The sequence below is a fragment of the Panulirus ornatus genome, chromosome 46 (assembly GCF_036320965.1).
Source record: "Panulirus ornatus isolate Po-2019 chromosome 46, ASM3632096v1, whole genome shotgun sequence".
Classification (NCBI taxonomy): Eukaryota; Metazoa; Arthropoda; class Malacostraca; order Decapoda; family Palinuridae; genus Panulirus; species Panulirus ornatus.
The window spans coordinates 41,389,258-41,640,842 of NC_092269.1; the positions used below are offsets into that span (position 1 = coordinate 41,389,258).

Here is a 251,585-nt window from a genome sequence, read left to right on the forward strand (position 1 = left end):
CACCCAGGGTCAGTGTTCCATGGTACAAGATACTTGGGACTACCATGAACACCAAGGAAGAGTCACTCAGTATGTATGACCACCATGAACACCAAAGAAGCGTCACACAGTATACATGAGCACGAAGGGTGTCACACAATATACATGACTACCATGAGCACCTAAGAAGAGTACATGGTACATGGGATTCAGGGATGTCACATGGTGCATGAGGTTAACAAGAAACTGAGGGTACAATGTACAGAATATACATGTTCTTGTGTCAACAATATTCAGTCCAATACTCCATCTCTTACATAATCCCTACAGAAAACGACATATATCCATCTAATTAACGTGTACTTCAAAAGAAATAAGTAAACGTAACGGTATGACGCAAGAAGTACACGAAAAAAAAGTCTAATCGGAAAAGGCGGGAAGGTATAAATGAATAAATCATTTAATGTCTGAAATATCATAATACATGGTTAAGGTCCATTAGTAATTCATGAATATATATATATATATATATATATATATATATATATATATATATATATATATATATATATATATATATATATATATTTTGCTTTGTCGCTGTCTCCCGCGTTTGCGAGGTAGCGCAAGGAAACAGACGAAAGAAATGGCCCAACCCACCCCCCCATACACATGTATATACATACGTCCACACACGCAAATATACATACCTACACAGCTTTCCATGGTTTACCCCAGACGCTTCACATGCCTTGATTCAATCCACTGACAGCACGTCAACCCCGGTATACCACATCGCTCCAATTCACTCTATTCCTTGCCCTCCTTTCACCCTCCTGCATGTTCAGGCCCCGATCACACAAAATCTTTTTCACTCTATCTTTCCACCTCCAATTTGGTCTCCCTCTTCTCCTCGTTCCCTCCACCTCCGACACATATATCCTCTTGGTCAATCTTTCCTCACTCATTCTCTCCATGTGCCCAAACCATTTCAAAACACCCTCTTCTGCTCTCTCAACCACGCTCTTTTTATTTCCACACATCTCTCTTACCCTTACGTTACTTAATCGATCAAACCACCTCACACCACACATTGTCCTCAAACATCTCATTTCCAGCACATCCATCCTCCTGCGCACAACTCTATCCATAGTCCACGCCTCGCAACCATACAACATTGTTGGAACCACTATTCCTTCAAACATACCCATTTTTGCTTTCCGAGATAATGTTCTCGACTTCCACACATTCTTCAAGGCTCCCAGAATTTTCGCCCCCTCCCCCACCCTATGATCCACTTCCGCTTCCATGGTTCCATCCGCTGCCAGATCCACTCCCAGATATCTAAAACACTTTACTTCCTCCAGTTTTTCTCCATTCAAACTCACCTCCCAATTGACTTGACCCTCAACCCTACTGTACCTAATAACCTTGCTCTTATTCACATTTACTCTTAACTTTCTTCTTTCACACACTTTACCAAACTCAGTCACCAGCTTCTGCAGTATCTCACATGAATCAGCCACCAGCGCTGTATCAAGCGAACAACAACTGACTCACTTCCCAAGCTCTCTCATCCCCAACAAACTTCATACTTGCCCCTCTTTCCAAAACCCTTGCATTCACCTCCCTAACAACCCCATCCATAAACAAATTAAACAACCATGGAGACATCACACACCCCTGCCGCAAACCTACATTCACTGAGAACCAATCACTTTCCTCTCTTCCTACACGTACACATGCCTTACATCCTCGATAAAAACTTTTCACTGCTTCTAACAACTTGCCTCCCACACCATATATTCTTAATACCTTCCACAGAGCATCTCTATCAACTCTATCATATGCCTTCTCCAGATCCATAAATGCTACATACAAATCCATTTGCTTTTCTAAGTATTTCTCACATACATTCTTCAAAGCAAACACCTGATCCACACATCCTCTACCACTTCTGAAACCATACTGCTCTTCCCCAATCTGATGCTCTGTACATGCCTTCACCCTCTCAATCAATACCCTCCTATATAATTTACCAGGAACACTCAACAAACTTATACCTCTGTAATTTGAGCACTCACTCTTATCCCCTTTGCCTTTGTACAATGGCACTATGCACGCATTCCGCCAATCCTCAGGCATCTCACCATGAGTCATACATACATTAAATAACCTTACCAACCAGTCTGATCATTATCTTGTGGAGGCTAAGGTGAAGATTTGTATGGGTTTTCAGAAAAGAAGAGTGAATGTTGGGGTGAAGAGGGGTGAAGAGCTTGGGAAGGAGACTTGTGTGAGGAAGTACCAGGAGAGACTGAGTACAGAATGGAAAAAGGTGAGAACAATGAAAGTAAGGGGAGTGGGGGAGGAATGGGATGTATTTAGGGAATCAGTGATGGATTGCGCAAAAGATGCTTGTGGCATGAGAAGAGTGGGAGGTGGGTTGATTAGAAAGGGTAGTGAGTGGTGGGATGAAGAAGTAAGAGTATTAGTGAAAGAGAAGAGAGAGGCATTTGGACGATTTTTGCAGGGAAAAAATGCAATTGAGTGTGAGATGTATAAAAGAAAGAGACAAGAGGTCAAGAGAAAGGTGCAAGAGGTGAAAAAAAAGGGCAAATGAGAGTTGGGGTGAGAGAGTATCATTAAATTTTAGGGAGAATAAAAAGATGCTCTGGAAGGAGGTAAATAAAGTGCGTAAGACAAGGGAGCAAATGGGAACTTCAGTGAAGGGCGCAAATGGGGAGGTGATAACAAGTAGTGGTGATGTGAGAAGGAGATGGAGTGAGTATTTTGAAGGTTTGTTGAATGTGTTTGATGATAGAGTGGCAGATATAGGGTGTTTTGGTCGAGGTGGTGTGCAAAGTGAGAGGGTTAGGGAAAATGATTTGGTAAACAGAGAAGAGGTAGTAAAAGCTTTGCGGAAGATGAAAGCCGGCAAGGCAGCAGGTTTGGATGGTATTGCAGTGGAATTTATATATATATATATATATATATATATATATATATATATATATATATATATATATATATGTATATATATATATATATATATATATATTTTTTTTTTTTTTCTTTTTTTTTTTTTGCTTTGTCGCTGTCTCCCGCGTTTGCGAGGTAGCGCAAGGAAACAGACGAAAGAAATGGCCCAACCCACCCCCATACACATGTATATACATACACGTCCACACACGCAAATATACATACCTACACAGCTTTCCATGGTTTACCCCAGACACTTCACATGCCCTGATTCAATCCACTGACAGCACGTCAACCCCGGTATACCACATCGATCCAATTCACTCTATTCCTTGCCCTCCTTTCACCCTCCTGCATGTTCAGGCCCCGATCACACAAAATCTTTTTCACTCCATCTTTCCACCTCCAATTTGGTCTCCCACTTCTCCTCGTTCCCTCCACCTCCGACACATATATCCTCTTGGTCAATCTTTCCTCACTCATTCTCACCATGTGCCCAACCGATTTCAAAACACCTTCTTCTGCTCTCTCAACCACGCTCTTTTTATTTCCACACATCTCTCTTACCCTTACGTTACTTACTCGATCAAACCACCTCACACCACACATTGTCCTCAAACATCTCATTTCCAGGACATCCATCCTCCTGCGCACAACTCTATCCATAGCCCACGCCTCGCAACCATACAACATTGTTGGAACCACTATTCCTTCAAACATACCCATTTTTGCTTTCCGAGATAATGTTCTCGACTTCCACACATTCTTCAAGGCTCCCAGGATTTTCGCCCCCCTCCCCAACCCTATGATCCACTTCCGCTTCCATGGTTCCATCCGCTGCCAGATCCACTCCCAGATATCTAAAACACTTTACTTCCTCCAGTTTTTCTCCATTCAAACTTACCTCCCAATTGACGTGACCCTCAACCCTACTGTACCTAATTACCTTGCTCTTATTCACATTTACTCTTAACTTCCTTCTTTCACACACTTTACCAAACTCAGTCACCAGCTTCTGCAGTTTCTCACATGAATCAGCCACCAGCGCTGTATCATCAGCGAACAACTGACTCACTTCCCAAGCTCTCTCATCCCCAACAAACTTCATACTTGCCCCTCTTTCCAAAACTCTTGCATTCACCTCCCTAACAACCCCATCCATAAACAAATTAAACAACCATGGAGACATCACACACCCCTGCCGCAAACCTACATTCACTGAGAACCAATCACTTTCCTCTCTTCCTGCACGTACACATGCCTTACATCCTCGATAAAAACTTTTCACTGCTTCTAACAACTTGCCTCCCACACCATATATTCTTAATACCTTCCACAGAGCATCTCTATCAACTCTATCATATGCCTTCTCCAGATCCATAAATGCTACATACAAATCCATTTGCTTTTCTAAGTATTTCTCACATACATTCTTCAAAGCAAACACCTGATCCACACATCCTCTACCACTTCTGAAACCACACTGCTCTTCCCCAATCTGATGCTCTGCACATGCCTTCACCCTCTCAATCAATACCCTCCTATATAATTTACCAGGAATACTCAACAAACTTATACCTCTGTAATTTGAGCACTCACTCTTATCCCCTTTGCCTTTGTACAATGGCACTATGCACGCATTCCGCCAATCCTCAGGCACCTCACCATGAGTCATACATACATTAAATAACCTTACCAACCAGTCAATAATACAGTCACCCCCTTTTTTGATAAATTCCACTGCAATACCATCCAAACTTGCTGCCTTGCCGGCTTTCATCTTCCGCAAAGCTTTTACTACCTCTTCTCTGTTTACCAAATCATTTTCCCTAACCCTCTCACTTTGCACACCACCTCGACCAAAACACCCTATATCTGCCACTCTATCATCAAACACATTCAAAAAGCCTTCAAAATACTCACTCCATCTCCTTCTCACATCACCACTACTTGTTATCACCTCCCCATTTGCGCCCTTCACTGAAGTTCCCATTTGCTCCCTTGTCTTACGCACTTTATTTATCTCCTTCCAAAATATCTTTTTATTCTCCCTAAAATTTAATGATACTCTCTCACCCCAACTCTCATTTGCCCTCTTTTTCACCTCTTGCACCTTTCTCTTGACCTCCTGTCTCTTTCTTTTATACATCTCCCACTCAATTGCATTTTTTCCCTGCAAAAATCGTCCAAATGCCTCTCTCTTCTCTTTTACTAATAATCTTACTTCTCCATCCCACCACTCACTACCCTTTCTAATCAACCCATCTCCTACTCTTCTCATGCCACAAGCATCTTTTGCGCAATCCATCACTGATTCCCTAAATACATCCCATTCCTCCCCCACTCCCCTTACTTCCATTGTTCTCACCTTTTTCCATTCTGTACTCAGTCTCTCCTGGTACTTCCTCACACAAGTCTCCTTCCCAAGCTCACTTACTCTCACCACCCTCTTCACCCCAACATTCACTCTTCTTTTCTGAAAACCCATACAAATCTTCACCTTAGCCTCCACAAGATAATGATCAGACATCCCTCCAGTTGCACCTCTCAGCACATTAACATCCAAAAGTCTCTCTTTCGCGCGCCTGTCAATTAACACGTAATCCAATAACGCTCTCTGGCCATCTCTCCTACTTACATACGTATACTTATGTATATCTCGCTTTTTAAACCAGGTATTCCCAATCACCAGTCATTTTTCAGCACATAAATCTACAAGCTCTTCACCATTTCCATTTACAACACTGAACACCCCAGGTATACCAATTATTCCCTCAACTGCCACATTACTCACCTTTGCATTCAAATCACCCATCACTATAACCCAGTCTCGTGCATCAAAACCACTAACACACTCATTCAGCTGCTTCCAAAACACTTGCCTCTCATGATCTTTCTTCTCATGCCCAGGTGCATATGCACCAATAATCACCCATCTCTCTCCATCAACTTTCAGTTTTATCCATAATAATCGAGAATATATATATAAAATGAGCTAAGCATATTTTCCCCTTAACTTTTTGGCTACATTACATGTAAGGGACGTGTCTCAACTTGATGATGATTATATATCACTTGGGGATAAAGAAAAGTTAAGGTAAAGACTGGGGCCAAATGATTTCAACAGATTCCGTTAGAAAAAGTCTTTGTAGCTTCTGTAAAGTCCTCTAATATGAGGTGTTGGTAAATCAAATATAAATATCATTAGCCGATGCACTAAGTTGATACTTCACTCATGAAACTTTTTTCATGCGCTGTAGTGTGATGACAAAGGCAGGGTGGAGCAGTTAGATAGCGAAACTCGGCCGCAGAGAACGCGTGCTTCTGACGCAACGGCGCTCCTCCAACCGTGAGTGAAGGACCTTCTCTCGTGCATATCCAAGAGCTTAACCCATGACGGGTTCCTGAAAGACTCCTCACATACGTCTGACGAACGCGTCCCTTTAACTTAGAAACGGACACTACTTTCCCGTTTACTGTAGACACATTTGATTTTTCCGTACAAGGTTTCTCAACCGATGTATCTTACATTTATTAGTGCAGTGCATAAAATGCCAAATTTTCATAACTTGTGCTGAGCTTACACATCAAACCAACGATATCAGTGCCAGAGGGAGGCATCGTCTGGTGTTGTTCCCGTCCTCATGACTTTTGTATGTATACAAACACCGAGGCGACGTGCGCAGTGTTACGTGTAAAAATCAAGAAAACAGCAGCCGACAGCTTGGTGGTTCGGGAGTAAAAACACGCGTCCTGCATGGCGTTGAAGGGCATCCTCGCGACGTAAACTATCCTTCATTCCACAGAATGCCCCTCTTTCTTTCGAACTATTCCACTATCACCATCAGCCTCTGTTTTTCTCGTTTCACAATACTTTCCCACAGTTTAAACTTCGTGATGCAACCCTCACCTGCCACATTCTCAAATTCCTTAACAAGCATATTACAGGCTGTCATGACAAAATTTCTACGTTAATGAAATTCAACGTTTTCTCCATCAGTTTCAGCCAAGACCTAATTCCACGAAAGAACATTATTTTTTCTAATTTTCTAATAAGTAAAAAAAATCGTCTCATGATATGTCAAATGTTTGAATCATTATCCTTATCCTTGTTAACCGCCTGACCATGACATAACGACTGGTTTGTAAATCTCAAATATTTAGCTTCCTCGACAACATTGATAAAAAATTCTGTTGTCTATCTTTTGCTATTAAGCACCAACCCGGCACCAACCTAAAGAATACATCATCGTTCTTTAGCAATGACTAATACAATCACGCTAGCAACCGGATTAGTCCTACTGACATTTTCTATCACAATCTATGAAACATCTTCAAAATGTGTTAATTTTTTTCATTTTAATTAAGTCATACTCGCCTCTCCACTCGCCTCTACGGTACTATCTTTTCCTGGTGTGCACTACTTTGCAGCCTTCATCTCCCGCGATCCCTTCTATATTTCCCCCTGAATGATGTAAAACAGACTTTCTACCCTCATTTGGTATACATTAGAACGTAGTGCGAAGTTGAAAATCGATTAATGTCGCACTCAGTTTGAAGGGTGAGGTTGGCGTCGGTCATGAACTCGGCATCAGCCATTGCCTGGCCCAATTTATGATCTACAAAATTACCTAGAGTATAATTCGTAATATACTGTTATTCCCGAAGAAGCAAACAATTTTGACAGGCAAACTGGTGTTATACTTTAACGATTTTTTTCCTTATGTCAATGACAGTGGGAGACTGAAATTTATCACGTTACTTGTAACAATATAAACGAATCTGTGCTTTACACAAACATCTACATTTTTCGTTTTATGAACATTACGAGGACGTTTTTCTACGAGACGAAAAAAAATTGCTTGAAGGATCACTAGTGCGGGGACGCCTAAGGCAGGCTGGAGGGGCCACAAAAATACCTGATGACAGAGAATGTTCCACTACGGGTTTTGCAAGCCTGAGTGAATATAGGTGACATGGTGTATGTCAGCGTGAGACAACAATGAAAGCCATGTACCATTATGTGTCACCTATGAAAATAGTGAAAATAAAAGATAAGAGTGGCAAAAGCTATTAGCATCATCTTTTACAACATATGCTCAGTACAAATTGAAAAGGAATAGACCATAATGCTACGGACGCTGAAAACAGTGATCACATTACAAAGTAGGTTAATCATATGCATTGACACAAAAAAATCGTCTCTGCCTACAATCTTACGTCATGTTACAGCCGGAACTTATGAACACTGATATAACAGTGGTAAAGCAGCCTTGAGTATTTGTGCCATGGTTGAAGTTTCCAAAAAGATTCATTCAATCATCTAAAGTACTCAAAACTACAAGAGCAACATTATTTACTGACCACGAAAGAGAAGCCGTGCAGTATATACACAACGACCTTGAATGATGAAATCAGGTGGAGTGAATAATTTAGTGTAGAAGTATGTGGCCGAAAGGATGTAGTCGTGGTTACCTTTCCTGCTGGAGAAAGGAAATGAAGATGGCATGATTTTTTGTTTCTCTCTCTCTTTTAGATAACTGAATTACGTTATCGTAAGAGCATTCTAACCAACCTAATCTATCCCAGCAAAACTAATCAACTTAGCCTTACCTAGATTATCCAGAAAGTTCCAATATCGTAAAAGTACCACTATTCTTTTCATAACCTGGCCTACACATAATGATGAAATTCTTAAGACCAAATCCCAGATCCTGAGCAACCTAGTCATAAGGTTTTTATCTTTTTTTTTTTTTTTTTTTGCTTTGTCGCTGTCTCCCGCGTTTGCGAGGTAGCGCAAGGAAACAGACGAAAGAAATGGCCCAACCCACCCCCATACACTTGTATATACATACGTCCACACACGCAAATATACATACCTACACAGCTTTCCATGGTTTACCCCAGACGCTTCACATGCCCTGATTCAATCCACTAACAGCACGTCAACCCCGGTATACCACATCGCTCCAATTCACTCTATTCCTTGCCCTCCTTTCACCCTCCTGCATGTTCAGGCCCCGATCACACAAAATCTTTTTCACTCCATCTTTCCACCTCCAATTTGGTCTCCCTCTTCTCCTCGTTCCCTCCACCTCCGACACATATATCCTCTTGGTCAATCTTTCCTCACTCATTCTCTCCATGTGCCCAAACCATTTCAAAACACCCTCTTCTGCTCTCTCAACCACGCTCTTTTTATTTCCACACATCTCTCTTACCCTTACGTTACTTACTCGATCAAACCACCTCACACCACACATTGTCCTCAAACATCTCATTTCCAGCACATCCATCCTCCTGCGCACCACTCTATCCATAGCCCACGCCTCGCAACCATACAACATTGTTGGAACCACTATTCCTTCAAACATACCCATTTTTGCTTTCCGAGATAATGTTCTCGACTTCCACACATTCTTCAAGGCTCCCAGAATTTTCGCCCCCTCCCCCATCCTATGATCCACTTCCGCTTCCATGGTTCCATCCGCTGCCAGATCCACTCCCAGATATCTAAAACACTTTACTTCCTCCAGTTTTTCTCCATTCAAACTCACCTCCCAATTGACTTGACCCTCAACCCTACTGTACCTAATAACCTTGCTCTTATTCACATTTACTCTTAACTTTCTTCTTTCACACACTTTACCAAACTCAGTCACCAGCTTCTGCAGTTTCTCACATGAATCAGCCACCAGCGCTGTATCATCAGCGAACAACAACTAACTCACTTCCCAAGCTCTCTCATCCCCAGCAGACTTCATACTTGCCCCTCTTTCCAAAACTCTTGCATTCACCTCCCTAACAACCCCATCCATAAACAAAGTAAACAACCATGGAGACATCACACACCCCTGCCGCAAACCTACATTCACTGAGAACCAATCACTTTCCTCTCTTCCTACACGTACACATGCCTTACATCCTCGATAAAAACTTTTCACTGCTTCTAACAACTTGCCTCCCACACCATATATTCTTAATACCTTCCACAGAGCATCTCTATCAACTCTATCATATGCCTTCTCCAGATCCATAAATGCTACATACAAATCCATTTGCTTTTCTAAGTATTTCTCACATACATTCTTCAAAGCAAACATCTGATCCACACATCCTCTACCACTTCTGAAACCACACTGCTCTTCCCCAATCTGATGCTCTGTACATGCCTTCACCCTCTCAATCAATACCCTCCCATATAATTTACCAGGAATACTCAACAAACTTATACCTCTGTAATTTGAGCACTCACTCTTATCCCCCTTGCCTTTGTACAGTGGCAATGTGCAAGCATTCCGCCAATCCTCAGGCACCTCACCATGAATCATACATAGTTTAAATAACCTTACCAATCATTCAACAATACAGTCACCCCCTTTTTTAATAAATTACACTGCAATACCATCCAAACCCGCTGCCTTGCCGGCTTTCATCTTCCGCAAAGCTTTTACTACCTCTTCTCTGTTTACCAAATCATTTTCCCTAACCCTCTCACTTTGCACACCACCTCGACCAAAACACCCTATATCTGCCACTCTATCATCAATCACATTCAACAAACCTTCAAAATACTCACTCCATCTCCTTCTCACATCACCACTACTTGTTATCACCTCCCCATTTGCGCCCTTCACTGAAGTTCCCATTTGCTCCCTTGTCTTACGCACTTTATTTATCTCCTTCCAAAATATCTTTTTATTCTCCCTAAAATTTAATGATACTCTCTCACCCCAACTCTCATTTGCCCTCTTTTTCACCTCTTGCACCTTTCTCTTGACCTCCTGTCTCTTTCTTTTATACATCTCCCACTCAATTGCATTTTTTCCCTGCAAAAATCGTCCAAATGCCTCTCTCTTCTCTTTTACTAATAATCTTACTTCTCCATCCCACCACTCACTACCCTTTCTAATCAACCCATCTCCCACTCTTCTCATGCCACAAGCATCTTTTGCGCAATCCATCACTGATTCCCTAAATACATCCCATTCCTCCCCCACTCCCCTTACTTCCATTGTTCTCACCTTTTTCCATTCTGTACTCAGTCTCTCCTGGTACTTCCTCACACAAGTCTCCTTCCCAAGCTCACTTACTCTCACCACCCTCTTCACCCCAACATTCACTCTTCTTTTCTGAAAACCCATACAAATCTTCACCTTAGCCTCCACAAGATAATGATCAGACATCCCTCCAGTTGCACCTCTCAGCACATTAACATCCAAAAGTCTCTCTTTCGCGCGCCTGTCAATTAACACGTAATCCAATAACGCTCTGTGGCCATCTCTCCTACTTACATAAGTATACTTATGTATATCTCGCTTTTTAAACCAGGTATTCCCAATCATCAGTCCTTTTTCAGCACATAAATCTACAAGCTCTTCACCATTTCCATTTACAACACTGAACACCCCATGTATACCAATTATTCCCTCAACTGCCACATTACTCACCTTTGCATTCAAATCACACATCACTATAACCCGGTCTCGTGCATCAAAACCACTAACACACTCATTCAGCTGCTCCCAAATCACTTGCCTCTCATGATCTTTCTTCTCATGCCCAGGTGCATATGCACCAATAATCACCCATCTCTCTCCATCACCTTTCAGTTTTACCCATATTAATCGAGAATTTACTTTCTTACATTCTATCACATACTCCCACAACTCCTGTTTCAGGAGTATTGCTACTCCTTCCCTTGCTCTTGTCTTCTCACTAACCCCTGACTTTACTCCCAAGACCTTCCCAAACCACTCTTCCCCTTTACCCTTGAGCTTCGTTTCACTCAGAGCCAAAACATCCAGGTTCCTTTCCTCAAACATACTACCTATCTCTCCCTTTTTCACATCTTGGTTACATCCACACACATTTAGGCACCCCAATCTGAGCCTTCGAGGAGGACGAGCACCCCCCGCGTGACTCCTTCTTCTGTTTCCCATTTTAGAAAGTTAAAAAAGTACAAGGAGGGGAGGATTTCTGGCCCCCCCGCTCCCGTCCCCTCTAGTCGCTTTCTACGACACGCGAGGAATGCGTGGGAAGTATTCTTTCACCCCTATCCCCAGGGATAATATATATATATATATATATATATATATATATATATATATATATATATATATATATATATATATATACACACACATACACACACATACGCACATATACACACACACACATACATATATATACATATGAAAAATGTAAGAAACAATTTAGAAAACTGAGACTTCTAGCTTGAAATGAAATGAAAAATGAATGTCACATACTGGTTCAACCTCTGGCTATGGAAAAAGGAAATGTATAATTTATTTACACAAACGTCAATAGTAGTTCTCATCAATTTAACCACTGTATCAATAAGCTTCAATGTCTAAGATACATTTTTTCCAATTTCACTATTTTCTTGTCAAAGCACCATGTATGAAAACTATCACTCCAGTAACACAACTATAAACATTTACTTCCCCTTTAAAAAAGTTCTGGGGAAGTCTGTCTCGATACACTGCGGAACACTCTACCACCTGGCGAGGTTTGTGTTGCAATGGTTCTTGATTTACAAACGTAGTAGCATCACTGGTGGGCCAAGGTAGAACTGACTTGCTCCATCAAGAACCATTGCAACACAAACCTCGCCAGGTGGTAGAGTGTTCCGCAGTGTATCGAGACAGACTTCCCCAGAACTTTTTTAAAGGGGAAGTAAATGTTTATAGTTGTGTTACTGGAGTGATAGTTTTCATACATGGTGCTTTGACAAGAAAATAGTGAAATTGGAAAAATGTAGCTTAGACATTGAAGCTTATTGATACAGTGGTTAAATTGATGAGAACTACTATTGACGTTTGTGTAAATTATACATTTCCTTTTTCCATAGCCAGAGGTTGAACCAGTATGTGACATTCATTTTTCATTTCATTTCAAGCTAGAAGTCTCAGTTTTCTAAATTGTTTCTTACATTTTTCATATGTTTTTCTCTTGCATATATATATATATATATATATATATATATATATATATATATATATATATATATATATATATATATATATATATTGCAGTGATTGCCTAGAACAACCTTACATTGCTATTAGGTTTGAATACTGACTGACTGGGCCATGCAATGCTTGTGTTGTGTTTAGGAAATAGAATTGCAAAGCGTTTTAGAACATAATTCAATGAACATTCAAATATGATAAGGGATATGCATACTAAGGAAAATGTAGGGTTGATCTAAGTAAAAGTCGGTAAAATATTTGTAAAATATTAACATAGCTTATAAATATTTACCTATTAGCCGAAATATTGGGGGTAACACACTGGCTGCTCCTGTGGGTCGTACCACTCACAATGTCTCTTTGTTGACATCCGGCGCAGTGTCGGCAGTGCATTTTCATGAAAGACAGGTATATTTCAACTTGATTATTAATAACAGAATCCTAGGGCCCCTTTTAAGGAGCTCCTGCAGCTTCAAGGCTCTGCTACAATAAATAACAGGGAAATGATCGATTGCTTTGACGAGAACGTACTTCTTTCCTGCCATTGACGATACATCCTAGCTAAAGTCCGTTTTCACCCGTGTGTGTAGCCCCATGGTGACAGCTCTGATAACACCACGACGTGATTACTAGATTTAAGATGACTGCCAGGCTCTGGGTTTTTTTTTTTTCAGTTATATTGCCTTCTATTGTGAACCCAAAGTTTCCTTTATACATCACCTCATTTGATATCGTTCATTACGAAAGATGAGATGTATACCCTTTGCACTTATTTCTGTATTCAATATGTAAATCTTTTAAAATAGAAGTTGCCTATTCCAAAATGGATTTGAAGCGGAGGTGAAATACTGTTAATGTAGTGCTGCCTAGCTAGCTCCTCTTTGAGTTTAAAAAAACAGAAAGAAAAAGAAAAACTAGCGTTATGATTACAGCCAGCCGACAATGGCTAGCTCCTGTTTGAGTTAAAAGAAAATAGAAAGAAAAAGAAAAACTAGCAAGTTATGATTGCAGCCAGCCAACAATGGCTCCTTGTACATGACAGTTTGTGTTGCCTCCCTTCTGGCCGAGGATGGTGCAGTTCATCCATGCAAAAGTTATTGGCATACCCGAAAATGCAACAAAAGTAAAATAAATGAACTAATCAACACATCCCTCACAACACATCTCGCACAGCTTTGACCAAATTAATATGGCCGCTTAATAATTCCTTCAGCCACATACAGGCGACGCCTTGACCACTGAGTGTGATGGCGTGACCCAACTTTACCTAATCCTAAAATGTCAGGTATAGGAGCATTGTTCCCAGAGGTTGTAGCGTTATGCCTTTTTTATTATTTTTTTTTTTTTGGGGGGGGGGGGGGGGGAAATTTATGTACGGTATTTAGAGTCTGGTGGAAACGTTGAAAGAACTCGTCTCAGAACACCTACAACCCAAACTATTTCTCATAGCCAGACTACAAGTGTCTGAAATGTATTTTATCCAGTGCCTGACAATTTGAATATTGAAAACATAAAAGATTTCATATATTCATATTTGTACAAAATCAAAAACAAAATACTGGCCAACTATAATTCGGTCTACAGTTGATCCAAGATAACCAGCGAAATTTTCAACACCGGTAAAGGAAAACAGTTAAGAATTTGTTACATTATAAACAAGACAGTAACGTTAAATTCACTCAATACCGAATTATTGTAAGAATCATTTATAAAGAAGGCAGTTTTAGGCCGAAAGTTAAAGCTAATATAGAAAACCCTGATTAATTATTTATGAATCATCGATAGCTTGCAATCGGGCTATATATATATATATATATATATATATATATATATATATATATATATATATATATATATATATATATATATATATATATATATATATATATATATATATATATATATATATCCTCCCCTCTCGTTTTTTTTTTTTTTTTTTCCAAAAGAGGAACAGAGAAGGGGAGCAGGTGAGCAGGTGAAGATATTCCCTCAAAGGCCCAGTCCTCTGTTCTTAGCGCTACCTCGCTAATGCGGGAAATGGCGAATAGTATGAAAAAAATAAAATATATATATATATATATATATATATATATATATATATATATATATATATATATATATATATATATATATATATATATATATATATATGTGTGTGTGTGTGTGTGTGTTAATGTGCTGAGAGGTGCAACTGGAGGGATGTCTGATCATTATCTTGTGGAGGCTAAGGTGAAGATTTGTATGGGTTTTCAGAAAAGAAGAGTGAATGTTGGGGTGAAGAGGGTGGTGAGAGTAAGTGAGCTTGGGAAGGAGACTTGTGTGAGGAAGTACCAGGAGAGACTGAGTACAGAATGGAAAAAGGTGAGAACAATGGAAGTAAGGGGAGTGGGGGAGGAATGGGATGTATTTAGGGAATCAGTGATGGATTGCGCAAAAGATGCTTGTGGCAAGAGAAGAGTGGGAGGTGGGTTGATTAGAAAGGGTAGTGAGTGGTGGGATGAAGAAGTAAGATTATTAGTGAAAGAGAAGAGAGAGGCATTTGGACGATTTTTGCAGGGAAAAAATGCAATTGAGTGGGAGATGTATAAAAGAAAGAGACAGAGGTCAAGAGAAAGGTGCAAGAGGTGAAAAAGAGGGCAAATGAGAGTTGGGGTGAGGGAGTATCATTAAATTTTAGGGAGAATAAAAAGATGTTCTGGAAGGAGGTAAATAAAGTGCGTAAGACAAGGGAGCAAATGGGAACTTCAGTGAAGGGCGCAAATGGGGAGGTGATAACAAGTAGTGGTGATGTGAGAAGGAGATGGAGTGAGTATTTTGAAGGCTTGTTGAATGTGTTTGATGATAGAGTGGCAGATATAGGGTGTTTTGGTCGAGGTGGTGTGCAAAGTGAGAGGGTTAGGGAAAATGATTTGGTAAACAGAGAAGAGGTAGTAAAAGCTTTGCGGAAGATGAAAGCCGGCAAGGCAGCAGGTTTGGATGGTATTGCAGTGGAATTTATTAAAAAAGGGGGTGACTGTATTATTGACTGGTTGGTAAGGTTATTTAATGTATGTATGACTCGTGGTGAGGTGCCTGAGGATTGGCGGAATGCGTGCATAGTGCCATTGTACAAAGGCAAAGGGGATAAGAGTGAGTGCTCAAATTACAGAGGTATAAGTTTGTTGAGTATTCCTGGTAAATTATATGGGAGGGTATTGATTGAGAGGGTGAAGGCATGTACAGAGCATCAGATTGGGGAAGAGCAGTGTGGTTTCAGAAGTGGTAGAGGATGTGTGGATCAGGTGTTTGCTTTGAAGAATGTATGTGAGAAATACTTAGAAAAGCAAATGGATTTGTATGTAGCATTTATGGATCTGGAGAAGGCATATGATAGAGTTGATAGAGATGCTCTGTGGAAGGTATTAAGAATATATGGTGTGGGAGGAAAGTTGTTAGAAGCAGTGAAAAGTTTTTATCGAGGATGTAAGGCATGTGTACGTGTAGGAAGAGAGGAAAGTGATTGGTTCTCAGTGAATGTAGGTTTGCGGCAGGGGTGTGTGATGTCTCCATGGTTGTTTAATTTGTTTATGGATGGGGTTGTTAGGGAGGTAAATGCAAGAGTTTTGGAAAGAGGGGCAAGTATGAAGTCTGTTGGGGATGAGAGAGCTTGGGAAGTGAGTCAGTTGTTGTTCGCTGATGATACAGCGCTGGTGGCGGATTCATGTGAGAAACTGCAGAAGCTGGTGACGGAGTTTGGTAAAGTGTGTGGAAGAAGAAAGTTAAGAGTAAATGTCAATAAGAGCAAGGTTATTAGGTACAGTAGGGTTGAGGGTCAAGTCAATTGGGAGGTGAGTTTGAATGGTGAGAGGCTGGAGGAAGTGAAGTGTTTTAGATATCTGGGAGTGGATCTGTCAGCGGATGGAACCATGGAAGCGGAAGTGGATCATAGGGTGGGGGAGGGGGCGAAAATTTTGGGAGCCTTGAAAAATGTGTGGAAGTCGAGAACATTATCCCGGAAAGCAAAAATGGGTATGTTTGAAGGAATAGTAGTTCCAACAATGTTGTATGGTTGCGAGGCGTGGGCTATGGATAGAGTTGTGCGTAGGAGGATGGATGTGCTGGAAATGAGATGTTTGAGGACAATGTGTGGTGTGAGGTGGTTTGATCGAGTAAGTAACGTAAGGGTAAGAGAGATGTGTGGAAATAAAAAGAGCGTGGTTGAGAGAGCAGAAGAGGGTGTTTTGAAGTGGTTTGGGCACATGGAGAGAATGAGTGAGGAAAGATTGACCAAGAGGATATATGTGTCGGAGGTGGAGGGAACGAGGAGAAGAGGGAGACCAAATTGGAGGTGGAAAGATGGAGTGAAAAGGATTTTGTGTGATCGGGGCCTGAACATGCAGGAGGGTGAAAGGAGGGCAAGGAATAGAGTGAATTGGAGCGATGTGGTATACAGGGGTTGACGTGCTGTCAGTGGATTGAATCAAGGCATGTGAAGCGTCTGGGGTAAACCATGGAAAGCTGTGTAGGTATGAATATTTGCGTGTGTGGACGTGTGTATGTACATGTGTATGGGGGGGGGGGGTTGGGCCATTTCTTTCGTCTGTTTCCTTGCGCTACCTCGCAAACGCGGGAGACAGCGACAAAGTATAAAAAAAAAAAAAAAAAAAAAAAAAATTTATGGATCTGGAGAAGGCATATGATAGAGTTGATAGAGATGCTCTGTGGAAGGTATTAAGAATATATGGTGTGGGAGGCAAGTTGTTAGAAGCAGTGAAAAGTTTTTATCGAGGATGTAAGGCATGTGTAAGTGTAGGAAGAGAGGAAAGTGATTGGTTCTCAGTGAATGTAGGTTTGCGGCAGGGGTGTGTGATGTCTCCATGGTTGTTTAATTTGTTTATGGATGGGGTTGTTAGGGAGGTGAATGCAAGGGTTTTGGAAAGAGGGGCAAGTATGAAGTCTGTTGGGGATGAGAGAACTTGGGAAGTGAGTCAGTTGCTGTTCGCTGATGATACAGCGCTGGTGGCTGATTCACGTGAGAAACTGCAGAAGGTGGTGACTGAGTTTGGTAAAGTGTGTGAAAGAAGAAAGTTAAGAGTAAATGTGAATAAGAGCAAGGTTATTAGGTACAGTAGGGTTGAGGGTCAAGTCAATTGGGAGGTAAGTTTGAATGGAGAAAAACTGGAGGAAGTAAAGTGTTTTAGATATCTGGGAGTGGATCTGGCAGCGGATGGAACCATGGAAGCGGAAGTGGATCATAGGGTGGGGGAGGGGGCGAAAATCCTGGGAGCCTTGAAGAATGTGTGGAAGTCGAGAACATTATCTCGGAAAGCAAAAATGGGTATGTTTGAAGGAATAGTGGTTCCAACAATGTTGTATGGTTGCGAGGCGTGGGCTATGGATAGAGTTGTGCGCAGGAGGATGGATGTGCTGGAAATGAGATGTTTGAGGACAATGTGTGGTGTGAGGTGGTTTGATCGATTAAGTAACGTAAGGGTAAGAGAGATGTGTGGAAATAAAAAGAGCGTGGTTGAGAGAGCAGAAGAGGGTGTTTTGAAATGGTTTGGGCACATGGAGAGAATGAGTGAGGAAAGATTGACCAAGAGGATATATGTGTCGGAGGTGGAGGGAACGAGGAGAAGTGGGAGACCAAATTGGAGGTGGAAAGATGGAGTGAAAAAGATTTTGTGTGATCGGGGCCTGAACATGCAGGAGGGTGAAAGGAGGGCAAGGAATAGAGTGAATTGGATCGATGTGGTATACCGGGGTTGACGTGCTGTCAGTGGATTGAATCAGGGCATGTGAAGCGTCTGGGGTAAACCATGGAAAGCTGTGTAGGTATGTATATTTGTGTGTGTGGACGTGTGTATGTACATGTGTATGGGGGGGGTTGGGCCATTTCTTTCGTCTATTTCCTTGCGCTACCTCGCAATACGCGGGAGACAGCGACAAAGTATAAAAAAAAAAAAAAAAAATATATATATATATATATATATATATATATATATATATATATATATATATATATATATATATATATGAGACTAAAGTAAATACAGGCAACAACCTTATCTGAAGGTTTAACAGCAACGATAAGATAATGAAATTTTGTCTTCTGAGGCGAGTTTAACCTGATGGCAAGTCAACACATGTGGTAACTCGCTAAGTGTAACTCCCAAGGGCACAAAGCAACGGTCACTCATTATTTTATAAACCACTTGCTAATTCTGATAAATATCTGAATTAAATTACTGATTGTTCTGCAACTTTAAAGCACTGAATTCCATAGATACTGTTAGCAGGTGGTATCAAGCCCACTCTATAAAAACGGGACAAAGCCCACTGAAAACAATACCACAGAGTAAGTCATGAAGGCGACAGATGAATGTTTAATATGGGAATCAATAACACAAAACTCATAATATATTAGAGAATGCATTAAATCTAAAAATAAACGGGATGGACGTAACTTTGAACCTTACCCAAAGTACGAACATGTTCTAGGCTTCTCACACTTAAAACGCAAGAAGACATTAGCAGTGGGCACACAGGACAAGACTAAACGGAGAGGAAGTGATGATGAAACTATGTATATTACGTGGAAATCCTTGGCAGGTTAAGAGAAATAATTCTTACCTGAACTGCTGGTAAGTTTTTGCAGACACAATTCATTGTTGCTGAGGTCCTTTAAACAAGTTTCACTTTTTTCTTATTTGAGAAGCAAGTTTTTTTTGTCAGTTTGTACGAGGTACCTGATATTTTTTTTCTTTAGATGATATGAATTTACAAGCACTTGTGACTGGATATAACGCGCGCACTTTAACATAAATTGTACCTAGTGCGTCACCCCCCCCCCCCCCCTCCTCCGAAGAGAATTGAATTGCGCATCAGGGAATAATAATTGTCCTGTCAACAATTTGCTATTTTCCTTCACGAATATTGTGTATTACAGTCATGGCTATCAAAGTCCCATGCATTAATGAAACATTGCAAGTTTTCTGTTTAAAACATTCAGCGTTGCCCATCAAAATCCTCTCACGTCTCCTGAAGTTAATGCTTTAGCTTTTAAAACACAACAGGGAAGTCAGAAGCCTTGAGAATAAGGCAAAAACTGCTTCTCATACTGATGATACTCGTGGATTGAATGTATGCTTGTGTTGTCTCCGTAGGCACCTCTCAAGACTAACTCAGATTGGGCCTAACTAGAAACCTTGTTTTCCACAGTCGTTGGGATCATATAGGTGGGAGAAAACTAGCTCAGCACTTGTCCTAAATTTGAACAAGGACCCAACCATTTGAGGGAGGAAGTGGGTGGGTGGGGGAGGAATGTCAGGGACAGTAGATATCTAAATTTTGGGAATTTGCCGCATCCCATTAGTTAAGAAAAAACAACCTTCCAGTAGGAGGCAAGATGAAAATATATTTTGCACCATCTGTAAGCCCTCAATATTCAGAAGAAACAATCAAGGCAATATATTTCCTCGCTTATACTGTTCTGCTTGATGACAGCTCAACGTAGCTCTAAACTCTCATTAGGGAGGTCTAGCTGCCCTGCACTCAGGGGCAGGTTGTTCGCGTGCCTTCTCTTGTGGTTACCTCACGCAGCACCCGACATGCCGCCACATCCGAAATGTGTATATTGGCACTTGGCGTTTGGCCAATTAAATGTTTGCTTCCTTCCTTCTAACGTTTGAATTGTAAGCTTTTCCTCTCTGAACTTTGTTCCCCGACTCCTACCAAGGCAGGTTTTTCATTACTTGAAGGAAGTGTGTTTTTATCTCTAATCTCTAATAATATGAATACGAGTAACCTAACCGAGTTCCGTTAAACACATTAGGTTTCCAGTACGTTTAGTGTTTCATGCTTCAATGTCACTGATGTACATAATTGAATATTATATGGACATTAACTACAGTAAACTATCCTGTCACTGGAATCAGTAAATTATAAATGATATGTGGATGTTTCACGCATTAGTATAGTCTTCAAACTAATGGTTGCGTAAATGGCCATGGTAGGGATATTCCGAGCACAAAGCAACCTTCAGTTCTAAGCAGCATCATGTTTTGTGACAACAATGGACGATTTACTACATTTGACATACTATACCGTATTTCATCTTGAATATACTACTTTCTTGTTCATCAGAGGGCTCATCATTCAAGCGAATCAAATTTAAACCATGACCACTTATTTTAAGTCTTATAATCTCTTGAGACGACCTTTTACCTAACTCTTAGGGGTCTGGTCAAATCTCTAGCTATTACTTCCATGCGTTTAGTTCAAGGGTCATACTGTCCTACTCAAAGGGTTAAGACTGCCCAGATTACTTACAACCCGGCAGATTGGCATGAGGGACGCCTAAGTCTCTAAGGTGGACTTGCTGCTTCTTCAGGAAGGACGGTGAACTTCAATGGCAGAGAGCAGGACTCTTGTGCTTGAAAGAAATAGACCGTGACAGTGTGATATTACTGTAAAAGCGAAAGATCTGGAACATATTAGGAGTTCCATTATTTGGAAGTGATCAATAAGGGTGGCCGTAAGCAAAATGTTATGACCATCCTAAGAGAGAAAAGTTGAGAGTGCTCTTAAAGCTTTGGCGAAGAACGTGTAACACTATGTTCAGGAAGTCCTCGATAAAGCATTTACATCATACGTATGGATGTGACGAGGTTTTTCTGTGCTAATTGAAATATATAGAGGGAATTCTGAAGAACGATTTGCTGGCTATCTGTGAGGTTAATACTGACGGGCCGGGACACGATCTAGGTAAAGTAAGAGAAGTTTATTTTTCGCCTGTGAAGGTGGCAAGTGAGAGGACACAGGGGTACGCACAGAACGACTTTAAGGTTATTTAGCAGTGTACGAGACACCAGTACAGGAAACATGAACTGATGCTATTTATGAATGATACCGTGACCGTGCCCCACGGAAATGGAAATAGATTTGAGACAATGGACGGACAGATATGATGGAATGATTACTTTATCAGCCTATCAATAAAAACTTGTCTCGCGTTGTCTAGTTGTTAGTTTCACATTTTTCAATGCCGTAACTCCGTTCTCACCGATATGCTTTTCGACTTTTACTTTCGATGTCACATTTCTCTCTTTGTTTTGCTATGCTTTTCGCCCCTGTCCCTCACTCGGATCAGCAAATTAGGTATGTACCCAACACGCCAAGAGATGCCTGTCAATTCTGGGATCAAGGATCAAATGGAAAGTCACAGCGATCCTATGTTTCACAAACTTGAATGCATAATCATTAGCTGCGTTAATGCAGCAAACAATACCTCAAACGCCGGATGACATATTTGCATTGCTTACAGCTTCAATCACTCACATACCATTTCTTAATAGTCAGTCAGGAGAATACCGGAGACGGCCTGCCGCAATGCCACCCCGCCTGACCATAATTAGATACTGGTGTTACATTCATTGGTTAAGTTCGGCTCAACTGCTACGGCTAAAAACATGAATTCCATATATATATATATATATATATATATATATATATATTTTATTTTTTTTTTTGCCGCTGTCTCCCGCGTTTGCGAGGTAGCGATATATATATATATATATATATATATATATATATATATATATATATATATATATATATATATATTATTTATATTTATTTTGCTTTGTCGCTGTCTCCCGCGTTAGCGAGGTAGCGCAAGGAAACAGACGAAAGAATGGCCCAACTCTCCCAAATACACATGTATATACATACACATCCACACACGCAAATATACATACCTATACATCTCAACGTATACATATATATATACACACACAGACATACATATGTACACATGTACATAATTCATACTGTCTGCCTTTATTAATTCCCATCGCCACCTCGCCACACATGGAAATAACCACCCCCTCCCCCCAAATGTGCGCGAGGTAGCGCTAAGAAAAGACAACAAAGACCACTTTCGTTCACATTCAGTCTCTAGCTGTCATGTAATAATGCACCGAAACCACAGCTCCCTTTCCACATCCAGGCCCCACACAACTTTCCATGGTTTACCCCAGACGCTTCACATGCCCTGGTTCAATCCATTGACAGCACGTCGACCCCGGTATACCACATCGTTCCAATTCACTCTATTCCTTGCACACCTTTCACCCTCCTGCATGTTCAGGCCCCAATCACTCAAAATCTTTTTCACTCCATCTTTCCACCTCCAATTTGGTCTCCCACTTCTCCTCGTTCCCTCTACCTCTGACACATATATCCTCTTGGTCAATCTTTCCTCACTCATTCTCTCCATGTGACCAAACCATTTCAACACACCCTCTTCTGCTCTCTCTACCACACTCTTTTTATTACCACATATCTCTCTTACCCTTACATTACTTACTCGATCAAACCACCTCACACCACATATTGTCCTCAAACATCTCATTTCCAGCATATCCATCCTCCTGCGCACAACTCTATCCATAGCCCACGCCTCGCAACCATATAACATTGTTGGAACCACTATTCCTTCAAACATACCCATTTTTGCTTTCCGAGATAATGTTCTCGACTTCCACACATTCTTCAATGCTCCAAGAACTTTCGCCCCCTCCCCCAACCTATATATTTTAAGAAAAATGTGGTTTCATTTGTACAGGTTATACAATTTAGATCTTGCAAACTACATGTCAAATAACTTTCTAGTTCAATAAATAAAATTAACTGGGAGGAACCGGTTTCATACCACGTCCAGAAAAGCAACCAAGTCTTTCCCGTTTGTACCTCTATATGCTTTGCGCCATCGAGTGAGCTTAGTAACTACTTATATATAATACTAACACCTTGACAGTTAGTCAAGTGAGGCATTCTAGTAGGCAAGATGGACGCGCAGGCGCTTTTAATGAATTCTATTTTTAGTGGCTTCCCTTGGTCCAGACACGCGCCGCTGGCGGCCACTGACTCACCACCGCCGTCTACCACCATCAACCTGCAGGGATGCTCACTCACCTGCTTCCCGCCCCGCCATCACACAACTGACCTAATTCTCAAATGCATCCTTGCCACAGCAATAATGGCAGGAGCATCAAGGCAGTATATCATTGGAATATCAGACATAATCTCAGAAAACTGAAATCACTGTTCTAAATACCTAGCCTCTAAATGGTGATGAATAGGGGTCCTGTTAGGATGAGAAACAACTGTGTAAAATTAGAGCTAACTGGGCTGAAATGCATCACTGACAGCAATGATCGTTAAACGAAACAATTGAGTGAGGGATGATCACAGTGAAACAACTGGAGGATAGCCTATTACCTATGACTCCTCCTCACCTACATATGTAATGATATGGAGATCGATTTAATCCTAAGTCCAGGAAACAACTGATTATGACATGGCAATCCAGTGTCAGTTTAGAAAAAAAATCTTTGTTTCTCTGAAAAAGGTAAATAAAAGATCGAAAAGAACATGATATAATGAGACTAGAACTGCTACTTACCTGGTTGGCCGGGCGCTGCTCCAGCTGGAGAAAAATTACCAAAGAATACCGCCAAACGAAACAATCACTTTCATAATTACATAAATTCACCCACCATTAACATACTATTCCCTATTATGAGTACAAATGCATAATTTGATTTTTTCATAATGCAAAAATCAGCAATAAATTTATAGCCCTGAAAATTTGTAGTCAAATCAAAACGTGAAAGTATGATAGGCTATTATACATAGCAGAAGTGTATGAAACTGATAAGCTGACTCATATTAGCGTTTTACTGTTTTGCAGTAATGCTCCGCTCTTTGAGATGTTGACACCATTGATAAAAACTCTTAAGTAGTTGGTCTAATAACGAGTGAACATATGTGCAGAGAGAGCGTTTCTAGTTAAATCTCTTCCTTAGTTTCGGTTGGGCATAGTAAGCAACAGAAAAAGGACTGACAGCAGTGTTACTTATCAGATGGGGAACGCGCCGAGACAACATTGTGAAAGATCGAGTTGACTAATTGCCCATAATTTCCTCCAATTTTTGTTTATCTTTATGATATTCGAAACAAATGAAACAAGATATGAGCTTTGAATATACAAGAATAAATTTTCTTTTCCAATTTGGGTATGAGTTATAATTGGTGTAAAGCTCACCACTGACAACCAACAGTCACACTAAATACAATTTTCTTTACAACCATAAGTCTCATAAGGAGAAGGGTGGATGTGTTGGAAATGAGATATTTGAGGACATGTTGTATGAGGTGGTTTGATCGAGTAAGTAATGAAAGGGCGAGAAAGATGTGTGGAAATAAAAAGTATGTGGTTGAGAGAGCAGGTGTGTTGAAATGGTTTGAACCAATGGAGAGAATGAGTGAGGAAAGGTTGACGAAGGGGATATGTGTGTCAGAGGGGGAGGGTACAAGGAAACACGGGAGACCAAACTGGAGGGGGAAGGACGGAGTGAAAAAGATTTTGAGCGATTAGGGCCTGAACATGCAGGAGGGTGAGGAGTGCAAGGAAAAGTGAACTGGAAATATGTGATATACCGGGATCAACGTGCTGTCAACGGACTGAACCAGGGCATGTGAAACGTCTGAGGTAAAACATGGAAAGATCTGTGGGGCCTGGACGTGGATAGGGAGCTATGGTTTCGGTGCATTACACATGAGAGCCAGAGACAGTGAGAACGAGTGGTCCTTTTATGTCTGTTTTCCTGGCGCTACCTTGCTGACGCAGGGCGTAGCGATGTCGTTTCATGTGGGGCGGGGTGGTGCCGCGAATGGAAGAAGGCAAGCAAGTGTGAACAAGTGCATATATATATATATATATATATATATATATATATATATATATATATATATATATATATATATATATATATATATTTTCTTTTCTTTCAAACTTCGCCATTTCCCGCGTTGGCGAGGTAGCGTTAAGAACAGAGGACTGGGCCTTTGAGGGAATATCCTCACCTGGCTCCCTTCTCTGTTCCTTCTTTTGGAATATTAAAAAAAAAGAAAAAAAAACGAGAGGGGAGCATTTCCAGCCCCCCGCTCCCTCCCCTCTTAGTCGCCTTCTACGACACGCAAGGAATACGTGGGAAGTATTCTTTCTCCCCTATCCCCAGGGATAATATATATATATATATATATATATATATATATATATATATATATATATATATATATATATATATACTTGTATCTTAACGTTCTAAAAGGGGAAACAAGGAGGAGTCATGCGGGGAGTGCTCATCCTCCTCGAAGGTTAGGACTGGGGTGTCTAAATGTGTGTGGATCTAACCAAGAGGAGAAAAAAGGAGAGATTGGTAGTATGTTTGAAGAAAGGAACCTGGATGTTTTGGCTCTGATTGAAACGAAGCTCAAGGGTAAAGGGAAAGAGTGTTTGGGAATGTCTTGGAAGTAAAGTCAGCGGTTGGTGAGAGGACAAGAGCAAAGAAAGTAGCACTACTAAGGAGGCAGGAGTTGTGGGAGTATGTTATAGAGTTTAAGAAAGTGAACTCTAAATTGATATGGGTAAAACTGAAAGGGGATGGAGAGAGATGGGTGATTCTTGGTACCTATGCACCTGGTCATGAGAAGAAAGATCATGACAGGCAAGTGTTTTGGTAGCAGCTGAATGAGTGTGTTAACAGCTTGGATGCACAAGATCAGGTTGTAATGATGGGTGACTTTAATGCAAAGGTGAGTAATGAGGTAGTTGAGGGAATAATTAGTGTACATGGGGTGTTCAGTGTTGTAAATGGAAATGGTGAGGAGCTTGTAGATCTGTGTGCTGAAAAAGGACTGGTGATTGGGAATACCCGGTTTAAAAAGAGACATACATAAGTATACGTATGTAAGTAGGAGAGATGGCCAGAAAGCGTTACTAAATTACGTGTTAATTGATAGGTGTGTGAAAGAGAGACTTTTGGATGTTAATGTGCTGAAAGGGGCAAATGCAGGGATGTATGATCATTATCTTGTGGAGGCGAAGGTGAAGATTTGTAGAGGTTTTCAGAAAAGAAGAGAGAATGTTGGGGTGAAGAGAGTGGTGAGAGTAAGTGAGCTTGGAAAGGAGACTTATGTGAGGAAGTACCATGAGAGACTGAGCGCAGAATGGAAAAAGGTGAGAGCAAATGACATAAGGAGAGTGGGGGAGGAATGGGATGTATTTAGGGAAGCAATGATGGCTTGTGCAAAAAATGCCTGTGCCATGAGAAAGATGGGAAGTGGGCAGATTAGAAAGGGTAGGGATTGGAGTGATAAAGAAGTAAGATTGTTTGTGAAAGAGAAGAGAGGGGCATTTGGATGATTTTTGCAGGGAAATAGTGCAAATGACTGGGAGGCATATAAAGTGAGGCAAGAGGTCAAGAGAAAGGTGCAAGAGGTGAAAAAGAGGGCAAATGAGAGTTGGGGTGAGAAAGTATCATTAAATTCTAGGTTGAATAAAAAGATGTTTTTGAGGGAGGTAAATAAAGTGCATAAGACAATAGAACAGATGGGAACACTGGTGAAGGGGGCTACTGGGGAGGTAATAACGAGTAGTAGTAAAGTGAGATGGCATGAGTATTTTGAAGGTTTGTTGAATGTGTTTGATGATAGAGTGGCAAATACAGGGGGTTTTGGTCGAGGTGGTGTGAGAAGTGAGAGGGTCAGGTAGAATGGTTTGGTAAACAGAGAAGAGGTAGGTAGTGAGAGCTTTGCGGAAGATGAAAACCGGCAAGGCAGCAGGTTTGGATGGTATTGCAGTGGAATTTATCAAAAAAGGGGGTGACTGTGTTATCGATTGGTTGGTAAGGATATTCAATGTACGTATGGTTCATGGTAAAGTGCCTAAGGATTGGCAGAATGCATGCATAATGCCATTGTACAAAGGCAAAGGGGATAAAGGTAAGTGTTCAAATTACAAAGGTATAAGTTTGTTGAGCATTCCTGGGAAATTATATGGGAGGGTATTGATAGAGAAGGTGAAGGCATGGACAGAGCATCAGATTGGGGAAGAGCAGTGTGGTTTCTCAAGTGGTAGAGGATGTGTGGATCAGGTGTTTGCTTTCAAGAATGTATGTGAAAAAAACTTAGAAAAACAAATGGATTTTTATGAAGCATTTATGGATCTGGAGAAGGCATATGATAAAGTTGATATGATAGAGTTGATAAAGATCCTCTGTGGAAGGTATTAAGAGTATATGGTGTGGGAGGTAAGTTGCTAGATGCAGTGAAAAGTTTTTATCAAGGCTGTAGGGCATGTGTAAGAGTGGGAAGAGAGGAAAGTGATTGGTTCCCAGTGAATGTCAGTTTGCAGAAGGGGTGAGTGATGTCTCCATAGTTGTTTAATTTGTTTATGGATGGGGTTATTAGGGAGGTGAATGCAAGAGTTTTGGAGAGAGGGGCAAGTATACAATCTGTTGTGGATGAGAGGGCTTGGGAAGTGAGTCAGTTGGCTGATGATACAGCGCTGGAAGCTGATTCAGGTGAGAAACTGCAGAAGCTGGTGAGTTTGGTAAAGTGTGTGAAAGAAGAAAGCTGAGAGTAAATGTGAATAAGAGCAAGGTTATTCGGTTCAGTAGGGTTGAGGGACAAGTCAATTGGGAAGTAGGTTTGAAAGGTGAAAAACTGGAGGAAGTGAAGTGGTTTAGATATCTGGGAGTGGTTTAGCAGCAGATGGAACCATGGAGGCGGAAGTGAGTCACAGGGTGGGGGAGAGGGCGAAGGTTCTGTGATCGTTTAAGAATGTGTGGTAAGCGAGAACATTATCTCAGAATGCTAAGTAATGAGAGGGTAAGTGAGATGTGAGGCAATAAAAAGAGTGTGGTTGAGAGAGCAGAAGAAGGTGTTTTGAAATAGTTTGGTTACATGGAGAGAATGAGAAGTGGGAGACCAAATTGGAGGTGGAAGGATGGAGTGAAAAAGATTTTGAGCGATCGGAGCCTAAACATAGAGGAGGGTGAAAGGCATGCAAGGAACAGAGTGAATTGGAACGATGTGGTATACTGGGGTTGGCATGCTGTCATTGGCTTAAACCAGGGCATGTGAAGCATCTGGGGTAAACCATGGAAAGCTGTGTGGGGTCTGGATGTGGAAAGGGAGCTGTGGTTTCGGTGCATTAGACATGACAGCTATAGACTATAAGTGTGAACGAATGTGGCCTTTGTTGTTTTTTCCTAGCACTACCTCGCATGCATGTGGGGGAAGGGGGTGCCATTTCATGTGTGGCGGGATGGTGGCGGGAATGGATGAAGGTAGCATGTTTGAATATGTACAAGTGTATATATGTATATGTCTGTGTAGGTATACGTATGTATATGTTGAAATGTATAGGTATGTATAAGTGGATGTGTGGGCGTTTATGTATATACATGTGTATGTGGGTGGGTTGGGCTGGGCCATTCTTTTGTCTGTTTCCTAGCGCTACCTCACTAACACGGGAGACAGCGACAAAGTATAATAAATATAATATATATATCATACTTATCACCATTTCCTGTGTCAGCAGGGTAGCGCCAGGAAACAGACAAAGAATCCATTCATATACACATATCTATACATAAATGCCCTTACATGCACATATACATACATATACATATACACAGACATATACATATATACACATGTACATATTCATACTCTAACACGGGAGACAACAACAAAGTATAATAAATATAATATATATATTATCCCTGGGGACAGGGGAGAAACAATTCTTCCCACGTATTCCCTGCGTGTCGTAGAAGGCGACTAAAAGGGAAGGGAGCGGGGGGCTGGAAATCCTCCCCTCTCGTTTTTCATTTTCCAAAAGAGGGAAGAGAGAAGGGGGCCAAGTGAGGATGTTCCCTCAAAGGCCCAGTCCTCTGTTCTTAACGCTACCTCGCTAATGCGGGAAATAGCGAATAGTATGAAAAAAAAAAAAAAATATATCATACTTAATCACCGTTTCCTGTGTCAGCAGGGTCGCACCAGGAAACAGACAAAGAATCCATTCATATACACATATCTATACATAAATGCCCTTACATGCACATAACATACATATACATAGACATATACATATATACACATGTACATATTCATACTTGCTTGCCTTCATCCATTCCTGTTGCTACCCTGTCACACAGGAAATAGCATCAATAACCTCCATTTCAGCGAGGTAGCACCAGGAAAAACAGGCATAAAAGGCCACATTCGTTCACACTCAGTCTCTAGCTGTCATGTGCAACCACAGCTCCCTATCCACATCCAGGCCTCACAGACCTTTCCATGGTTTACCCCAGATGTTTCACATACCCTGGTGACTTCACCATGTGATATTCTTTCAAGCAATGGTGGGAGAAAGCTGGTAACATCTATAGATTAGGAGGAGTTAAGTAATAGATGGGAAATGAAATAAGCACAGGAGCCATTTATTCAAGTGATGACAATAGCAGCAAACGATGTAATATTAAATGATGATTATAAAAGTCTAAGCATTAAGAGTGAAACTAGCAAAGGCTTCTTCCGAATGGAGAAGCTATTGAAAAATCAACCTCCAATGAAATAATCATTACAAATGTAACCTTCACACTACACCTCAGAATTAGACTGTTGTTATCCTTGTTCCCATGTAGTTTGCTTAATTATACATACTTACAATCTGCCCCTATATCCGAAGCTGATGCTAAATACTCATGTACAAATGGGCAAATTATAAAATCTGCCTCTATATCCAAAGTTGATGCTAAATACTGAAAAACATATGGGCAAATCATAACAAATTCTAAACTTGATTTTATTATCACTCATATGAGACTATTAATAATATTATGTAATACAAAATTTCAGTACGAAATGGGTATTCAGTACAAAAATAAGATAACATGTTCCTGCATTTTTCTCTTGATCTACAGTACTTTACAAAAATACAAACATAATTGTAGCTGTTTACAATCATAATCATGCTGTGCTCAACATACATGCTTGTTACTGCAATATATCCCAAAAGTATATCAGCAGACCCCTTCTGTATATTGTACTATCAAATAAATAGTTTCTGTAAATGCTTACCCTAAATCAATCTTAGGTTAGAATGCCCACATATGCTGCATGTCTGAAGGAAACAGTTATAACTATGGCAAAGTATCACACAACATTCTGACAAGAGACATGTATTCAATATCAATATCTACATGTTAACATAGAAATGTTTAATATAAAAAACTGATGTTTTAAATCAGAAATATCATGTTTTCAGTATTAAAGTAAGAGTAACTGGTGAACTCCGTATGTTACTGTCAGAGCACTAATGATTGAATGAATTTCAATTTCTTTATGGAAATTAAATATAGGTAAACTACATACTTTACTGCTTGAGCACTAATGACTGAATCAATTGCAAATGCTTCACAAAAATTAAATATCACTGACTTGCAATGACAAGTTTTGCTTACAAATAAAAAGTTTTAAATTTTCCATAAAAAAAAACTGGCATGGAAAATGCTATAAAGGGGTTCATGAAAAGCTTTTCTTTAAAATTTAGTTTTGGCACTTGTTAAAATTCAAGAACTACAGTAGTACTTTGCAGTTTTAATAACCAATTGTTTTTTACTGATTTGTTATAAACAAGCAGACAGGAAAAATGGTGCCCAATAATGCAATATCAAGGAGTATCTTTAACATCAACTTTGTCTAATTTCATGGTACCTGAAAATACATCATCTTACCTTAACTTTCTGCTGCAAGATACCCCATGTATGGTTCTTCCATATCATTACATTATCATCAATAAATACCAAATTTTTTTTCTAATTATGAGCAATAAATATTCTTGCATCTTTGTAAAAACTTTCAATTCATGCCAATGACTTTACACAAATTTACTAACCTTAATAGCACCAGCACAATAATTCCAATCAAAGAACCATGAATAACACTTTAAATAATACCACCTATTTAAAAGGATGTGACTATTTCTGCTATAACACAATTGCTAATTTCATAGTTTAAAATGTTTGTGAAATGTGCTGCATCTGACCTTCACTGAAAAATCTTATCAAGGACTGATGACAGATGTGTGTGGATATCAACAAGGTGTCAATAAGAATTCCACAAAAATACTAATGTTAAAGTTCCAGTAAAACAGCCTTTAAGGATATACATATACCTTTTGAGATTCTGCAAAGAGGATTTTCACTAAAACCAACCCTTATTCCAACTAATAAATTTCTTTCTATGTAAGTTCCATTATCAATGTTTTCTTATAACAAAACATCTAATTCTAAAATATACAACATTCTTCTCTGCTTTCTGTAAAAGTTCCAAAATTGATAGTTTGTAGTCTGACAGTTTATTTATCTGTATGTTAGGCAACAATGCAGCAAGCATTCCATATGAATGCCTTTGATTCTATACTCATATGGATCAGTTTTCCATTTGCAGCAAGGTCAAGTGAGGATGATCACTTATAAGTATGAATCTATCTATCTATCTATATTTCTAATGCCCGTTCTCTCTGGGAACTCCCATCAAGGGGTGGCCATGGCAAAAGAGTCTCCACTTATCCTCGTCTTTATATAACTCCCTCGCATACAGCATTCCACCCATTCTCCCTCCTTTTCTCTCCCTCCAGTATTCCTCCACCCTACTTGCCCATGTCACAGATGGTCTTCCACTCACACCAACCCCTTTAATTGTATTATCATACACTCTTCTGTAAACTCCCAGTCTTGCATTCTTTCCACAATCCCAAACCATCTCAAAGTATTATGTTTCACCCATTCTACCACTCTACAATTCAAGCCCTTTGCATTCCGTGCTATACCAAATCTCTCATACACCCTTTCATTTCTTTCTTCATTCCCATCTAGTCACACCACATGCTCTTCTCAAATAGCTCATTTCCACAACCTGAATTCTTGACCTCTGTGCCTAATTCCAAGTCCATGTTTCAGATGCATAGGTCAGGGTTAGGAGAACTATGCTGTCCCTTAATCCTCTCCACTTCTATACTTACACCTCTATCCCTCATTATTCTACTCAGGTACCCAATGATTCTTCTACCCTGTACTACTCTCTCCCTTGTCTCTCCTTCCATATCACCACACTTACCCAAGACAGCTCCCATATACTTAAAGTCCCTCACTTCTTCCAGTCTTTTCCCCCCACCCATATCCACAGCACAATTCAGTACACTTTCTTATTTCACTCTGTATGGTTTTACAAAATCTATACTGTCACTCCATTTTCTTTCAAACACCATTACTTTACTTTTACTAGAATTTACCCTCAATCTCCTCCACTTGCACACATCAAAAAAAACAAAAAACAAAAACAAAACAACCTTCTGCAACTCCTCTTCACTCTCAACAAAGAACACAGAATCATCCACAAATAGGATTGCCACTAGCTATCATATCTCCCTGCCACACTCCATCTCTGCACCACTTTTCCGGTCTTTTGCTTTCATTTATCTTATAATTTTGTCGCGGTCTTCCACGTTAGCGAGGTAGCGCAAGGAAACAGACGAAAGAATGGCCCAACCCACCTACATACACATATATATATACACACACGTCCACACACGCACATATACATACCTATACATTTCAACATATACATACATATACATACAAAGACATATACATATACACACATTCCTATGAGTCCACGGGGAAAATGAAACACGAAAAGTTCCCTATAAAGAATATCTTAATCAGGAATTCACCAGAAAATTCTTTTGGTTGCATCTATAAAGTGCCTTGTGGAAACTGTGATAAATTTTATGTCGGTCAGACTGGTAAGGCTCTTTCTGTTAGACTTAAGCAACAGAAATATAGTATAAAAATGGGACAAGGATCAAATGCCTTGTTTAATCATGTCAAAAACTATGATCATTGTATTGACTGGAGTAACGCCATCTCAGTTATTAACTCTAACTCTATTACCAAGAGAAATATCATTGAATCTTCTATTATTAAATACACAAAGAATTATAATCTTATATTAGTGATGGTCTATACAAATTAGATAACTTTATGTTGATAAGATTTGTAAAATGATAACTTTATGAACTCTCGTTGTATGTTTTGGACAATCACATGTTTACCAAATGGCATCCTAGCTTTGTCTCTTTGATGTATATCAACTGACTGTTATATTTCTCTCTTGTGTCTCCCCGATGATGTGATTATTACACGAAAGTGCACTTGGGAACTTTTCGCGTTTCATTTTCCCTGTGGACTCATAGGAATATCTTGATCACGCGCAAAATTGTGATCCTTTCCAATATACACACATGTACATAATTCATACTTACTGCCATTATTCATTCCCGTTGCCACCCTGCCACACATGAAATGACAACCCCCTCCCCCCACATGCACGTGAGGCAGCGCTAGGTAAAGACAACAAAGGCCACATTCATTCACATTCAGTTACTAGCTGTCGTGTATAATGCACCGAAACCACAGCTCCCTTTCCACATCCAGGCCCCACAAAGCTTTCCATGGTTTACCCCAGAAGCTTCACATGCCCTGGTTCAATCCATTGACAGCACGTCAACCCTGGTATACTACATCGTTCCAATTCACACTATTCCTTGCATGCCTTTCACCCTCCTCTATGTTCAGGCCCCGATCGCTCAAAATCTTTTTCACTCCATCTTTCAACCTCCAATTTGGTCTCCCACTTCTCATTCCCTCCACCTCTAACACATACATCCTCTTTGTCAATCTTTCCTCACTCATTCTCTCCATGTGACCAAACCATTTCAAAACACCCTCTTCAGCTCTCTCAACCACACTCTTTTTATTACCATACATCTCTAACTCTTTCATTACCTACTCGATCAAACCACCTCACACCACATATTGTCCTCAAATATCTCATTTCCAGCCACAGTGACATCACACAGCCCTGCTTCAAACCTACATGTATCCCAGAACTTTTGCTCAGCTCTCCATCCACACTTTCACATACATTTGCTCCTCTATAGAAGGCTTTTACACCATCCAACAGTTTCCCTCTATACCATATATCCTTAATACATCCCACAAAGCATTCCACTCGACTCTGTCATAGGCTTTCTCTAGATTTATAAAAGCTGCATACCTTTCCTAAAACCACCTTCCTCTTCACCTATTCTGCATTCAGTCACTTCCATCACTGTCAATTAATATTCTTGTGTACACATTATCTTGTGGAGGCGAAGATGAAGATTTGTAGAGGTTTTCAGAAAAGAAGAGAGTGGTGAGAGTATGTGAGCTTGGGAAGGAGACTTGTGTCAGGAAGTACCAAGTGGAGACTGAGTACAGAATGGAAAAAGGTGAAAACAAAGGATGTAAGGGGAGTGGGGGAGGAATGGGATGCATTTAGGGAAGCAGTGATGGCTTGCACAAAAGATGCCTGTGGCATGAGAAGCGTGGGAGGTGGGTAGATTAGAAAGGTAGTGAGTGGTGGGATGAAGAAGTAAGATTATTAGTGAAAGAGAAGAGAGAAGCATTTGGATGATTTTTGCTGGGAAATAATGCAAATGACTGGGAGATGTATAAAAGAAAGAGGCAGGAAGTCAAGAGAAAGGTGCAAGAGGTGAAAAAGAGGGCAAAAGAGAGTTGGGGTGAGAGAGTATCATTAAATTCTAGGGAGAATAAAAAGATGCTTTGGAAGGTAAATAAAGTGCGTAAGACAGGTGAGCAAATGGGAACTTCAGTTAAGGGGGCAAATGGGGAGGTAATAACAAGTAGTGGTGATGTGAGAAGGAGATGGAATGAGTATTTTGAAGGTATGTTGAATGTTTTTGATGATAGAGTGGCAGATATAGGGTGTTTTGGTCGAGGTGGTGTGCAAAAAGAGAGGGTTAGGGAAAATGATTTGGTAAGCAGAGGAGAGGTAGTAAAAGCTTTGCAGAAGATGAAAGCCAGCAAGGCAGCGGATTTGGATGGTACTGCATTGGAATTTATTAAAAAAGGAGGTGACTGTATTGTTGACTGGTTTGTAAGGTTATTTAATGTATGTATGACTCATGGTGAGGTGCCTGAGGATTGGCAGAATGCGTGCATAGTGCCATTGTACAAAGGGAAAGGGGATAAAAGTGAGTGCTCAAATTACAGAGGTATAAGCTTGTTGAGTATTCCTGGGAAATTATATGGGAGGGTATTGATTGAGAGAGTGAAGGCATGTACAGAGCATCAGACTGGGGAAGAGCAGTGTGGTTTCAGAAGTGGTAAAGGATGCGTGGATCAGGTGTTTGCTTTGAAGAATGTATGTGAGAAATACTTAGAAAAGCAAATGGATTTGTATGTAGCATTTATGGATCTGGAGAAGGCATATGATAAAGCTGATAGAGATGCTCTGTGGAAGGTATTAAGAATATATGGTGTGGGAGGCAAGATGCTAGAAGCAGTGAAAAGTTTTATTGAGGATGTAAGAAATGTGTACGTGTAGGAAGAGAGGAAAGTGAATGGTTCTCAGTGAATGTAGGTTTGTGGCAGGGGTGTGTGATGTCTCCATGGTTGTTTAACTTGTTTATGGATGGGGTTGTTAGGGAGGTGAATGCAAGAGTTTTGGAAAGAGGGGCAAGTATGCGGGTCTGTTGTGGATGAAAGAGCTTAGGAAGTGAGACAGTTGTTGTTCGCTGATGATACAGCGCTGGTGGCTGATTCATGTGAGAAACTGCAGAAGCTGGTGACTGAGTTTGGTAAAGTTTGTGAAAGAAGAAAGTTAAGAGTAAATGTGAATAAGAGCAAGGTTATTAGGTACAGTAGGGTTGAGGGTCAAGTCAATTGGGAGGTAAGTTTGAATGGAGAAAAACTGGAGGAGGTGAAGTGTTTTAGATATCTGGGAGTGGATTTGGCAGCGGATGGAACCATGGAAGCAGAAGTGAATCATAGGGTGGGGGAGGGGGCGAAAGTTCTGGGAGCGTTGAAGAATGTGTGGAAGTCGAGAACATTATCTTGGAAAACAAAAATGGGTATGTTTGAAGGAATAGTGGTTCCAACAATGCTATATGGTTGTGAGGTGTGGGCTATAGATAGAGTTGTGCGGAGGAGGGTGGATGTGCTGGAAATGAGATGTTTGAGGACAATATGTGGTGTGAGGTGGTTTGATCGAGTAAGTAATAATAGGGTAAGAGATATGTGTGGCAATAAAAAGAGTGTGGTTGAGAGAGCAGAAGAGGGTGTTTTGAAATGGTTTGGTCACATGGAGAGAATGAGTGAGGAAAGATTGACCAAGATGATATATGTGTCAGAGGTGGAGGAAACTAGGAGAAGTGGGAGACCAAATTGGAGATGGAAAGATGGAGTGAAAAAGATTTTGAGTGATCGGGGCCTGAACATGCAGGAGGGTGAAAGGCATGCAAGGAAGGAATAGAGTGAATTGGATCGATGTGGTATACCGGGGTCGATGTGCTGTCAATGGATTGAACCAGGGCATGTGAAGCGTCTGGGGTAAACCATGGAAAGTTCTGTAGGGCCTGGATGTGGAAAGGGAGTTGTGGTTTCGGTGCATTAAACATGACAGCTAGAGACTGAGTGTGAACGAATGTGGCCTTTGTTGTCTTTTCCTAGCGCTACCTCGCGCACATGCCGGGGGAGGAGGTTGTTATTTCAAGTGTGGCTGGGTGGCGATGGGAATGAATAAAGGCATACAGTATGAATTATGTACATGTGCATATATGTATATGTCTGAGTGTGTATATATATGTATACGTTGAGATGTATAGGTATGTATATTTGTGTGTGTGGACGTGTATGTATATACATGTGTACGTGGGAGAGTTGGGCCATTCTTTCGTCTATTTCCTTGCGCTACCTCGCTAACACGGGAGACAGTGACAAAGTAAAATAAAAATAATAAATATAAATACTTTTCCTAGCATATTTAACAGACTTATTCCCTGGGGATAGGGGAGAAAGAATACTTCCCACGTATTCCCTGCGTGTCGTAGAAGGCGACTAAAAGGGAAGGGAGCGGGAGGCTGGAAATCTTCCCCTCTCGTTTTTTTTTTTTTTTTTTTTCTTCCAAAAGAAGGAACAGAGAAAAGGGCCAGGTGAGGATATTCCCTCAAAGACCCAGTCCTCTGTTCTTAACGCTACCTCGCTATCGCGGGAAATGGCAAATAGTATGAAAAAAAAAAAAAAAAAATTTAACAGACTTATTCCTCTACAACTCCTACATACATCCTTCGCACCTTTTCCTTTGCATAAAGGAACAATAATAGCTTTCACCCAAGCCTCAGGCCCAACATTGTGTTTCCAGGCTAAATTACATATAAGATGCATCCAACCTATCACACTTTCTCCTTCATACTTCAGCATTTTAGCTGTAATCGCATCCACTCCAAGTACTTTTCCTACCCTCAGCCTCATTACTGCCCTTCTCATCTCCCTCTTTGCTACAGGCCCCCGCACTTGTATCCTTTTTCCTTCCCTCCTCCATAACCATGCATGTAACAACTGCTACCTCCCCTTCTCCCACACTTATCAGTTCTTCAAAATACTCCTTCCATATTCCTTTACTAGCCTCAAGCTAAAAACAATGAGCTTGCTATAGCAGTTAAGCATTCTAACCATTCAGCCGTTTACAAACAGATCTTTTAAATGTGTGAAATATCTAATAAAAAAGTTAGTGAAGTACAAATATTGGTACAACATTTTCCTTCGTAACTCATCATAATCATAAGCAATCAAATATATATATCAGAATATATTACATCTATTCATTTACTGTACTTAGTCACTGTCTCCCGGTTAGTAAGGTAGCAGAAGGAAACAGACGAAAGAATGGCCCAGCCCACCCACATACACATGCATATACATATAAACACCCACACATGCACATATACATACCTATACATTTCAACGTATAGGTATATGTATGCATACAGGTATGTATAGGTTCAATCAATGGATTGAACCTGGGCATGTGAAGCATCTAGGGTAAACCAAGGCACATTTTGTGGGGCCTGAATGTGGAAAGGGAGCTGTGGTTTCAGTGCATTAAACATGATAGCCAGAGACTGAGTGTGAACAAATGTGGCCTTTTGTCTTTTCCTAGTGCTACCTCACGGGGGGAGGGAGGGATGCTATTTCATGTGTGGCGGTGTGGTGACGGGAATGAATCTAGGCAGCAAGTATGGATAGGTACGCATGTATATATGTATATGTCTGTGTATGTATATATATATGTATACATTGAAATGTATAGGTATGTATATGTGAGTGTGTGGACGTATGTATATACATGTGTATGTGGGTGGGTTGGGCCATTCTTTCATCTGTTTCCTTGTGCTATCTTGCTAACGTGGGAAACAGCGATAAAGTATAATAAAAAACAATAAAAAACACTTCGACATATACATACATACATATACATTCACAGACATATATATACATACATACATATGTACATATTCATACTTGATGCCTTCATCCATTCCCGTCGCCACCTCACCACACATGAAACAGCACCCGCCCCCCCTCCCCCCACGCATGCAAGGTAGGGCTAGGAAAATACAGCAAAGGCCACATTTGTTCACACTCAGTCTCAACCTGTCGTGTGTAATGCACTGAAACCACAGCGCCCTTTCCACATCCAGGCCCCACAAAACTTTCCATGGCATACCCCATATGCTTCACATGCCTTGGTTCAATCCATTGACAGCATGTCAACCCCAGTATACCCCATTGTTCCAATTCACTCTGTTCCTTGCATGCCTTTCACCCTCGTCTATGTTCAGGCCCCGATCGCTCAAACTCTTTTTCACTCCATCCTTCCACCTCCAATTTGGTCTCCCACTTCTCATTCCCCCCATCTCTAACACATACATCCTCTTTGTCAATCTTTCCTCACTCATTCTCTCCATGTGACCACACCATTTCAATACACCCTCTTCTGCTCTCTCAACCACACTCTTTTTATTACCACACATCTCTCTTACCCTTTCATTACTTACTTGATCAAACCACCTCACACCACATATTGTCCTCAAATATTTCGCTTCCAACATAACCACCCTCCTTGCAACCATATGACATTGTTGGAACCACTACTCCTTCAAATATACCAATTTTTGCTCTTCAAGATAACCTTCTCGCTTTCCACACATTCTTCAATGCTCCCAGAACCTTCGCCCCCCTCCCCCACCCTGTGACTCACCTCCACTTCCATGGTTCCATTCGTTGCTAAATCCACTCCAAAATATCTAAAATTCTTCACTTCCTCCATTATCAACTATATTCATAATGCTGTGCAATGAATATTGAAGCACTGCTTAAATACAACTACACCTTCAACAATACAATTAAGTTAACATGTTTTCTTTCATATGAAAAAATTACGGCTTATCCTTTTTCTTCTTTCTTATACAAGCTCACCTTTCCTGTCTTAGCAAGGGAGTACCACAGACTAAGCTCTAAAGGAAAGTCTTTGCTTTGTTCCTCATATGCTTCTATTAAAGATATCAATTATACATACACTGTAGAGACTAAGGTTATCTATCTAATTCATAGCCTGGCCAATATGTAACCTAAATCCAAATATTTTCCATAGTTCAAAAGTTTTGCCAATGCATAAGAGTAACCAAATGAATGTCACTCAGTAGTGTCACAACTTTAACAACAATTCTCCAAACACATTCAGCAAAATCATAAATGTTCATTTGGCTTTCATCAATTTAAATTGGTTCAATTGTCTATATCATAAAAAATCTATTTCATCAACATCTGAAGTGCATCAAAATCTGGCTACAGAAAAGGGAAAATCAAGCAAGGTACCCACAAGCATGAAAATTTACAGAAATAGTGACAGTACTGTGTACCACACTGAAACTGATCAGAAACTGGAATCAAAGTGAAAAGTTGACCTCACAGTTAACAATGGAGAGGAAAAACATGACAAGGATTTTTTTCTTATCTTGTCATACACAAAACCATTTAAATGCACAGTACCCTTTACACAAGAAACCTTTTCTTAAAAATCTGTTTTGATAAAATGTCATGTAATTGCACAGTTACTAAAACACAACCTTTGTAAGGCAATTGGGCATGTAAATCAAATCTTCCCTATATACCATATGATCCAATGATTTGTATGTGCACATAAATTACTTATACATGAAAAAACCTTTATGTACAAAAGACACATAAAAAATATACAGCCCGAAACTAGAATCAATAATGGATCACTCTTCTGCTCCCTTGAGCTATAATCACACAAGTCAGTAGAAAAATAAAGGATTAAAATAAGGACCCAGAAGCATGAAAATCTAGAGAAAAGGTAACACCAATGAGTACCACATAATTGTGTTCAAATTTAATTAAAAACTAGCACTACAGTGAAGAACTGTCCTTCGAAAGTAAAAAAAAAGAGGGAGAAAGTTGAGAAGAAACTTTCTACACAAATCTCTTTTGATAATAGGCTATTCAGTTGTGCAATACATTTACATAAATACAACTCTTATAAGGCAACTTGACATATAAATCTAAATTACTCTTCAACATATACCGTGTCACACGTTACTTAATACGTTGTTATACACCTGGTAGCAGTATCAGCATCATATCAACGCATTCTACAATCTTGGTGTCTTGGTTCCTTGAATTTTTCACCATTATATATGTTGGGTCATATGCATTCCTCTTAGTTTACTGTTTAAAAGGTACTCTGTTACCCATGGAAGCACGTATTACACAGAAATGGCAGAGGAAACAATTTCCGCTGAAAATGTTGGAGAATCATAAGTAACTGAGCAATAAACTATTCTATATATGCAAAAAATATATTCAAACATATGTTACCTGATCTAGGTAGTAGTTGGTAAGAAGTCAATGACCCGGGAGGTATATTACCAGTACTACCCCCCTGGGTATCGGAAGGGTTAGTGACATCTGCTTATTAAGCCAGCACTTTAGTGGTTGTCAAGTTGCACTCCTCTGACCTAAGTTTTCTTATTTTTCTGCCTCACTAACATGTGGACTACTGGCATTCTGTCCACTATCATACAATCTCTCAGAGTCATATGTAACACTTAACTCGTGCCATTCATTCTTTGTAACTCTAGATTTTCCCACAGGGCACTATATGCTAGCCCTGCCTTTGGCAAAAATGATAGGAGCAGTAAATAGATGAAATAGGAAGGAACATTTAAGCAAGAACTTTAGATAGAAAAATTAGGCAGAAGTAGTAGGTAGAAGCATTAGATAGAAGTAGCTATTAGGAACATAAGGTAGAAGCCTCTACAAACACTGTACCAGACTTGCCCTCTGCCAGTGGCCTGTTAAGGGTGAGGCACTAAAGGCTAAGAGGAGGCGCTAGAGTTCTTTACTTATAGAGATTAAGTTGCCGTGGCCAACCCTTTGAGGGAGTTCCAATTCGAACGGGTGTCAGAGATATAGATAGATGGTTACCTGATCAACTTCTTATGATACTAACTTCAACTTCAAAAAGATTAGGAGGAAATAATGTAATATCTATATATCTTCAATTCAGTCAATTATCAAATATCAAAATCTACTTATTTATTTATCTATTTTGCTTTATCGCTGTCTCCCGCATTAGCGAGGTAGCACAAGGAAACAGACGAAAGAATGGCCCAACCCACCCACATACACATGTATATACATACACATCCAACACGCAAATATACATACCTATACATCTCAACGTATACATATATATATACACACTCAGACATATACATATATACACATTACATTATTCATACTGTCTGCCTTTATTCATTTCCATCGCCACCCTGCCACACACGAAATAACAACCTCCTCCCCCTCATGTGTGCGAGGTAGCGCAAGGAAAAGAAACAAAGGCCACTTTTGTTCACACTCAGTCTCTAGCTGTCATGTAATAATGCACCAAAACCACAGCTACCTTTCCACATCCAGGCACCACAAAACTTTCCATGGTTTACCCCAGATGCTTCACATGCCCTGGTTCAATCCATTGACAGCACATCGACCCTGGTATACCACATTGTTCCAATTCACTCTATTCCTTGCACACCTTTCACCCTCCTGCATGTTCAGGCCCCGATCACCCAACATCTTTTTCACTCCATCTTTGCACCTCCAATTTGGTCTCCCACTTCTCCTCATTCCCTCCACCTCTGACACATATATCCTCTTGGTCAATCTTTCCTCACTCATTCTCTCCACGTGACCAACCATTTCAAAACACCCTCTTCTGCTCTCTCCACCACACTCTTTTTATTACCACACATCTCTCTTACCCTATTATTACTTACTCAATCAAACCACCTCACACCACATATTGTCCTCAAACATCTCATTTCCAGAACATCCACCCTCCTACGCACAACTCTATCTATAACCCACACCTTGCAACCATATAACATTGTTGGAACCACTATTCCTTTAAACATACCCATTTTTACTCCGAGATAATGTTCTCGACTTCCAAACATTCTTCAACGCTCCCAGAACTTTCACCCCCCCCCCCCCCACCCTATGATTCACTTCCGCTTCCATGGTTCCATCCACTGCCAAATCCACTCCCAGATATCTAAAACACTTCACTTCCTCCACTTTTTCTCCATTCAAACTTACCTCCCAATTGACTTGTCCCTCAACCCTACTGTACCTAATAACCTTGCTCTTATTCACATTTACTCTCAGCTTTCTTCTTTCACACACTTTACCAAACTCAATCACCAGCTTCTGCAGTTTCTCACATGAATCACCCACCAGCGCTGTATCAGCAGCGAACAACAACTGACTCACTGCCCAAGCTCTCACATCCATAACAGACTCCATACTTGCCCCTCTTTCCAAAACTCTTGCATTCACCTCCCTAACAACCCCATCCATAAACAAATTAAACAACCATGGAGACATCACACACCCCTGCCGCAAACCTACATTCACTGAGAACCAATCACTTTCCTCTCTTCCTACACGTACACATGCCTTACATCCTCAATAAAAACTTTTCACTGCTTCTAACAACTTGCCTCCCACACCATAAATTCTTAATACCTTCCACAGAGCCTCTCTATCAACTCTATCATATGCCTTCTCCAGATCCATAAATGCTACATACAAATCCATTTGCTTTTCTAAGTATTTCTCACATACATTCTTCAAAGCAAACACCTGATCCACACATCCTCTACCACTTCTGAAACCACACTGCTCTTCCCCAATCTGATGCTCTGTACATGTCTTCACCCTCTCAATCAATACCCTCCCATACAATTTCCCAGGAATGCTCAACAAACTTACACCTCTGTAATCTGAGCACTCACTTTTATCCCCTTTGCCTTTGTACAATGGCACTTTGCAAGCATTCTGCCAATCCTCAGGCACCTCACCATGAGTCTTACATACATCAAATAACCTTACCAACCAGTCAACAATACAGTCACCCCCCTTTTTTAATAAATTCCACTGCAATACCATCCAAACCCGCTGCCTTGCCGGCTTTCCGCAAAGCTTTTACTACCTATTCTCTCTTTACCAAATCATTCTCCCTTAACCCACTCACTTTGCACACCACCTTGACCAAAACACCCTATATCTGCCACTATATCATCAAACATTCAACAAACCTTTAAATACTCACTCCATCTCATTCTCACATCACCACTACTTGTTATCACCTATCCATTAGCCCCCTTCACTGAAGTTCTACGCACTTTATTTACCTCCTTCCAAAGCATCTTTTCATTCTCCCTAGAATTTAATGATACTCTCTCACCCCAACTCTCATTTGCCCTCTTTTTCACCTCTTGCACCTTTCTCTTGACCTCCTGCCTCTTTCTTTTATACATCTCCCACTCAATTGCATTATTTCCCTACAAAAATTGTCCAAATGCCTCTCTCTTCTCTTTCACTAATAATCTTACTTCTTCATCCCACCACTCACTACCCTTTCTAATCTGCCCACCTCCCACGCTTCTCATGCCACAAGCATCTTTTGCGCAAGCCATCACTGCTTCCCTAAATACATCCCATTCCTCCCCCACTCCCCTTATGTCCTTTGTTCTCACCTTTTTCCATTCTGTACTCAGTCTCTCCTGATACTTCCTCACACAAGTCTCCTTCTCAAGCTCACTTACTCTCACCACTCTCTTCACCCCAACATTCTCTCTTCTTTTCTGAAAACCTCTACAAATCTTCATTTTCGCCTCCACAAGATAATGATCAGACATCCCTACAGTTGCACCTTTCAGCACATCAACATCCAAAAGTCTCTCCTTCGCACGCCTATCAATTAACACATAATCCAATAATGCTCTCTGGCCATCTCTCCTACTTACATACGTATACTTATGTATATCTCTCTTTTTAAACCAGGTATTCCAAATCACCAATCCTTTTCTGCACATAAATCTACAAGCTCTTCACCATTTCCATTTGCAACACTGAACACCCCACGTACACCAATTATTCCCTCAACTGACACATTACTCACCTTTGCATTCAAATCACCCATCACTATAACCCAGTCTCATGCATCAAAACTACTAACACACTCACTCAACTGCTACCAAAACACTTGCCTCTCATGATCTTTGTTCTCATGCCCAGGTGCATATGCACCAATAATCACCCATCTCTCTCCATCAACTTTCAGTTTTACCCATATCAATCTAGTTTACTTTCTTACACTCTATCACATACTCCCACCACTCCTGTTTCAGTAGTGCTACTCCTTCCCTTGCTCTTGTCTTCTCACTAACCTCTGGCTTTACTCCAAAGACATTCCCAAACCACTCTTCTCCTTTACCCTTGAGCTTCGTTTCACTCAGAGCCAAAACATCCAGGTTCCTTTCCTCAAGCATACTAACTATCTCTCCTTTTTTCTCATCTTGGTTACATCCACACACATTTAGACACCCCAATCTGAGCCTTCAAGGAGGATGAGCGCTCCTCGCATGACTCCTTCTGTTTTTCCTTATATAAAGTTAAAATACATGGAGGGGAGGGTTTCCAGCCCCCCGCTCCTGTCCCCTTTAGTCGCCTTCTACGACATGTGAGGAATGCGTGGGAAGTATTTTTTCTCCCCTATCCCCAAGGATAAGCATTCTTTCTCCCCTAACCCCACGGTTAAGTGTAATTACATAAAAGAAAATAAGAGAATCATAGTTTTACCTTCTTGTAAAAGGCACAAAAAAAAGGTAAAAAGGGATATACACACAAAAAAAACCCTACTCAGCAAAAACATATCTTTCTAATCATGGTATGCTGTACTGTACATGTTATGCATGTTCTGTTCAACTCACAGTGAGATGTTCAGAGAGATATAGATGAGATACATTTAATCCAAAGTGGAGTAAATGACAACAGTTTGGATTCCTCACTTGAGGAGTAACATCAAATAAGGGAATGCTAAAAAAATGGTACCAGAAATAACTGGAATGTGTTATGCAGTGAGACGAGAAAATCCTCAACCTACCCACACAGTAGGAAAGGATAAAGGAATGCAAAGCACTTTTTTTTTTTTCTTTTTTTTCAAAATAGTACCAGACATGTTGAACAAACTAAGCAAATGTAAATGGAACTGGAAATTAAAAACCTGTCTGACAGGAATGAGGTGGAACCCTACATTCATTTCCCATACATAAAAACAAGTAATTGCACAAGATGTCTTAATATAATTCTATGAAATAAGCAACATTCACTATGTCTTTTGAATAAAAAAAATCCTGAATCAACACACATTTCCCTTGTGCAGGTCTTCCAAGTACTTTCCCAAACAGGTGGCCAAGGTATAAGAACCCTATGAGTACCTATGAGTAAAATCCATTCATTTCTTGACAATTTTGTCTGTCTACCAACCCCAACCTTCCCTCCTTCTTGTAAGAGTGATTTTGTAAATCCCATCCCTAAGAGAAGAGACTGCTCTAACCATTCTAATTATTGACCCACTGCTCTCATTATTACAAACTACAAAGCCTCAGAAACTAATCAACTTTTATTTTCTCCAACACTACAAATCCCATTCCCAATTTACACACTTCAGCTCACGTTCCTTCCCCTTTTCCTTTCAATACTTAATCCCATTCCTGTATCAAACATTATCTTCTCTCAATTCATAACGGTACAATATTGTAGAATGGTGGATGAAGAAACATGGTTCCATTTAATGGTGATAAAATGCAATTTCTCCATACATTTTGTTTCAAAGTGGGTTTCACTATTTACTTTGGCCACTGCTCTTGTGAGCTGTGTGTGGATGCTACTTCCTAAAGTTACTGTGTGGACCCTAGCAGATCAAGGACTGACAATTATAACTTTTCCTTTTTTTCAAATGCTAAGCTGTAAAAATCCTTCTTCCTTTTGTCTTTCCCTCTTTCTGTTACCTTCCTAATTTTAAGAGTCAGGTCTACAAACACCTGTGGAGCCCTACATTCTTTCTCCAACTTTTTCCTTTCACCCAAGATGGCTTTTAATTGGGGCATGTTTTGCCCATGCCATGTCACTATATGGAAAAAATACATGCATATTCAATCACGTCTTTTACAGCATATAAACGGTATGGATATAGCCTCAAACAATAATACAAAATCAAATATAATCAATCTAATCTACTTACTTGATTAAAAAGAAGTTATCTTGTATCTATTACATGAATTCAAAGATTTAGTATGAAATGTGACATCCAAAGTTCAGTTATCTACCTTTGGATTGCTGAGTATTCAATTTCATGGTTAGCTCAGGATTCTTACATGAAGATGAGATACATGAATGCAAAATCAATATAACTATACAAAGAAGACATCTTTTGATAATACATTCATCCTTTAAAATTACTATAATGTTTAATTCAAATATTCATAGGTGACATCCAGTCACATGAAAAAATATCTATTTATCCACATAAGATTATGAATTCATGTCATATACATCTAATCAGCATACAAAATTACTGCATATAACAGGAAGATCTTAAACCTGATCCATCTTGTGATATTGCTAAAGGAAGCATGATACTTATGGCAAAAACTCGAAGTTCTATGATTGCCTCCTTGTGGATATTCTTGGTTTTCCTGTCCTCAGAGTTTTCCAATGCAACAGATTTTAAGCAAAATATGACCATGTTTTGTTCATACATGGAACACAGTACAAGTGTCAAACTAAACTGCAAGTCTGTCTATCTATCTATATCCCTAATGCTTGTTCTCAACTGGAACTCCCTCAAGGGGGTGGCCATGGCAATAGAATCTCCATAAACAGTGAACTCCAGAGATACTTCTTAGCCTTTAGTGCCTCACCCTTAACAAGCCACTGATAGAGGGCAAGTCTAGTGCAATACCAATCTCCTTTACATTTGGTCTCTTTTTTATAAGAACTGAAGCATATAAGAAATATCATGAAAACATCTATTCAATGATAATCATATCATCTATACAGACAAAATATCTTATATGCAAATCAATTCAACATCATGAAATGCTGAAGAAAGTCCACCCCTACTGGTCTTTCAATGCTCATATCAAAGAAGGATATCTAAATGAATTGTGAGCAATAAAAGGCCAAAGAGTAAAGTAAAGACGTGTGCACACGCATGCATGTGTAAAAGGGTACTACCATACATGAGCAAGCAAATATTATAAAGACACCATTGTATTTGGAGAAGACTTGGCACATTACATCCTCCACTTTAGCAAGTAAAGACATAACTGAAACATTTATGATTCCATAGTTCCTAATAATTCTAAGCATGCTTTCTTTGCATGAAGGAGGAATATGGGTTGCATTTTCATAATTCCATCCCCATGGATAACATACAATATATACCTTACCTTTAATTACCTTCCTGCTACAGGAACACCTTCTGTGGGGCATTTGCAGCACTTAAAGACCTTGCCACCTTCACTGGGTGGGACTACAAGCCCAAAAGTGTAATGATGAGTGTTTGTAATGTAAGTGAAGGACAATGGAGGACTTCAGTGTCTTGTGTGTGAAAGTTGTACAGAGAGGAGTCTTGTGATTTGCTGAATAAACTTTTTGTACTGTCGGGATCTTTTTTGAACCACTATTAGACAAAATTCTTCTTTTTTCTTTTAAACTATTCGCCATTTCCCGCGTTAGCGAGGTAGCATTAAGAACAGAGGACTGGGCCTTTGAGGGAATACCCTCACCTGGCCCCCTTCTCTGTTCCGTCTTTTGGAAAATTAAAAAAAAAACGAGAGGGGAGGATTTCCAGCCCCCCGCTCCCACCCCTTTTAGTCGCCTTCTACGACACGCAGGGAATACGTGGGAAGTATTCTTAATCCCCTATCCCCAGGGATTAGACAAAATACTCTAAAGAATTATTAAGAGTCACATTATCACATATGACAGAGTTGATAGAGATGCTCTGTGGAAGGTATTAAGAATATATGGTGTGGGAGGCAAGTTGTTAGAAGCAGTGAAAAGTTTTTATCGAGGATGTAAGGCATGTGTACGTGTAGGAAGAGAGGAAAGTGATTGGTTCTCAGTGAATGTAGGTTTGCGGCAGGGGTGTGTGATGTCTCCATGGTTGTTTAATTTGTTTATGGATGGGGTTGTTAGGGAGGTGAATGCAAGAGTTTTGGAAAGAGGGGCAAGTATGAAGTCTGTTGGGGATGAGAGAGCTTGGGAAGTGAGTCAGTTGTTGTTCGCTGATGATACAGCGCTGGTGGCTGATTCATGTGAGAAACTGCAGAAGCTGGTGACTGAGTTTGGTAAAGTGTGTGAAAGAAGAAAGTTAAGAGTAAATGTGAATAAGAGCAAGGTTATTAGGTACAGTAGGGTTGAGGGTCAAGTCAATTGGGAGGTAAGTTTGAATGGAGAAAAACTGGAGGAAGTAAAGTGTTTTAGATATCTGGGAGTGGATCTGGCAGTGGATGGAACCATGGAAGCGGAAGTGGATCATAGGGTGGGGGAGGGAGCGAAAATTCTGGGAGCCTTGAAGAATGTGTGGAAGTCGAGAACATTATCTCGGAAAGCAAAAATGGCTATGTTTGAAGGAATAGTGGTTCCAACAATGTTGTATGGTTGCGAGGCGTGGGCTATGGATAGAGTTGTGCGCAGGAGGATGGATGTGCTGGAAATGAGATGTTTGAGGACAATGTGTGGTGTGAGGTGGTTTGATCGAGTAAGTAACGTAAGGGTAAGAGAGATGTGTGGAAATAAAAAGAGCGTGGTTGAGAGAGCAGAAGAGGGTGTTTTGAAATGGTTTGGGCACATGGAGAGAATGAGTGAGGAAAGATTGACCAAGACGATATATGTCTCGGAGGTGGAGGGAACGAGGAGAAGTGGCAGACCAAATTGGAGGTGGAAAGATGGAGTGAAAAAGATTTTGTGTGATCGGGGCCTGAACATGCAGGAGGGGGAAAGGAGGGCAAGGAATAGAGTGAATTGGATCGATGTGGTATACCGGGGTTGACGTGCTGTCAATGGATTGAATCAGGGCATGTCTGGGGTAAACCATGGAAAGCTGTGTAGGTATGTATATTTGCGTGTGTGGACGTATGTATATACATGTGTATGGGGGTGGGTAGGGCCATTTCTTTCGTCTGTTTCCTTGTGCTACCTCGCAAACGCAGGAGACAGCGGCAAAAAAAAAAAAAAAAAAAAAAAAAAAAAAAAAAAAAATCCTTAAGAAACACTATTATAAATTACTAATTCTTCTAATCCCATCTGTCCTCTGTGTTTCCAAATTCTGTACTTGACAAGATCTTTGCGGGTAACTATACCAACAACCTCATTACTATCATTAATTACAACAAGATGTCTTAAACCAAGAGCCCTGAAAAGATTAAACATCCTTGGCAAAGCAGTACAAGTAACCACAGAGTATGGGGAGGGATTATAAAAAGGCCTCAAGTCCACTGTACAGTTCATATCTTCAGGATTCAGGTCAACTTCATCTATTGAATAGAATCGTGGATAAGACTGACGGAAAAGATGGATGTCGACTTTGCTATTCTGCCATATCTCGGAATTTTCATTGAATACCTGTGAATGAAGAGTAATGTGCATAAAATTTTCACATTCAAAGATACATATCTAAAACTTTACTATTATTGTTTACCTTACTGAAACAAATGGCAATCCTTATGATAAAAATGTCATATCTGTACGTAAAAAAAAGGAGGTGCTATACCTAAGGGTGTTATATGTGATATGGGTCTGAATGAAAAGCACATGGAAAGAAAACAGGACCTCACTCTGAATGATTTTCCAGTAGTTGCCTCAATGAAACATTTGGTTTTCTATGCTGGACAGTAAGGAGAAAAAATACTAAAAACATACTTTCTGCACATCATAGAAAGCAATTTGAGATGGATGGGAGTGGGAGGTTACAAATCCTCCCCTTCAGCATTATCACTTGACAAAGAAGACAGCAGAGGAATAAGCTAGAAAAAGATTTCTTCCCCTCACAGGTTCCAGTGTGCTCATGAAAGCAGACAAAAGCACAATGATATAAATACAAATGAAGTGATCAAAATAATACAAGGAAGAATATGTGGGGCTTGGCCATGGATGGTTGGCTTAGGTTTCAGTATATCATACATGAAAATTAGAGAGTAGATGTGTGTAAGTGGGGATGCTCTTTGTCCCTAAGGCAATCTTGTTAAGGCAGGAAAAGTAATTGTGAATGGAAAAATTTTTTTTTATACCTATTTGCCGTTTCCTACAACAGTAAGATAGTACAAGGAACTCATAATGAATGGCCTAATCTATTCACAATTATTCTCAAGCTTTTACATACAGGGTGAGCCAAAAGTCACTGAGTACCTACCATAGCTGAAGAGTAAATCTTGTATGGATGCTGGTGCAGCTGCTTCTTCAGCACTCTATGTGTGTAGCTTTATAAGACACCCGCCTGCTGTGCCAACTTATGAACACACTTTTTTGAGCTTTGAATTATGTGATCCTCAATATCCACTACATTCTCAAAACTTAGCAATTAACCACTGTATTGCATTGTGATGTGTTTCAGGAGTGTCACTTTTCACTTTTCAGTAAACTTCTACTGCACTTCGTATATACACTGGTCTGCACTACGAAACACCAGTTTCACCACAAACACTTTTTGAGTCTCAGGCATTAAAGCCATTTTCACATTAACACCTGTTAGCATCTGGACACACTTGCATTCAAAGAAACAATGAGCTGACATTGTGTGAGGAAGAATGGGGAAGATGATGTGAGGGAGGAATAGGTAATTTTTGGTAAGAATAATACTAAGAATGATGTGGCTTTATTGTATGTTGTATGGGTGCACTGTGACTTTTGGCTCACCTTGTATAATTCATTGAAACCAAAAACATTAATCACAGCCAAGCCCCACAGAACCTTTATGTCTTTCACTCCATCTATTCTTAGCTTTTCCCTTGTCTTTGTTCCCTCCACTTCCAACATATATACCCTCACAGTCATCCTCTCTTCACTGATCCTTTCCATATGTCCTATACATTTCAGCACACCCTGTTCAGCTCTTTCATACACACTTTTCTTACTTCCACATATCTCTCTTATTCTATCACTTATTTGTTGTCTTACCCTATCATTTCTTATTCAGTCAACACCTCATCACACCACATGTTGTCTAGAGCTCTAACAGTAGTTTCTAACACATTCACCCACTTCTGCATCTTATCAGCTAATATCATCTTGGGGAATGAAGTTATGTAAATGGGCTGAACCAAGGAATATAAAAAGGCAGATGTAAACCAAAGAACAGTCTGCATAGCTTGGCTCTGGATGGATGCTCTGGTTTCAAACCAATATGCATGGCAGCTTCAGATGACATATAAATGGGGCTATTATTCATTTGGTCCTAAGACCACCTTGCTAAGGTAGAAGAAGCAATCGTGTGTTAAAGAGAAAAAAAACACCATACCTTATGTTTCAAAAGCACAGTGAGTTGAGAACGCAAAATGAGTCCTCTAAGGGTACCAAATGACTTGAAGTAGCGCACTTCTTCACCCGTAGGAATGGAGTCCACAACTGGGAAGCCATTGTAGGTGTAGGCCTTGAGAACAGCCACAATTCTTCTGACTCTCTCAACACTTCTCAAGGTGACAACAGGCCTATTCATAACCTAAAGGAGTTATAAATATCAAGAATCCAGTATAAATATTTGATCTGAGCTTTTCAATGTATGGCAAAACTAAAAATTATTTCTCTAAGGAGTATGTCTCTGATAACTTATTTGTAAAGGTTGATACTTTTCAAAAGCTGTTTACAAGGGTCAAGATGCTGTAAATTTGAAAACCCTATTTTATATACATATGTAACCATCTTAAATTGTAAGAAGTAGGAATAAAAGCTCTCTAGTATATATGACCGATAAAGAAATTAAACACAAACACCTAGCTAAACTAATTTCATCTTCCTACCTACCTCCAATTCTCTGCTTTTAATTCTGATCATTTAAATATCACATTTCCGCATCATAAACACTAACATCATTAAAATTCATGTAAAACTATGACATCTTACCTCTGTGGCATAAATATTGTTTGAAAGAGGTGGAGCAACCCAAGCCATAATAGGGACACCTTGCATTTGAATATGGATATCGTACAGACCCTGCAAGTTTCAATGCGATCAGACTTCCTCACAGATATCATCTCTTCAAAGGAGAAAATCAGTGCAACAGGCTATTTACTTAAAGCTAAAAACCTGGTTGAAGACAACTGTTTGTATACTTCAAATAACAACACTTTATAAGAAAACCATTTCAATCATTCCTACAATTAAAGCTTACATACCTCATTAAAGAAGTCTCCCACCCATTTAGCCACCATGAGAATAATCATTAGAGGTAAGCCAAAAGTTATGTTACCCACACACTCCATCAGGATTACGGTCAAACTTAGAGTCATCCGTACAACACCACCAAGCATTGCTCCAGCTCCAACCAGTGCATATTTGCCTTCATCTGCCCATTCCTGGAAACAAGAAGTATTCATGAGATATCAATGTCTTTTTAATGTTAACAATCTACTCACAAACTTAAGGAGGTATTCATTAGATATTACTGTCTTTCAAAGGTCAATAATCTCACAATCTGCTAAAGGTATTCCATCTATCTATATCTCTGATGCCTATTTCAATTGGAACTCCCTCAAAGGGGTAACCACAGCAAAAGAGTCTCCATAACTAAAGAACTCCACTGCCACTCCTTAGCCCTTGGTACCTCACCCTTAACAGGCTACTGGCAGAGGGCAAGTCTGGCACAGTATCTGCAGAGGCTCCTACCTAATGTTCCCAATGGCTACTTCTATCAAATGCTCATACATAAAACTTCTGCCTAATGTTTCTACCTTTCATATGTCATCAGTTCATTCACAAACCTCAGGAGATTTTAATTAAGCATTTGTAAGTTATAAAGGGCAACAGCTCTCAAAACCTTCAGGAGGTACTCATCAGGCATTGCTAGCTTTTGAAGGTAAGTCTACAAGCAAATCTCAAGAGGTATTCATTAAACGTCAGTATGTTTTAAAGGTCAACAGTTCACTCAAAAACTTCAAGAGACATTCACTAGGTATTACCGACTTTTAGAGGTCAATAGTTCACTCAAAATCTTCAAAAAGTATTAACTGGATATCACTAACTTTTGAAAAGTCAAAAGTTCCCTCAAAAACTTTTGGAAGCTTTCATCTTACATTTCCGTCTATAAAAGGTTAGCAGTTCACTCACAAACTTTAAGAGGCATTTAGTATGCATAACAATCTTTTAAAGCTCCACAGTTCACTCATAAACTTCATAAAAACATTCCATTGCTCTTGAAAGATCCTTTCAAAGCAAACTTCATTCTAACTCTGTATCATGTATGTCTAATTATATGAATGGTGATAAAAGGGAGAAAACACTTTACTAATAAGACGGTTTTGATCTACATAAGGGATATGGATGACTAACCCACAATCTCAGGAAAAGAGCAGATTCTGTTCCAAAATCAGTGAAAGACAGAGCAATAGTTTAGGTTAAATGTCAAGTCAGACAGCAATGTAATATGTAAAACAGTTATTAAGAGTTTTCATTTGAGGAGCTAAAAAATATAATACATATAATGGGTAGATCTGAATCCTAATAAAAAACTGATAGGATCTGACAAAAGGGTTGACAATCTAAAAGCATGGATGAATTCTATGAGGATGATGGAACTAAAACTTTTTAACATATGGGCTGTCTATCTGTTTATGCCTCTGGTGTCTATTCCCTTTGGGATCTCCCTTAAGGGAACGGCCACAGTAAAAGAGTCTCCATAACCGGTGAACTCTAAGTCACTTCTTATGGGCTGTGAGTATATACATAAATAAATGTATGCATAAATGGATGTGGACAGGGAGATGTGGTTTCAATGCATTACACATGACAGCTACAGAATGAGCATGTGCGAATGTGGCCTTTCTTCACCGGTTTCCTGGTGCTACAACGCTGAAGCAGGGGCAGTGTTTGGGTGTGGAAAAAAGAGAATGTGCATGTTATCTTTTTTCTTTTCCTTCATACACTTGTGCTGTTTCCTGTGGGATGGGGTGGTGTCGGGAATGGATGAAGGTGAGCAAATAAGAATATGTACATATGAATATATGTGTCCTCCCTGGGGACAGGGGAGAAAGAATACTTCCCATGTATTCCCTGCATGTTGTAGAAGGCGACTAAAAGGGAAGGAAGCTGGGGGCTGGAAATCCTCCCCTCTCATTTTTTTTTTTTAATTTTCCAAAAGAAGGAACAGAGAAAGGGGCCAGGTGAGGATATTCCCTCAAAGGCCCAGTCCTCTGTTCTTAACGCTACCTCACTAATGCGGGAAATGGTGAATAGTAAGAAAGAAAAAGAATATATGTGTATGTATAAGTATGTGTATGATTGTAGGAAGAGAGGAAAGTGATTGGTTTCCAATGAATATTGGTTTGCGGCTGGGGTCCGTGATGTCTCCGTGGTTGTTTAATTTGTTTATGGATGAGGTTGTTAGGGAGATGAATGCAAGATTTTTGGAGAAGGGGGAAAGTATACAGTCTGTTCTGGATGAGAGGGCTTGGGAAGTGAGTCAGTTGTTGCCCGCTGATGATACAGCACTGATGGCTGATTCGGGTGAGAAACTGCAGAAGTTGGCGACTGAGTTTGGTAAAGTGTGTGAAAAAAGAAAGCTGAGAGTAAATGTGAACAAGGGCAAGGCTATTAGGCTCAGTAGGGTTGAGGGACAAGTTAATTGGGAGGTAAGCTGAATGGAGAAAAACGGGAGGAAGTGAAGGGTTTTAGATATCTAGGAGTGGATTTAGCAGCGGATGGAACCATGGAAGCAGAAGTGAGTCACAGGGTGGGAGAGGAAGTGAAGGTTTTGGGAGCATTGAAGAATGTGTGGAAGGCAAGAATGTTATCTCTGACAGCAAAAATGGATATATTTGAAGGAATAGTGGTTCCAACGATGTTATATGGTTGCGAGGCATGGGCTATTGATAAGGTTGTGCGGAGGAGGGTGAATGTGTTGGAAATGAGATGTTTGAGGATAATATGTGGTGTGAGGTGGTTTGATCAAGTATGTAATGAAAGGTTAGGACAGATGTGTTGTAATAAAAAGTGTGGGTGAGAGAGCATTAGAGGGTGTACTGAGTTTTTCAAATTGTGCAAAAGAAGAAAACTGAGAGTAAATATGAATAAGAGCAAGGTTATTAGGTACAGTAGGGTTGAGGGACAAGTCAATTGGGAGGTAAGTTTGAATGGAGAAAAACTGGAGGAAGTTAAGTGTTTTAGATATCTGGGAGTGGATCTGGAAGAGGAAGTGAATCATAGGATGGGGGAGGGGGCGAAAATCCTGGAAGCCTCGAAGAATGTTTGGAAGTCAAGAACATTATCTCGGAAAGCAAAAATGGGTATGTTTGAAGGAATAGTGGTTCCAACAATGTTGTATGGTTGCGAGGAGTGGGCTATGGATAGAGTTGTGCGGAGGAGGGTGGATGTGCCAGAAATGAGATGTTTGAGGACAATGTGTGGTGTGAGGTGGTTTGATCGAGTAAGTAATGTAAGGGTAAAATAGATGTGTGGAAATGAAGAGAGTGTGGTTGAGAGAGCAGAAGAGGGTGTTTTGAAATGGTTTGGGCACATGGAGAGAATGAGTGAGGAAAGATTGACCAACAGGATATATGTGTCAGAGGTGGAGGGAACGAGGAGAAGTGGGAGACCAAATTGGAGGTGGAAAGATGGCGTGAAAATGATTTTGAGTGATCGGGGCCTGAACATGCAGGAGGGTGAAAGGCGGGCAAGGAATAGAGTGAATTGGATCGATGTGGTATACCGGCGTTGACGTGCTGTCAGTGGACTGAATCAGGGCATGTGAAGCGTCTGGGGTAAACCATGGAAAGTTCTGTGGGGCCTGGATGTGGAAAGGGAGCTGTGGTTTCGGGCATTATTGCATGACAGCTAGAGACTGAGTGTGAACAAATGGGGCCTTTGTTGTCTTTACCTAGCGCTACCTCGCATACATGAGGGGGGAGGGGGATGGTATTCCATGTGTGGCGAGGTGGCGATGGGAATGAATAAAGGCAGACAGTGTGAAGTGTGTTCATGGGTATATATGTATGTGTCTGTGTGTGTATATATATGTGTACATTGAGATGTATAGGTATGTATATTTGCGTGTGTGGACGTGTATGTATATACATGTGTATGTGGGTGGGTTGGGCCATTTCTTCTTCAGTTTCCTTGCGCTACCTCGCAAATGCGGGAGACAGTGACAAAGCAAAATAATAATAATAGAAATATATATATATCCCTATCCCTGGGGATAGGAGAGAAAGAATACTTCCCATGCATTCCTCACGTGTTGTAGAAGGCAACTAAAGGGGATGGGAGCGGCGGGGCTAGGAACCCTCCCCTCCTTGTATTTTAACTTTCTAAAAGGGGAAACAGAAGAAGGAGTCACGCGGGGAGTGCTCATCCTCCTCGAAGGCTCAGATTGGGGTGTCTAAATGTATGTGGATGTAACCAAGATGAGAAAAAAGGAGAGTTAGGTAGAATGTTTGAGGAGAGGAACCTGGATGTTTTGGCTCTGAGTGAAACGAAGCTCAAGGGTAAGGGGGAAGAGTGGTTTGGGAATGTCTTGGGAGTAAAGTCAGGGGTTGGTGAGAGGACAAGAGGAAGGGAAGGAGTAGCACTACTCCTGAAACAGGAATGGTGGGAGTATGTGATAGAGTGTAAGAAAGTAAACTCTAGATTGATATGGGTAAAACTGAAAGCTGATGGAGAGAGATGGGTGATTATTGGTGCATATACACCTGGGCATGAGAAGAAAGATCATGAGAGGCAAGTGTTTTGGGAGCAGCTGAAAGAGTGAGTTAGTAGTTTTGATGCACGAGACCAGGTTATAGTGATGGGTGATTTGAATGCAAAGGTGAGTAATGTGGCAGTTGAGGGAATAATTGGTATACATGGGGTCTTCAGTGTTATAAATGGTAATGGTGAAGAGCTTGTAGATTTGTGTGCTGAAAAAGGACTGGTGATTGGGAATACCTGGTTTAAAAAGAGAGATATACATAAGTATACGTATGTAAGTAGGAGAGATGGCCAGAGAGCGTTATTGCATTACGTGTTAATTGATAGGCGCGCGAAAGAGAGACTTTTGGATGTTAATGAACTGAGAGGTGCAACTGGAGGGAAGTCTGATCATCATCTTGTGGAGGCGAAGGTGAAGATTTGTAGAGGTTTTCAGAAAGGAAGAGAGAATGTTGGGGTGAAGAGAGTGGTGAGAGTAAGTGAGCTTGGGAAGGAGACTTGTGTGAGGAAGTACCAGGAGAGACTGAGTACAGAATGGAAAAAGGTGAGAACAAAGGAGGTAAGGGGAGTGGGGGAGGAATGGGATGTATTTAGGGAAGCAGTGATGGCTTGTGCAAAAGATGCTTCTGGCATGAGAAGCGTGGGAGGTGGGCAGATTAGAAAGGGTAGTAAGTGGTGGGATGAAGAAGTAAGATTATTAGTGAAAGAGAAATGAGAGGCATTTGGACGATTTTTGCAGGGAAATAATGCAAATGAGTGGGAGAAATATAAAAGAAAGAGGCAGGAGGTCAAGAGAAAGGGGCAAGAGGTGAAAAAGTGAGCAAATGAGAGTTGGGGTGAGAGAGTATCATCAAATTTTAGGGAGAATAAAAAGATGTTTTGGAAGGAGGTAAATAAAGTGCGTAAGACATGGGAACAAATGGGAACTTCAGTGAAGGGGGCATATGGGGAGGTGATAACAAGTAGTGGTGATGTGAGAAGGAGATGGAGTGAGTATTTTAAAGATTTGTTGAATGTGTTTGATGATAGAGTGGCAGATATAGGGTGTTTTGGTCGAGGTAGTGTGCAAAGTGAGAGGGTTAGGGAAAATGATTTGGTAAATAGAGAAGAGGTAGTAAATGCTTTGCGAAAGATGAAAGCCGGCAAGGCAGCGGGCGTGGATGGTATTGCAGTGGAATTTATAAAAAAAAGGGGGGGGGGTGACTGTATTGTTGAATGATTGGTAAGGTTATTTAAACTATGTATGATTCATGGTGAGGTGCCTGAGGATTGGCGGAATGCTTGCACATTGCCACTGTACAAAGGCAAGGGGGATAAGAGTGAGTGCTCAAATTACAGAGGTATAAGTTTGTTGAGTATTCCTGGTAAATTATATGGGAGGGTACTGATTGAGAGGGTGAAGGCATGAACAGAGCATCAGATTGGGGAGGAGCAGTGTGGTTTCAGAAGTGGTAGAGGATGGATGGATCAGGTGTTTGCCTTGAAGAATGTATGTGAGGAAATACTTAGAAAAACAAATGGATTTGTATGTAGCATTTATGGATCTGGAGAAGGCATATGATAGAGGTGATAGAGATGCTCTGTGGAAGGTATTAAGAATATATGGTGTGGGAGGCAAGTTGTTAGAAGCAGTGAAAAGTTTTTATCGAGGATGTAAGGCATGTGTACGTGTAGGAAGAGAGGAAAATGATTGGTTCTCAGTGAATGTAGGTTTGCAGCAGGGGTGTGTGATGTCTCCATGGTTCTTTGATTTATTTATGGATGGGGTTGTTAGGGAGGTGAATGCAAGAGTTTTGGAAAGAGGGGCAAGTATGCAGTCTGTTGTGGATGGGAGAGCTTGGGAAGTGAGTCAGTTGTTGTTTGTTGATGATACAACGCTGGTGGCTGATTCATGTGAGAAACTGCAGAAGCTGGTGACTGAGTTTGGTAAAGTGTGTGAAAGAAGAAAGTTGAGAGTAAATGTGAATAAAAGCAAGGTTATTAGGTACAGTAGGGTTGAGGGTGAAGTCAATTGGGAGGTAAGTTTGAATGGAGAAAAACTGGAGGAAGTGAAGTGTTTTAGATATCAGGGAGTGGATTTGGCAGCGGATGGAACCATGGAAGCAGAAGTGAATCATAGGGTGGGGGAGGGGGCGAAAATTCTGGGAGCATTGAAGAATGTGTGGAAGTCAAGAACATTATCTCGGAAAGCAAAAATGGGTATGTTTGAAGGAATAGTGGTTCCAACAATGTTGTATGGTTGCAAGGCGTGGGCTATGGATAGAGTTGTGCGGAGGAGGGTGGATGTGCCGGAAATGAGATGTTTGAGGACAATATGTGGTGTGAGGTGGTTTGATCGAGTAAGTAATAATAGGGTAAGAGAGATGTGAGGTAATAAAAAGAGTGTGGTTGAGAGAGCAGAAGAGGGTGTTTTGAAATGGTTTGGTCACATGGAGAGAATGAGTGAGGAAAGATTGACCAAGAGGATATATGTCAGAGGTGGAGGGAAAGGGGAGAAGTGGGAGACCAAATTGGAGGTGGAAAGATGGAGTGAAAAAGATTTTGAGTGATCGGAGTCTGAACATGCAGGAGGGTGAAAAGCATGCAAGGAATAGAGTGAATTGGAACGATGTGTTATACCGGGGTTGACGTGCTGTCAATGGATTGAACCACGACATGTGAAGCATCTGGGGTAAACCATGGAAAGTTCTGTGGGGCCTGGATGTGGAAAGGGAGCTCTGGTTTTGGTGCATTATTACATGACAGCTAGAGACTGAGTGTGAACGAATGGGGCCTTTGTTGTCTTTTCCTAGCGCTACCTCGCACACATGAGGGAGGAGGGGGATGTTACTCCATGTGTGGCGAGGTGGCGATGGGACTGAATAAAGGCAGACAGACAGTATGAATTATGTACATTTGTATATCTGTATATGTCTGTGTGTGTATATATATGTATACATTGAGTTGTACAGGTATTATATTTGCGTGTGTAGACGTGTATGTATATACACGTGTATGTGGGTGGGTTGGGCCATTCTTTCGTCTGTTTCCTTATACTACCTCGCTAATGCGGGAGACAGCGACAAAGCAAAATAAATAATTTTTTTTTATATATTTTGCTTTGTCGCTGTCTCCCACGTTAGGGAGGTAGCGCAAGGAAACAGACAAAAGAATGGCCCAAACCACCCTCATACACATGTATGTACATACACGTCCATACACGCAAATATACATACCTATACATCTCAATGTACACATATATATACACACACAGACATATACATGTATACACATGTACATAATTCATACTGTCTGCCTTTATATGTTCCCATCGCCACCTCGCCACACATGGAATAACAACCCCCTCCCCCCTCATGTGTGCGAGGTAGCACTAGGAAAAGACACCAAAGGCCCCATTCGTTCATACTCAGTCTCTAGCTGTCATGTAATAATGCACCGAAACCACAGCTCCCTTTCCACATCCAGGCCCCACACAACTTTCTATGGTTTACCCCAGACGCTTCACATGCCCTGGTTCAATCCATTGACAGCACGTTGACCCCAGTATACCACATCGTTCCAATTCACTCTATTCCTTGCCCTCCTTTCACCCTCCTGCATGTTCAGGCCCCGATCACTCAAAATCTTTTTCACTCCATCTTTCCATCTAAAGTTTGGTCTCCCACTTCTCCTCGTTCCCTCAACCTCCGACACATATATCCTCTTGGTCAATCTTTCCTCACTCATTCTCTCCATGTGACCAAACCATTTCAAAACACCCTTTTCTGCTCTCTCAACCACACTCTTTTTATTTCCACACATCTCTCTTACCCTTACATTACTTACTCTATCAAACCACCTCACACCACATATTGTCCTCAAACATCTCATTTCCAGCACATCCACCCTCCTGGCACAACTCTATCCATAGCCCACACCTCGCAACCATACAACATTGTTGGAACCACTATTCCTTCAAACATACCCATTTTTGCTTTCCGAGATAATGTTCTTGACTTCCAAACATTCTTCAAGGCTCCCAGAATTTTCACCCCCTCCCCCACCCTATGATTCACTTCCGCTTCCATGGTTCCATCCGCTGCCAGATCCACTCCCAGATATCTAAAACACTTTACTTCCTCCAGTTTTTCTCCATTCAAACTCACCTCCCAATTGACTTGACCCTCAACCCTACTGTACCTAATAACCTTGCTCTTATTCACATTTACTCTCAACTTTCTTCTTTCACACACTTTACCAAACTCAGTCACCAGCTTCTGCAGTTTCTTACATGAATCAGCCACCAGCGCTGTATCATCAGCGAATAACAACTGACTCACTTCCCAAGCTCTCTCATCCACAACAGACTTCATACTTGCCCCTCTTTCCAATACTCTTGCATTCACCTCCCTAACAACCCCATCCATAAACAAATTAAACAACCATGGAGACATCACACACCCCTGCCGCAAACCTACATTCACTGAGAACCAATCACTTTCTTCTCTTCCTACACCTACACATGGCTTACATCCTCGATAAAAACTTTTCACTGCTTCTAACAACTTGCCTCCCACACCATATATTCTTAAAACCTTCCACAGAGCATCTCTATCAACTCTGTCATATGCCTTCTCCAGATCCATAAATGCTACATACAAATCCATTTGTTTTTCTAAGTATTTCTCAAGTACATTTTTCAAAGCAAACACCTGATCCACACATCCTCTACCACTTCTGAAGCCACACTGCTCTTCCCCAATCTGATGCTCTGTACATGCCTTCACCCTCTCAATCAATACCCTCCCATATAATTTACCAGGAATACTCAACAAACTTATACCTCTGTAATTTGAGCACTCACTCTTATCCCCTTTGCTTTTGTAAAATGGCACTATGCAAGCATTCTGCCAATCCTCAGGCACCTCACCATGAATCATACATACATTAAATAACCTTACCAACCAGTCAACAATACAGTCATCCCCTTTTTAAATAAATTCCACTGCAATACCATCCAAACCTGCTGCCTTGCCGGCTTTCATCTTCCATAAAGCTTTTACTACCTCTTCTCTATTTACCAAATCATTTTCCCTAACCCTCTCGCTTTGCACACCACCTCGACCAAAACACCCTATATCTGCAACTCTATCATCAAACACATTCAACAAACCTTCAAAATACTCACTCCATCTCCTTCTCACATCACCACTACTTGTTATCACCTCCCCATTAGCCCCCTTCACTGAAGTTCCCATTTGCTCCCTTGTCTTACGCACTTTATTTACCTCCTTCCAGAACATCTTTTTATTCTCCCTGAAATTTAATGATACTCTCTCACCACAACTCTCATTTGCCCTCTTTTTCACCTCTTGCACCTTTCTCTTGACCTCCTGCCTCTTTCTTTTATACCTCTCCCACTCATTTGCATTTTTTCCCTGCAAAAATTGTCCAAATGTCTCTCTCTTCTCTTTCACTAATAATCTTACTTCTTCATCCCACCACTCACTACCTTTTTTAATCAACCCACCTCCCACACTTCTCATGCCACAAGCATCTTTTGCGCACGCCATCACTGCTTCCCTAAATACATCCCATTCCTCCCCCACTCCCCTTACCTCCTTTGTTCTCACCTTTTTCCATTCTGTACTCGGTCTCTCCTGGTACTTCCTCACACAAAAGTCCTTCCCAAGCTCACTTACTCTCACCACTCTCTTCACCCCAACATGCTCTCTTCTTTTCTGAAAACCCCCACAAATCATCACCTTCACCTCCACAAGATAATGATCAGACATCCCTCCAGTTGCACCTCTCAGCACATTAACATCCAAAAGTCTCTCTTTCATGCGTCTATCAATTAACACGTAATCCAATAACGCTCTCTGGCCATCTCTCCTACTTACATACCTATACTTATTTATATCTCGCTTTTCAAACCAGGTATTCCCAATCACCAGTCCTTTTTCAGCACATAAATCTACAAGCTCTTCACCATTTCCATTTACAACACTGAACACTCTATGTATACCAATTATTCCCTCAACTGCCACATTACTCATCTTTGCATTCAAATCACCCATCACTATAACCCGGTCTTGTGCATCAAAACCACTAACACACTCATTCAGCTGCTCCCAAAACACTTGCCTCTCATGATCTTTCTTCTCATGCCCAGGTGCATATGCAACAACAATCACCCATCTCTCTCCATCAACTTTCAGTTTTACCCACATCAATCTAGAATTTACTTTCTTACACTCTATCACATAATCCCACAACTCCTGATTCAGGAGTAGCGCTACTCCTTCCCTTGCTCTTGTCCTCTCACTAACCCCTGACTTTAGTCCCAAGACATTCCCAAACCACTCTTCCCCTTTACCCTCAGAGCCAAAACATCCAGGTTCCTTTCCTCAAACATACTACCTATCTCTCCTTTTTTTCTCATCTTAGTTACATCCACACATATTTAGACACCCCAATCTGAGCCTTCGAGGAGGATGAGCACTCCTCGCATGACTCCTTCTGTTTCCCCTTTTAGAAAGTTAAAATACAAGGAGGGGAGGGTTTCTGGTCCCCTCCCGTCCCCTTTAGTCGCCTTCTACGACACGTGAGGAATGCGTGGGAAGTATTCTTTCTCCCCTATCCCCAGGGATCAAAATAAATAAATAAATATATATATATCGAGTAAGTAATGAAAGGGTAAGAGAGATGTGTGTTAATAAAAAGAGTGTGGTTGAGAGAGCAGAAGAGGGTGTTTTGAAATGGTTTGGTCACATGGAGAGAATGAGTGAGAAAGACTGACAAAGAGGATATATGTGTCAGAGGTGGAGGGAACAAGAAGTGGAAGATGAAATTGGAGGTGGAAATCTGGAGTGAAAAAGATTTTGAGTGATCGGGGCCTGAACATGCAGGAGGGTGAAAGGCATGGAAGGAATTGTGTGAACTGGAACGATGTGGTATACTGGGGTCGACATGCTGTCAATGGATTGAACCACGGCATGTGAAACATTTAGGGTAAACCATGAAAAATTTTGTGGGGCCTGGATGTGGAAAGGGAGCTGTGGTTTCGGTGCATTATACATGATAGCTAGAGACTGAATGTGAACGAATGTGGCCTTTTTCATCTTTCCTTAGTGCTACCTCACACATGCAGGAGGAGGGGGCTGTCATTTCATGTGTGGCGGGGTAGAGATGGGAATGAATGAGGACAGACAGTATGAATTATGTACGTGTGTATATGTGTATATGTCTGTGTGTATATATATATGTATATGTTGAGATGTATAGGTATGTATATGCACGTGTGTGGACGTGTATGTATAAACATGTGTTACATGTGTATATGGCTGGGTTGGGCCATTCTTTCCTCTGTTTCCTTGCGCTACCTTGCTAATGTGGGAGACAGCGACAAAGAATAAAATAAATATGTGAGAAATACTTAGAAAACAGATGGATATGTATGTCACATTCATGGATCTAGAGAAGACATAAGATAGAGTAGATAGAGATGCTTTGTGGAAGGTCTTAGGAGTATATGGTGTGGGAGGAAAGTTGCTAAAAGCAGTGAAAAGTTTTACCAAGGAAGTAAGGCATGTGTATGAGTAGGGAAAAGGAGAGTGATTGGTTCCCAGTGAATGTTGGTCTGTGACAGCGGTGTGTGATGTCCTCAAGGTGGTTTAATTTGTTTATGGATGGGGTGATTTGGAAATTAAATGCAAGAGTTTTGGAGAGAGGTGCGAGTATGCAGTATATCGGGGTTGAGAGGGCCTGGGAAGTGAGTCAGTTGCTGTTCACCGATGATACAGCTCTTGTGACTGATTCATGTGAGAAACTGCAGAGGATGGTGACCGAGTTTGGAAAAGTGTGTGAAAGGAGAAAGTTAGGAGTAAATGTGAATAAGAGCATGGTTATTAGGTTCAGCAGGATTGAGGGACAAGTTAATTACGATGTAAGTATGAATGGAGAAAAACTGATGGAAGTGGTGTTTCAGATATCTGGGAGTGGACTCAGCAATGGATGGAATCATGGAAATGGAAGTGAGTCATAGGGTGGGGGAGGGAGCAAAGGTTCTGGGAGCAATGAAGAATGTGCAGAAGGTGAGAACGTTATCTCGGAGAGGAAAAATTGGTATGTCTGAAGGAATAGTAGTTCCAACAATGTTATACGGTTGCGAGTCATGGACTAGGGTTGTATGGAAGAGGGTGATTGTGTTGGAAATGAAATGTTTGAGAACAATACGTGGTGTGAGGTGGTTTGATCGAGTAAGTAATGTAAGGGTAAGAGAGATGCGTGGAAATAAAAAGTGTGTGGTTGAAAGAGCAGATGAGGGTGTGTTGAAATGGTTTGGACATATGGAGAGAATGAGTGAAGAAAAATTGACTAATAGGATATATATGTCAGAGGTGGAGGGAACAAGGAGAAGCAGGAAACCAAACTGGAGGTGAAGGATGGAGTGAAAAAGTTTTGAGTGATTGGCGCTGGAACATACAGGAGGGTGAGAGGCGTGCAAGGAATAGAGTGCATTGGAATGATGTGGTATACTGGGATCAATGTGCTGTCAATGGACTGAACTAGGGCATGTGAAACATCTGGGGTATACCATGGAAAGGTCTGAAGAGATTGGTTGTGGATAAGGAACTATGGTTTCGGTGCATTACACATGACAGCTAGAGACTGAGTGTAAACGAATGTGGCCATGATAAAAGACTCAGATAGACCGATGAATACAGAGATTGATGGGTAGATATCTATATCAAACCAATTATGTAATTCCTACACAGTAGTACAGATTGAAGACATGATCTCTTAAATCAATATTAACCATTTTGAATATATATGTAAGAAACAAATTCATCCCTGGGGATAGGGGAGAAAGAATACTTCCCACGTATTCCCTGCGTGTCGTAGAGGGCGACTAAAAGGGGAGGGAGCGGGGAGCTGGAAATCCTCCCCTCCCATTTCTAATTTTCCAAAAGAAGGAACGGAGAGGTAGGCCAAGTGAGGATATACCCTCTAAGGCTCACTCCTCTGTTCTGAACTGTAACTCGCCAACAAGGGATAAGGTGAATACGTATCAAAAAAAATTTATCAAATGAGATACAGCAAAACATGTATAATAAGAAATAACTGAAAAAGGTATACGGTAATTCCAACTTCAAACAACCTGATTAGGGAAGAGGAGAGACATGAGTTTGCCCACAAGCCGACCCCAGGCAGCTCCGCATAGTAGCGTTGGGATAAACAGGCCAGAAGGGATTCCCAGGCCATACGTCCAACATGCCAAGAAGTAGTAACACACAAAGAATATGCTCAAAGTTGCCCACTCAAAAGATTCTAAAAAGAAAAAAGAAAAACCACTTGTTAAAACAATAAACAGAGACGATGATAAAGTAAGATAAAAATGAAAATCATGTCTAAAAGTTACACAACATATGAAGTCAATAAATTAAGATAAAATTGATATGTCTAAAAGTTACATAAAATATAAAGTCAATAAATCATGATAAAAATGGAAATGCTGTCTAGGAGTAACATAAAATATGAAATCAATGATGCATGAAAGAAGTATCAGCAACCATGATGAGCTTTAAGCTTCTTTTATATAAACTGTTCAGGCAAACCAATTCAAGAGTACCATTACAAACCTTGATCATTCCCTAATATTGTAGGAGTATATGATTTTCTATGCAAGGTGACTGTTCACCTCTAACATCACCTGAATGTCTACCTGACTAAAATGCCTTGATCCTTCCAATACATGTGAATAATGAAAAGTACTCCAGACAAGTCATGAAGTGTTCTTCAACACACGTCAACTCCATCCTCCTAGCTTTGAAAACTACTCCATTCGGCAACTAAACAATAAACAGTGCTACCATCACTTCAACAAGACATTTATGGAATAGCTCTCCTCTGCTGATAAGTGTTCATAGTATTGTGTTAGTACACAATTAGGTATAGAAAAATATAGAGGTTTTGAAAATATCAAATCCTTTCCTCTCTAAGGTAGTGTCACATGAACATGATAGATCTATCTGTCTATTTATTTAGATATATCTGAATATATTTTGAATGGAGCAAAACTGGAGGAAGTAAAGTGTTTTAGATATCTGGGAGTGGATTTGGCAGCGGATGGAACCATGGAAGCGGATGTGGATCATAGGGTGGGGGAGGAGGCGAAAATCCTGGGAGCCTTGAAGAATGTGTGGAAGTCGAGAACATTATCTCGGAAAACAAAAATGGCTATGTTTGAAGGAATAGTGGTTCCAACAATGTTGTATGGTTGCGAGGCGTGGGCTATGGATAGAGTTGTGCGCAGGAGGATGGATGTGCTGGAAAAGAGATGTTTGAGGACAATGTGTGGTGTGAGGTGGTTTGATCGAGTAAGAAACGTAAGGGTAAGAGAGATGTGTGGAAACAAAAAGAGCGTGGTTGAGAGAGCAGAAGAGGGTGTTTTGAAATGGTTTGGGCACATGGAGAGAATGAGTGAGGAAAGATTGACCAAGAGGATATATGTGTCAGAAGTGGAGGGAACGAGGAGAAGTGGGAGACCAAATTGGAGGTGGAAAGATGGAGTGAAAAAGATTTTGTGTGATTGGGGCCTGAACATGCAGGAGGGTGAAAGGAGGGCAAGGAATAGAGTGAATTGGATCGATGTGGTATACCTAGGTTGACGTGCTGTCAGTGGATTGCATCAGGGCATGTGAAGCGTCTGGGGTAAACCATGGAAAGCTGTGTAGGTATGTATATTTGCGTGTGTGGACATATGTATATACATGTGTATGGGGGTGGGTTGGGCCATTTCTTTCGTCTGTTTCCTTGCGCTACCTCGCAAACGCAGGAGACAGCGACAAAAAAAAAAAAAAAAAAAAAAAAAAAAAAAAAAAAAAATCTGATGCTTGTTCCCAAATGAAACTCCCTCAAGAGAGTGGCCAAAGCAATTGTCTCTATTACTAGTGAACTCCTGCACCACTTCTTAGCCATTAGTGCCTCACCTATAACAATCCACTGGCAGAGGGCAACTCTAGTTCAGTGTTTGCACAGGCTCCAACCTTATGTTCTTACTATTTCTAACTAAAGCTCCTTCCTAAAGTCCCTACCTACTACTTCTACACAATGCTTACACCTAATACTCCAGCCTAAATGTTTCCACCTACTACTACTAACTATTGCTTCCACAATTTTGCCAAAAGGCAGGGTAAGCACACATTACTCACTGCAGGAAAATCCAGAGCTACGAAGAAAGAGCTGTGTGAGTTAAGTGTTATGTGTGACAAGTAAAGACTGTTTATGGACAGAATGTCAGTAGTCCATATGTGGGTCACACAGAAAGTGAACACAGTTAAGGTGGGTCAAAGGAGTGCAACTTGACAACCACTTTAGTGCTGACTCACTATACTTTGGTACTTCTAACCAAAACCATGATCAGAACTTTCCCACCCTCAGGGGTGCGTGATGTCTCCATGGTTGTATAATTTGTTTATGGATGGGGTTGTCAGGGAGGTGAATGCAAGAGTTTTGGAGAGAGGGGCAAGTATGAAGTCTGTTGTGGATGAGAGAGCTTGGGAAAAGAGTCAGTTGTTGTTCGCTGATGATACAGCGCTGGTGGCTGATTCAGGTGAGAAACTACAGAAGTTGGTGACTGAGTTTGGTAAAGTGTGTGAAAGAAGAAAGCTGAGAGTAAATGTGAATAAGAGCAAGGTTATTAGGTACAGAAGAGTTGAGGGACAAGTCAATTAGGAGGTAAGTCTGAATGGAGAAAAACTAGAGGAAGTGAAGTGTTTTAGATATCTGGGAGTGGATTTGGCAGAGGATGGAACCATGGAAGTGAAAGTGAGTCACACGGTGGGGGAGGGGGCGAAGGTTCTGGGATTGCTGAAAAATGTGTGGAAAGCGAGAACACTATCTCAGAAAGCAAAAATGGGTATGTTTGAAGGAATAGTAGTTCCAACAATGTTATATGGTTGCGAGGCATGGGCTATAGATAGAGTTGTGCAAAGGAGGGTGGGTGTGTTGGAAATGAGATGTTTGAGAATAATAAGTGGTGTGAGGTGGTTTGATCAAGTAAGTAATGAAAGGGTAAGAGAGAAGTGTGGCAATAAAAAGAGTGTGGTCGAGAGAGCAGAAGAGGGTGTTTTGAAATGGTTTGGTCACATGGAGAGAATGAGTGAGGAAAGATTGACAAAGAGGATATATGTGTCAGAGGTGGAGGGAATGAGAAGTGGGAGACCAAATTGGAGGTGGAAAGATGGGGTGAAAAAGATTTTGAGCGATCGGGGCCTGAACATGCAGGAGGGTGAAAGGCGTGCAAGGAATAGAGTGAAATGGAACGATGTGGTATACTGGGGTCGACGTGCTGTCAATGGATTGAACCAGGGCACGTGAAGTGTCTGGGGTAAACCATAAAAAGGTTTGTGGGGCCTGGATATGGAAAGGGAGCTGTGTTTTGGTGCATCATACATGACAGCTAGAGACTGAGTGTGAACGACTGCGGCCTTTGTTGTCTTTTCCTAGCGCTACCTCACACGCATGCCAGGGGGAGGGGGTTGTCATTTCATATGTGGCGGGGTGGCGACAGGAATGAATAAAGGCAGCAAGTATGAATTATGTGCATGTCTATATATGTATATGTCTGTGTATGTATAAATGTGTATACGTTGAAATGTATAGGTATGTATATGTGCGTGTGTGGACGTGTATGTATATACATGTGTATGTGGGTGGGTTGGGCCATTCCTTCATCTGTTTCCTTGTGCTACCTCACTAACGCGGGAGACAGCAACAAAGTGTAATAATAAGAATAACATATATCTACACATATACATTTCTTCTTTCATGCTTGATCTCCATTTCCTGCATTAGTGAGGTAATGCCAGGAATGGACAGACATTCATTAGCTGGGTGAGGGGGGTGGGAGGGTTGAAGGTTCTGTAAGGAATGAGGAATGTGTGGAAAGAGAGGTCATTATCTTGGGATGAAATGTGTATGCTCAAAGGTATAGTATTCCCAATGATCTATATACAAGAATGCGTGGAGGAGTGTGGATGTGCTGGAAATGGAATATGTTAAGATGTGTGGTGTGAGATGGATGGTTTGATTGAGTAATAAAAGGGTAAGAGTGAGATGTAGTAATAAGAAGAATGTAGTAGGGAGAGCTGAAGAGGGTGTGCTGAAATGGTTTGGATATATGGAGAGAATGAGTGGGGAGAGGTTGAAAAAGAGGATATCTATGTCAGAAAATGAGAGCATAAAGAGAAGGGGAAGACCAATTTGGAAATGGAAGGATTGAGTAAAAAGATTTTGAGAGCCTGGGGCAATAACGTGCAGGAGGGTAAATGGTGAGTATGGGATAGTGTGTACTGGAGCAATGTGGTATATATGCTGTTAATGGACTGAACCAGAGTATGTGAAGCAGCTGAGGGCAACCATGGAAAGGTGTGTGGGGCCAGGCTGTGGACAGGGGGCTGCTGTTCTGGTATATTAAACCTGACAGCTGGAGGATGGAGACTGTGTAATGCATTGAAACTACAGCCCCTTATCCACAACCATACCCCACAGAGCTTTCCCTAGTTCACCCTGATCACATCAGATGCCCTGGTTCAGTCCACTGACAGTATAACCCATGAAGACCACTTGGCTCTGATTCACTTCTTCCCTACATGCCTTTAATCCTCCTGATGTTCATTCTATCTTTATATCCACAATCTGGTCACCACTTTTTATCTTGTCCTTTCCACTTCCGACTCATATACCCTCTTTGTTAACCTTTCTTCACTAATTTTCACTATGTGTCCTTACCATTTTAGCAAACCTTCTTCAGCTGTCTCAACTGTACTCTTCCTATTACTAAATCTCTCCCTTTACCTTTCATTTCTTACTCAATCAACTCTTATCATACCACATAATATCCTCAAACATTTCATTTACAGTACATTCACCCTCCACAGTATATTCTTATCTACTCTCAATTATCTAAATATGTGCACTCTTCCCACACTGATGTGCACACAACATCACCGCCCTTTATGACTTATGGTCTCACCCAGAGGATGTGGCCAACTTCCTAAGTGCTGTGGGAGCCTCATAAAGATGGAAGAGATATTCAGTTGCTTATACCATCTCAGCAACCATATATAAGGTAGTAATAAGAAAAATGGAGGCAAAAAGAAAAAATAAATTCTTTAGATTTTCCATACTTCTACATCAGATACTTCACAATCAATCAGGTCTAGTGTAACAGCTACTTCCCTAAAGCTTTCGTTATAAAGCAATCCATTACCTATCAACAGGTTTATCTGATTCATTTCATACAATAAAATTTCTTAAAAAGCAAGGTATCATTTTTTCCTGAATCTCTACTAATACCTAATTTCTTATGACTGAACTTTTATCTTCTAACTAGTCCCATCTTTAATCTTTTGACCTGAAACAGCACTATCACACCATTTCTTTAACTGATTATTGTGCAGTCCCAAGAATTTCTTTTGACCTCTTTATAACTCAATTCAACTGTTCAAAAAAATATGTTGCAAAATCTTTTAACCTTGAGATCATCCACTACTTTGTGGGGAAAACTATAGCTATTACTAACGGGATTTGTCATGAAAGAGGGACCTCACACTGCTTTCTGGAGTCTGAAACCATATTGCTGCAGCTGCACTCTCTTCACCTTCCTCACAAAACATCTGGAAGCATAAAATAGCATTACCTTACATTAGACTATAAGAGGTGTATGATTTCCACCTTGAAGCCAATTACAGTCTTCCTTTTCTCCTTTACTTTTTTTGAATAAGATCTACTTCAAACAAAGATTACTTTAAATTTTCAAATAAAATCCAAAATAAATGAAACTTCTGTTCAAGATCTACATTCTTCTCTAAAAATACTTTATGCTTTCTGTGTGGCTGGAATTTTTTTTATCATTCTAGAATCTAACAACATAAATTTTCTTACTGCACAGAAAATATTCTGCCAAAATCAGAGCCACTGCACGCACATCTTTACACCGATGGGCTGAACTAAAGCATATGAAAAAGTTGAGGTAAACTTTGTAGTAGTCTGTGGGGCTTGGTTTTGTATGGTAGGTTCAGTTTTGCTATGCTATACATGACAGATAAAGAGAGGATATATAGGCAACTGAGGCCACTGTCTGTCTGTTCCTGACAATCTTGCTAAGGCAGTAAAGTCAATTGAAGTGTCTGCAAGGAAACACTGTCCATCCCCATTCATTTCCTAAGTTGGTACATGGTTAATGTTTATTGTTGGTACATGCATAGGATGATCACAGGGTAAAATCTGTGTATCTGGTCACTGAGACTAGTATTTCTAATGATGTGAGCACGAGCAACCTGCCTCAGCGTGTCTCAGGTTTTCCTGAGGGAAGGATGTTCTTTCTTTACTCTTCCTGGCTTCCACTTCATAATGAGAATTTAGCTTCTAAGTATTGTATTTCTTCCACATGTGCTTCTAAGGATGCAAAAGTCTGAACTCTAACCTGGAAGCAAAAAAATGTGGGTACATGTGCAATTTCTAGGATCACTAAGTGCTCAGAATGCATGATCAGGGAGAAGCTTCCTTTAACACTATATCTGTGCCTTTCCTCATTCAGGAGATCAAGACCCTATGGATGCAAAACAAACACCAAAAATACTTCAAGAACCTTGGCAATTCCCTGCCCAGATGTTTTCAGACGGTAATCAAGGCCAAAGGAGAGATGACAAAGTACTAAAATGTAAGTTTTACTGCTTTTGAAAATGTATGAGGAGGCAGACCAGGTTTTTTTTTTGAGTACACTGTGGGTATAAAATAATAAACAAGCAATAGCCAAAATAACATTATAAGCCACACATCCCATGATTCAAAGCCATATTCAAAAGTTATTCTTCTTCCTTTATATCTTAGCATCTCACCATATACCATGTTTTATTCATCATTCTCTAATTACAGTACAGTAATATCGTAGGCCTTTTTTTTTTTTTTTTACATCTTTATCATTCTTAGACAAACGTAAAATAAATATTTACTTCTCAAATGTATGTTAGTTATTCATGCGCAATTGCCAAAATGCAATTTCTAGTTTGGCATACGAAAAACTTGAGCAGTGTATCATAAATAACTTTGTACTGGCCTAGTCTGGTAATAAGTGTTGTGGTAGAGGTGACATATATGGCAGCTCCCAATACAAAGTGAGGAATTTTCTTTCTTTCTCTCTAAATTAGTTTTACAATCTACTCTTTATCTCATACAATGGCAAAGCACTGGTGGTGAATAAGATGAATGTAGGTTTCACACGCTACTCTTTTTCATTCAGAAGCACAGCATTGGTGCTGAATAACATGAAAATATGTAGAAACAGTACACTAACCTAACAACCCCAGCCATAAACAAATTAAACAGGTAAATGCAAGAGTTTTGATGAGAGGGGCAAGTATGCAGTCTGTTGTGGATGAGAGAGCTTGGGAAGTAAGTTAGTTATTGTTCGCTGATGATACAGCTCTGGTGGCTGATTTGGGTGAGAAACTGCAGAAGCTGGTGACTGAGTTTGGTAAAGTGTGTGAAAGAAGAGACATGAGAGTAAATGTGAATAAGAGCAAGGTTATTAGGGTCAGTAGAGTTGAAGGATAAGTAAATTGGGAGGTAAGTTTGAATGGAGAAAAACTGGAGGAAGTGAAGTGTTTTAGACATCTGGGAGTGGATTTGGCAGCGGATGGAACCATGGGAGCGAAAGTGAGTCACAGGGTGGGGGAGGGGGCGAAGGTTCTGGGAGCGTTGAAGAATGTGTGGAAGGCGAGAACGTTATCTCAGAGAGCAAAAATGAATATGTTTGAAGGAACAGTGGTTCCAACAATGTTGTATGGTTGTGAGGCATGGACTATGGATAGGGTTGTGCAAGGGAGGGTGGATGTGTTGGAAATGAGATGTTTGAGGACAATTTATGGTGTGAGGTGGTTTAAGTAAATAATGAAAGGGTAAGAGAGATGTGTGGTAATAAAAAGAGTGTGATTGAGAGAGCAGAGGAGGGTGTATTGAAATGGTTTGGTCACATGGAGAGAATGAGTGAGGAAAGATTGACGAAGAGGATATATGTTTCAAAGGTGGAGGGAACAATGAGGAGTGAGAGACCCAATTGGGGGTGGAAGGTTGGAGTGAAAAAGATTTTAAGTGATCGGGGCATGAACATACAGGAGGGTGAAAGGCATGCAAGGAACAGAGTGAATTGGAATGATGTGGAATACTGGGTTCAACGTACTGTCAATGGATTGAACCAGGGAATGTGAAGCGTCTGGGGTAAACCATGGAAAGTTTTGTGGGGCCTGGGTGTGGAAATGGATCTGTGGTTTTGGAGCATTACACATGACAGGTAGAGACTGAGTGCAAACGAATGTGGCCTTTGTTGTCTTTTCCTAGCGCTACCTCGCACGCATGCGGGGGAAGGGGAGTGCAATTTCATGTGTGGCGGGGTGGTGGTTGGAATCAATGAAGGCAGTATGTGTGACTATGTACATATGTATATATGTATATGTCTGTTTATGTATATGCATGTATAGGTATGTATATGTGCCTGTGTGGGCATTTATGAATATACAGAAGTATGTGGGTGGGTTGGGCCATTCTTTTGTCCATTTCCTTGCGCTTCCTCACTACAAGGAGACAGGGACAAAGTATAATAAATAAAATATAAATAGTACACTGACCACACTCAAAATTAGTGTGAGGAGAATGTGTGGCTGGAATATGTGTTGGAGAAGACATGGAAATGTTGTCTTTCTTTCTCTTTACCATGATTTCACAATACTTATATACATTTGAAGACATTACACTTGGGGATAGGGAATAAGAATACTATCCTCATTTCTCCTGAATATCTTAAACAGTGACCTATATTAGTAGGAACAGAATGGCAAAAATCTTTCCAACCTGCTTTATCAATTTCCAAAAAAAGGAACAGAAAGAGGAACCAAGCATGGATTTTTTTCTAGAGCTCAATTGTCTGCTCCTGGTGCTACCTTAACAAGGTGGGTATCAGCGAAGATGTATGCAAGAAAGAATGAAAGAAAAATCATGTATGTGCAAAGCAAGTTAATAAGAATCCAGTATAAACAAGGGGGACATGTATAGGTGTCTTCAAGACTGAAAATGTGCTCAAATACATAAAAAGGCTCCAGCAATGGTTGGGTAAGTAGTTGATTAGATTCAACCTATCCAAATAATGAAGTCATAAAGATGGACACAATGAACTAAGGCCATGCTATGATTCTGATATTCCTGGAAGGAAATAACAGACCATCTTCTTGTAAAAGGAAGTGGTAAATGTAGTGCCTAACCTGTACTATTAAGAATGTAGAAACTGTAAATCACAGATTCATGGGCAAATGATGCAGGATCATTCACTCTCACTCACATCCTTACTCAGTCTGGGTGAATGGGAAAATACTTTCAAAAGCTGGCTGGACTGAAAGTGAGGTGCATACCCCAAGTACAGTCTCATGCCTTTCATAACCTATCCAAAAAGTATAAAATCCCTTTTTTGATCTGCCAGCAATGCAAATTTCGGACAATGCACACTGAGTTATCAGTGAGAAAGGGGAGTGAGACTTGCACAACAGGCCATAAAATAAAGAAAAGTTTACAGAAATGTCTATCTATCTATCATTATCATTCCATTACCAATACAATCATGTGGATCTGCTAAATACAGCCTTGGCATCATGACTCACACATCCTCAAGCCATGACCAATGTGTTAGTGAAACACAGACTTCCACACTTAGAGAAGCCCTTCTTACCGTTTCATTTGACACAAAAAGTTCATTCATCAAGTGAGAACAATATCTCTAAGCATACATACTTTATAAACTACATTACTCCCAAAATAAAGTGTGTAGCATGAGTGCTCTAATTGTACTAATTAATGCACACACATCTGATGAAAGGGTACAAAAGGGAGCAACAAAAATTTTTCATGAATCAAAAGACCTAAACTCTTAGGAAAAGACAAAAGCATCACTTAATCCACTTGGATGGGAGAACAAATGGAGAAAAAATCACAACTTTCAAGTTTCATCATGGATTTCACAACGTTGACAGTATCAATCCTTTGTTATGGGAAGGAAAAAGCAACCATATGGCACAAAAGAAAGTTAAGCAAAAGAGGAATCAGGTATATGGGATAGAAACTTCAGTAACGGAACAATAAACACACAATAAACTAAACATACATAAATACTAAAGGTATAACAGAGTTCAAGAGGCTGCTCAACAATAAAGAGAATTTAGAAATTAAGTCCCACAAGTGTAAAACTCCCACCTGTATGCAAAAATGGGTAATCACATATTAAGTAAGCAAGCAAAGAAAATCAAGGCAGTAAAGGACAAGTTCCAAATGTATCATACACCGTTTTCCTAAAAATAGAATTAGTTCAATTAATGATATATGAATAGTGCAGATGAGCGTTTCAGGCAGATGCATCTCTCATCTTTCTAAAAAGTTTATCTATTTTAAAATTCATTTCTAAGTGTGGATCAAGTGCTTACAGGCTAACTAAAAAGCAGTTTTTAAAATATTACTGGATGAATTACATACACAAAAATGATATAAAAACTAACCTGAATAGGATATCTAGAAGTATCAGAGCTGATTTCACGACAATCTTCGAGTAAATATATCATGAGAAATGCTACAACTGCTGTCATGAAGGCAACCACTGCTGCCTCAATTATCTTCTGCCATGGCTTTTTTATGAATCTTAAAAAAAAAAATTCTGCATTGGTATTTACTTACTTAAAATTAAGTTATCTTTTCTGAATTCATGTCAAGGAATTAAGGAAACTTGCACCTTTTTGGCACAAAAAACATCCCTTAGAAATACTTCTGAGGAGAAGAAAGGCTTCAAAGGACTCCACCTTTAGTAAAATCAATCTGAAACACCCTTCAACAAAGTCTAAGGGAAACTGTACTCTAATCATATTTCCCATGCCCCATACAATGAATGGTATGAGACCATTTTCTTTATCATTTCATTGGATGATCATATGGGGAAAGAGGAGATGAACAAGAAATGTCACATGGAGGAGTGGGGAATTTTCAAACAGCTATAACAATTGCAAAATCAACTCATAAGTATGAAGCAACTGTGACTCAGGGAAACAAATCTCCAATTCCACATGAAGCATGTGGAATTGGAGATTTGGAGATTTACACCTTTGGTTACAGAAATGATTTCTGATTTCATTTTCAAATTGAGTGAAATCTCCAATAAAACAGGAAAATAATAACTTGTCTTTTTCACAACCTTTCCATCCAGGCAAAATCCAGTTTCCATTTTCTATGTTAACTGCAGTGGCATGAGCATATGAATGTCCTAATAATGGCTATCTTATTAACACTATTTTTTTCATATTTGACTGCCTTTCCTGCATTAGTGAGGTAGAACCAAGAAACAGATGAAGAAAGACACATCCTCACACATATATACATCTTTCTTTCTTTCATACTATTCGCCATTTCCCGCGTCAGCGAGGTAGCGTTAAGAACAGAGGACTGGGCCTCTGAGGAAACATCCTCATCCAGCCCCCTTCTCTGTTCCTTCCATTGGGGGGGGAAAAAAAAAAAAAAGAGAGAGGGGAGGATTTCCAGCCCCCCGCTCCCTTCCCTTTAAATTACCTTCTACGACACGCAGGGAATATGTGGGAAGTATTCTTTCTCCCCTATCCCCAGGGAAAATAAACAAAATAAACATATGCAGTGTGGTTTCAGAAGTGGTAGAGGATGTGTGGATCAGGTGTTTGCTTTGAAGAATGTACGTGAGAAATACTTAGAAAAGCAAATGGATTTGTATGTAGCATTTATGGATCTGGAGAAGGCATATGATAGAGTTGATAGAGACGCTCTGTGGAAGGTATTAACAATATATGGTGTGGGAGGTAAGTTGTTAGAAGCAGTGAAAAGTTTTTATCAAGGATGTAAGGCATGTGTATGTGTAGGAAGAGAGGAAAGTGATTGGTTCTCAGTGTATGTCGGTTTGTGGCAGGGGTGCGTGATGTCTCCATGGTTGTTTAATTTGTTTATGGATGGGGTTGTTAGGGAGGTGAATGCAAGGGTTTTGGAAAGAGGGGCAAGTATGCAGTCTGTTGCGGATCAGAGAGCTTGGGAAGTGGGTCAGTTGTTGTTTGCTGATGATACAGCACTGGTGGCTGATTCGGGTAAAAAACTGCAGAAGCTGGTGACTGAGTTTGGTTAAGTGTGTGAAAGAAGAAAGCTGAGAGTAAATGTGAATAAGAGCAAGGTAATTAGGTACCGAAGGGTTGAGGGACAAGTCAATTGGGAGGTAAGTTTGAATGGAGAAAAACTGGAGGAAGTGAAGTGTTTTAGATATCTGGGAGTGGATTTGGCAGCAGATGAAACCATGGAAGCGGAAGTGAATCACAGGGTGGGGGAGGGGTCGAAAGTTCTAGGAGCGTTGAAAAATGTGTGGAAGTCGAGAACGTTATCTTGGAAAGCAAAAATGGGTATGTTTGAAGGAATAGTTGTTCCAACAATGTTATATGGTTGTGAGGTGTGGGCTACAGATAGAGTTGAGCAGAGGAGGGTGGATGTGTTGGAAATGAGATGTCTAAGGACAATATGTGGTGTGAGGTGGTTTGACTGAGTAAGCAATGAAAGGGTAAGAGAGATGTGTGGTAATAAAAAGAGTGTGGTTGAGAGCAGTAAAGGATGTATTGAAATGGTTTGGTCACATGGAGAGAATGAGTGAGGAAAGATTGACCAAGAGGATATACGTGTCAGAGGTGGAGGGAACGAGGGGAAGTGGGAGACCATATTGGAGGTGGAAAGATGGAGTGAAAAAGATTTTGAGTGATCGGGGCCTGAACATGCAGGAGGGTGAAAGGCGTGCAAGGAATAGAGTTAACTGGAATGATGTAAAGTATGAGTAAACTATGGAAAGGTCTGTGGGGGAGTGGCTGTAAACATGGAGCAGAGGTTTGAGTGTATTACATATAACAGCTAGAGAGTGGACGTGAGCAGCTGTGGCTTTTCTTCATCAAACTGTATTTCATTTATTTTTCCAGTGTTCTCTAAACATGCAATACACTTTACAGGTTAACATAAATTCTGATGAATGAAAAAGGGTCCTCCTAAAACTTTATGGTACATGCATTACTTTAGTAGTAAAATATCTTCTCTATGGATAGTACATCAGGGTATAAGATGTTTGAATGATATTAATTATATAATATATAATGAATATGCAATACATATTACCATTGTAATTCATACCAATCAGTAGTGCCTTATATCAATAAGCACTATTTCAGAGATAATACCACTGGTGTTCTTTGGTTTCCCTTAAAAGTGGTAACACTAAAAGAGAAAAATCACCTTCAATAAGGCTGCATTAACACCAGTGGATGGAAAGAAATAAAAGCTTGTACTGGATTTTCCTGCCTAAGAAGAATCTACCTTACCCTGTTTTTGACTTAAGTGCAACCTTGAAGCAAGAGCAGTACCATAAAATGGTTCAGGTTACAGAACTAAAATAATACAATTACTTTGGTCACAAGAGGATAATTAAGAGCAGGCTCAGTTCTGTATGATAAAACTGCATGTATTAAATAGACAGAACATCAAATATTTTCAAGATTTCATAAAAGTGTGAAAGTATGCAACTTAAAACATCATTCGTACTGCATAATGTAATATTACATTAACCGTGAACTACATCGTCCACATACCTCATCCGGAGAGCAGTGAGTTTAAAGTTGATATGGTTGTACAAAGCTCCTAACAAGCCTCCTATAACCCCCATCAGTAAGAAGGGAATAAATTCCCAGATCTCATACGTCAGCTTGTCAAACTTGCCAAAGTTAAGAAGACCATTATAGGCAAGCATACCTATAACAAAATAAAATGACCTATTAAGTTCCAATACAGTGACACATTCAAGGTCAAGACATACTAGTTTAATCAACTTAAGCATGGTTGAGTCAGTTATACTTGTGTTCAGGTCCAAGTCTATATCAACTACTCTTGTTAAGGATGATTGAAATTAGACAAATGCTTTTCAACAGAGAGAGGTAAGACTTGCCTGAAAAGCAATAAAATTGATACCAATTTTTGGTTTGTTGATTCCATGTCAGCAAGGAAGTAACAGGAACATGTTGATTCCATGTCAGCAAGGAAGTAACAGGAACAAAGAAATGGCCTCAATCACTCACAGCCATTCTTTAGCTGTTATATGTAATGCACCATAACCACAGCCCTCTATCCACCAGGCTCTAAAGACCTTACCCCAGCCATTTCATATGCCCTGGTTCAGTCTTGTGATAGCATATCACTCCCCGTGTATTAATTTGCATCAATTAACCCTATTCTAAGCACTCCCTACAACCTCCTGCGCTTAATTAAGGCCTTGTGCACTTACATATTTATTCAAAATTACTTAAAGACCAATTGCAATGACAACTGGTGGTAACCAATGGTATATAAGATGCTGGGGAACTATCAAGAAGAATTTTTCAAGAAAAAATGACATCTGTTAAGCCACAAAAATGAGGTATATCCAATCCATCACTTTCTCTTACCTCCTCATTTCATTCTTCAAGATTCATATTTTCACACAATATCTCTGCAATATCTACTCATACACCTCTGTATACAAGCCTGACTTTATGAAAAATGTACTGCTTCCACTCTTTTATCCATCATCCTTCTCTATTCTTCCCCTCCATCGGATAATATGTACATCTGTGTTGCATAACCAGTAATAACCAAGATTCATCTTAGTTACCCATCATCCTTATCTATTTCTCCTCTCCATCTGATTATATGTACATCTGTGTTGTATATTCAGTAATAACCAACATCCATCTTAGTGCCTCTAACTTGCCTGGAACTCCATTATAGGCTGAAAGGACAAGATTCAATGTAAAAACAGACATCATGGCTCCAAAGAACACCCTCCACGTGAGAGCCTGGTTCCAGAAGCTGGCTCCCTCTTCTAGTGAAAACAGCACACCACCTGAAAATATTGGATGCTATAATCAGCTATAACAAGGGGTGAGAGAGAAATTTTAGGGAGAATAAAAAGATGTTTTGGAAGGAGGTAAATAAAGTGCGTATGACAAGGGAACAAATGGGAACTTCAGTGAAGGGGGCTAATGAGGAGGTGATAACAAGTAGTGGTGATGTGAGAAGGAGATGGAGTGAGTATTTTGAAGGTTTGTTGAATGTGCTTGATGATAGAGTGGCAGATATAGGGTGTTTTGGTCGAGGTGGTGTGCAAAGTGAGAGGGTTAGGGAGGATGATTTAGTAAACAGAGAAGAGGTAGTAAGAGCTTTGCGGAAGATGAAAGCCGGCAAGGAGGTGGGTTTGGTTGGTATGGCAGTGGAATTTATTAAAGAAGGGGGTGACTGTATTGTTGACAGGTTGGTAAGGTTATTTAATGTATGTATGATTCATGGTGAGGTGCCTGAGAATTGGTGGAATGCTTGCATAGTGCCATTGTACAAAGGCAAAGGGGATAAAAGTGAGTACTCAAATTACAGAGGTATAAGTTTGTTGAGTATTCCTGGGAAATTATATGGGAGGGTATTGATTGAGAGGGTGAAGGCATGTACAGAGCATCAGACTGGGGAAGAGCAGTGTGGTTTCAGAAGTGGTAGAGGATGTGTGTATCAGGTGTTTGCTTTGAAGAATGTATGTGAGAAATACTTAGAAAAGCAAATGGATTTGTATGTAGCATTTACGGATCTGGAGAAGGTATATGATAGAGTTGATAGAGATGCTCTGTGGAAGGTATTAACAATATATGGTGTGGGAGGCATGTTGTTAGAAGCAGTGAAAAGTTTTTATCGAGGATGTAAGGCATGTGTACGTGTAGGAAGAGAGGAAAGTGATTGGTTCTCAGTGAATGTAGGTTTGCGGCAGGGGTGTGTGATGTCTCCATGGTTGTTTAATTTGTTTATGGATGGGGTTGTTAGGGAGGTGAATGCAAGGGTTTTGGAAAGAGGGGCAAGTATGCAGTCTGTTGTGGATGAGAGAGCTTGGGAAGTGTCTGTTGTTGTTCGCTGATGATACAGCACTGGTGGCTGATTCATGTGAGAAACTGCAGAACCTGGTGACTGAGTTTGGTAAAGTGTGTGAAAGAAGAAAGTTTAGAGTAGGTGTGAATAAGAGCAAGCTTATTAGGTACAGTCGGGTTGAGGGTCAAGTCAATTGGGAGGTAAGTTTGAATGGAGAAAAACTGGAGGAAGTGAAGTGTTTTAGATATCTGGGAGTGGATTTGGCAGCGAATGGAACCACGGAAGTGGAAGTGAATCATAGAGTGGGGGAGGGGGCGAGAATTCTGGGAGCCTTGAAGAATGTGTGGAAGTTGAGAACATTATCTCGGAAAGCAAAAATAGGTATGTTTGAAGGAATAGTGGTTCCAACAATTTTGTATGGTTGCGAGGCGTGGGCTACTGGATAGAGTTATGCGGAGGAGGGTGGATGTGCTGGAAATGAGATGTTTGAGGACAATATGTGATGTTAGGTGGTTTGATTGAGTAAGTAATAATAGGGTAAGAGAGATGTGTGGTAATAAAAAGAGTGTGGTTGAGAGCAGAAGAGGGTGTTTTGAAATGGTTTGGTCACATGGAGAGAATGAGTGAGGAAAGATTGACAAATAGGATATATGTGCCAGAGGTGGAGGGAACGAGGAGAAGTGGGAGACCGAATTGGAGGTGGAAAGATGGAGTAAAAAAGATTTTGAGTGATTGGGGCCTGAACATGCAGGAGGGTGAAAGGCGGTCAAGGAATAGAGTGAACTGGAATGATGTAAAGTATGAGTAAACTATGGAAAGGTCTGTGGGGGGGTGGCTGTAAACATGGAGCAGAGGTTTGAGTGTATTACATATAACAGCTAGAGAGTGGACGTGAGCAGCTGTGGCTTTTCTTCATCAAACTGTATTTCATTTATTTTTCCAGTGTTCTCTAAACATGCAATACACTTTACAGGTTAACATAAATTCTGATGAATGAAAAAGGGTCCTCCTAAAACTTTATGGTACATGCATTACTTTAGTAGTAAAATATCTTCTCTATGGATAGTACATCAGGGTATAAGATGTTTGAATGATATTAATTATATAATATATAATGAATATGCAATACATATTACCATTGTAATTCATACCAATCAGTAGTACCTTATATCAATAAGCACTATTTCAGAGATAATACCACTGGTGTTCTTTGGTTTCCCTTAAAAGTGGTAACACTAAAAGAGAAAAATCACCTTCAATAAGGCTGCATTAACACCAGTGGATGGAAAGAAATAAAAGCTTGTACTGGATTTTCCTGCCTAAGAAGAATCTACCTTACCCTGTTTTTGACTTAAGTGCAACCTTGAAGCAAGAGCAGTACCATAAAATGGTTCAGGTTACAGAACTAAAATAATACAATTACTTTGGTCACAAGAGGATAATTAAGAGCAGGCTCAGTTCTGTATGATAAAACTGCATGTATTAAATAGACAGAACATCAAATATTTTCAAGATTTCATAAAAGTGTGAAAGTATGCAACTTAAAACATCATTCGTACTGCATAATGTAATATTACATTAACCGTGAACTACATCGTCCACATACCTCATCCGGAGAGCAGTGAGTTTAAAGTTGATATGGTTGTACAAAGCTCCTAACAAGCCTCCTATAACCCCCATCAGTAAGAAGGGAATAAATTCCCAGATCTCATACGTCAGCTTGTCAAACTTGCCAAAGTTAAGAAGACCATTATAGGCAAGCATACCTATAACAAAATAAAATGACCTATTAAGTTCCAATACAGTGACACATTCAAGGTCAAGACATACTAGTTTAATCAACTTAAGCATGGTTGAGTCAGTTATACTTGTGTTCAGGTCCAAGTCTATATCAACTACTCTTGTTAAGGATGATTGAAATTAGACAAATGCTTTTCAACAGAGAGAGGTAAGACTTGCCTGAAAAGCAATAAAATTGATACCAATTTTTGGTTTGTTGATTCCATGTCAGCAAGGAAGTAACAGGAACATGTTGATTCCATGTCAGCAAGGAAGTAACAGGAACAAAGAAATGGCCTCAATCACTCACAGCCATTCTTTAGCTGTTATATGTAATGCACCATAACCACAGCCCTCTATCCACCAGGCTCTAAAGACCTTACCCCAGCCATTTCATATGCCCTGGTTCAGTCTTGTGATAGCATATCACTCCCCGTGTATTAATTTGCATCAATTAACCCTATTCTAAGCACTCCCTACAACCTCCTGCGCTTAATTAAGGCCTTGTGCACTTACATATTTATTCAAAATTACTTAAAGACCAATTGCAATGACAACTGGTGGTAACCAATGGTATATAAGATGCTGGGGAACTATCAAGAAGAATTTTTCAAGAAAAAATGACATCTGTTAAGCCACAAAAATGAGGTATATCCAATCCATCACTTTCTCTTACCTCCTCATTTCATTCTTCAAGATTCATATTTTCACACAATATCTCTGCAATATCTACTCATACACCTCTGTATACAAGCCTGACTTTATGAAAAATGTACTGCTTCCACTCTTTTATCCATCATCCTTCTCTATTCTTCCCCTCCATCGGATAATATGTACATCTGTGTTGCATAACCAGTAATAACCAAGATTCATCTTAGTTACCCATCATCCTTATCTATTTCTCCTCTCCATCTGATTATATGTACATCTGTGTTGTATATTCAGTAATAACCAACATCCATCTTAGTGCCTCTAACTTGCCTGGAACTCCATTATAGGCTGAAAGGACAAGATTCAATGTAAAAACAGACATCATGGCTCCAAAGAACACCCTCCACGTGAGAGCCTGGTTCCAGAAGCTGGCTCCCTCTTCTAGTGAAAACAGCACACCACCTGAAAATATTGGATGCTATAATCAGCTATAACAAGGGGTGAGAGAGAAATTTTAGGGAGAATAAAAAGATGTTTTGGAAGGAGGTAAATAAAGTGCGTATGACAAGGGAACAAATGGGAACTTCAGTGAAGGGGGCTAATGAGGAGGTGATAACAAGTAGTGGTGATGTGAGAAGGAGATGGAGTGAGTATTTTGAAGGTTTGTTGAATGTGCTTGATGATAGAGTGGCAGATATAGGGTGTTTTGGTCGAGGTGGTGTGCAAAGTGAGAGGGTTAGGGAGGATGATTTAGTAAACAGAGAAGAGGTAGTAAGAGCTTTGCGGAAGATGAAAGCCGGCAAGGAGGTGGGTTTGGTTGGTATGGCAGTGGAATTTATTAAAGAAGGGGGTGACTGTATTGTTGACAGGTTGGTAAGGTTATTTAATGTATGTATGATTCATGGTGAGGTGCCTGAGAATTGGTGGAATGCTTGCATAGTGCCATTGTACAAAGGCAAAGGGGATAAAAGTGAGTACTCAAATTACAGAGGTATAAGTTTGTTGAGTATTCCTGGGAAATTATATGGGAGGGTATTGATTGAGAGGGTGAAGGCATGTACAGAGCATCAGACTGGGGAAGAGCAGTGTGGTTTCAGAAGTGGTAGAGGATGTGTGTATCAGGTGTTTGCTTTGAAGAATGTATGTGAGAAATACTTAGAAAAGCAAATGGATTTGTATGTAGCATTTACGGATCTGGAGAAGGTATATGATAGAGTTGATAGAGATGCTCTGTGGAAGGTATTAACAATATATGGTGTGGGAGGCATGTTGTTAGAAGCAGTGAAAAGTTTTTATCGAGGATGTAAGGCATGTGTACGTGTAGGAAGAGAGGAAAGTGATTGGTTCTCAGTGAATGTAGGTTTGCGGCAGGGGTGTGTGATGTCTCCATGGTTGTTTAATTTGTTTATGGATGGGGTTGTTAGGGAGGTGAATGCAAGGGTTTTGGAAAGAGGGGCAAGTATGCAGTCTGTTGTGGATGAGAGAGCTTGGGAAGTGTCTGTTGTTGTTCGCTGATGATACAGCACTGGTGGCTGATTCATGTGAGAAACTGCAGAACCTGGTGACTGAGTTTGGTAAAGTGTGTGAAAGAAGAAAGTTTAGAGTAGATGTGAATAAGAGCAAGCTTATTAGGTACAGTCGGGTTGAGGGTCAAGTCAATTGGGAGGTAAGTTTGAATGGAGAAAAACTGGAGGAAGTGAAGTGTTTTAGATATCTGGGAGTGGATTTGGCAGCGAATGGAACCACGGAAGTGGAAGTGAATCATAGAGTGGGGGAGGGGGCGAGAATTCTGGGAGCCTTGAAGAATGTGTGGAAGTTGAGAACATTATCTCGGAAAGCAAAAATAGGTATGTTTGAAGGAATAGTGGTTCCAACAATTTTGTATGGTTGCGAGGCGTGGGCTATGGATAGAGTTATGCGGAGGAGGGTGGATGTGCTGGAAATGAGATGTTTGAGGACAATATGTGATGTTAGGTGGTTTGATTGAGTAAGTAATAATAGGGTAAGAGAGATGTGTGGTAATAAAAAGAGTGTGGTTGAGAGAGCAGAAGAGGGTGTTTTGAAATGGTTTGGTCACATGGAGAGAATGAGTGAGGAAAGATTGACAAATAGGATATATGTGCCAGAGGTGGAGGGAACGAGGAGAAGTGGGAGACCGAATTGGAGGTGGAAAGATGGAGTAAAAAAGATTTTGAGTGATTGGGGCCTGAACATGCAGGAGGGTGAAAGGCGGTCAAGGAATAGAGTGAATTGGAATGATGTGGTATACCGGGGTCAACGTGCTGTCAATGGATTGAACCATGGCATGTGAAGCGTCTGGGGTAAACCATGGAAAGTTCTGTGGGGCCTGGATGTGGAAAGGGAGCTGTGGTTTCGGTGCATTATTACATGACAGCTAGAGACTGAGTGTGAACGAATGGGGCCTTTGTTGTCTTCCTAGTGCTACCTCGCGCACATGAGGGGGGAGGGGGTTGTTATTTCATATGTGGTAGGGTGGCGATGGAAATGAATAAAGGCAGACAGTATGATTTATGTAAATGTGTATATATGTATATGTCTGTGTGTGTATATATATACGTATACGTTGAGATGTATAGGTATGTATATTTGCGTGTGTGGACGTGTATGTATATACATGTGTATCTGGGTGGGTTTGGCCATTCTCTCGTCTGTTTCCTTGCGCTACCTCGCTAACGCGGGAGACAGCGACAAAGCAAAATAAATAAATAAATGAATAGATATAATAAGCTTGGTCACAAGTAAAATAGTATCATAAATTCCCTCTCTATCTACTTATATCTCTGATGCCCATTCCTCCAGGAACTCCAGCAAAGGAGGAGGACACAGCAAAAAAGTTTTTACTTAGCCCAGTCCTTACATGCCTCCCTTGCATACACCCTTTCATGCATTCTTCTATTTATCATCATCCAGTGCTTTTCCACTCTCTTCCCCATGTCACAGGTAGTTTTTTCTAACACCAACCCCTTTAATCATACTATCATATACTCTCCTTGTAAATTCCCCATCTTGCATTCTTTCCACCTGCTCAAACCATCTCAAAGCATTACATTTCACCCACTCTACCAATCTACAATTCATTCCGTTTACATTCCCTGCCATACCAGATCTCTCATACTTCCGTCATTTCTTTTGCCATTCCATCTTATCTTACCAAATGCTCTTCTCTAATAGTTCATTTCCATAGCCTGGACTCTTGACCTCTGTGACTCATCCCATGTCCATGTTTTGGCTGAATAGGTCTGGGTTATGAGGGATATGCTGACCTTTAATCCTTTCTTCACTTCCATACTTGATCTCTATCCTTTGCTATTCTCAATCAACAAATTTCAATATAAGATACAAAATTATTTCAAGGCTGCAACCACATGCCTTGGCTTGCAACCAGTTCACTTTCCAATACAACAATGACGAGCTCACCACCCCAACCTAAAGGCATGTTTGTTCAAAACTCAGATATCATCCAATAACAAAGTCAGCCTCTATGAAGAAATGCCATTTCATTTAGATGAATTAACAACTGGCATAAGAGTTAACCTGACCTATATTCTCCTCTTATAAATGAAAGTAACGAGCCTTTAGTAAAACATCATTACCTCCTGCCTCAGTGAAGTACTGCCAGGAAAACAGACAGAAAAGGTCACATTCATTCACACTCAGTCTCTAACTGTCATGTGTAATGCACCAAAACCACAGCTGCCTATCCACATCCAGGCCCCACAGACCTTTCCAAGGTTAACTCCAGACATTTCATATGCTTTGGTTCAGTCCACTGACAGCACATCGACCCCAGTGTACCACATTGTTCCAATTCACTCTATTACTTGCATGCCTCTCACCCTTCTGTATGTTTCAGGCCCCGATACTTCTCCCTGATCCCTCCACCTCAGACACATATATCCTCTTTGTCAATCTTTCCTCACTCATTCTCTCCATATGTCCAAAACATTTCAACTCACCCTCTTCTGCTCCCTCAACCACATTCTTTTATTTCCACACATCTCTCTTACCCCTTCATCACTTACTCGATCAAACCACCTCATACTACATACTGTCCTCAAACATCTCATTTCTAAAACATCCACCCTCCTCTGTACAACCCTATCTATAGCCCATCCCTCACAACCATATAATATTGTTGGAACTACTATTCCTTCAAACATACCCATTTTTGCTCCTAGATAACGTTCTCTCCTTCCAAACATTCTTCATCGCTCCCACAACCTTCGCCCCCTTCCAAACCCTGTGACTCATCTCTATCAACCCTATCTTATGCCTTCTCCAGATCCATAAATGCTACATACAAATCCATCTGTATGTCTAAGTATTTCTCACACACATTCTTCAAAGCAAACACCTGATCCACACATCCTTTACCACTTCTGAAACCACACTGCTCTTCCCCAATCTGGTGATCTGTACATGCCTTCACCCTCTCAATCAATACCCTCCCATACAATTCCCCAGGAATACCTTATCCCTCTGCAGTTTGAACATCCACCTTTATCCCCTTTGCCTTTGTACAATGGCACTATGCATGCATTCTGCCAATCCTCAGGCACTTCACCATGATCCATACATACAATGAATATCCTTACCAACCAATCAACAACAGTCACCCCCTTTCTTAACAAAGTCTACTGCACTACCTCTTCTCTCTTAACCAAACCATTCTCCCTGACTCTCTCACTTCGCACACCACCCCAACCAATACACCCTGCATCTGCCACTCTGTCATCAAAGACATTCAACATACTATAAAAATACTAACATTATCTCCTTCTCACTTGATCACTACCTGTTATTACTTCCCCTCTTGCCCCCTTCAATGATGTTCTCATTTGTTCTCTTGTCTTAAGCACATCATTTCCCTCCTTCCAAGACATCTTTTTATTCTCCCTCAAGTTTCATGATACTCTCTCTCACCCCAACATATCAATACAAATAAAAGCTAACCCTTTTTAAACTAAATCTTTTTCAAAGGTGTAAAGCACCTGTATGAGTGGAAAGAAAGGTGAGTGAGTGGTTCCAACTGACGTTTGGTTTACAGCAGAGGCATGTGATGTCTCCACGGCTATCTAATTTGTTTATGGATGGGATTGTGAGGGAGGTAAACAAGTCTTGGGGAAAGAGGAAAGTATGCAGTCTGTAAGGGATAAGGGGGTTTGAGAAGCGATTCAGTTGCTGTTTGCCGGTGATACTGCATTGGTGGCAGATTCGACAGAGAAACTGCAGAAGTTAGAGACTGACCTTTAAAATGTGAGTGAAAGGAGGAGGCTGAGAGCACATGTGAATAAAAGCAAGGTTATCAGGTTCAGCAGGGTTGAGGCTTAGATTCGCTGGAGTGCGAGTTTAAATGGAGAAAATTTGGAGGATGTGAAGTGACACACACAGTGTATACAGAAACACTCTGTATAAAACTTAGCCACACGAAAGCTTGAGGCAGCTTTGAGACCGAAACAAAGAAAGTCTACCCCACTTTACAAAAAACAAGTGCGATATGAAATGCACATGGTGCGGTTTGAGATTTTTTTTATTTTTTCTGTTCTTATCAATGTACTGTGCATTGGAGGGGGAAAGATGGAGTGAAAAAGATTTTGAGTGATCGGGGCCTGAACATGCAGGAGGGTGAAAGGCGTGCAAGGAATAGAGTGAATTGGAACGATGTGGTATACTGGGGTCGACATGGTGTCAATGGATTGAACCAGGGCATGTGAAGCGTTTGGGGTAAACCATGGAAAGTTCTGTGGGGCTTGGATGTGGAAAGGGAGCTGTGGTTTCGGTGCATTATTACATGACAGCTAGAGACTGAGTGTGAACGAATAGGGCCTTTGTTGTCTTTTCCTAGCACTACCTCACACACATGAGGGGGAAGGATGTTGTTATTCCTTGTGTGGCGGGGTGGCGATGGGAATGAATAAAGGCAGACAGTATGAATTATGTACATGGGTATATATGTATATGTCTGTGTGTGTATATATATGTATATGTTGAGATGTATAGGTATGTATATGTGGTGTGTGTGGACGTGTATGTATATACATGTGTATGTGGGTGGGTTGGGCCATTCTTTCGTCTGTTTCCTTGCACTACCTCGCTGGCGCGGGAGGCAGCGACGGGGCAAAGTGAATAAATAGATAAATATATATAGGGGAGAAAGAATACTTCCCACGTATTCCCTGCATGTCGTAGAAGGCGACTAAAAGGGAAGGGAGCGGGGGGCTGGAAATCCTCCCCTCTCATTTTTTTTTAAATTTTCCAAAAGAAGGAACAGAGAAGGGGGCCATATGAGGATATTCCCTCAAAGGCCCAGTCCTCTGTTCTTAACGCTACCTCGCTAATGCGGGAAATGGCGAATAGTATGAAAAAAAAAAAAAAAAATCAATGTACTGTATTATTATTTGTATGTTAAATCCAAAATCCATCATATCAGGATCCATTAAACCAAGGGTTTACTGTACAGTAAACCATCAACTGAATGGACCCCGTAAACCCCCTATTTAATGGACCCTAATATAATGGATTTCAGATTCAACGGACAAATAATAATACAAAGTATTAATGATTTTTAAAAAATCTCAAATGCTGCATCATGTGCATTTCATATCGCACTTGTTTTTGGTAGCGTGGGGTAGATTTGCTTTGTTTCAGTCTCAGTCTGCCTCAAGATATGGTGCAGTCTGGTTGTATACAGTGTTTCTGTTATTTCAGAATTGTGACCTTATCTATTAAATAACTTTGCAATCCTTACAATTCAAAATGGCAACATGTGACTGTAAGAAGTGCTATGAAAGAAGGTAGTCTGTCCACACTTTATCATATAGAAGTATCTTTTCACAGCACAGGAATGTCATCACCTCTATCTAAGTTTGAATCCTGCCTCCAGCTACCCGATGAGCAAGCATTCCAAGAACACCAAGTGCCCACATCCCAACTATCATACCGCACACTAAAGCCTACACCCCCTCACAATATTTTGGTAACTAAATGTAACAATTTGTTGCAACAAAAACAAAACTAAAAACAAGAGAAAAAAATTAAATTAAAATTTGACAAGGTAATATTCATTTATTAAACTTTGTCGCTGTCTCCCACATTAGCAAGGTAACGCAAGGAAACAGACGAAAGAATGGCCCAACCCACCCACACATACATGTATATACATATTTAAATCATCATCATTTCAATCTATGTTCCTTAGGGCATTACGTATTTGCAGTCCAGAGTTTATTGATGACGAGTTTGAGAAGATACATTCTATTGGATCTAAGTTAAAGTACCCTAGATCTTTCACTGATAAATCCCTTAAGTTAGCAAAGAAATCATTTTATAGAGCTGAGCCCAAACCTCCCATTGACACCAAGAATCTTTTAGTTCTCCCTTTTAATAATGATTTCACTTTGCTTCCCATGCTGCTTAAATCCTTTAATGTAAATGTTGCCTTTAGCAACAATAATACTATAAAGAATATCTTAATCAGGAATTCACCAGAAAATTCTCTTGGATGCATCTATAAAGTGCCTTGTGGAAAATGTGATAAATTTTATGTTGGTCAGACTGGTAAGGATCTTTCTGTTAGACTTAAGCAACACAAATATAGTATAAGAACAGGACAAGAATCAAATGCCTTGTTTAATCAGGTTAAAAACTATGATCATTGTATTGACTGGAGTAACGCCATCTCAGTTATTAACTCTAACTCTATCACCAAGAGAACTATCATTGAATCTTCTATTATTAAATACACAAGGAATTATAATCTTAATATTAGTGATGGTCTATACAAATTAGATAACTTTATTGTTGATAAAATTTGTAAAATGATATGTTTATGAATGCTAGTTGTATGTTTTGGACAATCACATGTTTACCAAATGGCATCCTAGCTTCATCTCTTCGACGTATATCAACTGACTTATATTTCTCTCTTGTGTCTCCCCTGATGATGTGATTATTACACGAAAGTGCACTTGGGAACTTATCATCTTTCATTTTCCACGTGGACTCATAGGAATACATACATAATTCATACTGTCTAACTTTATTCATTCCCATTGCCACCGCCACACATGAAATAACAACCTCCTCCCCCGCATGTGCGCGAGGTAGCGCTAGGAAAAGACAACAAAGGCCACAGTCGTTCACACTCAGTCTCAACCTGTCATGTATAATGCACCGAAACCACAGCTCCCTTTCCACATCCAGGTCCCACAGAACTTTCCATGGTTTACCCCAGACACTTCACATGCCCTGGTACAATCCACTGACAGCACGTCAACCTCAGTATACAACATCGTTACAATTCGCTCTATTCCTTGCAAGCCTTTCACCCTCCTGCATGTTCAGGCCCCGATCACTCAAAATCTTTTTCACTCCATCTTTCCACCTCCAATTTGGTCTCCCACTTCTCCTCGTTTCCTCCACCTCTGACACATATATCCTCTTTGTCAATCTTTCCTCACTCACTCTCTCCATGTGACCAAACCATTTCAAAACACCCTCTTCTGCTCTCTCAACCACACTCTTTTTATTACCACATATCTCTCTTACCCTTTCATTACTTACTCGATCAAACCACCTCACACCACATATTGTCCTCAAACATCTCATTTCCAGCACATCCACCCTCCTCCACACAACTCTATCTATAGCACACGCCTCGCAACCATATAACATTGTTGGAACCACTATTCCTTCAAACATACCCATTTTTGCTTTCCAAGATAATGTTCTTGACTTCCACACATTTTTCAATGCCTCCAGAACTTTCACCCCCTCCCCCACCTTATGATTCACTTCCGCTTCCATGGTTCCATCCACTGCCAAATCCACTCCCAAATATCTAAAACACTTCATTTTCTCCATTCAAATTTACCTCCCAATTGACTTGTCCCTCCACCCTACTGTACCTAATAACCTTGCTCTTATTCACATTTACTCTCAGCTTTCTTCTTTCACACACTACCAAACTCAGTCACCAGCTTCTGCAGTTTCTCACCCAAATCAGCCACCAACACTGTATCATCAGCAAACAACAACTGACTCACTTCCCAAGCTCTCTCATCCACAACAGACTGCATACTTGCCCCTCTTTCCAAAACTCTTGCATTTACCTCCTTAACAACCCATCCATAAACAAATTAAACAACCATGGAGACATCATGCACCCCTGCTGCAAACCTACATTCACTGAGAACCAATCACTTTCCTCTCTTCCTACACGTACACATGCCTTACATCCTCGATAAAAATTTTTCACTGCTTCTAACAACTTACCTCCCACACCATATATTCTTTATACCTTCCACAGAGCATCTCTATCAAATCTATCATATGCCTTCTCCAGATCCATAAATGCTACATACAAATCCACTTGCTTTTCCAAGTATTTCTCACATACATTCTTCAACGCAAACACCTGATCCACACATCCTCTACCACTTCTGAAATCACACTGCTCTTCCCCAATCTGATGCTCTGTACATGCCTTCACCCTCTCGATCAATACCCTCCCATATAATTTACCAGGAATACTCAACAAACTTATACGTCTGTAACTTGAGCACTCACTTTTATCCCCTTTGCCTTTGTACAATGGCACTATGCAAGCATTCTGCCAATCCTCAGGCACCTCACCATGAGTCATACATACATTAAATAACCTTACCAACTAGTGAACAATACAGTCACCCCCTTCTTTAATAAATTCCACTGCAATACCATCCAGCTTTCATCTTCCACAAAGCTTTTACTACCTCTTCTCTGTTTACAAGGTATAAGGCAAATACATACACAAATCACTGCCCAGCAACAATACATTCCTTTACAAGCGAGCACAAAAATGACATAAATAAATGTGTTTGTTTTTCACAGGAGCCAGCACTGGCGTAATCTTGTAAGTGTGCAGGGTGGTGTTTCACACGGTGAGGACACTGCCATCTGAGGCTGGGTGTCGCCACAACTGGGGGCAAAGATGCTGCTGGTGGGTAATTCCCCTGACCTATGGGTGTTATGAGGATCAGCAAAACCCTTAGGCATAGGTGACGTCAATTTCACAAAGACAGGCAGCTACTGCCATCCAGCTTCACTAAATATCATCAATATGGCTTCACCTCCACTACTATGCCCTATCTGTCCCACACCATAAAAGCAATGTCCTGCACACAAGCCTGGCTCTCTGCTATGGCCCACTACCTGTTTTGCAGAGCAGTTCTCCATCACCAGTTTATCAGATAATGTTGCTGGGGCTCCTGGACACCAACTCACAACTGTCTTCCTGCTGCTAGCTGTGCACGTGACTTATCCCCACTCTTAGGAGGGGTGTTGAGATATTAGAGCACAGCCTGAGTTGCTTTGCTGTTAAGCAAACTACCCTCAACACCCATGCTGCCCCTCAACACCCATTTGGCTGCCTTTACCACTGCTTCAGCATGTCCATTGGACTGGGGTGGGCTGAGGAGATGAAGGCCCTGATTTCCCATTCTTCTGTAGAAAGCTTCCATCTCCTTGCTATCTAGATTGGTTCCCCCGTCCAAGGCGATTTCCTTGGATGCGCCCCATCTCCTGATGAAGATGAGCAGCCTTGCGATAACTTGGGATTTTCCTCGCATAGATTCAAATCCTACTCACTGTGTCATATAAGAAGTGTAATGAAAGCAGGTAGTCTATCCTCATTTTATCAGAAAGAAGTATCCTTTCACAGGAAAGAGGTGGCATCACATCTATCTTAGCTTGACTCCTGTCTCCAACTTATTTTATTTTATTTATTTGCTTTGTCGCTGTCTCCCGCGTTAGCGAGGTAGCGCAAGGAAACAGACGAAAGAATGGCCCAACCCGCCCACATACACATGTATATACATACATGTCCACACACGCACAATATACATACCTATACATCTCAATGTACACATATATATACACACACAGACATATACATATATACACATGTACATAATTCATACTGTCTGCCTTTATTTGTTCCCATCGCCACCTCGCCACACATGGAATAACAACCCCCTCCCCCCTCATGTGTGCGAGGTAGCGCTAGGAAAACACCAAAGGCCCCATTCGTTCACACTCAGTCTCTAGCTGTCATGTAATAATGCACCGAAACTACAGCTCCCTTTCCACATCCAGGCCCCACACACTTTGCATGGTTTACCCCAGACGCTTCACATGCCCTGGTTCAATCCATTGACAGCACGTCGACCCCGGTATACCACATTGTTCCAATTCACTCTATTCCTTGCACGCCTTTCACCCTCCTGCATGTTCAGGCCCCGATCACTCAAAATCTTTTTCACTCCATCTTTCCACCTCCAATTTGGTCTCCCACTTCTCCTCGTTCCCTCCACCTCTGACACATATATCCTCTTGGTCAATCTTTCCCCACTCATTCTCTCCATGTGACCAAACCATTTCAAAACACCCTCTTCTGCTCTCTCAACCACACTCTTTTTATTTCCACACATCTCTCTCACCCTTACATTACTTACTCGATCAAACCACCTCACACCACATATTGTCCTCAAACATCTCATTTCCAGCACATCCATCCTCCTGCGCACAACTCTATCCATAGCCCACGCCTCGCAACCATACAACATTGTTGGAACCACTATTCCTTCAAACATACCCATTTTTGCTTTCCAAGATAATGTTCTCGACTTCCAAACATTCTTCAAGGCTCCCAGAATTTTCGCCCCCCTTCCCCACCCTATGATTCACTTCCACTTCCATGGTTCCATCCGCTGCCAGATCCACTCCCAGATATCTAAAACACTTTACTTCCTCCAGTTTTTCTCCATTCAAACTTACCTCGCAATTGACTTGACCCTCAACCCTACTGTACCTAATAACCTTGCTCTTATTCACATTTACTCTCAGCTTTCTTCTTTCACACACTTTACCAAACTCAGTCACCAGCTTCTGCAGTTTCTCACATGAATCAGCCACCAGCGCTGTATCATCAGTGAACAACAACTGACTCACTTCCCAAGCTCTCTCATCCACAACAGACTGCAAACTTGCCCCTCTTTCCATAACTCATGCATTCACCTCCCTAACAACCCCATCCATAAACAAATTAAACAACCATGGAGACATCACGCACCCCTGCCGCAAACCTACATTCACTGAGAACCAATCACTTTCCTCTCTTCCTACACGTACACATGCCTTACATCCTCGATAAAAACTTTTCACTGCTTCTAACAACTTGCCTCCCATACCATATATTCTTAAAACCTTCCACAGAGCATCTCTATCAACTCTATCATATGCCTTCTCCAGATCTATAAATGCTACATACAAATCCATTTGTTTTTCTAAGTATTTCTCGCATACATTCTTCAAAGCAAACACCTGATCCACACATCCTCTACCACTTCTGAAATCACACTGCTCTTCCCCAATCTGATGCTCTGTACATGCCTTCACCCTCTCAATCAATAACCTCCCATATAATTTACCAGGAATACTCAACAAACTTATACCTCTGTAATTTGAGCACTCACTCTTATCCCCTTTGCCTTTGTTCAGTGGCACTATGCAAGCATTCCGCCAATCCTCAGGCACCTCACCATGAATCATACATACATTAAATAACCTTACCAACCAGTCAACAATACAGTCACCCCCTTTTTTAATAAATTCCACTGCAATACCATCCAAACCTGCTGCTTTGCCGGCTTTCATCTTCCGTAAAGCTTTTACTACCTCTTCTCTATTTACCAAATCATTTTCCCTAACCCTCTCACTTTGCACACCACCTCGACCAAGACACCCCACATCTGCCACTCTATCATCAAACACATTCAACAAACCTTCAAAATACTCACTCCATCTCCTTCTCACATCACCACTACTTGTTATCACCTCCCCATTAGCCCCCTTCACTGAAGTTCCCATTTGCTCCCATGTCTTACGCACTTTATTTGCCGCCTTCCAAAACATCTTTTTATCCTCCATGAAATTTAATGATACTCTCTCACCCCAACTCTCATTTGCCCTCTTTTTCACCTCTTGCACCTTTCTCTTGACCTCCTGCCTCTTTCATTTATACCTCTCCCATTTATTTGCATTTTTTCCCTGCAAAAATCGTTCAAATGCCTCTCTCTTCTCTTTCACTAATAATCTTACTTCTTCATTCCACCACTCACTACCTTTTCTAATCAACCCACCTCCCACGCTTCTCATGCCACAAGCATCTTTTGCGCAAGCCATCACTGCTTCCCTAAATACATCCCATTCCTACCCACTCCCCTTACCTCCTTTGTTCTCACCTTTTTCCATTCTGTACTCAGTCTCTCCTGGTACTTCCTCACAAAAGTCTCCTTCCCAAGCTCACTTACTCTCACCACTCTCTTCACCCCAACATTCTCTCTTCTTTTCTGAAAACCCCCACAAATCTTCACCTTCGCTTCCACAAGATAATGATCAGACATCCCTCCAGTTATGGAGGGCTTGAGAAGAAAGATCATGAGAGGCAAGTGTTTTGGGAGCAGCTGAATGAGTGTGTTAGTGGTTTTGATGCACGAGACCGGGTTATAGTGATGGGTGATTTGAATGCAAAGGTGAGTAATGTGGCAGTTGAGGGAATAATTGGTATACATGGGGTGTTCAGTGTTGTAAATGGAAATGGTGAAGAGCTTGTAGATTTATGTGCTGAAAAAGGACTGATGATTGGGAATACCTGGTTTAAAAAGCGAGATATACATAAGTATACTTATGTAAGTAGGAGAGATGGCCAGAGAGCGTTATTGGATTACGTGTTAATTGACAGGCACGCGAAAGAGAGACTTTTGGATGTTAATGTGCTGAGAGGTGCAACTGGAGGGATGTCTGATCATTATCTTGTGGAGGCTTAGGTGAAGATTTGTATGGGTTTTTAGAAAAGAAGAGTGAATGTTGGGGTGAAGAGGGTGGTGAGAGTAAGTGAGCTTGGGAAGGAGACTTGTGTGAGGAAGTACCAGGAGAGACTGAGTACAGAATGGAAAAAGGTGAGAACAATGGAAGTAAGGGGAGTGGGGGAGGAATGGGATGTATTTAGGGAATCAGTGATGGATTTAGCAAAAGATGCTTGTGGCATGAGAAGAGTGGGAGGTGGGTTGATTAGAAAGGGTAGTGAGTGGTGGGATGAAGAAGTAAGAGTATTAGTGAAAGAGAAGAGAGAGGCATTTGGACGATTTTTGCAGGGAAAAAATGCAACTGAGTGGGAGATGTATAAAAGAAAGAGACAGGAGGTCAAGAGAAAGGTGCAAGAGGTGAAAAAAAGGGCAAATGAGAGTTGGGGTGAGAGAGTATCATTAAATTTTAGGGAGAATAAAAAGATGTTCTGGAAGGAGGTAAATAAAGTGCGTAAGACAAGGGAGCAAATGGGAACTTCAGTGAAGGGTGCAAATGGGGAGGTGATAACAAGTAGTGGTGATGTGAGAAGGAGATGGAGTGAGTATTTTGAAGGTTTGTTGAATGTGTTTGATGATAGAGTGGCAGATATAGGGTGTTTTGGTCGAGGTGGTGTGCAAAGTGAGAGGGTTAGGGAAAATGATTTGGTAAACAGAGAAGAGGTAGTAAAAGCCGGCAAGGCAGCAGGTTTGGATGGTATTGCAGTGGAATTTATTAAAAAAGGGGGTGACTGTATTGTTGACTGGTTGGTAAGGTTATTTAATGTATGTATGACTCATGGTGAGGTGCCTGAGGATTGGCGGAATGCGTGCATAGTGCCATTGTACAAAGGCAAAGGGGATAAGAGGGAGTGCTCAAATTACAGAGGTATAAGTTTGTTGAGTATTCCTGGTAAATTATATGGGAGGGTATTGATTGAGAGGGTGAAGGCATGTACAGAGCATCAGACTGGGGAAGAGCAGTGTGGTTTCAGAAGTGGTAGAGGATGTGTGGATCAGGTGTTTGCTTTGAAGAATGTATGTGAGAAATACTTAGAAAAGCAAATGGATTTGTATGTAGCATTTATGGATCTGGAGAAGGCATATGATAGAGTTGATAGAGATGCTCTGTGGAAGGTATTAAGAATATATGGTGTGGGAGGAAAGTTGTTAGAAGCAGTGAAAAGTTTTTATCGTGGATGTAAGGCATGTGTACGTGTAGGAAGAGAGGAAAGTGATTGGTTCTCAGTGAATGTAGGTTTGCGGCAGGGGTGTGTGATGTCTCCATGGTTGTTTAATTTGTTTATGGATGGGGTTGTTAGGGAGGTGAATGCAAGAGTTTTGGAAAGAGGGGCAAGTATGAAGTCTGTTGGGGATGAGAGAGCTTTGGAAGTGAGTCAGTTGTTGTTCACTGATGATACAGCGCTGGTGGCTGATTCATGTGAGAAACTGCAGAAGCTGGTGACTGAGTTTGGTAAAGTGTGTGAAAGAAGAAAGTTAAGAGTAAATGTGAATAAGAGCAAGGTTATTAGGTACAGTAGGGTTGAGGGTCAAGTCAATTGGCAGGTGTGTTTAATGGAGAAAAACTGGAGGAAGTGAAGTGTTTTAGATATCTGGGAGTGGATCTGGCAGCGGATGGAACCATGGAAGAGGAACTGGATCATAGGGTGGGGGAGGGGGCGAAAATTCTGGGAGCCTTGAAGAATGTGTGGAAGTCGAGAACATTATCTCGGAAAGCAAAAATGGGTATGTTTGAAGGAATAGTGTTCCAACAATGTTGTATGGTTGCGAGGCGTGGGCTATGGATAGAGTTGTGCGCAGGAGGATGGATGTACTGGAAATGAGATGTTTGAGGACAATGTGTGGTGTGAGGTTGTTTGATCGAGTAAGTAACGTAAGGGTAAGAGAGATGTGTGGAAATAAAAAGAGTGTGGTTGAGAGAGCAGAAGAGGGTGTTTTGAAATAGTTTGGGCACATGGAGAGAATGAGTGAGGAAAGATTGACCAAGAGGATATATGTGTCGGAGGTGGAGGGAACAAGGAGAAGAGGGAGACCAAATTGGAGGTGGAAAGATGGAGTGGAAAAGATTTTGTGTGATCGGGGCCTGAACATGCAGGAGGGTGAAAGGAGGGCAAGGAATAGAGTGAATTGGAGCGATGTGGTATACCGGGGTTGACGTGCTGTCAGTGGATTGAATCAAGGTATGTGCAGTGTCTGGGGTAAACCATGGAAAGCTGTGTAGGTATGTATATTTGCGTGTGTGGACGTATGTATATACATGTGTATGGGGGTGGGTTGGGCCATTTCTTTCGTCTGTTTCCTTGCGCTACCTCACAAACGCGGGAGACAGCAAAAAAAAAAAAAAAAAAAAAAAAAAAAAAAAAAAAAACCTCCAGTTGCACCTCTCAGCACATTAACATCCAAAAGTCTCTCTTTTGCACGCCTGTCAATTAACACGTAATCCATTAACACTCTCTGGCCATCTCTCCTACTTACATACGTATACTTATGTATATCTCGCTTTTTAAACCAGGTATTCCCAATCACCAGTCCTTTTTCAGCACATAAATCTACAAGCTCTTCACTATTTCCATTTACAACACTGAACACTCCATGTATACCAATTATTCCCTCAACTGCCACATTACTCATCTTTGCATTCAAATCACCCATCACTATAACCCGGTCTTGTGCATCAAAACCACTAACACACTCATTCAGCTGCTCCCAAAACACTTGCCTCTCATGATCTTTCTTCTCATGCCCAGGTGCATATGCACCAATAATCACCCATCTCTCTCCATCAACTTTCAGTTTTACCCATATCAATCTAGAATTTACTTTCTTACACTCTATCACATACTCCCACAACTCCTGATTCAGGAGTAGTGCTACTCCTTCCCTTGCTCTTGTCCTCTCACTAACCCCTGACTTTAATCCCAAGACATTCCCAAACCACTCTTCCCCTTTACCCTTGAGCTTCGTTTCACTCAGAGCCAAAACATCCAGGTTCCTTTCCTCAAACATACTACCTATCTTTCCTTTTTTCTCATCTTGGTTACATCCACACACATTTAGACACCCCAATCTGAGCCTTCGAGGAGGATGAGCACTCCTCGCGTGACTCCTTCTTCTGTTTCCCCTTTTACAAAGTTAAAATACAAGGAGGGGAGGGTTTCTGGGCCCCCGCTCCCGTCCCCTTTAGTCGCCTTCTACGACACGTGAGGAATGTGTGGGAAGTACTCTTAATCCCCTATCCCCAGGCAAATGTTCCCATGGTGCCAGGTGCCCACCATCATGTGTGAACTAAAATGTGGGACAGAAATAGGTTACATTTGATTTAACAGACTTTCAGCACTAGTGGACAACCCTTTCCCCATCAGTCTTTTAAATCGAGGGTTTACTGTATTACAAATAAGTGAAGCAGTCAACAAATGGGTACACTTATAATGAGTGAAAAGAAAAAGGAATATCCAAGAAAATAAAAGCATGGAATACAAATAAAAAATTGGGGAGAAAGCAGTCTCTGAAAAAACATTTCTTTCAAATTATATGGCAGATCATGAATCTGTGACACCAAACAGGAGTAAATGCAATAAGAAACAATCTCATTTCTTACATCTAATAAAATCAGAAACTTCATGGGTAAATAAAAACTATAGAATAAAAGTGTTTATGCCTTTTGAACTTACCAACTGGGGCACCAAAGGCAGCAGCAACACCAGCAGCAGCACCAGCGGAAACAAAATCTCGCTTTTCATGGTCCTCACGAAAGTACTCAAAAAATCCAAAATCACGTTTGAGTGTAGTGGTCTTCCCCTGGGATACACCTGCTGCAATGACAGCCCCAGAGTGAATCATGGGACCTTCCTGTCAAAGAAAGGGCAGCAACATTATTTTTCTATTGTTATCATATGAAAAATGTGTCAGTGCAGGAAAAGTATGAAGAGGAGAGGCAGACAGTGAATGATAAATTTAATTAGGGTTAGGGATACTTCACATGATAATGGAAGAATAACTGGGTATTAGATGCACACTGATGGAGAGAGATGGGTGATTATTGGTGCATATGCACCTGGGCATGAGAAGAAAGATCATGAGAGGCAAGTGTTTTGGGAGCAGCTGAATGAGTGTGTTAGTGGTTTTGATGCACAAGACTGGGTTACAGTGATGGGTGATTTGAATGCAAAGGTGAGTAATGTGGCAGTTGAGGGAATAATTGGTATACATGGGGTGTTCAGTGTTGTAAATGGAAATGGTGAAGAGCTTGTAGATTTATTTGCTGAAAAAGGACTGGTGATTGGGAATACCTGGTTTTTTAAAAAGCGAGATATACATAAGTATACGTATGTGAGTAGGAGAGATGGCCAGAGAGCGTTATTGGATTACGTGTTAATTGACAGGCGTGCAAAAGAGAGACTTTTGGATGTTAATGTGCTGAGAGGTGCAACTGGAGGGATGTCTGATCATTATCTTGTGGAGGCGAAGGTGAAGATTTGTAGGGGTTTTCAGAAAAGAAGAGTGAATGTTGGGGTGAAGAGGGTGGTGAGAGTAAGTCAGCTAGGGAAGGAGACTTGTGTGAGGAAGTAACAGGAGAGACTGAGTACAGAATGGAAAAAGGTGAGAACAAAGGAGGTAAGGGGAGTGGGGGAGGAATGGGATGTATTTTGGGAAGCAGTGATGGCTTGCGCAAAAGATGCTTGTGGCATGAGAAGCGTGGGAGGTGGGTTGATTAGAAAGGGTAGTAAGTGGTGGGATGAAGAAGTAAGAGTATTAGTGAAAGAGAAGAGAGAGGCATTTGGACGATTTTTGCAGGGAAAAAATGCAAATGAGTGGGAGATGTATAAAAGAAAGAGGCAGGAGGTCAAGAGAAAGGTGCAAGAGGTGAAAAGTAGGGCAATGGAGAGTTGGGGTGAGAGAGTATCATTAAATTTTAGAGAGAATAAAAAGATGTTTTGGAAGGAGGTAAATAAAGTGTGTAAGACATGGGAGCAAATGGGAACTTCAGTGAAGGGCGCTAATGGGGAGGTGATAACAAGTAGTGGTGATGTGAGAAGGAGATGGAGTGAGTATTTTGAAGGTTTGTTGAATGTGTTTGATGATAGAGTGGCAGATATAGGGTGTTCTGGTCGAGGTGGAGTGCAAAATGAGAGGGTTAGGGAAAATGATTTGGTAAACAGAGAAGAGGTAGTAAAAGCTTTGCTGAAGATGAAAGCCGGCAAAGCAGCAGGTTTGGATGGTATTGCAGTGGAATTTATTAAAAAAGGGGGTGACTGTATTGCTGACTGGTTGGTAAGGTTATTTAATGTATCTATGATTCACGGTGAGGTGCCTGAGGATTGGCGGAATGCGTGCATAGTGCCATTGTACAAAGGCAAAGGGGATAAGAGGGAGTGCTCAAATTACATAGGTATAAGTTTGTTGAGTATTCCTGGTAAATTATATGGGAGGGTATTGATTGAGAGGGTGAAGGCATGTACAGAGCATCAGATTAGGGAAGAGCAGTGTGGTTTCAGAAGTGGTAGAGGATGTGTGGATCAGGTGTTTGCTTTGAAGAATGTATGTGAGAAATACTTAGAAAAGCAAATGGATTTGTATGTAGCATTTATGGATCTGGAGAAGGCATATGAGAGAGTTGATAGAGATGCTCTGTGGAAGGTATTAAGAATATATGGTGTGGGAGGCAAGTTGTTAGAAGCAGTGAAAAGTTTTTATCGAGGATGTAAGGCATGTGTACGTGTAGGAAGAGAGGAAAGTGATTGGTTCTCAGTGAATGTAGGTTTGCAGCAGGGGTGTGTGATGTCTCCATGGTTGTTTAATTTGTTTATGGATGGGGTTGTTAGGGAGGTGAATGCAAGAGTTTTGGAAAGAGGGGCAAGTATGAAGTCTGTTGTGGATGAGAGAGCTTGGGAAGTGAGTCAGTTGTTGTTCGCTGATGATACAGCATTGGTGGCTGATTCATGTGAGAAACTGCAGAAGCTGGTGACTGAGTTTGGTAAAGTGTGTGAAAGAAAGTTAAAGAGTAAATGTGAATAAGAGCAATGTTATTAGGTACAATAGGGTTGAGGGTCAAGTCAATTGGGAGGTAAGTTTGAATGGAGAAAAACTGGAGGAAGTAAAGTGTTTTAGCTATCTGGGAGTGGATCTGGCAGCAGATGGAACCATGGAAGCGGAAGTGGATCATAGGGTGGGGGAGGGGGTGAAAATCCTGGGAGCCTTGAAGAATGTGTGGAAGTCGAGAACATTATCTCAGAAAGCAAAAATGGGTATGTTTGAAGGAATAGTGGTTCCAACAATGTTGTATGGTTGCGAGGTGTGGGCTATGGATAGAGTTGTGCGCAGGAGAGTGGATGTGCTGGAAATGAGATGTTTAAGGACAATGTGTGGTGTGAGGTGGTTTGATCGAGTAAGTAACATAAGGGTAAGAGAGATGTGTGGAAATAAAAAGAGCGTGGTTGAGAGAGCAGAAGAGGGTGTTTTGAAATGGTTTGGGCACATGGAGAGAATGAGTGAGGAAAGATTGACCAAGAGGATATATGTGTCGGAGGTGGAGGGAACGAGGAGAAGTGGGAGACCAAATTGGAGGTGGAAAGATGGAGTGAAAAAGATTTTGTGTGATCAGGGCCTGAACATGCATGAGGGTGAAAGGAGGGCAAGGAATAGAGTGAATTGGATCGATGTGGTATACCGGGGTTGACGTGCTGTCAGTGGATTGAATCAGGGCATGTGAAGCGTCTGGGGTAAACCATGGAAAGCTGTGTAGGTATGTATATTTGCGTGTGTGGACGTGTATGTATACACATGTGTATGGGGGTGGGTTGGGCCATTGCTTTCGTCTGTTTCCTTGCGCTACCTCGCAAACGCGGGAGACCGGCAAAAAAAAAAAAAAAAAAAAAAAAAAAAAAAAAAACCTCCAGTTGCACCTCTCAGCACATTAACATCCAAAAGTCTCTCTTTTGCACGCCTGTCAATTAACACGTAATCCATTAACACTCTCTGGCCATCTCTCCTACTTACATACGTATACTTATGTATATCTCGCTTTTTAAACCAGGTATTCCCAATCACCAGTCCTTTTTCAGCACATAAATCTACAAGCTCTTCACTATTTCCATTTACAACACTGAACACTCCATGTATACCAATTATTCCCTCAACTGCCACATTACTCATCTTTGCATTCAAATCACCCATCACTATAACCCGGTCTTGTGCATCAAAACCACTAACACACTCATTCAGCTGCTCCCAAAACACTTGCCTCTCATGATCTTTCTTCTCATGCCCAGGTGCATATGCACCAATAATCACCCATCTCTCTCCATCAACTTTCAGTTTTACCCATATCAATCTAGAATTTACTTTCTTACACTCTATCACATACTCCCACAACTCCTGATTCAGGAGTAGTGCTACTCCTTCCCTTGCTCTTGTCCTCTCACTAACCCCTGACTTTAATCCCAAGACATTCCCAAACCACTCTTCCCCTTTACCCTTGAGCTTCGTTTCACTCAGAGCCAAAACATCCAGGTTCCTTTCCTCAAACATACTACCTATCTTTCCTTTTTTCTCATCTTGGTTACATCCACACACATTTAGACACCCCAATCTGAGCCTTCGAGGAGGATGAGCACTCCTCGCGTGACTCCTTCTTCTGTTTCCCCTTTTACAAAGTTAAAATACAAGGAGGGGAGGGTTTCTGGGCCCCCGCTCCCGTCCCCTTTAGTCGCCTTCTACGACACGTGAGGAATGTGTGGGAAGTACTCTTAATCCCCTATCCCCAGGCAAATGTTCCCATGGTGCCAGGTGCCCACCATCATGTGTGAACTAAAATGTGGGACAGAAATAGGTTACATTTGATTTAACAGACTTTCAGCACTAGTGGACAACCCTTTCCCCATCAGTCTTTTAAATCGAGGGTTTACTGTATTACAAATAAGTGAAGCAGTCAACAAATGGGTACACTTATAATGAGTGAAAAGAAAAAGGAATATCCAAGAAAATAAAAGCATGGAATACAAATAAAAAATTGGGGAGAAAGCAGTCTCTGAAAAAACATTTCTTTCAAATTATATGGCAGATCATGAATCTGTGACACCAAACAGGAGTAAATGCAATAAGAAACAATCTCATTTCTTACATCTAATAAAATCAGAAACTTCATGGGTAAATAAAAACTATAGAATAAAAGTGTTTATGCCTTTTGAACTTACCAACTGGGGCACCAAAGGCAGCAGCAACACCAGCAGCAGCACCAGCGGAAACAAAATCTCGCTTTTCATGGTCCTCACGAAAGTACTCAAAAAATCCAAAATCACGTTTGAGTGTAGTGGTCTTCCCCTGGGATACACCTGCTGCAATGACAGCCCCAGAGTGAATCATGGGACCTTCCTGTCAAAGAAAGGGCAGCAACATTATTTTTCTATTGTTATCATATGAAAAATGTGTCAGTGCAGGAAAAGTATGAAGAGGAGAGGCAGACAGTGAATGATAAATTTAATTAGGGTTAGGGATACTTCACATGATAATGGAAGAATAACTGGGTATTAGATGCACACTGATGGAGAGAGATGGGTGATTATTGGTGCATATGCACCTGGGCATGAGAAGAAAGATCATGAGAGGCAAGTGTTTTGGGAGCAGCTGAATGAGTGTGTTAGTGGTTTTGATGCACAAGACTGGGTTACAGTGATGGGTGATTTGAATGCAAAGGTGAGTAATGTGGCAGTTGAGGGAATAATTGGTATACATGGGGTGTTCAGTGTTGTAAATGGAAATGGTGAAGAGCTTGTAGATTTATTTGCTGAAAAAGGACTGGTGATTGGGAATACCTGGTTTTTTAAAAAGCGAGATATACATAAGTATACGTATGTGAGTAGGAGAGATGGCCAGAGAGCGTTATTGGATTACGTGTTAATTGACAGGCGTGCAAAAGAGAGACTTTTGGATGTTAATGTGCTGAGAGGTGCAACTGGAGGGATGTCTGATCATTATCTTGTGGAGGCGAAGGTGAAGATTTGTAGGGGTTTTCAGAAAAGAAGAGTGAATGTTGGGGTGAAGAGGGTGGTGAGAGTAAGTCAGCTAGGGAAGGAGACTTGTGTGAGGAAGTAACAGGAGAGACTGAGTACAGAATGGAAAAAGGTGAGAACAAAGGAGGTAAGGGGAGTGGGGGAGGAATGGGATGTATTTTGGGAAGCAGTGATGGCTTGCGCAAAAGATGCTTGTGGCATGAGAAGCGTGGGAGGTGGGTTGATTAGAAAGGGTAGTAAGTGGTGGGATGAAGAAGTAAGAGTATTAGTGAAAGAGAAGAGAGAGGCATTTGGACGATTTTTGCAGGGAAAAAATGCAAATGAGTGGGAGATGTATAAAAGAAAGAGGCAGGAGGTCAAGAGAAAGGTGCAAGAGGTGAAAAGTAGGGCAATGGAGAGTTGGGGTGAGAGAGTATCATTAAATTTTAGAGAGAATAAAAAGATGTTTTGGAAGGAGGTAAATAAAGTGTGTAAGACATGGGAGCAAATGGGAACTTCAGTGAAGGGCGCTAATGGGGAGGTGATAACAAGTAGTGGTGATGTGAGAAGGAGATGGAGTGAGTATTTTGAAGGTTTGTTGAATGTGTTTGATGATAGAGTGGCAGATATAGGGTGTTCTGGTCGAGGTGGAGTGCAAAATGAGAGGGTTAGGGAAAATGATTTGGTAAACAGAGAAGAGGTAGTAAAAGCTTTGCTGAAGATGAAAGCCGGCAAAGCAGCAGGTTTGGATGGTATTGCAGTGGAATTTATTAAAAAAGGGGGTGACTGTATTGCTGACTGGTTGGTAAGGTTATTTAATGTATCTATGATTCACGGTGAGGTGCCTGAGGATTGGCGGAATGCGTGCATAGTGCCATTGTACAAAGGCAAAGGGGATAAGAGGGAGTGCTCAAATTACATAGGTATAAGTTTGTTGAGTATTCCTGGTAAATTATATGGGAGGGTATTGATTGAGAGGGTGAAGGCATGTACAGAGCATCAGATTAGGGAAGAGCAGTGTGGTTTCAGAAGTGGTAGAGGATGTGTGGATCAGGTGTTTGCTTTGAAGAATGTATGTGAGAAATACTTAGAAAAGCAAATGGATTTGTATGTAGCATTTATGGATCTGGAGAAGGCATATGAGAGAGTTGATAGAGATGCTCTGTGGAAGGTATTAAGAATATATGGTGTGGGAGGCAAGTTGTTAGAAGCAGTGAAAAGTTTTTATCGAGGATGTAAGGCATGTGTACGTGTAGGAAGAGAGGAAAGTGATTGGTTCTCAGTGAATGTAGGTTTGCAGCAGGGGTGTGTGATGTCTCCATGGTTGTTTAATTTGTTTATGGATGGGGTTGTTAGGGAGGTGAATGCAAGAGTTTTGGAAAGAGGGGCAAGTATGAAGTCTGTTGTGGATGAGAGAGCTTGGGAAGTGAGTCAGTTGTTGTTCGCTGATGATACAGCATTGGTGGCTGATTCATGTGAGAAACTGCAGAAGCTGGTGACTGAGTTTGGTAAAGTGTGTGAAAGAAAGTTAAAGAGTAAATGTGAATAAGAGCAATGTTATTAGGTACAATAGGGTTGAGGGTCAAGTCAATTGGGAGGTAAGTTTGAATGGAGAAAAACTGGAGGAAGTAAAGTGTTTTAGCTATCTGGGAGTGGATCTGGCAGCAGATGGAACCATGGAAGCGGAAGTGGATCATAGGGTGGGGGAGGGGGTGAAAATCCTGGGAGCCTTGAAGAATGTGTGGAAGTCGAGAACATTATCTCAGAAAGCAAAAATGGGTATGTTTGAAGGAATAGTGGTTCCAACAATGTTGTATGGTTGCGAGGTGTGGGCTATGGATAGAGTTGTGCGCAGGAGAGTGGATGTGCTGGAAATGAGATGTTTAAGGACAATGTGTGGTGTGAGGTGGTTTGATCGAGTAAGTAACATAAGGGTAAGAGAGATGTGTGGAAATAAAAAGAGCGTGGTTGAGAGAGCAGAAGAGGGTGTTTTGAAATGGTTTGGGCACATGGAGAGAATGAGTGAGGAAAGATTGACCAAGAGGATATATGTGTCGGAGGTGGAGGGAACGAGGAGAAGTGGGAGACCAAATTGGAGGTGGAAAGATGGAGTGAAAAAGATTTTGTGTGATCAGGGCCTGAACATGCATGAGGGTGAAAGGAGGGCAAGGAATAGAGTGAATTGGATCGATGTGGTATACCGGGGTTGACGTGCTGTCAGTGGATTGAATCAGGGCATGTGAAGCGTCTGGGGTAAACCATGGAAAGCTGTGTAGGTATGTATATTTGCGTGTGTGGACGTGTATGTATACACATGTGTATGGGGGTGGGTTGGGCCATTGCTTTCGTCTCTTTCCTTGCGCTACCTCGCAAACGCGGGAGACCGGCAAAAAAAAAAAAAAAAAAAAAAAAGTATTAGTGTTTCACTCCAATTCTGAGACCCCAATGTTTCATGAGAATTACCATTATGAGGTAGTTTATTGCTATTACAGTTATCAGCAATAGAGGTATCTATTTACTTTTTTGTGTATTTGTCTATCTACACCTCAACATATCTATCTAAAAATTAATAACTTTTGCATACCCTGTCTCTCCTGCTTTCGCAAAGGGCAAGGGAGCATTTGGAGCAGATGAATAAACCTTCTACTAAAGCTCTTCTGGTGTGTGCTTTGTGTCAGCCTACCATACCGGCTAAATCTTGTCACAGGAGCTTTGTTTCTTCTGTTCCAACTTTTAGGAGCTGATTATGTTGGTATTTACCCTGTTCTTTATACTATTGTCTTTAACTCCTTTCTTATTTATATGGAATGTATACATGGGATGTATTAACTGTACAGTTTCACATTTCACTCATCCAGATCCTAACCTTGTCAACTACGCAATGGTAAATACACATGATTCCCCAGCTCTTTGTAAAATGTAAAGCAGGAGAATATTCTTTGGATTAAAATAATGTAGCTGTTGTGATCAAGACAAGGGCATATAGAGGTAACTGAAAGTATATGTCTCACTAGGACAGTAGGAACAAAGTATAGGTAATATATACAGAACAGAATGCCTTTGGAAGCATCAAAACACTCTTAATACCTTGCCCACAGCCAACCCGCCAAGAACTGACATGGTGACCCCAACGGCCTTGCTGATTAGGGTCTTTATTCTCACAACTCGAGGCACCTTCACACCATTTAGGTAACACTTCACTTGTGGGATCCCACTTCCAGCTGCCACAGGCTACAGAGAGATAAGTGTGTTACTATAAAAGAAGACCAATGGAAGTAATAAATGTTATTTAGACATGAGCTGATTTTGTTTCACTGTCGCACCACTTAGTGTTCTGCCACATTCTAGTACTCTCTATCTAAAATATATACAGTCCAAATATTTGGTTTTCTGTTTCTGATCTCTAATTTGTTTATACTTTCATGAGCAAACCTTGATCTTTAAAGTTTACAGGCCAAATACCATCTTTTAGTCACAACTTGCACTGCAGTACTTATTATCCTTCTTTGATTCTCCATCTCTCAGTAATCCATTTAAAAATATAAATATAAACATTTCCATCCCTGAGCATACTGAGATATGAACTCTTTACAACTCCCTCACCTATACATAGTAAGGATCATTTACAGTGAGGCCACTGCCAAAGTAGACACTCATTTCAATGATTCAGTGACATACTTCCCCTCCTTAAAAATCAGATAACTCAAGGCTGGTATCAAATTTTCATTCTGAAGTGACCTTAACAAAGGAAGTCAATTTCTGACAAACCCAAATTCTAATCACAGAACACCATGATGTGATGCTCACTGGGAGAGTATTAGCTCCTCAGTCTTACATGCTGTAATGCACTTGCCAAAGAAGACTCCAAACTCTCCCATTACCTATTATCACACACCTTATAGTAAACATGTGGTGCCTGACTGCTGTTCTATGTATTGCTTTTTAGAAAAATAATCATGTTATAAGGGAAGAAAATATTATGACCATACCAATCCAAAATGGAGAAGAGAACACTCAGTATGAAGGGAAGTCTTTAAGGGTTGCTCTTCCTATATCACTCTTACCTAATAAAGATGTCCTCCCTAAATCTTAATCTGAGAGCATGTTAAATGGAGACTTTCTCTAAAACAACATGGAGATGTATATCTCATGCAAAAGTTGAGGGTGAGAATGCCTATGATATATCAGACATTAACTAATCAGCAAGTGCAAATAACTTCACTTCCCTATATTGTATCAAATATAGAAATGACAACATACCTCCACATATGATCCAAGGAAAGCTGCTACTAGGGTTGGTCCAACATTTAAGGCAGCCCACAATAAAAAAGGGATGATTAAGGTGTTGTTTTCCACACTATAATCTGTATCTGATGAAGAAGTTTAGGAAACACAATAGAAGATTGAAAGGACTCTAGAAGCAGGAAGATAAAGGTAAAGGAAATACAGTGGCTGAGTGCATAAGATTATCATTAAAGCAATCTAAAATGAACTTATATCTATCATTATACCATATTAGTAATCAATCTCTTTACCTTACTGACCAGTTTATCTATAAGACCAGCCTACTACTGATGAGACTTAGCAAACAAAAGTAGTAAAAAAAAGGATACATTGTTTTAACCACATGTACTTGAATTTAGAGAGAGTCTCAATAGCGATGTCAATAGCACATGCTATTAATGCAGTAAAAATGGCTGTTAGCAACACTACCAGCCAACGGGCAGCATCTTTCTTCACAACAAATGTATATCCCTTAGTTCTCTCTTCATCGAGCCATGCAGAATTAACACAAGTGTCATAATCCAAACTCTGAAAAGAAATGTATACATAAAACTTGTCTGGCTTGTGAAAACTAATTTCAATCAACAGAATGATATTACTTGAGAATTGGATATCATCAGACTTTCTTTACCATGAAAACCTTGAACAATCACTGCATCTATCTATCTACCTATTATTATCATTATTGTTATTATTATTATCATTATCATTATTATTATTATTATCATCGTTATTATTGTTATTATTATTATTATTATTATTATAATTATTATTATTATTTTCATTATACTTTGTTGCTGTCTCCCGCATTAGCTAGGTAGTGCAAGGAAACAGATGAAAGAATGGCCCAACCCACCCACATACAAATGTATATACATACACGTCCACACACAGCACATATACATACCTATAAATCTCACCGTATACATATATATACACACACAGACACATACATATATACACATGTACATAATTCACACTGTCTGCCCTTATTCATTCTTGTCGCCACCTTGCCACACATGAAATCAAAACCCCTTCCCCCCGTATGTGCGTGAGGTAGCGCTAGGAAAAGACAACAAAGGCCACATTCGTTCCCACTCAGTCTCTACCTGTCATGTATAATGCACCGAAACCACAACTCCCTTTCCACATCCAGGCCCCACAAAACTTTCCATGGTTTACCCCAGATGCTTCACATGCCCTGGTTCAGTCCACTGACATCACGTCGACCTCAGTATACCACATCGTTCCAATTCACTCTATTCCTTGCACGCCTTTCACCCTCCTGCATGTTTAGGCCCCGATCACTCAAAATTTTTTTCACTCCATCTTTCCACCTCCAATTTGGTCTCCCACTTCTCCTCGTTTCCCCCACCTTTGACAAATATATCCTCTTAGTCAATCTTTCTTCACTCATTCTCTCCATGTGACCAAACCATTTCAAAACACTCTCTTCTGCTCTCTCAACCACACTCTTTTTATTACCACACATCTCTCTTACCCTTTCATTACTTACTCGATCAAACGAACCCACACCACATATTGTCCTCAAACATCTCATCTCCAGCACATCCACCCTCCTCCGCACAACTCTATCTATAGCCCAAGCCTTGCAACCATATAACATTGTTGGAACCACTATTCCTTCAAACATACCCATTTTTGCTTTCCAAGATAACGTTCTTGACTTCCACACATTTTTCAACGCTCCCAGAACTTTTGCCCCCTCCCCCACCCTATGATTCACTTCCACTTCCATGGTTCCATCCACTGCCAAATCCACTCCTAGATATCTAAAACACTTCACTTCCTCCAGTTTTTCTTCATTCAAACTTACCTCCCAACTGACTTGTCCCTCAACCCTACAGTACCTAATAACCTTGCTCTTATTCACACTTACTCTCAGCTTTCTTCTTTCATACACTTTACCAAACTCAGTCACCAGCTTCTGCAGTTTCTCACATGAATCAGCCACCAGCGCTGTATCATCAGCGAACAACTGACTCACTTCCCAAGCTCTTTCATCCACAACAGACTTCATACTTTCCAAAACTCTTTCCAAAACTCTAGCATTCACCTCCCTAACAACCCCATCCATAAACAAATTAAACAACCATGGAGACATCACACACCCCTGCCGCAAACTAAAATTCATTGAGAACCAATCACTTTCCTCTCTTCCTACACCTACACATGCCTTACATCCTCGATAAAAACTTTTCACTGCTTCTAACAACTTACCTCCCACACCATATATTCTTAATACCTTCCACAGAGCATCTCTATCAACTCTATCATATGCCTTCTCCAGATCCATAAATGCTACATACAAATCCATTTGCTTTTCTAAGTATTTCTCACATACATTCTTCAAAGCAAACACCTGATCCATACATCCTCTACCTCTTCTAAAGCCACACTGCTCTTTCCCAATCTGATGCTCTGTACATGCCTTCACCCTCTCAATCAATACCCTCCCATATAATTTACCAGGAATACTCAACAAACTTATACCTCTGTAATCTGAGCACTCGCTCTTATTCCCTTTGCCTTTGTACAATGGCACTATGCAAGCATTCCGCCAATCCTCAGGCACCTCACCATGAATCATACATACATTAAATAACCTTACCAACCAGTCAACAATACAGTCACCCCCTTTTTTAATAAACTCCACTGCAATACCATCCAAACCCGCTGCCTTGCCGGTTTTCATCTTCTGCATAGCTTTTAATACCTCTTCTCTGTTTACTAAATCATTCTCCCTAACCCTCTCACTTTGCACACCACCTCGTCCAAAACACCCTCTATCTGCTACTCTATCATCAAACACATTCAACAAACCTTCAAAATACTCACTCCATCTCCTTCTCACATCACCACTACTTGTTATCACCTCCCCATTAGCCCCCTTTACTGATGTTCCCATCTGTTTCCTTGTCTTACGCACTTTATTTACCTCCTTCCAAAACATCTTTTCATTCTCCCTAAAATCTAATGATACTCTCTCATCCTAACTCTCATTTGCCCTTATTTTTTGCCACTTGCACCTTTCTCTTGACCTCCTGCCTCTTTCTTTTATACATCTCCCAGTCATCTACATTACTTCCTTACAAATATTGGCCAAATGCCTCTCTCTTCTCTTTCACTAATAATCTTACTTCTTCATCCCACCACTCACTACCCTTTCTAATCTGCCCACCTCCCATGCTTCTCATGCCACAAGCAACTATTGCGCAAGCCATCACTGCTTCCCTAAATACATCCCAGTCCTCCCCCATTCCCCTTACGTCCTTTGATCTCACCTTTTTCCATTCTGTACTCAGTCTCTTCTGCTACTTCCTCACACAAGTATCCTTCCCAAGCTCATATACTCTCACTACTCTCTTCTCCCCAACATTCTCTCTTCTCTTCTGAAAACCTCTACAAATCTTCACCTTCGCCTCCACAAGATATCATAATGATCAGACATCCCTCCAGTTGCACCTCTCAGCACATTAACATCCAAAAGTCTCTTTCGCATGTCTATCAATTAACACGTAATTCAATAATGCTCTCTGGCCATCTCTCCTACTTACATACGTATTTTAATTTTATTTATTTATTTTGCTTTGTCGCTGTCTCCCATGTTAGCGAGGTAGCGCAAGGAAACAGAAGAAAGAATGGCCCAACCCACCAACATACACATGTATATACATACACGTCCACACACACAAATATACATACCTATACATCTCAATGTAAACATATATATACACACATATACATATACATATATACACATGTACATAATGCATGCTGTCTGCCTTTATTTATTCCCATCGCCACCTCGCCACACGTGGAATAACAACCCCCTCCCCCCTCATGTGTGCGAGGTAGCGCTAGGAAAAGACAACAAAGGCCCCATTCGTTCACACTCAGTCTCTAGCTGTCATGTAATAATGCACCGAAACCACAGCTCCCTTTCCACATCCAGGCCCCACACAACTTTCCATGGTTTACCCCAGACGCTTCACATGCCCTGGTTCAATCCATTGACAGCACGTCGACCCCGGTATACCACATCGTTCCAATTCACTCTATTCCTTGCACGCCTTTCACCCTCCTGCATGTTTAGGCCCTGATCACTCAAAATCTTTTTCACTCCATCTTTCCACCTCCAATTTGGTCTCACACTTCTCCTCGTTCCCTCCACCTCTGACACATATATCCTCTTTATCAATCTTTCCTCACTCATTCTCTCCATGTGACCAAACCATTTCAAAACACTCTCTTCTGCTCTCTCAACCACACTCTTTTTATTACCACACATCTCTCTTACCCTTTCATTACTTACTCGATTAAACCACCTCACACCACACAGTGTCCTCAAACACCTCATTTCCAACACATTCACCCTCCTCCGCACAACTCTATCTATAGCCCACGCCTTGCAAACATATAACATTGTTAGAATCACTATTCCTTCAAATATCTATAGCCCACGCCTTGCAAACATATAACATTGTTAGAATCACTATTCCTTCAAACATACCCATTTTTGCTTTCCAAGATAATGTTCTCAACTTCCACACATTTTTCAACGCTCCCAGGACTTTTGCCCCCTCCCCCTACCCTATGATTCACTTCTGCTTCCATGGTTCCATCCACTGCCAAATCCACTCCCTGATATCTAAAACACTTCACTTCCTCCAGTTTTTCTTCATTCAAACTTACCTCCCATTTGACTTGTCCCTCAACCCTAATGTACCTAACAACCTTGCTCTTATTCACATTTACTCTCAGCTTTCTTCTTTCACACACTTTACCAAACTCAGTCACCAGCTTCTGCAGTTTCTCACATGAATCAGCCACCAGTGCTGTATCATCAGTGAACAACAACTGACTCACTTCCAAAGCTCTCTCATCCACAACAGACTGCATACTTGCCCCTCTTTCCAAAACTCTTGCATTCATCTCCCTTACAACCCCATCCATAAACAAATTAAACAACCATGGAGACATCACACACCCCTGCCGCAAACCTACATTCACTGAGAACCAATCACTTTCCTCTCTTCCTACACGTACACATGCCTTACATCCTCGATAAAAACTTTTCACTGCTTCTAACAACTTACCTCCCACACCATATATTCTTAATACCTTCCACAGAGCATCTCTATCAACTCCATCAAATGCCTTCTCCAGATCCATAAATGCTATATACAAATCCATTTGCTTTTCTAAGTATTTCTCACATACATTCTTCAACGCAAACACCTGATCCACACATCCTCTACCACTTATGAAACCACCCTGTTCTTCCCCAATCTGATGCTCTGTACATGCCTTCGCCCTGTCAATCAATACCCTCCCATATAATTTCCTAGGAATACTCAACAAACTTATACCTCTGTAATTTTAGCACTCACTATTATTCCTTTTGCCTTTGTACAATGGCACTATGCAAGCATTCTGCCAACCCTCAGGCACCTCACCATGAGTCATACATACATTGAATAACCTTACCAACCAGTCAACAGTACAGTCATCTCCTTTTTTAATAAATTCCACTGCAATACCAACCAAACCCACTTCCTTGCCGGCTTTCATCTTCCGCAAAGCTTTTACTACCTCTTCTCTGTTTACCAAATCATTCTCCCTAACACTCTCACTTTGCACACCACCTCGACCAAAACACCCTATATCTGCCACTCTTATCATCAAACACATTCAACAAACCTTCAAAATACTCCATCTCCTTCTCACATCACCACTACTTGTTATCACCTCATTAGCCCCCTTCACTGATGTTCCCATTTGTTCCCTTGTCATACGCACTTTATTTACCTCCTTCCAAAACATCCTTTTATTCTCCCTAAAATTTAATGATACTCTCTCACCCCAACTCTCATTTGCCCTCTTTTTCACCTCTTGCACCTTTCTCTTGACCTCTTGCCTCTTTCTTTTATACATCTCCCAGTCATTTGCATTATTTCCCTGCAAAAATCGTCCAAATGCCTCTCTTTCCTCTTTCACTCATAATCTTACTTATTATTATTATCATTATCATTATTATCATTACCATTATACTAAATCGCTGTTTCCTGTGTCAGCAAGGTAGCACCAGGAAACAGATTAAGAATGGCCCATGCATTCACATACACACACATGTACATAATCACCCATACATGCACATATACATACACATACATATTAACATTTTCTTCCATACATATTTGCCATTCCCATGTTAGTGAGGTAGTGTTAAGAACAGAAGACTGAGCCCTGAGAGAGGAAATCTTCACTTGGCCCCCTTCTCTGTTCCCTGTTTTGGAAAAGTAAAAACTGGAAGGGAGGATTTCCAGCACCCTGTTCCCAACATATCAACATATACATACACATACACAGACATATACATATATACACATGTACATATTCGTACTTGCTTTCCTTCATCCATTCCCGTCGCTACCCTGCCAAACAGAAAATAGCATCGCTACCCCCACTTCAGTGAGGTAGCACCAGGAAAACAGACAAAAAATGCCACATTCGTTTACACTCAGTCTCTAGCTGTCATGTGTAATGCATCCAAACCACAGCCCCCTATCCACATCCAGGCCCCTCACACCTTTCCATGGCTTACCCCAAATGCTTCACATGCCCTGGTTCAGTCTGTTGACAGCACACTGACCCTGGTATACCACAATGTTCCAATTTACTCTATTCCTTGTACATCTCTCACCCTCCTGTGTGTTCAGGCCCCAATCGCCCAAAATCTTTTTCACTCCATCCTTCCACCTCCAATTTGGTCTCCCACTTTTCCTTGTTCCCTTCACCTGACACATATATCCTCTTTGTCAATCTTTCCTCACTCATTCTTTCCATATGTCCAAAACATTTCAACACACCCTCTTCTGCTCTCCATCACACTATTCTTATTTCTACATATCTTCACCCTCTTCTGCTCTCTCAATCACACTACTTTTATTTCCACATATCTCTCTTACTCTTTTATTACTTACTCGATCAAACAACCTCACACCGCATATTGTCCTCAAACATTTCATTTCCAACACATCCACCCTCCTCCATACAACCCTGTCTATAGCCCATGCCTGGCAACCATATAACATTGTTGGAACTACTAGTACCAAGCCAAAGACCTACTTGGAAATAGTTTAAAGCCCTGCAGTAATGAAAATACACTCAACTTTATTCAAAATAGACACTCCATGAATAATTATGATGCCAAGCTGAGGACTATCAAACTCTGATACAGGATGAACCTCTCTAATCCAGCGATCTGTGGTATGGCAACTCCCATGGTTCAGCGCATTCTGAATCTGCCACTAACAATTTGTAGATCTGCCAGTAGAGTGGTGCAGTTAGCAGTGCTAAAGTGCCATATCTGTTTATACTGCAGCCAAGCTAATTAACACTCCTGTCAATTTCTTATATTCAGTTTTCTGTTGAAAATGAAAGCCAGAAAAGTTTAAAGTATTGGAAAACTTTGAAAGGTACCAAGATCACAGAATTAGACAGTGCACATGCATAGTGGTTTAAGCTCCTTCATAATGAAGTTGTAAGCATTTCTGGGGAGATGCTTATCGTGCAGGCCAAAGTTTTTCATAAAGAACAAAAGTTAGACTACGACTGAATACTCACAAGGATGGTTACACAAGTGGAGACATGAAATTTCAGCACATAGTATGTGCAGAGAAATGCGTAGTGCCAACACAGAAGCTTGTAGTGTAAGGTCATATCAAAAGAATCGATATATACTCCAGTTCTCAATATAACAGCCAACAGTAATACGGAGAGAGAGAGAGAGAGAGAGAGAGAGAGAGAGAGAGAGAGAGTGTGTGTGTGTGTGTGTGTGTGTGTGTGTGTGTGTGTGTGTGTGTGTGTGTGTGTGTGTGTGTGTGTGTGTGTCTACGCTAGCTGGCTGCCTGGCAGGGACTGATGTAGCGCAGGCTGGCAGCCTGACTGGGGCTTTGATGATAACAATAAAACAACAAAAGAGTTGACCAGAGCCAACTACCAACCTATGGTTATTCATTAAAATATCTACTCATCACAAAGCTTCAATAAAGTTTGTGGATGATTTTACAGTTAGTAGCAGCAGAAAACTTAGCCTCAGAATGAGCGTATAATGCTAAATAATCTGCCCTGTATTAGCGTCGTACGCCACAACAAACCCTTCCCAAGATATTGAAGTCTCCATCTGGGGATACTTCAGATGTAAACTGATGTAACAATAAAACCTTGTTTGGAAGACTTGATGGTTATATCATTTCCTATTTCAAGCTTTGATCTACCTTTGATAACACAGCAATATGTATGTGGAATGAGCTGGCAAGACTAGGGGTAAGGAATATGTTTTCATAGGGGGTTCCCATAGGGATCAATTTCTGTCTTCCAGCATTTTTTGTGGTTGGGCAATGGCCAGGTCCCTAGGTTGCCCAATTGAAGAGGTTCAACTTGTACAATCAGTAATGAATATTTTAATGAACCTGAACATGATGGCCACGTTATTGTTAAACTTACCTCATATGCAGCAGACAGCATATTCAGTTGGCCACGATTTTCATCAGGAGGCCTTTCCTGCTGATCAACATAAAAAATACTATTCCCAACTGCACCATTCTGACTTTCTGTTTCTGTTTCAGTATGATTTTCAACTTCAACAGCTGGAATGAAAACAATATCATTAAAAAAAAATATATACAACATACTAAAACACGTGGACTATTGGCATTCTGTCCATAAACATACAATCTCTTCCTGTCACACATAAGAATAAAACTTGACACATAACTTGTACAGCTCATTCTTCATAACTCTCAATTATCCCACAGTAAGCAACATGAACTAAACCTGCCTTTGGCAAAATGGTAAGAGCACTTGATAGCAGTAGTAAGTTGGAAAAAAGCAGGAGCAGTAGGTAGAAGTGGTCAGTGGGGACATTGGGTACGAGCCTCTGCAAACACTGTGCTAGAGTTGCCATCTGCCAGTGGCCTGTTAAGCATGAGGCACTAAAGGCTAAGAAGCAGCACTGGAGTTTACCAGTTAAGGAGACTATTGCCATGGCCACCCCCTGGAGGGATTCCAGATTGAAACAGGCAACAGATATAAATAAATAAATATATAGGTGGATTGACAGCGTTACCTACAGCATGTGGAGTCTGGCAACACCTTATTCAATTACTATCTCTATAATTATTACTTCAACTATCATCATTTCTATTATTGTCATCATCACATTACCATTATCTTATGTAATCCTAGGACCCTATCAGGAAGCTCCTGTAGCATCAAGGCTGCATTCTAAATAAGAGAAAGATAAAGTTGGCATCTTTGGGGTAAGACGGCCACAACAATAATGCATTCTCTCTATTTACATATGAAGACAGCTTTTTGGAAGATGCACTCTCACTTGTAGTGTTACCATCAAATGACATATACTCAATCACATCCAATACTTTATGTATATACCTTCTGTTTTTAGTCCTTACACTACAACTTTGTCAAAATCCCTCTCATATACAAATGATAACTCTAACTTTACATGTACATCAGTTATAAACAAATGACAGGAACTATATATGTACTACAAATCAGTTTAATGATACATATGTATTCTGAGGACAGACCTGGTTTGTCTCCATTTTTGTCAGGATTGCTGCTATCAAGAACATCCATGGACTCATCTTCCGATGCATTTATCCCACAGACAAAAAGTTCAGCCTAGAATTGAGAAATTCAACAATTTGCTAAAAGTTATATTAGAGGTACAATTCACTTTTGTGAAATCATACAAGATATTCTTTTAGCACTGCTCTTCATGCATCATAACAAAAGGTGCAATAATTGAAAGTAAGAAGGATCGGTAAAACCTAGATTCTTTTCACAAAAACTTTATGTCTTAAAAACCATGGGTTACATCAAAATATAAGTCTTGGTTAGTTATGGAGGTTTAATATAAAGACCAATTCTGAAATTGTGGTTTAATGAAGGATAGTGAATAATGGAACAAAGAAGTTAAATCACTAGGGAAAGGTAGCTTATGTAATGAACTTTGTAACAATCTATGTAATGAGCATCTGCCCACTTGCATATGAAAAAGACCCTTTAGGACCCCTGTAATCTTTTGCATTTTGTGCTACTGCTCTCTAGATGAGCATGGGTGCACAAAAAGCTTGTAATAGCCAGGAGTACAAATAAAAATCAGAAAAGAGAAAGATTGGTATAAATGAAATTTTTGAATTGCAAGTGATTTGGAAAAGTATAAAAGAAAGGGCAGTAGGTCGAGAGAAAGGTACAAGAGCAGATAAAGAGGGTGGATAAGAAATAATCTGATATTATAAATGACTTCAGAGAGAATACAAAAAAGTTCAGAAGTAAACAGTGGGAAGATAACAAGCCATCAAATGGGAGCAACCACATGGTCAGCAGACATGGAAGTGATAAATGGGAAGTAGGATGCGAAGACAGACTGATTACTATGAAAGACTTTTATGTATCAAGACAGCACACAATTTCACTAAACTTTATGACCTACGGTTATGACTGCCACAGACCAACCTTCAGTGGGAACCAGTCACTCTCCTCTCTTCTTACTCGTTCTCATGCCTTACATTCTTGATAAAAACTTTTCACTGCTTCTAACAGCTTACCTCCCACATCATGTACTCTTAAAACCTTTCACAAAGCATCTCTATCAACCCTACCATATGCCTTCTCCAGATCCATAAATGTCACATACAAATCCATCTGTTTCTCTAAATATTTCTCACACACATTCTTTAAAGCAAACACCTGATCCACACATCCTCTACCACTTCTGAAACCATACTGCTCCTCCCCAGTCTGATGCTCTTTACATGCCTTCACCCTCCCAATCAATACCTTACCATCTAATTTTCCAGGAATACTCAACAAACTTCTGCCTCTGTAGCTTGAACACTCACCTTTATCCCCTTTGCCTTTGTACAATGGCACTATACATGCATTCTGCCATTCCTCAGGCACTTAATCAAGATCCATACATCCACTGAATATCCTTACCAACCAATCAACAACACAGTCACCCCCTTTCTTAATAAATTCTACTGCAATATCATCCAAACCAACCGTCTTGCTGGATTTTATCTTCCACAAGGCTTTCACCACCTCTTCTTTCTTTACCAAACCATATCTCTAACCCTCTCACTTTGCACATCACCAAAACTAAAACACCCTACATCTGCCACTATCCTCAAACACATTCAACAAACCTTCAAAACACTCACTCCATCTCCATCTTACTTCATCATTACCTGCTATCACTTCCCCCTATGCCCCCTTCATCGATGTTCCCATTTGTTCTCTTGTCTTTTGCACGTTATTTACCTCCTTCAAAAACTTCTTATTCTCCCTAAAGTCTAATGATACTCTTTCACCCCCACTCTCATTTGCCCTCTTTTTCAACCCTTGCACCTTCCTCTTGAACTCCTGCCACTTTCTCTTATACATCTCCTGGTCATCTGCACTCCTTCTTTGTAAGTATCGTCCAAACACCTCAATTTTCTCTTTCACTAACAACTTTACTTCCTCATTCAACCATTCACTACCCTTTCTAATCTGCCCACCTCCCACTTCCCTCATGCCACATGCATCTTTTTCACAGGCCATCACTACTTTCCTAAGTACATCCAATTCTGCACCCACTCCCCTCACGTCATCTGCTCACACCTTTGCCATTCTACACTTAATCTCTACTGGTACTTCCTCACACAAGTTTCCTTTCAAAGCTCACTTACTCTCACTACTCTCTTCTCCCAACATTCTCACTTCCTTTTTGATTACATCTGCAAATCTTCACCTTTGTCTACACAAAATAGTGATCAGACATCCATCAATATATGGAGTGAAGGAAAGCAAGTATGAATATATAAATGTGTATATATGTATATGTTTGTGTATGTGGATATGTTGATATGTACATGTATGTGTATGTATATGCACTTTTTTAATTATCATACTTTTCCGGTCTCCCATGTTAGCGAGGTAACACAAGGAAACAGATGAAAGAATGGCCCAACCCACCTACATACACATGCATATACACACACGTCCACACACGCACATATACATACATATACATTCCAACGTAAACATATATATACATACACACACATATACATATATCCACATGTACATAATTCATATCGTCTGCCTTTATTCATTCCCGTCGCCACCCCGCCACGCATGAAATGACAACCCCCTTCCCCCGTATGTGCACGAAGTAGCGCTAGGAAAAGACAACAAAGGTCACATTCGTTCACACTCAATCTCTAGCTGTCATGTATAATTCACTGAAACCACAGCTCCCTTTCCACATCCAGGCCCCACAAAACTTTCAATGGTTTACCCCAGATGCTTCGCATGCCCTGGTTCAATCCACTGACAGCATGTCGACCCCAGTATACCACATCGTTCCAATTCACTCTATTCCTTGCACGCCTTTCACCCTCTTGCATGTTCAGGCCCCGATCACTCAAAAAGATTCTCACTCCGTCATTCCACCTCCAATTTGGTCTCCCACTTCTCGTTCCTTCCACCTCTGAGTAAATGTGAATAAGAGCAAGGTTATTAGGTACAGTAGGGTTGACGGTCAAGTTAATTGGGAGATAAGTTTGAATGGAGAAAAACTGAAGGAAGTAAAGTGTTTTAGATATCTGGGAGTGGATCTGGCAGCAGATGGAACCATGGAAGCGGAAGTGAATCATAGGGTGGGGGAGGGGGCGAAAATCTTGGGAGCCTTGAAGAATGTGTGGAAGTCGAGAACATTATCTTGGAAAGCAAAAATGGGTATCTTTGAAGGAATAGTGGTTCCAACAATGTTGTATGGTTGCGAGGCATGGGCTATGGATAGAGTTGTGCGCAGGAGGATGGATGTGCTGGAAATGAGATGTTTGAGGACAATGTGTGGTGTGAGGTGGTTTGATCGAGTAAGTAATGTAAGGGTAAGAGAGATGTATGGAAATAAAAAGAGCGTGGTTGAGAGAGCAAAAGAGGGTGTTTTGAAATGGTTTGGGCACATGGAGAGAATGAGTGAGGAAAGATTGACCAAGAGGATATATGTGTCGGAGGTGGAGGAAACGAGGAGAAGTGGGAGACCAAATTGGAGGTAAAAAAGATAGAGTGAAAAAGATTTTGAGTGATCGGGGCCTGAACATGCAGGAGGGTGAAAGGCGGGCAAGGAATAGAGTGAATTGGATCGATATGGTATACCGGGGTTGACGTGCTGTCAGTGGATTGAATCAGGGCATGAGAAGCGTCTGGGGTAAACCATGGAAAGTTCTGTGGGGCCTGGATGTGGAAAGGGAGCTGTGGTTTCGGGCATTATTGCATGACAGCTAGAGACTGAGTGTTAACGAATGGGGCCTTTGTTGTCTTTTCCTAGCACAACCTCGCACACATGAGGGGGCAGGGGGATGGTATTCCATGTGTGGCGAGGTGGCGATGGGAATGAATAAAGGCAGACAGTGTGAATTGTGTGCATGGGTATATATGTATGTGTCTGTGTGTGTATATATATGTGTACATTGAGATGTATAGATATGTATATTTGTGTGTGTGGACGTGTATGTATATACATGTGTATGGGGGTGGGTTGGGCCATTTCTTTCGTCTGTTTCCTTGCGCTACCTCGCAAACACAGGAGACAGCGAGAAAGCAAAATAATAAAAATAATAAAATAATCTTTTTTTTTTTTTTTGCTTTGTCGCTGTCTCCCACGTTTGCGAGGTAGCACAAGGAAACAGACGAAAGAAATGGCCCAACCCACCCCCATACACATGTATATACATACGTCCACACACGCAAATATACATACCTACACAGCTTTCCATGGTTTACCCCAGACGCTTCACATGCCTTGATTCAATCCACTGACAGCACGTCAACCCCGGTATACCACATCGATCCAATTCACTCTATTCCTTGCCCTCCTTTCACCCTCCTGCATGTTCAGGCCCCGATCACACAAAATCTTTTTCACTCCATCTTTCCACCTCCAATTTGGTCTCCCACTTCTCCTCGTTCCCTCCACCTCCGACACATATATCCCCTTGGTCAATCTTTCCTCACTCATTCTCTCCATGTGCCCAAACCATTTCAAAACACCCTCTTCTGCTCTCTCAACCACGCTCTTTTTATTTCCACACATCTCTCTAACCCTTACGTTACTTACTCAATCAAACCACCTCACACCACACATTGTCCTCAAACATCTCATTTCCAGCACATCCATCCTCCTGCGCACAATTCTACCCATAGCCCACGCCTCGCAACCATACAACATTGTTGGAACCACTATTCCTTCAAACATACCCATTTTTGCTTTCCGAGATAATGTTCTCGACTTCCACACATTCTTCAAGGCTCCCAGGATTTTCGCCCCGTCCCCCACCCTATGATCCACTTCCGCTTCCATGTTTCCATCCGCTGCCAGATCCACTCCCAGATATCTAAAACACTTTACTTCCTCCAGTTTTTCTCCATTCAAACTTACCTCCCAATTGACTTGACCCTCAACCCTACTGTACCTAATTACCTTGCTCTTATTCACATTTACTCTTAACTTTCTTCTTTCACACACTTTACCAAACTCAGTCACCAGCTTCTGCAGTTTCTCACATGAATCAGCCACCAGCGCTGTATCATCAGCGAACAACAACTAACTGACTTCCCACAGTCTCTCATCCCCAACAGACTTCATACTTGCCCCTCTTTCCAAAACTCTTGCATTCACCTCCCTAACAACCCCATCCATAAACAAATTAAACAACCATGGAGACATCACACACCCCTGCCGCAAACCTACATTCACTGAGAACCAATCACTTTCCTCACTTTCCTCTCTTCCTACACGTACACATGCCTTACATCCTCGATAAAAACTTTTCACTGCTTCTAACAACTTGCCTCCCACACCATATATTCTTAATACCTTCCACAGAGCATCTCTATCAACTCTATCATATGCCTTCTCCAGATCCATAAATGCTACATATAAATCCATTTGCTTTTCTAAGTATTTCTCACATACATTCTTCAAAGCAAACACCTGATCCACACATCCTCTACCACTTCTGAAACCACACTGCTCTTCCCCAATCTGATGCTCTGTACATGCCTTCACCCTCTCAATCAATACCCTCCCATATAATTTATCAGGAATACTCAACAAACTTATACCTCTGTAATTTGAGCACTCACTCTTATCCATTTGCCTTTGTACAATGGCACTATGCACGCATTCCGCCAATCCTCAGGCACCTCACCATGAGTCATACATACATTAAATAACCTTACCAACCAGTCAATAATACAGTCACCCCCTTTTTTAATAAATTCCATTCAATACCATCCAAACCTGCTGCCTTGCCGGCTTTCATCTTCTGCAAAGCTTTTACTACCTCTTCTCTGTTTACCAAATCATTTTCCCTAACCCTCTCACTTTGCACACCACCTCGACCAAAACACCCTATATCTGCCTCTCTATCATCAAACACATTCAACAAACCTTCAAAATACTCACTCCATCTCCTTCTCACATCACCACTACTTGTTATCACCTCCCCATTTGCGCCCTTCACTGAAGTTCCCATTTGCTCCCTTGTCTTACGCACTTTATTTACCTCCTTCCAGAACATCTTTTTATTCTCCCTAAAATCTAATGATACTCTCTCACCCCAACTCTCATTTGCCCTCTTTTTCACCTCTTGCACCTTTCTCTTGACCTCCTGTCTCTTTCTTTTATACATCTCCCACTCATTTGCATTTTTTCCCTGCAAAAATCGTCCAAATGCCTCTCTCTTCTCTTTCACTAATACTCTTACTTCTTCATCCCACCACTCACTACCCTTTCTAATCAACCCACCTCCCACTCTTCTCATGCCACAAGCATCTTTTGTGCAATCCATCACTGATTCCCTAAATACATCCTATTCCTCCCCCACTCCCCTTACTTCCACTGTTCTCACCTTTTTCCATTCTGTACTTAGTCTCTCCTGGTACTTCCTCTCACAAGTCTCCTTCCCGAGCTCACTTACTCTCACCACCCTCTTCACCCCAACATTCACTCTTCTTTTCTGAAAACCCATACAAATTTTCACCTTAGCCTCCACAAGATAATGATCAGACATCCCTCCAGTTGCACCTCTCAGCACAATAACATCCAAAAGTCTCTCTTTCGCGCGCCTGTCAATTAACACGTAATCCAATAACGCTCTCTGGCCATCTCTCCTACTTACATACGTATACTTATGTATATCTCGCTTTTTAAACCAGGTATTCCCAATCACCAGTCCTTTTTCAGCACATAAATACATATATATGTATATATATTATCCTTGGGGATAGGGGTGAAAGAATACCTCCCACGTATTCCCTGCGTGTCGCAGAAGGTGACTAAAAGGGGAGGGAGCGGGGGAGGCTGGATATCCTCCCCTCTCGTTTTTAATTTTCCAAAAGAAGGAACAGAGAAGAGGGCGAAAAGAGGATATTCCCTCAAAGGTTCAGTCTTCTGTTCTAAATGCTACCTCGCTAACGCGGGAAATGGTGAATAGTATGAAAAAAAAATGTATGTAGCATTCATGGATCTGGAGAAGGCATTTGATGGAGTTGATAGAGATGCTCTGTGGAAGGTATTAAGAATATATGGTGCGGGAGGCAAGTTGTGAGAAGCAGTGAAGTTTTTATCGAGGATGTAAGGCATATGAACGTGTAGGAATAGAGAAAAGTGATTGGTTCTCAGTGAATGTAGGTTTGCAGCAGGGGTGTATGATGTCTCCATGGTTGTTTAATTTGTTTATGGATGGGGTTGTTAGGGAGGTGAATGCAAGAGTTTTGGAAAGAAGGGGGAAGTATGCAGTCTGGTGGATGAGAGACTGTGGGAAGTGAGTCAGTTATTCGCTGATGATACAGCACTGGTGGCTGATTCATGTGAGAAACTGCAGAAGCTGGTGACTGAGTTTGGTAAAGTGTGTGAAAGAAGAAAGTTGAGAGTAAATAAGAATAAGAGCAAGGTTATTAGGTACAGTAGGGTTGAGGGTCAAGTCAATTGGGAGGTAAGTTTGAATGGAGAAAAACTGGAGGAAGTGAAGTGTTTTAGATATCTAGGAGTGGATCTGGCAGCGGATGGAACCATGGAAGTGGAGGTGAATCATAGGATGGGGGAGGGGACGAAAATTCTGGGAGTGTTGAAGAATATGTGGAGGTCGAGAACATTATCTCGGAAAGCAAAAATGGGTATCTTTGAAGGAATAATGGTTCCAACAATGTTATATGGTTGCGAGGCATGGGCTATGGAAAGAGTTGTGCAGAGGAGGGTGGATGTGCTGGAAATGAGATGTTTGAGGACAATATGTGGTGTGAGGTGGTTTGATCGAGTAAGTAATAACAGGGTAAGAGAGATGTGTGGTAATAAAAAGAGTGTGGTTGCGAGAGCAGAAGAGGGTGTTTTGAAATGGTTTGGTCACATGGAGAGAATGAGTGAGGAAAGATTGACCAAGAGGATATATGTGTCAGACGTGGAGGGAACGAGGAGAAGTGGGAGACCAAATTGGAGGTGGAAAGATGGAGTGAAAAAGATTTTGAGTGATCGGGGCCTGAACATGAAGGAGGGTGAAAGGCGTGCAAGGAATAGAGTGAATTGGAATGATGTGGTATACCGGGGTCGACGTGCTGTCAATGGATTGAACCAGGGCATGTGAAGCGTCTGGGGTAAACCATGGAAAGTTCTGTGGGGCCTGGATGTGGAAAGGGAGCTGTGGTTTTGGTGCATTATCACATGACAGCTAGAGACTGAGTGTGAACGAATGGGGCCTTTGTTGTCTTTTCCTAGCGCTACCTCGCACACATGAGGGGGGAGGGGGTGGTTATTTCATGTGTGGTGAGGTTGCGATGAGAATGATTAAAGGCAGACAGTATGAATTATGTACATGTGTATATATGTCTATGTGTGTATATATATGTATACGTTGAGATGTATAGGTATGTATATTTGCGTGTGTGGACGTGTATGTATATGCATATGTATGTGGGTGGGTTGGGCCTTTCTTTTGTCTGTTTCCTTGCGCTACCTGACTAACACGGGAGACAGCGACAAAGCAAAATGACTCATGTATGACTCATGGTCAGGTGCCTGAGGATTGGCAGAATGCTTGCATAGTGCCATTGTACAAAGGCAAAGGGGATAAGAGTTAGTGCTCAAATTACAGAGGAATAAGTTTGTTGAGTATTCCTGGGAAATTGTATGGAAGGGTATTGATTGAGAGGGTGAAGGCATGTATAGAGCATCAGATTGGGGAAGAGCAGTGTGGTTTCGGTAGTTGTAGAGGATGTGTGAATCAGGTGATTGCTTTGAAGAATGTATGTGAGAAATACTCAGAAAAGCAAATGGATTTGTATGTAACATTTACGGATCTAGAGAAGGCATATGATAGAGTTGATAGAGATGCTCTGTGGGAGGTATTAAGAATATATGGTGTGGGAGGCAAGTTGTTAGACGCAGTGAAAAGTTTTTATCGAGGATGTAAGGCATGTGTATGTGTAGCAAGAGAGGAAAATGATTGGTTCTCAGTGAATGCAAGTTTGCGGCAGAGGTGTGTGATGTCTCCATGGTTGTTTAATTTGTTTATGGATGGGGTTGTGAATCATAGGGTGGGGGAGCGTTCTGGGAGCGTTGAAGAATGTGTGGAAGTTGAGAACATTATCTCGGAAAGCAAAAATGGGTATGTTTGAAGGAATAGTGGTTCCAACAATGTTATATGGTTGCGAGGCATGGGCTATGGATAGAGTTGTGCACAGGAGGGTGGATGCACTGGAAATGAGATGTTTGAGGACAATATGTGGTGTGAGATGGTTTGATTGAGTAAGTAATAACAGGGTAAGAGAGATGTGTGGTAATAAAAAGAGTGTGGTTGAGAGAGCAGAAGAGGGTGTTTTGAAATGGTTTGGTCACATGGAGAGAATGAGTGAGGAAAGATTGACCAAGAGAATATATGTGTCAGAAGTGTAGGGAATGAGGAGAAGTGGGAGACCAACTTGGAGGTGGAAAGATGGAGTGAATTGGAACGATGTGGTATACCGCGGTCGATGTGCTGTCAATAGATTGAACCAAGGCATGTGAAGCGTCTGGGGTAAACCATGGAAAGTTCTGTGGGGCCTGGATGTGGAAAGGGAGTTGTGGTTTCGGTGCATTATTACATGTCAGCTGGAGACTGAGTGTGACCGAATGTGGCCTTTATTGTCTTTTCCTAGTGCTACCTCACGCACATGAGGGGGAGGGGGTTGTTATTTCATGTGTGGCAGAGTGGCGATGGGAATGAATAAAGGCAGACAGAATGAATTATGTATATGTGTATATATGTATATGTCTGCGTGTATATATATGTATACATTGAGATGTATAGGTATGTATATGTGCATGTTTGGACGTGTATGTATATACATGTGTATGTGGGTGGGTTGGGCCATTCTTTCGTCTGTTTCCTTGTGCTACCTCGCTAACGCGGGAGACAGCGACAAAGCAAAAAAATAAATAAAATATACATATGAGTGAGGAGAGGTTGACGAAGAGGATACATATGTCAGAACTAGAGGGAACATGATAAAGTAGGTGATGGAATGAGAGACTGAAAGAGATGTTGAGTACTCAGGTCCAGAATGTGCTGGAAGGTGAAAGGCATGCATGAGACAGAGTGAACTGGAGCAATGTGATATACAGGAGGCAAAGTGCTCTTCATGGACTGAACCACAATATGTGAAGCAACCAGGGGAAACTATGGCAAGGTCAGTGGTGCCTGGTTGTGGATAGGGGGAGGCTGAGGTTTTGATACATTACACATAAAAGCTAAGGAATGGATATGAGAAAATGAGGCATTTTCTTTGCCTATTCCTGGCTGTTTAGTCTTTATAAGATAAAAAGTGAGGCCAGCTATCCTGATATGGAGGGTGAAAGACAGATCCAGAAACCATTCCAATTCTCCTACATCAGAATGATAGCACTTCCTGGATGACTTATCTACATCCTATCAATCACCAACCTCAATCTTTATGATTCTATGAAATAACACATAATGTGACCTAATTAAAAATCATGTAAAGCATATCATCATACTGTCACTAGCAAAACTTACACTCAAATTTCTTTTTTCAAATGTTTTTCCCTTCAAGTCCATTTTTTCTGATGGCATTGTAATCATTTCTTGATCTACTTTTGCAAGTGAATTCCTTGAAAAAACATCTTTCAAAGCTTTGACTTTATCACTTAAATCCATCTCTCTAGGCTAATATTGTAAGCAGGTTCTTATTACACTGACTCATTTTGTCTAATGTTAATGTGTTTAATATCACTGATATACTGATATACTGGACAGGTTATGCCACATTAAATACAATAGGAATGGGAGTACACCTAGTGATAAGCAATCTCAAATTAGATATTGTTTACTATTTATTGATCTTATCTAAACAATAATTACGAAACATGTTTTGAACTTCCAATTCATGGTAATCATGATCATTTGTGCACTTCACTTTTCAAATAAGCATGGTATTATCTTGTCAAATTCCTTTTACAACACCATTACTTTATTTAAAAATTTCCCCTAACCCCATTCTTAAAAGTGTATAAGAAAACAATATTCAACATGCATACTCACTCATCAATTTCAGGTTCACTATGACAACAAAGTCTATGTGGCAATAACATAATCAAAATAACTGAATGTTCCCAAATTTAGAGCTATCAAGAAAGGAAAAACTATAACTAACAATTATGAGCACCACCAAAGCTCAGAACTTTGATCAGTACAAAGGCTAAGGTTCATGACCATAATGACTAAGACTCGCCTTTCATAATCACCAATAATATCATTAACCCCAATTATCATCTAGGTCTGAGAAGATTACTACAAATGTGGGATTATATAGCATTAATGGCTCATGTTCTAAACTTTTACAGGCTTTCTTCTTTACTGCTCACTGTTTTCGTCTGAAAACTGTTATAATTATCTCTGAGTACTATCACTACTGAAACAATTCAGATGATACTGCCATACTGGATAATAAATATCCTTTCACCAAGTATTCTAACACCTCTTTACTAATTCAAATACAAGCTAAAAATATCTCTGTATCATGTGTAGAATGCCTGAATCATTAAAGAATAAAAACAAACAAGCAAAAATCTCTGTAATTCAACAAGTATTGAATATATCAATAATTCATTTTTTTGGAAAAGTCAAAACTGGAGGGTAGGATTTCCAGCCCCCCAACTGCCTCCCCTTTCAGTTGTCTTTTACAACACAAAGGGAATACATGGTATATATTCTTTCTCCCTTATCCCCAGGGATATATACTTATTTATTTTGCTTTGCCGCTGTCTCCCACGTTAGCGAGGTAGCGCAAGGAAACAGACAAAAGAATGGCCCAACCCACCCATATACACATGTATATACATACACGTCCACACACGCAAACATACATACCTATACATCTCAACGTATACATATATATACACACACAGACATATACATATATACACATGTACATATTTCATACTGTCTGCCTTAATTTCATTCCCATCGCCATCTCGCCACACATGAAATAACAACCCCCTCCCCCCTCATGAGTGTGAGGTAGGGCTAGAAAAAGACAACAAAGGCCCCATTCGTTAACACTCAGTCTCTAGCTGTCATGTAATAATGCAACGAAACCACAGCTCCCTTTCCACATCCAAGCCCCAAAAAACTTTCCATGGTTTACCCCAGACGCTCCAAAATGCCCTGGTTCAATCCATTGACAACACATTGACCCCGGTATACCACATCGATCCAATTCACTCTATTCCTTGCACACCTTTCACCCTCCTGCATGTTCAGGCCCCGATCACACAAAATCTTTTTCACTCCATCTTTCCACCTCCAATTTGGTCTCACACTTCTCCTCGTTCCCTCCACCTCTGACACATATATCCTCTTGGTCAATCTTTCCTCACTCATTCTCTCCATGTGACCAAACCATTACAAAACACCCTCTTCTGCTCTCTCAACAACACTCTTTTTACCACCACACATCTCTCTTATCCTATTATTACTTACTCGATCAAACCACCTCACACCACATATTGTCCTCAAACATCTCATTTCCAGTGCATCCACCCTCCTGCGCACAACTCTATCCATAGCTCACGCCTCGCAACCATGCAACATTGTTGGAACCACTATTCCTTCAAACATACCCATTTTTGCTTTCCAAGATAATGTTCTCGACTTCCACACATTCTTCAAGGCTCCCAGAACTTTCGCCCCCTCCCTCACCCTATGATTCACTTCTGCTTCCATGGTTCCATTCGCTGCCAAATCCACTCCTAGATATCTAAAACACTTCACTTCCTCCAGTTTTTCTCCATTCAAACTTACCTCCCAATTGACTTGACCCTCAACCCTACTGTACCTAATAATCTTGCTCTTATTCACATTTACTCTCAACTTTCTTCTTTCACACACTTTACCAAACTCAGTCACCAGCTTCTGCAGTTTCTCACATAAATCAGCCACCAGCGCTGTATCATCAGCGAACAACAACTGACTCACTTCCCAAGCTCTCTCATCCACAACAGACTTCATACTTGCCCCTCTTTCCAAAACTCTTGCATTCACCTCCCTAACAACCCCATCCATAAACAAATTAAACAACCATAGAGACATCACACACCCCTGCCGCAAACCTACATTCACTGAGAACCAATCACTTTCCTCTCTTCCTACATGTACACATGCCTTACATCCTCGATAAAAACTTTTCACTGCTTCTAACAACTTGCCTCCCACAGAGCATCTCTATCAACTCTACCATATGCCTTCTCCAGATCCATAAATGCTACATACAAATCCATTGCTTTTCTAAGTATTTCTCACATACATTCTTCAAAGCAAACACCTGATCCACACATCCTCTACCACTTCTGAAACCACACTGCTATTCCCCAATCTGATGCTCTGTACATGCCTTCACCCTCTCAATCACTACCCTCACATATAATTTCCCAGGAATACTCGAAAAAACTTATACCTCTGTAATTTGAGCACTCACCTTTGTCCCCTTTGCCTTTGTACAATGGCACTATGCAAGCATTCTTCCAATCCTCAGGCACCTCACCATGCATCATACATACATTAAATAACCTTACGAACCAGTCAACAATACAGTCACCCCCTTTTTTAATAAATTCCACTGCAAAACCATCCAAACCTGCTGCCTTGCCGGCTTTCATCTTCTGCAAAGCTTTTACTACTTCTTTTCTATTTACCACATCATTTTCCCTAACCCTCTCACTTTGTACACCACCTCGACCAAAACACCCTATATCTGCCACTCTATCATCAAACACATTCAATAAACCTTCAAAATGCTCACTCCATCTTCTCACATCACCACTACTTGTTATCACCTCCCCATTAGCCTCCTTCACTGAAGTTCCCATTTGTTCCCTTGTCTTATGCACTTTATTTACCTCCTTCCAAAACATCTTTTTATTCTCCCTAAAATTTAATGATACTCTCTCACCCCAACTCTTATTTGCCCTCTTTTTCACCTCTTGCACCTTTCTCTTGACCTCCTGCCTCTTTCTTTTATACATTTCCCACTCATTTGCACTATTTCTCTGCAAAAATCGTCCAAATGCCTCTCTCTTCTCTTTCACTAATAATCTTACTTCATCCCACAACTCACTACCCTTTCTAATCTGCCCACCTCCCATGCTTCTCATGCCACAAGCATCTTTTGTGCAAGCCATCACTGCTTCCCTAAATACATCCCAGTCCTCCCCCACTCCCCTTACCTCCTTTGTTCTCACCTTTTTCCATTCTGTACTCAGTCTCTCCTGGTACTTCCTCACACAAGTCTCCTTCCCAAGCTCACTTACTCTCACCACTCTTTTCACCCCAACATTCTCTCTTCTTTTCTGAAAACCTCTACAAATCTTCACCTTCGCCTCCACAAGATAATGATCAGACATCCCTCCAGTTGCACCTCTCAACACATTAATATCCAAAAGTCTCTCTTTTGCTCGCCTATCAATTAACACGTAATCCAATATATCCAACCCTCTCATTTTTTTTTTTTTAAATTTTCCAAAAGAAGGAACAGAGAAGGGGGCCATGTGAGGATATTCCCTCAAAGGCCCAATCCTCTGTTCCTAACGCCACCTCGCTAACGCGGGAAATGGCGAATAGTTCGAAAGAAAGAAAAAAAAAAATATATATATATATATATATATATATATATATATATATATATATATATATTATCCCTGGGGATAGGGGAGAAAGAATACTTCCCACGTATTCCCTGCGTGTCGTAGAAGGCGACTAAAAGGGGAGGGAGTGGGTGGCTGGAAATCCTCCCCTCTCGTTTTTTTTTTAATTTTCCAAAAGAAGGAACAGAGAAGGGGGCCAGGTGAGGATTTTCCCTCTAAGGCCCAGTCCTCTGTTCTTAACGCTACCTCGCAAATGCGGGAAATGGCGAATCGTATGAATGGAGAAAAACTGGAGGAAGTGAAGTGTTTTAGATATCTGGGAGTGGATCTGTCAGCGGATGGAACCATGGAAGCGGAAGTGGATCATAGGGTGGGGGAGGGGGCGAAAATTTTGGGAGCCTTGAAAAATGTGTGGAAGTCGAGAACATTATCTCGGAAAGCAAAAATGGGTATGTTTGAAGGAATAGTGGTTCCAACAATGTTGTATGGTTGCGAGGCGTGGGCTATGGATAGAGATGTGCGCAGGAGGATGGATGTGCTGGAAATGAGATGTTTGAGGACAATGTGTGGTGTGAGGTGGTTTGATCGAGTAAGTAACGTAAGGGTAAGAGAGATGTGTGGAAATAAAAAGAGCGTGGTTGAGAGAGCAGAAGAGGGTGTTTTGAAATGGTTTGGGCACATGGAGAGAATGAGTGAGGAAAGATTGACCAAGAGGATATATGTGTCGGAGGTGGAGGGAACGAGGAGAAGAGGGAGACCAAATTGGAGGTGGAAAGATGGAGTGAAAAAGATTTTGTGTGATCGGGGCCTGAACATGCAGGAGGGTGAAAGGAGGGCAAGGAATAGAGTGAATTGGAGCGATGTGGTATACAGGGGTTGACGTGCTGTCAGTGGATTGAATCAAGGCATGTGAAGCGTCTGGGGTAAACCATGGAAAGCTGTGTAGGTATGTATATTTGCGTGTGTGGACGTATGTACATGTGTATGGGGGGGGTTGGGCCATTTCTTTCGTCTGTTTCCTTGCGCTACCTCGCAAACGCGGGAGACAGCGACAAAGTATAAAAAAAAAAAAAAAAAAAAAAAAAAATATATATATCCCTGGGGATAGGGGAGAAAGAATACTTCCCACGTATTCCCTGCGTGTCGTAGAAGGCGACTAAAAGGGAAGGGAGCGGGGGGCTGGAAATCCTCCCCTCTCGTTTTTTTTTTTTTTTAATTTTCCAAAAGAAGGAACAGAGAAGGGGGCCAGGTGAGGATATTCCCTCAAAGGCCCAGTCCTCTGTTCTTAACGCTACCTCGCTATCGCGGGAAATGGCGAATAGTATGGAAAAAAAAAAAAAAAAAAAAATATATATATATCCAAAAGTCTCTCTTTCGCGCACCTGTCAATTAACACGTAATTGGTAATTGACAGGCGCGCGAAAGAGAGACTTCTGGATGTTAATGTGCTGAGAGGTGCAACTGTTGGGATGTCTGATCATTATCTTGTGGAGGCGAAGGTGAAGATTTGTATGGGTTTTCAGAAAAAAAGAGTGAATGTTGGGGTGAAGAGGGTGGTGAGAGTAAGTGAGCTCGGGAAGGAGACTTGTGTGAGGAAGTACCAGGAGAGACTGAGTACAGAATGGAAAAAGGTGAGAACAATGGAAGTAAGGGGAGTGGGGGAGGAATGGGATGTATTTAGGGAATCAGTGATGGATTGCGCAAAAGATGCTTGTGGCATGAGAAGAGAGAGAGTGGGAGGTGGGTTGATTAGAAAGGGTAGTGAGTGGTGGGATGAAGAAGTAAGAGTATTAGTGAAAGAGAAGAGAGAGGCATTTGGACGATTTTTGCAGGGAAAAAATGCAGTTGAGTGGGAGACGTATAAAAGAAAGAGGCAGGAGGTCAAGAGAAAGGTGCAAGAGGAGAAAAAAAGGGCAAATGAGAGTTGGGGTGAGAGAGTATCATTAAATTTTAGGGAGAATAAAAAGATGTTCTGGAAGGAGGTAAATAAAGTGCATAAGACAAGGGAGCAAATGGGAACTTCAGTGAAGGGCGCAAATGGGGAGGTGATAACAAGTAGTGGTGATGTGAGAAGGAGATGGAGTGAGTATTCTGAAGGTTAGTTGAATGTGTTTGATGATAGAGTGGCAGATATAGGGTGATTTGGTCGAGGTGGTGTGCAAAGTGAGAGGGTTAGGGAAAATGATTTGGTAAACAGAGAAGAGGTAGTAAAAGCTTTGCGGAAGATGAAAGCCGGCAAGGCAGCAGGTTTGGAGGGTATTGCAGTGGAATTTATTAAAAAAGGGGGTGACTGTATTGTTGACTGGTTGGTAAGGTTATTTAATGTATGTATGACTCACGGTGAGGTGCCTGAGGATTGGCGGAATGCGTGCATAGTGCCATTGTACAAAGGCAAAGGGGATAAGAGTGAGTGCTCAAATTACAGAGGTATAAGTTTGTTGAGTATTCCTGGTAAATTATATGGGAGGGTATTGATTGAGAGGGTGAAGGCATGTACAGAGCATCAGATTGGGGAAGAGCAGTGTGGTTTCAGAAGTGGTAGAGGATGTGTGGATCAGATGTTTGCTTTGAAGAATGTATGTGAGAAATACTTAGAAAAGCAAATGGATTTGTATGTAGCATTTATGGATCTGGAGAAGGCATATGATAGAGTTGATAGAGATGCTCTGTGGAAGGTATTAAGAATATATGGTGTGGGAGGCAAGTTGTTAGAAGCAGTGAAAAGTTTTTATCGAGGATGTAAGGCATGTGTACGCGTAGGAAGAGAGGAAAGTGATTGGTTCTCAGTGAATGTAGGTTTGCGGCAGGGGTGTGTGATGTCTCCATGGTTGTTTAATTTGTTTATGGATGGGGTTGTTAGGGAGGTGAATGCAAGAGTTTTGGAAAGAGGGGCAAGTATGAAGTCTGTTGGGGATGAGAGAGCTTGGGAAGTCAGTCAGTTGTTGTTCGCTGATGATACAGCGCTGGTGGCTGATTCATGTGAGAAACTGCAGAAGCTGGTGACTGAGTTTGGTAAAGTGTGTGAAAGAAGAAAGTTAAGAGTAAATGTGAATAAGAGCAAGGTTATTAGGTACAGTAGGGTTGAGGGTCAAGTCAATTGGGAGGTGAGTTTGAATGGAGAAAAACTGGAGGAAGTGAAGTGTTTTAGATATCTGAGAGTGGATCTGGCAGCGGATGGAACCATGGAAGTGGAAGTGGATCATAGGGTGGGGGAGGGGGCGAAAATTCTGGGAGCCTTGAAGAATGTGTGGAAGTCGAGAACATTATCTCGGAAAGCAAAAATGGGTATGTTTGAAGGAATAGTGGTTCCAACAATGTTGTATGGTTGCGAGGCGTGGACTATGGATAGAGTTGTGCGCAGGAGGATGGATGTGCTGGAAATGAGATGTTTGAGGACAATGTGTGGTGTGAGGTGGTTTGATCGAGTGAGTAACGTAAGGGTAAGAGAGATGTGTGGAAATAAAAAGAGCGTGGTTGAGAGAGCAGAAGAGGGTGTTTTGAAGTGGTTTGGGCACATGGAGAGAATGAGTGAGGAAAGATTGACCAAGAGGATATATGTGTCGGAGGTGGAGGGAACGAGGAGAAGAGGGAGACCAAATTGGAGGTGGAAAGATGGAGTGAAAAAGATTTTGTGTGATCGGGGCCTGAACATGTAGGAGGGTGAAAGGAGGGCAAGGAATAGAGTGAATTGGAGCGATGTGGTCTACCGGGGTTGACATGCTGTCAGTGGATTGAATCAAGGCATGTGGAGCGTCTGGGGTAAACCATGGAAAGCTGTGTAGGTATGTATATTTGCGTGTGTGGACGTATGTATACACATGTTTATGGGGGGGTTGGGCCATTTCTTTCGTCTGTTTCCTTGCGCTACCTCGCAAACGCGGGAGACAGCGACAAAGTATAATAAAAAAAAAATAATATAAATATATATATATATATATATATATATATATATATATATATATATATATATATATATATATATATATATTTTTTTTTCATACTATTCGCTATTTCCCGCGATAGCGAGGTAGCGTTAAGAACAGAGGACTGGGCCTTTTTTGGAATATCCTCACCTGGCCCCCTCTGTTCCTTCTTTTGGAAAATTAAAAAGAAAAAAAAAAAAAAAACGAGAGGGGAGGATTTCCAGCCCCCCGCTCCCTCCCCTTTTAGTCGCCTTCTACGACACGCAGGGAATACGTGGGAAGTATTCTTAATCCCCTATCCCCAGGGATATATATATATATATATATATATATATATATATATATATATATATATATATATATATATATATATATTTTTTTTTTTTTTGCTTTGTCGCTGTCTCCCGCGTTTGCGAGGTAGCGCAAGGAAACAGACGAAAGAAATGGCCCAACCCACCCCCATACACATGTATATACATACGTCCACACACGCAAATATACATACCTAAACAGCTTTCCATGGTTTACCCCAGACGCTTCACATGCCTTGATTCAATCCACTGACAGCACGTCAACCCCGGTATACCACATCGCTCCAATTCACTCTATTCCTTGCCCTCCTTTCACCCTCCTGCATGTTCAGGCCCCGATCACACAAAATCTTTTTCACTCCATCTTTCCACCTCCAATTTGGTCTCCCTCTTCTCCTCGTTCCCTCCACCTCCGACACATATATCCTCTTGGTCAATCTTTCCTCACTCATTCTCTCCATGTGCCCAAACCATTTCAAAACACCCTCTTCTGCTCTCTCAACCACACTCTTTTTATTTCCACACATCTCTCTTACCCTTACGTTACTTACTCGATCAAACCACCTCACACCACACATTGTCCTCAAACATCTCGTTTCCAGCACATCCATCCTCCTGCGGACAACTCTATCCATAGCCCACGCCTCGCAACCATACAACATTGTTGGAACCACTATTCCTTCAAACATACCCATTTTTGCTTTCCGAGATAATGTTCTCGACTTCCACACATTCTTCAAGGCTCCCAGAATTTTCACCCCCTCCCCCACCCTATGATCCACTTCCGCTTCCATGGTTCCATCCGCTGCCAGATCCACTCCCAGATATCTAAAACACTTCACTTCCTCCAGTTTTTCTCCATTCAAACTCTCGTTTTTTTTTTTTTTTTTTTTTTTTTTTTTTTTTTTTTTTTAATTTTCCAAAAGAAGGAACAGAGAAGAGGGCCAGGTGAGGATATTCCCTCAAAGGCCCAGTCCTCTGTTCTTAACGCTACCTCGCTATCGCGGGAAATGGCGAATAGTATGAAAAAAAAAAAAAAAAAAATATATATATATATATATATGCAAAGTGAGAGGGTTAGGGAAAATAATTTGGTAAACAGAGAAGAGGTAGTAAAAGCTTTGCAGAAGATGAAAACCAGCAAGGCAGCAGGTTTGGATGGTATTGCAGTAGAATTTATTAAAAAAGGGGGTGACTGTATTGATGACTGGTTGGTAAGGTTATTTAATGTATGTGTGATTCATGGTGAGGTATCTGAGGATTGGCGGAATGCTTGCATAGTGCCATTGTACAAAGGCAAAGGGGATAAGAGTGAGTGCTCCAATTACAGGGGTATAAGTTTGTTGAGTATTCCTGGTAAATTATATGGGAGGGTATTGATTGAGAGGGTGAAGGCATGTACAGAGCATCAAATTGGGGAAGAGCAGTGTGGTTTCAGAAGTGGTAGAGGATGTGTGGGTCAGGTGTTTGCTTTGAAGAATGTATGTGAGAAATACTTAGAAAAGCAAATGGATTTGTATGTAGCATTTATGGATCTGGAGTAGGCATATGATAGAGTTGATAGAGATGCTCTGTGGAAGGTATTAAGAATATATGGTGTGGGAGGCAAGTTGTTAGAAGCAGTGAAAAGTATTTATCGATGATGTAAGGCATGTGTACATGTAGGAAGAGAGGAAAGTGATTGGTTCTCAGTGAATGTAGGTTTGCAGCAGGGGTGTGTGACATCTCCATGGTTCTTTAATTTGTTTATGGATGGGGTTGTTAGGGAGGTGAATGCAAGAGTTTTGGAAAGAGGGGCAAGTATGCAGTCTGTTGTAGATGAGAGAGCTTGGGAAGTGAGTCAGTTGTTGTTCACTGATGATACAGCGCTGGTGGCTGATTCATGTGAGAAACTGCAGAAGCTGGTGACTGAGTTTGGTAAAGTGTGTGAAAGAAGAAAGTTGCGAGTAAACATGAATAAGAGCAAGGTTATTAGGTACAGTAGGGTTGAGGGTCAAGTCAATTGGGAGGTAAGTTTGAATGGAGAAAAACTGGAGGAAGTAAAGTGTTTTAGATATCTGGGAGTGGATCTGGCAGCGGATGGAACCATGGAAGTGGAAGTGAGTCATAGGGTGGGGGAGGGGGCGAAAGTTCTGGGAGCCTTGAAGAATGTTTGTAAGTCGAGAACATTATCTCGGAAAGCAAAAATGGGTATGTTTGAAGGAATAGTGGTTCCAACAATGTTGTATGGTTGCGAGGCGTGGGCTATGGATAGAGTTGTGTGCAGGAGGGTGGATGTGCTGGAAATGAGATGTTTGAGGACAATATGTGGTGTGAGGTGGTTTGATCGAGTAAGTAATGTAAGGGTAAGACAGATGTGTGGAAATAAAAAGAGTGTGGTTGAGAGAGCAGAAAAGGGTGTTTTGAAATGGTTTGGGTACATGGAGAGAATGAGTGAGGAAAGATTGACCAAGAGGATATATGTGTCAGAGGTGGAGGGAACGAGGAGAAGTGGGAGACCAAATTGGAGGTGGAAAGATGGAGTGACAAAGATTTTGAGTGATCGGGGCCTGAACATGTAGGAGGGTGAAAGGAGGGCAAGGAATAGAGTGAATTGGATCGATGTGGTATACTGGGGTCGACGTGCTGTCAATGGATTGAATCAGGGCATGTGAAGCATCTGGGGTAAACCATGGAAAGTTCTGTGGGGCCTGGATGTGGAAAGGGAGCTGTGGTTTTGGGCATTATTGCATGACAGCTAGAGATTGAGTGTGAACGAATGGGGCCTTTGTTGTCTTTTCCTAGCGCTACCTCGCACACATGAGGGGGGAGGGGGATGTTATTCCATGTATGGCGAGGTGGCGATGGGAATGAATAAAGGCAGACAGTGTGAATTGTGTGCATGTGTATATATGTATGTGTCTGTGTGTGTATATAAATGTGTACATTGAGATGTATGGGTATGTATATTTGCGTGTGTGGACATGTATGTATATACATGTGTATGGGGGTGGGTTGGGCCATTTCTTTCGTCTGTTTCCTTGCACTACCTCGCAAACACGGGAGACAGCGACAAAGCAAAATAATAATAAAAATATAGTAAAATATATTTAAGGTTAAGGGACAAGTAAATTGGCAGGTGAGTTTGAGTGGAGAAAAACTGGAGGAAAAGAAGTGTTCTAAATATCTAGGAGTGGATTTGGCAGCGGATGGAACCATGGAAGTGGAAGTGAGTCACACGGTGGGGGAGGGGGGGAAGTTCTGGGAGCATTGAAAAATGTGTGGAAGGCTAAAATGTTATTTTGGAAAGCAAAAATGGGTATGTTTAAAGGAATAATGGTTCTAACAATGTTATATGGTTGCGAGGCATGGGCTATAGATAGAGCTGTGCGGAGGAGGGTGGATGTGCTGGAAATGAAATATTTGAGGACAGTGCAAGGAATAGAGTGAATTGGAAAGATGTGGTATACCAGGGTTGACATGCTGTCAATGGATTGAACCAGGGCATGTGAAGCATCTGGGGTAAACCATGGAAAGTTTAGTGGGGCCTGAATGTGGAAAGGGAGCTGTGGTTTCGGTGCATTATACATGACAGCTATTATACATGACAGTGTGAACGAATGTGGCCTTTGTTGTCTTTTCCTAGCACTACCTCACATACATGCGGGGGAGGGGGTTTTCATTTCATGTGTGGTGGGGTGGCAACAGGAATGAATAAGGGCAGACAGTATGAATTATGCACATGTGTATATATGTATATGTGTGCTTGTATATATATATGTGTACATTGAGATGTATAGGTATGTATATGCACATGTGTGGACGTGTATGTATATACATGTGTATGTGGTTGGGTTGGGCCATTCTTTTGTCTGTTTCCTTGCGCTACCTTGCTAATGCGGGAGACAGCAGCAAAGTATAATAAATATAAATAAATATATTTTTTTCATACATACTCGCCATTTCCTGCATTAGCAAGGTAGCTTTAAGAACAGAGGACTGAGCCTCAGAGGGAACATCCTCACTTGGCCCCCTTCTCTGTTCCTTCTTTTGGAAAAAGTAAAACAGGAGGGGAGGATTTCCAGCCCCACACTATATATAAAGGGGAGAAAGAATACTTCCCATGCATTCCTCATGTGTCATAGAAGGCAACTAAAGGGGACGTGAGCGGGGGGGCTAGAAACCCTCCCATCCTTGTATTTTAACTTTCTATAAGGAAAAACAGAAGGAGTCACACAGGGAGTGCTCATCCTCCTCGAAGGCTCAGATTGGGGGTCTAAATGCGTGTGCATGTAACCAAGATGAGAAAAAAGGAGAGATAGGTAGTATGTTTGAGGAAAGGAACCTGGATGTTTTGGCTCTGAGTGAAATGAAGCTCAAGGGTAAAGGGGAAGAGTGGTTTGGGAATGTCTTGGGAGTAAAGTCAGGGGTTAGTGAAAGGACAAGAGCAAGGGAAGGAGTAGCACTACTCCTGAAACAGAAGTGGTGGGAGTATGTGATTGAGTGTAAGAAAGTAAACTCTACATTGATATGGGTAAAACTGAAAGTAGATGGAGAGAGATGGGTGATTATTGGTGCATATGCACCTGGGCATGAGAAGAAAGATCATGAGAGGCAAGTGTTTTAGGAGCAGCTAAGTGTGTTAGTAGTTTTGATGCACGAGACCGGGTTATAGTGATGGGTGATTTGAATGCAAAGGTGAGTGATGTGGCAGTTGAGGGAATAATTGGTGTACATAGGGTGTTCGGTGTTGTAAATGGAAATGATGAAGAGGTTGTAGCTTTATGTGCTGAAAAAGGACTATTGATTAGGAATACCTGGATTAATAAGAGAGATATACATAAGTATACATATGTAAGTAGGAGAGATGGCCAGAGAGCATTATTGGATTACGTGTTAATTGATAGGCATGCGAAAGATAGACTTTTGGATGTTAATGTGCTGAGAGGTGCAACTGGAGGGATCTCTGGTCATAATCTTGTGGAGGCAAAGGTGAAGATTTGTAGAGGTTTTCAGAAAAGAAGAGAGAATGTTGGGGTGAAGAGAGAGGTGAGAGTAAGTGAGCTTGGTAAGGAGATTTGTGTGAGGAAGTACCAGGAGAGACTGAGTAAAGAATGGAAAAGGTGAGAACAAAGGACGTAAGGGGAGTGGGGGAGGAATGGGATGTATTTAGGGAAGCAGTGATGGCTTGTGCAAAAGATGCTTGCGGCATGAGAAGCATGGGAAGTGGTCAGATTAGAAAGGGTAGTGAGTGGTGGGATGAAGAAGTAAGATTATTACTGAAAGAGAAGAGAGAGGCATTTGGACGATTTTTGCAGGGGAAATAACGCAAATGAGTGGGAAATGTATAAAAGAAAGAGGCAGGAGGTCAAGAGAAAGGTGCAAGAGGTGAAAAAGAGGGCAAATGAGAGTTGGGGTGAGAGAGTATCATTAAATTTTAGGGAGAATAAAAAGATGTTTAGGAAGGAGGTAAATAAAGTGCGTAAGACAAGGGAACAAATGGGAACATCAGTGAAGGGGGCTAATGGGGAGGTGATAAGAAGTAGTGGTGATGTGAGGAGATGGAGTGAGTATTTTGAAGGTTTGGTGAATGTGCTTCATGACAGAGTGGCAGATATAGGGCATTTTGGCCGAGGTGGTGTGCAAAGTGAGAAGGTTACGGAAAATAATTTGGTAAAGAGAGAAGAGGTAGTAAAAGCTTTGCGGATCATGAAAACCGGCAAGGCAGCGGGTTTGGATGGTATTGCAGTAGAATTTATTAAAAAAAGGAGTGACTGTATTGTTGACTGGTTGGTAAGGTTATTTAATGTATGTATGACCCATGGTGAGGTGCCTGAGGATTGGCGGAATGCGTGCATAGTGCCATTGTACAAAGGCAAAGGGGATAAGAATGAGTGCTCAAATTACAGAGGTATAATGGTTGTTGAGTATTCCTGGGAAATTATATGTGAGGGTATTGATTGAGAGGGTGAAGGCATGTACAGAGCATCAGATTGGGGAAGAGCAGTGTGGTTTCAGAAGTGGTAGAGGATGCATGGATCAGATGTTTGCTTTGAAGAATGTATGTGAGAATTACTTAGAAAAACAGATGGATTTGTATGTAGCATTTATGGATCTGGAGAAGGCATATGATAAGAGTTGATAGAGGTGCTCTGTGGAAGGTATTACAAATATATGGTACGGGAGGTAAGTTGCTAGAAGCAGTGAAAAGATTTTACCGAGCATGTAAGGCATGTGTACGAGTAGGAAGAGAGGAAAGTGATTAGTTCTCTATGAATGTCGGTTTGTGGCAGGGGTGCGTGATGTCTCCATGGTTGTTTAATATGTTATGGATGGGGTTGTTAGGGAGGTGAATGCAAGAGCTTTGCAGAGAGGGGCAAGTATGCAGTCTGTTGTGGATGAGAGGGCTTGGGAAGTGAGTCAGTTGTTGTTCACTGATGATACAGTGCTGGTGGCTGATTCGGGTGAGAAACTGCAGTAGTTGGTGACTGAGTTTGGTAAAGTGTGTGAAAAAAGAAAGCCGAGAGCAAATGTGAATAAGAGCAAGGTTATTAGGTTCAGTAGGGTTGAGGGACAAGTTAATTGGGAGGTAAGTTTGAATGGAGAAAAACTGGAGGAAGTGAAGTGTTTTAGATATCTGGAGGTGGATTTGCCAGTGGATGGGACCATGGAAGCAGAAGTGAATCACAGTGTGGGGGATGGGTCGAAGGTTCTGGAAGTGTTGCAGAATGTGTGGAAAGTGAGAACATTATCGCGGAGCAAAATGGGTATGTCAGAAGGAATAGTGGTTCCAACAATGTTATATGGTTGCGAGGCATGGGTTATAGATAGGGTTGTGCAGAGAAGGGTAGATGTGTTGGAAATGAGATGTTTGAGGACAATATGTGGTATCAAGTGGTTTGATTAAGTAATGAATAGGTAAGAGAGATGTGAGGTAATAAAAAGAGTGTGGTTGAGAGAGCAGAAGAGAGTGTATTGAAATGGTTTGGTCACATGGAGAGAATGAGTGAGGAAAGATTGACAAAGAGGATATATGTGTCAGAGGTGGAGGGAACGAGAAGTGGGAGACCAAATTGGTGGTGGAAGGATGAAGTGCAAAAGGTTTGAAGTGATCGAGGCCTGAACATACAGGAGGGTGAAAGGCATGCAAGGAATAGAGTGAACTGGAACAATGTGGTATATAACTGTCGATGTGGTGTCAATAGATTGAACCAGGGCATGTGAAGTGTCTGGGGTAAACCATGAGAAGTTTTGTGGGCCGTGGATGTAGAAAGGGAGCTGTGATTTTGGTGCATTACACATGACAGCTAGAGACTCAGTGTGAACAAATGTGGCCTTTGTTGTCTTTTCCAAGTGCTACCTCATGCACGTGCAGAGGGAAGGGGTGCTGTTTCATGTGTGGTGCGGTGGCGGCGGGAATGGATGAAGGCAGCAAGTATGAATATGTACATGTGTATATATGTATATGTCTGTGTATGTATATGTATGTATACATTGAAATGTATAGGTATGTATATGTGCATGTGTGGGCATTTATGTATATACATGTGTATGTGGGTGGGTTGGGCCATTCTTTCGTCTATTTCATTGCGCTACTCGCTAACGCATGAGACAGCGACTAAGTATAATAATAATAATAATAATAATAATAAAAAATCATTCTTTGATTATACTTAATCGCATCATACTGACAAATATCACCGAAAACCACAGCAGCTTAGACTATTGATATAGATGCTTAACCTTTCCATTAAAATTCAGCCAGAAGTGGGAACAACTTCACTCTGGTGTTGCTTAAACTGGTCATATAAAAGTTTATCAAGGTTGCTTAATCTTGTACTCACTTAAAAATCCAATATTTGGAAATGTTCTTATTCATATATCTTAAAGCAAAGAACCTCAGTGATTTTTCATGTTGCTTAACTCTCATGAATCACTGAAGAGCCACCACTGAAACACAAAAACAGCTTAGCAGTGACTTGCCCTTCTCTAAGTTCTGTCAAATGTTCACTTTCAGTAAAATCACTAGCATAATGTGCTTAATTTTCACTCCACTAACACAACTGCACTTATCACTGGATCTTGTATGCTTCCCAAACACCATTATAAGGGCAAAACATACAAAAACAAGAAAGGAAAGCATAGGACAAAACTACTTGATTGGATACAGAGCAAACAATTGGCCACAGGCAACTTGCAAGAGAGATGCCCAGACAACAAAGAGATTAGTTCTACAAACATGAGTACACATCATCTAGCACCATTCCCCTGACTTAATGAACTATAGGAGTTATGCAAGCATGGAAAGCAAGAGTAAAGTCATCATTTGTGTTCCAATAATATGACTCCTATAAAGTCTGACTATCTCTAATGACACCAACTCAAAATCAAAATGAGTTAAAACTCAATGTGTAAAATACTTTCACTTCAGGATAAAAACACCATGACAGAAAAATCAAAGGTATTGGAACTTTTTTAGCATAAATGGCAGATTTAAAATCATTTTGAACTCCAGAAATCAAAGTATAACCCACAAGTTTCATTAAGACCATACTCACCTTGAATCATCAGTAATAAATCAGTCGGAATCACCATGAAAAGCAGTACAACAAAAACTTTGAAACAAAGGACAAATTCTTCATGCTACAAAGTCTTTATGTGAATTACACATTATTATAAGACAGAGGAAAGTTTCATTCATGCTAAGCAACAACTTACGGGCCATTTCCCTTTTTAAAACGCCAATTTATTTCTTTTTTCTTTAAGAGTATACACAATTCTTCAACCTACTACACCTAAAACTACCTAAACTATAGCAAAACAATTATTACAACAAAAGAACAAAGTTTTTATATCCTACATCACTAGAGCATCTTTTCATTCAGATGGTAAAACCTAAGACTTACCTGACAGGGTACACCCATTAAATGAACCTTTAACTGACACAGTTCACCTATCAAATGAACCTACAATTGTACCATTTCAAATTGGTTTATGTATTATTAGTGTCCTACTTTAGATTTGGTGGTTTACAGTGTTGCAGGAAAAAATCTTCATCATCCTCTTGGTAAACTGCAGTATCAACAAGGCCCAACATTTTACTATCACTAGCCATTTCTATCTTGTTTCCCTTCGCAATGAACTGATATTCCACCAAGTTACTGCATGTGTCCTATTACACATTATAGTAAGATAAAGGAAAGTGTCATTCATGCTATGCAACAATTTACAGGCCATTTCTCTTTTTAGAAGGCCAGTTCATTTATATTTTCTTTAGCTAAGAGTCCACGATTCTTCAAACTACTAGACTTAAAACTACCTTGACCAAAGTCAAACAGTTATTACAACAGGTGAACAGAGTTTCTATATCCTACATCACCTGTAGTATATCTTCATTCAGAATGGTAAAACCTAAGACTTACCTAACAGGGTAAACCCATTAAACGAACCTCTAACTGACACAGTACACTTATCAAACAAACCTCCACAACTGTACCATTTGAAATGGTTAATGTAATGTTAGTGTCCTACTTCAGTTTTGTTGTCTCTGTTTACGCAGCGTTGCGGAGAAAAATCTTCATCATCCTCGTGGTAAACTGCAGTATCAACAAGGCCCAGCATTTCGCTGTCACTAGCCATTTCTATCTTGTTTTCCTTCACAATGAATTGACATTCCACCAAGTTACTGCATGTGTCCTACTTCAATTTCATCAAAAATTCTGTGGAGAGATTATATAATCAGAAAATGGCAACAATGTATGAGATATAGTTCGCAATCACAACTGCATATCAATCTATACCCATCTTCAGTGTGTAGACATGTCTTTGTCATATGTATATCAGGGGAGAGGTGAACTTCAGTGCCACTTCTTTGACTTTAGCATCTCACCCTTAATAGGCCACTGGTCAAAAGCAACTCTAGTGGTGTTTCCAGGGGCTCCTAACAAAGGTTCCTACCAACTACTTCTACCTAATGACTACCTCATGTTCCAATCTACAATCTCTACCTAATGCTCCAGCCTATTACTTCTTCCTAATAGTCCTACACATTTCAACTACCTATGGATCCCACCATTTTGCCAAAAGGCAGGACTAGCACAAAGGGTTCACCACAGGAAAATTTAGAAGACAAAGATGAATTCTGTGGGTTAAGTGTTTTCAAATGTTATACGTGTTCATTCTTCTTGAACTAACAGTATAGAAAGGGAGGATTTCCTGCCTATTGTTTCAACTCCTCTTAGTGGTACACAGCATCAGATGATAAATACAAAACAATAATAAATACAACAAGTTTGTGAAGTATTACTTTAACAAATAACATGCTGTTCCATAACACAGCACACTGCACACTGAAATGTTGTCACAGTGTGGTCAAACAATTATGGAACCCAAGAACCCCTTCTATGAAGCTCCTATAGTTTTGAGGCTGCAAAACAGAGTAAGACTGGCTTTTTTGGAGCAAGAAGCTCCTCCACAAAGATATACTCATTTCCATTTGCTAACAATTATACAGCTACCTCAAATGTTACTTCCCACTCGCAGTGAGAACACTTGCAGGCAGAGTCCATGAACACCATATGATACATTTTGAATCAATCTATCTGTATTTCTGACGCTTGTCTCCAACTGAAACTCCCTCAATGGGTGCCCATGTCAAAAGATTCTCAGAACTAGTGAACTACAGCGCCCCTTCTTAACAATGATCTTAAACTTATATAATTACCCTATATCTTTATAGTCCTCCACACTTTCAACTTATGTATATCTGGAGAATAACAAAGAATGCTCTATATTATTCTCTGCCACTATCATTCTTCTTTCTTCACTCAACAGTGTGTCAATATCATTCCAGACATATATCTATCCTGTACCTTAACTGGACTTTTACCGAAAACAAATAAACCTAATGACTCTCACCAGACTTAAATGATGTTCTATTCTTCCAATACTAGTTCTGTTGTACACCACAGTCAGATTCATTGTGGGGCATAACCACTGTACTTGATAAGTAACCAAACTTGTAACATCAACAATGAAATGATGTATACATAATCACCTTAATGGTATAATATACCAGAGCAATGTCAATATATAACGGGTATAACGAACAGCCGACACTCACACGAATCATCAACTTCCAATTGATGGGAGTTCAACTAACACAGTCTTCATTAAACACTGGGAAAATACCGTGATTGCCTCCTGGTCATAAATTCTTAACATCCGCTGAAGTGTCGTCATCGCATCCTACGCAATCATCACCCACTCTAAACGCTCACGAATTACTCACAGAATACATCCAACAAACAGTGTCTTATGATCTAAGTACTAGATTCATGGAATAAATTCTCTTTGAATATAAAGTAAAAGAAAAAAATGCCTACCGGTTCGCTCATGATCAGTTCCTGCATGATATTATTAGTGTGATGTCTGCGACTCGTCACTTGCCTGACTACAGATTTCATTACCCGAAAATTTACCTCCCAGTGTTCAAGTCTAATATTCCCTTACTCCTTACTTATCCTATCTGGTTAAGAAATTGATTTATTAGAATGCAGATAGTTCAATGTATTCGGACAGTTTCATACTCCGTAAAATATTAGTTAATGTTAACAAATACAATATCATTGACGCATATCGATATATTGAGAACTTACGAAAAGCTATGACAACGTGACCTATCATGGTCATGTGTCAGCCAAACCATATCTCAAGGGATTTTTTTTTTTCTAAACGCATACATATTACTGGGTACACGCATATATGCCATGTAGTTCTAACCTTACTGATATAGTGCTGCATCATGAGAGCCATAGCGTTAGACTCTGAAAAACGAACATTCTTAGATCTATGGCTATATTGCTATATATCACAAAAGTAATTGAATCGTTGATGACAGACATTGAAGGACAATTCAATATGAACTATCTAACAAAAACTGCAATCACTGTAGCTCACCACATCAGCCCATAAATTTCTGTCCAAAATAAGTTACCAGGAGGGATCCACGACTTCCTTTGTTAGACAAAACATCTTACCTGTACCAAGATTTGTCTGAATTTTGTCACATTTTGCGAAGTTCTTCTAACATACTTTCAAATATTCTGATACTATCACATATCTATTCAAAAACCACATCATGAATATTCTCCACTTAATAGTATGTAAAATTTTCCAGGTTTCATAGGTCACATGCTGCCCCAGGATATGTGAGCGGCCTAGGCTCCTTAAGTTGATGGCTTCGTCGTTTTTCTTGCGTGAGACGCAACTGGTTGTGAAGTGTAAGAAAAGAACAACTTTGTGGTAAATCAACCTTTCCTAATAAGAAAAAGGGTCAGAAGTAAGGGAAAATTAGTAATTGTGCTATGTCTGTCTGTCTTTCTGTGTGGGAACCTAGCTTAGCATGTAACGACGAGGATGTCATGAAAAGCAGATTAACCATAATCTAGAGAAAATAAGGGGGTGGGAGTGATTCTCCCCCCTCCTCTCTCTCTCTCTCTCTCTCTCTCTCTCTCTCTCTCTCTCTCTCTCTCTCTCTCTCTCTCTCTCTCTCTCTTCGGTACGCCTTATTGCAGGGTTTTGATTGTGGTTTGGGATGTCACCACTGTCCTTCACTTCGGTCTACTGGTATGGTGAGAATTATACGTAGACCACAGGATTTTCGGGGAGTAAAGTCATCACCAATTCTTTCCCTTCACATTAGGGATACCCTTATAAATTTTTTCGATGAGTTGAAGGATAGACGTATTCCAACTGCCTGAAGCTCACACACGCATATTAGGATCACAGTTGAGCGCGGGATCAAGTATATTCCTTTGAGTCCACGGGAAATGAAACACGATAATTTCTAAGTGTACTTTCGTGTAATAATCACATCATCAGGGGAGACACAAGAAAAAATAACACAGTTGATATTCAAAGATACAGCTATTTGTTGTACTGTGCACGGAGAGAACTTGACATTCTTGGTACTCGGTCTCTTTCTCCCCGTTTAACAGGAATCTACAAATGTCAAGAGTTCATTTACGTAATATTAGTCTGACTGAAAGGATACAAAGACATCAATAAAACAGTTCTTCATTTCTTCTATAATTTTAACGCAAAAACAAAGAAATACTGTTAGAGTTGGTCTGTTAGACGATAGGTCTGTCTGTCATATACTATGGGAGGTGATAATGGGCTCGACGCCCCGTTCACACCAGCCGTTATCAGCCACAGAGTCTTGGGTACATGATCAGGGGACACATGCACCACAATTCCCTCCATATCAAAGGTGGAACATAGCTGCGCTCTACCACAGCCTTGACATCAGCAGCGTTTTCATGATATTGATCTCAATTACTTAATATTTCTGTATCTGTAAATCTCATACGCAATGGCAGACCGTTTTGGTAAGGATAATATTATTTATATTGTAAATGCACATCAAATTTTCGCTTCAAGAAACAGAACAATATTGGTATAGGTTTGATTATTTGAGAGCGTTTATGTTAATAGTAGAACGAAGGACTACAAACAACATACAGGGAATAACTGTAAATGAAATTGATTTGAGAGAAATGATGAATGGGAACACACAAATCCGCTTACCTAATTTATGTAAAATTTTCCCGGGCGTCATTAGGTGCATTTGTTACTCTAGAAGAACTTCAAGAGATATGTAAGAAAGTATTTCAAAGCTTAATGGATTTGACATTTCATATCAAATCATAAACATACACAAAATAGGGCTTTTATTAAGTCAGCTTTGTGTGCAGAAACAGCAAAAAAGAAAAAAAAACTACAATGAATAGAAAACCTATACTGTGAGAAAGATACATAGGCAACGTACATATGGCTATGAAATTCCATTAGGCTGTATAATCTTGATTTCTTTATGATTCACCTCATGAAATACGAATAAAATTGAGGGTCTTACCTAGAATAATTACTTCTTTCTTTTATGAACCAGTGGAGTTTTTTCTTGGCAAACTTTATAATAAATCCCTCAGTGTGACAGATATCCTGGCGTCAGTAACTGCCGCTACAAGAACGGCTGGTAAACATATCAAGTTGTCAACAAACACCAATCAATCGTACAGAAAATCTTAAATACTCGAAATGCTCTCTTTGCAGTGTGATTTAAATGTTTCTAAAAGTCTTCAGGTAATGTGTATGAAAATACGATGAAAAGGAATAGTATAGGTACTCTCCATAGGCTGACCCCCATCTACAGACAGATAGGATATAATCAAACATGTCTCAGTAGAGAATATCATCAAATCTTAATAGATGATATCAAATGAATCTCAGTAGTACTATAGTTTGTCTCGGCATCAAGCTTTGTTGTAATGAATGAGTGATTTTGCTCTTCAATACTAGTGTAGAGTTCAGAGAATACAATAATAATAGCTGAGTCTGATGCATTAAAATATATCTATTGAACGATATTATATGAGGCTATAGTAGTAATTGTTCGTTAAAGTAGGTAGTACACATCTCAAATACAATTCAAACATCATGAAATACATGAAACATACACTGGTCGAGAGTGGCTCTTGTTGGAACACCATAATGATTACATTATTTTGTATCCCTAATATTTTTTATTGGCTTTTGTAATAATAAAAAGGAAGATGAAAGCCGGCAAGGCAGCGGGTTTGGATAGTATTGCAGTGGAATTTATTAAAAAAGGGGGTGACTGTATTGTTGACTGGTTGGTAAGGTTATTTAATGTACGTATGATTCATGGTGAGGTGCCTGAGGATTGGCGGAATGCTTGCATAGTGCCATTGTACAAAGGCAAAGGGGATAAGAGTGAGTGCTCAAATTACAGAGGTATAAGTTTGTTGAGTATTCCTGGGAAATTATATGGGAGAGTATTGATTGAGAGGGTGAAGGCATGTACAGAGCATCAGATTGGGGAAGAGCAGTGTGGTTTCAGAAGTGGTAGAGGATGTGTGGATCAGGTGTTTGCCTTGAAGAATGTATGTGAGAAATACTTAGAAAAGCAAATGGATTTGTATGTAGCATTTATGGATCTGGAGAAGGCATATGATAGAGTTGATAGAGATGCTCTGTGGAAGGTATTAAGAATATATGGTGTGGGAGGCAAGTTGTTAGAAGCAGTGAAAAGTTTTTATCGAGGATGTAAGGCATGTGTACGTGTAGGAAGAGAGGAAAGTGATTGGTTCTCAGTGAATGTAGGTTTGCGGCAGGGGTGTGTGATGTCTCCATGGTTCTTTGATTTGTTTATGGATGGGGTTGTTTGGGAGGTGAATGCAAGAGTTTTGGAAAGAGGGGCAAGTATGAAGTCTGTTGTGGATAAGAGAGCTTGGGAAGTGAGTCAGTTGTTGTTCACTGATGATACAGCGCTGGTGGCTGATTCATGTGAGAAACTGCAGAAGCTGGTGACTGAGTTAGGTAAAGTGTGTGAAAGAAGGAAGTTGAGAGTAAATGTGAATAAGAGCAAGGTTATTAGGTACAGTAGGGTTGTGGGTCAAGTCAATTGGGGGGTAAGTTTGAATGGAGAAAAACTGGAGGAAGTAAAGTGTTTTAGATATCTGGGAGTGGATCTGGCAGCGGATGGAACCATGGAAGTGGAAGTGAATCATAGGGTGGGGGAGGGGGCGAAAATCCTGGGAGCCTTGAAGAATGTGTGGAAGTCGAGAACATTATCTCGGAAAGCAAAAATGGGTATGTTTGAAGGAATAGTGGTTCCAGCAATGTTGTATGGTTGCGAGGCGTGGGCTATGGATAGAGTTGTGTGCAGGAGGGTGGATGTGCTGGAAATGAGATGTTTGAGGACAATGTGTGGTGTGAGGTGGTTTGATCGAGTAAGTAATGTAAGGGTAAGAGAGATGTGTGGAAATAAAAAGAGTGTGGTTGAGAGAGCAGAAGAGGGTGTTTTGAAATGGTTTGGGCACATGGAGAGAATGAGTGAGGAAAGATTGACCAAGAGGATATATGTGTCAGAGGTGGAGGGAACTAGGAGAAGTGGGAGACCAAATTAGAGGTGGAAAAATGGAGTGAAAAATATTTTGAGTGATCGGGGCCTGAACATGCAGGAGGGTGAAAGGCGGGCAAGGAATAGAGTAAATTGGATCAATGTGGTATACCGGGGTTGATGTGCTGTCAGTGGATTGAATCAGGGCATGTGAAGCATCTGGGGTAAACTATGGAAAGTTGTGTGGGGCCTGGATGTGGAAAGGGAGCTGTGGTTTCGGGCATTATTGCATGACAGCTAGAGACTGAGTGTGAACGAATGGGGCCTTTGTTGTCTTTTCCTAGCGCTACCTTGCACACATGAGGGGGGAGGGGGATGGTATTCCATGTGTGGCGAGGTGGCGATGGGAATGAATAAAGGCAGACAGTGTGAATTGTGTGCATGGGTATATAGGTATGTGTCTGTGTGTGTGTATATATATATGTGTACATTGAAATGTATAGGTATGTATATTTGCGTGTGTGGACGTGTATGTATATACATGTGTATGGGGGTGGGTTGGGCCATTTCTTTCGTCTGTTTCCTTGCGCTACCTCACAAATGCGGGAGACAGCGACAAAGCAAAATAAATAAAAGATAATGATAAAAAATAGAAATAATAAAAATTATAATTAAAAAAGTAGGCTTACTCATTTTTTTCTTAAACTTTATTGTTCTGGTTTTGTGGATGGGTTTTTAAGTTTTGATTAATATGGTTCATGTCACTGAAATATGGCTGTAGTAATTTACGTTATGTGACATGTCTTTAATCTCGTACTATGTTATCACTTGTCAGAAGACCAGTTCATTTTGTTTTGTAAGTAATTTACATTATGTGACGTGTTCAATCTCATACTATATTATCACTTGTCAGAAGACCAGTTCATTTTATTTTTAAAGTATAATCGTAAAAGCATTGCTCTGTCATAGCACAGGCTAAATATGAATATACCTTTAAGTGAGTACCGTATGTATTGTTCCTCAATGAAGTATTATTTCAAATGATGTTTGCTCTTCTATTTCTTATTTGTCTGGTGTTTTAAATGCGAAAATTGATATTATTTTTATTAGCATTGTGAATGACTGAACCTTCTCCAATGTAGTTAAGTGGATATTGGTAATTATACGCTTCTTATATGGATATTATATACAGGGTTGTAGACTTATTCTCAGAAGATAGAAAAAAAAATTTAGTGATGTAATATTAAAGGGTATTTTCAATTTTCAGATCTTTTAATTTCTAAAACTGTTATCTGATTGTTATTGTTGCATTGAATGCCCTTGTGAAATTTCATTGCACACCATTATTGATAGTATCAAATATTGTTTTATTGGTGGAGAAGCTTTGAATATTATTCTCCATATTTACAGTGGCTTCGTGGGAAAGGGGAACTGTGTGATGTTGTAGTCATAGGTGGTGACGGGCAGCAAACTTCAGCACACAGTTGTGTACTTGCTGCTCACTCTACAGTCATAGCTGCTGTGCTGCAAGGTCGCTTGGGAGCACAGCGTGATTGGTCTGTCTTACGTCCTCTCGTTATTTCAATAGATAATGTAACCATGAGTCCTCCATCTCCACAGCAAGGTTAGTTTAGTGTAGATGATGAAACTTGATTATTTTGTCTTTAACATTACTGTAAGTAACCATTTGCTAATAGCAGTTTTCATGGGAACCTGAGCCTGATAGGAAAAGACAACAAAGGCCACATTCATTCACACTCAGTCTCTAGCTGTCATGTGTAATGCACATAACCACAAATCCCTTTCCACATCCAGGCCTCACAAAACTTTCCGTGGTTTACCCCAGTCGCTTCACATGCCCTGGTTCAGTCCATTGACAGCATGTCGATCCCGGTATACTATATCGTTCCAATTCACTCTATTCCTTGCAAGCCTTTCACCCTCCTGTATGTTCAGGCCCTGATCACTACATATGTATGTATATGTTGATATTTTGATATGTAGATGTATGTATATGTGCATATATTGGAGTTTATGTATGTGTGTGTATATGAGTGGATGGGCCATTCATCGTCTGTTTCCTGTCGCTACCTCGCTGACGTGGGAAACAATTTTATATGATGTTAATGATAATAATGATGATAGAGTGAACTGGAACAATGTTGTATACCAGGGTCGCATGCAGTCAATGGATTGAACCAGGGCATGTGAAGCATCTGGGGTAAACCATGGAAAGTTTTGTGGGGCCTGGATGTGGAAAGGGAGCTGTAGTTTCGGTGCTTTATACATGACAGCTAGAGACTGAGTGTGAACGAATGTGGCCTTTGTTGTCTTTTCTTAGTGCTACCTCGCGCGCCTGCGGGGGGAGGGGGTGACATTTCATGTGTGGCGGGGTGGCGGCAGAAATGGATGAAGGCAGCATGTGTGAATATGTACATGTGTATATATGTATATGTCTGTGTATGTATATGTATGTATACGGTGAAATGTATAGGTATGTATATGTGTGTGTGTAGGCGTTTATGTATATACATGTGTATGTGGGTGGGTGGGGCCATTCTTTCATCTGTTTCCTTGCGCTACCTCGCTAATGCTGGAGACAGCGACAAAGTATAATGAATATAAATAGATAATGATAATGATAAAAATAATTATAATAATAATAATAATAATAATAATAGTAATATTAATATTCTCATTTACTCTCAACTTTCTCTTTTTCACACATTTTTCAAAGTCAGTCACCAACTTCTGCAGTTTCTCTCTCGAATCAGCCACTAGAGTTGTATCATCTGTAGAAAACAACTGACTCACTTTCCAGGCCCTCTCATCCACAACAGACTGCATTCTTGCCCCTCTCTTCAAAACTCTTGCATTAACCTTCTTAACCACCCCATCCATAAACAAATTAAACAACCATGGGGACATCACACATTCCTGACATGGACCGACCTTCACTACAAAGTAATCACATTCCTCTCTTCCTACTCATACACATGCCTGACATCCTTGATAAAAACTTTTCACTGCTTCTTGCAACTTACCATGGACAATCACATGTTTACTAAATGGTGTCCTAGCTACGTCTCTTCGTTGTATATCAGCTGACTGTTATATTTTTCTCTTGTGTCTCCCCTGATGATGTGATTATTACACAAAAGCGCTCTTGGGAACTTATCGTGTTTCATTTTCCCCATGGACTCATAGGAATATACTTGATCACGCGCAAAATTGTGATCCTTTCCACATACGTACATATACATACACAGACATATACATGTATATGTATATACATATTCATACTTGCTTGCCTTCATCCATTCCTGCTGCTACCCCTCCCCACAGAAAATAGTATTGCTACCCCCTGCTACATGATCTTTCTTCTCATGACCACGTGCACAAGCACCAATAATCACCCATCTTTCAATCCACTCTCAGTTTTACCCACATCAGTCGAGAATTTACTTTCTTACACTGTCACACACTCCCACAACTGCTTCAGGAGTAGTGCTACTCCTTCCATAGTTCTTGTCCTCTCTCCAACCCCTGACTTTATTCCCAATACTTTTCCAAACCATTCTTCCCCTTTACCCTTGAGCTTTGTTTCACTCAGAGCCAGAATATCCTGATTCATTTCCTCAGACATACTACCATCACTCTGCTAATTAGTATTCTTGAATACACTTCTGGTATACTTAACAGACTTAATCCCTTATAATTGCTACATACATCCATAGCACCTTTTCTTTTGAATAAAGGGAACAATAATAGCTTTCACCCAATCCTCAGACACAACCTTGTTTCCGTGCTAAATTACATGCAAGATGCATCCACTCTCACACTTTCTCCTCTATACTTCAGCATTTCAACCATAATCCCGCTCACTCCAGGTGCCTCTCCTACCTTCAGCCTCATTATTGCCCTTCTTACCTCCATTTTTGCTGTAGGCCCCTGCACTTGTATCCTCTTCCTTTCATCCTCCATATCCATGCATGTAACAACTGCTGCCTACCCTTCTCCCACATTCATCAGCTTTTCAAGATACTCTTTCCGTCTTCCTTTCACTTTCTCCCTTTGATTCAGCAATTTCCTTTCCTTACTTTTCACATCAGCCCTTACACTCTTACATCCACCTCTTTCCTTTTTCTCCTCCTTCCAGTATAGTTTCTTATTATCCTGAAAGTTTTCATATAACTTTCTTCCAAAATCTTCATCTACTTTTTTTTTGCTTTCCTGTATCAGCTTCTTAATGTTCCACATACATATTTTGTATTCCCTCCTCATTTACTGATCCTCCACTGGTACATTCTTATTGAGCAGTCTACCATATATGCCTTTTTCTTCTCGTCCATGGCATTTCTAATCTCTTCTGTCTATCATGCATTGCCCTTTTTATTCCTGTATCTCACTACCGTTCATTCATCTATTGATTCTACATCCTTTAATAGTATTTCTCCAAACATTTTAAACACTAACTGCATTCCTGCATTAACTGCACTTCCATCTAAGTTTTCAGTTGCCTTCCTTTCATACTTTTCTCTACATTTTTCCTGATTCATCTTCTCGCTTGCCAACATTTTTACCTCTCCATTCTTCCTTACACCATACCTCCACTTCTCCCAGATCCTAATTCCCACAAGAGCCGTGAAATGGTCAGAGTCTCCAGAGAATCCTCTCACGACTCTAGCATCCAGCACAGCCTTTCTCAATCTTTCATCCTCTGCCACATAGTCAAATCAAAACCATAGTCAATCAAAACCTTTTGCTCTTCTTTTCCATCTTTTCTCATCCATGTATGTCTGTGGATCATCTTGTGCTGAAGGTTTTTGCAAGGAATGAACCTCTCTCAGCACAAATATCCACAAGATAGCTTCCATTCTCATTTACTCCAGGCACTTCCCGTTTACCAATTCCTCATTTACTTTGTCTCACCAATTTCATCACATCCCACTTTTGCATTCATATCACCCAATATGGCCACATTTCTCTTGTTCTCAAAATGTTTATACAGTCATTCAAATTTCTCCAGAAAAGTTTCGTTTCATCCTTACCTCATACAGTCTTCATATTCACAGGCGCATATACACATACCCATTTATACTTCACAATCCCAATCCTTACTTTCACTTACACTATTCTTGATCCATTCCATCCATGCTCTATAACACCCTCCCATACTCTTGGTGATAGCAGAATTACACATCCTTCTTTTCCTCTTCCCTGATGATTTTCACTCATTCCCATCCATACCACACCTCCTTCCATGCCCTCCCATAATTTGTATTCTTGATTCTATTCTCACTCTGTACACCCTACCCAAGGATATAGGTTTCCCCAGTTCCTAGCACATCCATGCTACAACTTTTAAACCTCTCCACAGTATCCCTCCTTTTATTCTCACCAGTCATCCCATTCACTTTCAGTTTCATTACCCTCAGTTACTCATCTCTTTTAACCCTTGGCATAACTGGTAGACTCTAGTGTCACTTCTTAGCTTTTTGTGCCTCACACTTGATGGCGCAGTGTTCCCAGAGGTAGCGAGGCTTCAAAATTGTCAAAAAAAGTAAAAGTGACATCACATCTCAGGTGTTTGTCCAAATATAAAAGTATTGCTCCGATGTAATTGGGCAACATCTTCCCCTTTAGTTCCATCCCACAGGGGTGTAATAATGAGGTCACCATGAGAAGGTGGGGTGAGACTTGGGTACTACAGTAAAACTAGAGACCTCAAGTTGCTGAAACTTAACAACTTTTTGCAATTTCAAGCTTCTTTTACTTTCTAAAGTAGCTGCACCTCTTACCTGATCAAAGCCCGATTTTAAATGAACATAGAAAGGATTAAAGAGACTAAGATATAGTTCTCCCATCTCTCCTTCTCTATTTGATGGGATAAAATAAGTAAAAAAGTGAGGGACATTAAGAAAGTATGAAGGTAGTAAGTAAATCCTCCACTTCCTGCTTCCACAACTCCCCAGCAATGCTCCTCCCACCCTAAATCATTTTAGATATTAAGCAGTTCACAGTGAGAAAAGTACAGATTGGAAAAAAATGTGAAAATGGGAAAGAAGAAAGAATTGGATAGGTGTATGGAGCATGTGGGGAGGTATTAAAACGTAGTTTTAATGATACAGAAAGTAACACCAGCAATCCTAGCACAATGGATAGATGATTTTGGGTGCCACTTTAATACTAAGTTAAGACAGTAGTACTTTCTCATGCAGTTATTGTTAGCCTAATTCCTGTCCCAGTGCCCCGTAGAACATTTGATTTTAGTTAACTTGTTCTGATAATGACAGAATGAAAAATGGAAATAGATCAAAAGACTTGCAAGGTGTTTAAAGGGTTCCTTCAAATAAAGTAGATCTGTAAAGACTTGTAATTCTTCAGGTTAGTACTGTGTGTGAGGATGGCATGTAAGGACAGGGATAGGAAGACTCTTTTGGCAAAGCCACCCCCTTGATTGGAGTTCCTTGAAGGAACAGGCATCAAAGATATACATTGATAGAATACTGCTGAAAATTGGTTCTGCATTCCTGAGGAAAAATATTTATAATTTTTTCAAAATACCCCTTAGTTTATCAATTTTAATTGTTACAGTGATATGTTGTCCTTAATCCCCAACAGGTGGTACATCTGAAGTGAACACGATTGAGGCCCTTGTAGGTCTTTTATATGGAGAGACTGTGAATGTGTCATCAATACACCTTGCCACCCTGAATGAGTATGCTTATATGCTTGGCCTGTCACATCAGATTTGTACTTGTCTGGAAATGAGCAAAGAAAGAAATTCATTTCATGTAACAGAAAATAACAGCAGCACTAGTATGGGTGTTACTAAGAAAAAACATAGTAGAAAACCAGTTTTGAAAAAATGTTTTGAAAAAAAAGAAAATGAAGTTGAGCAAATTGAGCCAGTGAATGAAGGATGTTTGGTAAATGAAACTATACCTGAACAGTTATCAAACTCTTTACAAAATAAACATTCAACAGACTGTCCCTTGCCTGAAAACTTGGAAGTCAAAGTTAATTGTGAAAATAGTATACTGGAATTGTCAGTGTTATGCAGCAATGATCAAGATATGGATACAAATGCAAACAATAACTGGACTCTTGTTCAGTGTAGAGATAAACATGTAGATAATGAACAACAGTCAAACTCTCAAATTCAAGAATCTAATGCATGTAACAATGAGAATTCAGCATCTTTAGAAGGAGTGAGAGACCTTACAATTGATGCACCCATGGAGTCACTGAATATTAAAATGGAAGCTGTTAGCCATACTGAAACTGAAAGTGATGGAAATATTCATAGTGCAAATGACAGTACAAATGATATTTTAGGCTTAGTTGTAAATAAAGAAGAACAGTTGAGTGTTTACTGTGGTGATAATCAGCATTTACAACACCAGAAGAAACATAAACAAAAGTCAATTGGAAAAGGGTTGATGTGTACAGTATGTGGGACGTCCTTCCAGCGTTGTGGAGACTTGGTGAAGCATGTGCAACACACACAGCACTTTACATCTCAATGTCCACTCTGCTTTATTCAAGTGAGCTTCTAGCATACCATTTTATATTTCAGTAGTTTCATTCTGTCATACACTAAGAAAGTGTAGAAATTTTGTTTTGTAAACTGCCTTATGCCTAATATTGAAAACTGCATCATATCTACCCATTGATGTTCTGTATGACCCACCATAATTGCAAATTTACGCTTTAGGTACGAGACTTAGAGGGCCAGCGACTTCACTTTGCTCTTCATGACCAGGAGCTACCATTTTTTTGCATGTATTGTGATCTGAGGTTTCGAACTCGGGCAGCCTTAACCATGCACACACCAAAGCATTCCACCACAAAACCGTAAGTTTCTTTTAGTGAAGTTTACGAAATTTAAAAAAAGAGTGAGTCTTCAGTCTGCTGAATACTTATCAGTGGTACAGTGAAAAAGGTGTGTGTGTGTGTGTGCAAGGAGAGGCATTTGCCACTAAGCACCATTTTAACAGCCAGTTCACCCAGAATTTTTTTTTTCCGTAAACCCTTAACTCATAAAATTATATATGTTTGACATCAAATGCTTGTGTATCATAAGAGATATCATACTGAAAGCAATCTCTTAATAATCAGTGTTAGAGTGACTGAAATAGTTTTGGAACTTTGTACTTTGTAGTTGATAGGAAATTTAGAAGTATGCTGTGTGCCATCACTGAATGTGTAGTTGTCAAAGGGAGGGGATTTTATGAATTTCATCCATACTTACAGGGGTATAGAGGGTCCTAAACTCATGTGAACAAAGAACTCCATCACCTATGGTGCTTCACCTTTAGGAGAAAAAACTTTTTTCATACTTCAAAATCTACATTTTCCATTTTCTCTCTCTTTTCGTAAACATTAAAATTTTTCTCTCCTTTGCAAATCTGCATGGTATGAGACCTCATTTTTGGAATATTAATTCTCACAAAAGATGCCCATGGTATATTTTGTTGAAAAGGGATGTAGAGAAGACTTTCCTCCTATAAGGTATTTTGTAAGGCCTGTTTTAGCACTCCAACACTGATTTTTCTGCTTAAAATATAATTTCCTTAGGTGCCCATGCCCACCTACACAGTGTCCTAATTATTCCTTTATTTTTCCCTTGCTAGTGTCATCTCCATGTTTTGAGACATGATGACATCATGTCCTCTCTGTCTTTAGAAATATTTCCTAAGAAGAAATACTGCCTCTCATCATCCCTGCAACTATTCTCATTATTTTAACAATGAATGTGTGACAGTTTGTGTTATGTTAAAGAAGAGAGATTTTTACCTAGGACACCCTTTATTGAATGTGGGCTTAGAAATATTGAACTAAATAACATACATTTTGTTTTTCTAGTTATTTTTCAGAGCTTACAGTACAATTTGCATGGTTATCATTTCTCCTTCAGGTTTGTATGTAGTGAGTGTGGAAGAGGATTCAAGTGGCGTCATGCCCTTCAGGCTCACTTATATACACATAGCCCCACCAGTCGCCTGCTGTGTGATATATGTGGCTTCTCTTCTAAGTACGTAAGTAGCTTCAAGGCCCATTTAGTGCAGCATTCAGGACGAGCATTCCCTTGTCCTCATCCAGGGTGTGCCTTCACATCTAACCGAAAGACTCATCTCAACGATCACCTTGCTACACATTCTAAGGTACTTACTTTTGCAGGCTGCAAAGGCATCAGTAATCAAGGAATAATTTTTTTTTTATGTTGATAGACTTCGAACTCTAATATAGAAAATGGACTAGCACCAGAAATTTTAATTTCCTTTATTAAGTTGTGAAAAAAGTATTTACATCTTTTCACTAAATTTATTTTCAACATAAGGGCATTTTGTAAAAAGTTTTATTAGTTTGCCTGCCAAATTTTCAAAGCATTTCCTGGTTTCTTGTTCCAGAAAAATGCATGTTTTTAAGTTGAAAAACTTTTTTCCACAAAATGGTGCCCTGCAAGCATGAGATTCCCTGGGAATGCTCAGGTCAGGATTCAGTTGGCACCTTTATAATCTGGTGAGCAAGTAACAGCCTTTCTTCATTGCTTTACAAATGAGCAAAATGTCCACAGCCATTGCTCATAAAATGGGGCCACGCTCAGCCAATCAAAATCTTTCACCAGGCTATCATTTACTTGTCCCCAACAACTACTAGGAGCTCACATTTCACAGATCATTTCTTGAAAAAGGAGGTAAAAGCAGGGAAGCAAAATTTAGGAAAAATTACTTACCCTTAGGGTCCAGAGAGAAAAGGTTTTTGAATTTTTAAACCCTACTTTTCTCTGCTCATGAGCATGCAAGTACACCCACTTGAAGGGAGAGGGCAAGAGAATTTTTTTTTCTTTTAGTAAGTTCTTTTAGGTAAGAACTATCCAGAATTTAGAAATAACTCATGATTAATTGGAGGAACTCTGGTGACTGATTCTATAAAAGGAGGAATCTCAGAGCTACACAGGATAGATCCACCACTTCCAGTAAGGAACCATTTGACAAGGCAGAACATGAGTGCAAAAATTTATTTCTAGATTTGTTCTTTTAAAAGGTTCTGAGGAAACCAAGTAATAAACCATTTTCTCCCAACATGGGTAGAAGTGTAAAGCCCACAAGCCACTGAAGATGTTTGAAGTCTTTGTAACAAGAAAATATTATGAAATCAAGTCATGCTGGTGCAGAAACCTGCTAATCTTTTGTACTGATTCAGTAGTACTGCCAAGTAAGTTTTATTGATACTTATTTAAAATCTGGCCAGAAAAAGTTGAAGACTGGGATGAACAAATAACAGGTCTCCTTAGTATTTTTAGTGAAGTTCAGAGATTTCCAAGAGAATCAGTTGAGCACAGTAAAAGGCTCTCACTTGAAACTTCTAAGTTTTAAGAGCTAATGAAAAAGGACGCTTTTAACCTTATTTTTTCTCTAAACCCATCAACAGATTGCGAAAGAATATATCTGGTGTTTGTATGCACTGTGAAAATCCTAAATTTTCCTCTCAGAGCCCAAATCCTATAAGGACAAGAGTTTATGTTTGCTGAGATCTTTAGCAGGGTTAAAAATTTCTGTTCCTTTATGAGTAATCTGTTCAGCAGTTATTGACGAAAAGATTTTTACGCATGATGTTGAACAAAGCTGAAACCCCTGAAAGGTAGCTTTGATACTAAGCTTGCAGCTAAGTAAATAAGTGTAGGAAGAGAAGGCTTCTTCTGATAGATCTTTATTTTCTTACTAAGAAGGATTATAGGATGAAAATGGTATTTATTATGAATATAACCGTCAAGCAGGAACAATATGTAGACTCCTTAGGTAGGGGTAGTCGGTAGGAAAATAAGGGAAAAGCTTCTGAACACATGGTGCTAGAGTAGCCCTTTGCCAGTGGCCTGTTAAGGGCAAGGCACTAAAGGCTGAGGCATTAGAGATACAGATAGATGAATACTACTGACAAGTACTGTCTCTTCCCTTTCAGACACGGGTACATCAGTGTGAAGTGTGTGGCCACTCCTTCTCCCATGCTAAGAATATGCGGCGACATATGCGTCTTCATGCACCTGCCTCCAATCTACTTACATGCACAACAGTATCAAAATTGCAGTGTAACTTTAGAACTACACGACCAGACAAGCTGCGTGACCACTTGACAAAAAAACACAACATTAGTCGCCATACAATTTCTTCGGATCCTTTCGCTAAACTGCTAAGTACATCATCTGTGGCAGGTAATGATTCTGACCTTGTTAAAAAACCCACTATAGATGTATTGCAAGGTCTTGATGACTTAAAAGCCACAACTAATTCCTCAGATTTTTGTACTGTTGTGCAGGAATCAAATGCAGTTATCAAAGATTTTGAGAAATTACACCCTAAGCTGGAAAAAGCTGAAAACATGAACAATGTTACAGCTGAGAATGGAGCAATTTTTCAAAATTCTGGTCAGGTTCATGATTCTGACCTCAGTGGACACACAGATTTGTCAACTGAACAGGAAACTTTCTCAGTACTTGTGAGTTCACCAGATATAGTAGATTTACCCGATATTCAAAGTTTGGAGAGTCATGCAGGACAGTCAGCAAAACAACAGAGTGTTACTGAAATTGCAGATACTTTTCCCTCAGGATTCTTAGTAGAACATGATCTTTTACTGAATAAACCAGAATCTGATGTGAATGAATCACAGCGGTTGGATACCGAAAACAGTATTTCTGCTCTTCAGGGTAGCCTTATTACACAGCCAGATCATAAATTAAGGCTTTCAGTTAATAACCCAGTTCAGGACCAAGGGGATCTGGACCTAGTTGACTCAGTTTCATACTCAAATCACTGTACCTTCCCAAGGTCAGAAAATAGTGTTGTGCTGGAGGTTATGGCTCCTGATGGAGATATATCTACCCAATCTTCAAACCAGAGATCAGGTATAAGTCTCATGGATCAGGATACTCTGCAGAAAAAGACTGAGAAACAGGAACAGTGCATGGAATCCCTAAATATATTAGAGTTTATGTTAGACAATGTAACAGACTGATTTCCCTGCATTACCATTTCATGCATATTATGTGTATTAGGATCTGATGACTGTTTTTTGATATTTGATTGGGTAAAAATAAATCCATAGATTGTACATACTTTGGCCTTGGTTCCCCAGATGGTTCACATGTTCTGGTTCAGTCCACTGACAACACATCGACTCCAGTGCACCACATCATTCTAGTTCACTGTATCATGTGCATGCCCTTCAACCTTCTGCATGTTCAAGCCCCAATTGCTCAAAATCTTTTTCACTTAATCTTTCCATCTCCAATTTGGTCTCTCTTCTACTTGTTCCCTCCACTTCCTTATTTATAGCCCATGCCTCCCATCCATATAATATTTTTAGAACTGTTGTTCCTTCAGACATACCCATTTTTGTCCTCCCAAATAAGGTTGTTTTCCTTATTTGATTTATTATACTTATTTAATTCACAGATAATCTTTAAGCATCAGTAATAAATCATTCTCATGAATAAAGAAGCTGACTAACAATGGATTATATTACAAAACAGCTTTCAATATTATATGGTTTCGACACCTTCGGCTTGGAAAATCAGTGGTAAGAGCAGGAGTGACAACTTCACAAAAAAAATCATAATACTAATCAGAGTAAGCATATTCAAACAATCTCTGCAGATTGCAATGTATCTAGGAGAAAGGCTGTGATCATTATGATACATTATGAGAGCAATTTTCTCATCAGGAAAACACAATTCCAAATAATTTTTTTTTACTTATGGGTGGAAGGGCCTCCCTTAATGCAAGAAGACCCACAGTGTTCACTACTTGTGTTAATGAGGTAATCTGGCATAGCCTTGTGATACTCTAATGATCACATAAAATTTACTTTTTATTTATTATTTATTTTATTTTGCTCTGTCGCTGTCTCCCGTGTTAGCGAGGTAGCGCAAGGAAACAGACGAAAGAATGGCCTAACCCGCCCACATACACATGTATATACATACACATCGACACATGCAAATATACATACCTATACATCTCAACGTATACATATATATACACACACAGACATATACATATATACACATGTACATACTTCATACTGTCTGCCTTTATTCATTCCCATTACCACCCCGCCACATATGAAATAACAACCCCCTCCCTCCTCATGTGCACGAGGTAGTGTTAGGAAAAGACAACAAAGGCCACATTCGTTCACTCTCAGTCTCTAGCTGTCATGTAATAATGCACTGAAACCACAGCTCCCTTTCCACATCCAGGCCCCACAGAACTTTCCATGGTTTACCCCAGACGCTTCACATGCCCTGGTTCAATCCATTGACAGCACGTCGACCCCGGTATACCACATCGTTCCAATTCACTCTATTCCTTGCACGCCTTTCACCCTCCTGCATGTTCAGGCCCCGAACACTCAAAATCTTTTTCACTCCATCTTTCCACCTCCAATTTGGTCTCCCACTTCTCCTCGTTCCCTCCACCTCTGACACATATACCCTCTTGATCAATCTTTCCTCACTCATTCTCTCCATGTGACCAAACCATTTCAAAACACCCTCTTCTGCTCTCTCAACCACTCTTTTTATTACCACACATCTCTCTTACCCTATTATTACTTACTTGATCAAACCACCTCACACCACATATTGTCCTCAAACATCTCATTTCCAGCACATCCACCCTCCTCCACACAACTCTATGTATAACATTGTTGGAACCACTATTCCTTCAAACATACCCATTTTTGCTTTCCGAGATAATGTTCTCAACTTCCACACATTCTTCAACGCTCCTAGAACTTTCGCCCCCTCCCCCACCCTATGATTCACTTCCGCTTCCTTGGTTCCATCCGTTGCCAAATCCACTCCCAAATATCTAAAACACGTCACTTCCTCCAGTTTTTCTCCATTCAAACTTACCTCCCAATTGACTTGTCCCTCAACCCTACTGTACCTAATAACCTTGCTCTTATTCACATTTGCTCTCAGCTTTCTTCTTTCACACACTTTACCAAACTCAGTCACCAGCTTCCGCAGTTTCTCACACAAATCAGCCACCAGCACTGTATCATCAGCGAACAACAACTGACTCACTTCCCAAGCTCTCTCATCGACAACAGACTGCATACTTGCCCCTCTTTCCAAAACTCTTGCATTCACCTCCCTAACAACCCCATCCATACACAAATTAAACAACCATGGAGACATCACACACCCCTGCCGCAAACCTACATTCACTGAGAACCAATCACTTTCCTCTTTTCGTACACGTACACATGCCTTACATCCTCGATAAAAACTTTTCACTGCTTCTAACAACTTGCCTCCCACACCATATATTCCTAATACCTTCCACAGAGCATCTCTATCAAATCTATCATATGCCTTCTCCAGATCCATAAATGCTACATACAAATCTATTTGCTTTTCTAAGTATTTCTCACATACATTTTTCAAAGCAAACACCTGATCCACACATCCTCTACCACTTCTGAAACCACACTGCTCTTCCCCAATCACATAAAATAATTTGTTATATATCTCAAGCAATGCACTCAAGTCTTTCAAAGAAATATGAAGATTTCAGTTAATGAATGTTTCACCATCTTAAATTTTAAAGCTTCAGAAATCACAGTATACTTGAAAAAATGCTAGAAAACTGTGGCTCTAATAGCAGTTATCCAACTGTTAGTTGATACTTTACCATAAATTTTGAATAAGAATGAAATACACTAAAATTCAAACTAATGCTTTTTATGTGTAAAGTACCATTACAAAATTTTAGTGGAATACATGACAAATACTCTACATACATATATATATATGAGTAACATACCACTTATCATGTGTATGTTTAATAGAGATAACCTAGAGATAAACTGGGTGTAACTGGCACACATATATTCTCAAGAATATTTACATTACTATCTCAACACTAGTGTACGAAATATCACCTTAAAAGTAAAACTGGTATTAATTTAAAGCATGACTACAACAGTTTTTGTTATGTATATTACACATATACAAGGCAAAATAATGAACAGCTCAATACTTTTAGATTATTTCAAGGACAAATTTTTGTTACAAAAGGACCTTTGAACTTTATCAATACCCATGCAAAATTTGGTCACTCGGAGTATTTTTTCAGTTATATAAAAAATATTGAAGGCATCAAAGCATATGTGCCATGACTCCCAATTGAAGCATCACAATACTGATGACTTGACTAGCAATTTGATAAATGTGTGATAATCACAGTACCTCACATGCTTGTCTTAAACTCTCTTTGCACATATAGTGTGTTTATACAAACTCCTACAAAATACTGACAAAGAGTATTTTAAATAAAGACTTTTCCTCACTTTGTCCTGACATGACGTTGCTAATGTGGGAAACTGTGTACAAGCATGAATGCTAATAATGTAATGTAAGGACCCATTCTATGCAGTTCTTAGAATTGTAACCTTTAACCACAGGATCTCTTTAAATGCAAAAACATTATCATTTGTAAACTTTTTGAAAGCTCAGAAATATTTCAAGTGGTTATAAATCTGATTATGCAAGGCCATTCTAATCAGTCATATATTTACAAATCATGTATACTCTTTACTGTATTTGTCAAGTTGTGTATAATGTCGATTTATTCCCTGTACCTTGGAAAAGTACAAATGTGAATGAAACAAAGCTGTGAAAGCAAAACACACATAAGTCCAGTTTAAATCTTGTTTAAGCAAGGCATTGAAAAAGATATGGAAATCTGGATGTTTATGGAGCACAAGCCACACCATAAGGTATAATCTAAATTTTAGAAAGGTGAGAGCAACTAGCTGGTTGATGGATAGATCAGTTTCTCAGAGTGCAAGACCCCACTTGGTAAGGTTATGAAATACATGTAATAAGTTACCTAGACATTCTTTATAACAGTAAACCATGGTCAGTTCTGTCAATTATGGTGCACTTTTTACCACATTGTTATTCTTACATGATAAACTTACACCAAATATTGTCCTCAGGCATTTAATTTTCAACACCCTCATTCATTTCTTTTTATTTTTTTTTCATTTAGAGCCCCAAGACTCATCCATACAATGCTGCTGGGACTAACATACCTTCAAACATACCCAACTTTGCCATAACAGACAATGAACTCTCAAAGTCCTCAATGTACTCAGGACCTTAGCTTTCTTCCCCACCCTGATTCACTTCAGCCCCTGTATTTCTATTTGCTGCCATGTTTACTCCCCAATACCTAAAGCACTTTTTTTCCTTCAGGTCCTCTCCATTTGCATAGATTCTCAAATGTACTGTCTCATTTCCCTGCTGCACCTCATTACCTCACTTTTGTTTACATTCACTTTCAGCTTTCTACTCTCACATACTCTCCTAAACTCAGTCTCAAACTTCTGCAGTTTCTCACTCAAATCAGCCACCAGTGCTGTATTGTCGGCAAACAACAACTGACTCACTTCCCAGGCTCTTTCATCTTCAACAGACTGCATACTTGCCCCTTTCCAACAGTATATATAAATGTAGTATGATACAGGCAGTATGATACAGTGGTTAAATTGATGAAAACTACTATTGATGTTTGTGTAAATAAATTATACATTTCCCTTTTCCATAGCCAGAGGTTGAACCATTATGTGACATTCATTTTTCATTTCATTTCAAGCTAGAAGTTCCAGTTTTCTAAATTATTTCTTACATTTTTCATATGTATATATATATATATATATATATATATATATATATATATATTTTTTTTTTTTTTTTATACTTTGTCGCTGTCTCCCGCGTTTGCGAGGTAGCGCAAGGAAACAGACGAAAGAAATGGCCCAACCCCCCCCCATACACATGTACATACACACGTCCACACACGCAAATATACATACCTACACAGCTTTCCATGGTTTACCCCAGACGCTTCACATGCCCCGACTCAATCCACTGACAGCATGTCAACCCCTGTATACCACATCGCTCCAATTCACTCTATTCCTTGCCCTCCTTTCACCCTCCTGCATGTTCAGGCCCCGATCACACAAAATCTTTTTCACTCCATCTTTCCACCTCCAATTTGGTCTCCCTCTTCTCCTCGTTCCCTCCACCTCCGACACATATATCCTCTTGGTCAATCTTTCCTCACTCATTCTCTCCATGTGCCCAAACCATTTCAAAACACCCTCTTCTGCTCTCTCAACCACGCTCTTTTTATTTCCACACATCTCTCTTACCCTTACGTTACTTACTCGATCAAACCACCTCACACCACACATTGTCCTCAAACATCTCATTTCCAGCACGTCCATCCTCCTGCGCACAACTCTATCCATAGCCCACGCCTCGCAACCATACAACATTGTTGGAACCACTATTCCTTCAAACATACCCATTTTTGCTTTCCGAGATAATGTTCTCGACTTCCACACATTTTTCAAGGCTCCCAAAATTTTCGCCCCCTCCCCCACCCTATGATCCACTTCCGCTTCCATGATTCCATCCGCTGCCAGATCCATATATGTGTGTATATATATATATATATATATATATATATATATATATATATATATATATATATATATATATATTATCCCTGGGGATAGGGGTGAAAGAATACTTCCCACACATTCCTCACGTGTCGTAGAAGGCGACTAGAGGGGACGGGAGCGGGGGGGCCAGGAATCCTCCCCTCCTTGTATTTTAACTTTCTAAAAATGGAAAACAGAAGGAGTCACACGGGGAGTGCTCATCCTCCTCGTAGACTCAGATTGGGGTGTCTAAATGTGTGTGGATGTAACCAAGATGTGAAAAAAGGAGAGATAGGTAGTATGTTTGAGGAAAGGAACCTGGATGTTTTGGCTCTGAGTGAAACGAAGCTCAAGGGTAAAGGGGAAGAGTGGTTTGGGAAAGTCTTGGGAGTAAAGTCGGGTTTGTGAGAGGACAAGAGCAAGGGAAGGAGTAGCAGTACTCCTGAAACAGAAGTTGTGGGAGTATGTGATAGAATGTAAGAAAGTAAATTCTCGATCAATATGGGTAAAACTGAAAGTTGATGGAGAGAGATGGGTGATTATTGGTGCATATGCACCTGGGCATGAGAAGAAAGATCATGAGAGGCAAGTGTTTTGGGAGCAGCTGAATAAGTGTGTTAGTGGTTTTGATGCACAAGACCGGGTTATAGTGATGGGTGATTTGAATGCAAAGGTGAGTAATGTGGCAGTTGAGGGAATAATTGGTATACATGGGGTGTTCAGTGTTGTAAATGGAAATGGTGAAGAGCTTGTAGATTTATGTGCTGAAAAAGGACTGGTGATTGGGAGTACCTGGTTTAAAAAGCAAGATATACATAAGTATACGTATGTAAGTAGGAGAGATGGCCAAAGAGAGTTATTGGATGACGTGTTAATTGACAGGCGCGCGAAAGAGAGACTTTTGGATGTTAAATGTGCTGAGAGGTGTAACTGGAGGGATGTCTGATCATTATCTTGTGGAGGCTAAGGTGATGATTTGTATGGGTTTTCAGAAAAGAAGAGTGAATGTTGGGGTGAAGAGGGTGGTGAGAGTAAGTGAGCTTGGGAAGGAGACTTGTGTGAGGAAGTACCAGGAGAGACTGAGTACAGAATGGAAAAAGGTGAGAACAATGGAAGTAAGGGGAGTGGGGGAGGAATGGGATGTATTTAGGGAATCAGTGATGGAGTGCGCAAAAGATGCTTGTGGCATGAGAAGCGTGGGAGGTGGGTTGATTAGAAAGGGTAGTGAGTGGTGGGATGAAGAAGTAAGATTATTAGTGAAAGAGGAGAGAGGCATTTGGATGATTTTTGCAGGGAAAAAATGCAATTGAGTGGGAGATGTATAAAAGAAAGAGGCAGGAGGTCAAGAGAAAGGTGCAAGAGGTGAAAAAGAGGGCAAATGAGAGTTGGGGTGAGAGAGTATCATTAAATTTTAGGGAGAATAAAAAGATGTTCTGGAAGGAGGTAAATAAAGTGCGTAAGACAAGGGAGCAAATGGGAACTTCAGTGAAGGGCACTAATGGGGAGGTGATAACAAGTAGTGGTGATGTGAGAAGGAGATGGAGTGAGTATTTTGAAGGTTTGCTGAACGTGTTTGATGATAGAGTGGCAGATATAGGGTTTTTTGGTCGAGGTGGTGTGCAAAGTGAGAGGGTTAGGGAAAATGATTTGGAAAACAGAGAAGAGGTAGTAAAAGCTTTGCGGAAGATGAACGCCGGCAAGGCAGCAGGTTTGGATGGTATTGCAGTGGAATCTATTAAAAAAGGGGGTGACTGTATTGTTGACTGGTTGGTAAGGTTATTTAATGTATGTATGATTCATGGTGAGGTGCCTGAGGATTGGCAGAATGCGTGCAGAGTGCCATTGTACAAAGGCAAAGGGGATAAGAGTGAGTGCTCAAATTACAGAGGTATAAGTTTGTTGAGTATTCCTGGTAAATTATATGGGAGGGTATTGATTGAGAGGGTGAAGGCATGTACAGATCATCAGACTGGGGAAGAGCAGTGTCGTTTCAGAAGTGGTAGAGGATGTGTGGATCAGGTGTTTGCTTTGAAGAATGTATGTGAGAAATACTTAGAAAAGCAAATGGATTTGTATGTAGCATTTATGGATCTGGAGAAGGCATATGATAGAGTTGATAGAGATGCTCTGTGGAAGGTATTAAGAATATATGGTGTGGGAGGCAAGTTGCTAGAAGCAGTGAAAAGTTTTTATCGAGGATGTAAGGCATGTGTACGTGTAGGAAGAGAGGAAAGTGATTGGTTCTCAGTGAATGTAGGTTTGTGGCAGGGGTGTGTGATGTCTCCATGGTTGTTTAATTTGTTTATGGATGGGGTTGTTAGGGAGGTGAATGCAAGAGTTTTGGAAAGAGGGGCAAGTATGAAGTTTGTTGTGGATGAGAGAGCTTGGGAAGTGAGTCAGTTGTTGCTCGCTGATGATACAGCGCTGGTGGCTGATTCATGTGAGAAACTGCAGAAGCTGGTGACTGAGTTTGGTAAAGTGTGTGAAAGAAGATAGTTAAGAGTAAATGTGAATAAGAGCAAGGTTATTACATACAGTAGGGTTGAGGGTCCAATCAATTGGGAGGTAAGTTTGAATGGAGAAAAACTGGAGGAAGTACAGTGTTTTAGATATCTGGGAGTGGATCTGGCAGCAGATGGAACCATGGAAGCGGAAGTGAATCATAGGGTGGGGGAGGGGGCGAAAATCCTGGGAGCCTTGAAGAATGTGTGGAAGTCGAGAACATTATCTCGGAAAGCAAAAATGGGTATGCTTGAAGGAATAGTGGTTCCAACAATGTTGTATGGTTGCGAGGCGTGGGCTATGGATAGAGTTGTGTGCAGGAGGGTGGATGTGCTGGAAATGAGATGTTTGAGGACAATGTGTGGTGTGAGGTGGTTTGATCGAGTAAGTAATGTAAGGGTAAGAGAGATGTGTGGAAATAAAAAGAGCGTGGTTGAGAGAGCAGAAGAGGGTGTTTTGAAATGGTTTGGGCACATGGAGAGAATGAATGAGGAAAGATTGACCAAGAGGATATATGTGTCGGAGGTGGAGGGAACGAGGAGAAGTGGGAGACCAAATTGGAGGTGGAAAGATGGAGTGAAAAAGATTTTGAGTGATCGGGGCCTGAACATGCAGGAGGGTGAAAGGCGGGCAAGGAATAGAGTGAATTGGATTGATGTGGTACACCGGGGTTGACATGCTGTCAGTGGATTGAATCAGGGCATGTGAAGCGTCTGGGGTAAACCATGGAAAGTTGTGTGGGGCCTGAATGTGGAAAGGGAGCTGTGGTTTCGGGCATTATTGCATGACAGCTAGAGACTGAGTGTGAACGAATGGGGCCTTTGTTGTCTTTTCCTAGCGCTACCTCGCACACATGAGGGGGGGAGGGGGATGGTATTCCATGTGTGGCGATGGGAATGAATAAAGGCAGACAGTGTGAATTGTGTGCATGGGTATATATGTATGTGTCTGTGTGTGTATATATATGTGTATCCCTGGGGATAGGGGAGAAAGAATACTTCCCACGTATTCCCTGCGTGTCGTAGAAGGCGACTAAAAGGGAAGGGAGCGGGGGGCTGGAAATCCTCCCCTCTCGTTTTTTTTTAATTTTCCAAAAGAAGGAACAGAGAAGGGGGCCAGGTGAGGATATTCCCTCAAAGGCCCAGTCCTCTGTTCTTAACGCTACCTCGCTATCGTGGGAAATGGCGAATAGTATGAAAAAAAAAAAAAAAAAAACATTGAGATGTATAGGTATGTATATTTGCGTGTGTGGACGTGTATGTATATGCATGTGTACGGGGGTGGGTTGGGCCATTTCTTTTGTCTGTTTCCTTGCGCTACCTCGCAAACGCAGGAGACAGCGACAGAGCAAAATAATAATAATAAAAAATGTAATAGTAAATAATGTTTGAGAGATGGGGCCCCAAGACTGCAAAATTTCTTCCATGCACTGTTCAAACTGATGAACATATAATTACAAATTCTAACCAGTCTTTTTATGGCATACAACTCCACAAGCTGCACACCATTTTCATTCACCTATCACTACTACTTGATCCCTTACTTAAAAATTGCTCACATACTCACTTGGCTCCTTCAGAAATACTTGTTTCTCTTCCTCACTCCCCTCTCTACCCATTGCATAGCCACTATCAATCAGCTACCTCTCATAATTCACTATTATTTCCACCCGTATCAATCTGAGACTAACTTCCTTGCACCCTTTCACACATTCCCACAACACCTACAGCAGAAGTACCACCCAGTATTTAACTCTTTGTCTCTACACTAGCCTCAGATTTTATCTCCAGTACATTCCCAAATTATTCTCTCCCTTCACTTGAACTTTATTTCACTAATAGATAGAACATCCAGGTGCCTCTTCCCATGTATGCTAACTATTTTTCCCTTTTTTTTGTAATGGTTGCTACTACATCTTCATTTCTTCTTAAACTTTACATACTAATCCAATAACCTTGCACAGACATGATCTTAATAAGTTAAAGTATTAAGTTGTTAATTATTAACCACATCATATGTGTCCATATTAAATGTGGCCATTTTCTTACATTTTAGTAAAATCTGATATTACTTACTTGATTCTCGCTGAACGGCCTTTCATTTCCTTTAAAAACATTCCCACAAAGTCATATTCTACTTACTATTTCATGCTCTGCTGTTACTGTCCATATATCTACATATCAAACTTATTTTCCTTTCAATTTTCAATACACAACAGCTTCATGGTACATCACTGTTCACTATATAAACCTGCTTTTTCTTTAACTTACCCTACATATAAGTTTCAGGATTATTCTCAGTTTATCAATTTAAGTCCATCTGTTTCTCCTATCTGAAGTACATATCACAGGATTTTTCTATTTCTAACAGTTTACAATGTCATCATCAATAGTAACAGTAAATTTTCTGATTGCCCAAAATTCAGTCTTTATCCTAATCATGTAACCATTATTCTACACAAAGTAAAAACAGGATAACACAGATCACACAAACAAAAGAATCTTCTAAAACTGAAATACAAAACCATACATAATCAATATTACTTTCCTCAAGAAGGAACTGAGGAAGGAGCCAAGAGAGGATCCCCCCCCCCTGTATCTCATTAATCTGTTCTGCATGCTAACTTGCTCATTTGTAAAACACCGAACATGTAAGAAAAATTAACTTATGAAAAACATAATGATGAAAAATATTTCTATGATGTGTGTTAAGCATACATACACTGTATGATAAAAAAGTGGATCGTTCCAATAATAATGAGACTATGTATACATTACAAATAGTTGGCATTGTACTTGACTTTACTAGTACATAATACAAAACTCACTTTGTATCTACTAGATGACGAGTCAAGTGCAAAACTGGTCTCTAAATTTTCCTTAAAAGATTTGTTTTTGTGGGAGGTTCAACTGGATAGTTTCAGTCATCTCTGAACCTGCCATCATAGGGGAAATTAAGATGTTGCCTATTTACTCTTTCTGACATTAATTCAACATGATACTCATTGTACACCACAGCATCTCAAACTCCATATTATTCTTCAAATGCTGTATTTTCATTTCTTTGTCTTTATTGTTTCCTCTTACTTCTAATAGCCTGTCCCTTGTGCTTCATTATTTCTGCTTCCTTTCAAGTATATATATACTCAAATACTTCTTACTCTTTTCTCACAATGCATTTTCTACATGCAAGAGGTATCTACTTTGCTTATATGAAAACCAATCAACAAGCAAAATCTACAGCAAACTTTTACCACTGTCTCTTACATTAGAAGCTGCTGGAATAATCAGCAACTAAAACACTTGGAAGATGTTAACCCTGCAATGACTGCAGGAAAAGATGCAAACGACTTAAAAGAAAGTAGAGTTGTTTTTCAACAGAAGTTGTTTTTCTTCAACACAATAAGGAAAAATCTTATCAAAAACTTGTGATATATACAGAGCATGCTTCTTTAGTATTCACTCCAGATTTACAAAACATCTTATGCATTACAATGGTATAAATACATTAATAAAGAATATTTTGCCAGGTGACAACAGCAAGGCACCAATGAAGTTTTATTAAAGAGTCACACCTTCCATTTCTATGAAAATGTAAATCAATCACACTGCTTTGGTACTCTAAATTTTAGTCATTATTACGTATGGACACTTTTAGGACAAAAATTCCTGATACTACAAAAACAAGTATGAAGTTCAGGCGTTCGTCATATGAACAGCCAAAAGGAGTGGCATATTCAAAGCATTCATTTTTTCAATTTAAGCAAAGCCATGTAGCAATGAAAAATTACACATTATCCCAATCATTTTTCAGTTATCAATGGTTTTACCTAATCCCAAAATATTCATCTATTTTAAATACACTGGTAAATATTACAACAAACCTCTTCTATGAAATTTTAATAAAAATTTTCTGACATGTACATTCATTCCTTACGTAGGAGGTATAAGGAAGACCAATACATATGACCATGCAAATGATCATATTTCTTACTTCAGGTAATGTAACTGAAATCAAAACATGAATATGTGTTCAGTCAATTTGTGGAAATCAATGAAATACTCATCAGATTTCCTTTACATGAGTGAAAACACTCATTCAATAGGAGGCATATCTCAAAATAAATCATTTATTCTAAATATATCCCAAAAACCTTCTTGTTGTTTAAGCTCATTGGTTCACATGTAATTTTTAAATAATTGGGATGCTAAACATCTTTGCCGAAAGTTGATAACTAACAAACCAAATGACAAAAATAATTATCATTGAATTTCCCACATTCATTAAGCAGTCCCCTGAGTTGAGCACTTGCCTTCTGTTCACACTAATAAAAACTGTTATTACGATCTGAAATAATGAACTCAAAACCACCCTAAAATTATCACTATAACAGAAATATGTGGTAATGCAAATACACATATTAACTGTAAGTGCTAACCATGTTGGTAATGTTTATTTTTAAATCCTTACTGCAAAAAGGTTTAATAACTAATCTAATAAAGAGGTTTATCTAAATGAGTATGAGGTGTCAGATTATAACTAGCTGTCTATATGCTTAAAAAAAACCATCCCTATCATATTTTGGAAGGGGTATATCTTCTTTTTTTGCCATTGGAAACACTGAAGCAAAACTACTAAATTGTTAGAATGTTATAATTTACTTGAATTCCCATTACTCCTCCCAATGACTTACATCCACATAGCAAAATAACATTCCTATTGCAGGCTTTGTTGCAACCATACAATTTAATAGATCTTTAATTCTATCTTAATTTTCTGTCTTTCCTTGTCTATCAGCTTTTCTAACCTCTTATCTTGGCTGGATCCTATCACTTGTCAGAGCTATTTTTACTCCCCACACATCTAAACAGCTTCATTATAAACATGTCAAGCAGAAGGCAATTGCTGTATATAAATGGTATCTTAACTAACATGCTGAGTAACATATCTGGTGAGTGTTGTTAATGGATCTCTGACATAGAATGGACTAATAAATTCACTGATAGAAGTGTTAAGATTCAGGAGAGAAAATCCTCCTATGACTTATTTTTAAAAAAAAAGTGTTGGATGTAAATGCTCATTTCTTCCTTCAGTCTTTAATAATAAGCAAAAGCTAACCCAAACTTTATAGAACTGCTCATTAAAGCAGCTACTGATTTTGGCAAATGTAAGAATTCCATACAAACACCCCACCTTAGAGAGATGCTATGTACAAAGTGGTTAAAAAGAATGTACAATGACAAATCTATCAATTCACAATAAAAATATTTCTATCTACAAATACTGTACTGTCAAACACATATCTTAGAGTAATTGTTTTAACACTTTCTGAGACAGGAATCTCCAAACACATGGTGCAATCACAAACCCCTGAATGGCAACCTGAGACTCACCTTGCACCTGAGATCTGAAAACACTAAACCTGGTCCCAAACAACAAAAGCACCATCTAATGACATGCAGAAGGCTCCAGTAATGAGGCTATGAATAGTGTTATAAACTTTTTTAAACAAAATTTGTATTTCAGTACAACTCCCTGCAGACAAAACCTATCACAAAAGCAGGCCCTTTATTGGGTAACTGCACAAAGAGATCGACCAATAAAGTCTGAACAAATCATCAAATGACATTTTCCATATTCAGTATCAATGTTTTTTTCCAGGAGCTACTTGAGGGGATCTATCTTATCATATGAAAGCTAATTTGCTTTATTCATTTTTCTATAAAGGATTTTTGGTAAAATCCACTTCATTACTGACAGCAACAAAAGTTAAATAAAGAAGGAAATATACATTCCAGTACCATAAAATTCATGAAACCTAAATTTTACTATATATTTCTTAACTACAAATCAACCATGACAAGAAGTAATTAGTTTTACATCAAAACTCTGAACCCATCTGAGGCATTTATACAATACCATATTTTCATTAATATAAGAAAATACATAGTCCCTGTATGTAGGTTATAATTCCATGACTACATGCATTCTACCTGACAAAATTACACATCAAAGAAATTGCAAAGGTGCACTTTCAATACAGCACTATATATTACACAAATCAATCTGAATTTAAGTAGAAAATTGAAGTAAAAGATAAAAGGATGCAAAATACAAAATCATGTTTATTCATTTTATCTATAGAATAAATAAATTTTCTTTTTTATATATATTCGCCATTTCCCACATTAGCGAGGTAGTGCCAAGAACATAGGACTGACTCTAAAGAGAGAAAATCCTCACTTTGCCCCCTTCTCTGTTCCTTCTTTTGGAAAAGTAAAAACAGGAGGGGAGGATTTCCAGGCCACCACTCCCTCCCCTTTTAGTTGCCTTTTTCAACACACATGGGAAGTATTCTTTCTCCCCTATCACCAGGGATATAAAAATTGGAGGAAGTGTGTTATAGATATCTGAGAGTGGACATATACACATGTACATAATCCACTCCTGGCGCTACCCCACCCCACAGGAAAAAGCATTGCTACCCCTTGCTTCAGCAAGGTAGCACCAGGAAAACAGACAAAAAAGGCTACATTTGCTCACACTCAGTCTCTTGCTGTCATGTGTAATGTACTGAAACCATATCCCCTTTGTCAATCTTTCCTCACTCATTTTCTCCGTATTTCCAAACCATTTCAACACACCCTCTTCTGCTCTCTCAAACACACTCTTTTTATTACCACACATATCTCTTACCCATTCATTACTTAATCAAATCACCTCACATCACATATTGTCTTCAAACATATCATTTCCAACACATCTACCCTACTCCACACAACCCTATCTATAGCCCATGCCTTGCAACCATATAACATTGTTGGAACTACCATTCCTTCAAACACCCATTTTTGCTCTCCGAGATAACATCCTCTCATTCCACACATTCTTCATCACTTCCAGAACCTTCTCCCCCTCCCCCACCTTGTGACTTACTTTCACTTCCATGGTTCCATCCACTGCTAAGTCCACTCCCAGGTATCTAAAACACTTCACTTCCTCCAATTTTTCTCCTTTCAAACTTACATCCTAATTAACTTATCCCTCATCCCTAATGAACTTAATAACCTTGCTATTATTCAAATTCACCCTCAACTTTCTCCTTTCCCACACTTATCCAAACTCGGTCACCAACCTCTGCAGATTCTCACCTGAATCAGCAACCAGAGCTGTATCATTAATGAACAACTGACTCACTTCTCATCCCCAACAGACAGAATACTCACCCCTTTCTCCAAAACTCTTGGATTTACCTCCCTAACCATCCAATCCATAAACAAGTTAAACAACCATGGGGACATCACATACCCCTGCCACAAACTGACATTTACAGGGAACCAATCACTCCTTTCTTCCTACTCGTACACATGCCTTACATCCTTGGCAAAAAATTTTCACTGCTTCTAGCAACTTACCTCCCACACCATATACTCTTAAAACCTTCCACAAAGCATCTCTATCAACCCTATCATATGCCTTCTGATCCATAAATGCTACATACAAATCCATCTGTTTTTCTAAGTATTTCTCACAACCATTCTTCAAAGCAAACACATGATCCTCACATCCTCTACCACTTCTGAAACCACACTGCTCTTCCCCAATCTGATGCTCTGTGCATGCCTTTACCCTCTCAATCAATACTATTATTTTTTATTTTTATTTTGCTTTGTCGCTGTCTCCCACGTTAGCAAGGTAGCGCAAGGAAACAGACGAAAGAATGGCCCAACCCACCAACATACACATGTATATACATACACGTCCACACACGCAAATATACATACCTATGCATCTCAATGTAAACATATACATACACGCACAGACATATACATATATACACATATACATAATTCATACTGTCTGCCTTTATTTATTCCCATCGCCACCTCGCCACACATGGAATAACAACCCCCTCCCCCCTCATGTGTGCGAGGTAGCGCTAGGAAAAGACAACAAAGGCCCCATTCGTTCACACTCAGTCTCTAGCTGTCATGTAATAATGCACCGAAACCACAGCTCCCTTTCCACATCCAGGCCCCACAGAACTTTCCATGGTTTACCCCAAACGCTTCACATGCCCTGGTTCAATCCACTGACAGCACGTCAACCCCGGTATACCACATCATTCCAATTCACTCTATTCCTTGCACGCCTTTCACCCTCCTGCATGTTTAGCCCCGATCACTCAAAATCTTTTTCACTCCATCTTTCCACCTCCAATTTGGTCTCCCACTTCTCCTCCTTCCCTCCACCTCCTACACATATATCCTCTTGGTCAATCTTTCCTCACTCATTCTCTCCATGTGACCAAACCATTTCAAAACACCCTCTTCTGCTCTCTCAACCACACTCTTTTTATTACCACACATCTCTCTTACCCTTACATTACTTACTCGATCAAACCACCTCACACCACATACTGTCCTCAAACATCTCATTTCCAGCACATCCGCCCTCCTGCGCACAACTCCATCCATAGCCCACGCCTCGCAACCACACAACACTGTTGGAACCATCATTCCCCCAAACACACCCATTTCTGTCCTCCGAGATAATGTTCTCGACTTCCAAACGTTCTTCAAGGCTCCCAGAATTTTCGCCTCCTCCCCCACCCTATGATTCACTTCCGCTTCCATGGTTCCATCCGCTGCCAGATCCACTCCCAGATATCTAAAACACTTTACTTCCTCAAGTTTTTCTCCATTCAAACTTACCTCCCAATTGACTTGACCCTCAACCCTACTGTACCTAATAACCTTGCTCTTATTCACATTTACTCCCAACTTTCTTCTTTCACTCACTTTACCAAACTCAGTCACCAGCTTCTGCAGTTTCTCACATGAATCAGCCACCAGCGCTGTATCATCAGCGAACAACAACAGACTCACTTCCCAAGCTCTCTCATCCACAACAGACTGCATACTTGCCCCTCTTGGTCAATCTTTCCTCACTCATTCTCTCCATGTGACCAAACCATTTCAAATCACCCTCTTCTGCTCTCTCAACCACACTTTTTATTTCCACACATCTCTCTTACCTTAAAATTACATACTTGATCAAACCACCTCACTCAACATATTGTCCTCAGACATCTCATTTCCAGCACATCCACTGTCCTCCACACAACTCTATCTATTGCCCACACCTCGCAACCATATAACATTGTTGGAACCACTATTCCTTCAAACATACCCATTTTTGCTTTCCGAGATAATGTTCTCGACTTCCACACATTCTTCAACGCTCCCAGAACTTTCGCCTCCTCCCCTACGTACTCCCTGTGTGTCGTAAAAGGCAACTAAAAGGGGAGGGAGCAGGGGGTTGGAAATCCTCCCCTCCCCCTTTTTTTTTTTCACTTTTCCAAAAGGAACAGAGAAGGGGGCCAAGTGAGGATATTCCCTCTAAGGCTCAGTCCTCTGTTCTTAATGCTACCTCATTAATGCGGGAAATGGCAAATATGTATGAAATAAAAAACCTTAAGATGTATGGGTGTGTATATGTGCATGTGTGGGCGTTTATGTATATACATGTGTATGTGGGTGGGACGGGCCATTTTCTCGTCTGTTTCCTTGCGCTACCTCGCTAATGCAGGAGACAGCGATAAATCATAATAGAAAAAAAATATGTATATTAATGTACTGGTGACACACTTAAGTAAATAATGCACAGCTTCTGTACACAAATAATGTATTCAATTTGACAATACAAAATTAATTCCTCCTGTAATATCTTTTTTACATAAACAGCTACAAAATTTAGCTGAACAAAATATCTATTATCCAAACCAGTATATGTATTAAAGCTTCTATTACATAAACATTGTGCTACAAAATTTAATAAATTACAGAGAACATGGATTTGAGTACTACAAAGATTCAAAACTTAGTTCTAAGCTCATAACATTTTCAGGATTGATCACTAAATAAATTCTGTAATGCAGGTGGTTTATTTAGATGAGTAAGAATCTCCCAAAAGATGACCCACATTCTAAGTTCATCAATCAACTTTTAAGTACAAAGTTTAACTGATGCCAAATAAGCTCATGATGTCTAGGCACAACAGCAGGTCCTGCCATCTGGGAGTGAAAAAGATCACTATGCTAGGTCACTATGACCAACATTATGTCACTTGAACTGGTTAAAAAATGTGGCAGAAATATGCTGTGCACACATCATTGAGCTGTCTTTTATGGACATAATTACTCTAAACTAAATTCATTGAAAGAGACAAGAATCTCAAGAAGTCATCTACATAATTTGATAGGTGAAAGTTAGTCATATATTACAGTGATTAAGTATGATCAACAGTAATGCAGTGCTACTTTACTAATGGGACCTATCAAACATACGTGTCCAACAGACATGAACAAGCTAGCCCGTACTCATCAGCAAATCATCAAGAAGGGAAAAATCTAAGACATAAAATACTGATATTACTTATACTTATCGTATATTGCTATTTGGAACCAACCGTCGATGAACCATGAGACTGGTGGAGTCACAAAGAGAAGCACTGGAGTAATGTGATTTTGTCACCAGTTTTTCCATAAAGAATTCATCTTCACTGTCACTGGATACATACTGATGCACATTCTGTGTCTTGTTGTCCCGCAAAGAGTCTAAATAACTGGCTTTGCTATCGACAACACTGAGTGAGATTCCAAGTTGAGCAGCATAGTAGGTTACCATTATGATGGCCTAGAATAGATAATAGGTTTTGAAAATAAAAAAATTTGTCTGTATCAACCTACATATCTAACTTATTTATTCATATCTTTGATGCCTTTTTCAATTTTAACTCTCATAGGGGTGGCCACGGTAACAGTCTCCATAACCAAAGAACTCCAGTGCCACTTCTTAGTATTTAGTGCCTCACCCTTAACAGGCCACTGGCAGAGGGCAAGTCTAGTGCAGTGTTTGCAGAAGTTCCTACCTAATATTCCTAATGTCTACTTCTATCTAATGCTCCTACCTATTACTTCTACCTAATGTTTCAACCTAATGCATCCCTACCCTTTAGGTACCTGCAATACTATGGTATAGGACTGGGGTTCTACAAAATCAATGCCCATAAAAAGGCACATCCCAATATGCATCAAATCCACACCCATGGAAATGCTAAACAAATCTATGATTAAAGAAATAAGAGTAGAATGAGGGAAAGAAGGAGAATGAGAGGAAGGAAGATGGAAAAAGCACAGGGCAAAGTAACAGCAGTGGCAAGCACAAGGATACATAATTCAAAGCAGGTATAACTAATTTCAAGCTGGACAACCTACAATGAAAGAAAACCTAAGGTAGTATCTGTACCTTAAAAACGCAAGTGACAGTACCTCTGACCTGTCAGACTCAGCAATTCGTAAACTATCAGAAAATGAGTCTAATCACTGAAGAAGAGTTACATCCTACATTACCATACTAATGGATCACACCTTATCTTACATGACTCCAGAAGGTTTGCTGGCTTTTAGTCATGATTTAGTTTACACAATGTACTCATCTAGTTACAGCAACAATCACTCCTTGTAACTAAAGATTAATATGTAGTCCTAGAACCCCTTTCATGGGACTCCTGCAGCATCAAGGTTACACTCCACAAAGAAGTAGGATAAGGTGGACTCATTTTAGGGCAAGAAGATCCTTAACAAAGCTGTAATCTCTTCCATTCACTGATGAAAGTAAAGTTTTTTCAAAGGTGACTTCTTGCTCTTTGTGTTACCACTTGCAAGTAGTGTCTGTTAACATACTCATAACTTATAACTGAGCTAAACACAATTCAGCTTGAACTATGCACAAGCAAATATTCAGAGAAGGAAAATATCACTATCTTACATCTGGTTAGACTACACCTTAATGTCAACTAATAAGGAAAGAGAATCGAACTTGAAACTGGATCAGAATCTTGAAACACTTAATTTTGTCAATGTACCCATATCTCTTATCAAATGTCTCTAAACCAGGGTGGTACTGCTCCCCTATGAGTATTTTCAAAATTGTAGGGGGTGGTAAGCACTTAGGGAGCATCACAAACTACTTGATCTAAAATATAAAATCTGTGAGAAGCATTAATTGCTTCCAGAACACTTATGTATCACTCTTTCATCCACTAACCTTGTGCAACATTAAACCGACTGTTTAGTGACCATACATTTTCAACAGAAGGCATTCTTGAAGTTAAATTCAATTTACATGAAGGGGAGGGGGGGACCAGGCATCACTATTTTCTGAAAAGGGGTACTGGATTGAGAAAGGCCATCGACAACAGATCTCTTCTCAGTGAAAAACCTTTCAGGTGAAAATATGTACTATAAAGAACGGGTAATTCATAGTTCTCAATATAACACAGAGGTATGGCATCCACATTCTGTAATATGGGCAAAACTCAAGAATTCATATTTCAAGCCTGTAAAGCTCAACAATCCATACAGTTTCAGACAAAATATATTACTTTTACTTTCATATAAAAGCTTAAGATAACAAAAAGAATTGATATAAGTGTTTTTACGTGCAAACCTATTGATCAATATGGTGTCGGAGACACAGCAGTTTATGATATTGACGCAACGTGACATATCACTGAAAATGTGTACTGTTAGTGAAATAAACAAGAGCATGGCCTAGAGTAAGTCACTGTACAGAACAAGGTTTCAAGATAGCTTGATGAAGCTAGAGTTCAACAGTTACAGAGACTTTATTGCCATGGCCACTCCTTTGAGGGAGTTCCAGGAGGCAACTGTCATCAGAGATAATAAATAAATAATAGAATAAAGAAAGTAGTTGAGAGAGCAGAAGAGAATGTGTTGAAATGGTTTGGACATATGGAGAGAAGTGAGTCAGTTGTTGTTCGCTGATGATACAGCGCTGGTGGCTGATTCATGTGAGAAACTGCAGAAGCTGGTGACTGAGTTTGGTAAAGTGTGTGGAAGAAGAAAGTTAAGAGTAAATGTGAATAAGAGCAAGGTTATTAGGTACAGTAGGGTTGAGGGTCAAGTCGAGTGAGGTAAAGTTGAAAAAGAGGATATAAGTGAGGTGGAAGGAACAAGGAGAAGCAGGACACCAAACTGGAGTGAAAAAGATTTTGGGTGATCAGGGTCTGACTATGCAGGAGGGTGAGAGGCATGCAAGGAACAATGTGGTATACCAGGGTCGACGTGCTGTCAATGGACTGAACCAGGGCATGTGAAACGTAAGGGGTAAACCATGGAAAGGCCTGTGGGGCCTGGATGTGGATAGCGAGCTGTGGGTTTGGTGCATCACACATGAGAGCTAGAGACAAAGCATGAATGAATGTGGCCTTTTTTGTCTATTATCCTGGCGCAAACTTGCTGACAGAGAGGGTGGTGATGCTATTTCCTGTGGGGTAGGGTGGTGCCGGGAATGAATGAAGGCAAGCGAGTATGAATATGAAGAAGGGTATGTATATATATGGCTGTGTATGTGTATATATATTCATGTATATGTGAATATGTTGATGTGTATATGTATATGAATGTATATGGGCATGTATGGGAGTGTATGTATATGTGTGTGTATATGAGTGGATATATATATAATGACTGAGAGATGTATAAAAGAAAGAGGCAAGAGGTCAAGAGAAAGGTGCAAGAGGTTAAAAAAAAAAGGGCAAATGAAAGTTGGGGTGAGAGAGTATCATTAAATTCTAGGGAGAATAAAAAGATGTTTTGGAAGGAGGTAAATAAAGGGCGTAAGACAAGAGAACAAATGGGAACATCAGTGAAGGGGGCTAATGGGGAGGTCATAACAAGTAATGGTGATGTGAGGAGATGGAGTAAGTATTCTGAAGGTTTGTTGAATGTGTTAGATGATAGTGGCAGATATAGGGTGTTTTGGTCGAGGTGGTTTGCGAAGGGAGAGTGTCAGGGAGAATGCTTTGGTAAACAGAGAAGAGGTAGTAAAAGCTTTGTGGAAGATGAAAGCCGGCAAGGCAGAGGGTTTGGATGGCATTGCAGTGGACTTTATTAAAAAAAGGGGGTGATTGTAGTTGTTGACTGGTTGGTGAGGATATTCAATGTACGTATGGCTCATGGTGAAGTGCCTGAGGACTGGCGGAATGTTTGCAAAGTGCCAATGTACAAAGGCAAAGGGGATAAAGGTGAGTGTTCAAATTAGAGAGGTATAAGTTTGTTGAGTATTCCTGTCAAATCATATGTGAGGGTATTAATTGAGAGGGTGAAGGCATGTACAGAGCATCAGACTGGGGAAGAGCAGTGTGGTTTCAGAAGTGGTAGAGGATGTGTGGCTCAGGTGTTTGCTTTGAAGAATGTATGTGAGAAATACTTAAAAAACAAATGGATTTGTATGTAGTATTTATGGATCTGGAGAAGAGTTGATAGAGATGCTTTGAGGAAGGTATTAAGAGTATATGGTGTGGGAGGCAAGTTGCTAGAAGCAGTGAAAAGTTTTATCGAGGATGTAAGGCATGTGTACGAGTAGGAAGAGAGGAAATTGATTGGTTCCCAGTGAATGTCGGTTTGCAGCAGAGGTGCATGATGTCTCCATGGTTGTTTAATTTGTTTATGGATGGGGTTGTCAGGGAAGTGAATGCAAGAGTTTCGGGAAAAGGGGCAAGTATGCAGTCTGTTGTGGATGAGAGGGGTTGGGAAGTGAGTCAGTTGTTGTTGTTCGCTGATGATACAGTGCTGGAGGCTGATTCGGGTGAGAGACTGCAGAAGCTGGTGACTGAGTTTAGTAAAGTGTGTGAAAGAAGAAAGCTGAGAGTAAATGTGATTAAAAGCAAGGTTATTTGGTACACTAGGGTTGAGGGATAAGTCAATTGGGAGGTACATTTGAATGGAGAAAAACTGGCAAAAGTGAAGTGTTTTAGATATCTGGGAGCAGATTTGGCAGCGGTTGGAACCATGGAAGCAGAAGTGAATCACAGGGTGGGGGAGGGGGTGAAGGTTCTGGGAGCTTTGAAGAATGTGTGAAAGGCAAGAACATTATCTTGGAAAGCAAAAATGGGTATGTTTGAAAGAATAGTGGTTCCAAAAGTGTTATACGGTTGCGAGGTGTGGGCTACAGATAGGGTTGTTCGGAGGAGGGTGGATGTGTTGGAAATGAGATGTTTGAGGACAATATGAGGCGTGAGGTGGTTTGATCGAATAAGTAATGAAAGGGTAAGAGAGAAGTGTGGTAATAAAAAGAGTGTGGTTGAGAGAGCAGAAGAGGGTGTGTTGAAATGGTTTGTTCACATGGAGAGAATGAGTGAGGAAAGATTGACAAAGAGGATCTATGTGTCAAAGGTGAAGGGAACAAGAAGTTTGAGACCAAATTGGAGTTGGAAGGATGGAATGAAGAAGATTTTGAGCGATCGGGGCCTGAGCATACAGGAGGGTGAAAGGCATGCAAGAAATAGAGTGAATTGGAATGATGTGGTATACTGGGGTTGATGTGCTGTAAATGGATTGAACCAAGGCATGTGAAGCATCTGGGGTAAACCATGGAAAGCTTTGTGGGGCCTGGATGTGGAAAGGAAGCTGTGGTTTGGGTGCATTGTACATGACAGCTAGAGACTGAATGTGAACGAATGTGGCCTTTGTTGTCTTCTCCTAGCACTACCTTGCGTGCGTGCGGGAGAGGGGAGTGTCATTTCATGTGTGTATAAAAGAAAGAGGCAGGAGGTCAAGAGAAAGGTGCAAGAGGTGAAAAAGAGGGCAAATGAGAGTTGGGGTGAGAGAGAATCATTAAATTTTAGGGAGAATAAAAAGATGTTTTGGAAGGAGGTCAATAAAGTGCGTAAGACAAGGGAGCAAATGGGAACTTCAGTGAAGGGGGCTAATGGGGAGGTGATAACAAGTAGTGGTGGTGTGAGAAGGAGATGGAGTGAGTATTTTGAAGGTTTATTGAATGTGTTTGATGACAGAGTGGCAGATATAGGGTGTTTTGGTCGAGGTGGTGTGCAAAGTGAGAGGGTTAGGGAAAATGATTTGGTAAACAGAGAAGAGGTAGTAGAAGCTTTGCAGAGGGTGGAAGCTGCCAGGGCAGCAGGTTTGGATGGTATTGCAGCGGAATTTATTAAAAAAGGGGGTGACTGTATTGTTGACTGGTTGGTAAGGTTATTTAATGTATGTATGATTCATGGTGAGGTGCCTTAGGATTGGCGAAATGCTTGCATAGTGCCATTGTACAAAGGCAAAGGGGATAAGAATGAGTGCTCAAATTACAGAGGTATAAGTTTGTGGAGTATCCCTGGTAAATTATATGGGAGGGTATTGATTGAGAGGGTGAAGGCATGTACAGAGCATCAGATTGGGGAAGAGCAGTGTGGTTTCAGAAGTGGTAGAGGATGTGTGGATCAGGTGTTTGCTTTGACGAATGTACGTGAGAAATACTTAGAAAAGCAAATGGATTTGTATGTAGCATTTATGGGTGTGGAGAAGGCATATGACAAGAGTTGATAGAGATGCTCTGTGGAAGGTAGTGAGAATATATGTTGTGGGAGGCAAGTTGTTGGAAGCGGTGAAAAGTTTTTATCGAGGATGTAAGGCATGTGTGCGTGTAGGAAGAGAGGAAAGTGATTGGTTCTCAGTGAATGTAGGGTTGCGGCACGGGTGTGTGATGTCTCCATTGTTGTTTAATTTGTTTATGGATGGGGTTGTTAGGGAGGTAAATGCAAGAGTTTTGGAAAGAGGGGCAAGTATGCAGTCTGTTGTGGATGAGAGAGCTTGGGAAGTGAGTCAGTTGTTGTTCGCTGATGATACAGCGCTGGTGGCTGATTCATGTGGGAAACTGCAGAAGCTGGTGACTGAGTTTGGTAATGTGTGTGAAAGAGGAAGGTTGAGAGTACATGTGAATGGGAGCAATGTTATTGGGTGCAGTGGGGTTGAGGGTCAAGTCAGTTGGGAGGTGGGTTTGAATGGAGAAGGACTGGAGGAGGTGAAGTGTTTTAGATATCTGGGAGTGGATCTGGCAGCGGATGGAACCATGGAAGCGGAAGTGAATCATGGGGTGGGGGAGGGGGTGAAAGTTCTGGGAGCCTTGAAGAATGTTTGGAAGTTGAGAACGTTATCTCGGAAAGCAAAAATGGGTATGTTTGAAGGAGTGATGGTTCCAGCAATGTTGTATGGTTGCGAGGCGTGGGCTATGGATAGAGTTGTGCAGAGGAGGGTGGATGTGCTGGAAATGAGATGTCTGAGGACAATATGTGGTGTGAGGTGGTTTGATCGAGTGAGTAATGTGAGAGTGAGAGAGATGTGTGGAAATAAAAAGAGTGTGGTTGAGAGAGCAGAGGGGGGGTGTTTTGAAGTGGTTTGGTCACATGGAGAGAATGAGTGAGGAAAGATTGACTAAGAGGGTCTATGTGTCGGAGGTGGAGGGAACGAGGAGAAGTGGGAGACCAAATTGGAGGTGGAAAGATGGAATGAAAAAGATTTTGAGTGATTGAGGCCTGAACATGCAGGAGGGTGAGAGGTGTGCAAGGAATAGAGTGAATTGGAACGATGTGGTATACCGGGGTCGACGTGCTGTCAATGGATTGAACCAGGGCATGTGAAGCGTCTGGGGTAAACCATGGAAAGTTCTGTGTGGCCTGGATGTGGAAAGGGAGCTGTGGTTTCGGTGCATTATTACATGACAGCTAGAGACTGAGTGTAAATGAATGGGGCTTTTGTTGTCTTTTCCTAGCGCTACCTCGCACACATGAGGGGGGAGGGGGTTGTTATTCCATGTGTGGCGGGGTGGCGATGGGAATGAATAAAGGCAGACAGTATGAATTATGTACATGTGTATATATGTATATGTCTGTGTGTATATATATGTGTACATTGAGATGTATAGGTATGTATATTTGCGTGTGTGGATGTGTATGTATACACATGTGTACGTGGGTGGGTTGGGCCATTCTTTTGTCTGTTTCCTTGCGCTACCTCGCTAACGCATGAGACAGCGACAAAGTTTAATAATAATTGAAATAATGCGTGGATGGGTCTTTCTTCATCTGTTTCCTGGCACTACCTAACTGATCAGGGAAACAGTGATGAAGTATAATAATCAGATAAGACAGAATAAATAAAGAATACCAACAGGCATGAACAACGATAAGAAGAAACCAAAGATAAAGTTTCAAGGTTTAAGTAAAAAAATGAAACCGCCTGAGATACAATCAATAAGAGACTATGAACTTCAAGAAACCTAGGACTGGGTAGTAAGTACAGAACCACATGTACTTATTTAACTCTCCATTGCAAGTGCTTACAAACTGTTTTTGACAATAACTGAAAAGAAAGTATTTTTGGACAATAACTTAAGAGCAGGAAATGTACTTGAAAATGGGTGATTTCATTCCAGTCTACCACTGGGCATATTCTTTTGTTAATGGATAACATTCACAACACCTGCAAATAGTTTAGATGTAGGTCTGCTTTAGTCCAAACTAAACGGCCAGGAAACTGTTAGAGCCATGAAAATTAAGGTGCTATCATTAGTGGAGCAAAATCAAAACTCTGAACACTTGAATTCATGAGCCTGGGGCAATTCGTGGTTTTACAGTAAGGTGGTCACTCGTATTTTGTGCCTGGGGTCTGTCTGTAAACTGCTGTTCAACTGCTGAGTTGAACCACAGGGACTAGTATACAAAACTGACATTTACAGTAAAAAAACTATGCAGCTAATCATCATTTTACAACAACTATATTAAAATCAAGAATATGAAAATTTCAGGATTTGAAAGAATAAGAAAATAAAACATAATTTGTTACCTGTGAGTGAGGTATGTGGCCATAGAATGCATTAAATCCAATACCAGCATCAGATACAGCAAAGAGGATGCCACCAACACATGAACAAAGTTTCGTCCAAGTCCACAATTCCTCAAAAAACTGTACTCTGGCCACAGCACGCCAAACCATTGTCATTAGCATGAATGTATAGACTGGCATGCCAATGCTGATAAGTCCATATGTGCCAGGTAAGAGAAGGTAAATTCCTGGAAAAGCAGTTGAAATTTTCTAATATCTAATGTGTATTTCTCACAATCATGGCAAATTACATCAACACATTTAATCAAATACAAGACAATCAGAGGACTAAATCTCACTCAAACACAAAAACAGTACAAACTTAAAGTAAAGCTCTATGAAAAATTCTCAACTTTTTCCAGTAAATTGTCTAAGGTAACCAAAATTTATGCTATCTACCTTCATTCTTGCCTTTCTATTTTTTCACCAGGTCCTGTATATCACCCTTTCTTTTTTTCTAAATGCTCTTGGCAAGTTCATACGTGGGAGACATTAATTACAACTGCATAAATGTCAGCTAATATCCATACTGCATCTGCATCACAGAACTCTTCTCTAATTTACATTTATGACTTTTATGTGCCATTGAGTCAGTTTATCATTACTGAAGATAATTTATTTGGGAATATTCAGGCTTCATCCACAACCCAATGCTTCTCTGTATGGTCAATTGGTCTGTACTTATCACTGTACATGTTTTTTTTTTTTTTCAATGATTTCTGCATACATCTGTGATAAACAGCAAAGCTTCTTAATGACTACAGGGATGATCATGAAGGATATCAACTCTAGAATGTTTGATACGTCACAAAATATACTTTGAGGGGAAATGTAGTGATAAAAGGGTGGTAAGCAGTAACAGGTGGTTGGAATCTGAATTTGTGGTCATCTATGGTACCCAGTCTGAAGGACTAAATGCACCACTAGGTGATTTAACTAATTCTACACTATTTGAGACTTTAATGACTAATGACATATTAGAAATTGAAAACCTATCCCAAATTATAAATATGAGCTCAAAATCATTACATACAACCTGCAAAAAATTGGAGTACAAGACATGCCCAGATTATACTGATTTCTTCATACATATTTACCATTTTCTGTGTTGGTGAGGTAGCGCAGGAACAGAAAAGAAAAGGCCTCACTCACTCATATTCATCACCTAGCTGTAATTTGTAAAGTACCTAAACCACAACCCCTATCTACAACCATGTCCCACATATCTTTCCTTGATTTCCCCTGGCACTTCATATATCCTGGTTCAGTCCGCTGACAGCACATCAAACCCCATATAACAAACTGCTTCAATTAATGCCATCATGTATATGCCTTTCACCCTCCTGCATATTTAGGACCCAAACACTTGAATTACTTTTCATCTTCAATCTGTCACATACATCTTCATCAAATTCTCTTCTCTCATTTTCTCCAATTTTGTCTCCTCCACTTCTGTAACATATATCTTCATCAATTTCTCCTCACTCATTCTCTCCTTCTTTAACATATATCTTCATCAATTTCTCCTCACTCATTCTCTCCATATGCTCAAACCAGCACACTCTATTTGGCCCTCTTAACTACACTCATCTAAATTGTAAAGATGAAAAATCCCTTGCTCTTTATAGAAGCACAAGGTCTTATAAAGCTATACAAACAGACAACAGAAATGAATGTTACAAACCTAAAGCTGTGAGGGAGTAAACAACAGTGGCAACATAAATATTAAAAGGTCTGAAGCCAAAGGCAGAGATGTACAAAAACTGTGCAATAAGGAAAGACCCTAGGCCATGGATAAAGAAATCTTCCCAGATGAGCAGTGCATCACCCAACACAGAGAAGATCAATCCAAGCAAGATTCTTCTAGAATAAGCATACCTGGAAAAAAAAGGAAGCATGAGACCATAGCCAATCCAGGAATACTAATAAGGGTATACCACCCTGTTTTACATGTGGATAACTGCTTATCAAGCAGATTATAATTACTTTCATAACATTCAAAACATAAAGTGTACATAGATCTGGAAATATTACCTGAAAGAAAGAACCTGTATTATACAGCATTTTGCACTTAAAGAGAAAAAAATCACCAAAAGGAAAAAAAAAGCTATATCATGGGAATCAATTTTCATCAGTTCTCTATACTGATCTTATTCTTGTATACTCATAAATTATCATGAATTTTATAAAAGCTTAAATACTATTTCATTCATCTGACAAAAGTTGCAAAATGCCACTACTACCCTTGAGTTATTTGACATTCTTATTCATTAAATGTAACTAAATGTTTACCTACCATCATCAATACCTTCATAATCATATGTTGTCCTTTACTTTTATATGAATAGCAGCAACATCTTCAATATAAGCATTATTTCCAAAATATGGTATGCATGGATTTCAGAATACTGAAATACTGCTAAAGAAGTCAGTACCAAAGCTAATCCTTAACTGTTATTAAAAGGTGGTAAAAGTGACTAATTTGAACTTAATGTTGAAATGTATAAGAGATGTGAAATATCACTTTCTTTTACCTGATGAATCAATATGTGAAATTGGAGTGAGAAAGTTGACAGTGAAATACACTCAAATCATGATGAAAACGGTAGAAGTTACCACAGATCTAGTGTGCAACTGATGCCTCTCTGATTGCTGATAATGAAAAGAGGTTGGGTGGAATGGTAAGTCATTCTGATGCATGAAGGAAGCTGCTACTGAGGGGAGATGCAAGTAAGAATAAAGCTCTCATTTCAAAGGGCAGTCTTAGACTTCCTATGTAAAGAAAAGTAAAATAAGAAAGGGAGAAAAATTAATATGCTGCATATGATAAAACCTACTTACAATCTGTCACTTTAGAAGGCAAGCATTCCAGTTCCCCCAAAATCTATGTTCTCCATTCTTTTTTCTCCATTATCTTTTGCCCATTTCTTTCATTCAAGACTTGGCTTTGATAAGGACCTCTGTCTATGACTGAAGCCTATGACATACAAGAAAAAGATGTGACAACATTCACATATTCTGAGTAGCAGTACTTTGTAAGTATACCAACACCAAAGGTGTGAAACATTCATTAAGGTATCATAGGACATATGGTAAACCTTATATGAGAGAACTAATCCCGCTTCCTGTAGCATTCTGATATACTGTATTACTATTATTATTATTATTTTGTTATGTCGCTGTCTCCCGCGTTAGTGAGGTAGCGCAAGGAAACAGACGAAAGAATGGCCCAACCCACCCACATACACATGTATATACATACACATCCACACACACAAATATACATACCTATACATCTCAACGTATACAGATATATACACACACAGACATATACATATATACACATGTACATAATTCATACTGTCTGCCTTTATTCATTCCCATCACCACCCCACCACACATGTAATAACAACCCCCTCCCCCCTCATGTGTGCAAGGCAGCGCTAGGGAAAGACAACAAAGGCCCCATTCGTTCACACTCAGTCTCTAGCTGTCATGTAATAATGCACCGAAACTACAGTTCCCTTTCCACATCCAGGCCCCACAGAACTTTCCATGGTTTACCCCAGACACTTCACATGCCCTGGTTCAATCCACTGACAGCACATCGGCCCCGGCATACCACATCGTTCCAATTCACTCTATTCCTGGGAGCCCTGAAGAATGTTTGGAAGTCGAGAACATTATCTCGGAAAGCAAAAATGGGTATGTTTGAAGGAATAGTGGTTCCAACAATGTTGTATGGTTGCGAGGCGTGGGCTATGGATAGAGTTGTGCAGAGGAGGGTGGATGTGCAGGAAATGAGATGTTTGAGGACAATATGTGGTGTGAGGTGGTTTGATCGAGTAAGTAATGTAAGGGTAAAAGAGATGTGTGGAAATAAAAAGAGTGTGGTTGAGAGAGCAGAAGAGGGTGTTTTGAAATGGTTTGGTCACATGGAGAGAATGAGTGAGGAAAGATTGACCAAGAGGATATATGTGTCAGAGGTGGAGGGAACGAGGAGAAGTGGGAGACCAAACTGGAGGTGGAAAGATGGAGTGAAAAAGATTTTGAGTGATCGGGGCCTGAATATGCAGGAGGGTGAAAGGCGTGCAAGGAACAGAGTGAATTGGAACGATGTGGTATACCGGGGTCGATGTGCTGTCAATGGATTGAACCACGGCATGTGAAGCGTCTGGGGTAGACTATGGAAAGTTGTGTGGGGCCTGGATGTGGAAAGGGAGCTGTGGTTTCGATGCATTATTACATGACAGCTAGAGACTGAGTGTGAATGAATGGGGCCTTTGTTGTCTTTTCCTAGCGCTACCTCGCACACATAAAGGGGGAGGGGGTTGTTATTCCATATGTGGCGAGGTGGCGATGGGAATAAATAAAGGCAGACAGTATGAATTATGTACATGTGTATATATGTATATGTCTGTGTGTGTATATATATGTATACATTGAGATGCATAGGTGTGTATATTTGCGTGTGTGGACGTGTATGTATATACATGTGTAGGTGGGTGGGTTGGGCCATTCTTTCGCCTGTTTCCTTGCGCTACCTTGCTGTCTTCTCATATATATATATATATATATATATATATATATATATATATATATATATATATATATATATATATATATTAGGTTATTAGGTACAGTAGTGTTGAGGGTCAAGTCAATTGGGAGGTGAGTTTGAATGGAGAAAAACTGGAGGAAGTGAAGTGTTTTAGATATCTGGGAGTGGATCTGGCAGCGGATGGAACCATGGAAGTGGAAGTGGATCATAGGGTGGGGGAGGGGGCGAAAATTCTGGGAGCCTTGAAGAATGTGTGGAAGTCGAGAACACTATCTCGGAAAGCAAAAATGGGTATGTTTGAGGGAATAGTGGTTCCAACAATGTTGTATGGTTGTGAGGCGTGGGCTATGGATAGAGTTGTGCGCAGGAGGATGGATGTGCTGGAAATGAGATGTTTGAGGACAATGTGTGGTGTGAGGTGGTTTGATCGAGTAAGTAACGTAAGGGTAAGAGAGATGTGTGGAAATAAAAAGAGCGTGGTTGAGAGAGCAGAAGAGGGTGTTTTGAAATGGTTTGGGCACATGGAGAGAATGAGTGAGGAAAGATTGACCAGGAGGATATATGTGTCGGAGGTGGAGGGAACGAGGAGAAGAGGGAGACCAAATTGGAGGTGGAAAGATGGAGTGAAAAAGATTTTGTGTGATCGGGGCCTGAACATGCAGGAGGGTGAAAGGAGGGCAAGGAATAGAGTGAATTGGAGCGATGTGGTATACCGGGGTTGACGTGCTGTCAGTGGATTGAATCAAGGCATATGAAGCGTCTGGGGTAAACCATGGAAAGCTGTGTAGGTATGTATATTTGCGTGTGTGGACGTATGTATATACATGTGTATAGGGGGTGGGGTTGGGCCATTTCTTTCGTCTGTTTCCTTGCGCTACCTCGCAAACGCGGGAGACAGCGACAAAGCAAAAAAAAAAAAAGAAAAAAAAAAAAAAAAATATATATATATATATATATATATATATATATATATATATATATATATTATCCCTGGGGATAGGGGAGAAAGAATACTTCCCACGTATTCCCTGCGTGTCGTAGAAGGCGACTAAAAGGGAAGGGAGCGGGGGGCTGGAAATCCTCCCCTCTCGTTTTTTTTTAATTTTCCAAAAGAAGGAACAGAGAAGGGGGCCAGGTGAGGATATTCCCTCAAAGGCCCAGTCCTCTGTTCTTAACGCTACCTCGCTATCGCGGGAAATGGCGAATAGTATGAAAAAAAAAAAAAAAAAAAAAAATATATATATATATATATATATATATATATATATTGGTTCTCAGTGAATGTAGGTTTGCGGCAGGGGTGTGTGATGTCTCCATGGTTGTTTAATTTGTTTATGGATGGGGTTGTCAGGGAGGTGAATGCAAGAGTTTTGGAAAGAGGAGCAAGGATGAAGTCTGTTGGGGATGAGAGAGCTTGGGAAGTGAGTCAGTTGCTGTTCGCTGATGATACAGCGCTGGTGGCTGATTCATGTGAGAAACTGCAGAAGCTGGTGACTGAGTTTGGTAAAGTGTGTGAAATAAGAAAGTTAAGAGTAAATGTGAATAAGAGCAAGGTTATTAGGTACAGTAGGGTTGAGGGTCAAGTCAATTGGGAGGTGAGTTTGAATGGAGAAAAACTGGAGGAAGTGAAGTGTTTTAGATATCTGGGAGTGGATCTGGCAGCGGATGGAACCATGGAAGCGGAAGTGGATCATAGGGTGGGGGAGGGGGCGAAAATTCTGGGAGCCTTGAAGAATGTGTGGAAGTCGAGAACATTATCTCGGGGAGCAAAAATGGGTATGTTTGAAGGAATAGTGGTTCCAACAATGTTGTATGGTTGCGAGGCGTGGACTATGGATAGAGTTGTGCGCAGGAGGATGGATGTGCTGGAAATGAGATGTTTGAGGACAATGTGTGGTGTGAGGTGGTTTGATCGAGTAAGTAATGTAAGGGTAAGAGAGATGTGTGGAAATAAAAAGAGCGTGGTTGAGAGAGCAGAAGAGGGTGTTTTGAAATGGTTTGGGCACATGGAGAGAATGAGTGAGGAAAGATTGACCAAGAGGATATATGTGTCGGAGGTGGAGGGAATGAGGAGAAGTGGCAGACCAAATTGGAGGTGGAAAGATGGAGTGAAAAAGATTTTGTGTGATCAGGGCCTGAACATGTAGGAGGGTGAAAGGCGGGCAAGGAATAGAGTGAATTTGATCGATGTGGTATACCGTGGTTGACGTGCTGTCAGTGGATTGAATCAAGGCATGTGAAGCGTCTGGGGTAAAGCATGGAAAGTTGTGTGGGCCTGGATGTGGAAAGGGAGCTGTGGTTTCGGGCATTATTGCATGACAGCTAGAGACTGAGTGTGAACGAATGGGGCCTTTGTTGTCTTTTCCTAGTGCTACCTCGCACACATGAGGGGGGAGGGGGATGATATTCCATGTGTGGCGAGGTGGCGATGGGAATGAATAAAGGCAGACAGTGTGAACTGTGTGCATGTGTATTTTTGTATGTGTCTGTGTGTGTATATATATGTGTACATTGAGATGTATAAGTATGTATATTTGCGTGTGTGGACGTGTATGTATATACATTGTGTATGGGGGTGGGTTGGGCCATTTCTTTCGTCTGTTTCCTTGCACTACCTCGCAAATGCGGGAGACAGCGACAAAGCAAAATAAATAAATAAATAAAATGAGAAGTGCTGAGAAAACCAGATGGATTTGTATGTGGCATTTATGGATCTGGAGAAGACATATGATAGGGTTGATAATGATGCTTTGTGGAAGGTTTTAAGAGTAAATGCTGTGGGAGGTAAGTTGCTAGGAGCAATGTAAAGATTTTATCAAGGATGTAAGGCATGTGGACAAGTAGGAAGAGAGAAAAGTGATTGGTTCCCAGTGAATGTCAGTCTGTGGCAGGGGTGCATGATGTCTCCAAGGGTGTTAAATTTGTTTATGGATGGGATGATTAGGGAGGTGAATATAAGAGTTTTGGAGAGGGGCTAGTATGAAGTCTGTTGTGGATGAGAGGGCTTGGGAAGTGAATCAATTGTTGTTTGCAGGTGATACAGCATTGGTGGCTGATTCAGGTGAGAAACTGCAGAGGTTGGGGAATGTGTTTGGTAAAGTGTGTGAAAGGAGAAAATAGAGTAAATGTGAATAAGAGCAAGGTTATTAGGTTCAGTAGGGTAGAGGGACAAATAAATTGGGAGGTAAGTTTGAATGAAGAAAAACTGGAGGAAGTGAAGAGTTTCAAATATCTGGGAGTGGACTTAGCAGCAGATGGAACCATGGAAGCAGAAGTGAGTCACTGGGTGGGTGAGGGGGGATAAGGTTCTGGGAGCGTTGAAGAATGTGTGGAAGGCAAGAACATTATCCATTTCTGGCACTACCCAGCCCCACAGGAAACAGTATCACCACCCCCGGCTTCAGCAAAGTAGCACCAGGAAAACTGACAAAAAAGGCCATATTTGTTCACACCCGTCTCTAGCTGTCATGTGTAATGCACCAAAACCACTGCTCCCTATCCACAGCCAGGCCCCATAGACCTTTCTATGGTCGGAATCTTAATTCATTCACTCTCAACTTGTCTTTTACAGTCTTAAAGGTGTCTATCTTGATCACCATAAAAAAATCCTATGTTATTTGAACAAATTCAGGAAAGTAACTGATGGAACCAAACCTTAGATCCAACATACCTATAATATTATGATCATGGTCATATGAATGAAACACAGAATGTGAAATATGTAGACTGTATAATGTTTTTGAAGCTAAATTAAAACAATGCTAAAATCCAACAGTATACTTACTCTTCTCCAAGGCTCATGCCATGGAGGAGGACAAAGGCAATGAGAGACAGGATTGGTAGACATTTTATCACCATGGCAAAAATGGAAGGCTGATCTGATGGGATGAATAAAACAAAGTAGATTGCTACTGTCTTGAAGAATGGCACCAATTTTGGACCCACACTCTTTAACTGCAATGAAAAATAAAATTATTTGATAAGATCAACGTATCTAAAATAAACACTCCAAGTAAGCAGCAAAATGGCAGTGGGAAATAATCTATATCATCAATGCATTTCCCTGCAAAGCTAACAGTATTCCAAGAGCAAAATGTTCAAATAAGGTTGTTTGAAGTAATATAAAAAAAAAGTTATTGACAAAAGTACCCACATGCAGGTCATACTTAACAGAGAAATATAAGGAGGTAAAGAGGTTCTGTCTAGCTGTGGAGAGAAAGAAGCAAACTCCAAACAGTTACCTACATTTACACATCAAATGTAGTATGAATAGGCTGTCAGTTGCTGTGTGCCCTAACAGTGAAAGAGGCATGCAAACAGCTGATCCTTGTAAACGAAGGCCAGAGTACCATCTATTACAGAAGAGAGAAAAGACTAACAAACAAGTAGAGGAGATTTAAGTTGAAAAGAGAGGGAACATAAATAAAGCCTTTGATTGCTATTGATTGAACTCTGTCATGAGGAAGAGCTCCTGTAAGTGTGAGCAGTATTCTAAACACAGATGGATGAACCATGAAGTATGTTAGATATTTGACCAGAATCCCCATTTTTTTCAAGCACACTTAGCTACCACAGTGATATGGAGTTTCCATGAAAGTCAAAACACCACAAAGAAGTTTTGAGAAAAAATAATAGACTTGGAAGCAATGAATCTGAAATTGATAATGTTATCCTACTGAAATGCTGTCAATGCCCAAAATATGGGAAGTAATTGTGGTAGGGCAAGATTCTCCATGTGCAAGACTGATGTTACAAGGAAATGGAAAAGTGCAGATTACTGGTCAAAAGATAACTCAAAAAGATGATGGAGTATATACTGAACTCAAAAGAACCTTGACAAACACCATAACAGTACTGTAAGATACAAAAGGTATGGGTCGAATTGAACAAAAAAAGCTTATAAAGTATAGGAGAAATACAAAATACTGAAACATTTGAAAGTTATGACAATCAACCCCACACCCTTTGGAAAGATTTTGAAATATTAAGAATAAAACATGAGTCTTCCTGATCTCCCTAACAGAGGAGGACCAAATATGACATAAAAGATCACCAAAAGATCTTGTCTTTAAGAAAACCTGCAAGTGATCAGGGAAAAACACACTCAAGACAAGAAAGAAAGGAACCAGAAGAGTTCTATAAATGAAAGCTATACAATGATAATTGGAAACACTAGAAAAGTCTCCCTTCCTAAGGGTAGTCCGAGACAGGATAGAAAAGTGCTGGTATTGAGGGGTACATGAAACAGACAAATAAGCACAGAAACAAGTTCGGAATCATACTTCTTAGGGATACAAAAGAAATCGCGTAGTCCGCATGCTTCATTCACCACTGAGGTAAAAAGTGCTGTTTGGACCGTGTGTTCAGATAAATTAAGATAGCTTATGGAGTAAGAGGACGAGGGAAGTCATAATGGTCCTATATGTAATGAAATAAAGAGAGCTTAAGAAACTTTATTAGGAGAACCAGTTTTTAAGTTGATTGACTGATTGGACTAAATTCAAGCCGATCAAGTGTCAGGGTCATTACGAATGTCAACATCATGTTAATACACCAACTGAAAAATTTTCAACATCTTCAGGCATTATGGATTATTCTAAGACCACATACATTCACCATGTATGTAGCCCATCCAACTTACTGTATAGTATCATCACTTCAGTACATAAGAGTGCAGACATACTGTCGTAAAAAAACATTAGCGGCAAGAGACCTAGATATAATAGTGGAAGAGGATATAATATTATGTGCACTGTCATATTACAACAAATGTTCTAATGTCTGCACTAGTACTGTGAGTGAGATCAATGAAGTGTCTCATTTAAACAGAAATACTATGGTGAATTAAGTTCTGGAAGTGTTAAAAAATGTGTGGAAGGTGAGAACATTATCTCAGAAGGCAAAAATGGGTAAGTTTGAAGGAATAGTGGTTCCAACATTGTTATATGGCTGCGAGGCATGGGCTATGGATAGGGTTGTGTGGAGGAGGGTGGATGTGCTGGAAATGAGATGATTGAGGACAATATGTGGTGTGAGGTGGTTTGATTGAGTAAGTAATGAAAGGGTAAGAGAGATGTGTGGTAATAAAAAGAGTGGTTGATAGAGCAGAAGAGAGTGTCTTGAAATGGTTTGGTCACATGGAGAGAATGAGTGAGGAAAGACGGACAAAGAGGATATATTTGTCAGAGAAGGAGAGAATGAGGAGAAGTGGAAGACCAAATTGGAGGTGGAAGGATGGAGTGAAAAAGATTTTGAGTGATCGGGGCCTGGACATGCAAGAGGGTGAAAGGAGTGCAAGGAACAGAGTGAATTGGAATAATGTGGTATACCGGGGTCGACGTGCTGTTAATGGATTGAATCAGGGCATGTGAAGCGTCTGGGGTAAACCATGGAAAGTTTTGTGGGGCCTGGATGTGGAAAGGGAGCTGTGGTTTCGGTGCATTATACATGACAGCTAGAGACGGAGAATGAATGAATGTGGCCATTGTTGTCTTTTCCTAGCGCTACCTCGGGCACGTGCGGGGGGGAGTGGGTTGTCATTTCATGTGTGGCGGGGTGGCAATGAGAATGAATAAAGGCAGTAAGTATGAATTATGTACATACATACATACATACATACATATATATATATATATATATATATATATATATATATATATATACATATATTATTCCTGGGGATAGGGGATTAAGAATACTTCCCACGTATTCCCTGCGTGTCGTAGAAGGCGACTAAAAGGGGAGGGAGCGGGGGGCTGGAAATCCTCCTCTCGTTTTTTTTTAATTTTTCCAAAAGAAGGAACAGAGCGGGCCAGGTGAGGATATTCCAAAAAAGGCCCAGTCCTCTGTTCTTAACGCTACCTCGCTGACGCGGGAAATGGCGAATAGTTTAAAAGAAAAAGATATACGTATATATATCTTTTTTTTGCTTTGTCACTGTCTCCCGCGTTTGTGAGGTAGCGCATGGAAACAGACGAAAGAAATGGCCCAACCCACCCCCATACACATGTATATACATACACGTCCACACACGCAAATATACATACCCATACATCTCAATGTACACATATATATACACACACAGACACATACATATATACACATGCACACAATTCACACTGTCTGCCTTTATTCATTCCCATCGCCACCTCGCCACACATGGAATAACATCCCCCTTCCCCCTCATGTGTGCGAGGTAGCGCTAGGAAAAGACAACAAAGGCCCCATTCGTTCACACTCAGTCTCTAGCTGTCATGTAATAATGCCCGAAACCACAGCTCCCTTTCCCCATCCAGGCCCCACACAACTTTCCATGGTTTACCCCAGACGCTTCACATGCCCTGATTCAATCCACTGACAGCACGTCGACCCCGGTATACCACATCGATCCAATTCACTCTATTCCTTGCCCGCCCCTCACCCTCCTGCATGTTCAGGCCCCGATCACTCAAAATCCCTTTCACTCCATCCCTCCACCCCCAATTTGGTCTCCCACTTCTCCTCGTTCCCTCCACCTCCGACACATATATCCTCTTGGTCAATCTTTCCTCAACTCATTCTCTCCATGTGCCCAAACCATTTCTAAACACCCTCTTCTGCTCTCTCAACCAAGCTCTTTTTTTTTCAACTTATATATATATATATATATATATATATATATATATATATATATATATATATATATATATATATGATAGAGTTGATAGAGATGCTCTGTGGAAGGTATTAAGAATATATGGTGTGGGAGGAAAGTTGTTAGAAGCAGTGAAAAGTTTTTATCGAGGATGTAAGGCATGTGAACGTGTAGGAAGAGAGGAAAGTGATTGGTTCTCAGTGAATGTAGGTTTGCGGCAGGGGTGTGTGATGTCTCCATGGTTGTTTAAATTTGTTTATGGATGGGGTTGTTAGGGAGGTAAATGCAAGAGTTTTGGAAAGAGGGGCAAGTATGAAGTCTGTTGGGGATGAGAGAGCTTGGGAAGTGAGTCAGTTGTTGTTCGCTGATGATACAGCGCTGGTGGCTGATTCATGTGAGAAACTGCAGAAGCTGGTGACTGAGTTTGGTAAAGTGTGTGGAAGAAGAAAGTTAAGAGTAAATGTGAATAAGAGCAAGGTTATTAGGTACAGTAGGGTTGAGGGTCAAGTCAATTGGGAGGTGAGTTTGAATGGAGAAAAACTGGATGAAGTGAAGTGTTTTAGATATCTGGGAGTGGATCTGGCAGCGGATGGAACCATGGAAGCGGAAGTGGATCATAGGGTGGGGGAGGGGGCGAAAATTCTGGGGGCCTTGAAGAATGTGTGGAAGTCGAGAACATTATCTCGGAAAGCAAAAATGGGTATGTTTGAAGGAATAGTGGTTCCAACAATGTTGTATGGTTGCGAGGCGTGGGCTATGGATAGAGTTGTGCGCAGGAGGATGGATGTGCTGGAAATGAGATGTTTGAGGACAATGTGTGGTGTGAGGTGGTTTGATCGAGTGAGTAACGTAAGGGTAAGAGAGATGTGTGGAAATAAAAAGAGCGTGGTTGAGAGAGCAGAAGAGGGTGTTTTGAAGTGGTTTGGGCACATGGAGAGAATGAGTGAGGAAAGATTGACCAAGAGGATATATGTGTCGGAGGTGGAGGGAACGAGGAGAAGAGGGAGACCAAATTGGAGGTGGAAAGATGGAGTGAAAAAGATTTTGTGTGATCGGGGCCTGAACATGCAGGAGGGTGAAAGGAGGGCAAGGAATAGAGTGAATTGGAGCGATGTGGTATACCGGGGTTGACGTGCTGTCAGTGGATTGAATCAAGGCATGTGAAGCGTCCGGGGTAAACCATGGAAAGCTGTGTAGGTATGTATATTTGCGTGTGTGGACGTATGTATATACATGTGTATGGGGGGGGGGGCCATTTCTTTCGTCTGTTTCCTTGCGCTACCTCGCAAACGCGGGAGACAGCGACAAAGTAAAAAAAAAAAATATATATATATATATATATATATATATATATATATATATATATATATATATATATATATATATCCCTGGGGATAGGGTAGAAAGAATACTTCCCACGTATTCCCTGCGTGTCGTAGAAGGCGACTAAAAGGGAAGGGAGCGGGGGGCTGGAAATCCTCCCCTCTTTTTTTTTTTTTTTCCCAAAGAAGGAACAGAGAAGGGGGCCAGATGAGGATATTCCCTCAAAGGCACAGTCCTCTGTTCTTAACGCTACCTCGCTAGCGCGGGAAATGGCTAATAGTATGAAAAAAAAGGAATATATATATATATAAGTTGAAATGTATGGGTATGTATATGTGCGTGTGGACGTGTATCATCAGTAGGTCCTGGGAAGAAAAAATTGTGCAAATAATGAAGACCAAACAACAGGAAAGGAAAAACGTGTACGAAGCGTGAGGTACAAGACGTTAACACGTTCCGTGGGTCACTACAATTCGTTCTCTCAGGAGCACGGCAGTACGACCTATCTGCATCACGGCGTTAGGAAGACCATCTTTCTTCCAAAAAGAGACAAAGTTTTCCCTTTGAAATGTTCTCCTGGAGATTCAATTATCAGTTCAAGTAAATACATTACCAGAACACATAAAGAAACAGCTTACCCAACTACAGGAAATGTTCTTTATCTGTGTTTTCTGCACTATGAAGTTATAAATAATGTGCAGCTCTTTAAACACTGAACACCAAATCCAATATTCAAAGAGAACCATGGAATATTGATCAGCAGATTAAACTATCATGTATGGAAGATGACGCTTAGGCACCTAGCCCAACCTCCCTGCGGCACCCTTCCCGTTTTCAGGAACTTCCTGAAAGATTCATCACCTACGATCGTCTTTTCAGTAACCTGTAGGATTAACGAAATCTTATGTCCTAGGTGGTAATTAATGTTAATCTCACAGTTCTCTAAGTATTCAAAGATCCTACTAAACGGTAAAAAAAAAAGTTCAGTAATGTTTTCATCCACTTCACAGCAAAGTCAGAAGCTGGTCTATAGAAGGTCAAGACCAGTCTACAGTAATGTCAGAATACAGTGAAGAATAATCATGACCCGGTTCACTAGACACTTGACAATACTAACGCGGGGTATTAATCTTCAGTTCATATTGCTATCAATTGACACCGATAATTCAACTGTCACCTTTATCTGTACTCCATCTCACAATACCTCTCGCGCTCATTACGAATACAAAGGTCATAAATGATAACAGCGAGTGGTACTTCTGTGCCAGCTATTGATAAGAACACAAAGATGATATAAACGTATCTCATGTTTACTCATTCTCACAGTTGATCTATGATAATCCTAGTCGTTCAAATCAAAACTTAATATGTGAAGGATTTAGCCAAAACCAAAAACTGATAAAGAAAAAAAAATCAATATCAAATCTCTATTCCGACAGGCTTGTCTCCCTTTGGTGAGCAAAGTCATATCTAGTTCACCAGGCGAGCCTCAGAGTGGTACGTAAATCAAGAACAGGGTCTCTGTGCGAGAAATTTTGTCAGGGGTACAAAGATTCTTTCGGCTCCCCTTTCCTTCTTCATTAGTCATCCTGTTTTTATCCACTACGATTTTGTGCCATGAAATGTAAGGCCAAAATGGGTATGGAAGATTAGGGCTGGAATAGAGCGCTCTGCTGATTTTCTGCATTTGAGGCCTTATGCTCCTATATTCTCTCCATGATAAATATAAATAAAATAAAAGAGTATTATTTCTATGATGAGTTTCTGTGAATACTTGCTGCCTGTTTGCTCCACCTGCAGCTGTCTTTCATCTTTATCCAAGCCTAAATCCTATAGCGTAGGCCTGAATTATTCTGGGATGATCAAAGGCTACTTCGATAAGTTGCAAGATGAAACGAGTCTAATTCACTTGTGCATAAAGAAAATTTTCAAAATATCTGTTGTATTCACTTACGTATTACAGTTCAATAGTGTTTACTTCATATGTGCGTTGAGAATATTTTAACTATGTAGTTTACACAAAATGTGCAAACATTTTCTGAGATCCCAGGAAATTCTTGGGCCCCCTTATGGACCTCCAGAACGACCCCCCCCCTCTCATTGGTCGTGATCAAATATGCATAATAGGATTAGTTCAGCAACGCTAAAGTGGTTCGACTTCGCAATACCTTGGTTTCATGATGTTGCAACAGCTGTGCGGCTTGTATAACTGATACCTTTCTCCCAGACATTCTCGAAAACCCGATGTTAACAATATCAAACTGGTTCCGTAATTTTCGGCGAGAAAGTCTACGCAGGTGTTGTATACTAGCAAGCTGCGTTTTAAAGTGAAGTCTTGTTTAAACGGCTTCTGCGTTCTTCTGTTAAACGGTAAGAAAAGCTTGTTTTATATGAAACCTGTTTTATGTTAAGATCTTTTACAGTGTCTGAAACTTTTACAAGACTTTGAAGCTACGTTTTTACGGTTCTTTAAAATGATTCTGTCGTATCAGATGTCTGTAATATTGGAACTGCATTTTAATGACCCTTGAAAAACGTAGCATGTTCGAAAACTGCTACAAAACTGGTGCTTTTTAGGATAATGGAACATTATCAGCAGCTGTATCCTTCCTCAATGATGGCGCTGTTGACGATAATATTCATCTGAATTTTCTATTATACGCACTTATGTTTCTCAATCCCTTAAGCATAACCACCTTATTAGGTAAGGTCAAATGCTAGACCATCATACTTGCTTATGGGGTTCACAATAGAATTCGACACATCATAAAACGTCTTTGTTTGCTTCAGTCCAAAACAACGTTGGTTTTACGGTAATCAACGCTCTTCACCAGACGCAGTTACATGGTGATGTCTTTTATTATATATACTTGCCCTTTACTACGATCCGTAAAATGGCGGTGCAGCTCGCGTTGCTAAGCTACGAGAGAGTCTGAGTTGCTATGCGTGCCTCAGTGTTGCCTACACAGCAGTCAATTACTTTTACCCAATGTTCTGAATTCTATTTGCTCACTTGCTTTTTTCTCGTATCTTCACATCACTTCGTTCATTAATAGTAATTCCAACTTTCCGTACAATATTTCTTCGTAATCTTTTCCTGCACTTCTGGGGTACAATAAAATTTCAAATATAAACATAAATACTGGAATGTAACTTCAATCATGTCAACCCAGACAACGACAACAAACCAGCTCTGGCGCTGAACGTCTAAACCCCTTGAACACGACGGTAAGAGCTCTGAGTAAGCTTAGCAGACTTGACTTGTGAGTCAGTGCGCGACAGTGCGACCCTTGAGCAAGACGATTTGCCCCCATGACCTGAACTGACGCTTGAAAGTGAGTGAGAGAGAGAGAGAGAGAGAGAGAGAGAGAGAGAGAGAGAGAGAGAGAGAGAGAGAGAGAGAGAGAGAGAGAAATATTCCTTACTATACTTTCTATGGACAGTCTACAACTCGAACCCTAGAGCAAAACATCCTTTCCTACTACACACTCCAACATCCTTAACATCTCACCCTCAAAATGTAGCAAACATTTCCCCCTCCTTCACCCAACCAACAGAACATTTAAAAGAATCTGGCAAACCATGTATTCATCCCCGTCCTCAAGCACTCACAGCCACTGATGCTTGAGACTTACCCTAGTAGGAACGTTGTCATACTGAGTCTTCGAAGGGCAGGATGCTAACTGACATTATAAACAAGTCACAAACTACTCATAAAAAACAACGTTCAAAAAATATAAAACGACCAAAGAATAATATATATATATATATATATATATATATATATATATATATATATATATATATATATATATATAGGGACAGGCGACTAAACGGGGAGGGAGCGGGGGGCTGGAAATCCTCCCCTCTCGTTTATAATTTTCCAACAGGAGGAACAGAGAAGGGGGCCAAGTGAGGATTTCCCTCAAAGACTCAGTCCTCTGTTCTTAACGCTACCTCGCCAACGCGGGAGATGGCGAATAGTAAAAAAATAAAAAAATAATACATACATACATACATATATATCTTTCTTTCTTTTAAACTATCCGCCATTTCCCGCGTTAGCGAGGTAGCGTTAAGAACAGAGGACTGGGCCTTTTTTGGAATATCCTTACCTGGCCCCACTCTGTTCCTTCTTTTGGAAATTTAAAAAAAAAAAAAACGAGAGGGGAGGATTTCCAGCCCCCCGCTCCCTCCCCTTATATATATATATATATATATATATATATATATATATATATATATATATATATATATATATTTTTTTTTTTTTTTTTTCTTTTGTCGCTGTCCCCCGCGTTTGCGACAGCGACAAAGCACATGGAGAGAATGAGTGAGGAAAGATTGACCAAGAGGATATATGTGTCGGAGGTGGAGGGAACGAGAAGTGGGAGACCAAATTGGAGGTGGAAAGATGGAGTGAAAAAGATTTTGTGTGATCGGGGCCTGAACATGCAGGAGGGTGAAAGGAGGGCAAGGAATAGAGTGAATTGGATCGATGTGGTATACCGGGGTTGACGTGCTGTCAGTGGATTGAATCAGGGCATGTGAAGCGTCTGGGGTAAACCATGGAAAGCTGTGTAGGTATGTATATTTGCGTGTGTGGACGTGTATGTATATACATGTGTATGGGGGGGGGGGGGGGTTGGGCCATTTCTTTCGTCTGTTTCCTTGCGCTACCTCGCAAACGCGGGAGACAGCGACAAAGCAAAAAAAAAAAAAAAAAATATATATATACATATATATATATATATATATATATATATATATATATATATATATATATATATATATATATATATACACTTCAATGCAATTTCTCATCGGCCAAGCACTATACTATCAACACATAAGAAGGCTAAGCGCCTAACAACGATTAAAAGTACAGAGAAAATTATGACAATGCACAAGTGTAGCGTTCCTTCCATTACGTAAGGGAGCCACTGACGCCTTCACTGTGCTCCTCGTGGCAGAGGTCAGCTGGACTCAGTATCACAAGGTCGAGCGCTACATTATGAAGGCTGCCAGCCGATAGTAGTATAGCCTTATGACGACACAACACACCCGATCCTCTGGCCAAAACAGTTTTTGCTTCCCTTAAAACCTTTGAACTTGTCTCAGGGATGGTGAACGGAGTAGGTAATGCGAAATAACATTCAATGCCAACAGATTCATGCCCTTGAACACCATTAGGCACCACGCTACTTACGAACCCTTGGTATGCTACCCTAACCCTTGACCCGACCCTCAAAGGTCACGTTCAAAACTCGTACCGTTGTGCCCCAGGGGCGTACCCTCAGGCTCAAACGGATGAACAGGTAAAGATATACACATTATATGTTGGCCTTGGGCGCTGGTAACGGCGCAATACCGACTATACTCGACATAACAGTTATGTTTAAGACGCAGATCCGTGATGACACAAACAAACAACGTGGTCTGCGAACAATACAAAAATAATTAATTGCTATAACTCGGAAACATACCAAAAACTTTTCTCGTCCTGCATGTTAGTTGACCTTAAAACGGGCGCACTGCTACACTCCCTTTTAACTGTTTTCATCTTTGACATTTCGTATCCATCATCACCCTTTAAATAAAGGTTTTCCACAAAGTGGCCGAGTCTCGAGTCAGCCTGGAAGATACAACGGAGCTTCAACATCAAACGCGGCTATTTCTTCTCCCTTGAAGGTGGTTGAGCGCGTTGCCATGGTGATGTTGACGTGTGTGTTAGGAATGTTATGAGCTAAGCGGGATTTAACATTTCCCTAAATCTCTCGTCGTATAATTAACAATTTGTTATCAATCCTCAAGGGTTATAAATGCAATTAATTCAACGGGAAGCAACGGTGGAGTCAGATGATGGTGTGCGGGACCGTACACCCTGGTGTGGAATTTTCATGCTCATGACCAGCTAGGTAATTTCCAAATTGGTGGCTTCTTCCTTCCACCCCCTGGGTCTGACAGCCCACTAGCATCAGTATGATGTCAGAGCTCACACTGACGAGACGGTTAACACGTTTCTCTCTGTCACTTCTGATTCAAAATGGAATATAACCTGTAATCAAACTACAAAGTTCACCTCTTTAGGTTGACGACATGGCCTTTCAAAGAACCGTAAATGGTGGCACCATTTTGAAATAAAAGTTGAACTACCTGATGCAGAAGTATACTATATATATATATATATATATATATATATATATATATATATATATATATATAGAGAGAGAGAGAGAGAGAGAGAGAGAGAGAGAGAGAGAGAGAGAGAGAGAGAGAGAGAGGCGACGGGAATGGATGAAAGCGGCAAGTATGAATATGTACATGTGTATATATGTGTATGTCTGTGTATGTATATGTATGTACACGTTAAAATGTATAGGTATGAATATGTGCGTGTGTGTATACATGTGTATGTGGGTCGGTTGGGCCATTCTTTCGCCTGTTTCCTTGCGCTGCCTAGCTAGCGCGGGAGACAGCGACAAAGTATAATAAAAATATATATGGATATGTTTGAAGAAATAGTGGTTCCAGCAATGTTATATGGTTGCGAGGCGTGGGCTATAGCTAGAGTTGTGCGGAGGAGGGTGGATGTGCTGGAAATGAGATGTTTGAGGACAATATGTGGTGCGAGGTGGTTTGATCGAGCAAGTAATGAAAGGGTAAGAGAGATTTGTGGTAATAAAAAGAGTATGGTTGAGAGAGCAGAAGGTGTTTTGAAATGGTATGGTCACATGGAAAGATTGACCAAGAGGATATATGTGTCAGAGGTGGAGGGAACGAGGAGAAGTGGGAGACCAAATTGGAGGTAGAAAGATGGAGTGAAAAAGATTTTGAGTGATTGGAGCCTGAACATGCAGGAAGGTGAAAGGCGTGCAAGGAATAAAGTGAATTGGAACGATGTGGTATACCGGGGTCGACGTGCTGTCAATGGATTGAACCAGGGCACGTGAAGCGTCTGGGGTAAACCATGGAAAGTTCTGTGGGGCCTGGATGTGGAAAGGGAGCTGTGGTTTCGGTGCATTATTACATGACAGCTAGAGACTGAGTATGAACGAATGGGGTCTTTGGTGTCTTTTCCTAGCGCTACCTCGCACACATAACAAATAGGGGGGAAGGGGTTGTTTTTCCATGTGTGGCGAGGTGGCGATGGGAACAAATAAAGGCAGACAGTATGAATTATGTACATGTGTATATATGTATATGTCTGTGTGTGTATATATATATGTGTACATTGAGATGTATAGGTATGTATATCTGAGTGTGTGGACGTGTATGTATATACATGTGTATGTGGGCGGGTTGGGCCATTCTTTCGTCTGTTTCCTTGCGCTACCTCGCTCGCTACGCGGGAGACAGCGACAAAGCAAAATAAATAAATATATATATATATATATATATATATATATATATATATATATATATATATATATATATATATATATATATATATATATATATATCCCTGGGGATGGGGGAGAAAGAATACTTCCCACGTATTCCCTGCGCATTGTAGAAGGCGACTAAAAGGGAGGGGAGCGGGGGGCTGGAAATCCTCCCCTCTCGTTTTTAATTTTCCAAAAGAAAGAACAGAGAAGGGGGCCAAGTGAGGATATTCCCTCAAAGGCTCAGTCTTCTGTTCTTAACGCTACCTTGCTAACGCAAGAAATGGAGAAAAAAAGTATATATATATATATATATATATATATATATATATATATATATATATATATATATATATATATATATATATATATATATATATAATATCAATGTTTGCACCAAGCCGACTAAATTTTCTAAAAGTTAATTGAAACAAGTAAAACTAACTCAACCAGTTGTTACATATAGCAGTACAACATGGAAGTAAAGTAATAAAAGTGAATGCTTGTAGTCAATTTCCATAGGTTCTTTACCCCTCTGATTGGAAGTCAACGCTTAAGTATATTTCAAGAAAGGCTTAGCGAGCGGACAGATATGCTTTGTGCTGTCGGTTGACAAATAAAAATTATCTATAGAAAAAAATAACCTTCTCAATAGTGCCACAGGAATGTTTTGATTCATATTTCAAAATGTGCTCGTGTAATTTGTGTGTGAGACTGGGTTGGGGTGGGATGTGTACGCGTTCCATCATCATTTTGGTTGATAATTGTAGGGTTATGTTCGCTCGCTCGCCTGGCCTTTCTAAAAATCTTTGCTTCGACTTCCTTTCAGCTAGAAGGTACAGACATTATGGATTGTGACCATATGTGCTCATGTATCCATGTTTCTATGTGAATAAAGGTACGGGGAAAGATGAGCATGTAGTCCTTGTGATCATCTACCAATAAAGGTACGGGGAAAGATGAGCATGTAGTCCTTGTGATCATCTACCAATAAAGGTAAGGGGAAAGATGAGCATGTAGTCCTTGACCAAGGTCTTCAGAGTGATATTTCCATATCATACATATACACGAATACAACGCAGTGCTAACTCTCTCAAGAGTGGAGGAATGGATACTATGTATGGTTTTCTGATACTCCGCCTTACACATGCTCGACACAGCTTAACTAATTCTGCTCGCTGCCTCCGTCAACCCCAGCACTCACCCGTAAATGGTCGCACTTGAGGATATATCGCGGTTGTGACATAGTGCCAAAACACTGGAAACGCTGATTACAATCGAGAACGAGATTCAAGCAACAGTCTGGCTTACATATGTGTGTGTATCACTCAAACTAACTTCTATCATTGGTTCAAATTTCGTTACTTTGTTTCGATTCATTTATGTAAACTACAATCAGGGATACGAGGATACAGTCACGCTCAGTTGCCTCAGTGAGCATCTACCTTCCCTTAAGGTTGTAAGTACACAGTGCATTAATTCGTTACGACTGTAAGCCTACGCAATATAACAAACCGATGTGTTTTATCAGTTGTGATGCTATCTATGTTTATCAGCACAACAGACTCTGTAAACATGAAAGGATGTCTAGGTGAAGGCTTACAAATATCATTTATGTAAACACAAGGGTTACTATGACAGATGTAACCTATAATTCTTTTACACAGGCCTATCAATCCCTGTTTTGCCATAAGAAAGTTTCCAGCGATGCCAATAGGTTCCACCTTTTCGCTTCATAACCCTTTTCGTAAATATCAGAAGGTACGGTACATACGAAAAAAAATCTGAACTATTTTGAGTGAGAGCATACCGAGAACAAAATATACAGACAACGGCCACCCTTATCAATCTGTCGGTCTATTTGATATGAACAGTTTTCTATGTTTCATCTGTAAAACTCAAATAGCGTTTAAACCAGAAAAATCCAATAAATTGAACAGCGCACATACTCTAATGCACCCATATCATATACAGTACAGTACAGTGCTGCCCTCCAGTCACGGACAAGAGTCCTCTCCAGGGTCAACCCAGTCTGGGCTCCCTATCCCCAAACGCTGGCCTACAGGGCCAGAAGTAACGCCATAGGTGTCCCCGCCTTACAATATCAAAATCGTCCGGCCCAAAGAAAACAGCCTAGGCGTGATGAATATATATTTATTATATATATCATAAATATGTCTCCTGCGTTAGCGAGGTAGCGCAAGGAAAGACAAAAGAAAGGCCCAACCCACCCACATACACATGTATATACACAAACGCCAACACACGCACATATACATACCTAAATATCTCAACGTATACATACATATACATATATACAAATGAACATATTCATACATGCTGCTTTCATCCATTCCTGTCGCCACCCCGCCACACATGAAATGGAACCTCCTCTCCCCGCGCGCGTCGCAAAGTAGCGCTAGGAAAGGACAATAAAGGCCACATTCGTTCACACTCAGTCTCTAGCTGTCATGTGTAGTGCACCGAAAACACAGGTCCCTTTCCACATCCAGGCCCTACAAAACTTTCCATGGTTTACTCCAGACGCTTCACATGCCCCGGTATACCACATCGTTCCAATTCACTCTATTCCTTGCACGCCTTTCACCCTCCTGTATGTTCAGGCCCCGATCGCTCAAAATCTTTTTCACTCCATCCTTCCACCTCCAGTTTGGTCTCCCACTTCTCCTCGTTCCCTCCACCTCTGACACATATATCCCCTTTGTTAATCTTCTTTCACTCATTCTCTCCATGTGACCAAACCATTTCAATACACCCTCTTCTGCTCTTTCAATTACACTCTTTTTTATTACATCTCCGTCACCCTTTACTTACTTACTCGATCAAACCACCTCATACCACATATTGTCCTCAAACATCTCATTTCCAGCACATCCACCCTCCTCCGCACAACCCAATCTAAAGCCCATGCCTCGTAACCATATAACATTTTTGGAAACACTACTCCTTCAAACATACCCATTTTTGTTCTCCGAGATAACGTTCTCGCTTTCCACACATTTTTCAACGCTCCCAGAACCTTCGCCCCCTCCCCCACCCTGTGACTCATCCGCTTCCATGGTTCCCTCCGCTGCTAAATCCACTCCCAGATATCTAAAGCACTTCACTTCCTCCAGTTTTTCTCCATTCAAACTTACCTCCCAATTAACTTGTCCCTCAAGCCTACTGAGCCTAATAACCTTGCTCTTAATCACATTTACTCTCAGCTTTCTTCTTTCACACACTTTACCAAAGTCAATCAACAACAATAATTAAAGCTATAGCTTTACTTGTAGTCGAGGTTTAATAAGCGTTTACATAACTTTGATACAAATATACTTGACTCAAAAAGACAAAATATCGTGAGGATTGTAAAAAATATCCAAACAAATGGGATAATAAGTTTTGATAAAAATAAAAAGCATGAATAACATACGTGATTATCATATTCATTATTGTTAACACCTTTATCTATATCATCTCTAACTATAATGGCGAATAAAAAAAGAAAAAAAAATAACTGCAAACCATGAAACTGATCAAGTCAACAGAACATCTAGCTTCAGGGTACACAGGAGTAAATCAATATACATGCGTCATATGAATCTTGGTCCAACGCTGAAAGACTACAGAGGTGACTGGACTTGCAGTTATTAGCATGTCATGTTGTTACAAAGAAGAGTGGCAATTTCCATGGAGAATAAGATGTGCTGAGGTTAACTGGAAATAATATCTACCTCGAGATTTTTGCGAGGAATGAAAGTCAAGGCTGAAATAGTGGATAGTCCATATATTAGATCACGTATCTTGAAGTCCTGAGAGACAGCAGACCGAAAGGGGAGGATTCTGATAAGCAAAGGAGGAATATTTTGTATAAAACCTGCATATTTTACAAAAACAAAGGACGCAAAGAATAATTGAAAGAGCTAATGACTAGAACGTATGGAAAATCTTGAAACACTTTCACCGTATTCCGATCTACAATCACTGGGTACAAGGAAAGGTCAGCCATAATTAAAAAAAAAAAAAAATTGGAAAGCAAATGAAAGATATTCAAGACAAAGGCATCAGGGGTATAGCTGAGTTAGAAAGAGTTCACAATGAAAATGAATCGTGACAAAACAAATTATAAAGGCACACAATGACAATGAGGCATAACAAATCAAAGGACAAACATATGGACCAATGAGTAAAAAATAAGCAAATGAGGCAGGACGGGAAGAAAGAGGACACGAGAATATATGACAAAGGACAGACATATGACTCAACACGACGGAATAGCCACTTCATTCCTGCTGTCTGACGCATCGCTTGTCTGGTGTTGTCAACGTTGCCAGGGCATCAGTCAACCTCATCTATCGCAGCACTCGTCTGCATCAAATGATCCACTTCAACCAACCCTCCTTTGTGACTCAGACATAGCGGTGTCCAGTTCTTGATACTGATGCAGACATAACATACACGTACAAAGTTAATGACACTATTTTCACAATCGTGTCGCAACCGCAATAGAGAATTAATCATTCTAACAAGTCCCCAAACTTGGATTTACCTTGAAACTCCAAATAAATAAATCACATGAATACGTGCAATAAGTAGGGGGAAATCAAGGTCTACATCGTTACATCACTGGTTTCCAACCAAACTGCAACTCGAGAACGGGATCCCAGGGAGCAGAGGAATACACTGGCAGACATCTTTTAACCTACGGTGGATTCTTATAAGATTTATTTACTCCGTGTTAGATCCTCCCATCTATATGCAATGCTTTTTGTTTGTTAACTTTCTATGTTATTTGCCTTTCACGAGTTACTAGTTTTAAGTGCTCAGCCGACCGTAACTTCCAATGCGGCTTTGTTCATGCCCTCGGGCAACAAGTTTTAATCTGCTTTAATTTGACAAAGTAACATATACATTAAATGACAAATTTGTTCAGTAGTAGGATCAAGAATGGAAGACGCTAAATAAACGAGTTAAGTATATGCAGTCGGTGGTTTAATCGTTGCACTGACCATGGAAGGGCGTGCTAGGTAAAGTGACGCTACAAAATATTTCTTGAACTTGGAGCACAGGGTACAAAGTGCAACACTTTCGGGTGAGAAGGAACGATAACATTATTAGGTTATCGACGAAGATAGAGAAGATTCTAAACTACTACGGTAGATAAGCGTCTATATCAAGCTGATACTGAAGAAGATGACCAATAACTACGCTTATAGAGAATGATACATGAGTGAAGGTTAACGACTGAAACAGCCGGTGAGAAATAGGTAAGGTGCTAGTGACTGTAACCAAGCGCATGAGAATGAATGAGTTCTGCACTAGGTGTGAACCCCCATCCCAAGCCTGCAGGCAGACAAGTGGTGGTGGCAGGACATAATGTCAGCTGTCATACATACTATTATGCTGATGGACTGGAGAGCCATGCAACTCACTGACGTACTCACTCGCACAAATACCACTCCTATCATAAACAATGGTTTTGAAATAACTTTTTCTCTTTCCAAAAAAACTTTATGAAGCCATTAATTCAGTTAGGAACAATCTCTGCTCTGTTAAGGCGGCTGTGGCGTGATTACAAATGGCGATTTGATTTTCTAAATCTAGATAGTTTTGATAGGGGTTACAAGATACTACACTTCATTTGGAGGCAGCTGCATGAGCATAAATTAGGCACTGTCACTAGAGACAGGTATATGCGGCCACACTACTCAAGAATACCACTGGAAAATAAGGTTATGTCAAATCTTTGAAAGAATCTAGACAAACAGACGGTGAGTACAAATATGGTTCAGCAATGGTTAATAACACAATAAGCCCTGATACGTTAGCTATGAGAATTTTGGAATGAAATATGGGGATATCAATTTACCGCTGCGCGCTTAACTTGGAACTCATTATTCAATATGGTCAGTTTCGTGAAATGGCGCCAAGTTCATATATAAATGAAAAAGTAAAATCTAAAATAGATACTGATGAGAAGAGAGGGATTTAGAATTGAGAAGATGGAAAGGTAAGAGGGATGGCACATGATGCGGGGAGCAAGCAGGTGTAGCGACTCACACCAAGTGGACCTGCCTCCTCACTGCCACCTGGCTACTCCCTTACCATTCCTTCCACCTTGAGTTGCTAACTCGTCCGTTTGGGTCACAGTCTCCCTGATATAGTCTATGAGACCAGGCAAGTGAATCGACTTGTCGCAGTCTAGATATAAACTATTTCTATTCAGCGGGAGTTTACCTTTGGGTGATAAAACACTAAAAATAATAATGCAGGTATTGCTCTCCTTGATTTGTGCACCATGGAATGGAAAAATACAGTTCATAAGTTTTACCTTACTAATACCAGAACACAGTTCTAAATGATAAAAACCAAGGTTGCGCTCACACGCAACCACCATGATGTCAATATGAAGATTATCAAGGACAATCAAACATGGTTTAAAGAATACGCTCATAATGTTAAAGTATTTCTAAGATATTATAAGTTTAGGATATATTGTTAATGACTATATTTTTAACTGTAATAGCTTCTTAAATATGAACATATTACATGACGTTATACAACAAATCTAGACAAGTAGCCACACACGTCACCTACAGCAACATGAAAGCCAACTTCCATCCAATACAAGCGACAAAATAAACTTCTGGCGATCTGCTCTCAATATGATGAATATAATAAATCTATCAGTACTAACACACAAGCAAGCCTGTTCAATTTTGTCATGAGATTTTTCGGTACTTGTAACATGGAAAAAAGTAAACTTAAACAAAGATGATCCCTACGGTGAGACGGCTTACGTCAATTGCTCGTCCTGGCGTGGCGGGAATTCTTACCGAGAAACAATTTAACCTTGCCCAACCCCAGGATGATTAACAACAATGTTTGCTTGCACCTACCTTCACAGTTTTGAACTCACTCCTTTAGTTTTCTTTTTCTTTTCACTTTGTGTTTGTATAACAGATGCAAATTCCTTACATCCTGAAATAATCATCATTTACGTCGTCACCTTCCAATCACAAGATATGATGAGAATTATTGTCTCGCAGCAATTGGGATAATGCAAATGTACGAACTGGCGATGTAACGACAGATGATGAAACACGGAGGAACTGGCGTCTTCCGTGCCTCTCCAAACATATGGACATATCAACCTACACACCAAAGGGGGAATACTGTATAGTACTCACGAACGGAGAACTCTCTTCGCAGGTGATAGTTATGGGTAAAGACATGCAGCTAGCCCTGTAGCGTTCCCTGTACTAATCAGTAATTCAATAAAGTAATCCATCAGTACCACCACTACTTATACACACAATTCTATATCCAGCTTCAGCGATCTCTATGACGGCGAACCGTTGGTCATTTGTCCAACATCAGTTTTGTCAAGGGCAAGCACGTATAATCAGGCTATCATGGCAAACATGATAACAGAAGTCGAAGAACTAAGCCATAGTTGGAAACCTAGCATTCCGGAATGGAGGGTTCAGTCTATATAAAGGCTGACATGTAATCCGGGATGAAGTGCTTTCATCAAATCAAACCAGTTTGTGAAACGCGGATTAAAAGAATACCTGGCCATTCAGGAGCATTTCCAGCTAATTTTGTCAAGCTTTCATTCACTGCACTATTAGTATGAACAACGATTAAGTGGTCAGGAGCTCTATTTACTATGCCTACTTAACTAATCAAGTACTACAAATGAATGCAATTCAATGTGTAAACAATATATAAGAAAATAATATTAGGGTAACATATACTTACTCTAAAACATAATTAATCTACCATTAGTAACACGTCTACGAACAACAGCAGATTTTCTTAAACATAACTAAAGATGTTTGATAAAAGTTTGTGAACCTCCGATTTCGTGGTCGTATGTTACATATGGTGATGATTCTCCCAGCACTACGAGAGAGAGAGAGAGAGAGAGAGAGAGAGAGAGAGAGAGAGAGAGAGAGAGAGAGAGAGAGAGAGAGAGAGAGAGAGAGAGAGAGAGCAGGTACAACACGGTAAAGGAAGGGTCTGAACGACGGCCAAAACTTACATTTAAATCAAGTCACACACAAGATATCAAAAGGTATACGGCAGACAAACAAGGGGAAAACGGCTGAAGGTAATCTCAACAATTAAGGTTACTCTTCCAATTCATCTTGAAATTGACTTATCAACAAAGCCTTCTTGTCTGTTGCAGGATAGAATCATGATTATTCCTTTTTGTTTCAAATTTTGAGGTCCAGAAACAGTAGAACAGACCCTTGCCTCTCAAATCAGAAGCAAAAAAGAAAAAAAATTATGTGCACGTGAATAAACTTGATAAATGGAAAAGCACAGATGGAAGACAATATAACTAATAGAAAATTAAAAAAATACAGACGATAACTGTACTGAATGTTGGAATACATTGTAAAGACACTAAAGCAATCCAATAAGAAGAGTATAAGTTGGTCGGTAAGCGAAATAAAAGAATGGAATGTAAGGCTGACACTTTAAGGCTGAAAGATAAAGGTAACGTGGCAATTTCGTAAAATTACACTAAACGATAATGCACGATTATAATAACAAAGAAAAGAGGAAATACAAAACAATGCGAGCCTCTGGATAATATGAGGAATAAAAAGAGAACGGGAGACCAATTTGATGGGAGGATTACAGAGATCCTACCAACAATACACTTCTCTAGACAGACTCGAGGGATGAGCCATCCATGTAATAAACAGTGGTGTGAGACCACACACCGACGAACCAGAGGGAATGTCTCGTCACGACGCGAGATGAAGCCTAACAACGGCACATCGGATATGTCCGTCTTCGCTTCCTTGTTCTACAGAGCCTGCCAACTTGTTTCTTCTCTAGTAAGGGAGACAACTGTCAATCTAATCCCTCCGGTTAATATGATCTACTAAACCAACAATATATTCATGAGCTACTGTTATTGATTCATTATCCTGTTAAAGACAGGTGAATATACACGTGGAAAGAGGGGACAGGACCTGAACCAGGGTAAGACCTAGCACATCTCTACTTTACTACATACGCTTCCATACATAGTAATGATAATGCAGGTTTTCAACATCACGGATTTGTTCAATTCTGAAATACTGGATTTGACTTTCAGATCCTAGTTTCCTGAAATGCCATAGTAATGCAAATTATAAGGTCTCATCGTCCTCTGGAAATATCATGGCTATCCTACACTTTCTCAGGCTCCCCTCCTTGTCCCTCAAAGTTTCACAAGTTTACCTCAACCGCTACAATATATCCAGTCTGCTAACCTCTTCAGCACCACGATATGACCCCTGTGCACAACTTTACCACCTCTGATATGACAATAATATTAAGGGTCAGACTACAGGGCAAGCCACCATACCCAAGGATCGTGCTAAGGGGCGTATGCTGCTGAGCTCAAGGTAAAAAACGCAGACTGCTTTACGAGGAACTGACAGTTCAAGGCTGCAGCAAAGACAAAACGCCAGCGTTACCGTAATATCAGCAAGCATATTTTCTGTAACCTAAACAGTTAAAAAAAATTCCATTTTCGAGTAACATCTATAATACTAACGCAAACACAAACGCACACACATACACACACACACACAAAAAAAAAAAAATAGGTAGTACGGATGAGTATGAGGTTAGCAAATTGGCTTAGGAGCAGTGGCTGAACCGCTATTACCCCCCCCCCCCCCCGAGAGGACAACACTGCATAGCGACGTTCATGGATGCTAGGGTAACTCTTGTGAAACCTCTCACATTGCACGCGACTTACTAAACCAATCTGAAACTTTGGTGAGGCAACAACCCACACAGACAGGCAGAGTGAGACAGCATTTTTGCTCGGGTACCCTTGCAACCTTTCCCTTTCTCACTTCACTTTCTTTGTTGCCACAGTAAACATCCCTTCACCCCTAACCATATCTTGAACTTCATTCACTTTAGGGATAAGGAGCCATTCTTTAAAGTCCTACCAATAACTGATTCATCTTCAACAAGCAAATTCCAGCAGAAGCCTTTCTTGGAATGCTGTACACCAATTCATAAACACATACACACACAATATATATTGTCAGGGAGGTGAATGCAAGAGTTTTGGAAAGAGGGGCAAGTATGAAGTCTGTTGGGGATGAGAGAGCTTGGGAAGTGAGTCAGTTGTTGTTCGCTGATGATACAGCGCTGGTGGCTGATTCATGTGAGAAACTGCAGAAGCTGGTGACTGAGTTTGGTAAAGTGTGTGAAAGAAGAAAGTTAAGAGTAAATGTGAATAAGAGCAAGGTTATTAGGTACAGTAGGGTTGAGGGTCAAGTCAATTGGGAGGTGAGTTTGAATGGAGAAAAACTGAAGGAAGTGAAGTGTTTTAGATATCTGGGAGTGGATCTGGCAGCGGATGGAACCATGGAAGCGGAAGTGGATCATAGGGTGGGGGAGGGGGCGAAAATTCTGGGAGCCTTGAAGAATGTGTGGAAGTCGAGAACATTATCTCGGAAAGCAAAAATGGGTATGTTTGAAGGAATAGTGGTTCCAACAATGTTGTATGGTTGCGAGGCGTGGGCTCTGGATAGAGTTGTGCGCAGGAGGATGGATGTGCTGGAAATGAGATGTTTGAGGACAATGTGTGGTGTGAGGTGGTTTGATCGAGTAAGTAACGTAAGGGTAAGAGAGATGTGTGGAAATAAAAAGAGCGTGGTTGAGAGAGCAGAAGAGGGTGTTTTGAAATGGTTTGGGCACATGGAGAGAATGAGTGAGGAAAGATTGACCAAGAGGATATATGTGTCGGAGGTGGAGGGAACGAGGAGAAGAGGGAGACCAAATTGGAGGTGGAAAGATGGAGTGAAAAAGATTTTGTGTGATCGGGGCCTGAACATGCAGGAGGGTGAAAGGAGGGCAAGGAATAGAGTGAATTGGAGCGATGTGGTATACCGGGGTTGACGTGCTGTCAGTGGATTGAATCAAGGCATGTGAAGCGTCTTGGGTAAACCATGGAAAGCTGTGTAGGTATGTATATTTGCGTGTGTGGACGTATGTATATACATGTGTATGGGGGTGGGTTGGGCCATTTCTTTCGTCTGTTTCCTTGCGCTACCTCGCAAACGCGGGAGACAGCGGCAAAAAAAAAAAAAAAGAAGAAAAAAAAAAAAAAATATATATATATATATATATATATATATATATATATATATATATATATATATATATATATATATATATATATATATTCTGATAAACACAAATGATAGCCCTGACACTAACTCTTATTGGGCTTGGTCAAAGTCTGGGCACTAACGTCTAAGGGTCGTACGATCAATCGTGCTCAAGAGGCTGAACGGGAAGTGAAGGAGTGAGCCGCGCCGGCGATGCTATCAGCCCTTCCGGCACAGCACTTCCCGTCCCAGTAATGCCGGTTACCACGTGTGGCCTACATACGTCCCCGGTCATTATGTATGCAAATGCGTCAGATGCGACACTTGCCACTCTTCTGTTCCTCTAATGTGATTAAAAGTATAAGCGATCAATATGCAGATTCACATGGCACGTTAGGTTTCTAGCATCAAGCTCTGTAAAGGATCACAAGTACTAATGGATGGTGGTCAGTATGGTACGGGTACCATTACCTCTATCTAATAGTGGATAGTTGGTATCTGGTGGTCATAAAAACTGAAGTAGCAATGATGCTTAAGAAATAATCTTGCCATCCACACACCGCCAACAGTCGAAGTCAGTCATGGGAAAAGCCGTCCATAGGTACGAAACCCTTCCCTTACCCTCTAATTACACTACTCGGTCCTGAACTTTCCCTTACCTTCACTACCACGACAATGAACCTCCCTCGCTATACTGAGGCATCCAGCCAGGGATCCACAGCCCCTAATGCTCTAACCAGTATCGGGCCAGCAAGGACGCACTTGACACCTCCTGCTCTAGGCACTACAGCGCCATCAAGCCAGAGGCCCCTCCAACAACCCCTCCTACTCTAGCCAGGGCCAGCTAGGGGCCCTCAAAACCCCTTGCTCTAAACAATACCAGGCCAGCCAACCAGTCAGGGGCCCCCAACCCAGCCTTTACTCTTCATTACTGGGGAATCGATATCCTCCCTACGTCAACATCGAGGATCAGCAGGGAGTGTTGGTGAGAGGGAGGTGCAACGGGAGTTGGTAGCGGGGAAAGATGAGAGGGGAGTGGTGAGGAGGCAGAGGTGAGAGGAAGAACAGCAGAGGGCAAGACAAGGTGAGAAGAAATGTATAATAATAAACATAATAAAACTATCATTTTCAATATCATTATTATCATTATCAACAACAATATCACATAATATGGCTGGGATGGTTTTAACATTGGGTACGTGTGGGCCAAATACTGTTTACAAAGGCACCGAGACAGCAATCTACTAAATAATGATATTCACTATGGTTGGGATCGGGATGAACTTGTAAATGGTCTACACCAGCTCGGATGGGCTCGATGGGCCTGTGATGCTGAACTGTCACCCGGGAACGAGAGATTCGCAATGGCAGGATGTGACGGTGTCGAGCATGTTGCAGGAGATTCTCGGATGAGGTTCAGGGAGGATCGGTATCTTGAGCGCCCCCTGAGGGGAGATGTAAAAGGCACCGAGGATAATATCAAATGCTCTTTCCCGTACCCTTTCTTGCAGCCCTTAAAACAGACATGTGAACCACAGACGACCATGACAGGAATGCCACAACGACCATTCCCTGCCTTGCCAGACACGCGGACGACGAGAGACAGTCGTCTATAACAGGTCTGCCAACAACGCCCGCAATCCACTGCTCCTGACACCGATGAACTCATTTATGCTCTCAGCTATGATGGCGTGGGCCAGACCCAGCCATGTATCAGCCCGGCCTGGGCCGAGCTACCAGCATCCCGAGCAGGTGGTAGTCTTACTGGCCAAGACCTTGGGAAAACTCTCAGCAAAGATGTAACAGGATATCCTACGGTTCAAGGAGGGCACTTTTGGCCATCCTGACCGAGAGAAGTAAGACTCGCACCAAGACTCCCAAGACATTTCCTGGAGCGCACAGAGCTCACCACGAGAGTTGCGCCCCTGAACAAAATAACGAGAACAAGGCGTGTCGGACCTACCGGTCGGCGCCGTGAATACATGACGGTTGGCGGCATCCAAAGTGCGGAGGACATGGGGCATGGGATGGAGGGTAGGCTAGATGGGTACCGTTGAAAGAAAGTATATAGATTGAACGAGATCTGATGGTAAGTAAAGAAGTTTTCTACTGGAAGATAGCAACAATCTTCAATCCTATCTATACAGATGGGGACAGGAAAGCAAAGCGGAAGGTTCCTCCTCATCCATCACTACAGACGAAGACAGAGTAGTAATGTAGTCGGCTCCTCCCCACCCTCCAATATAGACAGAGTAGTTAAGAAGCCGTCTCCTCCCCAACCATAACTATAGACGAAGACAGGATCGTAAAGCACACACATCAGTATCGACGGAAACAGGATACTAAAGATGGCGTCTCCTCCCTACTAGGGAAAAGGAATGGTCTGGTGGCAGACCATGGGCCATGCAGACCGTCCAGACCATTAATGGGGTCTGGTCTTGTAAGCTACCACAGCCGCCCTCCCCACCCCCTTACCACCAAAACGAATGGTCACCGTACAGCATCATGAACAGCTTTCAACTAACAGCCATATCAGAGTCATGAAGGTATTATCCAAGAGTAAATCACATGACGTGTTTTCAATAAAGTGAGTCTCTCCCTATTCCATCCTTTGATGACAGCAATTGTTTTTCATTCTTTCATATTTCTCATCCCATGAAATGCTTTATATACAGCTTCAATAAACATATAAATAAATATAGACCCACAGGACCTGCCTGAACCGGTAAAACACTTTACATAAAACAGGTGATCACGAGGGTGATAACTACAGGGAAGCAGTAGAGCTCAATCACTCGTAACGGCTGTAAAGCGACGCAGAGAAAGGGACAAAATCTACTAAGAAACTTTAGAGACACCTACCACGCGTGTCGGACACGGTTTACCACTAACAGCTTACGACTGCAGTTCAATGGACCACTCTTAACTTATAGAGCAAGACTGCACGATCCTTAGGTATGATGATCTGGCTTTTGACCTGATCCCGCTGGGTCACATCTGAGGTCATACCATCATAAACAAGTGCCGTGCCGATGTCCTCAAGATCATCTGTCGTGCTCAATGGTCGTCCCGCGCGGTTGAGGGTCACATCTTCGTGTTCAGGGGGTTCAATTATTAGCAGGAGATAGGAGCGAGTATGTTAAGGTGGGGGAGGAGAGGAAGCCGGAGTACACACGTGAGGCCGCGGGTCTTGGCACGCGGAAGACATGAGCATGGCGGCGGCCAAGGCCACAACAACAACAGCTGAGGCGCCTGCAGCAGGTCGTGGTTCACAACTGTCAAGCAGGGCACCTGTCGCAACCCTAGCAGAGTGTACAGCCCCGCACCTGTCGCAACCCTGGCAGAGTCTAAACCCCGCACCTGGCAAGCAAGGCACCTGAGGCAACCCTGGCGGAGTCTACCGCACTGCACCTGTCAGGCAGGGCACCTGTCCCAACCCTGGTAGTCTACAGGTCTGTACCTGTCCCAACCCTGGCAGAGTCTACAGACAGCACCTGTCGTAACCCTACCAGGGTCTAAAGCGCTGCATCTGTCAGGCACGGCACCTGAGACAACCCTGGCAAAGAATACAACGGCACAACTGTCTGGAAGAAAACCTGACGCAATCCTGGCTGAGTCTACAGAGGCGCATCTGTCACGAAGGACATATGTAGCAACCCTGACTGAATCTACAGCTGCATGTGATAAGAATAAAATGGTTGAGGACTAACAAATCGAAACTCAGGAATCCCATGCATTATCTAACATCTCACTTACGACACAATGGCTTCATTTTCAACCAGCTTCGATGAAGTAGAAAGCAAATAGATTTCAAAAGTTTCTGTGTGCATTCAACCTTAGAATTGCACATCAAATATACAAAAATGCCAAAGGCATTTACACTCTCAAACCACAAAGACAAGTGCATATTTTTTCTGAACTTTTCCCACTTATGGAGATATTTTTTCTTTCACTAAGCCAAACTCTAAATAGCCATATATATATATATATATATATATATATATATATATATATATATATATATATATATATTCATTTATTTTATTTTATTCATAATACTCTGTCGCTGTCTCCGCATTCGCGAGGTAGCGCAAGGAAACAGACAAAAGAATGGCCCAACCCAACCACATACACATGTATCAACACACATGTCCACACACACACATATACATATCTATACATTTCAATATATACATATATATACATACACAGACATATACATATATACACATGTACATAATTCATACTTGCTGCCTTTATTCATTCCCGTCGCCACCCCGCCACACATGAAATGACAACCCCCTCCCCCCACATGTGCGCGAGGTAGCGTTAGGAAAAGACAACAAAGGCCACATTCGTTCACACTCAGTCTATAGCTGTCATGTATAATGCACTGAAACCACAGCTCCCTTTCCACATCAAGGCCCCACAAAACGTTCCATGGTTTACCCCAGACGCTTCACATGCCCTGGTTCAATCCAATGACAGCACGTCGACAACGGTATAACACATCGTTCTAATTCACTCTACTCCCTGCACGCCCTTCACCCTGCTGCATGCTCAGGCCCTGATCGCTCAAAATCTTTTTCACTCCATCCTTCCACCTCCAATTTGGTCTCCCACTATTCCTTCAAACATACCCATTTTTGTTTTTCGAGATAATGTTCTCGTGTTCCACACGTTTTTCAACGCTCCCAGAACCTTCGCCCCCTCTCCTACCCTGTGACTCACTACTCGAATCAGCCTCCAGCGCTGTATCATCAGCGAACAACAACTGACTCACTTCCCAAGCTCTCTCATCCACAACAGACTGCATACTTGCCCCTCTCTCCAAAACTCTTGCATTCACCTCCCTAACAACCCCATCCATAAACAAATCAAACAACAATGGAGGCATCAAGCACGCCTGCCGCAAATCGACATTCACTGGCAACCAATCACTTTCCTCTCTTCCTACTCATACACATGCCTTACATCCTCGATAAAAACTTTTCACTGCTTCTAGCAACTTGCCTCCCACACCATATACTCTTAATACCTTCCACAGAGCATCTCTATCAACTCTATCATATGCCTTCTCCAGATCCATAAATGCTACATACAAATCCATTTGTTATTCTGAGTATTTTTCACGTACATTTTTCAATGCAAACACCTGATCCACACATTCTCTACCACTTCTGAAATCACACTGCTCTTCCCCAATCTGATGCTCTGTAAATGCCTTTACCCTCTCAATCAATACCCTCCCATTTAAATTCCCAGGAATACTCAACAAACGTAGACCTCTATAATTTGAACATTCACCTTTATCCACTATGCCTTTGTACAATGGCACTATGCATGCATTTCGCCAATCCTCAGGTACTTCACCATGAGCCATACATACAATGAATATCCTCACCAACCAGTCAACAACACAGTCACCCCTTTTTTAATAAATTCCACTGCAATACTATCGAAGCCCGCCACCTTGCCGGCTTTCATCTGCAAAGCTTTCACTTTCTCTTCTCTGTTTACCAAACCATTCTCCCTGACTCTGTCACTTCGCACACCACCTCGACCAAAACACCCTATATCTGCCACTCTATCATCTAACACATTCAACAAACCTTCAAAATACTCACTCTATCTCCTTCTCACATCACCACTACTTGTTATTACCTCCCCATTGGCCCCTTAGCCAATGTTCCATTTGTTCTCTTGTCTTACGCACTTTATTTACCTCCTTCCAAAACATCTTTTTATTCTCCCTAAAATTTAATGATACTCTTTCACCCCAACTCTCATTTGCCCTCTTTTTCACCTCTTGCACCTTCTTGACCACCTGCCTCTTTCTTTTATATATCTCCCAGTCATTCGCACTATTTCCTGCAAAACCCATCCAAATATATTCCTGGCACTACCCCGCCCCACAGAAAACAGCATCACCAGGAAAACAGACAAAAAAGGCCACATTCATTCACAGTCTCTAGCTATCATGTGTAATGCACCGATACCATAGTTCCCTATCCAAATCCAGGCCACACGGACCTTTCTATTATTTACCCCAGACGTTGTTACACTTGCCCTGGTTTAGGTCACTGGCAGCACATCGACCCTGGTATACCACATCGTTCCGATTCACCTCTCAACCTCCTGCATGTCCAGGCCTCGATTGCTCAAAATCTTTTTCACTCTATCCTTCCACCTCCAATTTGGTCACCTGCTTCTCCTTGTTCCCTCCAACTTCAACTCATACATCCTCTTTGTTAATTTTTCCTCACTTATTCTCTCCATATGTCCAAACCATTTTTATACATACTCTTCTGCTCTCTCAACCACACTCTTATTACCATACAATGAAACAATTCAGCTTTCTGCATAGCAATCATCGTTAAAAGATTTAATTTGAAAATACATTCCTCAACTAATAACTTAACAAAAATAAATGGTTGGTGTCACTAGCTCTAGCATAATGTCCACACAGCATATATAACATTTCTTTTGTATTCAGAAACATCTCGACATCAGAGCGGTTAAAAAAAAAATGAGAACAATGTGTTTCTATATAGAAACCTGTATATCATACTTACATTTATCATACTTTGTCACTTTATCTCCCGCGTTAGCGAGGTAGTGCAAGGAAACAGGCGAAAGAATGGATCAACCCACCCACATACACATGTACATACATACATGTCCACACACGCACATATACATACCTATACATCTCAACGTATACACGTGTACATAATTCATACTGTCTGCCCTTATTCATTCCTCCCGTCGTCACCTCGCCACACATGAAATGAAAACCCCCTCCCCCGCATGTGCGAAAGAGACACTTCTGGATGTTAATGTGCTGAGAGGTGCAACTGGAGGGATGTCTGATCATTATCTTGTGGAGGCGAAGGTGAAGGTTTGCAGAGGTTTTCAGGAAAGAAGAGTGAATATTGGGGTGAAGAGTGTGGTGAGAGTAAGTGAGCTAGGGAAGGAGACTTGCATGAGGAAGTACCAGGAGAGACTGAGTACAGAATGCAAAAGGTGAGAACAAAGGACGTAAGAGAAGTGGGGGAGGAATGGGATGTATTCAGGGTAGCAGTGATGGCTTGTGCAAAAGATGCTTGTGGCATGAGAAGCGTGGGAGGTGGGCAGATTAGAAAGGGTAGTGAGTGGTGGGATGAAGAAGTAAGATTATTAGTGAAAGAGAAGAGAGAGGTATTTGGATGAGTTTTGAAGGGAAATAATGCAAATGACTGGGAGATGTATAAAAGAAAGAGGCAGGAGGTCAAGAGAAAGGTGCAAGGGGTGAAAAGAAGGGCAAATGAGTGTTGGGGTGAGAGAGTATCATTAAATCTTAGGGAGAATAAAAAGATGTTTTGGAAGGAGGTAAATAAAGTGCATAAGACAAGGGAACAAACGGGAACATCAGTGGAGGGGGCTAATGGGGTGGTGATAACAAGTAGTTGTGATGTTAGAAGGAGATGGAGTAAATATTTTGAAGGTTTGTTGAATGTGTTTGATGATAGAGCGGCAGATATAGGGTGTTTTGGTCGAGGTGGTGTGCAAAGTGAGAGGGTTAGGGAGAATGATTTGGTAAACAGGGAAGAGGTAGTAAAAGCTTTGCGGATGATGAAAGCCGGCAAGGCAGCAGGTTTGGATGGTATTGCAGTGGAGTTTATTAAAAAAAGAGGGTGACTGTATTGTTAACTAGCTGGTAAGGTTATTCAATGTATGTATGACTCATGGTGAGGAGCCTGAGAATTGGCGGAATGCTTGCATAGTGCCATTGTACAAAGGCAAAGGAGATAAAAGTGAGTGCTCAAATTACAGAGGTATAAGTTTGTTGAGTATTCCTGGGAAATTATATGGGAGGGTATTGATTGAGAGGGTGAAAGCATGTACAGAGCATCAGATTGGGAAGAGCAGTGTGGTTTCAGAAGTGGTAGAGGATGTGTGGATCAGGTGTTTGCTTTGAAAAATGTATGTGAGAATTGCTTAGAAAAGTATATGGATATGTATGTAGCATTTTATGGATCTGGAGAAGGCATATGATAGAGTTGATAGAGATGCTCTATGGAAGGTATTAAGAATATATGGTGTGGGAGGTAAGTTGTTAGAAGCAGTGAAAAGTTTTTATCGAGGATGTAAGGCATGTGTATGTGAAGGAAAAGAGGGAAGTGATTGGTTCTCAGTGAATGTTGGTTTGCGGCAGGGGTGCTTGATGTCTCCATGGTTGTCTAATTTGTTTATGGATGGGGTTGTTAGGGAGGTGAATGCAAGAGTTTTGGAAAGAGGGGCAAGTATGCAGTCTGTTGTGGATGAGAGAGCTTGGGAAGTGAGTCAGTTGTTGTTTGCTGATGAGACATACATACAATGCTAGTGGCTGATTCACGTGAGAAACTGCAGAAGCTGGTGACCAAGTTTGGTAAAGTATGAGAAAGAAGAAAGCTGACAGTAAATGTGAATAAGAGCAAGGTTATTAGGTACAGTAGAGTCAACTGGGAAGTAAGTTTGAATGGAGAAAAACTGGAGGAAGTGATGTGTTTTAGATATCTGGGAGTGGATTTGGCAGTGGATGCAACCATGGAAACGGAAGTGAATTATAGGGTGGGGGAGGGGGTGAAAGTTCTAGGAGCGTTGAAGAATGTGTGGAAGTCGAGAACGTTATCTTGGAAAGCAAAAATGGATATGTTTGAAGGAATAGTGGTCCCAACAATGTTATATGGTTGCGAGGCATTGGCTATAGATAGAATTGTGTGGAGGAGAGTGGATGTGCTGGAAATGAGATGTTTGAGGACAATATGTGGTGTGAGGTGGTTTGATCAAGTGAGTAATGAAAGGGCAAGAGAGATGTGTGGTAATAAAAAGAGTGTGGTTGAGAGAGCAGAAGAAGGTGTTTTGAAAAGGTTTGGTCACATGGAGAGAATGAGCGAGGAAAGATTGACAAAGAGGATATATGTGTCAGAGGTGGAGGGAACGAGAAGTGGGAGACCAAATTGGAGGTGGAAAGATGGAGCGAAAAAGATTTGAGTGATCGGGTCCTGAACATGCAGGAGGGTGAAAGGTGTACGAGGAATAGAGTGAATTGGAATGATGTGGTATACCAGGGTCGATGTGCTATCAATGGATTGAATCAGGGCATGTGAAGCGTCTGTGGTAAACCATGGAAAGTTTGTGGGGCCTGGATGTGGAAAGGGAGTTGTGGTTTTGGTGCATTATACATGACAGCTAGAGACTATGTAAGAAAGAACGTGGCCTTTGTTGTCTTTTCCTAGCGCTACCTCGCGTCCATGCGGGGGGCAGGTGTTGTCATTTCATGTGTGGCGGGGTGGCGACAGGAATAAATAAGGGCAGACAGTATGAATTATGTACGTGTATATATGTATATGCCTGTGTGTATATATATGTATACACTGAGATGTATAGGTACGTGTATGTGCGTGTGGACATGTATATATATACATGTGTATGTGGGTGGGTTGGGTAATTCTTTCGTCTGTTTCCATGCACTCCCTCGCTAACGCGGGAGACAGCGACAAAGTATAACAAATAATGAATAAATAAATATATATATGGATCAGGTGTTTGCTTTGAAGAATGTATGTGAGAAATACTTAGAAAAGCAAATGGATTTGTATGTAGCATTTATGGATCTGGAGAAGGCATATGATAGAGTTGATAGAGATGCTCTGTGGAAGGTATTAAGAATATATGGTGTGGGAGGCAAGTTGTTAGAAGCAGTGAAAAGTTTTTATCGAGGATGTAAGGCATGTGTACGTGTAGGAAGAGAGGAAAGTGATTGGTTCTCAGTGAATGTAGGTTTGCGGCAGGGGTGTGTGATGTCTCCATGGTTGTTTAATTTGTTTATGGATGGGGTTGTTAGGGAGGTAAATGCAAGAGTCTTGGAAAGAGGGGCAAGTATGAGGTCTGTTGGGGATGAGAGAGCTTGGGAAGTGAGTCAGTTGTTGTTCGCTGATGATACAGCGCTGGTGGCGGATTCATGTGAGAAACTGCAGAAGCTGGTGACGGAGTTTGGTAAAGTGTGTGGAAGAAGAAAGTTAAGAGTAAATGTGAATAAGAGCAAGGTTATTAGGTACAGTAGGGTTGAGGGTCAAGTCAATTGGGAGGTGAGTTTGAATGGAGAAAAACTGGAGGAATTGAAGTGTTTTAGATATCTGGGAGTGGATCTGTCAGCGGATGGAACCATGGAAGCGGAAGTGGATCATAGGGTGGGGGAGGGGGCGAAAATTTTGGGAGCCTTGAAAAATGTGTGGAAGTCGAGAACATTATCCCGGAAAGCAAAAATGGGTATGTTTGAAGGAATAGTAGTTCCAACAATGTTGTATGGTTGCGAGGCGTGGGCTATGGATAGAGTTGTGCGCAGGAGGATGGATGTGCTGGAAATGAGATGTTTGAGGACAATGTGTGGTGTGAGGTGGTTTGATCGAGTAAGTAACGTAAGGGTAAGAGAGATGTGTGGAAATAAAAAGAGCGTGGTTGAGAGAGCAGAAGAGGGTGTTTTGAAATGGTTTGGGCACATGGAGAGAATGAGTGAGGAAAGATTGACCAAGAGGATATATGTGTCGGAGGTGGAGGGAACGAGGAGAAGAGGGAGACCAAATTGGAGGTGGAAAGATGGAGTGAAAAGGATTTTGTGTGATCGGGGCCTGAACATGCAGGAGGGTGAAAGGAGGGCAAGGAATAGAGTGAATTGGAGCGATGTGGTATACAGGGGTTGACGTGCTGTCAGTGGATTGAATCAAGGCATGTGAAGCGTCCGGGGTAAACCATGGAAAGCTGTGTAGGTATGTATATTTGCGTGTGTGGACGTGTGTATGTACATGTGTATGGGGAGGGTTGGGCCATTTCTTTCGTCTGTTTCCTTGCGCTACCTCGCAAACGCGGGAGACAGCGACAAAGTATAAAAAAAAAAAAAAAAAAAAAAAAAAAAATATATATAGCATTTATGGATCTGGAGAAGGCATATGATAAGAGTTGATAGAGATGCTCTGTGGAAGGTATTAAGAATATATGGTGTGGGAGGCAAGTTGTTAGAAGCAGTGAAAAGTTTTTATCGAGGATGTAAGGCATGTGTACGTGTAGGAAGAGAGGAAAGTGATTGGTTCTCAGTGAATGTAGGTTTGCGGCAGGGGTGTGTGATGTCTCCATGGTTGTTTAATTTGTTTATGGATGGGGTTGTTAGGGAGGTGAATGCAAGAGTTTTGGAAAGAGGGGCAAGTATGAAGTCTGTTGGGGATGAGAGAGCTGGGAAGTGAGTCAGTTGTTGTTCGCTGATGATACAGCGCTGGTGGCTGATTCATGTGAGAAACTGCAGAAGCTGGTGACTGAGTTTGGTAAAGTGTGTGAAAGAAGAAAGTTAAGAGTAAATGTGAATAAGAGCAAGGTTATTAGGTACAGTAGGGTTGAGGGTCAAGTCAATTGGGAGGTGAGTTTGAATGGAGAAAAACTGGAGGAAGTGAAGTGTTTTAGATATCTGGGAGTGGATCTGGCAGCGGATGGAACCATGGAAGCGGAAGTGGATCATAGGGTGGGGGAGGGGGCGAAAATTCTGGGAGCCTTGAAGAATGTGTGGAAGTCGAGAACATTATCTCGGAAAGCAAAAATGGGTATGTTTGAAGGAATAGTGGTTCCAACAATGTTGTATGGTTGCGAGGCGTGGACTATGGATAGAGTTGTGCGCAGGAGGATGGATGTGCTGGAAATGAGATGTTTGAGGACAATGTGTGGTGTGATGTGGTTTGATCGAGTAAGTAATGTAAGGGTAAGAGAGATGTGTGGAAATAAAAAGAGCGTGGTTGAGAGAGCAGAAGAGGGTGTTTTCAAATGGTTTGGGCACATGGAGAGAATGAGTGAGGAAAGATTGACCAAGAGGATATATGTGTCGGAGGTGGAGGGAACGAGGAGAAGAGGGAGACCAAATTGGAGGTGGAAAGATGGAGTGAAAAAGATTTTGTGTGATCGGGGCCTGAACATGCAGGAGGGTGAAAGGAGGGTAAGGAATAGAGTGAATTGGAGCGATGTGGTGTACCGGGGCTGACGTGCTGTCGGTGGATTGAATCAGGGCATGTGAGGCGTCTGGTGTAAACCATGGAAAGCTGTGTAGGTATGTATATTTTGCGTGTGTGGACGTATGTATATGCATGTGTATGGGGGTGGGTTGGGCCATTTCTTTCGTCTGTTTCCTTGCGCTACCTCGCAAACGCGGGAGACAGCGACAAAGCAAAAAAAAAAAAAAAAAAAAAATATATATATATATATATATATATATATATATATATATATATATATTTCAAACTATTCACCATTTCCCGCGTTAGCAAGGTAGCACCAAGAACAGAGGACTGGGCCTCTGAGGGAACATCCTCACCTGGCCCCCCCCCTCTCTGCTCCTTCCTTTGAAAAATAAAAAAAAAAAACAAGAGGGGAGGATTTAGTTTTTTCTTTATTCACCATTCCCGCCTTAGCGAGGTAGCGTTAAGAACAGAGGACTGGGCCTTTGAGGGAATATATATGAATGAATATATATATATATATATATATATCATTATTATCATCAAACATAATCGCTGTTTCCTGCGTTAGCGAGGTAGCTCTTAAATACATCTGTCCATGTAAAATTTCCTTCAAACCAGTTAATATGTCCATGCAACATATTAAATCTAAGAACACAGCAAAAGCTTATCTGGATTCATCATCCTTAATGGTATTGCCTTACACAGTCCAGTTAATGTAAAAAAAAAAAAAATCATTACATATTTCCTTGTAACCTATGTACATCATGTCTCTGTGAAACTTACTTTGAAAATGTAACATTGACGAATAAACACTAAAAAAACAATGAAACCATCAGGAAACGTGAGACTGCAAACCAAATGATTAGGCTGTCAATAACAAACATGGCTTAACACAATTTCAATGCTGTAAAATTTAGACTAAGGAGTGATAATGACCATTATCATAACCTTCATCCTAAATATAACATTAAAAACACTATCAAAAACCTAATGTCCTGAAAATAATCATAAAAATAGCATGAGTTAGCAACTTTAATGAAGAGAATTACACATATGACCTTGTCAACGGAGGATAAAAATATTTACAATATTAATCACTCTGAATTAGACAAAGACAGCTCACAGTGAACAAAGATGCACTACATGGACTTATCTACCCTGTGGTGAGATCGAAGAGAGAGTACACCGTTGTCACTACACCTTGTCATCTAAAGCAAAGCTAGCAATCATTCTGTTTATACATTTGCCAACGTCAAAAGCATGTCCCGAGCACATTTGCATCAGTAGCGGGCCAAACAGCTGATCGTCCAAACAACGACCTCATGAATCCCCAGCTTCCTTCTGTACTGCGTCGCAGTTATACTTATATCCCCACTGCTATACTGTATGAATTATTTGTTTTGCGTGTTCCTGAATATACAGACCATGACACAATCGTATACTCACCACCTGCTTCGGCGTTGCCATCCTGAAGTATGTTAATCACATAAAATATGTACAAGTGAGGTTTAGAGACCTTCTCTTACAGCTCCTCTCGCGGAAACTGTTTACATCGCGTTGATTCGTGGCTAGAGGAGGTAGGTCCATGACGTCACGAAACGTCATATAATGCTCGAGCAGTGATTGGCGGCCGTATCTATGACATACGAGATCTTGTACTGGCTCACAGCCAAGTTGTATCTCAATATAAAGGTATCGATGAGCTGCCGATAACTATGGTTAGTTGTTGTAAGAAATAAATCCACTAGGGTACGAAGTGCAGGAGGATCATACCACTAAAATTTTGTCTCCATTGTTACCGAGCCGGGACAACATATTCTAATAGCAACCTCGCTCAATTGATTTGCAGGCCTTGGTCCGAAAATGAAAAATCCGATATCATCACTTCATGGTGATACAGATACTTCATGCTCTGATTTCTTAAATAAATTGTTCAAGAGAAGCAACCAATCTAATCATAGATAATGGATATGATCCGCTTATTAGTAATGGTTGGAGAATCGGCATCCTAACGAAAAAGCGTGTTCATAGCAAGTGAATGTTATATATTCAGGGGATAGGGGAGAAAGAATACTTCCCACGTATTCCCTGCGTGTTGTAGAAGGCGACTAAAAGGAAATCCTCCTCTCTCTCTTTTTTTTTTTTTTTTTCCAAAAGAAGGAACAGAGAAGGGGGCCAGGTGAGGATATTCCCTCAAAGGCCCAGCCCTCTGTTTTTAACGCTACCTCGCGAATGCGGGAAATGGCAAATAGTAGGAAAGAAAAGAAAGATATATATATATATATATATATATATATATATATATATATATATATATATATATATCTTTCTTTTCTTTTAAACTATTCGCCATTTCCCGCGTTAGCGAGGTAGCGCTAAGAACAGAGGACTGGGCCTTTTTTGGAATATCCTCAACTGGCCCCCTCTGTTCCTTCTTTTGGAAAATTTAAAAAAAAAAAAACGAGAAGGGAGGATTTCCAGCCCCCCGCTCCCTCCCCTTTTAGTCGCCTTCTACGACACGCAGGGAATACGTGGGAAGTATTCTTAATCCCCTATCCCCAGGGATAATATATATATATATATATATATATATATATATATATATATATATATATATATATATATATATATATATATATATATTCGCTGTTTCCCGCGTTTGCGAGGTAGCGCAAGGAAACAGACGAAAGAATGGCCCAACCCGCCCACATACACATGTATGTACATACACGTCCACACACTCAAATGTACATACCTATACATCTCAATGTACACATATATATACACACACAGACATATACATATATACACATGTACATAATTCATACTGTCTGCCTTTATTTGTTCCCATCGCCACCTCGCCACACATGGAAAAACAACCCCCTCCCCCTCATGTGTGCGAGGTAGCGCTAGGAAAAGACACCAAAGGCCCCATTCGTTCATACTCAGTCTCTAGCTGTCATGTAATAATGCCCGAAACCACAGCTCCCTTTCCACATCCAGGCCCCACAGAACTTTCCATGGTTTACCCCAGACGCTTCACATGCCCTGATTCAATCCATTGACAGCACGTCGACCCCGGTATACCACATCGATCCAATTCACTCTATTCCTTGCCCGCCTTTCACCCTCCTGCATGTTCAGGCCCCGATCACTCAAAATCTTTTTCACTCTATCTTTCCACCTCCAATTTGGTCTCCCACTTCTCCTCGTTCCCTCCACCTCCGACACATATATCCTCTTGGTCAATCTTTCCTCACTCATTCTCTCCATGTGCCCAAACCATTTCAAAACACCTTCTTCTGCTCTCTCAACCATGCTCTTTTTATTTCCACACATCTCTCTTACCCCTACATTACTTACTGGATCAAACCACCTCACACCACATACTGTCCTCAAACATCTCATTTCCAGCACATCCACTCTCCTCCACACAATTCTATCTATAGCCAACGCCTCGCAACCATATAACATTGTTGGAACCACTATTCCTTCAAATATACCAATTTTTGCTTTCCAAGATAATGTTCTCGACTTCCACACATTCTTCAAGGCTCCCAGAATTTTCGCCCCCTCCCCCACCCAATGATTCACTTCCGCTTCCATGGTTCCATCCGCTGCCAGATCCACTCCCAGATATCTAAAACACTTTACTTCCTTCCAGTTTTTCTCCATTCAAACTTACTTCCCAGTTGACTTGTCCCTCAACTCTACTGTACCTAATAACCTTGCTCTTATTCACATTTACTCTTAACTTTCTTCTTTCACACACTTTACCAAACTCAGTCACCAGCTTCTGCAGTTTCTCACATGAATCAGCCACCAGCGCTGTATCATCAGCGAACAACTGACTCACTTCCCAAGCTCTCTCATCTCCAACAGACTGCACACTTGCTCAGTATGTACAGTATACCAACAATACACATTTTACTCGGGTGAAAAGGAAATGAAGATCGTATTAGTTTTCAATTTGGTCATAGATGGCACAAAATACAAACTCCTTCATTAATTGAAAGATTGACCAATCAGAGGCCTGAATGGGATGGCCTTAACCAATCAAAATGTAACATTAGATTCTTTCCAGATTTCAAAAACCTCAGTTATTACAAGGTGAAGAAGTTGGGTGTTAGGTCTTTCTGAGTTGCATCTTGCGATAGATAAGTTAAATTAAGTGCAGTTGCGCCCATTATTTAACGTTGCATGTTTCTGCCGTCTTCAGAACCATGTTCTCGTCAGGTGTCTGAGCAAGCAATATGAATAGTTCCGTTACTGTGATCTAAATCATGTTCAATGACATCACAGTGCAACAGCTATATGTGAACCTACGCATTTACTGTTGATGACTATAAACAGCTGCATTTTGTCAACATGTAGCTCAGTCTCTAATGCAGTTGTTTTGGGAGCAACTGCATGTCAAAGAAACACTTGTTTATTATCCCGTCTCTTCAAGCCATTCCTTTTCGTAACCAATAAAGTCATTAACATTTCTCCATCTTGATCAATTCCAATTCTTAAAACTTGAGGCATCATCAAGACTATTTTGTTCTGCTCACCTTCTAAAGATTTCTGCAAACAAAGTAACACAGAAATGGCCTCATTGTTATCTATTCTTCTGCATCATGAGTAAATTCATTGTTAATCAAACCACCTACTTAGGTCCCACGCAATGTAGCTGAGGCGCTTTCCAGAGGTGAGTGGGATTCGCACCCCATCGGTACAAGAGTACGTAGACCTAAGGCCCGTTTTATGACAGCAACACCATCCACACGCACAGCACTTAAGACTTGAGGGTTACAAGTTATGAGGTCATTATTGCCATGGGCCTTTCCATGATCAGCATCTTTGTTGTACATATCAACCCAAGTCATACTTATGCAAAGATTCTCTGTGCGAATGATTAAAGGCTTAGTCGTAGCTCATATGCGCCAAGGTGCCGTTTGACCAAGTGTCAAACGCTGGACCACCTGATATACACTGCCATCTGTCTCCTCGCTTCTCCTCCCCTTTTTCATCCACTCAGATGTCTTCTTTTAATGAAAGGGAGTGGGCGAGTGGGCAGTACTGTTTCTCCAAAGTTGGACTGGATGCAACTTTCCTTTCGTGCCAGTTGCAGACCCTGGTGTTCCTTCTGTGTCTCCTCTTCACTCCTGCATTCATTGTAACATCAAATTTAATGCTACATCCATTGGATGATATGGAAAAAATAACAAACTTCCATTTCCGATAGAAATATACAATTATATATTGCATAAACTTTCTAAAAATAAACAAAGGTAAATTTGACATATACTTCAAACTGAATGATATGAGAAGTACGTTTCTGCAGCAGATATGTGACGATGTATCTTTAGTAATTACAAACTGTTGTGGGAGCACAGCACAATATGAGAATGTCTACGAGAGCATTCTTTTTCTTTCTTACAAAACCTTGCAACATACTACTTATTATACTCCTTACAAACAAATATACACAAAATGAAGATGCAATTAGATTGAAATAAAAACATTCCAAAGGCAAAATAATATTTTCTGTAAGATCAAGTAGTTTTTTTGTTACGTCATACAAATAATTTCAAAATGAAATATTTTAGTTTACCATAGAACAAAAGCACAACTCATAGAAAACCTGGTTTATGGGACCCTTAACGCAGTAGATACTTAGGTCGTGTTAGTAGGAAAATTAGGACACTTTGAGGGGTTGTATCTTAACTACTAACCCTGGGGAAATCATAACCAATGACCTCAATTAAAGTTTTTCTCTATGAAATCACTCATCTCACAGGTAAGCAAAGTTTGGAAAATTATGGAAACTGCACACACACACACACACACACACACACACACTATATATATATATATATATATATATATATATATATATATATATATATATATATATATATATATATATATATGAAAAGTTCCGGAAATTGTTAATTTCTTTTGCTTTAAAGCTGAGCAAACTCTATAATGGATGTAGTTTGGGAAAGGTGAAGTGTCGCACTACATGGATGGTATTATTTTGCTACGGTAACAATGAAAACATAAAATGAACACGAATTTGGAAGAAATGTATATCAATGAACTGCTTATGTAAGGAAATAAAACTGTAAATTGATCTATAAACTACAGAACCCCAGAGAGAACAATAGTGGAGATGGAACTTGATGCTCATGTTTATTCGAGATGCTTAGTACCGCTCGGGAACTTTTGATACACAATAACAAGGCGAGTGACCAGAAGACACTAGAGTCGCGCTACCTATTTAGATATGTTCACGGATATTTGAATACAGTTAGACAAAGAAGTAAAATTTGAGATACCACAAGACTGTATATAGTTTAGATGACATGTTAGATTATTAATCAGGAATACAAGGCTGTGAACATACTGGTATGTTTGTGACATACTAGTGAGGAGGGGACGAGAGGCACGCCGAATAGTATGAGGTAAATAATACATTTAATAACATTAAAGTTGTATGTAAATACCGATTTGAAGTAAAAATGATATCTTTTAAGAAATAGAAATCTCTGCAAATGCAAGCATGTAGGTCCAGGCTAGTAACTAATGGAATTGCTTATTTTAGGATGCAATTAAGTGATATTGTATAGTGTTATTAGTGAAAGTGCTACTGTCAAAATGTTAAAAAAGAGGTGTTAGAATGAATAATGTCTGAAAGTGCCCTTCCCCTCCTCACAATTATACTTGGTAGAAGTGACTTAGACCGAAAGTATGATTTGGATTATTATTCTTCAACATACCAATAATGAATATGTGACTGAGCAGAGTTATGATAAAGGAAAACGTGGGGTAATAATGAAATACAAGTAGAAATCAACTGACCCATAAAAGCAAACCAACTCCACCGAGTCTGAGATTTACCGTTTTTAATATAATCATGATATACCAATGTCATAACCCTTCCCCATTTTGCTTGCAAGTGATGACAGTAAACATATATTAAATAAACCAACCTGTCACCAGCTGAATGGAAACACATCGTGACTCATATACTTTTCCAATTACACAAAACAGGGTAATTTATTGCTATGCGAAGTTGTGTGAGGTTTTCATGGGTTCATTCACTTTCGATAAGTATTTAACAATTTTAACCCATATTTTGTTTCTGGTTGACACAGCCCTCCCCACTATCACATTTTTTTTTTCTACAGTGGGATTGCAAAATAATGATGCGCTAAATCAACTCCTCGGCCTATATAATTTCTAACGTAATGAGTTCATTTCATGAGTTTCTTCCACATATTTTATTTCTGCGATATCCCTCAACAAGAACTTAACCGAATTTTTTTCTAAAAATTAGCTGATAAATTATCAAATAATAAAGAATCACGGTCAAAAGGGGAAAGATGGAAAGGTATCAAGGAGTTTTATACCATCAGTGTTTCGTTTACTATGCATAGATTTTCGAATGAAATATTACTGCTATAGAAATAAATATTAACCATAGACCTGTTTTAACGATGAATCACAATAACATATGCTTAAAAGAAATGGTAAATCTATGGCTCACACCTAAACACGGTAACCAAGAGAAAGATTTAGCTTACACATAGCAAAAATGCGCACAAGGCTATTGTTGATATACAAGCTAAGATACACAAAACACACTTTACATTATACATATTCTTGCAAAAACATAACAAAGGTAACTGATATGGTGCAAAATAAAACAAACGTATCTGAAGCTATACAAAAATTGAGTAACGATTTAATTCACATGGTTTGAAATTTGCTTTCAATTTTTCAAGCCTAGTTTATTAGGTGAAAAGTTTCCACAGCAATATTTCTCTATAAATGTTTCGCATTGCTACCTTAAACTGAGCAGCTTCTCAAAACCAACAAAATTGATTTGATACAGTAAGTTTTCTAACACAATAAATACCAACACTAATCAATTTAACCTGCCGAAAAATACATGTATTTTTCTAAAATTGTGTTCAAACTGAATTTAACAAAAATAAGTGAAACGAATTCATAGTTTTTTCTTTCAGGAGCACAAGTTTCACGCCAATGAATAAAATAACAGCAATCAAGAAAATATAGAAATAAATGATTGATAATCAAATTATTGATAAGCTAAGGATACTTCCCTACTGTGGTGGGGAGCTGCTACTATTCTCAGTCCGCTTCATCTGCATATTTAATAAGTTCCTTAGCTATCGTTTCTACTTTTTTTTGAGAAACCGACACAAAGCTAATTGATTTTGATTTCCTCGTAAGACATTTTCTGTCATATGGACTAAATCCACTGTACAGACACGAAACCATGATGGAAAGACTTGGACTCTCACTAATACTTTCAGTATATTATTACCTAATTCACATATTTATAAGAATGCACTTGCTGTCGCTAGCTCCCTTGCTCAGTCAATATGAACTGTAAATGATACTCATTGAAAATTATAGTAGTATGTACAGTATACCAACAATACACATTCTTTCTTCTTTTCTTTCATACTATTCGCCATTTCCCGCATTAGCGAGGTAGCGTTAAGAACAGAGGACTGGGCCTTTGAGGGAATATCCTTACTTGGCCCCCTTCTCTGTTCCTTCTTTTGGAAAATTGAAAAAAATGAGAGGGGGAGGATTTCCAGCCCCCCGCTCCCTTCCCTTTTAGTCGCCTTCTATGACACGCAGGGAATACTAGGGAAGTATTCTTTCTCCTCTATCCCCAGGGATAATATATATGTATATATATATATATATATATATATATATATATATATATATATATATATATATATATATATATATATATATATGATAGAGTTGATAGTAATGCTCTGTGGAAGGCACCAAGAATATATGGTGTGGGAGGCAAGCTGCTAGAAGCAGTGAAAAGTTTCCATCGAGGATGCAAGGCATGTGCACGTGCAGGAAGAGAGGAAAGTGATTGGCCCCCAGCGAATGCAGGTCTGCGGCAGGGGTGCGTGATGTCTCCATGGTTGCTCAATTTGTCCATGGATGGGGCCGCTAGGGAAGCGAATGCAAGAGCTTTGGAAAGAGGGGCAAGCACGAAGTCTGTTGGGGATGAGAGAGCCTGGGAAGCGAGTCAGCCGCTGTTCGCCGACGACACAGCGCCGGCGGCTGATTCATGTGAGAAACTGCAGAAGCCGGTGACTGAGCCTGGCTTGGGTGAAAAGGAAATGAAGATCGTATTAGCTTTCAGTTCGGTCATAGATGGCACAAAATACAAACTCCGTCATTAATTGAAAGATTGACCAATCAGAGGCCTGAATGGGATGGCCTTAACCAATCAAAATGTAACATTAGATTCCTTCCAGATTTCAAAAGCCTCAGTGATTACAAGGTGAAGTTGGGTGTTAGGTCTTTCTGAGTTGCATCTTGCGATAGATAAGTTAAATTAAGTGCAGTTGCGCCCATTATTTAACGTTGCATGTTTCTGACGTCTTCAGAACCATGTTCTCGTCAGGTGTCTGAGCATTTGTGCCCAACTGTATTGGTATCTTCACTTGGTGCTTCAGTGATAAACTGGCTTCTTTTCAGGTATGTAACTGTAAATTGATTAATTCTTCCTTCCAAGATCTTTGCAGCCTTCCTCAGTTGTAGACTGCCACCGACCAGGCAGATATGTTATTGCTGTTGGTAAATGCTTGGGTATCGAGTGGGTTAGTTACGGCTGAGCAATGAATCAGCACTTTATTAACTTGGATGTTGCTCCACTAAACCAGATAGCTATATTTTCTTTTTGCACCACTTATACATGAGCTTTCGGCTTTGTCCAGAACGCAGTATTTCCTCAAACATAACGTTTCACAACACGCCCTGCACATGATACATATTTCGTAACCATATATTTTTCTGCTTGAGTGCTACGCTATGATAACCCTCCCTTTTGACAAAATTTCGTCGAAGTACTCTATTGTGGTGAGCATTATGCCTCTCGTGGCACGACCTCGTCGTAGTATGCGCTCTATCTTTGTCATTGTAAGTTTTGTGCCGCCTCTCACCGTATTCATGTCTCACCCAGTGTTCATGCCACTCACCAGCCCCTTTCTTACGTTCCCTTCCAATCCCACTGGTACACACTTAACGGAAGCAATTAAAATATCCTAAAAATAAAACATCTTGAGTGTTCGCTTGGTCTAGTTGGGCCGTACAGTAATATTCCGCCGAGGACGCTGCCACACAACACAAGTGGATGATTACTTACCCGCCACCTCTTGTGCTCGTTGGTTCCTTTGCTGCTCTACCACTCTCTCAGCCTCGTTATGGTCTGCCTCAGTGCTCACCACGCCACGTACACCAGGATTACGGCTTCCTAACAAAACTTGCAACGTATATCCGATTAGTTTTTCTGTGTCCGTTTCTTTAAAGTCAACCCCTGTCCCAACTCGGTCGGATAGAGACCTCACCTTTTTATCTTTACTACCACGTCCATACCTTACTAGCACTCGGTACCATAGCTAATCCTCCAGTTCAGCCTACATGTAGAGCTACACTAACTACCCGGTTTCCTCCCTTCAACACCACAGGTCCGAACACGTTTGGGTCGGACACAGAGGAACGAACGAACTCTAGACTACTCAACCTGGAATTCATCTGTTTCATAAGATTTTATAATAAATGAAAGTTGGTGTCAGTTGTAAAGGCTATATAAAAAAGATGAAAGTGAGGCTGTCAGTTGTAATGGTTGTATAAGTTAATGATGAAAGTGAAGCATAGAAAAAATAGGGAAGAAAGATATTGTAATTGGTCAGACATATATATATATATATATATATATATATATATATATATATATATATATATATATATATATCCAACCATTCATATATACACACCCGTGTGAACACATTTATTCTTAAGTTACACTTACCAGTACATCATTCGTCCTAACAGTCACACTGTCATACTAACACCCATTCATGCACATCCATTATATCACTTGTACTGTCACTGTCATATTATATACACCCACTAACTCTCCACAATGAAATTCATATACTTGATAACATCCCGTCCAATGTTAACTCATACACTCTACTTTTCGAACTTGTACACTCAAAGACCCCTTTCACTTCCATCCTAGACTATCACATTCTACCATCTGTCACTGTCAGTCACTACTAAGACCCTCTCATTCCCCTAAGCGCTCTTTACCCTCACACACTCTACCTCCCACTCTAGCCTCCACCTCAACCTCCGTTAACCCCTGGAGCCTGAAGGCACGACTTTGGGTATGATACCGTGACCTCTTACTTAACCCTTAAGGGTTACGTTAGAGGCCAGACCACCATTCTCAAAAGTCTTACTGTCGTCCTCGTCAGCAGTTACACCACTGTGTTCAAAGGTCGAACCATCATGCTTATGGGTCGCGCCGTCGTGCCCAGTGGTCGTAACCGTCGTGCCTTAAGGGTGGTACTGTTATGTTACAAAGAGGCTAACCTTAACTGTCCTGTTGGCCAGTCTGTTTCAAGCTGTCTCCAAACACAACCAAGATGGATTCGTTGTGTTCTCGTTAGTTCTTACGATAGTTCTTTTACCAATACGTATGACGTGTATCTTACATGTATCTCCAATATTATTCAGAAAACTGTA

At 40.6% G+C, this 251,585-nt stretch overlaps 3 protein-coding genes across 4 annotated transcripts; 1 reads left to right on the top strand and 2 right to left on the bottom strand.

Moving 5' to 3' along the window:
* Nucleotides 1-30,271: 30,271 nt before the first annotated feature.
* On the bottom strand, nucleotides 30,272-136,779 carry ClC-b (chloride channel protein 7). The gene is made up of 16 exons (XM_071689324.1): nucleotides 132,887-136,779; nucleotides 122,351-122,444; nucleotides 121,245-121,387; nucleotides 113,042-113,240; nucleotides 112,689-112,798; nucleotides 111,516-111,659; nucleotides 107,634-107,811; nucleotides 85,850-85,981; nucleotides 84,696-84,855; nucleotides 77,674-77,812; nucleotides 72,660-72,753; nucleotides 67,233-67,402; nucleotides 53,587-53,766; nucleotides 53,315-53,404; nucleotides 52,713-52,913; nucleotides 30,272-50,821 (listed from the first exon to the last, which is right to left on the bottom strand). The coding sequence occupies exons 1-16, from the start codon at nucleotides 133,025-133,027 to the stop codon at nucleotides 50,462-50,464; spliced, it is 2,535 nt and encodes an 844-aa protein (XP_071545425.1). The 5' UTR covers nucleotides 133,028-136,779; the 3' UTR covers nucleotides 30,272-50,461.
* An 18,429-nt stretch (nucleotides 136,780-155,208) lies between these two features.
* On the top strand, nucleotides 155,209-169,265 carry LOC139763304 (uncharacterized). Of its 2 annotated transcripts, none has more exons than XM_071689316.1 (6): nucleotides 155,209-155,368; nucleotides 158,559-158,772; nucleotides 163,773-164,698; nucleotides 164,869-165,008; nucleotides 166,072-166,318; nucleotides 168,117-169,265. In XM_071689316.1, the coding sequence occupies exons 1-6, from the start codon at nucleotides 155,324-155,326 to the stop codon at nucleotides 169,167-169,169; spliced, it is 2,625 nt and encodes an 874-aa protein (XP_071545417.1). In that variant the 5' UTR covers nucleotides 155,209-155,323; the 3' UTR covers nucleotides 169,170-169,265. The 2 variants fall into 2 exon arrangements, with proteins under 2 accessions (XP_071545417.1, XP_071545418.1); XM_071689317.1 differs by having other exon boundaries at nucleotides 166,072-166,192.
* An 11,352-nt stretch (nucleotides 169,266-180,617) lies between these two features.
* On the bottom strand, nucleotides 180,618-241,555 carry LOC139763305 (lysoplasmalogenase TMEM86A-like). Its single transcript, XM_071689318.1, has 5 exons — nucleotides 241,446-241,555; nucleotides 204,282-204,451; nucleotides 197,621-197,814; nucleotides 195,898-196,124; nucleotides 180,618-187,879 (listed from the first exon to the last, which is right to left on the bottom strand). Exons 1-5 carry the CDS (start codon nucleotides 241,464-241,466, stop codon nucleotides 187,625-187,627), a joined length of 867 nt encoding a protein of 288 aa, XP_071545419.1. The 5' UTR covers nucleotides 241,467-241,555; the 3' UTR covers nucleotides 180,618-187,624.
* Nucleotides 241,556-251,585: the final 10,030 nt, after the last annotated feature.

Excerpts from the sequence above, each read along its gene's own strand:
- ClC-b (XM_071689324.1), bottom strand. The coding sequence starts at position 133,027 with ATGGATTTAAGTGATAAAGTCAAAGCTTTGAAAGATGTTTTTTCAAGG. Across the intron at positions 85,982-107,633 it reads TGCCTTTGGTGCCCCAGTTG|GTGGTGTGCTGTTTTCACTA; the intron begins GTAAGTTCAAAA and ends CAATATTTTCAG. Across the intron at positions 67,403-72,659 it reads CCTCTTTCATGACAAATCCC|AATCTTTTGAGTGGGCAACT; the intron begins GTTAGTAATAGC and ends TTTTCTTTTTAG.
- LOC139763304 (XM_071689316.1), top strand. The coding sequence starts at position 155,324 with ATGCTCTCTTTGCAGTGTGATTTAAATGTTTCTAAAAGTCTTCAG. Across the intron at positions 155,369-158,558 it reads ATGTTTCTAAAAGTCTTCAG|TGGCTTCGTGGGAAAGGGGA; the intron begins GTAATGTGTATG and ends CCATATTTACAG. Across the intron at positions 165,009-166,071 it reads AAGCATTCCACCACAAAACC|GTTTGTATGTAGTGAGTGTG; the intron begins GTAAGTTTCTTT and ends TTTCTCCTTCAG.
- LOC139763305 (XM_071689318.1), bottom strand. The coding sequence starts at position 241,466 with ATGGCAACGCCGAAGCAGGTG. Across the intron at positions 204,452-241,445 it reads TGGCAACGCCGAAGCAGGTG|TTAAAGAGTGTGGGTCCAAA; the intron begins GTGAGTATACGA and ends TTTTCATTGCAG. Across the intron at positions 196,125-197,620 it reads TTACTCCCTCACAGCTTTAG|GAATTTACCTTCTCTTACCT; the intron begins GTTTGTAACATT and ends CTGCTTTTCCAG.